This window comes from Schistocerca nitens, chromosome 10 (assembly GCF_023898315.1).
Source record: "Schistocerca nitens isolate TAMUIC-IGC-003100 chromosome 10, iqSchNite1.1, whole genome shotgun sequence".
NCBI lineage: Eukaryota > Metazoa > Arthropoda > Insecta > Orthoptera > Acrididae > Schistocerca > Schistocerca nitens.
The window spans coordinates 62,413,443-62,701,800 of NC_064623.1; the positions used below are offsets into that span (position 1 = coordinate 62,413,443).

General features: G+C 40.8%; 1 protein-coding gene across 1 annotated transcript; it reads right to left on the reverse strand.

Moving 5' to 3' along the window:
* Positions 1 to 60,808: 60,808 nt before the first annotated feature.
* Positions 60,809 to 197,562, reverse strand: LOC126210098 (nuclear RNA export factor 1-like). Its single transcript, XM_049939234.1, has 14 exons — positions 197,339 to 197,562; positions 179,998 to 180,160; positions 179,749 to 179,893; positions 160,281 to 160,367; positions 151,034 to 151,138; positions 146,429 to 146,567; positions 140,992 to 141,182; positions 127,202 to 127,311; positions 123,342 to 123,378; positions 118,226 to 118,467; positions 99,584 to 99,755; positions 88,203 to 88,373; positions 85,117 to 85,316; positions 60,809 to 64,001 (listed from the first exon to the last, which is right to left on the reverse strand). The coding sequence occupies exons 1-14, from the start codon at positions 197,412 to 197,414 to the stop codon at positions 63,902 to 63,904; spliced, it is 1,938 nt and encodes a 645-aa protein (XP_049795191.1). The 5' UTR covers positions 197,415 to 197,562; the 3' UTR covers positions 60,809 to 63,901.
* Positions 197,563 to 288,358: the final 90,796 nt, after the last annotated feature.

The window sequence follows — 288,358 nt, forward strand, 5'->3', positions numbered from 1 at the left end:
CATCTCCACCCAGGTCAAAAGCCACCGTCTTACCAATCGCAATCCTGACGACATCATCCACGCCTCGTCCTTCCTTCAGAAGGTAATTACTGACGCCGTGGAGGCCCATATTCCTACTAAAACCATCCACCCCCACCGCCCCACTCTCCCTCTGCAGGCTGTCCTCCTCCTCCGTGAATCCCGCCGCCTCTATCGCTCCTTCCTGCGCACTCGTGACTGGGATACACTTCAACGCCACCGGCAAATACAGCGACACGTACGGAACCTTATTACAGCAAAAAAACGCCGAGACTGGCGCCAGACCTGCACATGACTCAACGCCACCCTCCCTATCAACTCCTCCAAGTACTGGTCCGCCTTCCATCGCCTTACTGGTTCCCTTTCCACTCCCCACTACCCCCTTCTCCATAACGATCGCCCCCTTCCCGACAACCTCAGTAAGGCCAACCACTTCACTTCCCACCTTTCCGAGGTCTTCTCTATCCCCGATGATCCCCACTTTGATTATTCTCTTTTCCCCACTGTCATGGAACGTGCCGATACCTCAGTCGCTCCACTTGCTCCTAGTCTCCAGTACTTGGGGCAGTTGCCCCCCTCCGACATAAACACTTCAATCACAGCACAAGACATTAAACTTATCCTCCGGTCCAAACGCAACACAGCCCCTGGTCACGACTGTGTCACCTACCGTCACCTTCGAGAAAGCCCCTATTCCTTCCTGACTGTCCTTGCCCATCTCTATAATGTCATCCTCTCTACTGGCTTCTACCCTGACCTGTGGAAGACCTCCCGCGTCCTCTTATTCCTCAAACCCAACAAACCCCCTTCTGCCGCCTCTTCCTATCATCCCATCTGCCTCACCTCCATCTTCAGTAAGGTCTTTGAATCCATCATCTCCCACCGTATCCATCAGCACCTTGCTCAACACCACCTCCTCCCCCTTACCCAGTGTGTCTTCCGACCCTCCTTCTCTGCTGAAGACCAACTCCTCAACCTTGTTCACCTTCTGTCCCTCCAGCTCCCGTCACTCCACCATTTTTGTTTCCCTTGACCTCCAAAATGCCTATGACCGTCTATGGCATCCCGGTCTCCTATTTAAACTCCAAACCTACGCCCTGCCTATCAATTTTGTCCGTCTGGTCGCTTCCTTCCTCTCGCACCGTCCTTCCTATGTCACCCTCCACAACACCAACTCCCGTATCTTTTATCCCACGGCTGGCGTCCCCCAGGGTTCTGTCCTCTCCCCTCTCCTTTATCTCTTGTATACAGCTGATATGCCCAAGCCACCCCCACCAGTCCACCTTCTCCAGTATGCTGATGACACCGCCTTCCTGGCTCTCTATCCTGCCCTTTAACGGTCTCAACGTACCTTCCAAACCCACCTGTACAAGTTCACCACTTGGTGTAACCAGTGGTTCCTCTGTCTCAACCCCTCCAAAACCCAGGCAATCATCATAGGCCGCACCACTCGCTCCTTTCACCTCCATGATTTCTACCTCACCCTTTATGGTCATCCCATCCAGCTCACCCCCACCCTGAAATACCTTGGCCTCACCCTCGACGACACCTCACTTGGACCCCTCGTCTCCAGACCATCCAGCAGAAAGACCATTCCCGCCTCCGCCTTCTGAAACTCCTGACTGGTCGGACATGGGGATTGCATCTTTCTACCATCCTCCACACCTACAAATCCCTCATCCGTCCTATCCTCTGTTATGCCAGCGTTGCCTGGATCTCTCCCCCACCCGCTTTTACAAGGCCCTCCAAATCCTTGAACGCCATGCGCTCCGCCTTGCCTTCCATATCCGCCTTCCTTCCCCCACACAGCTCCTGTATGAACTGATCCCCTTCCCCCACCTCCTCCTGTTCCTCCAACATTTCCGCATTCTTTACATTGTCCGCAGGCTTGATCCCCCCTACCCTCTGGTTTCCTCCTTCCTCTCCACCCCCCGCCCGTTACCGCGCCTCTATCGCTGTATCCCTCCCTCTCTCCACCTCCACACCCTCCATCTCCTTCATCAGGGCAATTTCCAACGCCTCCCCCTCCCGGATGACGAACTTCGCCGTGACATCTACCCTTCCTTCCAACTATAACCTGTCCTTGTTCCCCCCCCCCCTCCCCAGGGCCCCTTTTTCCTCTTCCCTCCTTCTCCCAGAGCGGATTTTCCTCCTTTCCCCGCTCCCCTGCACCCCATACTTGCCTCTTTCCTTCCCACATCCCTCCCTACCTGGCGCTCTTCAGCGCGCCCCCCGCTCATCTCCCCCATCTCTTCCCCTCCCTCCCTTCTTCAGGTCTCCCTCATCTCCTTGCGCCTGGCAGATCCTCTGTTTTGATCATCGTCAGTGTGCCACATCAGTGTTGTGTTTAGTGCTGTTTCTCCTGTGCGACAAGAGGTGTGATTTTAATTGTGTACTGCCTTGAGGTTCGCCGTCAGTGTTTGTTATGTGCTACGCCATCTGTCGATACCTTTTATGCTCCAGTCATACTGTGCCTTGTGTTCTTTTAATTGTTGCAGTGTGTGGCTTTTTGTGTGTGCTACTTTTAAACCGTTTTTTCTCTCCATTTTACAGTCACCCCGTTTTTTGTCTATTGCCTTCCATGATGTTTTTTTGTATATTTATGTTCACCATATTCTCTCCTTTGTTATTTTTAAATATCTTCTATTGTTTGTTCTATGTCTTTCGGCTGAAGAGCAGCGCATATGCTGCTGCCAGCCCGCCCCGATGGGGAATTGAAATACAATAAAGAAAAAAAAAATCGTCATCTATCTACAATAACAGAGACTGCATGCGCTCTAACTTTTGAGATAGTTATTGTTTTTCTTATTTATAACTGAAATCAAGCATTAATTTTAACAATAAAAAGTCTTGTCATGTTGCCTTTACACATGTAGAGATACAGATAACGTAGCTATTGCAAAATTCCTTATATTAGTACGATAGTTACCGTTTTTACATGCGGCCAGGTAAAAAGTGTTGACGCATCATCAGTGAATACCTGTTTTTCTTGCACCAACAGCCTTTTAGTTGTACAGCTACTCAGGAGAAGACAAAATATCTGTTTGGCAACAGCTTTTTGACGATTTCTCGACCATACTAGTCAAAAGTTTCGTTACGTTTTTATAAGAAGTGGATTGGTGTATTTTGTCACTGCAGTTATTTTTGTGAAAAAAGGGAGGGAAACATAACTTGGCCCATATTTTCAATACGCGAGTGTTTATCGTGCTGCAACATTCACGTATTGTGAAGATCCACTGATATTTTTGTAATTTGTAGTACTTAGTTTAATGAATATCTGTCTTGACGAAATTCGTTGCTTGCTACAATTATGTGTTTATTTTATCGTTAAATGATCATTTATCTTATAAAAAATGTCAGTTTATATGCTGCGAAAAAATCACGTAAAGCTGGTAGAAAAAGGATTCCTAACAATGCAATGTAAAATTCCTTTGAAAGTTTCAGTTTAGTTTCTTAGATTTATTCAAAGCCATCAACTTCTGCAACTTTTTATTCGACATCCCACCAAATTAATAATAAAGAGTTATTCCTCTGACAAACTTAAAGCATGATGTTGTATGCAGTATCAGCAGGTATCACAAAAAACAACTTTGTACACAATAGAGAATGAACATTAAGATTAAGGTGTTCGACTATGGTTTGTACCGTAATTTTCGCACTTTAGCCGTTTTTAATTCTCATTATATTTGGGCCTAGTGGAAGTGGTTAACTGTAGCTTCACACATATTTACTGCCTGTAACATTTAGTGGCTTTGTTCTGAAACTGTTACGGTTAGTGCAGCAAACTGACTGGGATATGGCATGTTCCGTGGTAGTGTAACATAATGAAGTAGGGTTGAGGCACCACTTAAGGATGGTTCAAGACAGATTATACGATTGCTATACAAAAATAGTTTACAAATTATTTCAGTAATCCTATTGTTTCAAATTCTGTGGGGAGCATGTGTTCTAGATTATATAAAAAAAAGCAAACGAAATTATTGAAAATGAAATGGCACATTTCTCCAATTTTTGCCACGTTAAACCTCACTACTGCCAGACATTTCCTCACTTTTGGCTGCTACGTACTATAAAGAAACTGAGGCTTTATATAATTTCAGAATCTAAATGCAAGAAAGCGATTTGTTCTTTGTACAAACATCAGGGTGGTCACTGAATCTTAATTTTCAAATTCAAGGTTGTCATGTATTATATTTACTGTGATTCTTGAGTTTCTCCCGGCGTATTTGATAATCAAAATATCCACGGGTGTACTGCCGGTCTACAGTGTCCAACGGGCACAATATTTCGGCGATCATACATGTCGCCATCATCAGGTGAACTGACGGACTGAGCTCCTGTGAGCGTGCCGGCACGGAGATCCGTACACTATGGCTGCTCAGGGGGAACAGGGTTCGGTCGCGGCGGCGGCCGATTTAAATACTTTCCGCCCGCGGCGCGCTCCCTCCGGCGTCCGCGCCCCGCGCCCCGGTCGCGCGGTGGAAAAGATTGCGACGGCGTCTGAGATGACGTCAGTGTGATGGCTCTGCCCGCCGTGGTCGTCACAACTACACATTTGCTCGATTTACTCTTGATTAACCCAATCGCTGGTTCCCAAGCCTTGCTAAGATTATAGCCACAGTCACGGTTTATGAGGTCGTCATTGGTGCGAATTTCGATGGCCTCTCTAACAACGCTGTCCCAGTATCTTGACGTCTGTACCAGAATCCTCGTGCGTTCGTACTCCATAACGTGATTTTCAGACAAACAATGTTCAGCGACCGCCCACTTGCTCGGATACATCAGTCGAGTGTGCCTCTGGTGTTCACGGCATCGATCCTCGACGGTACGCATCGTCTGACCAATATACGACTTGCCACATTGACACGGAATCTAGTACACGCCGGCCTTCCTCAAACCGAGATCATATTTGGCGCTTCCCACCAGTGCACGAGTTTCATTCGGAGGACAAAACACAGTTCCGACCCGGTGTTTCTTCAAAATGCGGGCGATTTTCCCCGAGAGTGCGCCTGTATATGGGATAAACGCAGTGCCTACCTCCTCCTTCGTGATTTCATCCATCTCCACAAGTTGTACTGTAGTGGGTGGGCGGAGAGCACGTTGAATCTGCCACTCTGAGTACCCATTTTTTCGAAATACAGTTCTCAGATGTTCCAATTCCTGGGGTAGACTCTCTGCGTCAGAGATAGTGCGCGCCCTATGTACTAGAGTTTTAAGCACCCCTTTCCTCTGAGAAGGGTGATGGCAGCTGTCTGCGTGCAAATACAGATCAGTGTGCGTTGTCTTCCGATACACCCCATGGCCTAGGGTGCCGTCACGCCTTCTCTTGACCAAGACGTCAAGGAAAGGTAGTTTACCCTCCGTTTCAGTCTCCATAGTGAATTTAATGTTGGGGTGTATGGAGTTTAGATGTGTAAGGAAGTCAAGGAGTTTAGCCATACCATGTGGCCAGACGACGAACGTGTCGTCCACGTAACGGAAAAAGCAAGTACGTTTCCATTCGGATGACGACAGGGCTTCCTCCTCGAAGTTCTCCATGTACAAATTCGCTACCACCGGTCAGAGTGGGCTACCCATGGCGACTCCCTCCGTTTGTTTATGACGATCAAGGATCCGTATCCGTTTCAAGGATGTCTCGATCGCCTCCACTCTTGGAGCATCGAAACCGGCTTTCGTTTTTCTCCCAGTAAGACCGTTTGTGTTAATTTTTGGCGACGTAAGGAGTTTCTTCCACCCTCCTTACATCTAGGACCTGTCAACCTTCCGTTTTCAGACGTCGCTAAATTCTTGGGTCTTATGTTTGACAGAAAACTGTGCTGGTCCTCCCACGTTTCCTATCTTTCGGCTCGCTGTCTGCGATCCCTCAACACCCTCCGTGTCCTGAATGGTACCTCCTGGGGAGCGGACAGAGTGGTCCTTCTCCGCCTCTATCGCGCCTTAGTGCGCTCGAAATTGGACTATGGAAGCATAGTTTACTCCTCTGCTCGGCCGTCTATTCATCGGCGTCTCGACTCTATCCACCACCGTGGATTACGTTTAGTGTCTGGAGCTTTTTACACCAGCCCTGTGGAAAGCCTTTATGCTGAGACTGCTGAACCTCCGCTGTCCAATCGGCGAGCAGTCCTTCTGAGTCGTTATGCTAGCCATCTGTCTTCCATGCCTGCTAATCCGGCCCATGACATTTTTTTCGACGCCTCCTTTGATGTAGGGTATGCAGGCCGCCCCTCCTCCCTCCTGCCACCGGGAGTCCGTTTCCGTCAACTGCTCCATTCTCTTTCCTTCCGCTTTCCTAAGATCTTCTTGACAACTTGGGGTACAGCACCGCCTTGGCTCCGTCCCCGTATCTGCCTGCTCCGTGACCTTTGTCGATTTCCCAAGGATGGTACCCCTTCACTTGTTTATCGTCGGGCATTTGCTGCTCTATGTGCACAAATGACGGACGCCACATTTATTTACACCGACGGCTCGAAAACATCGTTAGGTGTAGGGAGTGCCTATATTGTTGGCGACACCCCAAATCACTTTCGGCTTCCCGACCAGTGTTCGGTTTATACTGCGGAGCTTTACGCTGTTCTCCAGGCTGTCCACTACATCCGCCGCCATCAGCGGATACAGTACGTAATCTGCTCAGATTCTCTCAGCTCTCTCCTCAGTCTCCAAGCTCTTTACCCTGTGCACCCTCTGGTCCACCGGATTCAGGACTGTCTGCGCTTGCTCCACCTGGGGGGCGTCTCGGTGGCGTTCCTCTGGCTCCCGGGACACGTTGGTATCTGTGGAAATGAGGCGGCCGATATTGCAGCCAAGGCTGCAGTCTCTCTTCTTCGGCCAGCTATTCAATCGATTCCCTTCGCCGATCTACGGAGCGTTTTATGTCGTCGTGTTGTTCATTTATGGCACGCGCATTGGTCGACACTTCCCCATAATAAATTGCGGGACGTGAAAGCTCTTACTTGTGCTTGGACCCCTTCCCCCCGCACGCGTCGTCGGGAGGAGATAATTTTAACTAGACTCCGGATAGGACACTGTCTTTTTAGCCATCGACATCTTTCAAGCGGCGATCCTCCCCCACTCTGTCCCCACTGCTCTCAGCTGTGGACGGTAAGACACCTTTTAATTGAGTGCCCCTATTTTAATCCGTTACGCTCCCGTCTACAGCTATCGCCTGATATATCGTCGATTTTAGCAGATGACACGCGCTCAGCCGATCGCGTTCTCGAGTTTATTAGTGTCAGTGACATGACGTCAGTCATTTGAAGCTTTTTTTGGGGACAACCAACCCCTTTCTGTAGTGGATTTTTAAGCCTTCCTACTGCTTTTAGTTTCTCCAATTTTATGACTTTCGTTCCCATTGCTGCTGGTTTCCATTTTCGGTTTTTTTCTGTTTCCTAAGTCACGGACCGGGCGCTAATGACCATAGCAGTTTTGCGCCCTAAAACCAAAACAAAAAAAAATGCATTTCTTCTTTTAGCCTCAAGATGTCCGTCAAGACCTTAACTTTCTTTTGGTACCTTTGCAGAAAAATCCAAAGTACACAAAGCATTGTGCAGTGATCAGATTCTTATTATCCTTCATGTCAACCTCCATGAGGGATTTTTTGATTATGCAAAATGTCAGAACTGACAACTTGCTGCATTAATGAGATGATAAAGGCAAGCAACTCATTACACAAAAAGTAAGCCATAGGTACATCAGTTAGGAAATCACATAAAAAATCATTGAAAGCATGTGCTCCCCCCTGCGGGTTCAGGGGTTAGAATAGGCCTGTGGTATTCCTGCCTGTTATAAGAGGCGACTAAAAGGAGTCTCAAAAGTTTCGGTCTTATGTGATGGTCCACTCTTGGGTTTGACCTCCATCTTTCTAAATTCTTCCGAAGAGTGAGCCAATTGGGGAAGGGCGCCTTACAGGGTGCACTGTATCCGTCGTGCGTTGAGACCTTTAGCCGGCTTTCTCGTCGTTGCGATGCTGTCCCGCTCATTTTCCATCTCTTGGGTGAGGATACGTACCTGGGTGCGATTACCATGCTGCACTGTGCAGCGTTGCTTTTTGCTGCGACGATGACCTTGGACATTTTTGCATCTAATGTGTTCCTGAGACAGTTAGATTCTGTCTTATCCCGAGTGTACTCAAAATCTAAGGATATAATAATTACACGTGATTTCAATGTCGATTTCCTAAATGAAAGCAATGCTAAAGCAGATTTAGAACATCTAGTTGTTCTTATAATCAGATGACAGTAGTAAATTTTCCAACTAGAGTTACCGAGAACTGTCAAAGTCTGATTGACGATATATTTATAGATAAGTCGAGTCAACAATATCAGTGTACATCCAATTCTTGGCCTTTCTCATCATGGAGGTCAGTTGCTTACTTTCACAGACATCAATCTGTGCAAGAGGTCTGAGAATTCTTGGAAATCTTTAGGATAATAAATGATGAAACCATCAAAAATTTCAACAACAGTCTGCAAGAGATAGATTGGAGTCCAGTTTTCAATTAAGCAGATGTGAACAAAAAGTATAATACATTTCTAAATGAATTTATGTCAATTTTTGAAGCCACTTTTCCTAAAAAAATAATTAGAAACAGTCATGTAAGCACTATCAATAAGTCATGGATCACTGCAGGGATAAAAACATCCTGCAGAACAAAGAGGATGCTTTCCCTCAAAACTTGTAATGATCCAAAAAACGTCAGCACTACAAACTTTACTGCAGCATCCTAAAGAAAGTAGTAAATAAATCAAAAATATTTGCATTAAGTCTGAAATTGATAAGTCTGACAACAAAATAAAAACAATTTGGAATGTAATAAAGTGGGAAAATGGGAAACAGGACACCCATAGAACTTAAACAAGGTTCCAGTATTGTAAAGAAACCTGAAATGGCTGCAGAAATCTTCAACAGGCACTTTTTGTCAGCAGCAGCGAAGACAGGCTGTAAAGGTTCTGTGGATGAGTCATTGGCTCTTCTACAGAAAGCTATCAGTAAAAGTCCCTCACAGGTATCCTTATCTCGTGTTACAGTAAAAGAGATTGAAAGAATAATTACCTCATTAAAAAATAAAAAGTCTGTAGGTGTGGACAATAGTTCCTGTAAAATATTGAAATGTTGCTATAAACATGTAAGGCCAGTCGTATGCAACATATTCAATGCAATGCTGCAAGAAGGAATTGTCCCTGACAGGTTAAAACTAGCTGTAGTAATACCACTCTTTAAAAAAGGTGAGAAAGACAATGTTACAAATTATCGCCCAATCTACCTTTTAACTATCTTTTCAAAAATTCTTGAAAAACTGATGCACAGGTTGATTGTCAATCATCTCAGCTTCCACAATATCCTAAACAAAAGTCAGTTTGGTTTCCGTGCAGGTACAGAACAAGCAATATTCTCTTTCACCAATCAAGTTCTGGAAGCCATGAACAAAAAGATGTCTCCAGTAGGTAATTTTTGTGACCTTCTCAAAGTGTTTGATTGTGTAAGCCATCTAATTCTTTTGAAAAAAGCAGAATATTATGGTTTGGGTGGTACCGTTGGTTCGTGACTCCAGCCATACCTAAAGGACAGAAAGCAGACTGTAATGCTGAATGGCACATCCGGAGAACCTGCCTCATCTGAGTGGGACGCAGTAAGTTGTGGTGTGCCACAAGGCTCTGTTTTGGGTCCACTGCTGTTTCTCATCTTCATTAATGATCCCCCACTTTGTTCTGATACAAAGAGTAAATTTACTCTTTTTGTAGATGACACTACAATTCTAATTGATGATTTTACAGACAACAATCTTGAACAAACTACAAACGAAGTTTTCAATGATATAGTAAATTGGTTTTCTTCAAATGGTCTCTCACTCAATACTGATAAAACCCTTTATATGAGATTCCATACTCCACAAAGAAATCTGGAAGAAATTAACGTTAAGCGTACAGATCTAGCAATTCAAAAAGTTGAGGTTACAAAATTCCTGAATGCTTATATAGACAGCCAATGTAATTGGTCAACACACGTTCTTCATCTTTACAAAACACTTAGCTCAGCAATATTTGCACTACGGGTTATTGCTTCAGTGGCTGACGTAGATACCATTAAGGCTTCTTACTTTGGCTATTTTCATTCATTAATGTCATATGCTATTATATTCTGGGGGAAGCAATCTCTCGCAAAGAAAATTTTCACTGTACAAAAAAAAAGCCATCAGAATAATGAGTGGTGTCCATCACAGACACTCTTGTAGATGCTTGTTTCAAAAGATGGGGATCCTTACCACCGCCTCACAGTATATCTTTTCTTTGTTGACCTTTGTCTGTAATAACCCCTCTATCTACAAAGATAACAGCCAATTTCATGACTATAACACAAGGACCAAAAACAGTCTGCATATTGAATTGAAAATTCTCACTATGGTTCAAAAAGGAGCTTACTACTCCAGTATTAAGATGTTTAATGCGCTCCCACCACACATCAAATGCCTTAACAATAGATTGCCAGCATTCAAACAAACTCTCAAGGAGTACCTCATAGAGAAATTGTTTTATACAATTGATGAATATGTGAAAGAAAATTTATATAATCATTAAACTTGCAAGTGTTGTATAAATAGTGTAATTAATTTTGTTTTGAATAGGCATATGGAAATTGTTTATTGGTATTTCTGTATTTCCCTTGGAATAGTGAACTTATCTTGATTCCTGTACATATTAGTCATCCTTAACAGGTGAAACAAAAAATTTCTGTTAATTGAATGTGCTGTTGTTTAGTTGGTATCTTATTTACATTGTATCTTTTTGTTGCATTTATGTAAGATATATTTCAGGTGTGTACAATCAGACACATTTTATATATATTACTTATCTGTAATAAGTGAAAAACAATTTTCTGTTTATTGATTGTGCTGTTGTGTATTGATTTTATTTACATTGTATCTTTATTGCATGTATTTATACAAGTTTTGCTTGAACTATGTACAATTTGACACGTTCCATATACTTGCAATTCACTCGCTTCCAGGATCTACGGAACATGAAATAAATAAATAAAAAATAAATAAGTATTACCTAATGACCTAGATGACAGAACATTTAACCCAAGAATTTCTTGTATTGTTCATGTTGGTGTAAATATATTGATTGTTTTGTACAGTAAAGTTTGTTTCAAAATTGTTTCTAGGTGAATTTGACATATGACTTATTTAATATGGTGGGGTAAATTATGGGGTTATTTTAAGGAAGAATTACAAACTTTTATTAGTTTCTGAATGTAGCCCTGACGCTCTGTGACGTGTTCATCTGTAATTGACAGCTGTGTTTTAGCAAATATGTACCCTTATGTTCGAACATACATAGATGTGAAAGAGGTTTCATAATATGTAACTGATTTAAAATAATAATTACTTTATTCAACATTGAATGATTCAGTGCACATGTATCAAAACAGAAGGGGTTACAATTCTTGATGCACAACACCATTCTTCTCAATACATCATTAATTAACATATGATCAGGTTACAAATAAATGATTTGCTACTAGTTAGTTAGTTATTTTTCCCGTCTTATTCTGCATGTAACTTTCATATCATGTATTTACTGAAAATTCCAACATCAGCATGCAACGCAACAGCTGCTGACACTGTAAGTGCATCTTTACGTTGCTGAAATATATGCCGTAAATTTACATTTTTTAGATAACAGGTTTGTATGTTTTGCTTAACTGAATAGTTTGTGTGTTGCACATAAATCGTAACCAGCACATTTACTGTTCTAAGTGTTTTTTTAAAGAGTAAAAACAATGTAAATTGTGGTTTATTCATTTCATTACATACATTTGAAATAGATATGGTCTGCATACAGGAGATATATCACAAATTTATGTTACATTTTCAATGACTATTTGTGTATTTATTTGATCAATATGTTTACTCCCCTTTAGATTATCTTGTATGCACAGACTCATGAATATAAGTCATTGTTAGTTTCTATTTATTGCGTATTAACTGTTACAAGTCTTTTGTGTGGTTTGGAAGTTCGTGGAAACAGTATTCTTGGTGCTGTTGTTTTACCCCAGTTGAGGTGTTCAGTAGCCAAGTTGATAGTGCTTTGTGCTGCTGCTATCTTGTCCCCTTTGAGGATAACAATTGTTCATCTGCAAATATAATGCTTCTGTGAGCTTGTACATTCTGGTTCAAGTCAGTGATACACAGGAAGAATAGCAGAGATAGCTACTTACTACCCTTACTAAAGAAAGGTAACAGAAAGCACTGAGAACTACAGGTCAGTTTAATTACAGTCTTCATTTCTGAAAACAGTTAAATCAATCATGACAGAGAAACTAAAAAGTTACATGAGTAAATGTGACCTTTTTAACAAAACACAGTTTGGTTTCCAAAGTAGGAGGAGTACCACATCTGCCATTACAGAGATCACAGAATTGGTACATGAAGATATTGATAGAGGCTTTTGACACTGTTGACCACGAAATACTACTATGGAAGGTAGAAGTGCTAGGTATAAGAGGAAAAGTGAATAAATGGCTCCAGTCTTAATTGGAAAACATGGTGCAAAAAGTGGAGGTAGTTCATATGTCGGCTGATGATAATTTGTTAGTAAAATATTTGTCAGACAAGAAACATGTAAACAGTCTCGGAGTAATAAGAATGTTTTGTCCATTTGGTGCTCTGCAGCTTGTAAGAATTGTAAATATACCATAAAATCGATTAATTACTTGATAGAGGCTGCTTGTTGGTAGTATTTTATTTTACTGAACTAGTTTTGGGTGTCACCTATCATCAGATGTATCTGTATTACACAAAACACATATATTACTTATAATACATTACTTACAGTGTATAAAGTAGTGCTTTTTGCAAACGAGATTTTTCAGTTCATTGTAATGTGATTTATCTTATATGAATAGTACAAAATATTGTCATTGGGATACACTAGAGAACATTACATGGAAGGCCAGTCACAAACAATGAACTGAAAAACCTCATATGCAGAAAACACTATTATATACAGTGCAAGTAACATATTACAAAAAAACATGTGTCTTTTGTGTAATACAATTGCCTCTGATAATGGGCAATGCCCAAAACTAGTTCAGTAAAATGAAATACTACCACCAAGCAACTTCTGTCTAATGATTAATTACTACTATGACATATTTACAAAAAAATGTAAATCTAGATGTTTCTCAGGGCAGTGTACTGGTGTTGTTCCCCAAATGTGAATATTGCTCGGGACTGGGTGACAGGGTTCAAGTAGAAGGGAAGTAGTTGGTTGGCCAAACTGAGAGGGAGTCTTCACCTGGATATGTTGTTGAAATTCCCTTATAACAAAATGTAAGACTTGGAATAAGTGCCAAAATGACAAACACTATGAGTGTCTTAAAATTTCTGACTTTATTCAGAAGACAGTATCAACACCCGATATCTTGTTGCAAAGGAATTGTACCCACAGAAAAACCAAATCTTTATGCACTGTTCCATCTACTTGCAATGGAACTGTCACTATTAATTGAGCCCATGACTCGAAACGCAGAAGTTCCTCGCTAAATCAATGGGATACCATCATTCGCTGATGACATTGCTATCCTGAGTGAAAGTGAAGAAGAATTAAATGATCTGCTGAACGGAATGAACAGTCTAATGCGTACACAGTATGGTTTGAGAGTAAATCGGAGAAAGACGAAGGTAATGAGAAGTAGTAGAAATGAGAACAGCGAGAAACTTAACATCAGAATTGATGGTCACGAAGTCAATGAAGTTAAGGAACTCTGCTACCTAGGCAGTAAAATAACCAATGACGGATGGAGCAAGGAGGACATCAAAAGCAGACTCGCTATGGCAAAAAAGGCATTTCTGGCCAAGAGAAGTCTACTAATATCAAATACCGGCCTTAATTTGAGGAAGAAATTTCTGAGGATGTATGTCTGGAGTACAGCATTGTATGGTAGTGAAACATGGACTATGGGAAAACCGGAACAGAAGAGAATCGAAGCATTTGAGATGTGGTGCTATAGACGAATGTTGAAAATTAGGTGGACTGATAAGGTAAGGAATGAGGAGGTTCTACGCAGAATCAGAGAGGAAAGGAATATGTGGAAAACACTGAAAAGGAGAAGTGACAGGATGATAGGACATCTGCTAAGACATGAGGGAATGACTTCCATGGTACTAGAGGGAGCTGTAGAGGGCAAAAACTGTAGAGGAAGACAGAGATTGGAATACGTCAAGCAAATAATTGAGGACGTAGGTTGCAAGTGCTACTCTGAGATGAAGAGGTTAGCGCAGGAGAGGAATTCGTGGCGGGCCGCATCAAACCAGTCAGTAGACTGATGACCAAAAAAAAAAAAAAAAAAAAAAAAAAAAACCATCAGCTGCGCTGCAGCTACTGCAGACTGCAGATAACTCTGCTTAGCTCTGCCTGGCTACTCTCTTTGGCTGCCCCCTGCCCTGCTGATACAATTAGCTACTTTATTCTCTGACTGCAATAGACCTCTTTGAGCACACTGTTGTAGAGTTTTATTCAGTTTACACCTTCGCTCCCACCAGTCTCTGACATGAAGTGTTGGTGAAGGCCCCTGACCACCTCACTGGTTCTAATTGTGCACTATTCAATGGAGACTGAGTGGAGGGAGGGAGATGTTAGTCATTGAATCTGTTCTTAGACCTGTTACAGACTTTTCATTATGTGTTGGTGCCCCTTCCAATGCAAAGACTCTCTTCCTTTATGCCTCTCTAACCATCGCTCTGTGTCTGCAATTATATCACTCTTGTTTCTACAGCTTATGGTGCTATGACCACACGCGACCGTCATCACACTGGAACCTCTTCATTATTTTCCCCAATGCATTTAGGAGCATGTGACATTTTATGTAATCTCTCTTCTATATCTGGCTATTTTTGCATGTAGGCAACCAGTATCCCTTGTCTCGCAAATTCCCCTTTGTTGCTATTTCAAACTCACAAGACTCGACCGTTTGCCATGGGTACTACACTGGGTCTAGTTCCGTTCTTAATGCGATGACTGACATGAAGCCACTGGCAGCACAGCAGAGCATCCACCTGTGGCCAGTGGCGGCCATGCAGCAGCCAATGTGTTAATCAGTCACTTTCTAGGCAATGTAAGATATGGAGAAAGGGCCCTCTTTGCTGATGATAGCAGTATCATAATCACTGATGAAACACCAGAGCTGCTATTAGTGAAATAAAATTAAACCATCAAGGATGTTTACAATTGGACAATATGTAATAAATTAATGCTGAGCATTAAGAGGGGAAACAAGTTTGTCGCATTAAGCATAGATGGTTTTTAGGGATGAACATTGATTATCAACTAATGTGGAATGAACATACATGGATATTGGCAAAAAAATCAGTATTAGCATCACTTTATAACAGCTAGTGTTTTGTGGTGACATACTACATGTACATGTTCTCACTTCTTTGCTATGGCATTCTTTACTGAGGATGGAAAGCACAAAGCATGGACACAATTTTTAAATGCTAGAACAGGGCTATAAGAATAACTGGAAGTAGTAGTCAGGCCCACTGTGAAGAGCTCTTTAGAAAACTGGGCATCCTTACTGCACCAAGTGAGTACATCTACCAATCTATGGTGCATATCAGGAAAAACATTACTAAAAGCTTCACTAATGGTTCCATATGTAATCGTGGAACAATCCAATTTGGAGTTATGTTTACCTAGGAAAAACAAACAAAAACTCAAAACAGCATTTTACATCAGAGGACAAAACTGTATAATAAACTGGCAAAGGAAGTAAAAAATATTACTAAAATACATCTTTTAGGGTCTTACTGAAGGAAACAGTGCAGCTATTAAGACACTGACATAGTCTGGGGGGATGTAGTTGCTTTGTCTCACCATCCTGATTTGGGTTTTCCTAGATCGCTAAGTGAAAATCAGTTCCTTAATCAAGGCCACAATCAACCACCTGTCCTATCCTCATAGACTGTTCTATCTTCATAAAGCGCATTACATATGCTATGTGTTGCTGAAATGATCCTTGGATGAATTAGATTCGATTAGATTTACTTTCATTCCAATTGATCTGTTACGAGGTGGTCCTCCAGGATGTAAAACATGTCAGGAAAACAACAATACATGACAGATATTTACAACTAAAACAAATAAGCTAATGTACCATTCCACATGTCCCAAGTGGAATGATCGTCATTTTTTAATGAACACTATATGAAAGAGTCATTTTACAAATACTAATGCACTGAATTTAAAATAAAAAAGTTTTTTTATTTATTTATAAGCTAATAAACGTGTAATACAACTACTATAATACTTATTTAATGTGTGTTCCTGAATAATGCACACCTTTTGGTACAAGACTAAGTGACTTTAAATCCTTGTGAAGATTATTCTTATTTCTAGTATTGATTCCATGAATTGGGCTGTTGGTTTGAAAAGTGATATATTTTTAATGACAAATTTCATTAAGGAAGATAAATATGTAAAATAAAGATCACAGGACTGAGTCCTGAGGCACACCATGCTTGGCTGCTGTACTTCTAGAAAGCATTTGTGTAGGTACATGGTGAAAGACCCTCCCCCCCCCCCCTTCCTCGGGATATGGTAAAGTTAAAATTTATTAAAAAATTTATTAAAAAATTAAAAAATTTAACAGTGATAATAATATAATCAAAGACCGACTATAAGAACCGGCAAAGACATTGGTTATGAATGCACAGTAAAGTGTATACATCTTACTGACCTATAAGCGATTGCATAGGAATGGTTCAGTCCATTTGTTTTCCTGTCTTTGGATACCATACGGCTCAATTTTTGTCAGCAATATTTTATGATGCACTGTGTCAAAAGTATTTGACAGATCTAGAAATGTGCCTGTAGTTGGTTGTTTTGTGTCCAAAAGATCTAGTATCATATTAATGTAGCCTTATACAGCCGTCTGTGTAGAATAGTTGTGCCTAAACCCACGTTGAAATTTACTCAGTATACCATAATTGTTCATGTCTTTTTTTCACATTTTTGTAAACAATAATTACTCTTGAGATTTTTCAGTGACTGGGAGAGTACCTGCCTGGAAAAAAAAAACACAGGCAGAAGTGAGTTCGTTGTTCAATACCCATTTCTTGATGATAGTTGCTGGAGTACCACCAATGCTGACTGCATGTGAGTTTTTTAAACCTCTGTCAGTTTTTACATCATTATCTTTTGTGCTGTACTAACGAATATTGACTATTCGTTTGTGAATTTTCTGGGATGAAGTGTATATGGAAAACAAGATAAATGCTAAATTCAAACAACGGAATGTCCCAGTCGCAATATCAACAATTATGAAACAGACAGATTGCTACTCACTGTAAAGATGATTCACTGAGTTGCAGACAGGCACAATGAAAAGACTGTTATGTGCCAAGCTTTCAGCCAAAGCCCTCTTGAGAAGAGAAAGGAAAACACACACACAAGTATGAACTGAGACCCTCCAAAATGTAAACCTTCAGCTAGACCAAGTTGGCAAACAAGTTACAAATCTAGAAGAAGTAGCCAGCGCCTTTAGTGCACATCAGTGAACAATTACTCTGTGATATAAAATCTTCCAACACAAATTCTATCAGACCACCAGCAAACCTAAATAGAAATCCTGACTCCCTGTTTCTTCCCCCAACTAACCCTGAATAAACTTTATTAGTGTTTAGTAAGTTCAGAGCAAAATTTTCAATAGGTATTAACGAGATTCCGGATTATGTCATTAAAAATGCAGGTGGTCTGATTGCAGTACCATTAGCTTGCCTTTTCAACATTCATTCACAACTAGAATCTTGCCTTCATGCTTAAAGACAGTGAAATTTGAGCCACTGTTCAAAAAGTGTAAGAAAGAAGATATGGAGAACTTTGCTATCTGTATTTTCAAAAATACTAGAAAATTTTTTTCATAAGAGGTGATTAGATTAGATTTTCTAGAAAAGTGCAACATATTATCCACAGCCCAATATGGTTTCGGGAAAAGCTGATCAACAGAAACAGTGATATTTGAGTTTCTGAGTGAAGTGCTCCAAAAACATGATAGTGGAAAAAAGTAACTGGCCTATACCTTGATCTGTCTAAGGTGTTTGACAACATAGACCACATCCTATTGCTGCAGAAGCTTGATACTATCAGAGATAAACCCAACAGTTGGCTTGGATTGTATTGCACTGGCTGCAAGCAAGTAATAGAATTACAATTTCGAGAAGATAATAAATCAACCACACACTATTCTGATTACAAAGGAGAAAAATATGGTATACTGCAGGGCTCAGTACTAAGCCCTATCCTGTTTTTGATATACGTAAGTGTCCTAGCGATAACCGAGTCAGTGGAAACACGCCAGAAATGTAATAGACAACACTATCTGAGACATAAACTAGTGTTGCGAGCTGGTTAGGCCAGAACAAACTAATAATAAATTAAAGTAAAACAGTACCGTTAAATTTTCATAATGTCAAGAGAAACATTGAAAAGGATATAAAAATGCAAATATCAGATACAGATATTGCAAGATTCAGATATTGCAAGTGTAGTGAATACAAAATTTTTGGTGATCTGGTCCCTAGATAACCTTAGATGGGATAATCCCATCGATAGCATATGTAAGAGACTAAGTAGTACATGCTATTTAATGAGAGTGCTTGAAAACTGTTGTCATAAGGACTGCCTAATGACTATTTATTAGGCTAAATACACACTGTTCTGAAGTATGGGATCACTTTCTGGGGTAACTTGCCATTCTACATAAAACTCTTCAAGATGCAAAAAAGGATAGTGAGAATCAAGACTGGAACAAAAAAGTACAAATCCTGCAGCGCAATATTTAAAAGGGTCACAATTCTTCATTGTCCATATAGTTAAATCTTTAAAAGTGTAAAATTTGTTAAGAAATATGCAGTAACAAATTCTAGTGTCCTCAAAATTGAAAATCTGTATCAACATAACACAAGACAGAAAACTGACTTTCACATACTTCAAATGAAAGTCAGTTTTTGCCAAAAAGAAACATTACATTACGGTAAAATTATGTGCAATAAGTTGCCAAAAGAAATTAAAGTAATAAATGATCAAAAAAAAATTTACAGCTACCATAGAAAGAATGTCTATTAATGCATTGCTTCTGTAGCCTGGAAGAGTTCCTCCAAAACCTTTGGGAGGCTAAGAAAGTTAATGTTGTATGTATAAGCCACTTTCTTTATCATTTACAAAAATGTTGTGTAAATATGGCTATCTGCTTGTAGCATGTAAAACAATAATCATTAATACTAGTTTATTCATATTTTCAATTGCAATTTTCTGACTAAAGTGCTCTGTTTATAAGTCAGAGCTGAATAAATATGTTCATTATTGTAAACATGAAGGTATATTTTTACTGACCTGTCCAATATCTGATGTACGGTACTGTACATGTAAGATTGACTGGCGCAAATAACAATTCAATATTCTCATATAAGCAGGCGTACCTCACATGCACTTGACCACTACCTCCAGCTGCTCCAACCAGGCTGCAACTACCACATTGAATGAAAGCAGCAGTTGAGAGTGGTGCAGGGAAAGGGAGGGATAGCAGAGTACTGGTTGGGGGAGAGAAGAGTGCTGTCTGGTGGCGTGTGCAGGGACTAGAAGGTACAACCCGGGCCATCTGGATCCTCCCCTCCACCACCAGCTTTTCTGAACTGCGAAGATGGGAATCGTCCTTACAATACACTCTCTGCTCACAAAATTATCCCAACTTCGACCTGCCATAAATGACTGCCTCACACCCTCCATCCAACAATTTCTGCACCCTCTGTCCTATAAACTTCTCCCAATTCACATCCCCTCACCCTCATTGTGTTCACTGCCTGCCAACGTACCCACCATTCTTTTCCCTCCCTGCTCCTTCCCTTTTCCATTCTCTGTTCCCTGACCCTCCCCCTTGTACCTCACCCTTCCCCACAGCCTCCTCGTGCTGCCCCTGATAGCCTTGCCCTGTTGCCTTCTAGTCCGTGCATGCGTCACCAGACAGTTCTTTTTGCTTCCCTGATGACATGTGCAATGAGACAATGAGTTTCTTCTTGCATATGAATAGACTTCATTTCCTTCCAACGTCTACATATTACAAATTGTCACTCACATACCATACAAAATATTCTGGTCACCTAATACACTCCTGGAAATGGAAAAAAGAACACATTGACACCGGTGTGTCAGACCCACCATACTTGCTCCGGACACTGCGAGAGGGCTGTACAAGCAATGATCACACGCACGGCACAGCGGACACACCAGGAACCGCGGTGTTGGCCGTCGAATGGCGCTAGCTGCGCAGCATTTGTGAACCGCCGCCGTCAGTGTCAGCCAGTTTGCCGTGGCATACGGAGCTCCATCGCAGTCTTTAACACTGGTAGCATGCCGCGACAGCGTGGACGTGAAACGTATGTGCAGTTGACGGACTTTGAGTGAGGGCGTATAGTGGGCATGCGGGAGGCCGGGTGGACGTACCGCCGAATTGCTCAACACGTGGGGCGTGAGGTCTCCACAGTACATCGATGTTGTCGCCAGTGGTCGGCGGAAGGTGCACGTGCCCGTCGACCTGGGACTGGACCGCAGCGACGCACGGATGCATGCCAAGACCGTAGGATCCTACGCAGTGCCGTAGGGGACCGCACCGCCACTTCCCAGCAAATTACGGACACTGTTGCTCCTGGGGTATCGGCGAGGACCATTCGCAACCGTCTCCATGAAGCTGGGCTACGGTCCCGCACACCGTTAGGCCGTCTTCCGCTCACGCCCCAACATCGTGCAGCCCGCCTCCAGTGGTGTCGCGACAGGCGTGAATGGAGGGACGAATGGAGACGTGTCGTCTTCAGCGATGAGAGTCGCTTCTGCCTTGGTGCCAATGATGGTCGTATGCGTGTTTGGCGCCGTGCAGGTGAGCGCCACAATCAGGACTGCATACGACCGAGGCACACAGGGCCAACACCCGGCATCATGGTGTGGGGAGCGATCTCCTACACTGGCCGTATACCACTGGTGATCGTCGAGGGGACACTGAATAATGCACGGTACATCCAAACCGTCATTGAACCCATCGTTCTACCATTCCTAGACCGGCAAGGGAACTTGCTGTTCCAACAGGACAATGCACGTCCGCATGTATCCCGTGCCACCCAACGTGCTCTAGAAGGTGTAAGTCAACTACCCTGGCCAGCAAGATCTCCGGATCTGTCCCCCATTGAGCATGTTTGGGACTGGATGAAGCATCGTCTCACGCGGTCTGCACGTCCAGCACGAACGCTGGTCCACCTGAGGTGCCAGGTGGAAATGGCATGGCAAGCCGTTCCACAGGACTACATCCAGCATCTCTACGATCGTCTCCATGGGAGAATAGCAGCCTGCATTGCTGCGAAAGGTGGATATACACTGTACTAGTGCCGACATTGTGCATGCTCTGTTGCCTGTGTCTATGTGCCTGTGGTTCTGTCAGTGTGATCATGTGATGTATCTGACCCCAGGAATGTGTCAATAAAGTTTCCCCTTCCTGGGACAATGAATTCACGGTGTTCTTATTTCAATTTCCAGGAGTGTATATCATCCTTTGATGCTGATTGGGGTACACTAATTGGTACCCGATAACTTGGCTCCAGTGATATGTGGTGTACCTCATATCCTCTTACATAGTTGCAGTGCTGGAAAGAGAACTCACATTGTCTGCCAAAACTAGCAAGGAACTCAGAAAGGTCTTCACAATAACTGTTATATTTAACAGAACGGTTTTACAAGAAAATCATTTCCTTGATATTCTACACATATATTGACAAACTGTCCACATACTCAAATCTCTGCTCAGAATCACAGATAGTTTGAGTTCTTTTTCATAACTAACACAACAAAAACTCAATTGTTTCTTTTGCTATTTTGACTGATGCCCTTACAACGTCCTTCACTCTGAGACTAGCAAAGCACAGGAGAGTCACCAATCCAAAATGCACGCAGACACCTCCAGCAGGTAGGAATGCCCATCCACTGCTTTACCTCCTCAACACCATGCATTTGCTTCTCTTTACCTCCATTCGTTTGCCTGTCAGACCAAAGTGCTTGCAGTGGAAGGTTCCCCAACTTAATAAGTAGATAAATGGCATAACTGGGTCACACAAACGTCATGTGTTGCACCAAGAGTATAGGGGTGGAACATGACATTACCAAAATAGGCATGTTACACCTCATTGCCCACAACAAAATGGAGGATGTCATGGGATCACACGTAAGAGCTGACTTAAAATGTTAGTTCTTTCCTTATATGTATACATTAGTTTATTTTCTCTCATATTCTACAAGGCAGGTCTGTCTTATTATTATTATATCAATTCATACATCAAGTTTTAAGCATTTTCTCTTGCATTACTAAGGTAGCTATATTTCGCTTTTTTACATAATTCCTCTTGACTACATTGGAGCTTGCTGTCCTGGTTTACCATGTATCTACTTTTATCATTGTAAGATTATTTACAAGGGAGATGCTTCCTTCCTGCTTTCTATTTCTTGAAAAGGTAGCTTATTCAGATCACCACTTTTATGATAAGCCACATTTATCATGTAAGGAGCTACACATGAGTGTTTCTTTTAAATTAACATGGACTCTCTATCTAAAATCTTAGGTAATGTTTCAGTTAACCCTGTTTGAAAACACTCATTGCAACATTTCAATTTTCATATAATTTGATTTGCTTGATCTAGTTTAGAGATGGGGGCAGGGGCGAGGAGGGGGGGGGGGGTTCTGGCTTCAAGGACATGACCAAGTGTCACTATCTCTATTCCTTATCCTCATGAAATCATGTTCTTTACCTGATTTTGTTATCAGATACAGCTTCAAAGTTGAGTCGGCTCCAGAGGATTGTGTCCCTTTCCTATTAGTTTAACATTTCAGGCCCTCATCTCTGAGGGCTCATCCAACTCAGAAGAATTAGACTTATCACTTTCCATACTTGTGTGTTCTTCCTGTTCCCTAATATTATTTTGGTTCAAGTCCTCTTTCTTGTAGGTTCACTTGCCCAAAGTAATGGACTCTCCCTTTTATGAGACAACCTCTCCTTCTTTCTCTTGCTTTTCCCTAAACGGTTTTGTACTACCTCTTAAACCTTTTCTCCCAATTCTTGCTACACGCAGTTCCTCACATCTTTGTTGTCCAAAAACTTTCTACCCTCCCATCTCGAGTTTATTCATCAACTACTTATTCTTTTACCTCTCTCTGGATTAAACTGGCTTTTGCCTTAGTGTCCTTTGCTTTATTCACTTCAACCAAAATACAGGTTAATGAGGTTGCCCACTCATCTTACCCAAAAAAGGAGTGTTAAACACTCTTTAGGAACCAATGAAAGTACTCCCATAGGAATGAACTGTTTAATCTTCCCTGTAGTTACTGTGATTACTTACTGCCTTATATAACCTCATTGTTTCACAGCTGCTCAAGGTGAGGACAATGCCAAGATGTGCTTTCCTCTACCTGGAATACTTATGTCCATTTATACGAGGATTATTCAATAATTAAAGAGACAAATTGGTCTGGGGGAAAAAACTGTTTGTAGGGCAAGTTTGGTACTTTTATGGCTTTAAGTTGTCATCAATGGAATGAGCCCTGATCAGCTGATGTATCAACATTGTTTTGTTTATAACCTCAAAAATACATTTCAAGATGGTGAGTCTACTAGAAATGTCCACGTTAGTTGAACAACATTCTGTTATTCGTTTTTTACTTGCTGATGGTGAGAAACCAGTAAATCTATACTGCAGAATGACTAAAGTTTATGGTAAGGTTGTATGAATCTTGCAAATTTTTACAAGTGGGTAGAGCAGTTCAAAAATGGTCGCGACTCAGTGACTGACGAACACTGTTCTAGCTGACCAGTTGCAGTTTCAACTCCATCACTTGAAAGGCGAATTGATGACATTATTTGTGCTGACCGCCATGTGACTGTGGAAATGATAGTTGATAAGTTTCAAGTTAGTACTGGTACTGTTCATAACATTATCTGTAACAAACTGAAGTACTGCAAAACATGTGCAAGATGGGTCCCAAAGGAGTTGACGCAGCTACACAAGGAAACAAGGTTGAGAGTGTTCACAGAGCAAAAGGAACATTACGAAAGAGAAGGTGAGCACTTCCTCAACAAAATTTTAACTTGAGATAAAACGTGGGTTCACTATTATGAGGCAGAATCAAAAAGACAAAGCATGGAGTGGAAGCACCCCCAACTCATCTGTCAAGAAAAAATTCAAAACACAGGCATCAGCAGGAAAAGTCATATTGACAGTGTTTTGGGATGCTGAAGGTCCAGGTTTTTGTCATCATCTTGAAGAGCAGTATACAATGAACAGACAATACTACTCGGACTTGCTTTTAAGCGAGGTGAAAACAGCCGTGAGAGAGAGACATTGTGGCTCTCAGAGGAGAGGTGTGATTCTCCAGAAAGACAACGCAAGTCATATTGCTCAACTAACCCATGAAACCATTGACAAAATGGGCTGGGAAGTACTACCTCATCCCCATTACAGTCTTGATTTATCACCTAGTGATTTCCATTTGTTTGGTGCACTGAAGGAGGCATTACATGGGAAGAGGTTCCAGGACAATGGGGACACGAAAAAGTTTGTGGGAAATTGATTCAAACATCAAGATAAAGAGTTCTTTGCAGCTGGAATAAAAAATCTTGTAGCCTGTTGGACCAAGTGCATAAATATTCAAGGGGATTATGTTGAAAAGTAGAAAAGTATTGTTTTGTAAAAATAAACTCTTTTTTTCTCCAGACCAATTTGTCTCTCTAATTATTGAATGACCCTCGTATGTGTCTGGAGTACTGAATTATCCTGAGTGCACTCTCTCTACTGAGAATCAAAACTCGTGGTATAGCCCATCATCTGACCAAACAATTGTATGGTTATACTCATTAACTATTTCAGGAGATTAGCTCACGATGTGTTTGCAACACATACAGGCTTTAAGCCCCGCCATTCCTCCTCTAATTTGTGACATATAACAATGTCCCACGTAACGCAACCTTATCCTAATGTCAGTAATGCAAAAAAAGAGCCTTCTTCTCTCGACTCACAAGGCTGACTAGGAATAATGCCTTTAGATGGGGTATTGTGTGAACCCAAAAGGGTTCATTATAACAAGGAAAAAATTGCCTGGTTTCCTTCTTTAGGTTAGAACTCTGATGAGAGTCGTGAATCAGCACTAGATCTCCAATTTGAAATGATGGTGCAATTACTGTCTTGTTATATTTGCATAGTCTCCTCTCTGCATTTTTATGTAAATTGTTGTTTACTTCCCTATTATGCTTATTTGGCTCCACCTCTGATATCAGTGGATATTAACATTTTAAGTAGTGGTGCACCTATAAATGTTGAGGAGAGCCCTGTTGGCATATGTGATAATTCATTTGGAATAGTTTGGGACTGCAGAATCATCTAAGCTCACAAGGGTGCCTTTTAGAACAGTATGCTTTACGTAAATATGCACACAGATTTGACTGCAGGTGATATTCGGAGATCATCACATGACTAACCCCTTCGCATGCCAGGAACTCTTTAGAACTATGACTCATAAATTGTGGTCCATTGTTTGTTAACAATCTTCATCATTTACCTATGTCCTTAAAATAATCCTTTAGATACTTACTTACTGCAGCTGTTGTGACTTGCTTAATTGGAAAAAGTCTAACATACTTTGACCAGCATTCTATCAATGTGGTTATATGTGTAACACCTCCTCTACTAGTGGGTAATTGTTCAAAAACAATCTGCTGCTGTGAGATCATTCAATCTTTTAGAAATTATTGGATGCAGTTTTTTATGCTATATGAGTATTATTCTCTTTAACTTTTTGGCATACCTTGCAAGCACGTAAGGTTTTTGCTACTTTCCCACTTAGGCTCTTGAAATGATAAAAGTTATTCATTTGTTGTATACATTTGCATATGCCAAAATGCCATTATTCCTCTAGATCTTCCTGAATTGTTTTTGTAATGCAAATTCTACAATGTCTTGTCTTCTAAATAAGTCCCTTCATTAACAGTCCATAATAATCTTTCTTTATTTGGTAATGATGCTTTCTGGCATGTCTTCTTTTATTTTTCTCATCAGCGTTCTTATCTCATTGTTTGTGTAACTTAGTACCAAGAAGTTTTTTATGAGAATAACACCAGGCCCTTCAGTTCTCTTGAGTTTCTTCATACCTGTGATGGTCCTGACAATGCGTCAAGTTCTTGATTTTGTGATCCTTTGATATAATGAGTGTCTATTGGAAATTCTTACAAGAAAAGTACCCAGCGTATTACACATCTCTATAGTAACCTGCTTTCCATGAGGAGCACCAGCCCTCAGTGGACTGTGTATATAATAATCTTTGAACCCCAAATTAGTGTTAGTCTCCAGATAATCTCCAACAATCCTGTTTTTGGCAGCCGAATAGTTTGTTTCAGTGTATATTATGTTATGTGACCAAAGATGCTGCTGTGTTTGATTATATCGTTTATTACTGCAGGCCATTTTGGCGTGTTTGCTATCTTCAGGTTATATCAGGTGGTCTTGATATCAACTTGACATCAATGTATCAGTTGCTGTCACACTATTGTATAAGTTTCTTCCTTCAATGTTGCTGGAGTTATAGTAGATGTTAAACTTTTATTATAACAGATATTTGTGTAATCATTGAATTATGAAAGTTTATTTCATAATGACATTCCTTGACAGCTGACTCTACTGTCAATAAAGTGTTGCAAAATGTCATTTATTAATAAACTTCCATAATTTGACAACTACACAAATAACAGCTCCAACAACAGTTTAACATATACTATAGTTCTAACAACATCAAAGGAGAAAACTTACACAGTAGTGTCACCACAACTGAGACAATGATGCCATATTGATACCAAGACCACCTGATATTGCCTGAAGATGGCACTCATGCTGAAATAGATGTATAGAAATATACAATGTAATCAAACATATCAGTGTGTGTTGTCTCATGACATAATACATAATGTCCTTATATGATGAAAAGGATAGTCGCTACTCGCCATATAGCGGAGACACTGAGTTGCAAATAGGCACAACAAAAAGGCTGTCACAAATTGAGCTTTCAGCCGAAAAGGGCTTCATCGGAAACAGACAGCATATACACACACACATGCAAACACAACTCACACGCACATAAACACAACTCACACGCACATGACCACAGTCTCTGCCTGCTGAGGCCAAACTGTGATCAGCAGTGCATCATGGGAGAGGCAACCAGGTGTTGGGGTAAGGAGGAGGCAGGTGCGGAGATGGGAAGGGATAGCAGTGTAGGGGTGGAGATGGTAAAGTGCTGCTTGTAAGGTGGAGAAAGAGTAGGACAGCTAGGTGCAGTCGGGAGGTTAGATGGGGGAGGGGGAGAGCAGCAGAAAAGGAGAGGAGTAAAAAGACTGTGGATGAGTTGGTGAAATAGGGGGCTGTGTAGTGCTGGAATGGGAACAAGGAAGGTTCTAGATGGGTAAGAACGATGACTAATGAAGGGTGAGCACAGGAGGATTGCGGGAACATAGGATATATTGCAGGGAAAGTTCCCGCCTGTGCAGTTGAGAAAAGCTGGTTTTGGTGGGAAGGACCCAGATGGTTCAGGCTGTGAAGCAGTCATTGAAAGAAGGAATGCTGTGCTGTGCTGGGGGTGGAAGGGGGGGGGGGTGCTCCAGCTGTTTCTTGGCCAAACTTTGTCAGTGACTATTCACAGTTACTATTCGATTAGGGATTGTGTAGGGATGGACGAGAATGATGTGTAGGTTTGGTGGGCAGTGGAATTCCATTGTAGGAGAGGTGGGAAGGATGGTGAATAGGACATGCCTCATTTCAGAGCACAACAAGAGGTAGTCAAAACCCTGGCAGAGAATGTGATTCTGTTGCTCCAGTCCTGGGTGGTACTGAGTCATGAGGGAATTGCTCCTCTATGGCTGGACAGTGGGACATTGGGAGGTGGTGGGTGACTGGATAGATAAGCCATGAGAGATCTGTTTTTGTACGAGGTTGGGAGGGTAGTTACAGTCTGTGAGGGCCTCAATGAGAGCCTCAGTACATATTGAGTGGCACTGCTCATCACTGCAGATGTGACAGCCACAGTTGGCTAGGCTGTGTGGAAGGGACTGCTTGGTGTGGAATGGGTGGCAGCTGTCAAGGTGGAGGTATTGCTGGTGGTCAGTAGACTTGATATGGACAGAGGTACTGATGTATCCATGAGCACAAAAATTTATTTCAGGTTTCTTTAAACTACAACTTACAAAAGCTATAGTTTTATGACCTCCTAGTTCAGGATCCCTCTCTCCCCAGCACGAATCTGCCCGGCGGATTTGTGTCGAGGTCCAGTGAACCGGCCAGCCTGTGGATGGTTTTTAGACAGTTTTCCATCTGCCTCAGCGAATGCATGGCTGGTTCCCCTTATTCTGCCTCAGTTACACTATGTCGGCGATTGCTGCGAGCTATGTACGGTGTGTGCCCCGTCTGACTTAAATATAGGAAATTGTTTCAACAAATGCATACTCCTTTCAAAGTGAAGCTCTTCTAAACATCATTTCATCTTTTCCAGTTCCTCCAATATTTTTTAAACTCTGTTGTTAGGTCAACAGCATCTGTCACAGAATGAGGCATAGAGTTAACAGATTCTACATTTTCATGTACACCCTGCAACCTTTCCTTCAAACTAGCTAAAGTGTTTGGCGTACTCAGTAAATCACAAAATTCTTTAATCTGTTCAAGTGCTTCTACTCTTTCCCACATATCTGAGATTTGTTCACCTATGACTGTAGTCTTATCATAACTTTCTTTAAATTGATCATTAATTTCATGTTTTACAAGATAACATTGATTAACTACCTCAACTTGTAACTCCTTGGGTAGTTGTAATAACATTACTTCTAAAATGGAAATTCTCACATTTATTTTCTCTTTCTCTTCATACTTTTTGAGATTGTTATTTGTTACTTGTATTTCACATTTTAGCTCCTCCCTTCAAACATTAATACTATTATTGAATTCCTGACCTATATCATCAGTCAGCTTTTGGCTAGATTGTTCACCACAAATGTGAATTCACTCAGGTAAGTCATCACTCATTCTCCTATAAGTAACAGGCATGCAATATATTGTACAATAAAAATTATTTCCATAATCTCTTTTGTCCTCCCTTCAACAATAGATACTTAAATCGACACTAGTTGTATGTCGCTCTCACAATTGATGCAAAAAAAAAGTCATAAAAAAAGTTTTTGCAGTTGAATGCAGCTCACCCACCTCACTGGACTGCTTGAGCTCGATGTGCTGCAAATTCAACATAAAGTCTTGTGGTGTTGTGGCACTGCCATAACCGTATGGAGGTTGGCCCAGCAGCTGCTGACGGGATGTGAGAAGCCATCTCCACAGTTTTCAACTCCCAAAGCCTATCTTCTTAACCGCTTATCTACATCAGCATGCATCTACATGGATACTCTGCAAATCACACTTAAGTGCATGATAGAGGGTTCATCAAACCACCTTCTCTGTTATTCCAATCTCACACAGCTTGCAGGAAAAATGAACACCTACATCTTTCCATGCAAGCTCTCATTTCCCTTATTTCATTATTATGATTGTTTCTCTCTATGCAGGTCAGCATCAACAAAATATTTTTGCATTTGTAGAAGAAAGTTGGTGATTGAAATTTCGTGAGAAGATTCCACTGCAATGAAAGACACCTTTGTTCTAATTATGACCACTGCAAATCCTGTGTCATGTCAGTGACATTCCCTCCCCTATTTCTCAATAATACAAAGTGTGCTGCTCTTCTTTGAACCTTCTCAATGTACTCCATTAATCGTATCTGATAAGGATTCCATGCCATGCAGCAGTAGTCCAAAAGAAGATGGAAAAGCATAGTGTAGGCAGTCTCTTTAGTAGACATGTTGCAACTTCTAAATCTTCTGTCAATAAAATCACAAACTTTGGTTTGCCTTCCCAACAACATTTTCTAAGTGTTCTTCCCAGTTTCAGTTGTTCTGAAGTTTAATGGATTCCTTTGAGCACACGGGAGGATGGCCTCTCACTTTTCATTAGGTAGGGTCAAGTGCCAATTTTCACACCATAAAGATATCTTTCCTAAATCATTTCGCAATTTGTTTCGACCTTCTGATGACTTTACCACATGATAAACTACAGCTTCATCTGCAAAAAGTCTAAGATGGCTGCTCAGATTGTCTCCTAAATCATTTATGTAGATAAGGAACAGCTGAGGTCCTATAATCCTACCTTGTCAAACACCAGAAATCACTTCTGTTTTACTTGATGACTTTCCATCAATTACTACAAACTGTGACCTCTCTGACAGGAAATCATGAATCCAGTTACATAACTGAGGTGATATTTCATAAGCACACAATCTGACTACAAGCTGCTTGTGAGGTACAGCATCAAAAACCCTCTAGAAATCTAGAAATAAGGAATCAGTTTGCCCTTGTCAACAGCTCTCAACACTTCATGTGAGTAAATGGCTAGTTGTGTTTCACAAAAACAAAGTTGTGTCAATCAAATGTTTTCTTCAAGGTAATTCGTAATGTTCAAACACAATATACAGGGTGACACAGAATAACAGGAATGTTTGAAATGACTAGTGGCAGCAATGTTCAGGTGGAAGCGCTGTGGCTTCATGACAGTTAGCGAGTAAACAGTCCGCCATGTCCGTAATCATCGATCAGTGGAATGAACATCAGCATGTGTTAGCCATAAAAATTTTTTATAAAAATAATGGTAGTTTGGTAGCAGCACAGTGGGAGCTTTGACATTTTTATAATGTAGGACATCATGATGCCATTCCATCAAAACATGTGATAAAATGTTGGATTAATAACTTTGAAGAGACTGGAGCTGCCCTCAAGAAAAAACCAACAGGACAACCAAGCAGTGTGCGTCCTCCAGCAAACATTGATGTTGTATGCGAGTCTGTCTTATGGAGTCCATGGCATTCAATTCGTAAGCAAGCAGCAGTGGTTGGAATGTCCTGGGAGAGTGTTCACAGAATTCTTCATCTTGATTTAAAATTTCATCTTTACAAACTACAGATGATGCGACAATTGAAGGACAATGATTACCAGTTACCATCAGGATTCTGTCAACAAATGATAACAAAAATAAACAATGACAATGAATTTCTAAACAAGTTGTGGATGCCAGTTGATGCACATTTTCATGTCACAGGTTATGTGAATAAACAGAACTACCATTACTGGGCAAACACAAATCCTAAGGACATTTATGAGCGCCCTTTACACACTAATAAAGTGACAGTATGGTGGGGTGTTTCATCACATGGGATTATTGGATCATATTTTTTTCACAATTGAACAGGGAAACACAATAACTGTCAATGCTGATTGTTATGTGGAGATGTTACAAAATTTCATCACACCTGCATTGAACAACTTTCCAAACAATCAAGAAGCCTGGTTTCACCAGGATGGAGAAACATCACACACTGTTCGGCAATCAATGGCATATGTGCGAGAATTGTTTGGCAACTGTGTGATCTCATGATTTGTTAACATTCCCTGGCTCCCTATATTGCCAGATTTATCCATTTGTGATTTTTTCTTGTGGGGCTACCTCAAGAGCAAACTCAACTAAGAACCCTGGATGGCTTAAAACAGAGAATTCAGGATGTAATTCAAGTATCCCAGCTGAGATCAGTGAGGAATCTCAATAGCAGATTTCACAAATATATTCATACAAGAGGATGCTATCTACAGGATGTAATTTTTAAAAAATGATAAATGCCTTCAATGTTTCCTAAATGGCAAAGTCGTAAGGTTACAATTACTATTGAATGCAATTTCTTTCTTTCATCACTTCTAGTTTTATTGGATTGTGAAAATGTACCCGTTTTTCTGTGTCACCCTGTATGATCCAAAATCCTGCTGCATATCAACATTAAGAGTTTGAGCTGTAATTTAGTGGATTACTCCTACTTCCTGTCTTAAACACTGGTGTGACCTGTGCAATTTTCGATTCTTTGGGTACGGATCTTTCGTCGAGCGAACGGTTGTATATGATTGTTAAGTATGGAGCTATCGAATCAGCATACTCTGAAAGGAACCTGATTGGTATACCATCTACACTGGAAGACTTGCTTTTATTAAGTGATTTAAGTTGCTTTGCTACTCCGAGGATATCTACTTCTAAGTTACTCATGTTGGCAGCTGTTCTTTATTGAATTCTGAAATATTTACTTCGTTGTCTTTGGTGTTTAGTAACTCTGCTTTGGCAGCACAATCATCAATAGTGTTTCCATTGCTGTCACGCAGAGCAGGCACTGACTGTGCTTGCAGCTAGCATATTTTACATACAACCAGAAAAACTTACCAAACAATGGAAAATCTAGGACAGAATGTTAACAATATTATGAAAAGGATAGTTGCTACTCACCATATAGTGGAGATGCTGAGTCGCAGATAGGCACAACAAAAAGACCGTCACAAAATAAGCTTACACACACACACACACACACACACACACACACACAGCAGTCTGTGTCAGCTGAAGCCATACTCCACATAAAAACTTATAATTCTCTTGAATCAGACTTCTTGTGTAGTCATTTTTAAAATAGAACACAACTTGAGGTTGTTTTCAAGTAAACATTTTGTTTATAATTTCAGTTGACTCTGCTGGTTGATATTTCCTGCATAGTTTTGTTATTTAATCGAGTTTCTTCTGATCTATAATGTGTAATAGTGATATATCTTCCAATGTTAATTTTACTCATTGTCCTTGACAACAACCTGTTTTTTCAATTTATTTTCCAAAAAATCTCTAATAAACATTTTCTTTATTTTGTTCTCTTTCATTAGAACCTTTATTTTGCATCCTGTCATGGTCGCCAGATGCAGCGGGTTGCACACAGATAGGGTTATTTCTTTACAAAGCCCTACATTGCACATTACAATCTGTCAAATCATCAGTCATGTATCTTACAAAATACTCCATTCTCTTAATATACTTTGTTGCTCACCAGGGGCTTCTAATCAGTATCCAGTAACTGTACTCCAGCAAAATGTGATGGATCAGTTGCGGTGCTGGAAAGAGAACTCACGTCATCTGCCAAAACTACCAAGGTACTCAAAAAGTTTCTTGTAATAACTGCTATATTAACAGAATGCCTTTACAAGTAAAAGAGTTTCTTAATTTTCTATATATAGATATATAGCCTCTGACCAGCATCAGAGACAGTTTAATTTGAATTATTTCTCATAATTGACACAGAAAAACATTCAATTGTTTCTTTTCTTCTTTAGATTGCTGTCTTTACAATGTCCTTCACTCTTAGACTAGCCAAGCACCACTGAGCCACCAATCCAAAACATAGGCAGCCATCCCCAGAGGTAGGGACATCCATCTGCCACTTTGCCTTCTCAATGCCCTGCATTTGCTTCTCATTACCTCCATTGGTGCACCTGTCAGATGGAAGTGCAAGCAGTGGAAGGTTCCCCAACTTAATAACTACATAAATGACATAACTGGGTCACATGAACGTTTTGTGTGGCACCAAGAGTAAATGAACAAGTGACAAAAATGAAATCAGATTACAATTTCCATTAACCAGCGACCACAATAATTGTGCTTGCATAACAATTCTACATGATCACTGATCCCAGAGGGTGTACACTCCTCAGTGACAAGCACATCATCCATTTGCTTGAGGGTGGGAGAACAGCGGACATGTGTCCGGAACAAAAAGGACATTTTTCTTGGAGTGCCATGTATTTCACCAGATGTGACAAAAATGTAAATGAATGGAGAGTGCCAAAAAACTTTTGTACCTGTCTGTGTGGAGCTAGCATTAAGCTCAGCCAACATGGTGTACGGACTGAAGTTATAGACTCTCGAAAATGCGTCTGTACTGTACGTTGGCTCAGTTCGCACTGCCATTGTTTTTTTTGCTGACCAGCACTAATAAGCACCACACGCTGCCAGAATTTTGCTTGTCAGGAGGTATGCACACTGCCAAGTATCAGACACAACTAACTTGGGCCAGCTGTGAGCAGCTACAGTCCAATCACACATTTTTGTGGCACGGCTGCCACAATATTATATATTATACTTATTTGCTTTATTGTTATGTAACCTTACTGTTTTTTTTTTTTTTTTTTTTTTTTTTTTTGGAAACACCTCTTCAAAGAGTAGTCCAATGTGTCAAGATATTGGCATAAGGCAGTCTTGGATGTAGATGTTGTTCTGGTGGGCTTGTGGTGACACACACAGTTACATGGTGTGTGTGTGTGTGTGTGTGTGTGTGTGTGTGAGTGTGTGTGTGTGTGTGTGTGTGTGTGTGTGTTTACAAACGCCCCACTGGCAAACACTTCATCCCAGACACTAGAGGCACTGTGTTTATACATAAATATTTAAGTTTTGTTATACTTTGATTATGCTTTATATACTTTGTATCTTCCATGCACATAAGGGGGTTGTTTGTAGTTATGAGCTAACTCTGATGTTTTTGTTCCCTGCATTTCATGTGGTGTTGAATTCCAAGCTAGGGTGACTGAAAAAACTGTTGTATTTTTCACCTTCCCTTGTGGCTGAGATTAGTAAAGCTGCTGTTAATTGTCAGGGGGAGTTTTTGTTTAGTCTGGTTCTGCTGCATCAAGTACATGCAGGTTCTAATAGTTGAACAACAGTCCGCAGAGCTTGTACGGACAGGCTCATTTACCAGCCCATGCAGATTATAAGATTTTACAGGATTGAACAGTGTCTCCCTATCTTTATTTTGAGTGAGAAAATCAATTATTTTGCCTAACACTTGGGTGCATAACAAAGGTCTTCTGGGCTCGGCAACATTTCATTTTCTCAGTAGATTGTCTTAAAATTAATTTAGTTTAGTTTATGTTCTATGGAAATTTTGGAACAACAATTGTCTTTCTGTGGGAAAAACATTATTTTGTGCAAGTTAAATTAATTAATTTTCAGTATCAGTTTTGTGGTACTGTATGTTTAATGCATGACAGGGTATAACAAGGCAAGTGAATGGATTTTTCCTCCTGTTTTGTGCCCCCCTCCCCCACCCACACATACAGACACAATTTTATATTTTTTGTGAAAATCTTCTAGATTATCACTTACGTGGCATGTGACAGCATCCAAGAATCTTGAACAGAAACTCACAACTTAGCAAACTTGATGTTACTATCGATTACATTCATTTGATTAATTAGAAGCCCCTGGTAAAATTAGATTACCTACAAATTGTTATAATTACAAAATACCAGTAATATAAAACTTTGTTATCATTGTTCACATGTGAACATATACCCAATCACTAACTTTTGCATAGAGTAGAGGGGAAAGGAAGATGAATAACTGTAGCATTTATACAGCTAATATTGGAAACATGATAGTAACTTTTGCCTGGATTTAGTTTCACAGTAATTAGCATTCTAATGTAAAACATTGTTACTGAAGTAGAATACCATATTTTAGCAAACTAGACAGCATAATTCAATAGCAATTATTGTTTTATTTAAAAGTCCTCAGTCAAACAAATCTTATTCCACTATTCACTGATTCAGAAATGGAAATCTTTAACAGTAATTTGTAAAAAGATAGCAAACAACAACAGCTTAATGTATTGCTAATTATTGTAATCTTATAAAAGGAAGGCTGCTGGGAGGCATTTTAGTCAGTTTGTGAAATATTAGGAAACAAATAAGATCTGTGTCTAAAAACATACCGCAGACATGTTATAACATTTAAATTTCATATCTGGAAGATCTTTCTGTAATTCAGTGAATGTTTTTTTATTGATTTGCTGTCGACTTGCAACTAATCTCAGGAACTCTGTGCATCTTCAGTAATGCTTGCTGTGACAGTAGTAGCAGATTGTGAACTGTGTTATCTCCAAATGATATCTACTGTGCACATTGTTTTCATTCTGATATGACTATGTACTTGAAAAGACAGTGATTTAAGAACATTAACCAGTCATTAAATGTCTGCCACACATTAACTTCTGTCACTTCAGTGTTAGATTGCTGCACTCGAACAATCAATTTATAGAACATCAGTCGAGTGTAATATGTGGCTAGCTGTTTATGTGTGCATAAATTATAATAGATGAAACTTGATCTGACCATAAACCATAGGTGGTTCAGTATCAAAGTGCTGTTGAAATATTTGAACTGTAAATTTGGTGTGCAACATATCACTTGAAATAGCCTACTTGAGACAATAACTTTTCAGCCAGATTTGACAGAGGCACAACTACCGGTGGCATATTAGCACAGGTAAATATGACTATCTGAATGGTGCTTTATATTTGTGAGATTACTGATGACAATTAACAGTTTGGCACAGTTACTATCATTGTTGAGAATTCAGAAGTCCTGTGGATGTTACAGCTGAGTAGTCCTTTGAGAGGTACATGTGTTACTTTAGGTCAGAGTAGTTTCTTATGAGCATAAGTTCAGTTTCACAAACAAAATAACTATGCAAGTTATTTTTATCCTTTACTTACAGCATGGATGAAATCAGCACAAGCAATCAAAATAGCCCATCAACAACTCAAACTCCTCAGTTTTTATTTATTTATTTATTTGAGACAGGGAGATTTGGTGTGGCGTCCACTCAGCCATTGTTAGATGAGAGGAGGAGATGTTTCAATAAAGAACCAGAGGTACAGTCAGGATTCGTCTACTGGCAATAACAGTTGGAGGGATTGGCAGCATCCCGATCACACGTCCCACAGTCACAGACCGCTCCTTGCACTGCTTTGTAGGCAGCAGTCAGTCAGAGGGGCAGGCCTAAGGCCCAATACATCTGTGGTGTTTATTTTTTGCAATTCAAAAATGACTTGCAAATGACTCTCATTTTGTTCAGGAAGGCACCAGCAATTCAGACACTGACGGTCTCCAAGATAATGCGACTATGTGTCCCAGTGTCGTACACGAAGAAGCAAATGAGACAAACTCCAGAGGTGCCGATTTCTGCATCGGCCACGATGGAATACAGTGGAGAAAGATATACTGCTATCATTGTGCTAAGAGGTATTATAACAGTCTCTCGTAATGACACTTGGGATTATTTCATGTCACAAACAAGGTTATGGGGGATCATGCATTGCACCAGTATACAAGGTAGGGACATTGATAGTTTCAAGCAAAAAATTGACACAATCTTGTCATTGAGGAAATGAATGCATTTTGCAGACTCCTGTTTATTGCTAGAGTTAGTAGTAATGAGGATGTGCCTGTCAGAGAGCTGTTTCACAATAGAGTAACTGACACTACTTACTGTGCGACATTTTAAGTTAAGAGATTTGAAGATATACAAAGGTTCTTTAAATTCAGTGATAAACAGGTCAGAGAAGACAAAAGAAAGAGCAACAACATTGGACAATTTTTCTATATTTGGAAATTTTTCATTGAAAACTGCTGACATAGGATGCATTGATATGAGACTTTAATAGTGAATGAACAATTTGTCCCCTTCAAAGGCCATTGCAAGTTTATTCAGTATACAAACAGTGGAAATACCGAATCAAAATATTTTGGTTTTGCTATTCATTGACATCGTATGCCAGATATTTCCATTTCTATTTCTATTATCACATAAAATGCCTTATACAATCAAAGATAGTGACATAGGTGACTTGTCAGTTTTGCACTATATATAATAATACTAAAATAGACAATAAACCAATAATACATATGGTGTAACATCTTCAAAGAGGTATTTTAATTACAATTATAATGAATTGTTGCAATTCAAGAAATATTCTACACTATAGGAACATTTATCTATCAGATATTTTTCCAGGTCTCTTTTGGTAACTTTTACATTTTGGTATGCTTCAGGTTTTGCCTGGAAGTGTCCCTGGTTAGGCAAGACAAGCATGTCGCTTCTAGTACAGTAAAGGCACTAACAAAGGCATTTAGAACAACCTCAACAAATATTCAGTGGACAATTTTTCATCACAATCATTCTGTTATTCAAAAAACTGTTGCAGCATAAAATTATAGCAGTGGGAACTCTGAGACAAAACAATAAGGAAATTCCTCCTGAAAGGAAGTTTCTAAGGCCAGAGATGTTTTATCATCATTTGGTTTCAGAGACAATTTGCAATTTTAAATTGTGCATACATACACACACACATACATACATACATTAATACTTGTTCTATAGATCATGAATATGACATTTCATGATGATGTGGAATGTGTCTACTTAACATAAATTTTCTAAAAACAAAGATGATGTGACTTACCAAATGAAAGTGCTGGCAGGTCAACAGACACACAAACAAACACAAACATACACACAAAATTCAAGCTTTCGCAACAAACTGTTGCCTCATCAGGAAAGAGGGAAGGAGAGGGAAAGACGAAAGGATGTGGGTTTTAAGGGAGAGGGTAAGGAGTCATTCCAATCCCGGGAGCGGAAAGACTTACCTTAGGGGGAAAAAAGGACGGGTATACACTCGCACACACACACATATCCATCCACACATATACAGACACAAGCAGACATATTTAAAGACAAAGAGTCTTTAAATATGTCTGCTTGTGTCTGTATATGTGTGGATGGATATGTGTGTGCGTGCAAGTCTTTAAATATGTCTGCTTGTGTCTGTATATGTGTGGATGGATATGTGTGTGTGTGCGAGTGTATACCCGTCCTTTTTTCCCCCTAACGTAAGTCTTTCCGCTCCCGGGATTGGAATGACTCCTTACCCTCTCCCTTAAAACCCACATCCTTTCGTCTTTCCCTCTCCTTCCCTCTTTCCTGATGAGGCAACAGTTTGTTGCGAAAGCTTGAATTCTGTGTGTATGTTTGTGTTTGTTTGTGTGTCTGTCGACCTGCCAGCACTTTCATTTGGTAAGTCACATCATCTTTGTTTTTAGATATATTTTTCCTACATGGAATGTGTCCCTCTATTATAACATAAGTTTTCTTTACACAAAATATCACATCTAAAGCTTCATGTATTGAGAACAAGGAGTTGTCATTCAGAAATTCTTTTAATTTGTTTTCAAATGTTGGTTGGCTATCATGTCAGACTTTTAATGCTATTTGGCAAATGACCAAAGATTTTTGTGGCAGCATAATTCACCCCTTTCTCTGCCAAAGTCAGATTTAACCCAGAGTAGTGAAGATCACCTTTCTTCTAGTGTTGTAGCTATGCACTGTTCTGTTATTTGTGAATTGAGCCAGGTTATCCTATATAGTTCATCAGGAGAAACTCAGACTTAATGTCATACACCAGAATTTTGGTAGTCTTAAAAACAAGTACAATCATCTGAATATTATTCCATGTCTTGCTAAGCCTGATATTTTAGTCATAACTGAACACTGGTACACTAAGACCTAATTAACATTGGTCAACCACTCTCCATGAAATTTTGTTCTGCCTTTAGAAGGAAAAAATAAGTCTGGGGGGTGGCGTAGTAATCTTCACTGCTAAAGCAAGTAATTTCAATGTTATTGAAACATTCTGGGTAGGAGGTGTCACAGAATTTGCTGCAATAAATCTAAAATGGGGTAGAGAAAATATAGCAATTATCGGTGTGTATAAGCCACCTGGGGTATCTATGGATACGTTTTCCAAAAATCTATCTGACTTGCTGATGTATATAAACAGTACATTTTCTGGGTTAAAAGGCCATGTAAATACTATAATAACAGGGGATATAAATATAGACTTATTAACCAATGGTGTCAATACCAAAAAGCTACACCTCCTCCTCAACGGATTAAATCTGACACCACTTATCCATGAGCCAACTAGAGAGATTGTAAACAGCGAAACATGTCTGGATAATATAACAACAAACATGACCCATCTTTCATACAGTACACCTGTTTTAAAACTAGCCATCTCTGATTGCCATGCAGTACAGCTTCAGTTGGAGGCAAATGAGATGCTCTTTGTCACTAAAAAAACTATATGTAAGCAAAAGAATTATGTATAATGATAACATCAATAGACTGTACTGCATGTTAGCACACAAACCATCATTTGGGAATGATAGCTTTTCCTATGATAGCTTTGCTGCTGACTTCTACTATTGTTTTGATGCCACATGACCATTTGTAGCCACAAAAGTTAAACGAACTAAAAATATAAACAAAAGTACCTGGATAAATAATGATGTCATTGAAGTAAGGGAAAAATTAAAATTATTCTGTAGTGCAATGTTGAATAATAGACAAAATCTCAAGCTAAAGGAGGCCTTCAGAACTTACCAAGAATACTATAAAGATATATTAATACAGGCCAGGAGCAGCTACATTGCAAGCACGCTTCAGGCTTCACACAGTGTTATTGCTGGTATCTGGGGAGTGATAAACAGTTTTAGAAGAGGCAAAGACAAATGCTGTGTGGACTTTAATATTGATCACAATGGGGTGGTAGTAAAAGGTCAACTTGAAATTGCTAATATATTCAATGAATATCTTTCTCCAGTAGGGGAAGCTATCAATGACAAACATAATAACCTGCAGTATAATTTTAAAGACAATCCATCTGAGCATAGCAACAATCTAGCCCCCACAAATTGCAAAGAAGTAGTTAACATCAAGAGCTCTAAAATCTTCCAGTTCTACAGGTCATGATGGCCTCAGTATTAATGTATTAAAAGTGTGCAGACAAAGTGTCTCTGTACCTCTGTCTGTAGCAGAAAATAATAAAATAGAATCATGCAACTACCCAGACAGACTAAAAATAGCTAAGATAACACCAATCTTTAAAAAAAAAAAAATAAACTCAAAATTCAAAACTGCAGACAAATCTCAATACTTCCAGTCTTTTCCAAAACAGTTGAAAAGTAATATACAGCAGAATTATAAACTTTCTCCAGATGCACAATCTAATGTTTGAAAACCAAAATTGATTCTTAAAATGTAAATCAACCAGCACAGCAGCTGCTCAATTAATTGAAGAGATAATAAGTGACATCAATAAAAGCAACATGTTGCAGGTATATACCTTGAGCTTGGGAAAACTTTCGACTGCGTGAACACCGCAATACTATTAGAAAAGCTATGGAACATCGGCAACAGAGGCACTAGTCATAACCTAATAAAATCTTACATGAGTAACCGAAACAGTTTGTACTGCTTAAAACTGAAAGTGGTGTCCACAAATCCAAAATCACTAATATAAAATATGGAGTATCCCATGGCTCAGTATTGGGTCCTCTTCAATTTTTGATTTATGTAAATGACATCAGATATTGCACTCAGATTTCCAAAATAATTCTGTATGTGGATTGTACATCCATTTTATGTAGAAAGGAATCATTTAATGAACTAGAGACCCACTGTAGCAATGTCACAAATGAAATTGTACAGTACTTTAATGAAAGCCACTTAAATGTAAGCAGTAGTAAAACATGTCTCATGGAGTTTAACAACAGTAGTTTTAATGATGAAATTAAACTATACATAGGCAATGCATTAGTTAAAAAAAGAGTTAAGTGTAAAATTCCTTGGTTTAACAATTCAAAGCACTCTAAAGTGGAACACATATGTTGATATTCTAAAATGTAATTTGTCTAAGAATATATTTGCAATTAATATGATTAGCAAGTGCTGCAAAGACACTCTTATCCTAAAGACTGCATACCATGCTGTGAATAGAAATATGGGGAGCAGCAACCAAAGCAAATCTAAATAACCTATTGCTACTTCAGAAAAGGGCTATGAGAATCATCTGTGGAGCAAAATATAAGGAATCATGCTGTGGCTTATTTCCAAAAACTAGTGTATTAACCATAGTAAACATGCACATTTTAAAAGCCACATTACTTGTTAAAAGACTGCAGCCCAACATTTGTTCCAATTTGTATCAGTACAATACCATAAATATAGAAAAATTTTACATCAGCAGCCACAGAGTGGCTACCCATTCTTCTTCTACTGTATTTCTTTCCCCCATTCCTGTCAATTGTTCCCTTATGCTCTCCCTGAAACTCTCTACAACCTCTCGTTCTTTCAGTTTATCCAGGTCCCATCTCCTTAAATTCCCACCGTTTTTGCAGTTTCTTCAGTTTTAATCTACAGTTCATAACCAATAGATTGTGGTCAGAGTCCACATCTCCCCCTGGAAATGTCTTAAAATTTAAAACCTGGTTCCTAAATCTCTGTCTTACCATTACATAATCTATCTGAAACCTTCTAGTATCTCCAAGGTTCTTCCATGTATACAACCTTCTTTCATGATTCTTGAACCAAGTGTTAGCTATGATTAAGTTATGCTCTGTGCAAAATTCTACCAGGCGGCTTCCTTTTTCATTTCTTAGCCCAAATCCATATTCACCTACTACGTTTCCTTCTCTTCCTTTTCCTACTGTTGAATGCCAGTCACCCATGACTATTAAATTTTCATCTCCCTTCACTAACTGAATAATTTATTTTACCTCATTATACATTTCATCAATTTCTTCATCATCTGCAGAGCTAGTTGGCATATAAACTTGTACTACTGTAGTAGGCATGGGCTTCGTGTCCGTCTTGGCCACAATAATGCATTCACTATGCTGTTTGTAGTAGCTTACCCGCACTCCTATTTTTTTATTCATTATTAAACATACTCCTGCATTACCCCTATTTGATTTTGTATTTATAACCCTGAATTCACCTGACCAACAGTCTTATTCCTCCTGCCACCGAACTTCACTAATTCCCACTATATCTAACGTTAACCTATCCATTTCCCTTTTTAAATTTTCTAACCTACCTGCCCAATTAAGGGATCTGACATACCACGCTCCAATTCGTAGAATGCCAATTTTCTTTCTCCTGATAACAACGTCCTCTTGAGTAGTCCCTGCCCGAAGTTCTGAATGGGGGACTATTTTACTTCCGGAATATTTTACCCAAGAGGATGCCATCATCATTTAATCATACAGTAAAGCTGCATGCCATCGGGAAAAATTACGGCTGTAGTTTCCCCTTGCTTTCAGCCATTCGCAGTACCACAACAGCAAGGCCGTGTTGGTTAGCGTTACAAGGCGAGATCAGTCAATCATCCAGACTGTTGCCACTGCAACTACTGAAAAGGCTGCTGCCCCTCTTCAGGAACCACACGTTTGTCTGGCCTCTCAACAGATACCCCTCCGTTGTGGTTGCATCCTTCCGTTGTGGTTGCATCTACAGTACGGTTATCTGTATTGTTGAGGCACGCAAGCCTCCCCACCAACGTCAAGGTCCATGGTTCATGGGGGAGTTATTAGCCATACAGTGGTCATTTTCAAAACTCAGCACCTATTTACTTGGACATAAGGTAATAGTGTACTCTGATCATAAATCCTATAAACAGGAATGCAAACTCTATCATGATAGGCTTACAAGATGGGCATTGTATTTGCAACAATTCAACTTTGAAATTAAGTGTATTAAAGGCACTGACAACATAGTTGCAGACACTCTATCAAGGCTACCAGTAGGAGTAGAAACAGAAATTTTTGATCAGAATGAAGAAAAACAGTTTAAAATGAGGTATATTAAAGGAGTCACAGATGAAAAAGTTGTTAGATCATTGTGTGATAAAATCAGGAGGAGCCAGAACCGTGATGCAAATTGGAAATTAGTAAAGAGCTGTTTAGGGAAAAAGAACTATGAAAAATTAGAGAAGTACTATAAGGTGTTCAAGGGTACTCTATTTAGGAGAGCCGACGAAGACTCGGACAATTGGAAACTATGCTGGCCTGAGGAGGAAGCTATGAATGCTATGGTCATTGTGGCATACAGAAGTGTATGCAGAAATTACAAGAAAACATATACTTCTACAATATGGCCAAGAAAGTTAGAAAAGAATTGTCAACTTATGATAAGTGCCAACGAGTCAAAGTAAGTAACAGAAAATGTCAAGGTGAAACGCAAAACATTATTCCTGCACAACCTCTAGACTTAGTCGCTGTTGATTTCTATGGGCCTCTTCCAAGGAGTATGAGTGGCCACTGCTACATTTTTGTCATGGTGGATGTATTTTCTAAACTAATCAAGTTGTATCCTGTCAGAAAAGCCACAGGTAAAGAGATAGCTACAAAAGTTGAAAAACTCTGGGAAACCAAACGAAATCTTGTCGGATAACGGTTCTCAGTTTTTGTCAAAAGTTTGGAAAGCCTTTGTTGATAAATCGGTTATCAAACATGTTCAAATATCTGTATATAATCTATCGTCAAACCCAGCTGAGAGGTATATGCGCGAGATTGGTCGTTTATGTCGTACATATTGTAGTCACAAACATCCTACACGGTACGACCATGTCGAGACTTTGAAGATGTTATGAACAGCTTGCAGCACACTTCCACAGGATTTTCACCTTATGAAATGATGTTTTGTCTAAAACCAGACAAAATTATCACTGAACTCGTAGAATTTCCACCATGCACAATGATGACTATGCATGAACGTGAAGCCATAATCAAAGAAACCATGATAAAACAGGAGGAAATTAGAAAAAGACGACATGATGGCAAGATCAAAGCAACCAAGTTTAAAGTAGGAGATTATGTTTTAGTAAAATCACATGAGAAATAAAAAAATTCTAACTTCTGAAATAAAGAAATTCTTTGATATATACATGGGTCCATTCAAGATTGTAGAGCACCCACAACCTAATGCATACCGGTTGGTGTATCCTAAATCCAGGAAAGTTCTTGGGATAAGGAATATTGTTTTGTTGAAATTGTATAAACAAAAGGGGTAAGACTATTCTGAGAAAGTTAAAAGGTGACTCAACAAAATTTTTTCACTGGAAATTATGAACTTTTATATATAAAAATTGTCTGATTTTGACACAGTTTTGTGCCCTTGAAAATGTTTATTATTTGTTTAATATGTATTCACTGTATGAAGTGTTTGCAATGAATTTTCTGTGTAATGCACTTGCCATGTTAGTTCTTGATATTTCTGTATGTTTATGCAATTTGATTGATATTTGATAATTTGTGAAATTTTAGCTTCTGTAACTTTCTCACACTACACTTGTTGAGACATCATTTAAAATGCAAGCCACTAATCAGCGCTAAATCTGTCTTGCAACAATTACGTTTTTTTAATTTTTTTAATCTTAAAGGTAGAGTCTTAATTACTACACACTTAAGTGCTTGAAATGTCCAACTCTCCTGGGGGACAATCATTTTTAGTAAACCACATGAATTACTGTATATTTCTTTCTCAACCACTGAAAAAGCATAGGCAGTAATATTTTTTAATTTTGATAGATACATACCATTCCAAAACTTTCATCCATGATTCTACCTTTGCACTTTTACTGTGAATATGAACTCTTGTAACAAACTGCCTGTAACTTTACTTTTGAAAACATTTAATTTTTTTATACTTGGAGTAATGTCTTTGCGATAAGACATTTACACCCAATTTGTTAATGCATTTGTATTACATGTTTATTGAATTTATTATTATTTAAAGGATCTTTTTTTGGACCAGCTCATACCTATGTAGTATTACTCAGACAGATTCTGTAAACTTCTCCCACTAGAGAAACATTACCAGAAGGATAATTATGTATCCTAACCATGTACTTACATATAAACATTATGTAACCAAAAGGTGATCTCTGTATGTGATTTTTAGATAACATGGCATTATAGTCAATCAAGTGATACAGACAGCTAAGCTTTGGAAACAGACATGCTGCAGGACAAGCAGAAATCAGACCTATTAATGGATGTCACCTATGTGCAGGTTGACAATGTTGGACATTACTGTGAGTAGTGTGAAAAGTGGGCAACAAAAGAAAATAAAACAAACCAGTAGTTAAAAGTTGCAATCTTTCAATGGCTTAATGTGAAGTGCTACAGCATTATGGACTCTTCTAAGCGAAAATTCTCAATCTTATTTTGTATTTCATTTACCTTGATATCAACAATTGTATGTTTCCTTTACTTTGTATAACAAATTCAGTGTTAGCATAATTCAAAGGAAACAGTACTATTAAAAATTTTAATGTATTTAAAATCATATTCTTGGCAGATCCATTATTCTGGTGTCAGAATTTTGTTCACATTTTCATACTTACAAAATCCTTGGGGGGGGGCTATTGTAATGGAACTGACAAATAGACGTTTTGTTGTATTACACAACTAAAGTCGTGTTAAAAAAAGCTTTTGCTTAATATAACACTAAGTTAGGTGTTGCGATCAATAATCGATATTGGAATTGTATGTTCTTTGTAGCTTATGACCGTGATCTTTGGTCTACAACGGATTTTCGGCCACTTGAGTGTTGGCCGCGGTTGAGTGTAGTTGTTTATTCAGTTTTGGCAATACATATGTGTTTTTGTTACTGTGGAATACTGCATCATGATTTTGATAGTCCAGTGATAATTAAAAAACATGCACCTTTTCTTGAACCCAGAGCAGCAAAGGCATCATCGCCTAGACAACGAGAAGCCACATGGACAACGCAGACTACGCAGCATCAACAAAGGAGACATCATGGCCAGCTCTACTAAAGTACTATACAGCCATTAGCCACACCGTAATGGTGTCCTTATGGAGATAATTTTTCCGGCACAGTAGAGAGGGTTCATAACAATGCATGAGACAAGTCGATGAAGGATCTCCCCTTGCACCCACTATCTGCTGCCGCGAAAAACCCTGAAAAACATAGTATCATGTGGTGCAAAGTGATACTTGCAGCATTCCTTTGGCGCCAGATGCTGAGGAGGGTGGAGCAGTGTCGGATGGCGGAGGCTGTGAGGCATTTCCACCAGCGATGATCCATTTCATGGGTGCGAATGATAGGAGGTGAGAAACAGTTGCAATGCTTGATCCCTAGTGTGTGAGGTGCAAAGTTTGGCCATCTGCTGCTGGAATGATCTGGAAAAACATTCCACTTCTCCGTTGGACTGTGGATGGAACAGTGCACTAGTTAGATGCTGTATGTCACAGAATGTTTCAAATTCATTTGATGTGAACTGAGGACCATTGTCTGACACTATGACTTCAGGCAAACCTTCGAGGAAAAAAAATAGAGGAAAATGCCTGAATGGTTCTACATGACATTCTTGAGTTCATTGGCACAGCAAAAGGAAAGTTGCTATTAGAGCCTACCACAATCAAGCAACGAGTGTCCCAAAAAGGTCACGTGAAGTCTATGTGCACACATTGCCATGGTGATTGCAACTTAGGCCAAGTAGAGAATTTTTGTGGCAGAACAGATTGATTTTCCACACATGTGTGACAACATCTGTTCTTTTTGGGTATCCATACCCTGCCAAGTACAATGTCGACATGCTAATTGTTTTGTATGAACAATCCTCCAGTGTCCTTGGTAAAGTAACCGCAACACATCTTTTTGCAAAGCTTTGGGGATCAACATACATGACTGTCCACTGTCATTTTGAACAAGAACCACACCTTGCTGTATAGTGAGACTATGCCAACATTCAAAGTATCAGCGTGCTTCAGAGTTTTTTATGCTATGCAATGAGTGAGGCCAAGATGTGCGAATATAGTTTAGCAAAATGTTCAAATCTGCATCAGCTTCTGTGGCCTGTTCAATTTACCTATAGGTCAGAGGAAAGGATTGAAGCAATTCAGAATCCTGAGCATCAACGTGACAACAAGATGCAGCAGAAGCATCAAAATCTGTATCAGGGCCAATTAGAAGATGGTGAAAGTGCATCTGCATTACCATGTTGAGATGTCAGATGATACACAGTCTTGTATTGGCACTGGGACAACAACAAAGCCCATCTTTGCAATTTTTGTGCAGTTTGTACAGAAACTGGCTTCATCAGATGAAACAAGGACTGCAATGGCTTTTGATCCATTACTAAGCAGAATTTCTGCCATACAAATAGTAGTGAAATTTGGTCACACCATACACAATAGCCAATGCCTCTTTCTCTATTTGTGAATAGTTACACTGCTTTGGACAACACTTTTGATGCAAAAGCAATAGGTCTGTCTTTATCACCAAACCTGTGCAAAGCACTGCACTGATTCCGTGAGAGGAAGCATCAATCTGGAACACAACCGTTTTGTCAGGATCAAAGTGAGCGAAGCATCTATCACTGAGAAATGCATCTTTAAGTTTTTGAAAAGTTTCATAGCTCTCATATGTCCAAACAAAGGGGACGCTCTTGCGATACAATGTAGATGGGATTTGTGCAGCATTTGATATGAACAGAATATAATAGTTCATTTGTCCTAAGACTGACTGCAATTCCATCACATTGCGAGGAGCTGCAGGTCCCACATGGCTAACAAATGTGACTGTAGAGGATGTACACCTTGACTGTTTAAGACATGACCAAGATACTGCAACCAAGATACTGAAAGTAACTAGCATTGATGTTTCTATCCAAGTGCCTAATCATGAAGCTGCTATTGAACCAGTCAGAAGCCAACGGCCTTGCGGCAGTGGTAACACCGGTCCCGTCAGATCACCGAAGTTAAGTGCTGTTGGGCTGGGCTAGAACTTTGATGGGTGACCATCCGATCTGCCGAGCGCTGTTGGCAAGTGGGGTGCTCTCAGCCCTTGTGAGGCAAACTGAGGAGCTATTTGATTGAGAAGTAGTATCTCCAGTCTCACAAACTGACATATGGCTGGGAGAGCGGTGTGCTGACCACATGCCCCTCCATATCCACATCCACTGATGCCTGTGGGTTGAGGATGACACGGAAGCAGGTCAGTACCGTTGGGCCTTCCAAGGCCTGTTCGGTAGTAGTCACCAGTCAGAAGCAGTGCTTATGTCCTCTTCACATAGGGGCCACTGCTGTCGCGTTGTCCTGGAGAGGGGTCGATCACCGTGTGAATGGATGATGTCTTCTCACAGCCATCTATCATTCCTGACTGGCATGCCGGCACTTGACTTTGGATGCCTTCAGTGTGGCTCAAAATGGTGTATTCTGTGAAGTTTCATCACAGGTTAAAAGTCTATTAATAAATACATCAATACGCTGGTGACTTCACTGCTTTACATGATATTCTTATTGCTTGCTACTGCTGGACAAACACTTGAAGGTATGTCAACACTATGCCTCTTTTGTTGTGTGCAGTCGCAGATGCAGTGCAAATGAAAGGGCATGCACAAAAATTTGTGGAAAGAATGGATGTACATATGGGCATTCTCAAGTGCACATGTTGCTTCATTGCACAAGCAGTCTGTTATGAATTCCCTTATTTTCTTGGGAGCTCGTGTTGTGTTTATTGTGGTGAAAAGGCAACAGAAGAAGAAAACACAAAAGCGACTGTAGGTAAAGCAGTATATAAACAACAGAGGTCGAGAAATATAAAGTGATGACACTGTTTTGCCACAAATTTCAGGAGGTGACAATGAGATTTTAGATTTTCTGCACGGGAAACTATAGTGATAAGGCTGGTAATAAAGTTTTGTTAGCTAGTAACTGGCAACTTATATACTCATTTGAATTATTTATTCTTTTTTTTTTTTTTTTTTTTCAAAACAAAGCATTTCAATTCTATAAAATTTGTAACTTATAATGTGGAATAATTGTAATTTATTATTTGATTGTTTTATACCTCTTTTCACTGTGGGAAATGCCTAACCTTGTAATTATTAGCATATTTTGTTCCTATATAATATTACAATTTGTATCTATTACCATCTATAAGTACTGTTCTCATGTATAATTATGACTTGTTCAGTATCTATGCAATTCTCTTGCACACTGGATCAAAGGAACATGAATAAACAAATAAAAACGTGATTTACTTTCAATGGGTCATTTGTATTTAATCATGAAATATGATGTGTAGATTAATATTCTCGGACTCGACAAATTTCGGAATTTCTACATCTACATGACTACTGTGCAATTCACATTTAAGTGCTTGGCAGAGGGTTCATCGAACCACAATCATACAATCTCTCTACCATTCCACTCCCGAACAGCGCGCGGGAAAAACGAACACCTAAACCTTCCTGTTCGAGCTCTGATTTCTCTTATTTTATTTTGATGATCATTCCTACCTATGTAGGTTGGGCTCAACAAAATATTTTCGCATTCGGAAGAGAAAGTTGGTGACTGAAATTTTGTAAATAGATCTTGCAGCGACGAAAAACGTCTTTACTTTAATGACTTCCATCCCAACTCTCGTATCATATCTGCCACACTCTCTCCCCTATTACGTGATAATACAAAACGAGCTGCCCTTTTTTGCACCCTTTCGATGTCCTCCGTCAACCCCACCTGGTAAGGATCCCACACCGCGCAGCAATATTCTAACAGAGGATGAACGAGTGTAGTGTAAGCTGTCTCTTTAGTGAACTTGTTGCATCTTCTAAGTGTCCTGCCAATGAAATGCAACCTTTGGCTCGCCTTCCCACAATATTATCTATGTGGTCATTCCAACTGAAGTTATTCGTAATTTTAACACCCAGGTACTTGTTGAATTGACTGCCTTGAGAACTGTACTATTTATCGAGTAATCAAATTCCAACGGATTTCTTTTGCAACTCATGTGGATCACCTCATACTTTTCGTTATTTAGCGTCAACTGCCACCTGCCACACCATACAGCAATCTTTTCTAAATCGCTTTGCAACTGATACTGGTCTTCGGATGCCCTTACAAGACGGTAAATTACAGCATCATCTGCGAACAACCTAAGAGAACTGCTCAGATTGTCACCCACATCATTTATATAGATCAGGAACAGTAGAGGTCCCAGGACGCTTCCCTGGGGAACACCTGATATCACTTCAGTTTTACTCGATGATTTGCCGTCTTTTACTACGAACTGCGATCTTCCTGACTGGAAATCACGAATCCAATCGCACAACTGAGACGATACCCCATGGGGGCCCGCAGCTTGATTAGAAGTCGCTTGTGAGGAACGGTGTCAAAAGCTTTCCAGAAATCTAGAAATACGGAATTAACTTGAGATCCCCTGCCGATAGCGGCCATTACTTTGTGCGAATAAAGAGCTAGCTGCGTTGCACAAGAACGATGTTTTCTTGTATACTTACATATGACCAGAATTTCTTCGGATTTTCTTCAAAATTTCGAGACAATGTTTCGTTGTGGAACCTATTAAAGGCATCTTGCATTGAAGTCCGTGCCAAATTTCCCGCGTCTGTAAATTTTAGCCAATCTTCGGGATTTCGTGTTCTTCTGAACTTCGCATGCTTTTTCCGTTGCCTCTGCAACAGCGTTCGACCTGTTTTGTGTACCAAGGGGGATCAGTTCCATCTCTTACCCATATATGAGGTATGAATCTCTCAATTGCTGTTGCTACTGTATCTTTGAATTTGAGCCACATCTCGTCTACATTTGCATAGTTAGTTCGGAAGGAATGGAGATTGTCTCTTAGGAAGGCTTCTAGTGACTCTTTATCCGCTTTTTTAAATAAAATTATTTTGCGTTTGTTTCTGGTGGATTTGGAAGAAATGGTATTGAGCCTAGCTACAGCGACCTTGTGATCACTAATCCCTGTATCAGTCATGATGCTCTCTATTAGCTCTGGATTGTTTGTGGCTAAGAGGTCAAGTGTGTTTACGCAACCATTTACAATTCGCGTGGGTTCGTGGACTAACGGCTCGAAATAATTTTCGGAGAAAGCATTTAGGACAATCTCGGAATATGTTTTCTGCCTACCACCGGTTTTGAACAAGTATTTTTGCCAACATATCGAGGGAAGGTTGAAGTCCCCACCAACTATAACCGTATGAGTGGGGTATTTATTTGTTACGAGACTCAAATTTTCTCTGAACTGTTCAGCAACTATATCATCGGAGTCTGGGGGTCGGTAGAAGGAGCCAATTATTAACTTAGTTCGGCTGTTAAGTATAACCTTCACCCATACCAATTCGCACTGAGTATCTACTTCGACCTCACTACAAGATAAACCACTACTGACAGACACAAACACTCCACCAGCAATTCTGCCTAATCTATCTTTCCTGAACACCACCTGAGACTTCATAAAAATTTCTGCAGAACTTATTTCAGGCTTTAGCCAGCTTTCTGTACCTATAACGATTTCAGCTTCTGTGCTTTCTATTAGCACTTCTAGCTCAGGGACTTTCCCAGCACAACTACAACAATTTACAACTACAATTCCGACTGTTCCTTGATCCAAGCACGTCCTGTATTTGCCATGCACCCTTTGAGATAGCAGCCCACCCCGTACTTTCCCGAGGCCTTCTAACCTAAAAAAACCGCCCAGTTCACGCCACACAGCCTCCGCTACCCGTGTAGCCGCCAGCTGAGTGTAGTGAACTCCTGACCTATTCAGCGGAACCCGAAACCCCACCACCCTATGGTGCAAGTCAATTTCATGTTTGCCAGAACCCACTAGAATGGAGGTTGTGTTTTTAAGTTCTGTGTTTTTTGCATCATCAATGTGTTTTTTTTTTCTATTTTTAGTAGTTTGTACAGGAGCTACACATACTTCATCAGTTCTTTTGTTCAGATGTCAGGATCCTCAGTTGTTGTGTCCTTAAGTTGCCATAACATGAGTATTTGTCCACAGTTTTCATACAGACTTTTCATAAATTTTTGGCTTTTTCTTCTCAGTTTTCATATTTCAAAACTTATGGTATCTTATTTGTTACACAATTGTGATCAGAACTTTTTACATAATACATGATGCTCAGATTTTGTTCAAATAATCTTCAGAACTGGCATCCCATACAACTTTTTTGTTTGTCTGTAATCATCTATAAACTTTGGAGTGCTTCTGCCAGAGTCGACAGACATTATTGCACATAAACCACTTCACTTCAGAGCATAACCTCAACACGAAACTATCCACACTGAATGACTGCTACAGCAGGATGGGCTTTATATAGCCGCATTGCCATAATGTCTCGAAGTGTCAAGGCAACACGAGGCGGAGGGTTCCAGGCGCTTCTGCTCCAGTACTTTTGATGTTGCTACGGCCGCAGCACTGACCTGCCGGCACCAGACTTTACCCGAAGGTTCGCGCACCGGGACAAATTCTAAGTGTGCCCGCAGCACTGTAACACTATCATGATTCACACCACTCGTTTTCAGTTAACCTGCTTAGTACTGTAATAATTATTTGTTTTAACTCATTACGGAATGTATTTTAAAAGGTAACTATCACCAAATAAGGGAAATAAAAAATTTCAACATAATTTTGTGGTTTTACAAAGCATAATGTAACTAATAATATTCTGAAATTATTGGGGGCTCTGACCCCCACCCAACAAATTTTTGAGGGGGCTCGCTTGGGCTTCAGGGAGTCGGCACCTGTGTCTGTAGGTGATAATCCAGCTTTGGCTTTCATAGGTTAAGACAGGAGCTATCATCACTTTATAGAATTCCACGTTGGTCTTTTGTACTTTATGGCCTGATGTTCTACTAATGGTGCCACAGACATTATGGAATTTGAGTATTTCCTACTCAATGTCAGAGTCGAAGTCAAAACTTATATCACAACCCAAGTAAGAGTTTTGGGAAATCTGTTCTAAAAGAGAATCATGCAAAATAATTTTTGGTTTGACTGGATATTTTCCTCAGAATGTCATCATTTTTGTTTTAGTGCCAGAAACTTTTAATTTGTATTCCTTGCACATTTCAATCAGCTGATATACGGAGGTAATCTTCATGCCTTTGGACAAAAACGATATTCCGAAAACAGACGTGTATTTATGTACTCATCAATCACTATCTTAAGTCCTTTGTTTAATTTATATTTCTCTTTACGAAGAATGAAGCTGATCTAAATGTCAAAAGAACACTCCACACCCTTGTCTCATGCCTTGGTTAATGACTATTTCTTCTAACAGATTCTTACCTGTTTACTACAAGGTAGTTCCTGTTGTATTTTGGGAGATCACAACAGTAATTCATAGACTAGGAAGCAGGAGACAGACCAGGGCAGCTGAGCATACTACAGAATATCAATAGACAGTGCCATGATTGTGAACAAATTTACTTATCTTTCGAGAAAAAGCCATAAAGAAGACAGAAAACATTTTCAACTTCTGAATAAAGTCTTTTGTCAACTCAACAGTAAATTCCAGAATGAGATTTTCACCCTGCAGCGGAGTGTGCGCTGATATGAAACTTCCTGGCAGATTAAAACTGTGTGCCCAACCGAGACTCGAACTCGGGACCTTTGCCTTTCGCAGGCAAGTGCTCTACCAACTGAGCTACCGAAGCACAACTCACACCCGGTACCCACAGCTTCACTTCTGCCAGTATCTCATCTCCCACCTTCCAAACTTTACAGAAGCTCTCCTGTGAACTAGCACTCCTGAAAGAAAGGATATTGCGGAGAGACGGCTGTGGCTAAGCCATCTCTCCGCAATATCCTTTCTTTTAGGAGTGCTAGTTCTGCAAGGTTCGCAGGAGAGCTTCTGTAAAGTTTGGAAGGTGGGAGATGAGATACTGGCAGAAGTGAAGCTGTGGGTACCGGGCGTGAGTCGTGCTTCGGTAGCTCAGTTGGTAGAGCACTTGCCTGCCAAAGGCAAAGGTCCCGAGTTCGAGTCTCGGTCGGGCACACAGTTTTAATCTGCCAGGAAGTTTCAACAGTAAATTAATTTCTAACTGTGCTTGCAGACCTAACTAACTATGATGTTGGCTGCTGCTGTCCCATGGAGCTGAGCGGTCAAACTGGGGAGACTGTCTGCGCTGAAGAACTGGCTCCCGAGTGCTGTCGTCGGTGTCCTTTATGACATTGCTGGAGAAGGCAGTAGTGCCATGTTGACACCACCCCTTGGGTCCGCAGATACTGGTGTTTGAACTGATGGACTTTTGATAGCCAGCACTCAAATGGTGTCTTACAATGATACCACTGTTCCTTTTCAATGAGTACATATTTTCAACCCTAAATCCAGCCAGAGAATATATGCAACAGCCTGCATGAATATTAGAAACTGGTGTACACACACACACACACACACACACACACACACACACACACACAAAGTGGTGGCAGAACACCCATATAAAAGACTGTTGTGATTGGCGAGCTTTCGGGTCTAGTGACTTCTTCAGACAGAAGGGTTGAAGAGGAAGGAAGAGGAAGGAAGAAGGGTGAAAGAAAAGGACTGGAGAGGTCAAGGAATAGGGGTGGACTTTGGGAAAGTCGCTCAGAACCAAGGTCAGGGGAGACTTGCCGTACAGGTTGAGAAGGAAAGAATTCAAATCTCCAATTAAATAATTTCATCAATAATTGATTGTGTGTCAGTGGATATTCTGTTTCTTCTTATTTTGTGTACACCAACTATGGACCATAATATTCAACTGTTGTGTCTGGAGTGGGTTTTGATGTTCACCAGCAGCTGTGCATCCTCTGGCTGTGTTGTTCCTTCCTCCCCATTGTCCAGAGGTGTTTTGTCCTAGAACCTCAATTCCTCAAGTATTCTCTTGAGAGATTTCTGGCATCTTTCAATATCACTTTCATCAACCACTGTGACTGGGTCTTCCTCTTTTGCCAATATGTCAGAAACTGACTAATCAATCTACTGGAATACAGCTTGTAGATGTGTCCATACAAGGCTAGATGTCTCTCCAGAGACCTTTGCAGAAAAGAGAAACACTTGCATGAATATCAAGAGCTCAGATGGAAACCCAGTTCTAAGCAAAGAAGGGAAAGCAGAAAGGTGGAAGGAGTATATAGAGGGTCTATACAAGGGTGATGTTCTTGAGGACAATATTATGGAAATGGAAGAGGAGGTAGACGAAGATGAAATGGGAGATAGGATACTGCGTGAAGAGTTTGACAGAGCACTGAAAGACCTAAGTCGAAGCAAGGCCCCAGGAGTAGACATCATTCCATCAGAACTACTGACAGACTTGGGAGAGCCAGGCCTAACAAAACTCTACCATCTGGTGAGCAAGATGTATGAGACAGGCGAAATACCCTCAGACTTCAAGAAGAATATAGTAATTCCAATCCCAAAGAAAGCGGGTGTTGACAGATGTGAAAATTACCGAACTATCAGTTTAATAACTCACAGCAGCAAAAATACTAACGCAAATTCTTTACAGACGAATGGAAAAACTGGTAGAAGCCGACCTCGGGGAAGATCAGTTTGGATTCCGTAGAAATGTTGGAATACGTGAGGCAATACTGACCCTACGACTTATCTTAGAAGCTAGATTAAGGAAAGGATAACCTACGTTTCTAGCATTTGTAGACTTAGAGAAAGCTTTTGACAATGTTGCCTGGAATACTCTCTTTCAAATTCTGAAGGTGGCAGGGGTAAAACACAGGGAGCGAAAGGCTATTTACAATTTGTACAGAAACCAGATGGCAATTATAAGAGTCAATGGACATGAAGGGAAGCAGTGGTTGGGAAGGGAGTGAGACAGGGTTGCAGCCTCTCCCCGATGCTATTCAATCTTTATATTGAGCAAGCAGTAAAGGAAACAAAAGAAACGTTCGGAGTAGGTATTAAAATCCATGGAGAAGAAATAAAAACTTTGAGGTTCGCCGATGACATTGTAATTCTGTCAGAGACAGCAAAGGACTTGGAAGAGCAGTTGAACAGAATGGACAGTGTCTTGAAAGGAGGGTATAAGATGAACATCAACAAAAGCAAAACGAGGATAATGGAATGTAGTCGAATTAAATCGGGTGATGCTGAGGGAATTAGATTAGGAAATGACGACACTTAAAAGTAGTAAAGGAGTTTTGCTATTTGGGAAGCAAAATAACTGATGATGGTCGAAGTAGAGAGGATATAAAATGTAGACTGGCAATGGCAAGGAACGCGTTTCTGAATAAGAGAAATTTGTTAACATCGAGTATTGATTTAAGTGTCAGGAAGTTGTTTCTGAAAGTATTTGTATGGAGTGTAGCCATGTATGGAAGTGAGACATGGACGATAAACAGTTTAGACAAGAAGAGAATAGAAGCTTTCAAAATGTGGTGCTACAGAAGAATGCTGAAGATCAGATGGGTAGATCACATAACTAATGAGGAGGTATTGAATAGAATTGGGGAGAAGAGGAGCTTGTGGCACAACTTGACTAGAAGAAGGGATCGGTTGGTAGGACATGTTCTGAGGCATCAAGGGATCACCAATTTGGTACTGGAGGGCAGTGTGGAGGGTAAAAATTGTAGAGGGAGACCAAGAGATGAATGCAGTAAGCAGATTCAGAAGGATGTAGGCTGCAGTAGGTACTGGGAGATGAAGAAGCTTGCACAGGATAGAGAAGCATGGAGAGCTGCATCAAATCAGTCTCAGGAATGAAGACCACAACAACAACAACAACAACAACAACAACAACAACAACATGGAAGTTTATATGTCCGACCCCAAAATGTGACACTCAGCACGGTGGCTGATGGGAGCGACTGTAAATGCATTAACACATTTTCCATTTACAGTTGCTCCCGTCAGCCAATGGCACTAAGTGTCAACTTTGTTTGCAACAAGGTAATAAATGATATATAAAATCAATGCATGCTGCTGCAAAAATCTTTCAACCATACAGAATTCGTTTAAGGTCCCATGTTTCTTGGAGTATCACTTGCTACCACACTTTGTTCAAACCACATTACAACCCTTTCACAGCAGAAATCATTTCACACAGTTTCTCAAGCTTCTCAGGAGATTTATGTTACCAGATTGAGCATGCAGAAAAACACGAGATCTGACTTTCTTTGAAATGCTATTTTTACTATGTTTGAAGTTGTTACAAGACAAGTTTGGAAAGAGATTCGTTTACACAATGATAAAATTATTAACAGACATAACAACAGGCTGCTTTTTCCCCAGCATCTGATGTGTTGATGTTTTGTCTTCAATATCAAGATTACAATGTTTCAAAGACTTCAGCATCATTACTGAAAAGTTGTTAGTCTAAATGTGGGAAAATTTAGGTTACTGCGGATGAGTAGCAGAAACAAACCTGTAGTGTTCCGATACAGCGTTAGTGGTGTACTGCTTGACACAGTCATGTTGTTTAAATATCTGGGCGTAACGGCGCAAAGCGATATGAAATGGAACGAGTTTGTGATCACTGTAGTAGGGAAGGCAAACGGTAGACATCAGTTTATTGGGAGAATTTTAGGAAAGTGTGATTCATCTGTAAAGGAGACCGCATATAGGACACTTGTGCAACCTATTTTTGACTACCGCTCGAGTGTTTGGGATCCGTATCAGATCGGATTCAAGGATGACATCAAAACAACTCAACGGAGGGGCTGCTAGATTTGTTACCGGTAGTTTCCAACAACACATAACTGTTACAGAGAAGCTTTGGGAACTCAAATGAGAAGCCCTGGAGGTAAGGCAACACTGTTTTCAAGAAACACCATAAAGAAAATTTAGAGAACTGGCATTTGAAGCTGACTGCTGCATCATTCTACTGTCTGCCACCAACACACATTGCATGTAAGGACCATGAAGATATGAGAAATTAGGACTCACGTGGAGGCATATAGATAGTCGTTTTTCCCTCACTCTATTTGCTGGTGGAACAGGAAAGTAAATGACTAGTACTGGTACAGTGTACCCTCTGCCACACACTGCATGGTGGCTTGCAGAATATCTATGTAGATGTAGAAGTAGATGTTTAAACTCACACATCAAAATTTTGTAAATATTAATGTTCATCTCTGTTTAGATGTAAAAACTGTATTGGCACCGTCTTCAGACAGTATTCATTCACACATTTTGTTCCATAATTTCCATCGTACAGACCCTTTATGTATGTGGAATGAGTAGTCATAAAAATGTGAACAGTTATGTTCGAGTTTGACTGCCTCCATCTCTCTATGACCCTCCACTGCAATTCATCAGGCAAAGGGTGCTTTGGCTTCATTCTGTTTACTCCAAAGTAGTGTTGTTTATGAAAGCCAAGTATTTAATACTTTTCCCAAAACACTGTTATTCAAGTAGCTTAGAGTCATGAGATTCAATTATTTTAGTTTTTGATTACCCTGGAAGTATGGCTGCAGTGTAAACATTTACACTAGGTAAATGTATACTAATTTCATGATTAAAATAGCAATATCACTAATAAAATACTGAAATAAAGCATTCATTTCTAAACATCAACAGGGATGACAATACAGTAATGACTAGAAGATGAAGAATTGAAAACATGTAGTGATTCGAGTGAAGGAACAGCTCAGTTCAGAAAGGAATCTAATATAAAAAGGTAACACTGTAACAGTTTAGAATCAAATTTTACAGTAGTAATACTGAACTGCTGACAGCTGATATGTCAATGATCAGAGGTAACACTTCAAATTAAAAACACAATCACTTAAAGACAAGGATGCGAACTTATCATGTATATTTTCATTTCCGGCTTACATAATTCTCTCTGGATAATGCAGCTACAGTAAGGCAATCTAACAGTAATAGTATTGGGCATGGCAAGTTGCTGCACACCTTGGCAAAGGCACATCAACGAACTTTGTATACTAACACACACTTTCCAGTGAATTACTTCTTAACGGTATTCATTTCTAATAATAAACATCCGTTTTGTGTGAACTAGGCTTTACAAAATCGTAAAAATTTGCACATAGACTCTGCCTAAGAGTTCAGAGTGTGATTTTGCATTATGATTTTCAGTGTAGTTTTCTTTGATTTGGCAGACACTGAGAATTACTATAAACTAAAAGAGAAATTAAACACAAAACTGAAGATTCACGTTAAGCTGTGAGACAAGTACAACTACCAGATATGTGCGTTCTTATAGCTCAGAAACTTCTGTTCTATGACAAATATCAGTCGGGGTACATCTTTCGCTAACAATAAGAGCAAATATTTCATATCGGTAAATGAAGAAGCAGTAGCTTCTTTCTTTTTAAATAGCAGATCTCGTTTATTTTTGCGTGTTATACTTGCATTGGATGTTAAGGGTTGAGGCTGATTCGGAGGGAGGAGACCAAAATGCGAGGCCATCGGTCTCATCAGATTAGGGAAGGAAGTCGGCCATGCCCTTTCAGAGGAACCATCCTAGCATTTGCCTGAAGCAATTTAGGGAAATCACAGAAAACCTAAATCAGGATGGCCGGATGCGGGAGTGAATTGTCGTCCTCCCGAAAGTGAGTCCAGTGTGCTAACCGCTGGGCCACCTCGCTCAGTGGATGTTAAGAAAATTGCATATTGCAAGCAATGTAAAGAGAAAAAAATGGAATATGAAAGAAAAGAAAAAGATGAGTAAAATACATTTTTGAATGGAATAGACGAGCCAATACATACAAGGACACTAGATACAGACTATGATTGCTTGCTGTTCCAACTGACTTGGTCTCCACGTACATCACTTTCTTTGATATTCTCAGTTTTCTTCCATAGCCAACTGATGTCCAGTTTTTAATGCTTTTTCCTGTAGTTTCTTTTAAATTACACGTAACTGCATATAATTTTAGTACTCACTTAATGTACACCACTGCCTCCTTTCCATATGATGATCATTATTTTCTCAACCTTTTTGCACTTTTCAGTGTTCAGGGTGTGATTTCTTTCATGTTTTAATCTTCAACATCAACCCACAAATAATCTGAAACTCACCGTCAGTGCATCTTGATTCAAAACTAGTGCTTAATACTCCAATATTACTTCCAACTTCTTCCCTGCACCTAGTATCCATCTTTGTATGCGACACTGCAGCTCATTACAAGACTCACACCAATGTTCACCTGATGTTCCCCTGGGAACCACTTAAAACCAATATCAGGGGACAGAGGCAATGATTTGACACTGATCCTCCGGAATTTGACTACAGTGACTTGACCACTGCATCATTTAATTCACTAGATTGTACAGAGAGATAAACAATTCAATGAAATGCTTGTACACAATAAGGCAAACAAAATTTTATAAAATAAATTTTTATTTTCACAATGACATAGATGATTAGTATTTATTCATTTATATATCAATTATATATGTCTCTGCATATTCGGAAATAATAAACCACACAATGAAAGTGCCCACCTCAACAACATTTTTACAATTAAAATATCATCGTCACACCACCCAGAAAGTCAGGAAGTTTTAACATTTCTGTATGCCACTTTACTATACAAGCAATGCTGCATTCATTTCCTATCAAATTATTTTATTAACAGATTTCACTAATTGTGGCAGCTGCAGACCACATGAATAACAATTATTGTATTTCTACTCCGGAAAAATGACACTAAAATTTGGAAATAAGTTTTTCATTATGGAAGGAAAAGAAAAAAAAAACTAACTAAAACAACAAATGTTATTCAACTGATCCACAACTGACAAATCATATTAACACTAAGCATTCAGGTACAAGCACTCATATGTAGCCCAGTGAAATCCAATGTTTGAAACAATGTTTTAGTCACATACAAAATTCTAATAAATCTTGGAACATTTAAATAAAGTCAAAATACTGGAATTTTTCTTTGTATGTGCATACAGAAGTTTATTTCAGAAACATGAATCATGCCTCAAACATTTCTTTCACTGTGCTACATATGACTGGACAGTGCCAGGAACTATAATCACAAGAACACTATATTCTCTTCCTATTTCCCCATTTGTGTTGTGCATTACGCAATTCACATACCACAAACACACTCTACAATATTAGGCTAGATTCAGCGAGTATGGTGACAGTTGCAGTTTGCTATAAACATAACACATTCTACATCATCACAAAAATATAATTACAAAATAGAGTGGCAGTGAAACAGAATGGAGGGAGAAAGCTAAGAATAGCCGACTTTCAACAAACTCAGGTAACCCACTCTGGGTATTGTTACATATTTATTTTGAGAATGTAACTTGAAGCTCAAAAAGCAAATTAATTATTGTTCCAGACATTAAACACAGAAGGTTAACCCTACAGTGTATACAGGAACAAGAGCATTACTTTTTGGACTTCCAGCTACATTTGATTTGTTGAGATAAGAACATTTAATATGAAAAAATGCAAAAGTGGAACAGAAATCTGTATGGCTAATCAATAACCTCATAGTGATAGAACAGGATAAATTTTTTTAAAAATTAAGTTCTCTGCTGGACACCAGTCAGTCTATAAACAGAAACCAAATTCAGCATTTTTTGCTTCTACTCTTTTTTAATGTATAATGTACTGTTCATTTCCTCTTCCAGTTTCTCCTTTTCTGCTCCTCCTCCTCCTCCACTATCACTGTAGCCACCACCACCTCTCCTACCTTTCCTTTCATTGTCACTTGAATTTCGTGTCCTTTACGACGCTGCCAGTCACCAATAACAACAACTTGTAGTGTTATAAGACACTACACCACTCATCAATAACATAATGGCTGCGTGAATATTCTGCTGAGGAAGGTTTCTCTTCCTACAATCACAGCCACCGATGATGAAACTCTTACACGTGGAGCAAGCAGAAGGTAGAATCCGTCGACATAGGAGAGATTTTAATGGGATGTGGTCCACATTCCACACCCCTGTCACTATAAGATACTGAAGTCCAACAGTAGAGAGATACAGTTTCTGGAGGTCAAAGTGGGAGTAATTTACACAACACTACTCCATTTACACACATACCGCACAAGTTGAAATATCTCGAAAAATCCTGCTCTGTACACACGATACAGCGAATTTTTTTCATTCGCAGTATGATTGAAGATAGGGGGAAGGGACGACACAAAAGCAAGAAATTATTACCATGCAGATTTCTGTTCCCAAGCTATTAAAGATAAAACACACAAAGCTACACTTTAAACACATGATGGGTTTTCACCAATATTACATAATTACCCACAGTCAGGAGGGACTGAAGCCATTCCTTAAAACTATGTCTTCAGTAATTTGAATCCAAGATTGCCTGCATTAACCACTTTAGAAATAGATGAACAAAGAGGTTTTGAAGATATAGGTTAGTACGCTCTACAATAGAACAGTTCAAACACTGTAAGATTACATATTAATAGTGTTAAGGAATGATCTAAATCCCCCTAATCTGTTGTTATTTTTGAGATTTTGATATAATTTGGAAAGGTGGCGACACAAAGATTTTTTTGGGAGTGGGGTAGAAAGACTGGTAACAGAAAGAGAAAGACTGGTGACAGAAAGAGATTTTTTTGAAAGTGGGATGGATGGAGAGAGAGAGAGAGAGAGAGAGAGAGAGAGAGAGAGAGAGAGAGAGGGGGGGGGGAGGGGGGGGGGGAGATTTAAAATAAAATTTAGATAAACAGTTTTCCAACAAACTTTCATATTCCAGGAAACCAAAATGGAGAAACTTATTATAAGTAATTCACCTTATTAAAATGAACTCATAAGAATCATCCATCAAAAATTGTAATTACCATTTAACAATGTGGTATTATGAACATGGTTAATTTTTACTAACACTGATGCACTTTGTAACAGTGTTTGCACATAAAAGCAAGTATCAGATATGGAAATGATGCAGCTTTTTTTTTTTAAATGAATTTACTTACAACTACAGCATTTCAAGACATACATAACTTAACAACTATGGTATGTATATGTACAACACATACTTAGTATGTAAAAATATATTCAAATATGTAAAAAAAAATCATATTTCTGTTCTGAAACATTATGTGGCCCAACTGAAAATTTTTTTGTTGTCATTGCTATTCCAGAATGTTTTCCTTAATATCTTACAAGAATGAGAAATTTATAAAGATGTTGTGATTTACAGTATCATGCAACAGCACAGTGATTGGCATCTGAAGCAAATCACATTACAAAAATAGTGAAACGGACATTGTTACATCTTTCTCACACTTATAAAAAATTTACAATACGGCCTTAGTAAAGGCTTCACCAAAATTCACTCTAGGATCAACACCAGAGCTTCATAATGAAGAAAATTCACTGCTGTCACTACCACAACAGGCAACATGCGAGTGGAATGTTGGCATTCTCAAACTGTTATTAAGACCGAATATCAAAATGGCTATTTCACAAATGCCTCTGCAGGAACTAAGCCTTTACTACTGAGCTCTGTGAAGGCATTCAGTGCTGTTTGTGGGTCCCAATTTGTGTCATCCAGGCATCTGCAAAATATGGCATACAAATAAGTTTCAAAACAACAAAACAATAATCTCAGCATGCACTGTTTACCTGACAGTAGACAGCAAAATGTGCTAATTTATCAGTAATCTGAAACTGACGCTACTCTTTTACCAAACAATACAAAGAAAGAGGGAGCTAAATTACAAGCTGCAGCAATTGAAAAGAATTTGCCTTTGTTTATTTTTTGGGGAGGGGGAGATTTATTTGGGATTATAGTTAATTTTAACTTCAGAATCCATTCTCTTGGGTTTACATTTCTAACAATTACAGTTCACTCTTCAGGTTTTTTGAGTCGACAGTGAATTAGCCTTTTATGAAATTTAAGGAAAACAATCTCCAGGGGAATGTATTTAATTCAATTGTTAACAAAATATTTAGTGATAACAGATGTCACATGTGCAGTGTTTGAATGGCACAAATGGTTTATTACGATCAGGGTGGAGTTGAACATTAGAAACATTTTGGTTGACCTAAGACAGCAATCAGTGATGGAATACATTCTGAAATTTGTTGGAGATTGCAATACCTGTCTATCTGGATGACTCCATACATGATGGACATTACACCTGACAACACAATACATTTTGCACAAAAGGCTAAACATAATGAAACTATGTACAAACAAAAACTGAGCCAACAAACTTCACTTCAGAGCAAAGAATATAACAGGAAAAACATCTAATTTTTCCATCATTTCAAAATGTCATGGCAGAGCTGCTGCAAAAGTGTCTCAAAAGAATGCAGGAAACTTACATGAAATACTGCAGTTGGGATGGAGATTACATTGAGGTTTTTCACTTTTATTTATTGCCACAACAACAACCGACAAGCTTTTAACAATCTGGAAAAAAATCACCATTTACCTGACAAAAGTAACAATAAAAACTAAAAACAACAAAAAAGAACAATTAAGTTGATTCCAAAGGCAATGCTGATTCAAAATCAGTGCTGTAATCATGATAATGTAAGTGAATTGTTAATGAGGATTGCTGTATACTGAAGTCCCAATAGGGCTTTGGAAACTGAAAGGAAAAATAATCACACTTGTGGAAGAACAAATCTTGAATTCAAAACAATGAAACCACCCACAATGCCTTACCTCTGAAGCAATTTATAATGAACAAGCATAACTGAGTTTGAGTACCAGTTTGTATTAACAAACCATTTTTAATAAATTCCTGCAACTAATAAATGTTTCACTCAGTCCTGGCGAAACTGCCATATGAACAGTTTTCTTTAAATTAATTGTTAATGAACTCCACTTTTCTGTTGGTATGAAGTTCTAAATATAGAAAGCTGGGTCCAAGTGAATACTATGCTAAACATTTTTTGCATGGCAAGAATGAAAAAGCAAAAGATGCCACCCAAATCTGGATGCACCATAGGATGTAATGCATACAATCTGATGTCAAAGACATTGTCTTGAAATTTAATAATGCAAACACAACATGTTTTCTTTATTGTTTCAGTCATACAATGACTGTAAAAATCTGTAATGAGAAACAATGGTTTCGTTTTTGATATCTAAAGTTTTGCTCCTGCCAATCACGATTTTTATTTAATATGTCTCATTCAGGATGCACTTTGCGAAATTATTGCGATTTCAAGTGTGTCTTCCATTATACGACAAAAAGTTCAACCTAATTCACAAATGGGGATTATTTCTTGAAATGAAATACGGACAAGTTAAATTAAACAAAAACTATGACTGGCATATATAGGGTAAAAATGAAATAATAAACATTTTCTGTTGTTCACAAACATATTGGATGGGGTAGCTGATATTTGTGTGTCAGTAAATATACTACGCAACAGGAAAAGACTTATTTGCAATGTTAATAACGGTCGTAATTTTAAACTCCCCACCATGGAAAGCACATACAATTTTATCGAAAAACCTTCCTGAATAATGAAACAATGTTGCTCTGCGTTGAATATGAAAAATAATTCAGGGATTTCCATCTTCTTAAAATTGAGTGAAAACAGAAGACAAAGAAATCATGCTTGCGATCAGGAATGAAGATGACTCACATTTAACATCTGACTACGTAACAAAAAAAAGTATCTTAAAAATGGAGAAAGTTATGCAGTGGAATAGTGGAAGAACAATATTTTGCTACAGCTGATGCAAGGATATTGATCCAGAAACATGCTCAGTTTAAATGACATTAGGGTCTTTAATCCCCTCCATGAACCATGGACCTTGCCGCTGGTGGAGAGGCTAGCATGCCTCAATGATACAGATAGCTGTACCGTAGGTGCAACCACAACAGAAGGTTATCTGTTGAGAGGCCAGACAAACATGTGGCTCCTGAAGAGGGGCAGCAGCCTTTTCAGCAATTGCAGGGCCAACAGTCTGGATGATAGGACTGATCTGGCCTTGTACATCAATCAAAAAGGCCTTGCTATGCTGGTACTTGCAAGGAGGGTATTAGATGAACATCAACAAAAGCAAAACGAGGATAGTGGGATGTAGTCCAATTGAATCAGGTGATGCCGAGAGATTAGATTAGGAAATTAGAAATGAATTTTGCTATTTGGAGAGCAAAATAAATTACGACAGTCGAAGTAGAGAGGACATAAAATGTAGACTGGCTATGGCAAGAGAAATTTGTTAACATCAAGTATAGATTTAAGTGTCAGGACGTCTTTTCTGAAAGTATTTGCATGGAGTGTAGCCATGTATGGAAGTGAAACATGGACGATAAATAGCTTAGACAAGAAGAGAATAGAAGTTTTTGAAATGTGGTGCTACAGAAGAATGCTGAAGATTAGATGGGTAGATCACATAACTAATGAGGAAGTATTGAATAGGATTGGGGAGAAGAGAAGTTTGTGGCACAACTTGACTAGAAGAAGGGAACAGTTGGTGGGACATGTTCCGAGGCATCAAGGGATCACCAATTTAGTACTGGAGGGAAGTGTGGAGGGTAAAAATCTTAGAGGGAGACCAAGAGATGAATACATGAAGCAGATTCAGAAGGATGTAGGTTGCAGTAGTTATTCGGAGATGAAGAAACTTGCACAGGATAGAGTAGTGTGGAGGGCAGCATGAAACTAGTATCTGCACTTCAGACAAGAAGAAGAAGAAGAAGAAGAAGAAGAAGAAGAAGAAGAAGGAAATTCATTCCACGAGTGAAACTCAGTTATGAAAATGGATATTGTACAGTATCAGTTGCAGTAGATGTTTTTCCCCCAATATCCATTACAGTTTTGTTGGAACTTCCAAGAAGAAGAATAGAAAGTCATTACAGACATTTTACGTAGTGAGACACTTCACTTCACGATTGTTTCTCAAGGCAGCTTGCCTTTCGTACCTTAGAGGGATATACATTAAGTGTGTAATTCTCTTGTGAAGGAACAAGACAGAAGAAATTATGATGTAGGTTGTAGCTATTAAGATGACGATAATGAAATGAGGATTCACCTGGAAGGACTTTTCTGTTGCTGTCCAAGGACTTTACACTGCAAGGAGCTAGTTTTGCTCAGTTCAGTTAATTCTTGCAGCATCAACCATCTGGCAACACCCAGCACTACATTATACTGGAAGACATGAGGACACTAATTTTTTTATAATTTTACATAAAACAAAGAAATTATTTTAGAAATTTTCTTTAAGTTCCCTTATGTGCACCCAGTATTATTTGTCAAATAAAAAAGAAATCCAAATAAAATAATGTCTGCCTGAATTTCGAAAAACCTTTAGCAAACCCCATCTCACAGTCCTCAACACTTCAAGAAGCAAGAGAGGAAATTAAATCACTTAAAAATAACAGAGCACCAAGAGAGACTGACATAACTACAGAAACGTTAAAAACAGGAGGAGATGACACCACAGGAAGAACACTCTTAACAGAAATAAGGAAAACTGAAATGAGTCCAATTAACTGGAAGAAAGTTATTATACATCCGCTGCATAAAATGGTTATAGAGGAGACCCCAACAACTCCAGAGGCCTATTTATTCTGTCAGCTATTTGCAAGGGTCTACCAAACGCTCTCTTAAATAGAGTTGAACAGCAAACAGTTGATCAGTGAATATCAAGCAGGATATGGAAAAGTAGGGCGTCTTAACGCAATATTAAGGATATGTCTAATACCAACACATGTCACCCATGTTGACTTTAAAAAGGCATATAACTCTTGACAGGCAAACCATTTTGGACACTTTCGAAGAGCTCAGAGTAAGCAGGCAGACTCTCAAAACATCTCAAGTGAAGTTTCTTGGGAAAATATCTCACCCTTTAGAAGTAAGTACAGGAGTTCAAGAAGGGGGTGGCTTCTCCCCTCTTTTGTTTAACATACTATTAGACAAAGCCAACGGAGTATGGGAGTATAAACATTGGGAAGTGGGAACAGATATTCAATGTGAAGTGCCTACCTTTTGCTGACGATCTAGCTATCTTCACTAAGATCAGCGAGGAAACCAAGTACACCACAGAGAAGTTACACGAGATAGCATCAATCATGTCTCCTAAATATAATATGATAAGACTCATTTGATGGAAAATTTATATCAAAAGATTCCCAATAAAAACAAAATATGGGACAGATTCATGTGTGTGATGTTTAAATATCTTTGATAAATCATAGAACCATCTCTACTAATATAGTAAAGCCAGATTAGGAAGAGCCACTAGCCCCCAGAAAGTTAACAGAGTAACTTTGAATCATTACAATAAACAAGAGATATCCTGTAACACACAATTTCAGCATTACAAGACTTATCTTGTCTTAAGCACTGTATGCCTCAGAAACTACATCTCTAGCAGACCATTCAAAAATTTATGAAACTCCGAAGGAAGAGAGAGAAATTCTAAGGAAAATTTATGGTCCCACTATATATAAAGAGTATATGCAGTAAAAGAAAAACTTAGAATTTATATGCAGCAATGGGCAAGTGCACTTATGCAATGCGTGGAAGTCTAAATTCTAGCTCACATCTGCAAAATATGGGGAAAAATGAACACTACGCAGTATTATAATTTCAAAAAAGATAAAAATCACGTGGTCAGAAGAAGTTAAGCAAGACTTGGAAGAAATGAATGCCATCAGAGAACACACAGCCTTTGGAACCCTAACAGCAAATCAATTATTCAGAGAGGTCTCTCTCTCTCTCTCTCTCTCTCTCTCTCTCTCGACAACAATACTGGATAACAATAGAGAGAAATGTAAAAAGCAACACAGTGAATTCGTGAAGACATTTTAGGAGAAGAAATAGAAGCTGTCAGACCGAGTTAACATGTTGAAGTGTGCACTTTAATCAGGCATACTGAAGACAGACTAATGTCTTCTGTATTTTAATACATTCTTTAAAGCATGAATACCAACTAATTATTTTTCATATAAAAGAGTGCAAATCTCTTGAGTTCTTTCTAAGCAACATTCTGATTCACAGCAGATAACAGCTTGTGATTTAATTAATAGTTAATAAGTTTTGAAATTAAATTCTGGTCAGGTGAACTCCTATTTAAGGAAAAACCTCATGGAAAAAGAAAACAAAATAAATCAAGTTTCCAGAAATTAGTTAAAAAGAGGGGTTTACTGTATTATGTGTTGCCAAAAAAAATCATCCAAAACACTATTTTCAACAACAGATGACTTGTTAGCAACATTGTAGAGATACATAAGGCAAGTACAGTGAAGATAAAATAAAACTTAAGTCTGTAATGAACCATGTCTCTCATGATAGTCTCTCTAGGTACTTGGCACCTACTGTACAAAGATTAATTAATATCATGAACGTATTAAGACACAGGGGGTGTTCTAGAATGATTTTTACAAATTTGATCTCATGAATTGGGGGGGGGGGGGGGAGGCAAGGGGAGAAGAGAGGCAAGGAGAGAGGAGATGGGGGTGAGAGGAGGGAGGGAGGGACGTGAGGCAGGAAGCGGGGTTGGTGGAGGGTAGCTAGTGGCTTCAAGAAAGACAAATGGTTGGTTGGCTTGGAATATGGGGAGGGAGGGGTGGCAGGTGCACGATGAAGGTGGTGTGAATGGAAGGGGTAATAGGATAGAGGTAGGGGAAACTGTAGGGTGGAAGGTGTCAGGGTAGTAGGTTAATGTAAATTGAGGCTGAGAGTGTTACAGGAGCAAAGCATGCATTGCAAGATAACTCTCGTCTGTGTAGTTCAAAAAAGCTGGTGATGGAGGGAAAGATCCCATTTCATGAAGCAGCCACTTAAATTGAGCACATTTTGCTCAGCTGCATGTTGTACCACTGGGTGGTCAACTTCCTTCTTGGCCACAGTGGCAGTGGCCATTCATTCTTATGGACATCAAGTTGGTTGTCATAACAGGGTGTATAAACGAACAAGTAAAAAAAATTCCAGATTTGCCGGTTAAAAATACACTTTCTTGTGGGTGAAAACACGCTTCTTCCGTGTCAAGTGACAGTATATTTTCTCTTGGAACTGCAAAACTTATCATTCCTTTGAATGGTTATGATTTTATACACGGGCGTAGAATTTTCCAGCACTTTACAAAAAGAAACTCAGGGGAAAAAAAGACACGTTTTGGAAATATCTTTGATGTGCAGCAACATGTACACTGCATATTTTCGTATTACGAAAGTATACATTGGAATTCCACTAAATACCACATGTTACTTTCCGAATCATTGAAATCGAGATTGCGATGCGGTTTTGTAAGCCAGTCATAGCTCATGTCACGTGATCTCACCAGCTGATGAGAGCGGATATTCAGAGCATAGAACATGGGTGGTGCAGTCAGCCAACAGCAACATCACTGTTAAGTAGCACGAACACACAGACAGGGAAAGGTAACAGTTTAAATTAATTTACATAGTGCTGCTACAAGAAAAGCAAAGCTTTCACATATAATATTGGTCTCTAAAGATAATAAGCTGCAAGGGAATCTAAGCTTTCGCATATAATTTTGAGCTTTTTCATGCATGTTACACTTTAAGATACATCACACAAATGTGACAGTAAAATTTTTAATAATGACATAACTGTCTGATCTTCAGGGTTCAAATTCTTCTAAATGACTCGTCATAAAAAAAAAAGATTTTTAAATGAGAGTCAAACGCTCTGTGATTTAAGAAATTCATGGTACATTCTCGAACATAGTTCACCTTACGTAAAAGGATATTTACTTTGAAAGTAATGATTCTCAAACCACCATTTGCAATATTTTCCTGCAACCTGTTGGAAATCGGTTCGTTTCAGCAATTGCCAGAGTGCAGATAACAGGCGACACCACGCTTCTACATCTACATCTACATTTATACTCCGCAAACCATGCAACGGTGTGTGGTGGAGGGCGCAACGGTGTGTGGCGGAGGGGACTTCACATGCCACTGTCATTACCCCACTATCCTGTTCCAGTCGCATATGGTTTGCGGGAAGAACGACTGCCGGAAAGCCTCCATGCGTGCTCGAATCTCTCTAATTTTACATTCGTGATCTCCTCGGGAGGTATAAGTAGGGGGAAGCAATATATTCGATACCTCATCCAGAAACGCACCCTCTCAAAACCTGGACAGCAAGTTACACCGTGATGCAGAGTGCCTCTCTTGCAGAGTCTGCCACTTGAGTTTGCTAAAAATATCTGCAACGCTGTCATGCTTACCAAATAACCCTGTGACGAAACGCTTGTGCAGCTACCATGACGTAGGAAGCCCGTATGTATGTACGTGTAAAACATGAAACGATCAATGTATCATAAAAGAAACAAGACATCAGAGGGTTCTCCAAGAGCATCGGAATTTCGTGAACCATACTAAAATGTGCACATTTAAAGTGCATACTTAAAACGCACATTCGTACGTCCAGAGTCCCCATGAAGTAGATCTTGACCTGATATTAAGCTTTTCAATGTTTTCGGGATGTAAATTTTCTTGGAGCACCAGTACAGTATTCTATCATGTTTGGTTCTTTATTATGGCATAATGCCATATGTGCTAGAAGATGAAAACGTGTTGAAATGCAGCGAATAGTTGAAACTGGCCAGTACTGTAAAATTTCTTTAACAAACAGACAAAAATAACTTCATTGTTCTGCAAGGCGATTGATTGACTTTCAGAAAGGTGGAAATAAAATAAAATCTGAAACTAATAACATAGTTTAGCCTTCCATAATTATGTGAATGTATTTTAATTCACTTGGTAGTTCCTGGTCACAGATATCTGTTTTGTTTTCATTTGACGTGAGCGTAAAGGAAGGGGAAACAGCAAAATCACTAAATGTAAACATGGGGCACGTGGAGACTACCCACTGTAACTCGGACTGCTCTGCCCATTAGCCCCAGGTCTACGATATTTACTAACCGGGTCAATAATAAAAAAAAAAATCGAATTTTCAAAAATATGTTCATCTTGTAGCCCACATATTTCTGAAAAATCTGAAACATGAAACATAAAACATATGTGTAGTGAGGAAATGTAAGACATGCTATTTGGTCTTAAGTGTGCCAAAGTGCAGTGCCACAGCACCTCATAGAGCATTCTTCTATCGCACTTCACTGTATTTTGCTGTGTGGAATTGAAACGTGTATATTTTGCAATGGATGCCATAAACTATATTCAGGACAGTGGAAACTGAAATGTCCTGTGGTGCTTCTCCAGCTCCTAGTCAGCCGCTTTGACAGCCTGCCCCTCTTTGAAAAAAAATCTTGCAATTAATAGGGGATGGGATTGTTTGTAACTGGGAGAACATAACTCTTCAGAAAATTTGCTCTCTTTATTGCCTATTAGCTAATAACTTGCTGTTTTGTGTGACATAAAATTAAATATAGGATACATAAAACTAATAAAGACAAGAGACAAGAAAAAGGACACATTTCTTCAATCCTTAGCTCCTAGTATTTTTTTCTCTCTAATTTCTGCGAAAGGATCTATTACCTCATCAAAGTTCGTCAAACGTTTTGCTAGATGAAAAATCGAAATGTCGTTATCCAATACTGAAAAAGCTGTTACTACAAATAATACCAGAGACTGGTGTGGTTTCTCGACCTGATTATGTCTATTTTGTCACTGTCTGCTAGATAAAACAAAATAGGCCTTTCTAATATTGCAGCAATTTTGTAACACACACCACGTAAATGAGACTGTTTTGGCACATATGGTCATTTTTATTACACAACAGAATACAATTCACGAAGTACCAATACCAAATGGCTATTAAGCCTACTACAAGCAAAAAGCTTTATGTTAGGAAATAGTTTCACATTTCATTCATATGCACCAGTTTCTCAAGCATGAGATCGAAAAGTAGTATTACGAAATTTTGATATAAATTTGGAATTGTCATATTCTTCCGTAACTTGTGTGATGTCCGCGTTTCTTCCCTTCCTCGTTCTAACAAACTATCTTGTCATCACCAATTCTGTAGCTATTCCTGCCATTGTCAAAATTTGTTCACCAATTAACTCCACTAACCCTTCCAAAAATCACAGGTTTTTAACTTCACTAACCCTGCCAGAGCCACAGGTTTTGTTATCCCGTGATTATACTCCTGTTAGGCGTTATTACATGTTCATACAACACGTTTTCCGCGTTACTTCCAGAATACAACTTAAGCGGCTGCTAGCCAGGGACTGTACAACTGGTTCTTACTAGTGTAGCGATCTGGCCAAAAATTTTCTGTCAAAATTTCATTTTCTTGGATACATTGAGAAGATAATACATAATATTTCTCACCTATTATTCTACTTAGTCGTTTATTTCCATTCTGATAGTATGGATCTATTGATTTAGCTAGTAATTATAACAAAGATGATAATTCGCAAACCCAATCAACCACATTATCAGACAGCGATCGGCATTCATCTGTTTGGCTATACTCCGCTCAGCTCTTATAGCCCTGTCCCGTTTTGTCTGTAGGAAAGTTCATTTCTAGATGCGACAAGGATTCCTCTGGCAGAGACATCACATACACTACGCACGCATTCAGAAATCAACTTATAATGTGTTCAAAAACTAACAGGGATGAGTTTCAAAATCATATGAATAATCGATAGACCAACGTGCCTTGGATGCTAGGCGCTTTGTGAAACAAAGTTTTGGAAAGACTTAATGAAAAACAAAGAGAGAAGTTTTGGAAAGACCTTTGATTTGCAGCAACATACGCTGCATATTTTCGTATTACGAAAGCATAAATTCGAATTGCACCAAACACAGTGTGTTAGTTTATGGAGCGTTGAAACCAAGGTTGCGATGTCCTCTTGTAAGCCAATCATACAGTATCTCATGCCACGTGATCTCGTCAGCCGATGACAACAGATATTCAGAGCGTAAGACACGTGTTATAGTCAGCCAATAGAAAGAGCACTGGTTACGTAGCGCGAACACACAAAGGGGAAAAATTAACGGTTTATATTAATGTACATAGGATAGCTACAAGCAAAGCTAATCTTCAACATCTAATATTGAGCTGTTTTTGCATGTGTTATACTTTAAGATACATCACACAAATGTGCCAATAAATTTAAAATTATGACATAAATGCCTGGGCTCGAAATTCTTGCAAGTGGCTGGTCATCAAACTGCTAAACTTTAAACGCTCTGTGATTTAGAAATCCAACCCACTTTCTCACACGTAACAATTCATCTTGTGTAACAAGAAATTTACTTTGAAAGTAACACTTTTCGAACCACTGTTCGTAATACTATCTGGAGACTGTTAGAAATAGGTTCGATTTACCAGTTACCAGAGAGCGCCAGAAAACAGGCATTATTGTGTGTGAGCAGCTGCAGTGGTGTAGGAAGCTGACATGTAAATATGTATAAAGCACTAAGAGAGCTTACATTACACCATAAAAGAAACAGGGCATCAGAGGATACTCCCAAGAGCATCAGAATTTCGTAAACCATGCTGAAGTGCATAATTTGGCTTCAAGTGCACATTGCTTTTTTCCAGATTCACAATGAAGTAGGTCCCATCTGATATTAAGTTTTTCAGTGTGGTTTTTTGGATGTAAAATTTGTTGGAGTACCAGTACTCTACAATCTCATTTTTGTTTCTTTATTATGGCATAATGCCACACATGGCAGAAGATGATAACGTGCACTTGAAATTCAGCGAACAGTTGGAACTAACCAATACTGTGAAATGAAACACTTCATTTCAAATAAAATGACTGCCTCAGGTGAAAGATTAATAAAACCAAATTTCTTTAGCAAACTTGCAAAAATAACTTCATTGTTCTGCAAGGCGATTAATGCTTGACTGCTAGTAACTTCGAAATAAAATAAAATCAGAAAACAAACTAAAAATATAATTTTGTCCTCCATAATTATGTGAATGTATTTTAATTCACTTTATAGAAATCCGTTTTGTTTTCATTTGACATGGGAGCTGTAAACGAAGAGAAGCAGAGAAATCACTTAATGTAAACATGGGTCATGTGGAGACTAATCCCCTCCACACTACAACTCAGACAACTCTGCACATGAGCGAATCTAGCAGCTAGGGAACACAAGAAAAGATTTTTTCGTTAGCATCTGGCTGCTTGCTGCTAATACCTATACAGCTAACAGCCACACTTCTAAGTAGTTGAGAAGGTACTGCTCATACACAGGTCAACTGCGCATGCGCATCAGCCCGCTGGCGACTGGTCAAACAAACCTAATGCGAACAGTTGCGATGTCATGCTCATAACAAACAGTTTATTGTTACGAAGAATTACATAGTCTTCGGCCTACGGCCTTTGACATAGTTTTGCTATTTGCAGACAAATGTGTGCGTGCTGTGGTGTTATGTTGTTGTAAATTGCACATTTCCTTTGCCACTAAAGTTTTATTTTTTTCTCTTGTTTATATTTTATTGCTGCAGTATCATTCTCCAGTAGCAGGTTATAGTAACATTCTTCGCTAGAGAATCAATTCTTACCAGTCAAAATTACAAAAATTTAACTGAAAGCTAAAACAATGAAAAATTCCCGGGTTTTTCCCGGATTGTTTACACTCTGTGTAACTTCACGCTCCTGGGAGGCAATTTGTTGTTACGAAGCATTGCATAGTCTTCCTAAAGCCTTTGACACATTTTGCTGTTGGCAGACACTTGCACGAGCACTGTGTGTCGTCTTATATGGAGCATTTCCTTTGCAATTTAAGATAGTTTCATTTTTTTTTCCTCGTTTATGTCTTATTGTTGAAGTATTATTCTGCAGTAGTGGGACACAGTAATATCCTTTGTTAGTTTCGGTTCTTACTGTGGATGGTGTGTCTTACCAGTCAGAATCACAAAAATTTAAGAGAAAACTAAAACAATGAAAAATTCCCAGAATTCTAAAAAATTCCCAGGTTATTCCCGGTTTTCTTCCGGATGAAAAAATTCCCCAGTTTTTCCCAGATCTCCCGGTTGTCCCGGGTCCTATACACCCTGCATAATGACGTAAAAAGCTGCGCAGTGAATGCAGCAGAGTTGGTATATGACATGGCTACTTTCACAGGTGGCCTGTAACAGGAATCGAGTAGGAAGTGCTGGGTGGGGGGAGACTGAGCAGGTATTGCACTCAGGTCTTTCACAGGGATATGATTCCTGTGGCAAGGAGTTGCAAGAGGGAGTGGCACAGGGATGTACTAAGATGTTTTTAGGAGGGGTGGAAGGGATCTCAGGTAAGACGTTCATATTTCAGAGCAATATGACAGATAATCAAAGCCGTAGCAAAGGATACTGTTCAGTTGTTTCAGTGTGAGATAAGGGGGGCACTCCTTTGTACCTGATTCTTGGGGGCGGTGGGAGTGAGTGTTTGAGAGTATGGCAAGGGAAATCTGTTTTCTGACTAGGTTTGGGGGAAGTGCCTGTCTTGAAGGCCTTCGTGAGACCTCGAACATACTGGGCAAGGGAGATCTCATCATTGCAGGTACACCATCCAGGCTGCATGGGAGGGATTCCTGGGCATTGATGGGATGGCAGCTGTTGAAAAGCAAGTGCAAGTGGAAATGCTGTTGGTGGTTAGCGGGTTTAATATGGGCAGATGTGTAGCTGGAACCGTCAGAGGGGTGGAGTTCAACATCCAAGGCGACACACTGGTTTGAGGAGGGTCATGTGATGCACATGGGAGAGAAGATGTTGATGTTGCAGAGGACTGTGGATAGTGTGTCTTGGCCCTGAATACAGGTCATGAAGATATCACCAATGATTCTGAATCAGACTAGAGGTGAGAAAAAATGAGCATATTTCACACACACACACACACACACACACACACACACACACACAAGAAACTGAACTGACAAACTGTATCCACCTGGAAAATGACAGTGCTTCCCCAACTGCCAGTTAAATGAAATAACTATGCAGTTTGCACGGGAATTTGTGATAACTGACTGCCATCAAAATGTTGAAGATAGTATATCTGACTTCCCCCATGAACCATGGACCTTGCCGTTGGTGGGGAGGCTTGCGTGCCTCAGCGATACGGATGGCCGTACCGTAGGTGCAACCACAACGGAGGGGTATCTGTTGAGAGGCCAGACAAACATGTGGTTCCTGAAGAGGGGCAGCAGCCTTTTCAGTAGTTGCAGGGGCAACAGTCTGGATGATTGACTGATCTGGCCTTGTAACATTAACCAAAACGGCCTTGCTGTGCTGGTACTGCGAATGGCTGAAAGCAAGGGGAAACTACAGCCGTAATTTTTCCCGAGGACATGCAGCTTTACTGATGAGTAAATGATGATGGCGTCCTCTTGGGTAAAATATTCCGGAGGTAAAATAGTCCCCCATTCGGATCTCCGGGCGGGGACTACTCAAGAGGACGTCGTTATCGGGAGAAAGAAACCTGGCATTCTACGGATCGGAGCATGGAATGTCAGATCCCTTAATCGGGCAGGTAGGTTAGAAAATTTAAAAAGGGAAATGGATAGGTTAAAGTTAGATATAGTGGGAATTAGTGAAGTTCGGTGGCAGGAGGAACAAGACTTTTGGTCAGGTGATTACAGGGTTATAAATACAAAATCAAATAGGGGTAATGCAGGAGTAGGTTTAATAATGAATAAAAAAATAGGAGTGCGAGTTAGCTACTACAAACAGCATAGTGAACGAAGTATTGTGGCCAAGATAGACACAAAGCCCATGCCTACTACAGTAGTACAAGTTTATATGCCAACTAGCTCTGCAGATGATGAAGAAATTGATGAAATGTATGACGAGATAAAAGAAATTATTCAGGTAGTGAAGGGAGACGAAAATTTAATAGTCATGGGTGACTGGAATTCGTCAGTAGGAAAAGGGAGGGAAGGAAACATAGTAGGTGAATATGGATTCGGGGGAAGAAATGAAAGAGGAAGTCGCCTTGTAGAATCATAAAAGAAGGTTGTATACCTGGAAGAATCCTGGAGATACTAAAAGGTATCAGATAGATTATATAATGGTAAGACAGAGATTTAGGAACCAGGTTTTAAATTGTAAGACATTTCCAGGGGCAGATGTGGATTCTGACCACAATCTATTGGTTATGAACTGCAGATTGAAACTGAAGAAACTGCAAAAAGGTGGGAATTTAAGGCGATGGGACCTGGATAAACTGAAAGAACCAGAGGTTGTAGAGAGTTTCAGGGAGAGCATAAGGGAACAATTGACAAGAATGGGGGAAAGAAATACTGTAGAAGAAGAATGGTTAGCTCTGAGGGATGAAGTAGTGAAGGCAGCAGAGTATCAAGTAGGTAAAAAGACGAGGGCTAATAGAAATCCTTGGGTAACAGAAGAAATATTGAATTTAATTGATGAAAGGAGAAAATATAAAAATGCAGTAAATGAAGCAGGCAAAAAGGAATACAAACGTCTCAAAAATGAGATCGACAGGAAGTGCAAAATGGCTAAGCAGGGATGGCTAGAGGACAAACGTAAGGATGTAGAGGCTTGTCTCACTAGGGGTAAGATAGATACTGCCTACAGGAAAATTAAAGAGACCTTTGGAGAGAAGAGAACCACTTGTATGAATATCAAGAGCTCAGATGGCAACCCAGTTCTAAGCAAAGAAGGGAAGGCAGAACGGTGGAAGGAGTATATAGAGGGTTTATACAAGGGCGATGTACTGGAGGACAATATTATGGAAATGGAAGAGGATGTAGATGAAGATGAAATGGGAGATAAGATACTGCGTGAAGAGTTTGACAGAGCACTGAAAGACCTGAGTCGAAACAAGGCCCCGGGAGTAGACAACATTCCATTAGAACTACTGATGGCCTTGGGAGAGCCAGTCATGACAAAACTCTACCATCTGGTGAGCAAGATGTATGAGACAGACGAAATACCCTCAGACTTCAAGAAGAATATAATAATTCCAATCCCAAAGAAAGCAGGTGTTGACAGATGTGAAAATTACCGAACTATCAGTGTAATAAGTCACAGCTGCAAAATACTAACGCGAATTCTTTACAGACGAATGGAAAAACTGGTAGAAGCGGACCTCGGGGGAGATCAGTTTGGATTCCGTAGAAATGTTGGAACACGTGAGGCAATACTAACCTTACGACTTATCTTAGAAGAAAGATTAAGAAAAGGCAAACCTACATTTCTAGCATTTGTAGACTTAGAGAAAGCTTTTGACAACGTTAATTGGAATACTCTCTTTCAAATTCTGAAGGTGGCAGGGGTAAAATACAGGGAGCGAAGGGCTATTTACAATTTGTACAGAAACCAGATGGCAGTTATAAGAGTCGAGGGGCATGAAAGGGAAGCAGTGGTTGGGAAAGGAGTGAGACAGGGTTGTAGCCTCTCCCCGATGTTATTCAATCTGTATATTGAGCAAGCAGTAAAGGAAACAAAAGAAAAATTCGGAGTAGGTATTAAAATTCAAGGAGAAGTAAAAACTTTGAGGTTCGCCGATGACATTGTAATTCTGTCAGAGACAGCAAAGGACTTGGAAGAGCAGTTGAACGGAATGGACAGTGTCTTGAAAGGAGGATATAAGATGAACATCAACAAAAGCAAAACGAGGATAATGGAATGTAGTCAAATTAAATCGGGTGATGCTGAGGGGATTAGATTAGGAAATGAGACACTTCAAAGTAGTAAAGGAGTTTTGCTATTTGGGGAGCAAAATAACTGATGATGGTCGAAGTAGAGAAGATATAAAATGTAGACTGGCAATGGCAAGGAAATTGTTTCTGAAGAAGAGAAATTTGTTAACATCGAGTATAGATTTAAGTGTCAGGAAGTCGTTTCTGAAAGTATTTGTATGGAGTGTAGCCATGTACGGAAGTGAAACATGGACAATAACCAGTTTGGACAAGAAGAGAATAGAAGCTTTCGAAATGTGGTGCTACAGAAGAATGCTGAAGATAAGGTGGGTAGATCACGTAACTAATGAGGAGGTATTGAATAGGATTGGGGAGAAGAGGAGTTTGTGGCACAACTTGACCAGAAGAAGGGATCGGTTGGTAGGACATGTTTTGAGGCATCAAGGGATCACAAATTTAGCTTTGGAGGGCAGCGTGGAGGGTAAAAATCGTAGAGGGAGACCACGAGATCAATACACTAAGCAGATTCAGAAGGATGTAGGTTGCAGTAGGTACTGGGAGATGAAGAAGCTTGCACAGGATAGAGTAGCATGGGGAGCTGCATCAAACCAGTCTCAGGACTGAAGACCACAACAACAACAACAACAGTATATCTGAATTTCATTATCAAGTGAAGATAAAAAATTGAGAGATTATTTTGCAACCATGGATTTATATTATTTGCAGGCACTCCTAATTGATGTAGTTAGATTTTTGCGAGAGAGATTAAATTTTTACCACACGCAAAACTTTCTCAGGGTGTATACGTGGACAAGGAAAAAAAATTCCCGGATTTACCGGTTAAAAATACACTTTCTCCCGGGTGGAAACACAGTTTTTCCCTGTTAATTAACAGTTTATTTTCTCTCGGAACTGTATTACTTATCAATCATTTGAATGGTTATGGTTTTATACATGGGTGTAGAATTTCCCGGCACTTTAGAAAACGAAACTCAGGGGAAAAAAACACCTTTTGGAAAGATGTTTGATGTGCAGTAACATTTTTGTATTACGAAAGTATAAACTCAAATTCCACCAAACACCGCACGTGATCTCGCCAGCTGATGACAGCGGATATTCAGAGCTTCGGACACATGGTGTAGTCAGCCAATAGCAACATCACTGTTAAGTAGCGCGAACACATGAACAGGAAAAGTTAATGGTTTAAATTAATATATGTATAATGTTGCTACAAGAAAAACAAAACTTTCACATATAATATTGACCTCTAAGGCCAATACGCTGCAAGAGAAGCTAAGCTTTCACATATAATGTTGGTCTTTTATGCACGTATTACATTTTAAGATATATCACACAAATGTACCAGTAAATTTTTTAATAACGGCATAAAAGTGTGATCTTCTGGGCGATAAATTCTTCTAAATAGCTTGTCATCAAAGATCTGATTTTTAAATGAGTCCCAGACTGCTAGTGAAGTAGGCATCGACCTGATATTAAGCTTTTCAATGTGGTTTCGGGATGTAAATTTCCTTGGGTACCAGTACTTTGTTATCTCATGTCTGGTTCCTTGTTATGGCATAACATACACTTGAAATGCACCGAACAGTTGAAACTAGGCAATAGTTGGAAATTAAACCCTTTGTATCAAATATATTAACTGCCTAAGTGAAAAAGAAAATTTCTTCAGCAAACCGATAAAAATAACTTCATTATTCTGTATGGCAATTAATGCTTGACTGTCAGAAAGGTGGAAATAAAATAAAATCTGAAACTAATGATGTATTTTAGCCTTCCGTAATTATGTGACTGTATTTTAATTCACATGATAGCTCCCGGCCAAAGAAATTATTTTGTTTTCATTTGATGTGACTGCAGTAGACAAAGAGGAAACAGCAAAATCACTAAATGTAAACACGAGTCACATGGAGACTACCCTCTTCCCCATTGTAACTCAGACTGCTCTGCGCATCAGACCCGTATCTACGATATTTCCGAACCCGGGCAATAGTAGATGGTGGCGTCCCTAGAGCGTTTGAGATAGGACGTCAAAAATTTTTAAAAAATCGAGTTTTCAAAAAATGTGTTCATTTTGTAGCACACATCTTTCTGAAGAGTCTGATACACAAAACATACGTGTCCAAGGAATTGTAAGACATGTTATTTTCGTTGTGTGGAATTGAAATGTGTATATTTTGTAATGGATGCCATCAAACTATATTCAGGACAGTGTAAACTGAAATGTCCTATGGTGCCTCTCCTGCTTCCAGTCAGCCAGTTTGACATCCTGCCCCTCTTCTTCTTTTTCTTCTTCTTCTTCTTCTTTTTTTTAAAAAAAGAAAACCTTAAGAAAATTTGCACTCTTTTTTACCTATTAGCTAAAAACTTGCTGCTTTATGTGACATAAAATTAAGTGTAGGATACATAAAACCAGTAAAGAGAAGAGACAAGCAAGACAGTACACATTTCTTGAATCCTTAGTTCCTAGAATTTTTTTCTCTCTAATCTTGCTACAGCTTTACATGGCATGCTTTCCTTTCTGCAAAAGGATCTGTTACCTCATCAAAGTTCGTCAAACGTTTTGCTACATGAAAAATCGAAATGTCGTCTAACACTGAAAAAGCTATAATTACAAACAGGCCCAAGACTGGTGTGGTTTCTCGACCTGATTACCTGTATTTTGTCACTGTCTGCGAGATAAAAACTAAATAAGCCTTTATAATACTGCAGCAATTGTAACACATGCCAAATAAATGAGACTGTTTTGGCAGAAATGGTCAATTTTATAAAACGGCGGAATATAATTCACAAAGTTCCAATATCAAATGCCTATTAGGCCTACTACAAGCAAAAAGCTTTGCGTTAGGAAATAGTTTTACATTTAATTCATATGCTCCAGTTTCTCAAGCATGAGAACGAAAAGTAGTAGTGCGAAATTTTGATATAAATTTGGAATCGGCATATTCTTCCATAATTTAAGTGATGTCACCGTTTGTTCTCCTTCCTTGTTCTAACAAACAAAGTTGTCATCACTAATTCTGTATCTTTTCCTGCCAATGTCAAAGCTTATTCGCCCATTAACTTCACTAACTCTGCCAGAATCACCAGTTTAGTTATCCCGCGATTATTCTCCAGTTGGGCATTGTTACGTGTTCGTACAACGCGTTTTCTGCGCTACTTCCAGAATAGACCTTAAAGCAGCTGCTAGCTGGAGACTACAACTGGCCCTTGCTAGTATAGCGATCTGGCCAAAAATTTTCTGTCAAAATTTCATTTTCTTGGATACACCGAGAAGATAATATGTAATCTTTCTTACCTGTTATTTCTGACAGTCGTTTATTCGCACTCTGGTAGTCTGAATCTATGGATTTCGCTGGTTATCTTAACAACGCTCATCATTCGCAAACACAATCAACCACATAATCAGACAGTGGTTGACTTTCTTTCGTTCGGCTATACTCTACTCAGCTCGTATAGCCTCTTTGTCTGCAGGATGTGACAAGGATTCCACTGACAAGAGACATCACGTACACTATGCACGCATTCACAAACCAACTTACGATTCATTCAGAAATCAACCTAGAATGTGTTCAACAATGTTCAAAAACCGACAGAGACACGTTTCAAAGTCAAACGAATAATCGATAGACTAACGTGCGCTGGATGCTAGGCGCTTTGTGAAACAAGGTTTTTTCCTCAAGAATATGAATTTGCCACTTGGGACCTGTGGAATGGTACATTAGCTTATTTGTTTGAGTTGTAAATATATGTCATGTAGTGTTGTTTTTCTGATATGTTCTACATCCTGGAGGACCTCCTCACTATGGATCAATTGGAATGAAAGTAAATCTTATCTAATCTAATCTCATACAGAGAGTCATCAATAAAAGTAAAAGTAACTTCATGTGTGCCCTAGGCAAGTGCGTTGAGACCTGGTTGTTGATATTGTGACCTGGCAGACAATGTGAGTAGAAGCCTTTAGACACTTTGTAGACGATGCAGTTATCTATAATGTAGTACTATATGAGAAAATCTGCGCAAGTATCCCTTCAAATGCTGATAAAGTTTCAAAGTTATGTAAAGACTGGCAACTTGTTTAAATATACAGAAATTTAAAACTGCATACAAAACAGAAAATAATAATAATAGAAGAGGTACTCAATGACTACAATACCAATGGGTTAACTGGAACCAGTTGAGTTTCTCAAATATCTGGATGTAACAGTTTGCACAGATATGAAATGAATACCTGCCCAAATAGACATGCCCCTGGGAAAGTGCAGTTAGGTCTTTTTTTGCAGACTGCTTACAAATCACTTGTGTATACTGTCTTAGAGAACCACTCGTGTGTGGAACCCAAATCAAACAAGAGTAAGAGGGGACACTCAACTTCTACAAAGGTCACAGGGTTTCTTTCATTTATAGGTGTGTGTGTGTGTGTGTGTGTGTGTGTGTGTGTGTGTGTGTGTGTGTGTGTGTGGCCACTTTGAAAAGCCTGCATTAGCAACACTTGAAGATAGATGTTAATTATCCTGCAAAAGCCTACTTAAAAAGTTTTGAGGAGGAGTATTAAGTGAAGAATCTACGGATATTCTTCATACCCCTAAGCATTGCTCCCACACGGAGTGTGGAGAAAAAGATTAGCAAAGTATGGTGTTCCTTCCTACATACCTTATGACTGGAACAAAAACATATCGTAGTATGTGGTATCATGTTAAATACTCTCTGCCACGCACTTCACAGGGTTTTATGTAACTGTAGAACCTTTACTTTTAAACACAGAAAAAAATATTGATAGCATATTTGGAATTAAGAGGCACAAGATACCATGTGCACAAGTTTCAAAGTGAGGGGTCAGATAATCCAACATATAGTTTTGGTCTCCGAGAACTTTAGCAGGTTAATGTTTTCACGACAAAGGGATGCAAACTACAGTTGCATACTTGTCCCAATTCCAAGTTACGGACTTCTGAGACCTTCATATAGAAGTTGATCCCAATGTATGACAAGTGACTCAGTTCCAGCAGCGAGTTTTCTGAGTAGTAGAGTGGCTGCTGTATCTGATCCAATGAATATTTTTAGGCAATTCTGGTAATTTTGTTAACAGTCTTAAGAAACCTTACTGTCTCAACACTTCTCGTACCAAAAATTAAGGTCCCACATTTATACTCACTTTTTTGACCAGAGAAGATTCATGCCCGTTTGCTGAGCCAGAGCTTCAACAATCTGCTGTTTGACGGCTTCATCTGCCATCGCTATAGGTGATACTGCAGTAGCGATGGCAGCAGAGGGTGGCGTGGCAGCAATAAGCTGAGATGGGCCAGCTGGAGATGTAATTGGGGTCTCAACAGGTTTCGGAGGCTGGAATGCAACCTACAAAAAACAACTAATATTGCAGTTCTGTAGAAACTAGAGATGAGTAAGTGTTCAACAGGTCACATTCACAATAAACAATATGAGATAGAAAGTGCACATTGTATAAAAGTTGCACAGATATGAAGGTCATTTATAGGTTTGTAAACAACTGCTTATTTCTATCCAATAATTCCCCTTCAGTAGGGAACAAGGATTTCAGGAAGAAAAGTTTTAATCTGTATTAAAATGCTCTTTGCCAGATTTAATTTACATGGATGGAGTGTTCAACAGTTTAGTAGCTGTATTTCAACTCTTTCTGTGACAAAGTTAAATTCATTACAGGATCAAACAATGGATAATGGAGCACAGAATAAAGACAATAATATGAAAAGGATTGACTGCTACATACCATATGAAGTGCGACAATAAAGTAATGAGACTGATTTTCTTTGCAAGATGTGGCAACCCTGCAGGCTTGCGTAGGCACAGTATCTTTGACCTTGGTCTACAAACCGATTCTAGTCCAAGCGGCACATCGGTGCAAGTGCTCAATCGGGGCTGTACTGTAATAAGTTAACAGGTATGTGTGTGTCTCTCGTCACGGAAATGGAACCGCATAATATTGCGCAACGATATGCCATTTCTTTTTGCGTTAAAATGGGTGAAAGCGCGATGACAACTTATGGTAAGCTTCAGAAGGCTTTTGGAGAGGAGGTTATGTCAAGAGTTCAAACGGATCACCCAGACCAAAAAAAGCTCGCATGTCGAAGCCAAAAGTGAAATGCATGCTTGTGTGCTTCTTTGATTCTAAGGGAATTGTTCACAAAGAGTGGGTGCCTCCTGGACAAACAGTTAACCAATATTACTACAAAGAAATTTTAGAAAGACTTCATAAAAGAGTTCTTCGTGTCTGTGCCAACATTGCTGATAACTGGATTCTGCATCACGATAATGCGCCATCCCGTACTGCTCTGTCAGTACAGCAATTTTTAACCTCAAAACAAATTTCAGTACTACCACCGCCACCTTATTAACCAGATATCACTCCGTGCAACCTTTTTCCATTTACAAGAATCAAAACAGCGATCAAGGGACACCATTTTCAAACACCGCAAGATGTCCAAAAAGCTGTGACGAGGATCTTGGAGGATATTACAGAAGATGAGTTCCAGAAATGTTACCATCAATGGCAGAAGTGCTGGAAAAAGTGTGTGCAATCAGAAGGGAACTACTTTGAAGGAGACAACACTAAACTTGACTAAAATGGTAAGCAACATTTTTTTTCACATCAGTCTCATTACTTTATTGTCGCACCTCGTATATTGGAGACGTTGAGTCACACATAGGCACAACAAAGACAGTCAGACAAGCAAGCTTTCGGTCAAAAGGCCTCCTCCTGAATTAGACAAAACACACACACACATGACCACTGTCTCTGGCTGCCAAGACCGGACTGAGAATAACAATGCATGATGTGATAAGCAATCTGGGTGGTGGAGGGGCTAATGAGGTAGCTACGACAGGCAGGAGGACAGATAGCAGGGTAGGGGTGAAGGGCAGTAAAATGCTGCTTTTGGGAGAATACAAGGTGGATAGAGGGTAGGGCAGCTAGGTGCAGTAGGGAGGTTACACAGAAGGCAGGGGGAAGTGTGGGTGGTTGGGTTTATGGACTTTAGGAAGCATGTAGAAGGTAGGAATGCGGGGAGTGGTAGGGGTGAGGAGGGAGATGGACTCCAGGGAGAGGTTCTGGGATGAGCTTAAGGATCTGAGGAGACACTGGTGATCCTGTTGGTTTTCTGGAATGGCATCACTGTTGTAGTGTTTGTAGGTGGGATGAATCTGACAACTGGTGGATCCTTCTGCCACGTAAGCCCTGAAGTTGCTTCTTTCTCTAAGCTGGTTGTGATCTGAACAGCTTAGAGAAAGAAGAGGTGACAATTTCTGCAGGACATGTCCATCATTTTGCAGGACAATGCTTGGATGTGTACAATGCAAGTTGTGATCGATTTGTTCAATCGACTGGCCTGGGAAGTCCTGTACCAACCACCGCAATGCCCAGACTTAATTCTTTGTGACATCCACTTGAATTCTGAACTGAAGGAAGCACTTAGTGACATTAACTCTGAAACTTGTACTCAAAATAGACACTGTTGGCGAAAGAAGGGCAGTAAAACTTGGAACATGTATATCTTTTAATAGGCAGTTGCCACTATTAAAATTGCAACCCTCACAGAAAGTGACTGTCTAATGATGCGTGCAACAAGAACTACAGGAATTGAACATTTAATATGATGGTTGGTGATTTTTAATGTGAGTGTGTCTTGTGTCATTCACATTGGAGTAACAACAAAACAGCTGTTACATAAGTAGGGCCTATTCCCAATGGTGTCACAATGTACGGCGTAGCTGCACTGCACTTTACGACCAGTCTCTGAGCGGTATTTTGTTTACAGTAAGACTGACCTTGCAATTGACAAAGAATAACAAGAGAGGCAACATGGCTGTAAACGTTTCATTGCTGCTTGAGTATAGTTTGACAATTTTCTTATCTTTACTATAGTTTAATTAAAATACTGTTTCCAAGAGTCTAGGGTAGTGTTAGGGCCCACCCACCAGCTAATTGTAGTTCTTTTTTGAAAGCCACATGCTCCTTATCTGTTTTACATGTACATACAGAATCTTGTCAATGTGGCCGGTTGTACACTGAAACATTGCTTCCAACACAGCGCTAACAAAATTATTTTATTTCAGTCATTGCCTCCTCATTTGGTGAGTAGCAAGCTATCCTCATATGGAAACTATATTCAACCTGGACTTTCTATCACTACATTTTGTTCGTTTTTATATTTTGGAGACTTTTAGTTTCTTGTGTGAAGACTATAAAAGATGCAGAGCAGAACTTACCTTGAGCTGGTCTGCTGTGGGATTTGTGATAAGAAGCTCATCATTGGTGATGCACATGCCAACTCCATGAGGTACTATGACCATTACGCGGCTAAATGAGCGAATAGGGAATGGTTTCGAACCACCTGACTCTCTGAACATACCACTGACGGCCACGACCATTAGCTGTGGCTAAAAACGAATGACAAGATGTTAACATTCAATAACAAATATGTCAATAATTGATCTGCAAATGAAAAGACACACAGAAGTAAAATGTAAAAAAAAGCAGCTGCAACATAGCAAAACACTTCTGAGGAAGGTACCACTGAAAGTACTGTAAGAGCGACATCTAAATTAGTTTCCACAATGGTACAACACAAGTGCCTACCCACGAGCATAGGCAGGAGTGTATGTTCCGAGACATCCAGTGAACAATTATAAGTTTAAACACAGAGTACATTACAAGGGCGCAGGGGTAGGTACAGAGGGGATAGGTGCAGGGGCCGGGGGGGGGGGGGGGGCATGTGTGGGGGGGGGGGGGTAGGTGCAGGGGGCGGTGGGGCAGGCGGAAGGGGCGTAGGTAGGTGCTGGGACCGGGAAGTGCGGGGGGAGGGAGGTGGGAGGAGGGAGGTGTGGGGAACGGGGTGGCGGTGGGGGAGGGGAGAGAGAGACCGGGGTGGCGGTGGGGGGGGGGAGAGAGAGAGACCGGGGTGGCGGTGGGGGGGGGGAGAGAGAGACCGGGGTGGCGGTGGGGGGGGGGGAGAGAGAGACCGGGGGGTGGCGGTGGGGGGGGAGAGAGAGAGACCGGGGTGGCGGTGGGGGGGGGGGAGAGAGAGAGACCGGGGTGGCGGTGGGGGGGGGAGAGAGAGAGACCGGGGTGGCGGTGGGGGGGGGGGGAGAGAGAGAGACCGGGGTGGCGGTGGGGGGGGGAGAGAGAGAGACCGGGGTGGCGGTGGGGGGGGGAGAGAGAGAGAGACCGGGGTGGCGGTGGGGGGGGAGAGAGAGAGAGACCGGGGTGGCGGTGGGGGGGGGGAGAGAGAGACCGGGGTGGCGGTGGGGGGAGAGAGAGAGACCGGGGGTGGCGGTGGGGGGAGAGAGAGAGACCGGGTGTGGCGGTGGGGGGAGAGAGAGAGACCGGGGTGGCGGTGGGGGGGAGAGAGAGAGACCGGGGTGGCGGTGGGGGGGGGGAGAGAGAGACCGGGGGTGGCGGTGGGGGGGAGAGGGTAATTGGGGTGGGGGGAGAGGGTAATCGTAGCGGGGTGGGAGAGAGATCAGGGTGGGGGGAGAGGGTAATCGTAGCGGGGGAGAGAGATCGGAGTGGGGGAGAGAGATCGGGGTGGGGGGAGAGAGATCGGGGTGGGGGGGGATAGATTGGGGTGGGGCAGAGATCGGGGTAGGGGGGAAGAGATCGGGGTAGGGGGGAAGAGATCGGGGTAGGGGGGAAGAGATCGGGGTAGGGGGAAGAGATCGGGGTAGGGGGGAAGAGATCGGGGTAGGGGGGAAGAGATCGGGGTAGGGGGGAAGAGATCGGGGTAGGGGGGAAGAGATCGGGGTAGGGGGGAAGAGATCGGGGTAGGGGGGAAGAGATCGGGGTAGGGGGGAAGAGATCGGGGTAGGGGGGAAGAGATCGGGGTAGGGGGGAAGAGATCGGGGTAGGGGGGAAGAGATCGGGGTAGGGGGGAAGAGATCGGGGTAGGGGGGAAGAGATCGGGGTATGGGGGGAGAGACCGGGGTAGGGGGGAGAGACCGGGGTAGGGGGGAGAGACCGGGGTGGGGGAGAGACCGGGGGTGGGGGGAGAGACCGGGGTGGGGGGAGAGACCGGGGTGGGGGGAGAGACCGGGGTGGGGGGAGAGACCGGGGTGGGGGGAGAGACCGGGGTGGGGGGAGAGACCGGGGTGGGGGAGAGACCGGGGTGGGGGGAGAGACCGGGGTGGGGGGGAGACCGGGGTGGGGGGGAGACCAGGGGTGGGGGGGAGACCAGGGGTGGGGGGGAGACAGGGGTGGGGGGGAGACCAGGGGTGGGGGGACAGATATCTGGGGGTGGGGGGAGAGATATCTGGGGGTGGGGGTGAGATATCTGGGGGTGGGGGTGAGATATCTGGGGGTGGGGGTGAGATATCTGGGGGTGGGGGGTGAGATATCGGGGGGTGGGGGGAGATATCGGGGGGTGGGGGGGGAGAGATCGGGGTGGTGGTGGGTATGATGGGGGGTGGGGGGAGAGATCGGGGGGGGGGGGGGGGGGTGAGAGAGCGGGTGGTGTGGGGGGGTGAGAGATCGGGGGGTGTGGGGGGAGAGATCGGGGGGTGTGGGGGGAGAGATCGGGGGTGGGGGGAGAGATCGGGGGTGGGGGGTGAGAGAGCGGGTGGTGTGGGGGGGTGAGAGATCGGGGGGTGTGGGGGGAGAGATCGAGGGGTGTGGGGGGAGAGATCGGGGGGTGTGGGGGGGAGAGATCGGGGGGGTGGGGGGGGAGAGATCGGGGGGGTGGGGGGAGAGATCGGGGGGGGTGGGGGGAGAGATGGGGGGGGGGGTGGGGGAGAGATCGGGGTGGGGGGAGAGGTCGGGGTGGGGGGAGAGATCGGGGTGGGGGGGAGAGATCGGGGTGGGGGAGAGATCGGGTGGGGGGAGAGATCGGGGTGGGGGGAAGAGATCGGGGTGGGGGGAGAGATCGGGTGGGGGGAGAGATCGGGGTGGGGGAGAGATCGGGGTGGGGGAGAGATCGGGGTGGGGGGAGAGATCGGGGTGGGGGGAGAGATCGGGTGGGGGAGAGATCGGGGTGGGGGGAGAGATCGGGGTGGGGGGAGAGATCGGGGTGGGGGGAGAGATCGGGGTGGGGGGAGAGATCGGGGTGGGGGGAGAGAACGGGGTGGGGGGAGAGAACGGGGTGGGGGGAGAGAACGGGGTGGGGGGAGAGAACGGGGTGGGGGGAGAGAACGGGGTGGGGGGAGAGAGATCCCTCAGGACACCCAACAACTCTGTCAATCAATGCCAAGCCAAATACCTACTTGCATATAGACCACAGATGGACCAATTTGTTAAGCATTTTCTCTTGAATAAACGATTTAATTTTTCTTAAATTGGAATCATTTGTTTGTTCATACACATAGATTACATTTACCAATTTCTGTAGCCGTCGGCTAATTCCTTTAAGGTACATTTTATGCAAGAAACCGACTTCAAAAAGGGGGAACAACATCTTGTGTCCCATCAGGCTCACTCTTGTTCTTAACCTACATAAACGATCTTCTGATGTCCTTAAGGGACAGTTCAAAAACTATGTTTTCTGGTGACATGCATACTCGTTGAGGGCTCAAACTCAACCCTAGCAGACACAGCTTACAGCTGATGACACATACAATTGGTTCACTGTTAACAGTTTAAATGTGAAATCTCTGAGACTCATAGAATGCAATTTAAAAAAAAACAAGACTGACCTTTTAGCATCAGGCATAGTCATTAAAATATGCTGAATGAAGCACAAGGCGTAAAATTTCTTGTGGTCCATCTGGTTGACAAATTAAAATGGAAGTAACACAGGGGTAAAGTGAGCAAGTTCAGCATGTTATGTCCTTAGAAGTTTCTCTCACTGAGCTGACCTAAAGAACAGACAGTTGGCATATTTCACGTATTTTCCCTCCCTTTTGTTCTACGGTACTATTTTCTGGGGCCCTGCGCCGAAGGTAAATATAGTGCTTATCCAGCAGAAGTGAGCAATAAGAATATCACATAAAACAGTCAACCACACATCTAGTGGAAGTCCTTTTAAGGATATTTGAATTCTTACAATAACTTCCCAATACATTTGTTCCTTAACTGACACACAAATAATTTTCATATCGACTCCTCTTGTCCAGGCTTCAGAATGCAGTTATACACTCTTGTGATAAACATTCCGCAACCTCCCATCTTACATAAAGCAAATAATTGAATCCCAACCAATTCGAAACTAAAATAAAAACATATCCCATCAGGCACTCTTTCTACAAATTATTTGAATATCTAGATTAACAGATTGAAAAGTTTTCTTGACTTCATGGCACACTCCACACACAAGGTCGTGCACATTACAACTAAATAAGGTGGATCAGTTTTGGAAAAAAATATTTATTTCCTGCATTATACACCATTCTCGTTGACAATATATTGCCATTTCTCTGGAAGCTTATAAACTCCATTATTCGAAAATGTAGGGGTTTTCAGATTGATGACCTTTTTGAGGTTTAGTCTGCAGTCCTCCAAGGGGTGAGGCATTTGCCATTCAGGAAATTCTGCAGGGAACGGAAAGATTGAAGTTGGAAGAGGTAATGTCTGGTTAATATGGCAGATGGGTAACACATCCCACTCAAAAGAATGCAGCTTTTGACAGGCCACCAGGAGTAATGTGGTCTGGTGTTGTCGCGGTGAAAGACATCATCATGTCCCGATCCCATAGTGATGGCTACCCTTTCTTGCACTACGATTTACTCTTTCAGGTATTGTACATGATCCACTTCTCATCTCCGGTTATCAGCCATTCCAGAAAAGGAGCATTCTGATTGCTTCTTAATAAGGAGTCACAGATACACACACACTGAATCAAATTTGCTTTCCTCAGTTCATGAGGAACCCATGTACTGCAAAGTTCCTGGCTACAGCAGCATGTGCAGCACAGAGCTCCAGTGCCAACACCCACATTGTCATTAATGGATTGTTGACTATCATGTCATTAAGTCATTCCACATCCATAACCATTGGCCGTCCAGATAAATGTTTGTTTGTAAGGGAGAAATTCCCAGTTCAAAATTGACTAAACCACTTTTGACATGCTCGAGCTGTTACTACGACATCTCCGTCTACAGCATAAATCTTCTGCCGGCACTGTGAGGTGGCTCTCCCCTTACAATAGTAAAACAGCACAAGATGTTGGAAATGTTCCTTCTTGCTTCCACAGGTTGTAAACACACATTCACACTATTTCATCCAACAACATGAAAGAGAATTATATGGAGCAGAGATAATATATGAGTGAAAATAATATTTTATTACATGCACACATGCATGTATGCGCACACACAAATGTATATTAGGAGCTTTGAACAGATATGTGATTCAAAGATGACAACTGTATGCTACAAGTTTACAGTTTGCACCATGCTGCTCTGCTGAATGAATTTCTTACCAGCGAGAGTTTTGAATCTGGGTACTACCGCAAGTCTTTGAAGACAAACTGCATCCTCCTGTCAGCCAACACACATCTACAAAGTTGTATTGTACTGATAGACATTACAGCTGATCTCTCAGAGTATTTCATGTTGTTACCAAGCATTTGTACCAGCTAGGGGCTAACTATTCACAAAACTTCCCAACTTCATGCTCTCATTTCTTTATTATCCTTACTTAAAGAACACGGAAAAGATTCCTACTGACAATAAGAATTATTTGATTCATAATCCCAGAATACAAATGATCAAATAATTTCTGTGAGTGGGGATGTCAGCAATTATTTCTTGCTACCCCTTTATACGAGGGTTGACTGAAAAGCAATGCCTCCACCTTCATAACTCTTCAACAGTTGCCAGCATTGGTATGTGGCAGGTACCTGCTTGTTCTGTTGTCTCTTGTCTACAGCTCCAGTTGGTGGGAAGCCTTAGCATTGGGCGGTTGTGTTGCTACAGCGTAAAGTATGGAACCCTGCAAAGACGGTCGGTCAGTGCGATTTAAGCAACGTGCAGTCATTGAATTCTTGACAGCAGAATGTGTCACCCCAATGGAGATTCATCACAGAATGAACGCACTTTATGGTGATTGTGTTGATGCGAGTACTGTGCATCGTTGGGCGAGTAAGTTTAAAGGTGTTGAGGCGGAAACATCTAACATGCGTGACAAAGAGTTGGATATCCTGTGACAGCAACAACAGAGTTTCACAAGTAAAATGTTGACAGATTGATTCAGGATGATTACTGTATCATTCAGAGAGAAATGCAAGCACAATCGGCATTTCACAAGAACGTGCTTTGCTTGGCTATCTGAAGATCTGTGCATCATGTGTACCCCAGATGCTGACTCCTGAAATGAAAGCGCACATACTTGAAATTTACCAGGAACTCATCTCACGTTACAAGACTGAAGGTGGCACATTTCTCTATTCAATTGTGACAGGAGACAAAATATAGTTGTGGAAACAGAGTGTCGACTTCTTCCACGACGGCTTCAGAAACGTTGTTCATCGTTGGCAGAAATGCATCCAATCGGCTGGTGACAAAGTGGAAAGTGAATATTGGTAATTGAAGATCACATTATAAGGAATATTTCTGCATTTGATTTATTAAAATATTCCCATCCAAACCCAATTAACAAAGGTTGAGGCGTTAATTTTCATTCAACCCTCGTACACATGCCATTGGATTTGTCACCCTCATTCAGAATCTCAGACAAGGAACAGGAGTTCAAGATGTTGTTGTTGTTGTTGTTGTGGTCTTCAGTCCTGAGACTGGTTTGATGCAGCTCTCCATGCTACTCTATCCTGTGCAAGCTTCTTCATCTCCCAGTACCTACTGCAACCTACATCCTTCTGAATCTGCTTAGTGTATGCATCTCTTGGTCTCCCCCTACGATTTTTACCCTCCACGCTGCCCTCCAATACTAAATTGGTGATCCCTTGATGCCTCAGAACATGTCCTACCAACCGATCCCTTCTTCTGGTCAAGTTGTGCCACAAACTCCTCCTCTCCCCAATCCTGTTCAGTACCTCCTCATTAGTTATGTGATCTACCCATCTAATCTTCAGCATCCTTCTGTAGCACCACATTTCGAAAGCTTCTATTCTCTTCTTGTCCAAACTAGTTATCGTCCATGTTTCACTTCCATACATGGCTACACTCCATACAAATACTTTCAGAAACGACTTCCTGACACTTAAATCTATACTCGATGTTAACAAATTTCTCTTCTTCATAAACGCTTTCCTTGCCATTGCCAGTCTACATTTTATATCCTCTCTACTTCGACCATCATCAGTTATTTTGCTCCCCAAATAGCAAAACTCCTTTACTACTTTAAGTGTCGCATTTCCTAATCTGATACCCTCAACATCACCCGACTTAATTCGACTACATTCCATTATCCTTGTTTTGCTTTTGTTGATGTTCATCTTATATCCTCCCTTCAAGACACCATCCATTCCATTCAACTGCTCTTCCAAGTCCTTTGCTGTCTCTGACAGAATTACAATGTCATCGGCGAACCTCAAAGTTTTTATTTCTTCTCCATGGATTTTAATACCTACTCCGAATTTTTCTTTTGTTTCCTTTACTGCTTGCTCAATATACAGATTGAATAACATCGGGGAGAGGCTACAACCCTGTCTTACTCCCTTCCCAACCACTGCTTCCCTTTCATATCCCTCGACTCTTATAACTGCCATCTGGTTTCTGTACAAATTGTAAATAGCCTTTCGCTCCCTGTATTTTACCCCTGCCACCTTTAGAATTTGAAAGAGAGTATTCCAGTCAACATTGTCAAAAGCTTTCTCTAAGTCTACAAATGCTAGAAAAGTAGGTTTGCCTTTCCTTAATCTTTCTTCTAAGATAAGTCGTAAGGTCAGTATTGCCTCACGTGTTCCAGTATTTCTACGGAATCCAAACTGATCTTCCCCGAGGTCGGCTTCTACTAGTTTTTCCATTCGTCTGTAAAGAATTCGTGTTAGTATTTTGCAGCTGTGGCTTATTAAACTGATTGTTCGGTAATTCTCACATCTGTCAACACCTGCTTTCTTTGGGATTGGAATTATTATATTCTTCTTGAAGTCTGAGGGTATTTCGCCTGTTTCATACATCTTGCTCACCAGATGGTAGAGTTTTGTCAGGACTGGCTCTCCCAATGCCGTCAGTAGTTCCAATGGAATGTTGTCTACTCCGGGGGCCTTGTTTCGACTCAGGTCTTTCAGTGCTCTGTCAAACTCTTCACGCAGTATCGTATCTCCCATTTCATCTTCATCTACATCCTCTTCCATTTCCATAATATTGTCCTCAAGTACATCGCCCTTGTATAGACCCTCTATATACTCCTTCCACCTTTCTGCTTTCCCTTCTTTGCTTAGAACTGGGTTTCCATCTGAGCTCTTGATGTTCATACAAGTGGTTCTCTTATCTCCAAAGGTCTCTTTAATTTTCCTGTAGGCAGTATCTATCTTACCCCTAGTGAGATAAGCCTCTACATCCTTACATTTGTCCTCTAGCCATCCCTGCTTAGCCATTTTGCACTTCCTGTCGATCTCAAGATGTATCATGGTCGTATGTGTAACAGATTACTTAAACAACTTATTTTTTTTTTTTTTTTACAAATAGCTGCAAGTAAGAAATATATTGAGGAGAGAGTCCAAAAATTCCATCATATTTCTCCAAAATGGTGGAACAATACTTTCTTATCAGCTTGTCACAGTGCCAATTCCATTTCAACTTTTACCTATATGTAGTTCAAGAAACTTCACACACAGTGTTGCATTTAATATGCGACAATTTCATTTGTAATTACATTACATTGTTTGTGAATAGTTGTTCTGTTCACTGCACGTGAGTGAATTATTGCTTAACTAGGATTTTCTCGTGAGTCATGTCTGGCATAGATTGAGATATGATTGTTGTTGTTGTTGTTGTTGTTGTTGTTGTTATCTTCAGTCCTGAGGCTGGTTTGATGCAGCTCTCCATGCTACTCTATGCTGTGCAAACTTCTTCATCTCCCAGTATCTACTGCAACATACATCCCTCTGAATCTGCTTAGTGTATTCATCTCTTGGTCTCCCTCTAGAATTTTTACCCTCCGCGCTGCCCTCCAATACTAAATTGGTGATCCCTTGATGCCTCAGAACATGTCCTACCAACCGATCCCTACTTCTAGTCAAGTTGTGCCCCAAGCTCCTCTTCTCCCCAATTCTATTCAATACCTCCCCATTAGTTATTCGATCTACCAATCCAATCTTCAGCATTCTTCTGTAGCACCACATTTCAAAAGCTTCTATTCTCTTCTTGTCCAAACTATTTATCGTCCATGTTTCACTTCCATACATGGCTACACTCCGTACAAGTATTTACGGAAACGACTTCCTGACATTTAAATCTATATTTGATGTTAACAAATTTCTCTTCTTCAGAAACACTTTTCTTGCCATTCCCAGTCTACATTTTATATCCTCTCTACTTCGACCATCACCAGTTATTTTGCTCCCCACATAGCAAAACTCCTTTCCTACTTTAAGTGTCTCATTTCCTAATCTAATTCCCTCAGCATCACCCGATTTAATTCGACTACTTTCCATTATCCTCATTTTGCTTTTGTTGATGTTCATCTTATATCCTCCTTTCAAGATACTGTCCATTCCATTCAACTGCTCTTCCAGGTCCTTTGCTGTCTCTGACAGAATTACAAAGTCATTGGCGAACCGCAAAGTTTTTATTTCTTCTCCATGGATTTTAATACCTACTCCTAATTTTTCTTTTGTTTCCTTTACTGCTTGCTCAATACACAGATTGAATAACATTGGCTACAACCCTGTCTCACTCCCTTTCCACCCACTGCTTCCCTGTCATACCCTTGACTCTTATAATTGCCATCTGGTTTCTGTACAAATTGTAAATAGCCTTTCGCTCCCTGTATTTTACCCCTGTCACCTTCAGAATTTGAAACAGAGTATTCCAGTCAACACTGTCAAAAGCTTTCTTTAAGTCTACAAACGCTAGGAACATAGGTTTGCCTTTCCTTAATCTATCTTCTAAGATAAGTCGTAGGTCAGTATTGCCTCACGTGTTCCAATATTTCAGCGGAATCCGAACTGATCTTCCCCGAGATCGGCTTCTACCAGTTTATTCACTTGTCTGTAAAGAACTCTTAGTATTTTGCAGCTGTGACTTATTAAACTGATAGTTCGGTAATTTTCACGTCTGTCAACACCTGCTTTCTTTGGGATTGGAAAATTATATTCTTCTTGAAATCTGAGGGTATTTCGCCTGTCTCAGACATCTTGCTCACCAGATGGTAGAGTTTTGCCATGGCTGGCTCTCCCAAGGTTGTCAGTAGTTCTAATGGAATGTTGTCTACCCCTATGATTAAGTTATGCTCTGCGCAAAATTCTACCAGGCAGCTTCCTCTTTCATTTCTTACAACCAAACCATATTCACCTACTACGTTTCCTTCTCTTCCTTTTCCTATCGAATTCCAGTCATCCATGACTATTAAATTTTTGTCTCCCTTCACCATCTGAATAATTTCTTTTATCTCATCATACATTTCATCAATCTCTTCGTCATCTGCAGAGCTAGTTGGCATATAAACTTGTACTACTGTAGTAGGTGTGGGCTTCGTGTCTATCTTGGCGACAATAATGCGTTCACTATGCTGTCTGTAGTAGCTTACCCGCATTATTCATTATTAAACCTACTCCTGCATTACCCCTATTTGATTTTGTATTTATAACCCTGAATTCACCTGACCAACAGTCTTATTCCTCCTGCCACCGAAATTCACTAATTCCCACTATATCTAACTTTAACCTATCCATTTCCCTTTTTAAATTTTCTAACCTACCTGCCCGATTAAGGGATCTGACATTCCACACTCCGATCCGTAGAACGTTAGTTTTCTTTCTCCCGATAACGACGTCCTCGAGTCGTCCGCACCCGGAGATCCGAATGGGGGACGATTTTACCTCCAGAATATTTTACCCAAGAGGATGGCATCATTTAACAATACAGTAAAGCTGCATGCCCTTGGGAAAAATTATGGCTGTAGTTTCCCCTTGCTTTCAGCTGTTCACAATACCAGCACAACAAGGCAGTTTTGGTTAGTGTTACAAGGCCAAATCAGTCAATCATCCAGACTGTTGCCCCTGCAACTACTGAAAAGGCTGCTGCCCCTCTTCAGGAACCACACATTAGGATAGTATGCATTACAATTTTTGTGTAACCCTTAAAATGAGATTTTTCTTGTAGATATTTATGAAGATCAAAACTGGAAAACAGTTAACTGAAATGTTCCTTTTGTCTCCAATCCTGAACTTAACCCCATGTAGGGGAATACCACAATGCAATAAAATTTACTTTCCACTAGAAGGTTCTTGCAGAACTGAGGTCTTGAAAAGGGCACAGGAAAACATCAAGCAGATAATTTTTCATAGTCAGGCCTGCCAAAATATCATACTTCAATTTGTATTTGAAGTATTTGTTACCAAACACCTGTGACAAAGCAGTTAAGAAGCTATTTTCACACAGGTTATGACTACAAAACAATTTTCTTCACCACTTGCAACTCCACTGAAGGTTCATACAAAGTACTCAACTAGTGTCAATTACCTGCCGATTAAATCTGCTTCTATATGATTTGATCTAGAGAAATTTGATGATACAGAAACAAGAACGTGAAAGAAACTTACTGAGAAAATTAGAAGGTCAAATGTGAAGGACTGCGGGTCATGTTCTGTTCGAGGAAGATCCGCCAGAGCAGTGACCACCACATGACGTCCGCGTCGCAGCAATTTTCGCCGGCGGTCTGTTTCTGTTACACGCATCAGGTTGCGATTGTTTCCAAGGTACACGTTCAACCGGCTGAAATAAATCACGGTAATAGTTAAATTGCCACATGACAGACATGTTTCATCCTTTAATTGTGTGTGTGTGTGTGGGGGGGGGGGGGGGGGGGGCGGCGGCACACGTCAAGTCTCTTTCTTGGCAGGAGATAACCCACAGCTATAGCTATAGGTACATAAAATGCTGTGCTCTGACCTCTCTTCTCTGAATTGTATGTATCTACTACAAAAAAGAATAAAATAGTGCTGACAATACTATGAGGGTAAGTCAATTATTATCTGCACTTTAATTATATTTTTGTTTACTTTGGTAGTACTGTTGTTCTACATCGATGACGCATGCTTCGTTTATTTGTTGTTATATCTTTGCAATTTTCAAGCTGCTAGGTTAGTTTCGTCATCACTGCTGTGCTGTTAAGCACGGCTGCTCTGCTGCCTATTTGCACCAAAGAAGAGCAACGTTCAGCGATCCATTTTTTGTGGTTGGAAGCCATATCAGGACTGAAATTCATCGAAGACTTTCAGTACAGTACGGGAACGGTGTTTTGCCACAACGGAGTGTCTATGAATGGATTGAAAAATTCCGAAATGGTCATAAGTGTTATGCACAATGAAGGAACCAGACGACTGTTTATTGCCAAAAATGAAGAAGCCAGTGAGTGTTCACGTGAAATGATTCTCTTAGACAATTAACTACTGACGAAGTGGCACATCGTCTGCAAATTAGTCACAGTTCTGCCTATGAAATTATCCACAACAGACTTCGATTTCGTAAAGTTTGTGCAAGATGGGTCCCAAAACAACTCTCACAGTTGCATGAACAAACGTGCTTGGACATCTGCACAAAACATTTGTATCGCTATGGTAATGAAAGGGACAACTTCTTAGACAGGATCATTACTGGTGACGTAACATGGATCCATCATTACGAGCCAGAGAGTAAATGGCATAGTATGGAATGGAAACATCCAAATTCGCCGTACAAGAATAAGTCCAAGACCCAACTGTCCGCAGGAAAACTAATCCTTACGGTTTTTTGGGACGCACAAAATCCAGTACTGGAGCATTATGGGGAAAGGGGCACAACAATGAACAGTGTACGTTACAGTGAGATGCTTAGTGCCAGGCTAAAGCCTGCAATTCAAAGTGAACGCCGAGGATTGCTGTCAAAAGGTGTTGTGTTGTTGCACGACAATGCCCGTTCGCGTACTGCTGCCCACACTGCTGTAGTCCAGAAACTCAAATCTGAAGTACTGGATCATCCTCCATATAGTCCCGATCTTGCCCCTTCTGACTATCACTTGTTTGGTCCACTCAAACAGGCATTAAGGGGGCCGTCTATTTGCCTCTGACAAAGCAGTGAAAGAAGCGATGCATTCCTGGCTCGCAGCTCAACTGAGAACCTTCTTTGATGAGGGCATCAGGAAGCTTGTACAATAATGAACCAAGTGCGTTGAAACACAAGGAGACAATGTTGAAAACTGTTGTTCTTTTAAGTTTCCTATTCGATTACAATAAAATTTTATACCTACTTTGTGGATAATAATTGACTTATCCTCGTAATTCCAACAAAAAGAAACATGGTGTCCACTGACGGAGTCCCTGATTTTCAAATTAAATATCTCTAAAACTAAGACTGATAGAAGAGTGCAACAAACGGTTTGTTTACTGTAGAGGCTGTAAGAATTTTACACAGAAGTTTCTAAATAGTTCGAAAAGCTGCTAACACATGGTACTATAATTGCAATACACATGCCTATAAATAGTGCACCACACTGAAACATGAAAGGAGGTTAGCACACCAAAGGAAGAGCTAGAAATCATATATGTCATTGAGCAACGTATTTTTCTGGTACTGGAATATCACAGGTTAGAACACAGTCCTATGGCAACAAGGCACAGTTCTCGAACATGATTTAATGTCCCGGAAGGACCCAATGCAAAAGTTATTTGCCAAATTCCAACTGACAGGCAGCTTGGCTGGTGTTATGGTGGGGAATGCTGACCCCAAGGAAATTGTAATAACAAGGGCTGTTCAAAAAGTATCCAACATTATTTGTTACTGTTTAAGCCAAGAATAGAATAAGGGTGTGCGCACTCTCTACCTTTGTAGGTACATGTAGTGGATAAACCTGATTTTTTCCCCATGACTGGATCCAACCAGTTGCTGACTAGCTGCTGACAAGTGAACACATGTAAGTGGTAGTCATTGGATTTTGTGTTGTGGGCAAAATGACAGAAAAAGTGGAACAACATTACTGCATTAAATTTGTTTTAAGCTTGGCTGTTCTCAAGTTGAAATAATCCACAAGATTTGACAAGTGTTTGGGGAAGCAGCAGTGGATACCACACAGAGAAAGAGAGTGGTACAACTGCTTAGAAGAAGGTTTCTCATCAGTGAAGAATGAAGCACATTCAGGTAGGCCCCCAAGATCCACAAATGAGGTGATTATCGATCACATAAGTACACTGGTGGTGCAGGGTAGACAAATCAAAGCCAGAGAACTTGCAGGTAATGTTAAAATTGGTACTGGATTCATTCATTCCATTTTAATGGAACATCTGGACCTCAGAAAATTTGTGCCAAAGTTCCTAACAACTGAGTTACTCCAATGCTGTGGTACATCAAGATTACAGCTCAGAAGGTACTCTTGTCAATAAGGATTACTACCATGAGGTTTTGCATTGCCTTTGTGAAGCAATGACACACAAATGGCTCAACTCTTGGCAGTGGGAAGTTGGCACCTCCACCACAATAAGGCATCCACTCATCATTCTCAATCAGTTCAGTTTTTTGACCGAACGCAACGAAGCTGTGGTTTGTCAGCCTCTCTATTCTGCTGACAGACACTGAGTGACTTCGGGCTGTTCCCTAAACTGAAGAGAGAGACGAAGTGACCAGATTTCAGAATTCAACAGAGCAGTTGCACACCACTCCATATCAGAAGGGGTTTTCCAGTGAAGCTTCCAGAAGTGGCAGCAGCACTGGGAGAGATGTGTAGAAGCCGAAAGAGACTACCTTGAAGGTGACTAGTGTCAAACAATTTTATCTGAATAAAGAATGATTTTACACATAAAAGTCACATACTTTATTAACAGCCAATGTACTCCTGAAAATGTTGCCACAGTTTCTGGAATTATTTGGCAAAAGCCAAGGAAATCTGTCCAAAGAATTGCAGCAGAGACTGGCTTTAAGTGTTCCAGTATGCGCAAAAGACTGGGACTCAACTTACACGTTTCCATTCAAAATCCAAAGCCACCAGGTCTTACGTGTAAGACAAAGGGCTGACTTTGCAAACCAGATTCTCAAATTGATTAATAACGAAGGATTTGAAGTTGTCTGCATCTGGTTCATAGATGAAGCACACTTCCACTTTAATGGAATTGTGAATAAACAAAATTTGCGATTTTGAAGTTCCGTAAATTGCTATTTGTGTGACAAGTGACCTCTATATTTTCCCAAAGTTACTGTTTGGGCTGCAGTAAACGATCATTAGTGAATGTTCATCAAAATTTTGGACCAACTGGACTCTACACAGCTAGCATTAGAGGATCAAGCAGGAAAAGAGAGCTTCATGCAAAATGGAGCCAGGCAACATTGCACCAAATAAGTGTTTTGCTTTCTTGATGAATACTTCAGGAATAGCATCACTGTGTTGGATTTTTGCAAATTTATTGGCACAGGGATCCATTGGCATCCATATTTGCCGTATCTGACTCCTTGTAACTACTTTGTGTGTGCTACATTGAAAGACACTGTCTACTGGAACCACACCATCACGCTGGACGAGTTCAAATCAGATCTGTGTGGCACCTGAATTCATTTCTGTTGAGGCAATATAAAATGTGACAGCAGATTTCATTATTCCTTTGTACCACCTCCACACTGTGAGTAGAGGACATTTCGAAAAGATTGTCATGTGATTGCAAAGACTGCTTGCTGAGGACATGCGTTATGTACGCTGATACTGTACCAGCTGCACAGCATACAGTGCCACCTGTTAGCAGTTTTTCAAACTATCCTGATACTTCTGTATAAAATTCTTACAACTTTCACAATAACCACAGCTTTGTTATGCTCGTCTATCGATCGTAGTTTCTGAGATATTTATTTTGAAATCAGCGATCCCTTCACTGGACACACGGTACAAGAATCTCAAGATTAAATTAAATTTCCTGTGCCCTGTATTGTGATGTAACTTCGTTCAAATCAATACTGTCTAGTTTAAAGCAACAGTCTTTTGACTGCTGCCACCAGTAACACATCAACGAAAGCCCAAGGCTGTTAGTTCCCATTGCATTGCCACTTCCACTGTGCAAACCATTGTCCCTGCCAGTTTTCAGTTGGCCTTCGCAGTAGGGAACATGTTTAATGTTCAGTTTCACATGCCTTACCAGTGTGATAAAAGTGGTTGAAAGAGAGGGCATGGGAGACACTGTACAGATCTCTGTCATAGCCAAATTTCAGATTTTTGTTTGACAAAGAAACCTTACTGACTTATCCTCTTCAGTTTTCTTAATATTCATATGATTTGAAGATTATTGCCAAGACATTAATTCCCAAAAGCAGTATCACACTTCTTAAATCCAAAATACTGCTGTTGAAGATTAGAAGAATTTCCAGCACTGCCAAGTACAAAACATTTAAGATCAATTAACAGAAACCAATAGCTAAGCGTGTAAGTCCACTAATCGTAAAGCAAATGGTTCAAATCTAACTAGTAGCATTTATTTTACTTTTATTTAAATTCCATATTTATTAACAAATACTGAATAATACTTTAATAAAAATAACATCTCATTACTTTGAATTACTAGTTGTAGAAAAATAAAGTTTGATACAGTCATGTAATATGCCATTGTTAAATGAAAAATCGTTATATCCATCAATAAGGCTGATCAATCTTCATAAACAGAAGAGTCTTCTTTTCTATTTGATGCCTTGGATATTGGCACCAAACTGTAATATAATGCGAACACTGGCATTTGCATGTAATCAGTAACCAGAAATAATAAATCATTTTTATTATAAAATATGATTCAACATTTGTTATTTAATATACATATACTAGGAAGTTTCAAACCAGCAACTTCAATATAGTAAAACCCCAAATTAACAAACCCACTTTTCATGAATATTTGTCAGTCCCAGAGAAACTCCTGTAATAACAATGTTATTTATCCTCTTTTAATGACACAACTTTAAGAAAAAGTTCCCTTTTAAGGAATAAATGTTAAACATTCTGCAAATTAAAATCCATTTTTTATACTATCCCTAATACGTCCTAGTGAGTTTCTGATTTCTTTCAGTTTCAGACAGGCTGTACTTTATGTTGTGTGACAGTAGTATATCGTACGAGATTGTTTCGGTCAACACATATCTTGATTGAATTCCATTGCACTGATACTGGAAAAAGCATTGAATGAATGCAAAATCAATTGTCACTCTGCTTGCCTAGTGACTCCAATCACATTATCTGACGTCACTGTCTCCGAGTCACGTAGGGCAAGCCGTTAAGTGTTGTCTTTATTATTCAGGGCATATACACGAACAAGAAAAATAAATTCTCAGAATTCTCCATGATTTTACAGTTAAAAATACAGATTTTCTGGGTAAAAATACACTATAACCCTGCTGAAAGTACGCTTTTCCCCGAGTGAAGTGGCAACAACTTTCCCCTCACAGTTGTAAAACGTATCAATACTTTGAACACTGAAGGTTTTATACAGCAGCATACAACTTCGTGGCACTTTACGAAATGAAACTCAGCAAAAAAAAGAGTTTTGGAAAGATCTCCGATGGGTCCAACATTTACACTGCATATTTTCGCACAACGGAGGTGTAAACAGGAGCTCCACAAATACAGCACAGTTGCTTTTGAATGGCCAAAGACAAGATTGCAATGCGCTTTTGACAGCCAATCACTACTCAAGTCATGTGATCTCGCCAGGCAATGACAGCGATATTCAGAGCACAGGACACGTGATGTAGTCAGCCAATACCAACATCATTGTTAAGCAGTGTGAACACTCAAATAGGGAAGGTAATGGTTTAAATTAATATAAATACGGTATAGCAACAAGAGACGCTAAGCTTTCCCATATAATATCGGTCATCAAAATTATTTCTTGTTATTTTTTTTTCCTGTGGATGTGGTTAGAAAGGCTCCTACAAACATAGCTTAAATCACAGCAGCTGAACATTTCTGACAAGCACGATTATAAATTTCATTGCCGAGCACCGAACATTTTGTGGGTTACATGGCTGAATACATGTTCTGTTGTGCACTTTGACTCTTCCATAGAAAAGCCAATTGCATGTGTAATTTCTCAAGAACTCACTTCACACTTTATGCCTTTGTTATTGGCGTAATTTGTAATCTAGGAAAGAACTAAAATAAATGTGAAAAACTAACCTCGAAATGTGGTCCTTTTTAGCGTGTATTACCCTTTAAGATACATCAAACACAAATGGCCCAGTAAAATATTAAATAATGGCTGGTCTTTTAAGCCTGAAAATTTTGTAAGTGGCTGGTCCTCAATATTAAATTTTGAATGAGGTCTAACACACTGTGATTTAAGAAATTCATCACATGTTGTAACATAATTCATCGTGTGTAAAAGAAAATTTACTTTGTCAGTAACAATACCAAACCACCATTTGCAATATTTTCCTGTGACCTGTTAAAAATATAAACAGTTGTGACATTACGCTCATCGAAATGAGGCCCAAGAGAAAGGTGCAAGGAAAGCAGTTTGGTGTTACAAAGTATTGCATAGTCTTTGACACATATTGCTGTTGGCAGATGCTTGAGTATGTAATTTTATTTTGTTTTGTTGTTGTAAATGGTTTTTTTTGTTACTAAAGTTTTATTTTGGTGTTATTCTGTCGTTTATGTTTTACTGCTGTGGTATTATTATGCAGTTATGGGCTCAAATAAAATTCTTTGTTAGTTTTTCTTACCAGTCAAAAATTACAAAAAATTAACTGAAAACTAGAATATTGAAAAACGCCTGAAAGTCTATGAGATTCTCAGGTTCTCCCTGGATTTCCCAGGGCATATACACCTTGTTATTGTCGACTATCAGTTTCAATTTTGTGGAGTTTGTAACGGTACTTTGACTACCGCGCCTCTGCCAGAGCAAAGATGTGATTTACGATTGCGCATGCAGAAGAGCACTGCGCCAGCGACAGATTTTCATAAGTAATTTTGATCTTTTTTTATTTTTGCATAGGTGCTTGTTTTAACAACTAGTTCATTAATCTCTAGTTATCTTGTCTTCATGCGTTTAAGACGTGTATTTTTTGGCGCTGATGTTAAAGAATGATTTTAAGTGGAAATTATAACTATATTATGAAACAAACACACGGCGTCTTCAAGTTATTTCAGCAGTGATTCGCAATGGTTATCACCAAATTTATAAATTAATCCAGACAGTGAGAACTTCAAGAAATTTTCATCAGACGGAGAACAAGAGGACCAGTGAACAATAAAAAAGGATATCCTACAAGAAAATTAAGAAGTATTCCAGATGCAGCCACGAAGACTATATTATAATAGATACTACGTTTCTGACAGAATTATAAGGTAAATTTCAACTTATCTCTGATGCTATTTCCTTACAGTCACTTTTTGTAGTGTTGCCGATCCGTTCTGCCATTCACGGTCAAATTACAGCACTATCTCAATAAGTAATACGAAGTCCACCTTATCTGTAACTTATTCCATCAAAATTCAAACCCCAATCAGATTTTCTATTTTGTATTTTCACGGCAGAACCCCGAGGGAAAGAAACACTACAAGTTATGGAGCATAAATGAAGCAGATGTTGACTATCATCCAACACATCAAAGACAATTTCAACATAAAACTTACAGACATGGTGCAGAAATACAATTTAGCACCGTCTTAATGTCAAAGTTAGCAGTTCCTCTGGATGCAAAAGCAAAAACATTTGCATGTCAACATTCAATGGTGTATAAAAGATTCAAACAAGTGTGAAGCGACAGGATTCCTACAAGTGAAAACATACCACTAGAGAACGCTCGAGAAATTACCCTAAAGATCGGTGTTGAAAATATTGAATGGCTCTTGTCTTTGAGTGTATGTGGATAGAGTGAGGCTGTAGAATAGACAATGTAAACCACTGGAAGAACATTACGTTACCACAATTAATATTGTGTTATAAGACTAGAAACAAAGCAAATAAAACTGGCATCTTTTATAATTTACTTCCTGTGAAAATATGTTCTGTTATGGGACAAAAATGCCAAAAAGGTAAAAAAAGTAAAGTAAAAATGACTGCGCTATCGTGTGTAAAAACTGGCAGAAGTGAGAAGTTGCCCCCACCGACAATAGGGAAATTTAAAATTATCAGGTGTTTTAAAAACATAAAAACACTACCTTGTACTTAAAGAGTACAATAGCAATGCCTAAATGACATCGGAAAGCTTTAAAGACTTTTCTGGAGTTTGGACAGCAGGAAGGAAAACAGTTCTTATTACCGAGCAATCCCAAGGAAACATCATGTAAATTTTGTGTTTCTTCTACCAAACTGCACAGTCATCTGCGGCCTCTGGTGGCTTAATACACTTTCAAATAAATACATTTCTTGAGAAGAAGGGAGTGAAGAGTCAACGTTCTACAGGCTATGCACATTTTGTTGCTCCCTAGAACTGTGTAAAACAACAAAACGTGCTGAATTGTTTTGCAAAGACTGGCTGTGATACATCAGTTGCTGTCAAACATGGCATTGCCCCCAAAAGAAGAATGGAGCAGAATCACAGGTGTTCCAGAAAATGTGACATTCTAGGACTGTTTCTTGTGATGATGATGATTTGATTTCCACACCTGAGATGACGAAGTGATGTGTGAAATGCTTGTGAAAGGAACACTTAATTAGGAAGTGCTGGCGACTATATGACGATAAGAGAAGAAAAATTGAGGAGGAGGAGGAGGCCACTGCACAGTTTCGCAGTTGCTGTGCAAGGACTTGATACCGTCAAGAACTACTTTTCCTCTTTTAATGGAGGCACCAACTTCTGTCATTACAGTATGCTGGAAGGCGAAAAACAAACTCTTCTTGAGATATATAATAGAGGGAAACATTCCACGTGTGTGTGTGTGTGTGTGTGTGTGTGTGTGTGTGTGTGTGTGTGCGCGCGCGAGCGAGTGTATACCTCTCCTCTTTTTCCCCCTAAGGTAAGTCTTTCCGCTCCCAGGATTGGAATGACTCCTTACCCTCTCCCTTAAAACCCACATCCTTTCGTCTTTCCCTCTCCTTCCCTCTTTCCTGATGAAGCAACCGTTGGTTGCGAAAGCTAGAATTTTGTGTGTATGAATGTGTTTGTTTGTGTGTCTATCGACCTGACAGCACTTTCGTATGGTAAGTCTCATCATCTTTGTTTTTAGATATATTTTTCCTGTGTGGAATGTTTCCCTATATATATATATATATATATATATATATATATATATATATATATATATATATATATATATATATAAAGAAAGAAACATTCCACGTGGGAAAAAATATATCTAAAAACAAAGATGATGTGACTTACCAATGAGAGGAAAAGACAAAAGGATGTGGGTTTTAAGGGAGAGGGTAAGGAGTCATTCCAATCACGGGAACGGAAAGACTTACCTTAGGGAGAAAAAAGGACAGGTATACACTCGCGCACACACACACACCCATATCCAACCACACATACACAGACACAAGCAGACATTTGTAAAGGCAAAGAGATTCGGCAGAGATGTCAGCCGAGGCAGAAGTACAGAGGCAAATATGTTCATTACAGGTGAGGTATGAGCGGCGGCAACTTTAAATTAGCGGAGGTTGAGGCCTGGCGGATAACGAGAAGAGAGGATATACTAGTTCATAAACAGTTCCTTTCACCTATTAAACAACCATTTCAGCTAGTTCTAATAACTTTCGCTTTATTTCCATTTCCGTTTTTCACACATCATTGATCATTTTTAGCCGCTTCCCACAGGTTTTAACGTCGTCATTTCTTCGTCAGACAATTGTTAGCCTCATTCTCATAATCTGCCACCACAAAACCACTCCTTTTAATACATTTACACGTAGTTTTTTCGAAATTTTCCCAAATTTCTCCACCCTTTAACGTGTTTTGGCGGCAACACAACCACCTAACCTTTATGCACATCGTTGTCTACCAACACAAGTTCACCACAGGATCAACATAGCCCAGCTTTAACCAACACTTTTTCGCCTTTTTTCACACCAGATCTCCAGATGCTTTCTAGTTCACCTTTATCTCTCCCCATATATATATATATATTTCAGCCTCATGTTACACTTTCCACCTTCTAATACCATGTCACCCTCACAACACCCCCACAACGACCCCATTAAGTTTTATTTACATTCCCTCCGCAAACATGCCTTCGCCCTAGCCAGATTACGCTCCCATATTTTATTTTCTCAGGCTTGTCTGACATTTGGCATTACCCCCAAAGGCCTCACACTTAAAGTTCCCATCTCTGGCTGCAACCCTTCTTTCCATCAGTCCCTATACCAGTTCCTTCACCTACACATAAACTCAGCCAATGAACACACCCATCAACTCCTATCCTTTATAAAAGTCCTCAATCTTTCCTCTCTCGCATCCACACCGGCTGTTCAAAGCATCCTCCTACAGGCCAACTGCAAATTGGAACAGCATGCCACCCTCCACCTCAAAAAACTATCCATCTCCTGGTTTCCCACCTCAGGAAAGGCAACTCACTCACCCTTCACAACCTTTCCAGCAAACCTCAACCTCCTCTCATTGCACACAAACCCAGTCTCTCCCATCTACTCAATCTCCCACTTCCAGCTCCACTCCCTCCAAAACCTCAAAATTCCAATCAACACACAATCTGGTACCACAACACCCTAATTCAGTAGTTAACCTTTCCTCCAAACCTCTCTCCCAATCCGAAACCTCTGTCCTATCCAAAGGCCTCACCTTCAGCCCCACTCCCAGACTCAACCAAACAGCCCTTGTCAAAGATTTACTGTCCTACACTCGTACTCTCTGCTGGAAATATCACTTTGCCACAAAGAAAAATGATCCTAATCCTACTGCTAATGATACAACTCCCCAAGACACCATCCAAATTGAACCCTGCCTCGAACAGTTCCGTCCTCCGGCGCAGCGGGACCCACCTCCTCTTCCTCAAAATCACCCTCTCCAAACCTTCCAGGAATTTCTGACTTCCAGCCTTGCATCTCAATCCTCCTTAAAAAACCTTAATCCTACTCCCAACATCACCACTGCTGAAGCCCAGGCTATCCGTGATCTGAAGGCTGACCGATCCATCGTCATTCTTCCGGCGGACAAGGGTTCCACGACCGTGGTACTTGATCGTCGGGAGTATGTGGCTGAGGGACTGCGTCAGCTTTCAGACAACACCACATACAAAGTTTGCCAAGGTAACCCCATTCCCGATGTCCAGGCGGAGCTCCAAGGAATCCTCAGAACCTTAGGCCCCTGCAAAACCTTTCACCTAACTCCATCAACCTCCTGACCCCACCGACACCCCGCACCCCTACCTTCTTCCTAAAATCCACAAACCCAATCATCCCGTCCGCCCCATTGTAGCTGGTTACCAAGCCCCCACAGAACGTATCTCTGCCTACGTAGATCAACACCTTCAACCCATTACATGCAGTCTCCCATCCTTCATCAAAGACACCAACCACTTTCTCGAACGCCTGGAATCCTTACCCAATCTGTTACCCCCGGAAACCATCCTTGTAACCATTGATGCCACTTCCTTATACACAAATATTCCGCATGTCCAGGGCCTCGCTGCGATGGAGCATTTCCTTTCACGCCGATCACCTGCCACCCTACCTAAAACCTCTTTCCTCATCACCTTAGCCAGCTTCATCCTGACCCACAACTTCTTCACTTTTGAAGGCCAGACATACCAACAATTAAAGGGAACAGCCATGGGTACCAGGATGGCCCCCTCATACGCCAACCTATTCATGGGTCGCTTAGAGGAAGCCTTCTTGGTTACCCAGGCCTGCCAACCCAAAGTTTGGTACAGATTTATTGATGACATCTTTATGATCTGGACTCACAGTGAAGAAGAATTCCAGAATTTCCTCTCCAACCTCAACTCCTTTGGTTCCATCAGATTCACCTGGTCCTACTCCAAATCCCATGCCACTTTCCTTGATGTTGACCTCCACCTGTCCAATGGCCAGCTTCACACGTCCGTCCACATCAAACCCACCAACAAGCAACAGTACCTCCATTACGACAGCTGCCACCCATTCCACATCAAACGGTCCCTTCCCTACAGCCTAGGTCTTCGTGGCAAACGAATCTGCTCCAGTCCGGAATCCCTGAAGCATTACACCAACAACCTGACAACAGCTTTCGCATCTCGCAACTACCCTCCCGACCTGGTACAGAAGCAAATAACCAGAGCCACTTCCTCATCCCCTCAAACCCAGAATCCCCCACAGAAGAACCACAAAAGTGCCCCACTTGTGACAGGATACTTTCCGGGACTGGACCAGACTCTGAATGTGGCTCTCCAGCAGGGATACGACTTCCTCAAATCCTGCCCTGAAATGAGATCCATCCTTCAGGAAATCCTCCCCACTCCACCAAGAGTGTCTTTCCGCCGTCCACCTAACCTTCGTAACCTCTTAGTTCATCCCTATGAAATCCCCAAACCACCTTCCCTACCCTCTGGCTCCTATCCTTGTAACCGCCCCCGGTGTAAAACCTGTCCCATGCACCCTCCCACCACCACCTACTCCAGTCCTGTAACCCGGAAGGTGTACACGATCAAAGGCAGAGCCACATGTGAAAGCACCCACGTGATTTACCAACTGACCTGCCTACACTGTGAAGCTTTCTATGTGGGAATGACCAGCAACAAACTGTCCATTCGCATGAATGGACACAGGCAGACAGTGTTTGTTGGTAATGAGGATCACCCTGTGGCTAAACATGCCTTGGTGCATGGCCAGCACATCTTGGCACAGTGTTACACCGTACGGGTTATCTGGATACTTCCCACCAACACCAACCTATCCGAACTCCGGAGATGGGAACTTGCTCTTCAATATATCCTCTCTTCCCGTTACCCACCAGGCCTCAATCTCCGCTAATTTCAAGTTGCCACCACTCATACCTCACCTGTCATTCAACATCATCTTTGCCTCTTCACTTCCGCCTCGACTGACACCTCTGCCCAAACTCCTTGTCTTTAAATATGTCTGCTTGTGTCTGTATATGTGTGGATGGATATGTGCGTGTGTGCGAGTGTATACCTGTCCTTTTTTCCCCCTAAGGTAAGTCTTTCCACTCCCGGGACTGGAATGACTCCTTACCCTCTCCCTTAAAACCCACATCCTTTCGTCTTTCCCTTTCCTTCCCTCTTTCCTGATGAAGCAACCGTTTGTTGCGAAAGCTTGAATTTTGTGTGTATGTTTGTGTGTCTGTCGACCTGCCAGCACTTTCATTTGGTAAGTCACATCATCTTTGTTTTTAGATATATTTTTCCTACGTGGAATGTTTCCCTCTATTATAACTAACTATGATGTGACTTACCGAACGAAAGCGCTGGCAGGTCGATAGACACACAAACAAACACAAACACACACACAAAATTCAAGCTTTCGCAACAAACTGTTGCCTCATCAGGAAAGAGGGAAGGAGAGGGAAAGACGAGAGGATGTGGGTTTTAAGGGAGAGGGTAAGGAGTCATTCCAATCCCGGGAGCGGAAAGACTTACCTTAGGGGGAAAAAAGGACGGGCATATATTTTTCCCACGGGGAATGTATATAATAGAGGGAAACATTCCACGTGGGAAAAATATTTCTAAAAACAAAGATGATGTGACTTACCGAACGAAAGCGCTGGCAGGTCGATAGATACACAAACAGACACAAACACACACACAAAATTCAAGCTTTCGCAACAAACTGTTGCCTCATCAGGAAAGAGGGAAGGAGAGGGAAAGACGAAAGGATGTGGGTTTTAAGGGAGAGGGTAAGGAGTCATTCCAATCCCGGGAGCGGAAAGACTTACCTTAGGGGGAAAAAAGGACGGGTATACACTCGCACACACACACACATATCCATCTACACATATACAGACACAAGCAGACATATTTAAAGACAAAGAGTCTTTAAATATGTCTGCTTGTGTCTGTATATGTGTGGATGGATGTGTGTGTGTGCGCGCGAGTGTATACCCGTCCTTTTTTCCCCCTAAGGTAAGTCTTTCCGCTCCCGGGATTGGAATGACTCCTTACCCTCTCCCCTAAAACCCACATCCTTTCGTCTTTCCCTCTTTCCTGATGAGGCAACAGTTTGTTGCGAAAGCTTGAATTTTGTGTGTGTGTTTGTGTATCTATCGACCTGCCAGCACTTTCGTTCGGTAAGTCAGATCATCTTTGTTTTTAAGAGATAGTGCAAAAATCCCATTATAAAAAAATAAAGAGGAAAAAAAGAAAATAAAGAACCAATTTGAGAAAAAAAAATATTTTGGTCCCCAGAGATTTGTTAAAATGAGGTTTTGTTGTATTAAGGGGAGGTGGAACGCACTATCCCGACAATGTTAAATTTATTGACTTGGCTTCCCTGCATTTCAGGAACTACTGTAGCCATTGACATGAAACTTTTACAGGACATTAAACTGTATGTTCTAAGTCTACTGAACTACAATAATTGCATTTCAGCCAATGCTTTCGGAAATACAATTTTTTAATTACATGGTTAAAATTTTGTGTACTTTTTTGTACGTCATCCTAAATAATTTTAATTATACATAACATTATGTTCTTATTTTAGTTCAGTAGACTCAGGATGTGTTTGTTATTACTCCCTGAAAATCATTCCACTTGAAGTGGTTTCTGAGATTTAGGGAAAAATGCAACATACAGTGTAAATTTCAGGAATGGCTTCTAAAGTTTCAAAAGACTGTAACTCAATATGTGCTTAATTTCTTATTTTTAGTCACTCTGATGCACCAAGCACCATATTGTATATCATCCTCTTGATTTTTTCCAAGTTTTTTCTTCTTTTCTTCTTTCTGGACTCCTTACTGGCCAATTGTGCTGCACACACTGTTTTATCAATTCGAACCTTGTCCATCCGTTCAAGTTCTCTGATGTAGTATGCTCCAGGATTAATTCCCATATGCTGTAGCACTTCCATCCTACCAATATTGCTATCATTAAAAGCAATAACTGCATCACTGACACCCCACTTTAGTGTCTTCATTCCAAGAAAACCATTTTTTTGGTAAGCGAGTCCATATAAGATTACTGAATGAATCTTTGGGATTCTGAGCCTGACCATGCAGTCACTTCTTCAGTAATTCAGGATTTGCCAGGTCTCTGTAAATAGTCGAATTAAGTCGGGTGATGCTGAGGGAATTATATTAGGAAATGCGTAGTAAAGGAGTTTTGTTATTTGGGGAGCAAAATAACTGATGATGGTCGAAGTAGAGAGGATACAAAATGTAGACTGGCAATGACAAGGAAAGCGTTTCTGAAAAAGAGAAATTTGTTAACATCGAGTATGGATTTAAGTGTCAGGAAGTCTTTTCTGAAAGTATTTGTATGGAGTGTAGCCATGTATGGAAGTGAAACATGGACGATAAATAGTTTTGACAAGAAGAGAATAGAAGCTTTCGAAATGTGGTGCTACAGAAGAATGCTGAAGATTAGATGGGTAGATCGCATAACTAATGAAGAGGTATTGAATAGAATTGGGGAGGAGTTAGTGGCACAACTTGACACGAAGAAGGGACTGGTTGGTAGGACATGTTCTGAGGCATCAGGGGATCGCAAATTTAGCATTGGAGGGCTGTGTGGAGGGTAAAAATCTCAGGATAGAGCAGCCTGGAGAGCTGCATCAGACCAGTCTCAGGACTGGAGACTACAACAACAACTGTAAATAGGTTTTATGATATCCATGACTGCTGCTGAAATGGAATGTTTCAGGCTGTATGAACTGTTTGAGTACTGGGCATTGTGGTAATTGCACCGTGAATCAGGTCCAGGAGGGCAAAGGTGGTGTACTGGTTTTTCAGCAGTTGACAGTCTGTGAAAGAAGGTAGCCTATACGGCCTGCTTCATTTTCAACAAATCCTCAGTATTATTTCTAATTGCTATCCCATAATACTGCTGTAGTTCATCAATCAGTTTGTCAATCAGCCTGCCTCTTATGGTTTTACCATCAGAAAGTTTCTTGTCTCTCAAACTTTGTTTCAAATTCCTCAACCTGGTGCCCATCCTCTTCTGGACATGACCAACACATTCCAGTTTTATGATAATCTTCTCAACATAAGGCTGAGTGGCTGCTACACTGTCATATGCTTTTGAGTCTCCATCACCTAAGAACTTACATAATATACTCCCTTTCATTCACAGATTGACTAAAATTTTTAATAGCTGCAGAGGCCTCCATACCACCACTTGTTCCTTCATAATTTCTGTCACAGATATGCCCTTCTTCATTCCCTGATTTACACTTATAACAATCTGGAAATCAATTACCTTTCCAGTATCCACACTGGTCACCGTAGCAACAGAATTCTTAGAACTGTATCCGCACTTCTGCCAAGTGCCATCAAAAGCTACTATTATGTCAGTCATACCATCATTTTATTTCAACAGCTTCGTTTGCAGCACCCTTCATGGACTCACATGCAACAGATTCCACAGCAGCTCCAATAAATCCTGCACATGTGTCAATTTTACAAGGTGGGCATGGCATATTCATCATGGCATACATTGTTTCTGCTGCAGCGTGTCCTTTGCCAATTGCTCTCAATCCATAAAACCACCTAACATTTACTTCAAAATAATTATCTTTACACTCATCCGAATTCCAAAATGAATGAGTATATTTTCAACTGGCACAATTAATGATAAGTTTCCTGGCTAGTCCATTTTATATCTCACCATCTTCATGTAAACTAAGTGGCCATCCACATATTTTACAACACACATTCAGGTAACACCCTTGTTATGATGTGTAAATCTATCAGAATATAACCTAATGTACCATTGAGATCACTTTCGTTTTGAGAAAATAGTGTACCACAATGTTATATTTTAATCTTCAAAGCACCAATGCCTTTATTTGAAAATATATTACCATGAAACCCATGTTTCTTAAAAACACTTCATTTTGGCATCATACTTTACTTTTTGAGAGATTTACCAATCTATCTGACCCTTTTCTTCAGAACAACGTTAGGACTTCGACATACGAGTGTTTATGCTATGAAACGATACAATACTGTTTTTGACAGTGCTACCGATACAAACACGTAATTTAACCTTTATAATATAGCAATCCACGGCCTTCTATATAAAAAATTAAGTTTTATTAGATCTTTAAGTAACGCCCGAAAAAATTTTAACATTTTCAAATGGTGTACACTATATTTAAAAAAATAAAATAAAATATTTCCCATGTGACTCTATAATTTTATTTGGAAAATTGCAAATTTTATAATGAGATAAAAATTCGAAAATGTGAAAAAAGTTTTTAAGTTCTGACTCCCCTTAAACAATGGAAACTCCAGGTAGGAATATCAACAATGCACAAAAAGATAGATTGCTACTTGCCATAAAGACGTCATGTTAAGTTGCAAACAGGCACAATTAATGGAAACTTACAGAAAGCTTTGGCCAAAGCCTTCATCAGCGAAAGAGGAACACATACCACTCATACACACAAGCAAGAACACCTTGAGCACACATGACTGCCAACTCTGGCAGGTGCATGCACGAAGTCCATTTGCTTGTGTGTATGACTGGTATGTGTTTCTCTTTTGCTGATGAAGGCTGTGACCAAAAGCTTTGTGTAACATTCTTTTAACAGTGCCTGTCTGAGGTTTTACTGTATTATCAGACAATCACATTACACATTCAGCTGCCCCCGACTACGTTAATAAATTACAAATTTTTTGTACTTGACAGCACACTGAAGTCTTCTAATCATAAAAGCAGTTTTTTTATTTTTTTATTTATTTATTTAGAGAATTGCATTTTACTGCTTTAGGAAACTGCTGTCTAGGCACTGACCTCCAAATACTGGAATATGAAGAAAATCAGAGGCCCATTCCCTTATGAGATATACACTTGGAAAGTGATTTTCTTTCACTGTGGAGAGCAGTGTGCTGTGGTGGCTTCCTGCAGACAGTACTCTTCATGATGCAGTTGCAGCTTTTGACCTATGGTGGCTCACAGCCAACAAAAACGCTTACACCACACTTTGTAAGTGTATCAAGCCTCAGAAAGTTTTCAGATTGTGTTACAATTTCATATTACAGGTGAGATTGTACAATTGTATAAACAATAACTGTGTAAACTAGGAAGTAATAATAGGTACGATTGAATTCAGCAGAGATTCAAATAAACTGCATTAGGCATGGAATAAAAGTTGTCATTTTATTATAAGACACTGATTTTTTTCTTTTTACCATACCTATGGCTGGTACTCTGTCCCGGTGGATACACAGCTGACAATGAGAAGAGTGCCTCCTCATGGTAAGCATCGGCCAATGGCAGGCGAGATTCTGAGTCGTATACACCGTAATACTGCTCTAAGAATGCCTGCACGAGTGTACGACCTTGTTCAGAGCATGCAAAATGTGCTTTTGCAAGGGGAATCTTGGCCTCTTCGTCCTGAACGTCAAAGAGAATTGGTGGTGGTAGCTCCGTCCCGTCCTGTATAAAAAAAGAGTACGTATAGACATTTTCCAACTAATCCACAACTTGAGTGGGGCTAATGTTGAATGTTACCCATACTTATAACTGTCAACTAATTACAGCACACAAAACATTTCTAAAAATCTCTAGCACAAAAAATTGGAATAATATGGCAAAAAAGCACGTCACTCAGTACTTAAGGTTCACAATGAAAATGAGCAAGGAAATTACAAAGTCCCTTTTAACAGAAAAAAGTCAAAGATGAGGTTTTCTTAGATCACAATTTCTTTGTGTGAGCCTGATATCTTTTACTTTGTAGTACCTCTCTTTAAACTATTTTTGACAATTTTGAAAACTGTCCAACCTCTCACTATTAATACAACACTAAATTCTGACCACTCTATTTTGGCCAGTGACTATTTTTTCTCCTGCACAAGTGATAACGTCACACGACGGCATATGACAAGTATGTTTTTTGAACTTTCATTTTCCATTTACAGAATCTCTTGTACTATTACTAAAATGTTTCTGCAGTTTAATATAAGTAGTCTACAAAAATGAAACATCTGCTGTACGTAGTATTTATTATCCCTTTGCACAACACGAAATTAAAATTTTGAGCCTTTCTAAAATAACGAACAGGTAATATACACATCCACTGAGAACACGGTCCGAACGCTACATTACAGAATCACAGTGTGTAGTTTCCGAGAATTAATTTTTACATGAGGAATGTTGCGACAATGCATATTCTATACTCCGGGATGCAGAAGGAAGTTTCCAAGAGTACCAGTATGTTGCAACAGAATGATAAAATAAGTGATGGGTGACTTAAAGGGCCGGCCGCGGTGGTCTCGCGGTTCTAGGCGCGCAGTCAGGAACCGTGTGACTGCTACGGTTGCAGGTTCGAATCCTGCCTCGGGCATGGATGTGTGTGACGTCCTTAGGTTAGTTAGGTTTAAGTAGTTCTAAGTTCTAGGGGACTGATGACCACAGCAGTTGAGTCCCATAGTGCTCAGAGCCATTTGAACCATTTTTTTGACTTCAAGGTTGGTGTAATCCTTTTAATCTGAGGCCACTATTAGGAGGACTTGCTTTTCAATGCCACTACTAATTAATTCAAGCCATCTCATTTCATTCAGTTTTACATGGCTGAATGCACTCTGTTCCATACCATGCCACCTCACTCACACCTAACCTTGGACCTCGACTTCAGCAACCGCAGCTGCTAACTGATCTTGCATGTGATCACATAAGAATTATACAAAGGATTAAACCTGTCCTCACATAGAATCTGAATTCCCAAACAACTTTCATGCGAATAACAAATTCCATGTTACTGGACTAGATATACACAAGCATTTATTCTTTTCCTTGAAAAGAGGAAAGGGGAATGTTGAACTGTAAGCAATGTTTCTTCAAATTCTACAATGGTGCAGTATCTGCATATACCTTGTTTTTGAAAACTAAACTCATTAAAGCTATAAACAATGTAATACTGATCATTTTGTGCTTCAAAGCCTACTTATGTTAATGTTAGTAATAACCACCACAGCTGTATTTAGGCATGTTTATTATGTCACAACTAGTTTTGCTCAAAAATCGTCAAGTAACCTGCAGGGGGGGGGGGGGGGGGGGAAGAGAGAGAGAGAGAGAGAGAGAGAGAGAGAGAGAGAGAGAGAGAGCTAAAAGCTACAGAAATACACACAATTAATTACTAATTACACGCAACTCACACTGGAAATTCGCCAACAATCTTCACAACTAATTCTTACAGAATTGTGCCGATTTCATGTCTCAAGAAGTCTTATTGCCTTACATAAAGTTGAAGGCACATTCTGGAACGTGACAAGCAAACAAACATTCCACGAAGCCTCTGACAAGAGAACAGTCTGCAATGAGTGCTGGGAGCATTAATATGATGTGCACACTACACAATACACTACAGGGCAGTTTAATTGGTTGGTTTGGGGAAGGAGACCAGACAGCGTGGTCATCGGTCTCATCGGATTAGGGAAGGATGGGGAAGGAAGTCGGCCGTGCCCTTTCAGAGGAACCATCCCGGCATTTGCCTCGAGTGATTTAGGGAAATCACGGAAAACCTAAATCAGGATGGCCGGACGCGGGATTGAACCGTCGTCCTCCCGAATGCGAGTCCAGTGTCTAACCACACAGGGCAGTTTAACAAAAGCAGTAAACACATAAACATTCCGCTCAGCATCCTCGATAACTGTATGTAACTCAAATGTCATCAGTGTAATTAAAGTCATTATCTTCACATGAGACAATTACGACATCCCATAATCAATATAGTATAATCGGTGTTGAGCAGGATGTTTACATCTTTCAATGACTGGCCCATTATGTTCCCTGCACCTAAGTGTGCGCTGCACCCATGCCGGCCAGTTGGCGGGATGTATGTATGCCGGCCATGTTTCAAAATGTGTCTAACACTTCGTAAGGCAATTAGACTTATCTAGGAATGAAAACAGCAATATTATGTGAAAACTAATTATGAAGATTGTTTGTGAATTATATATGCACATAATTTACTGCATGTATGATTCTATAGCTTTCAGACAAATTTTTATTTGGAGGAATGGTGAAACTGTTACAATATTTTCAAGTGGTGTAGTGCAACAACAAGTGGCCAAAATACAGTATGTAGTACACACTTTCACACGCATAGTAAAATTTATCAAATTACCAGCTCCAGAAGTCAAATATCCACTTTCAGGTTTGCATCAAAACAAAATTTATGATTTCTAGCATTAAGCTTCAAGTTCCACAAGAAATGTACTTATTTAACTGAACTGGTAGAACGCTTACAATTAGCAGTGAATCAGTCACTCCGTCACAGAGGTTTTACAAAATGTAAACCAGTTTCCACATTTATACGAATAGTAGTCACAACATAAAAATGTAGGGTTAAAATAGCACACAAGATAACGCGAGGTGATCTTAACCCAGATAACCCTGATGTCCTTCTGGAAGGACGGCGTAACTCACTGTTGAAATTATTTATTTTTGCGAATAACCCATTGTTGAAATGGACTGTGGCACATTGTTATATGAAGTAGGCAGAGTCAGTTGCACACTGCGACAGTCAATTTGACGCTGTCGTTCATAGTGAGTGAGAAACTGTGTCTTGAAAATAGGGCCAATTTTACCATGGACGAACTGACCGACCTTGTCATCGATGGGTATGTATATTTTCTTTCATATTGCGTCAATAATTCTGAAACTTGTCATATAATATCTTAAAGAATTAACCTATATTATTTATGGGTTCATATTATGGTTGAAAGTTTTCGTCAGTTGTAATTCAATAATGTTTTCAACCGTCCTTCCAGAAGGACGTCAGGGTAATATGTTGTCATTTTGTATTCACAGAAAACGATGTACACTTATGGAACTTTTGGACATGTTAGAACCAAAAGATGAGGAAATACCTAATACTGGTGTGAATGTAACATTACACCACCTCTAAATTCAACTGGTGATGTAACAGATGAAGATTCGGGTGCTGAAGAAAATCGAAGTGTAGATAAATTACCAGCAAGTCAGCTCAATGCTACTGCGCTACATGACCTAAAAGTGAGGGGCGTGGAAGCAACAGGAACAATAAGAGGAAACAGAGTTAATAATTGTACTCTATCATCTGTAGATAAAATGATAAAAGAAAATAGAGCATCATATGAAATTTGTTCTGACTCAGCATCCGAAATTTCCATTGTACATTGGAATGACAACAATGTTGTTACTGTAGCCACCAACTTTGACAGAGTGCAACCACTATGCTCTGTAGCAAGATTTTCCAGGGAACTAAAGAAAAGGATTAGCGAGCTTCAACCTAACTTATTACACTCCTACAATACTCATAAGGGAGGCATAGATCGTGCTGATCAAAATGTATCCCTATATAGATGCTCTATAAGAGGGAAAAAATATTTCCAGATCATTGCACATTTTACAGACATTGCAGAGCAAAATGCCTGGGATCTTTACAAGCACAACGAAGAACCCATAGATCATCTGACATTTAGTTGTCGAATTGTCACTGCAATTCTTGAAAGTAACAAAAGAGTCACTACCAGCAGAGGACGTCCTAGTAAGAGGGCAAAACTAGATTCTAGATCTGATGGAAGAGAACATTATGTTGCTGAATTACCAATGGACGAGATAACAAAAAAGAAGAAGCAGCTGAAATGTCGAAGTTGCAAAAAAAAAAAATTGCTACTATGTGCGTAAAATGTGACGAACCACTTCATGTTTGTTGCTTTTGTCTTATCATACTAGTGCATAAAATATGTGTATAGGTTATTTTCTTTGTTTTTTTTGTATTTATTAGCTGTTTTAGCCCATAATTCAAATTTATTTATGTTTATTTGAAAGTATAAAAACCAGAACAAGTTAATAGTGCAATGTCATATACTTTAAAAACACGTTCCCTTATTGTCCTGACGTCCTTCTGGAAGGACACCCATTTTTGGAAATACTAAATAAAAATAAATACTCAAAATTGTTTTTACTTTCTTCCTTACAACCTTGTGAATGAATGTAGATAAGATATAAATCAATTTTGAAAAACATATAATTCAGGACTATGTGGGTTAATAAAGCAATCAGCAATAAAGTGCTGGTGCTTCGCATCTTGCATCAGCTTCAGCATGCAAAGTTGTTTTCTTACTGTGCACATGTTTAAGGGGAGTTGGACCCATTGCAATGCTATGGGTATTATAATTTTAAATATAGGCTTATAGTATAAACTCCTTGCAATCCTCAGACACTTTCAATACATATTAAAGTATGAAATTAATATTAAAATTGTTTGAGGCAGAAAGAGAGAGAGACACTCTTCCACTACATTTTTTCCATATAGGACTACTCACCAGTTTTAACACTTTTGGAAACCTCTTCCTGACTTCACTGTTGAGGGGAAAAAAAATTGTAGATCTTTCATCTGAACAAGGGATCATCAAATGTGAGGACTGAAACAATGCTAAATAATGCATTAATTTTAATCCACACATACATACAAACATAATGCACTGCCATTCAACTTTATATTATGAAGGTCCTTTACAATAAACTGTTGCCAAAAAATAGGATTCAATGATTTACACACTAACAGCAACTGAATCACTTGCTTCTGTATTGTAATGCTATAATGTTATAAAAGATGCAAAGTTCTTTTCCCCTTCCAAGGTATGGAACAGTCTAAAGGAAATACACACGAAATCTCACTGGGAGTTAAAATGCTGTAATTTTCATTGATTCATGCACACTGAAAGGAGAAACATTATAAAAACAATGTATTTCCATATTCTGGACAAGTAGTCACCGGTCAAATGTCAATTTTACTCCACAAAGCAGACAGTTACAAGAAGCTGGTGCATAAGCAACATCAGTTCCAAGACATTATCATAAGTGTTCACTTTCATCAACTAACCATTATTTTGCAGTTTCAAATGCAGTATTTCTGTATGGACATGTAAATACTTGATCAGATTTAACAAATGGAGCTGAGGGGACATCCTCACATCTTATTGAAGCACCTTGCTGGCCAGGATACACTTGCAGAAAGGAAGCAAAATGTGATTATTTTTAGAATTTATGCACATTTCAATACAGTATCTGATACAGAAAGTTAGTTCTGTTGAAAAATTTTTGTAACAATGCTGGGACGTTATTATACCACACTGTAGAGGTAGAGATATAAACCACATACATGTATCTGTGAGCTGTGTGAAAGTGGTGGCCTGTGTATAATGATGAACAGAACTGATATTGCCACACTGTATGTTGTCACAATGCCCCAATTCATTTTTACATTTTTAATGCCTTTTTTTCCAATGTCAGCCAGTCAACATTGGAACAAAAATGCACAAAGCTTGAGTAAGGTTTGCTCTTTGTACGAAAGTGTAATTGTTTCATTATTTCTGTGTAATGTAAGTGACAGTGCTGAGGACAGCAATGTGCATGACACGACAAGCAGTGTGATCCACTGCGTTTGTGACAGGTTGTGAGCTCCAGAGAATACCACATATGGCTATCAACGAATCATAAAGCTAGCCAATTGAAGTGGTGGTGGTGGTTAGTGTTTAACGTCCCGTCGACAATGAGGTCAAGGGAGACTGAGCGCAAGCTCGGGTTAGGGAAGGATTGGGAAGGAAATCGGCCGTGCCCTTTCAAAGGAACCATCCCGTGAAACGATTTAGGGAAATCACGGAAAACCTAAATCAGGATGGCCGGAGACGGGATTGAACCGTCGTCCTCCCGAATGCGAGTCCAGTGTGCTAATAGCCAATTAAAGAGCACAGCCTATTCTTATACAGCACTGTCTGACAGTATTGTGGAAGGAGGAAAACACTGTTCTGGTGCTCAATTGATAAAACGGATGTTGTCTCTTATCTGCTGCTAGAATGGATGCATGTTCAGGAAAGAGCCTAATTTTGCAAGTACTGCAATCAAGTATAGCGATATTTTTTATGGAAATAAGTTCATGTACTACTAGTCTTGAATTTTGAAAAAAGAGTGCAACTTGCAATAACCTTTTTGCCAGCTGGTTCAATATTCTCACCAGACAATATTTGGCACATAACAAATCTACATTGTGTTATCTACAATGACTGTCAAGAAAACTAGAATGCAAACTAAGTAATAACCAGTACCAAGATACTTTGAGTTTATACCTATTAACTCTGAAGGTTATATGGTGGCAGTAGCAGTGTTTTGCTGCATACTTACATCCATTGATCATAGTAAAACCACTAAGCTTAGATGTCATGCATGTTGGGTTGTCTTTGTGTAAATAGCAGCTGGGACTCAACAGTGTGACATTCTTAAAAGTAATTGCTGCCTGAATGCATGTTACATGACACCGCATCACAAAATTAACTGGATTTTTAACACTGTGGATAGCATATTTCTATAATTGTGACATACAACACAGGTCTTCTTTACTACAAACCCCCCCCCCCCTTTTAACACAAAATTTTAACTTTTTCAACGACCTTCATAATAAAAAGTGTGAAAGTACTAATAATGAAATAGAAATAAATAGGCTGAACATAACAAAGCGTTTGCCTCTGCTGAACAGCTACTGTTCACTTTTAGTTCATATATATATTACCACAACATGTAAATGTTAAAATATCTATTTGTACACATTAAAACATGCAGCTGTCAACAGAGACAGTTAACAACAAACTGGCTGCAGCACACAAGTATATACGAGATCATTTCAAGTAAAAGTAATCCTTTGTTTGATGCGAAGCAAGCAGACTTCTTGGTCTTACCAGCACCAACCCGATGATGAGTGTGATGATCGTGCATGCATCTGGGAACCAATTACTGTTAAAACAGAAAACCACTTTCCAAAGAAAATGCTAGACCAAGACAAATATTAAATAAACATAAACAACATCATCAAAAAGAAATGTTTGCCCTCGTATTCTCATACACAAAATATTGTTCCACGTTATCAAATCAGTGGTAATGAGCATCAATCCCATGGCAGAAAAATAAATATTGTAATCATATCATTACTAGTAAGATTAAAAATCTACTCATTTTGCCACATAAAATGTCTGATAGTATTAAGTGGACAGATAAAAAAATCTACTCATGAAGCAGCAGCAGAAGAACACACACATAAAAACGAAGTTTTACTTATGCAAGCTTTCGAAGCCAGTGGCTCCTTCTACTAGAAGGATTGAAGAGGAAGGAAGAGGGGTGAAGGCAAAGGAGTGGAGATGTTAAGGAGAAAGGGTAAGAGTTCAGGAAAGTCATCCAGCACCCCTGGTCAGGGGAGACTTACTGAACATGAGGAGAAGGAAAGAGTGATTGTTGGGAACTGTTGGTTTAGTCCCCAGCAGTTGGTCTTTTCTTCTCATCCCATCTGGTAAGTCTCCCTTGACCCAGGGTTCTGGGTGACTTTTCCAAACTCTAACCCTTTCCCTAAACACCACCAATCCTTTTCATTACCCCTCTTCCTTCCCTTTCAACCCTTCTCTGCCAGGAGGAGGAGCCACTAACTCTGAAAGCTGGCACAAGTAAAATCTCTTTTCTTGTATGTGTTCTGCTGCCACTTTGTGACTAGATTTTTTTTATCTATCCAATTACATTATATTGTAAAAAATCAATTCCTTTTTTTTCTGATAATACTAACATTTATTCATTTTGCAATCAATCTTCTGTCCTGCAACCCTGTAACAGTTCACATGATACATCCTGTGTGTTATACTGGCAACCCACTAATCATATCATTTTCATGCACCTGTTGAAATACTAACTTCGGTGATTATTAATATTTTATTAAAGGAAAAGTGCACACAATGCCCAATTAGCTTAACCGCAGAGAACGTGACATTTATCCACTATAAACTCCACAATCCCCATCAACATTACATCACCTTTTGGCTACAACACATCAACAATTTTTCCATCAGTACCTCATATGATAGTAGCATCATGTACCCAACCAACACAATTCACTGCATTAAAATTATCTTTCTTTGTTACACACGCCTAAACATGGACATCCTCAATTCCTTTCTTTTCTTGTGCTTAGAGGTTCACAAGAAAGCTTCCACAGAAACTGAACTACATATTAATACCCATGCAGTGCAGTAATCAAGAACATCAGGATTACATCGATACATTAACGGCCATCCCTCTACATGTGTTACGCATCAGCCCCTCGTGCAGGTGTATTTCGTATGCACCTACCGCGTCACCAGTGTCATACCTTACATAGGAACTTCTATCCTCATAGCGTCGACACACAGGATTGCCCTCAAGGACTAGTTCCACTAGGCGCAATCCCTTAAGTGCATCCAGCTCAATGATATTACGGATCTGGAAAAATAGAAATATAATAAAAATGTGAAATTCAAGTGACTGTTTCAAAGAAACTACAAAAGTTGCATACAAATTTGTATCGTACCTCAAATCCAACTAAAATACTTTAAAATAATTCCATTACTCAATCCATCATTCAAATCGTGCTTAAATAGTGAAATTCTTATCTTCTACAGCCACTGCAAGTTCAAGTACACAGGGTAATGTGAAGGTATAGAATTTGGGTCAATTAAATTCAGAAATTTTCTTGTAAACATTACAGGTACAAAATTTTTTGTACCCTCATTGAAACTGTGTGCCAGACCGAGGCTCGAACTAGAGACCTTTGCCCTTCACAGGCAAGTGCTCTACCAACTGAGCTATACTTTCACCAGTACCTCATCTCGTACCTTATAAACTTCACAGGAGTTCTCCTGCGAAACCTGCAAAATTAGCACTCTTGGATGAAATGATATTGCGCAGACATGGCTTAGCCACAGCCTGGGAGATGTTTCCAGACTGAAATTTTTATTCTGCAGCAGTCGGGCTCACAGTTTTAATCTGTCAGGAAATTTCATATCAGCACACACACTACTGCAGAGTGAAAATTTCATTCTGTTTACTATGCAAATGATTTCACAACTAACTCATTATCTGTAAGTGACACAGTCAAGAAGGGAAACAGAGTAACCTGCAAAGTAATATAGTTAACCAATACGAGTAAGTTATAGCTACAGTGACAAATGAAGGGGAATTTTCAAGTTAAATACTGCTAAAGACGTAGGTGAAGTTGTAAACCATTTTAATACTCTACAGAAGGTTTTTTTATGGCATAGAAGACTTGGGCACCTAAACAGGGAAGGCATGCCATTATTAAAGGTTATGGTGACAGGAAAGGAAGATTGTGGAAAATGTAAAGAAAATGGTGAAATATATGTACAAGGGAAAGAGACTAGGCTACCCTTTAAGCCTAGCAAAAGCAGAAGAACAGGTGTGCAGTTATCAATGTGTGGATGCTTTTGAACCGATGGAATGTGAAGCTATAAGAGGAAGTCATTATTTTATTACCTTTATGGGCAACCATTCAAGATGAAACCATGTTTATTTTTTAAGTTATAAAGATCAAATTAGTGATATTTTTGAGAACTGTTGTAATATGGTAGAAGGAGAAGATTAGAATAATCAAAACTGATAATGTGACAGCGTATATCAATCAAAAATTCAAGAAACATTTGAACGAAGTAGGAATTAGACACCAAACAGCCATCAGATACAGTCCTGTCCAGAATGGAGATGCAGAGAGAGCAATAGGACTATTGTTGAAAAAGCAAGAAGTAAGTTAACTGATGCTGGGTTATTTAAATGCTTTTGGGCAAAGGCAGTGTCAACAGCTGTGTATTTGATCAAGCCTACTAAAGTGGTAAAAAATGGAACCCCCTACGGAGTGCGGACAGGGAAGAAGTCAAATCTAAGCAACCTGAAAGTTTTTGGATGTGAGACTATGGTACATATCTTGAAACAACTGAGGAAAAAATGTGACCCGAAGTCTAAGAAAGATATTTTTGTAGGCTACTGTGGGGCTTACCAATTCATGAACCTTACAAGTAAGAAGATACTGACTGGTAAAGATGTATTTCTAGAGAATAATGAAAATGGAATAAAAGAGGAGCATCAAGACAAAACAACCACTTCATTACCATTGTCAAGTTCAAGAAACACTAATTCTGGAAACAAAACAGACAACGAAGAAGGGGAAAAAAGAGGATGGCAACAAACAACACATAGATATATTCTATGAAGATGGAGTTCTAGAGGATGGAGCAGAGGAAGAAAGCATTTCAAGACATTCTTTTGGTGCACCTAAACCTAAGGAATATCCTGATTATGAAAGCAACAATGGTTGGAGAGTATACGATTGGTCTGAATTTCCGACTATGGAAAGCAGCCATTGAGTCACTTTATCAAAAATGAAACTTTTGAATGGCTCGAAATATCAGAAAGAAGAAAATCGTTACAATCACGATGGATGTTTAACATAAAAAAATCCTGTGGGTGTAGCAGAAAAATCTAAAGCACAACTTCTAGTCAATGGATGTTCACGAGAACATTTTTGCTAAAGGTAAAATATGGATCACTTTGGTACTTTTTAGTCCTGGCAATAAAAAATAAATAAATAAATTTACTAGTTCACCAAATGGATGGGAAGACAGCTTCCTTAAATGGGAAATTAGATGATGAACTCTACATGATCCCTCCAGCAGAAGCTGGAAAAAAATAATCTAGAAAAACAGAAGATTTGGCAATTGAAGTTAAGCATTTATGGATTAAAACAAATTGGCCCTTGCTGTAACACAGATGTCTGCGCAAAACCTTGCTAAAGATGGGTATGAAGCAATCTAAGACATACTGTGGTCTCTATTATAGAAAGAGGTCACAATGGCTATATGTGCAGACGATTTCTACATTCTAACTAAAGATTAAGAACATATGAACAATTTTAAGGGACAATTAAAAACCAAATTTAACATGCATGATTTGGGAGGGATAAAACAACACTTGGATATGAGGCGCGCGCGTGATTAAACCCTCCTCCCCCCCACACACACACCTGCATTCTCATGAAATAGACATCACACTGCGAGCAGCAGCACCAGCGTATGATACAAGTGGCGACTGGATGAGGGCGGAGGAGGCTGGGACGAGGAGGGGGAAGGATAGTAGGGTAGGGGATGGTGGACAGTGAAGTACTCCAGGTTAGACGGAGGGCAGGTGAGAGGTAAGCAGGGGCGGGAATGGGTGGTGGGAGGATCAGAAAAGGAGACAAGTAAAAAGACTGAGTGCAATGGGGGAATGTGGGCCGTGTAGTGCTGGAAAGGGAACAGGGAAGGGGCTGGGAGGGTGAGGGCAATGACTAACGAAGTTTGAGGCCAGGAGGGTTACGGGAATGTAGGATATTTTGCAGGGAAAGTTCCCAGCTGCACAATTCGGAAAAGCTGGTGCTGGTGGGAAGGATCCATATGGCACAAGCTATGAAGCAGTTACTGAAATGAAGGATGTCATGTTTGGCAGTGTGCTAAGCAACAAGGTGGTCCAATTGTTTTTTGGCCACAGTTTGTCAGTGGCCAGTCATGCTGACAGACAGCTTGTTCGTTGTCATGCCCACATAGAATGCAGCACAGTGGTTGCAGCTTAGCTTGTAGATCACATGACTGGTTTCACAGGTATCCCTCCCATTGATAGGATAGGTGATGTTTGTGACCGGACTGGAGTAGGTGGTGGTGGGATGATGTATGGGACAGGGGTATGAGCCATCAGGTAAGGGTTTGGGAGCAGGGGTTGTGTAGGGATGGACAAGTATATTGTGTAGGTTCGGTGGACAGCGGAATACCACTGTGGGAGGGGTGGGAAGGATAGTTGGCAGGACATTTCTCATTTCATGGCATGATGAGAGGTAGTGAAACCATGGCGGAGAATGTAATTCAGTTGCACCAGTTCTGGGTGGTACTGAGTTACAAGGGGAATGCTCCTCTGTGACCGGATGGTGGGACTTTCGGAGGTGGTTGGAGACTGGAAAGATAAGGCATTGGAGATTTCTTTTTAAACAAGGTTGGGAGGATAATTACAGTCCGTGAAAGCTTCAGTGAGACCCTCAGTATGTTTTGAAAGGGACTGCTCATCACTGCAGATGTGCCGACCATGGGTAACTAGGCTGTATGGAAGGGACTTCGTGGCATGGAATGGGTGGCAGCTGTCAAAGTGGAGGTTTGATACGGGTGGAGGTGTTGATGTAACCATCTTTGAGGTGGAGGTCAACATCTAGGAAGGTGGTTTGTTGAGTTGAGTAGGACCAGATCAAGCAAATGGGGGAGAAGTAGTTGTGGTTCTGGAGAAATGTGGATAGGGTGTCCTCATCCTCGATTCAGATTGCAAAGATGTCATTAATGTATCTGGACCAAGTGAGGGGTTTAGGATTTTGGGTGTTTAGGTAGCATTCTTCCACGAATAGGTTGGCATAGGATGGTGCCACGCAGGAGTCCTTCGCTGTCCCTTGGATTTGTTTGTAGGTAATGCCTTCAAAGGAGAAGTAATTGTGCAGTAATGGTAAGGCCATGGCAGTGGGGATGTTACTGTAAAGGGAGGTGGCATAAATAGTGACAAGCAGGGCACCATGTTTTAAAGGGACAGGGACTGTGGAGAGTCGATGGAGGGAATGGTTGGTATCTTTTATACAGGAGGGTAGGTTCCAGGTAATAGGTTGAAACTGCTGGTCTACGAGAGCAGAGATTCTCTCAGTGGGGGCACAGAAGCTGGTCACAATGGTGCATTCTGGGTGGTTGGCTTTATGGGCTTTAGGAAGCATGTAGAAGGTAGGAGTGCAGGTAGTGATAGGGTTAGCAGAGAGATGGACTCTGGGGAGAGGTTCTGGGAAGGGCCTAAGGATTTAAGGAGTGACTGGAGATCCTGCTGGATTTCTGGAATGGGGTCACTGCATCAAGGTTTGTACGTGGAAGTATCTGACGGCTGGCGGAGTCCTTCTGCCATGTAATCCCTGAGGTTCAAAACAACAGTGGTGGAGCCTTTGTTGGCAGGTAGGGTTATAAGGTCAGGATCAGTTTTTAGATGGTGGACTGCAGTTCTTTCTGCAGATGTAAGGTTGGTTTGAGATGGTGGACTGCAGATGTAAGGTTGGTTTGCATGTTGAGGGGTTTAGGGACTGATGGTGAGGCATGGTCCAAGGATAAGAAATTCTGGAAGTTAACAGGGGGTGATTTGGGAGTAGTGGTGGTGGATCACTGTTGGATGGAGCAGTGAACTGAGTTAGGCAGGGTTCAACACTGGTATTTAGTTGAATCTGATCTGCAGGGTTGGTGGTGAAAAGGTGTTTCCACTGTAGGGACCAGGAGAAGGAGAGAAGATCTTTAACAAGTCCTGGATGACTTAATTTGGGAGGGGAACTAAATTTGAAGCCTTTGGAAAGGGCTGATGTTTCTCTGAGGCTAGGGCTTCTGGAGGAAAGGTTGATGACTGTGTTACTGGTCCGTTTAGGTTATGGATTCTGTATGGTGGTGGGAGTGAGTTTTGGATGGTGGAATAAGTGGAGTAGGTTTGCGAGACAGGGTTTGTAAGCTATGAGGGGGCACACGGGAGGTTTGGAGGTTGTTGTTGAGGTGGTGGGCAGTGGTACTCCAAAGCAGGAGTAGGAAATGAGCAAGGTGGAGAGCTTTTTGAGGCAGCATTGTACATGTTGCTCTAGTTCCTGGAGGGCAAGATTCTTAATGTGTGTTATGGGTTATAGGAATTTGGGATTGTGTAGCAGGAGAATTTTGCGGATGGAGAGAAGGTACCACGAGGAGTTTTGGGTTTGGTTGATATGGTTTTGCCGGACTATGTTGGTGAGGGCTAAGGACTGGCGGAATCTCAACAGGTGGAGGTCATTGTGCAATTGTGCAGCAGCTAAAGATGGGAAATTTTCTCGTAAGGCCATTTGCGCGGGGCGGGGGGGGGGGGGGGGGGGGTCGACAGACCATAAATTAAGATATTGTAAAAAGGGAAATAAAAAAACTAACGGGCTATAGTGATGCAAATGGTGAAGAGAGTTGGACAGCAGGTCTTCCACTACTGGATGTTGCTTCAGATTAATGGTAGGACTTACGTCCTGGTCTCATAAAAGGTAGCTTTGAGCTCTCTAGAAGCTGAGTATGTGGCTGTCACATGCAATTCAAGAACCGTTGTGGGTCAGAACTCTAAAAAAGTGATATAGAGCCTAATATCTGTATGGAACCCACTAAGATATTCTTTGACAACAAGGAAGCTATACACTTCGATAAAAATAATGTTACTAGTGCCAGAATCAAACACATAGACATAAAGCACCATTTTGTTTAGATTAGATTCAGGTTTTGCCTAGTAAGGCGATGCGGGGCTTCCGCGTCGTTCCCCTACGCTCTGTAAAGAAGTATGGGACTCATCATCATCCAGGTTTTGTTCCACAAACCCAAAAAATGAGATGATTCTTGTGGGTGTGGAACATGTCAGAAAGTATAAGATAAAAACATTAACCATTTGAATATGATACTTACTACCATGATCATTTTTTTTGTCGGGAGATTATCGAAACAGGTTAATAAAACGTGGTAACTGGAACAGCTATTATTTACAGAATTAACACGCTGTCAGAATGAAACATTGTTATGCACTATTAATATATTTATCATACACAAAATACCTAATCTTGACCGTCGTGACCAAGTGCTGTCAAAACTGAAATATAACACACATTTTTACTAAAGCTAGTTTAACAGTCTCTGTTAAGATATTCATCTATGGAGTGGGAGGAGTTGCCTATCAAAAAGTCTTTCAAACTCTGTTTAAACTGTGCTTTATCTGAAATCAAGTTTTTAATGGTTGCTGGAAATTTATTGAAAATGTGTGTTCCTGAATACTGGACCCCTTTTTGGACCAAGGTAAGTGATTTTAGGTCTTTATGTAGATTGTTCTTATTCCTAGTATTGATACTATGTATTGAGCTACTGGTTGGAAATAGAGATGCATTTCTTGCAACAAATTTCATTAAGAAATAAATATACTGAGAAGCAGTGGTTACAATACAGAGTTCCTTGAACAGGTTTCTACATGATGTTCTTGAATTTACACCACAAACAATTTTTATCACACGCTTTTGCACACTAAAAACTTTCGCTCAGTTCGATGAGTTACCCCAGAATATGATCCTATATGACATAATACAATGGAAGTACGCAAAGTACGCAAGTTTTTTATTTATTTTTTTTTTTAATTTTATTTGTCTCTCCTACATCTGACATCATTCTCATGGCAAATACAGACTTGTTTAGGTGTTTAAGCAATTCTGTGGTATGCCCTTCCCAACTGAATTTATTATCGAGTTGTAATCCCAGAAATTTAACACTGTCAACCTCTTCGATCTGCATTTCTTCATATGTTATACACACACTGGAAGGAAATCTCTTACTGGTTCTGAACTGCATATAATGGGTCTTTTCAAAGTTTAATGACGGTGAATTAGCTTTAAACCACTTATTAATGTCTGTGAAAATTTGATTATCAGCTATTTCTAAGTCTGTACTTGACTTGCTACTTACTGCAACGTTTGTATCATCTGCAAAATGTTTGTATATTTGCAAACAAAACAATCTTAACATCTGGCAATGTAACAGATGAGAGGTCATTAATGTACACAAGAAAAAGCAATGGACCCAAGATGGAACCTTGAGGAACACCACATGTAATTAATCCCCAGTCAGATGAAGACAGACTGCTTTCTGCGCAGGTATTTTGCAACGACACCCTTTGTTTCCTGTTAGATAAGACTCGAACCATTTCACAGAATTGCTGGTGACACCATAATATCCTAATTCACTGAAGAGAATGCTGTGGTTCACAGTCAAAGGGTTTTGATAGGTCACAGAAAATGCCAGTAGCCTCTAATTTATCTAATGAACTAAGTACATTCTCACTGTAAGTGTAAATAGCTTTCTCTATATCAAAACACTTAAGAAATCCAAACTGTTGCTTGGACAATATATTATTTGCAGTAAGATGTTTAAGGAGACATTTGAACACAACCTTCTCAAATATTTTTGAGAAATACCGCAAACGTGAAATTGGTTGATAGTTTGATGGTACCTGTATCACCGTTCTTGTAAAGAGGCTTAACTTCAGCATATTCTGCTGATAAGAGATTGATTTCACAAATAATGTAAGATAGAATTCAACTACATAAGCACTCTTTGATTAACTTTGTTGATATGTTATCATACCCACTGGAATACTTAGATTTTAAGGATTTTATGATGGACGCTACTTCTTTGGGAGACGTGAGTGTCATTTCCATTTTACTGAAGGTATTTTTAAAGAGTGGTCTCAGATACTCCATTGCACTGTTCACTGAACGTGATAACCCCAAGCTGTCAATAACAGAAATAAAGTACTTGTTTAAGAGGTTTGCAACACTACATACAGTTGTTACCAATGTCTCACTTCTTTTTGAGCTATCTGTTCCTCTACCTTTATGGCCCCACCTGTTTCTGTCTTCACTATATCCCATACAGGTTTTTTTTTTTTTTTCCCTGATGTAATTATCTTTTTCTCATAATCAATCTGCTTCGATTTCTGGATTACTTAGTTCAATATTTTGCTATATTCATTGTAATACATTACAAATCTAACATCAGAGCTGTTCCTAGATAGTAGACAGACCCCTTTTTGTCCAACAGGATATCTTTGTTCCTTGTGTAATCCACAGTTTATTTTTTGACTTCTGTGTGATTTGAGTTACCTTTAGGGGAAAATTTTTTTCGAAAGTGGAGGTAACTTTATTAATGACTGCTTCGTATTTGTAAGGAATCACATAGAGCAAGGGATAGTGAATTCAACTATTTATGGACAGAAGAGATGTTTGCTGATCTACTAACCAAATCCTTGAACATGAAGAAATTTTGGAAGCCAGTGAGACAATATGGTTTGGCTTATGGAAGTGACATCTGAAGTACCTCTTCCATGGGGATGTTGGGAACATAAGAACAATATATTTTTATGTGAAAGTGTGTGCCGCATTGTGTACTGCACGGACTGTAATAGGCATTTATGACTGTGCTTTGTATACTCTGTGGCATTACCTTAATGACATATTGTAATGCACTGTTCTACATAATTTTGGATACCTTATTCTTGTATTTTTCATATTCAGAATTAATTATTTCATTCTGCCAGTTCCAACAAAAATGGACTTTCATTTCAGAAATGAGACCACTTGCTACCTGTGAAATGGAAACACATTATGGACATATTTATTTTGACACCAAAACACAAAATCACCGCATATGATGTCAATATCAGAATAAAATTAGGGATGACATAAGATGAAACCTGCTTTTATTATGGATTACAATAGAAACAAGGCTGGTGTGGAGTACAGAGACCAGCTAACGAGCTCATAGTCTTTCAAGAGGAAGCAAATAAAATGGCAAAAAGAAAGCTTTTGTTCACATTTTCATGAACATGATGGTAAAATCTTACGTAAAAATCAGGTTACTATCAAACATATCTTCAAATTGCTTAGTGACCTGGCAGCGACATTGATAAACAAAGGACGCCTGGTTGAAATCTATTTCCACTCAAAATAGTTTATATGTAAACAAACTCCAAAATTGTTTAAAATTTTTCATTCAACGGCAAAAGTAACTATGTAATTTTCAATCAAAATCCAAATTTTCAGACAACTTCTAATTCTGCCTCCTGTTAGGAGAAAAAGGTGGGGTATGGGGTGGGGGGAAGGAAAAAAATTCTATTGTTGTGAAAACATTTTCATTTCGATATACAAAATGGTCTTCCCCCATGAACCATGGACCTTGCCGTTGGTGGGGAGGCTTGCATGCCTCGGCGATACAGATGGCCGTACCGTAGGTGCAACCACAACGGAGGGGTATCTGTTGAGAGGCCAGACAAACATGTGGTTCCTGAAGAGGGGCAGCAGCCTTTTCAGTAGTTGCATGGGCAACAGTCTGGATGATTGACTGATCTGGCCTTGTAACATTAACCAAAACGGCCTTGCTGTGCTGGTACTGCGAACGGCTGAAAGCAAGTGGAAACTACAGCCGTAATTTTTCCCGAGGACATGCAGCTTTACTGTATGATTAAATGATGGCGTCCTCTTGGGTAAAATATTCCGGAGGTAAAATAGTCCCCCATTCGGATCTCCGGGCGGGGACTACTCATGAGGACGTCGTTATCAGGAGAAAGAAAACTGGCATTCTTTGGATCGGAGCGTGGAATGTCAGATCCCTTAATCGGGCAGGTAGGTTAGAAAATTTAAGAAGGGAAATGGATAGGTTAAAGTTAGATATAGTGGGAATTAGTGAATTTCGGTGGCAGGAGGAACAAGACTTTTGGTCAGGTGATTACAGGGTTATAAATACAAAATCAAATAGGGGTAATGCAGGAGTAGGTTTAATAATTAATAAAAAAATAGGAGTGCGGGTTAGCTACTACAAACAGCATAGTGAACGCATTATTGTGGCCAAGATAGACACAAAGCCCATGCCAACTACAGTAGTACAAGTTTATATGCCAACTAGCTCTGCAGATGATGAAGAAATAGATGAAATGTATGACGAGATAAAAGAAATTATTCAGGTAGTGAAGGGAGACGAAAATTTAATAGTCATGGGTGACTGGAATTCGTCAGTAGGAAAAGGGAGAGAAGGAAACATAGTAGGTGAATATGGATTGGGGGGAAGGAATGAAAGATGAAGCCGCCTTGTAGAATTTTGCACAGAGCACAACTTAATCATAGCTAACACTTTGTTCAAGAATCATAAAAGAAGATTGTATACCTGGAAGAATCCTGGAGATACTAAAAGGTATCAGATAGATTATATAATGGTAAGACAGAGATTTAGGAACCAGGTTTTAAATTGTAAGACATTTCCAGGGGCAGATGTGGATTCTGACCACAATCTATTGGTTATGAACTGCAGATTGAAACTGAAGAAACTGCAAAAAGGTGAGAATTTAAGGAGATGGGACCTGGATAAACTGAAAGAACCAGAAGTTGTACAGAGTTTCAGGGAGAGCATAAGGGAACAATTGACAGGAATGGGGGAAACAAATACAGTAGAAGAATGGATAGCTCTGAGGGATGAAGTAGTGAAGGCAGCAGAGGATCAAGTAGGTAAAAAGACGAGGGCTAATAGAAATCCTTGGGTAACAGAAGAAATATTGAATTTAATTGATGAAAGGAGAAAATATAAAAATGCAGTAAATGAAGCAGGCAAAAAGGAATACAAACGTCTCAAAAATGAGATCGACAGGAAGTGCAAAATGGCTAAGCAGGGATGGCTAGAGGACAAATGTAAGGATGTAGAGGCTTGTCTCACTAGGGGTAAGATAGATACTGTCTACAGGAAAATTGAAAAGAGACCTTCGGAGAGAAGAGAACCACTTGTATGAATATCAAGAGTTCAGATGGCAACCCAGTTCTAAGCAAAGAAGGGAAGACAGAAAGGTGGAAGGAGTATATAGAGGGTTTATACAAGGGCAATGTACTTGAGGACAATATTATGGAAATGGAAGAGGATGTAGATGAAGACGAAATGGGAGATAAGATACTGAGTGAAGAGTTTGACAGAGCACTGAGAGACCTGAGTCGAAACAAGGCCCCGGGAGTAGACAACATTCCATTAGAACTACTGATGGCCTTGGGAGAGCCAGTCATGACAAAACTCTACCATCTGGTGCGCAAGATGTATGAGACAGGCGAAATACCCACAGACTTCAAGAAGAATATAATAATTCCAATCCCAAAGAAAGCAGGTGTTGACAGATGTGAAAATTACCGAACTATCAGTTTAATAAGTCACAGCTGCAAAATACTAACGCGAATTCTTTACAGACGAATGGAAAAACTGGTAGAAGCGGACCTCGGGGAAGATCAGTTTGGATTCCGTAGAAATGTTGGAACACGTGAGGCAATACTAACCTTACGACTTATATTAGAAGAAAGATTAAGAAAAGGCAAACCTACGTTTCTAGCATTTGTAGACTTAGAGAAAGCTTTTGACAAGGTTAACTGGAATACTCTCTTTCAAATTCTGAAGGTGGCAGGGGTAAAATACAAGGAGCGAAACGCTATTTACAATTTGTACAGAAACCAGATGGCAGTTATAAGAGTCGAGGGGCATGAAAGGGAAGCAGTGGTTGGGAAAGGAGTGAGACAGGCTTGTAGCCTCTCCCCGATGTTATTCAATCTGTATATTGAGCAAGCAGTAAAGGAAACAAAAGAAAAATTCGGAGTAGGTATTAAAATTCATGGAGAAGATGTAAAAACTTTGAGGTTCGCCGATGACATTGTAATTCTGTCAGAGACAGCAAAGGACTTGGAAGAGCAGTTGAACGGAATGGACAGTGTCTTGAAAGGAGGATATAAGATGAACATCAACAAAAGCAAAACGAGGATAATGGAATGTAATCAAATTAAATCGGGTGATGCTGAGGGAATTAGATTAGGAAATGAGACACTTAAAGTAGTAAAGGAGTTTTGCTATTTAGGGAGTAAAATAACTGATGATGGTCGAAGTAGAGAGGATATAAAATGTAGACTGGCAATGACAAGGAAAGCGTTTCTGAAGAAGAGAAATTTGTTAACATCGAGTATTGATTTAAGTGTCAGGAAGTTGTTTCTGAAAGTATTTGTATGGAGTGTAGCCATGTATGGAAGTGAAACATGGACGATAACCAGTTTGGACAAGAAGAGAATAGAAGCTTTCGAAATGTGGTGCTACAGAAGAATGCTGAAGATAAGGTGGGTAGATCACGTAACTAATGAGGAGGTATTGAATAGGATTGGGGAGAAGAGAAGTTTGTGGCACAACTTGACTAGAAGAAGGGATCGTTTGGTAGGACATGTTTTGAGGCATCAAGGGATCACAAATTTAGCATTGGAGGGCAGCGTGGAGGGTAAAAATCGTAGAGGGAGACCAAGAGATGAATACACTAAGCAGATTCAGAAGGATGTAGGTTGCTATGGTACTGGGAGATGAAGCAGCTTGCACAGGATAGAGTAGCATGGAGAGCTGCATCAAACCAGTCTCAGGACTCAAGACCACATCAACAACAACAACAACAACAACAACAACATACAAAATGGTTGCTTGTGTAAATCTGTGTTTCATTTTAGTATTTCATAGAAAAAAGACCCCTCCTTCAAATCCAATGAAATGATGTAAGTTCTGCATAGTAGAATTCACAACATAAAATGCAGGAAAACTATGAAAAAGCCAGCTGAACTACACCCTAACTGCCCAGTCCTTGAACTGTCAAATCAGATGTTGCTGAGGGAATCAGGCTACAAAGTCAGATACTAAAAGCAGCAGACCAGTTTAGCTATTTGGGCAATAAAAATAAATGATAATGGCTGAAGTAGAGGGAATACAAAATGCAAACTAGCAACAGCAAGGAGAGTATTTCTGAGTAAGAAGAAATAATTAACATCTACTAACATCAATTTAAATGTTATGAAGTCTTTCCTGAAGGCACTTGTCTGGAGTGTGGCCTTGTAAAGTGAAATGTGGATTATAAACAATTCAGACAAGCAGAAAACTGAATCTTTTGAAATGTGAACCTACAGAAGAATACTGAAGATCAGATGGGTACATCAAATAACCAATGAGAAGGTTGTGAACTGAATTCTGAATAAAAGAAATTTATGCCACAACTTGCCTAAAATAAGGAGTGGCTAATAGGATACATCTGGGGCCATCAAGAAATTGTCAATGTGGTAATGTGTGGGAGAAAAAAATTGAAATGGATGTAGGTTGCAGTTGTTATGGAGAAGTTTGTAAAGGACAGACCAGCGTGGAGAGCTGCATCAAACTATTCTTTGGACATGAGGAAACAACTCAAATTGGAAAAGGCAGGGAAGGAAATTGGCTTTGTTCTTTTCGAAAGAATTGTCTATCTTTTGTTTTGAGAAATTTAGGGAACCCACAGAAAACATAAATGGCAATGGTCACACAAGGAACTGAAGCCATTCTCCTGAATAATAATCCTGTGACTTAAGCACAGTGCCATCTTACTCTATGGACACAGGTAGAAAGGTTGGCATCATCATGTGTTTTGGTTAACACATGTAAAATAAAACAAAGGATGTAATTCACACACCTTGTTGTTCCCAATGTGTAGCACAGTCAAAGACGGCAAGCGGTGTGCCACGACTCCCAAAAGGTCGATTCCACCCAGCCTGTTCTCAGACAAGTTCAGGGCTGCCAGTTCAGGAATGTTCTCGGCAACTAGATCCAGCATAGCGGATAATACAGCAGGCCGTTGGATAGGGAGTGCGTGCTCCATCATATCTGCAAAAAAATAAGAGAGAAAAACTCAATATGACATATAAAAAAGAGTTTCACAACTCTTCAATCTACAATAAATGGGAATTTGCACCAATATGTATATAAGTAATTCACCAATGATTAACAAGAAACATTATTACGCGAAATGGAAACCACATGAAGAGATGTAGTGTTATTTTGAAACAATATTAAAGTTATTATATCTCACTCATTTTCATTTTTGTCAGAGACGGGGCACGGTTTTATTGTGTCTTATCCCCTTTGTGGGTAGTTGTGAGGAATACACTGCTTATATAATTGAGTTACAAAGCATTAGAATGGAATATTATTTCTTGACACATCAAAAAATTTATCCTTTTTCCCAATTTAGCTGAACTTAGAAGTGATGAGGCAATTCAAAAACTAGGAAGATTTAACTTCCCTTTACACAAACAAAAACTGAATCAGTAAAAATTTGGAATTTTTGCATCTGTAAATATTTTGTTGAAACAAAGTCACCACCTTGATCTCAATACTTATCAGCATCTACATACTCCGCAAGCCATCATACTGCACATGGTGGAGTGTTCCTTGTATTACTATTACTCATGTCCTTTCCAGTTTCGCTTGCAAACACAGCAAAGGAAAAATGACTGTACATAAGCCTCCACATGAGCCATAATTTCCCTTACCTTCGTGGTCCTTACATGAAATGTACATTGGTTACAATCTCAGAAAAATTAAAATAAAAAAAATAAAAAATGGACAATTTATTCAAGAGAAAGAGCTTCACAAATCGAGCAAGTCAATAACACTTTCGTCCACCTCTGGCCCTTATGCAAGCAGTTACTTGGGTTGGCACTAAATGACAGAGTTGTCCTCCTGATGGAAATCATACCAAATTCTGTCCCATTACCATGTTAAACTGACAAGCCCTGATCTGATTGGAGAGTTGTGGCACTAATGATCCAACCCACCTCAATTGGGGAGATAGACAGTGACATTGCTGCTGGCCAAGGTAGGGTTTGGCAAGCACAAAGACAGGCAGTAATAACTCTCACTGAGTGCGGACAGGCATTATCTTACTGAAATATAAGCCCAGGATGGCTTGCCATGAAGGGCAACAAACCAGAGCACAGAATACCGTCAACTTACTGCCGTGCTGTAAGGGTACCGTGGATAACAACCAAAGAGGTCCTGCTATGAAACGAAATGACCCCAGACCATCGCTACTGGTTGTCGGCCTGTATGGCTAGAGATGATTGGGTTGGTATACCAATGCTGTCTGGGGCATTTCTCGACACATCTTGGCTAGAATCTCACTGACTGGAGCAGAATTGTCTTCACTAACAAGTTCCACTTTGAACTGTGCCCCGACGGTCAGTGAAGATGTGTCTGGTGACGCCCCCGACAGTGGCAGGATACTGATCTGACTGTTGCCTGCCGTACAGCGTGACAACCAGGAGTAATGGTCTGGGGTGCCATTTCTTTTCATAACAGGACCCCTTTGGTTGACATCTGTAGCACCCTTTAAGCAAACCCTAAGTTGACAATATTCTGCACCCCGTCTTGTTGTCCTTCACGGCAAGCCATCCAGGGCTTCCATTTCAGCAAGATTACACCTGCCCACCTGCACAAGGCGGGAGTTTCTACTGCACGTGTTCGTGCTTGCCAAAACCTACCGTGACCAGCAAAGTCACCGGATCTCTGTCCAACTGACAAAGTTTGGATATTACGGGTACGGCTCTCCAATCAGCTTTAACAATCTAACGTGCCAGTCGGACAGAATTTGTCACGATACCTCTCAGGAAAACATCCAACAACTCTTGATAGAGTTTCTATGCTAAGCAGAATAACTGCTTGCAAAAGTGTCAGGGTAGATCAATGCATTACTGATTTGATCAATTTGTGAAGCTCTTTCTCTTGAATAAATAGTACCACTTTTCAATTTTTGTTTGTACATGTATATCACATCTATCCATTTCCATTCCATTCGGGTAAATCCTTTGTGGTGCATCATTTTTCTTGTCTTAAAGTGTACTTGCATGTTGATCAAACCTGCTGGTAACAAATTCAGCACACAATTGCTGATCACAGACTAATGCGCAATTACAGTTTCATGTGAAAGATAGTGCCTTTGTGACACGCACTTAGTTGGCCATTTCTTTTGCACATCATTTGATACATTATCAGTGCCTCAGTGGTGAAGTTCCAGATTACAGATCTCAACATTTCAGGTGTGATCCCTTGACTCCTAGGGTTTTTACCTGTCACTTACCACTTCTTTTACCCCTGGCATTGTTTGATGATGTGAAAAATGCTTTGTTGCTCTGTGGGTCAGAGTGACTTTACACAGTAGCCCCCCCCCCCCCACCCCCCACCCACCCACCCAACTGTCTGGCTGGGTAAGTTGATTCAAAAGTCAGAGGGGGGGCAAACAGGACCAAGTCTAGTAAAGCGTTGTGGTATTCAATTGATGCAAGTTTTCCCCTATGCCACGCATAATATCTTTTCCCATCTCGTGTATAACTTATTATTATAATATTTTGAACAATTTACAAAACAGTGCAACTGGTGACAAACAAAGCAATTACTAAGGGCCGGAAAATGTAACATCTATTGTAGATGAAATTAAAATCTATTTTGGGCAAAATGACTGTAGGTAAAAATTAGAGAGTTGCTACGCTAAGTGCCCGAAGTAAAAATTGATCATATAAAAAAAGTGGTTGGAGGTAAAATAATAAATAGTTATTATTTTCTATAATAAGATGTTTGCATGTGGGATGTTTGCTTTGAAAAATATCCAAAAGTTTCTTTTTTTTCCCAAAATGGTCATTGCTTGTTTTCTTCTTTTGGTCCTTTTCAAGCTTTTAACAAATGTTTCTCTCTGGTGAACAGAGTGATTCTCTGATTTAAGGTGTTTTTCAACATGTTCTTTGTGTGTGTGTGTGTGTGTGTTCTAACTTGGAAAGGATTACTCTCAAAGTTAGCAAGTTTTCTTTCTTTTCTGTGTGGGCCTGTCAAGGAGTCAATACTCCTGCTTTTCGGCGAGTGATCCCTTTTACTACGAAAGTAACTATGTTTTACAAGAAAACTATCAACATGGTCAAAATATGTTTATCAGTTTTGTTTCCAGTCACTTTAGTGCAGACACTATGACATGGCAGTTGGCCATGAACACAAACAAACAAGGGGCCACAGAAGCAGAGTGGAGGAATAAGCCTCACCCTCTTCTTGCAGAGCTGGCAGCCTACGTTGGTGTTTTGTGAAGGCAGAACTGACACATGAAGAAATATATCAGTAATCCCTTTTGGTATTGGGAGAGCTGTGCTCGAACCCTTTGGAGGCCTCCAATTCATCTCATCACTTACTTCAAAATAAGAAAACGCAACAAACTACAGTCAATCCTAAGGAATGCACAGTACACACAGCATTTGTTAATGGCTACCATGCCATTGCTTATTGAGGTTGGCAGCATCATGAACGAGGTAGTCCAAATCTTATCTACTACTACTGGTGTCTTAAGAAAGACACTGTACTTAAATATATCATGTTAAAGTGTCTGCATAACAGCAACTTTAGCTAGCAGACAAACAATGTGCTGGGTCAAACACTTGAGTTCTATATTGTCATATGTGGCATGTACCTTATAAGAGACTACTCCACTGCCTGCAGTTGAGGTGACATACAAGGCTGATTTATGAGTGACTTATATGTGATCAGATTTTTACATTTGCATTGCAAATGCGTTCTTATGCACATTCTCTTTTCCAGTTTAGTTTTGCTAGATGATGTGCAATATCTATAATCAAAAAATGGTTACTTTTTTTATATTTATATGCAGGAAATATAGCTATTCCAAACTATCTCTCATATGACAGTTGTTTTTGATATTATTCATTTCTAAGTAGCATTTATTACATAAATTCACATTAACTGCAAATACGAGTTTTTCAGATCCCTAGGGATTACAAATGGCTATGAAGATTCAATACATAGTGACAGGCTGATAGAATTACAGAAAATGTAAAAGAAAATTCATTGTCAAAAAAGTATCACGTAAGTCTCTTACACCTGTACTATTTTAGTAATTTTCAATGTTATTTTGTTTTTATCCTCGATTGTCATTTCCATACTTGTGGAAACTCATGGTGCAATGAGATAAATTGTAATAAAATACTTTTGCTAAACATGTGCAATGAAACATCAATGTCAAATACAACCACACACTGTCAAATGTTTGACGAAACTAGTGAAGTTTGCCACAGTGATAATTTACAGAGGCCTCAAATTATGAAAGCTAGGTAGCGTACTTCTTACTTTCATATGTGCCTACTGTTAGTAACAGACATCTCTCTTCCAGGTCCAACAAGTCTGTTTCGTAATTTATAAAATATTACATTGTAACACACCGAATGTCTTCTTTAGGCGAACTGTCATTTTCACTTATAATACGGAATTTACAACATACGTACCAGTACACGTGTGTCAGCTTTCAATCACTGTGCTCATGTAACACCTGAAATTCTGAACATTCTTTTATATTCTCTGTAATTCTTGACAACATAACGCTAGGCTTGCAATAGTTATAGCTGTTTGTTATCATTTTACTCATTTTTAATTTCCATTTATAACGAGTAGCTGGCTGCAAGTGGTCTGTGGCAAATAAGTATTGCATTTTGACACAAGACCAATAGTGGAGTCTAAGAGAAGATAAAGTAAGCTCAATACTGCACCAAACTTTGTCACTTTTAACTGTATCCACATACTATGGACAAATACAAGTATAATCACTTTTCACACATGTTACTACCATCCGCCCTGCCCCAATAGCTAAAGGCAACTTCCTCTTCCCCTTCCATTCATACCAAATTTTTTATGGATTATTCATTGTTCTGTACATCTTCCCTCTCCTATGGCTCAATTTACAGACTTTTTTACGTCCAAAATATACCTGACAATGATTATACTGATACGGCAAAATAATGGCTAGTCGCTAACAATCATTTTAATCCTCCCGGTTACATGACTACACGTGACCCCAAAATTCAAGCAGTTACTGTAGTGTCTCTATATACCATGACCTGAAAGTGTGTCTTTAGCACCTCAGTTCTGGTTTCATTTCTCTCTACATTTTTAGAAACGAATGTCTGAAATAGAAAATGAGTTGTTGCATACTTCACACAACTGTATTAGTTACAACTGAGCGCAGCTTCCGTTTATCCATTAATGTAGCAAATCTCACCTTACACTCGTTTCAAAGTTATTACCTGGATCATCACGGAGTTTCGATAGGTCCAGAGCTTTGGTAATTGGGTTGAACCGCTTTGCCATGACTTGCTTTAGAAGGTCCTTAACGCCGTCTGTTAGCTGAATGTTGGGCACAGCTGGTCTTACAATCACATTTAGCTGAAACAGTGCAACAAAAATTATGGACAAGTTTCACCGACATCAAATAAATATACCAGCAAACAACTTAACAATAAAATGCAATGATGGATGAAAGAAAAAGGTAAAAATCTAACTTGCTTATACCTGCAGATGTTGTCTTTTTCTACTTGTAATTCCCCGCCATTCTTTTCCAAATCCCAAATAAATTTATTTTATTGTTATCTTGACTAAAGATAAGATACATGAAAAAGCCCATTAATCTGGCATCTGACAATCCAGCACATTCAAATAACCTGGTATCACCCCATACATACTAAATATTTTGGATGTGTTCCACAGAAGTGTGGAGGGTGAAAAATGTAGAGGGAGACCAAGAGATGAATATACTAAGCAGATTCAGAAGGATGTAGGTTGCAGTAGTTATGGATGTAGGTTGCAGTAGTTATTCGGAGATGAAGAGGCTTGCACAGGATCAAGTAGCATGGAGAGTTGCATGAAACCAGTATCTAGACTGAAGACAACAACCACCACCACCACCACCACCACCACCACCACCACCACCCGCAGCAGCAGCAGCAACTTTTCACAGTACTGTTCCCGTCCTGCAACAGCACCTTCCTTGTTTCCAATACAGTTGCCATGGTCATCATCTACCACCCATGTACAAGGATTAAATTCACCAGTGATGCTGTTGAAATTTTTGAGAGATCACGCACGTTATTTACCATGATTATGATGATGATCTACTCATCACAGATACCCAACAATGGAAAATCCAAGGCCAATTTTAGCATTGAAGTATCCATGAATTATTGCTTGTTGTTTGTTAAAGATCTTACTAAGGACTTGTTCCAGTTGTTCATGGAACTCCTCTATCTCCTTATCCGATACTGCAGCAGTAGGGGCTCAGGTCTGAACGATGTTGAAATTAAACTCAATTTGATAGAGATGATCCTGTCACTAATTGTTTATAACTGAGAACACAAATGTTCACACTTCTAGGAACAACTATTGCAACATCATTTCCACTTTGGCCACTACTCCCAGAAAAACATGCAGTGTTCTCTCCTTGGGTAATGAAAGGGCCACTCCACACCAGCGAGTCTCACAAAGCCCAGAAGTATCCAGGTCATTCACACTACTTCTCTTTATACTATAGAAAGTTTTCCCATCTTAAGTACAACATGCACATTCCAACTGCACAGCAACCTTTGCTACAATGTGCAGGGTAGTTTATTGGTCTAATGACTTCTTTGAAATACACTCCCCCCACCCCAGATCCTACTAGGGGATGTCAGACGCCGGATAATTTAGAACTGAGCAATGCACGAGATTCTCATGGGAAAATTTCAGAGGTGGTTTCCCACTGCCTTCCACCAACCTTCAAAACCTGTCTGCTCACCAACTCACTTTCCTGCTGGGGTCATTTACCCAGCCTTCCACTGAAAGGCTCAACTTAACAAACTTAACAGGGGCACTGCATGTGCGTAGAAAGTTGGAGAATTGAGGTGACAGAGGTTTAGAGAACTCATTTGACGAGTTCTTGGAATCGCTTACCACTCCCATTTAGTTGGACAACAAGTAGAACTGATGCCTCCACAGCTGAACAGTTAGTGTCGCTGCCTCAGGTCTTTAATGACCCATGTTCAATTCCCATACTACATCCTCAGATTTTTTTCTGCGATAGTGAGATCCGGAACAGGTCCACTCAGGCTTGTGAAACAAAGTGCAGAGCTGCTCAAACAGAGAAGCAGCAGCATCACAAGGATTCGTCTACTGACAGTAACAGCTGGAAGGATTGAGGAGGCTGCAATCACGTGATCCACTACCATACTCCTAATACTGCCTCGTATGCAGCAGCCAGCCAAGTTGGAACATGCCTGAGGCCGAACATGTGAGAGTCTTCATGTTTTTATGTTAATGTAAAAAAAAATTTTTTTACATCCTCAACTTGAAATTACAAACAATTATAATTTTATTTCTTATTTATTTCATAGATAATGAGAACAGATTACACAAACATTATCACAGAAGAACCATGTGAGGTTTGCTAAATTGAAATTCCATACAAAGGAAAATAAGACCTGTTAGAAGCTCATCAATATCTCACCCTTGGAAATGTATACGACGAGGAGGCTCTCACATTTGGTGTTTCAAACACTGAACAAAAATCTCCACCGATTTTTACACGAGTGGGGGATCTGAAAAGTGCAATGTATGCTGGACTGATCGCATAGATACAGGTCTCATAATAGCGTGTGCACACAGCCTTGGATGCTAGCTCTTCCAGTCTCAACATTGCACATATAGTGACTCTTTCTGTTACTGGTTTTACTTTTCTTCCCTGCAGCTTCACGCACTGCTTCTCAAACGTTCTCAGCTCATTTTGCCATTGTTATTTTTGTAGAACAACATCTTGTAGCACTGCTGATAAAGGGATCATCTTGGTTGTAACATATTTCTGATCTCATGACATCCCACTTTCTTTTTCCACATTGTCAAAATAGCACTTATCATGTGATGGTTAATGAGACTTGCATGTCAGAGATTTAAACAAATGTTCATACAGGAAAAGTAATTCATTCTTCAGTCACACTGTTATTTCAAAGATTTCTAGTCTAGCAAATAGAGAAATGAAATTGGATCTAACATATCTTCAAAAATTCTTGAAAGATGAACATAAGCCTGTGGCCACAAGTTCCCTTGGAATTTGTATAACCTTTTCACATTCATCGCTATTTCAAATGTAATTACCAGGAACCTTAAACTGTAGCATCTATTTTTGGTAAAATTTTTGTTGAAATTCATGTGTAATTTTTTTTGTTGGTAAATGTTTAGAAGTAAAAATTTAAAATGTAGCTTAAGGCAAAGCCTTAGCACTTTGAAATTGACTATGCTTAGTTATTTATTTATTTACTGAAAAAAATAAAGGAAAGAAATGTAGTCAACTGGGGACCTTTTTGAGTGGATTGTTTGCTTTTGTAAAAGTTTGAACAGTTGTTTTCCAAAATGGTCTAGTTTGTTTTTGTTTCTTTTCCTTTTTTGGCTCTATTAAAGCCTTAAATAAATGATTTTCCCACCTCTGAACAGAGTGTTTCTCTGATCTAAAGTATTTCTCGAAATTATTTTTCCTTTTCCCATCCAGCTAAAAAATTACAAAATCTGCACAAGACTGATTTTTACCATTCATGGCCATTCACAGCAGTGCTATTCATATCTGGAAACACTACATATGCAACAGACAAGGTACATAAGAGGCGAAAAAAACTGAAAATAGTTATTTGTACGTCATGGGAAGGTATGTGTTTTTTCTTTTTTTTTTTGGGTGGGTGGGTGGGGGGGGGGGGGGGGGGAAGAGTCAAAACACGTTGACTGGTTTCATCAGCTGGTCGCTACAGTGTAGAGAGTGGACACTATAAAGTGTTAGTCGACCACCAACGAGAAATGAACTAGAACTCTGACCACAAGCACTGCGGGTCATCCATCACTCTGACCGGGGCTCTCAATATGAATGCCTCTCCGACAGTGACAACTGCACGGCACTGGTACCCTTGCTTTAAGTCCCTGGGCCCAAATTCAACAGGCATATTCTCCTCAGCACATGTGAAGAGGTCGCAGTATTGCATCAACATCGCGTACCCTACACTGTAGGGGGGGCTACGACGTGAGGGCACTTTACGAACACCATACAACTAGCTACCACGTTAGGTTTTTGGGAGTCTAATTCACCCACTCACACAAGAGGAGCTTATGACGGAACAGCACAGTTTGAATGAGTAACTTCAATCAATGTCCAAGAGAAAAGCTGTGTTGTCAATGTGGAAGCTGTCCTAAATACCATGTCACAGAAAAGGAGCAGAATAGGATTGCTGCTCAGGAAAGGAAGGAGTACTGCAATGGCTCAGGATCTCACACTCGCCATGCACATACCCCCAAAGGAATTGTGACACCCTGGGGAGAAGTTATTCAAGAAAAAGGAAGTATTACTGCATGGCCTCGGTGTCCCACATTAACTAATCACATACTCATGAAAGAACTGAGAGTCCCTGAAGGCTGCAGGTAAGAATTGACCAGCCATTCTGTCTTTGTAATTCAATTATCTCAAATGAATTTCCCTACTGAACTATTTTATTCGATAATGTCACATTCTGCTCAATTCTTGTCTACTGCATGTTAAATATGAGTGCATCTGCAGTTTCCATATGATTCCAATCACAAAGATATCACAGACTGTACTCCAGAGTAGATACCTAAAAATGATGTGCTCGTAGCTACACACGAAGATGAACTGGAGGAGATAAGAATAAAATACAGATTTCGTTCTAATGCATGGGAATGTTTACTTACGCATTCACATGTTCATCCCTTTCATAGTTTCTTATCAAGCAGTGGATAAACTAAAGTGATAAAGCAAATAATAATAATAATAATAATAATAATAATAATACTGCATTACAGATGGACATCTTTCAAAACGGTCTTACCTTGAACCCATCAGTCAGCGTAATCCGCCTGTCTGCATTGAGTAACTCATTTGCAGCATCATAATCATCAACATAAAAATACGATTCATTTCCACTGATCTTGTACTGGAATACAAACAGGAAAAAATGATGAAAACCTCAAAGAAGATTTGTTACTATCTCAGAACATACTTGGAAATTAACATAAAAACTACATGTTCAAACCCTCCAAAACACAGCATGTTTGTACTTGTTAAGCGACTATCTTTGAGCACAGAACTCGCATCCACTTCATGTTGCCTATCCAACGGCTTCCACGGACAACAAAAATTTGATTTTCGGTGTTTCATATCAATAGTGATCAAATTTAGCAAATTAAAATAGTGAAATCATCTCCTCAATAACAGGTATAATGTTATGTGAAAGGTTCAACACACTAAGACATATACATCAGCTATAGACTGCATATATTGTCTTTAGAATGTGTAATTATTGCATGTATATACCGAGACTATATCCATCTGGTATTTGAGAATGAGAGCACTTAGCCCAGTCAACAAACACCGAAATGGACAATTAAGGGAAAAACCATATAGTCATAAACTTTGCACAATGCTACTAGGGAGCACGCTGACAATTAAGGGAAAAACCATATAGTCATAAACTTTGCACAATGCAACTAGGGAGCACGCTGAACAACATACTAAAAATCCTGACTTGTGGGGTGTGCCTGTTGGGGTACGGGTGGATTTATAGGTCACTTTTTACATATTTCTTAAACAACTCGAAAACTGCAGCTTCTACCAATAGTTTCCATGTTCCAGGGATGGAAAAATCATAGATTTTTAAAAATAGTGTTCAAACAGCATAAAATATATGTTCTCTTTAAAAGAAGTGGGTTAAAAACAAATATTAAATGAGTGTACTGCATCTAAGTGCAGGAGGCTGTTGTTGTTGTTGTTGTTGTTGTTGTTGGTTGTTGTCTTCAGTCCTGAGACTGGTTTGATGCAGCTCTCCATGCTACTCTATCCTGTGCAAGCTGCTTCATCTCCCAGTACCTACTGCAACCTACATCCTTCTGAATCTGCTTGGTGAATTCTGTAACAAGGGATAAATTGCATTCTGGGGGAGGGTATGGGAGGTAAAGAGCAAGGGGAGGTAAGTCACTGGATTGTGCACTTCCCTCCTTTATAGAACTATAAACTGAAGTTCAAGAGTACAATTTTCCCCCCTCTAACTATTCTACTATGTCACAAGAAGCAACTACATAGTGTTTCACGATGTTATACGGGCCCTCCGCAGTGTGCCTTACAAATCACTGACGACGTGGTGTGCAGATGTGCCCAGAGAAAGTTTATTTTCCACACTGTGTGTTAATGCTACACGGCTATCAAATATGCGTTACTAGTGATAGTAACACAAGTAATGCGTATGGACAAAATATACATAAATCCCTGCACCCCGTCCTACACAGGTATAATGGACATTGATTCTTAGTCAGCCTGTACGGAAGCTGCAGTTTTCTTTAAGGAAAGTTAACTATCCCCATCATGAGCATTTCCCGATATTCAGTCTACAAACAGACTATCTTTCCAGCATTTACTGTATAGTTCTCTTGCATAAATAGACAAAATAACTTCACTGAGCACAAGTTTATAAAGTGGAGTTACCATTTTATTGAATGACTACTTATTTGCAATTGTTAAGTGAGCTTTCATATAAAATAAGTTCCTTTGTGTTTAATTTGTATGTGCAATGTTCTCAGCAACCTATGTAGTGTTGTTCGGAAAGGGAACGGATTGAAAAATGTGGCACTTTGCTGCTGCCTATCACTGACAGTGTATTGTACAGCCATATAGTAGTTACTTGCTGGAGAATTAATGAATGACCAGAAAGTTTCTACACTTTTCTCACCATTAGCTGTGTTACTGGTAGGCCACATAAATTCTTCCATTGGAGAACTGCTCACACTTGTAAAGTTGGATGCACTGAGAGGAACCACTCACTATCCCTCCACAGTACACCTTCCAAGGTGTGTGTGAATATGTCCGAGGGAATGGGACTGATGATGTTAAGGTCTAGAACAGCAATCTACTGTAATGCATTGCTTGACTTTTATTGAAATATCAGTAGTTACACCACACCTAGGTGACCTACTCTGTTACAGAGGCTGACAATTTAAGCCTCTGGGCCTCTTCAGATGCTGGGAGAGATGAGACTGGGATGAAGCCTGAGGTGATGCAACTGATAACCCTCATGCTGTGAAAATTATTCCACATCGACATTGACGAACATATAGTAACAGCATGTCACACTTCAAAAAGGCTCTTCAGTGTGGCAGACAGACGACAGCCCAAACTGTTGATCATTTTTACAAAATAGCTCACTTAACAACTGAAAATAATTGCACTATATAAACACGAGCTCAGAGCATTAATTTTGTCTACTCACAGAACTGAACATGAGATGCTGTGAGGGTATAGCCTGTCTAAACTGTAAAGCAAGCAGTGCTCATGGGGGTGGTGGAAGTGGGGAGGGGGGGGGGAGTTGCCTTTCCTGGAAGAACACTACAGCTGTGTACAGGATGCCTAAAAATTACCCTAGCATTGCATAACAGTACATAGAGATATACATAGATTCTATCAACATGCATTAGTGCTGCTCTGTGTAAAATAAACATTCCTTGGGCATGTCTGTGCACTACATCACGAGTGATGCACAAGGCCTGCTGTGGAGGACCTGCATAACTTTGTGCAACAACCTATAGTTGCTTCTTGTGATGTAGTGGGGTAAATAGACGATGGAATCACCTGTTTGAAGTTCAGTTAGCAGACCTATGAAGGAGGGAAGTGCACAAACACAATCCAGTGAGCTACCTCCACTCGCACTTCTACCCCACCCATCTCCCCCTTCCACTCTGTTACAGACCCAGAACACAATTTATCCCTTCATATAGCTCTATTGCACCTAGATGTGGTACATACATTTAATACTTCTTTTTAACCCACTTCTTTAAAAGATAAACATTAATTTTATACCATTAGAACAATATTTTTAATAGTCTGAGATTTTCCATCCCCTGAATGTGGAAAAAATGAATAGAACCTTTTTTGCCGAAAATTTCATGTTAACTTAATTTTGACCTGAAAACATTTTCACTAGAAGGAACGGTTTCAAGTTATTTGAGAAAAACATACTGCGACCTTTGAAACCATCCCCTCCCCAACCCTAAAGCCCCACCAGCCATGATTTTTAAGATGATGCTCAGGACACTCCTCTTAGCACTGTGCAAAAATTTGTAAGTACACAATTTTTTCCACTGATTTTTCCATTGGTGACTGGACTAACTCAGTGACTTCCAACAAACTTTAAACATAATTTATAACCTTTTCTGAACTTTCATGCTTAATATCAAACATTTAACACACTGAAGGTATTTTATACATCGGTCTTTGGCATTTATGGTGAAATATTAAAATTCAATGTTAAGTTGCAATTTTATATTCACATTGCAATTTTCATGTAACTGACATTAATAGTATAAATTGTTCCTCTAAAAACAGTTTCTTTAATGAGATACTGTAAGTTAACACTTCAAGAAATCTATGTGCACTTAAAAATAATATCTGATGGAAAGTCACCGAGTACAACAGAACTGATTCCTGGTATCCCCCAAGGTAATGTTATAGATACCCTGCTGTTCCTCACCCATATAAATGATTTATGAGAGAATCTGAGTTGCCATCTTAAGTTGTTTGCAGATAGTAAAGTCATCCAAAGATCAAAACAAATTGCAAAAAGATTTAGATAAGATATCTGTATGGCGCAAAAATAGGCAATTGACCCTAAATAATGGAAAGTGTGACACCACCCACACGAGTGCTAAAAGGTATTTGTTAAACTTCAGTTACACAATAAATCTATCAATCTAAAGGCCATAAATTCAACTAAATACCTATGAATTACAAACACGAAAAACTTAAATTGGAAAGAACGCATAAAAATTTTGTGGGGAAGGTGAACCGAAGACTGCATTCTATTAGCAGAACACTTAGAAGATGCAACAGATTTACTAAAAAACTGGCTGCACTACGATTGTATATCCCCTATTGGAGTACTGCTGTGCAGTGTGAAATCCTTACCAGATAGGATTAATGGAGTACATCAAGAAAGTTCAAAGAAGGGCAGCACATTTTGTAGTATCGAGAAACTCAGGAGATAGTGTCACGGACATGATACAGGGTTTAGGGCAGACACCATTAAAACAAAGGTGTTTCTCGTTGCAGCAGGATCTTCCCACAAAATTTCAATCATCAATCTTCTCCTGCAAATGCTAAAATATTTTGTTGATGCAAACCTATACAGCGGGAAATGATCAGCATAATAAAATAACAGAAATCAGAGCACACATGGAAAGAAACAGGTGTTCATTTTATCCACACACTGTTTGAGAGTGGAATAACAGAATTATTGTGAACGTAGTTTGGTAAATCCTCTACCAGGCACTTACGTGTGATTTGCAGAGTAGCTGTGTACATGTAGCAGTTAAATTTTTTTTGCAGGTGTGCTGAAGATTGTGGATTCGAATACCATCTGGTGCCAACTACTGTATTTTTTGTTTCAATCTTTATCGAAGTGACTGTATTTTCACTTTTATTCAATTACTTAGTTTACGTATAAGTTTTTCATTTGGAATCTTTACCCACGTTATTTTAATTATTTAATGTACCTGTTTCAATTTAATTTCTTCCTTTTCATTGTTTTACATTTTTATCTACGTAAATTCAATCATTATTTCTATTACTCATTTTCTTACATTTCATTTTTTTTATAAAGCCTTCTTTCATTTAAATCTTCATCAGTGTAATTTTGTCCGTAGTGCAAAAAGAATTTATGTTTTATATGTTTGTATGATGATTACCACTAAAAAATGTACATATTTTAACACAAAATTAAGCTTCTGATGGCACTGTGCAGCCACAATAATGCATTATTTCATCCGTTGTTTTTTAACCAATAGATCGGTATTTTTAAACATTATAATAAATAAAAACACTGGGACAAAGATCCCAATGGGGGGGGGGGGGGGTAGAAAATCTTAAAGCTAATAGGAAAAAAAGGAGGAATAGCTAGAAGAAAAAATGGAAGCAAATAAAAATGTTAATATGATGATTAAAATCAAGGTAAACAATTACAAATGAAAAAAGTTATACTTAATCCCACTGACACTCTGAAAACCAGCCACTTACAAGAGTGTCATCAGGCCTAGAAAACTGGCCATTTATGCCATTAATTAAAGTGTTGCTGGCACATACATAATTGATAATCTTCTAGAGTAGTACATACTAAAAAAATGACCAAGTGTCAAGATTTATTTCAGTTCTTTGAGAGACTTCATATTTTAAAACAATGCCAGGAAGTTTAATAACCCTTCTAAAAAAATTGCAAGGGGAGTTATTGAGCAATTCCTTCCTCCTGAGCTTCCAAAATTTCTTGCTCACTGAACAAATTGCACAACAAACACGTTTCTGTAGCAGAATTATAGCATACTGCGAAAACCTAATAAGTAAATGTGCAACATTACATCAACTTGATCAAATATCGGTTCAGCCATTCACAACAGCAGCTGTTATGTTCACTAATGTTTGTTTTGAAACAATTCCATAAATTAACAACAGAAGGCAACACCTGTCAAGGGACAGGTGGCAAGACACCAGTACACTGATCTAGTATGAAATGAGTCGAGCTTTGAAGTGACAGGTGGATCACTGTCGAGAAAATCACAGCCCAGTCTTTTGAACACAGCATTGTGGCCGAAGCTGTGCTCGGGCTTGGTCTCCAAATTGTTAATTAACAAAGAGTAATAACTGCAGTCATTTGATAAAGATGTAAAAAAAGTAGATTGCATCCGAAGGGGTCTGAACCCACAATCTCCAGCATACCAGCCAAATAACTGTACTGCTATGCTATAGTCCTGTTTTGAAGTCTGTGATCTTTTTTTCAAAGATCTCGTTTATCACAAGAAATTCTGAAATTCCTTTTTGCTGATTGCTTAAATGTGGCTCATCAGACTGAATGGCTGCAGGATGATATATTTGGGACCCTTATCTACACTGTATAAATGGTTTGAAAATGCTGATCCCACTCCTAGGGACCTACATTGTTATAAGAAGCTAAAACAGATCATACTATTTGTGTGACCTGAGGCCGAGAAATACTACACAGAAATATTTCTGCAAAAACTTAAATATAGACGACATTTAAGTAGGGAGGAGAAAATAAGAGAATAAAAGAAAAGATAGGACAAAGAAACAGGAAAGACAAAAGATACAGCAAAATATGAGCACAAGGAGAACATGAACAAGAAAAAGATAAAAAAAATGAGATATTATGCAGCAGTTTCCACTATTAGAGTTTCAGCTACGAGAAAATGTAAGATTTACTTAAGAAATACAATGACCAGCCACCTTTTTACATATGCCACTATGTGTTGCTGGCTTTTGTCCACCTTCAATTTGTGTGAAATATATTTAAACCTTCAATTAACACATCATTTATAACACTGACTGTTTCTTGCATGTCGCAGCTTCCCTGTGCAAAACAACAATTTTGTTTATCTACTACACTTCAAGAGTACATTTACAAGGAATAATATGTTATTGTTGCATGCCAACCTGATACAAGGCAGCAAAGAGAGCGAAGCTACCTCGTTTACATTACCACTGTGTTGACAATAGGTGGGAGTGAAGAGTGACATTACACCACCAAGAGAGGATCAGAGGAAAACACAACATTGACGCTTCTGGCAAGCCAGACACTGAACCTTCGCAGAAATGTAGTAGGGCAGAGGAGCTGGACAGGCTCACATCACCTTTGTAACATGATGATAGAAACGCTACTGCTAACACAACCACACGTACCAAGAGCTTTTATGAACCAGTTCTATTATACAACAAACTTGTCAAGGAAGCACAGCAGTGTGATAACGGCTGATACCTCTGGAATGGTAAGACCTATTCTGTCATGACAGGCGGCAGCAGGTAAACATTTTAGCTCTTAAGGCAGTCAGATGGACCACGGCGCACATTATGTTCGCACTCATTTCCCTGATTACAGTAAAGTGATGGGAGAGACGGCAACCTCTCCGTAATCACCAGTCGCAGAGTTCAACAGCACAGCCTGCTGCTGTTGCAGATGGGTGGACCCAGGGTTTTTCCCTATCGTTCTGGGTCAGAACACCAGCATTCTTGATACTTTGGCAAACTGACCAGGCCCTACCTAAATGACAGGCCAAGATCGTCGCACTACACAGCGACAGTCATCACATCATGGAGCGACAGCTGTAGAAGAATGACAGTGAGCGGGAGAGGACAGAGAACATCCAAAATCGGCATATATATGTTCAATACATGCACCACATTCAGTCACTGCCGCAGCATGGTCAGTGCTGGAGTCAATGCAGTCAGCAAACCACCCACTGCAGCTGCCAGCTAGGACCAGTGAGTGCGGCATCAGATACCTTGAGCTGCACAAACAGCAAGTCAAGACACTGATTGTAACTTACAGAAATGAATAACTAATTCTGAATCTTCTTTCACAGTAGCTACTGGCGACAACAGGTCGCCACCACCCTTCCAAGAAAAACTGGCAAAGAGCAACTTGGGCTAGTGCCTCCTGACACAAACCATCTCTACTTCTGCACAATTTGGCAAGTATAGTAAATAAATGAAATTCTTATATCTTACTGGGCAGCTGTGGCACCCAAATCACTGTCAATGTTTGAAACAATGTGCTAATTTAGGACGTATATGCTGATAAGAGAAAAAATTCCCAGATTTTTTTCTGGTTAAAAATACACTTTTCCCCAGTTAAAAACACACTTTTCCTGGATGAAAATACAATGTACCACAGGTGAAAGCACAAATTTTTTTCTGTTAAGTAAAAGTATTATTTCCCTCAGAACTATAAAAATTGTTTATCCTATGAACAATAAAGGTTTTACACACACATGTAGAACTTCCTGGCACTTTCAGGAGGGAAAAAAAAAAAAAACATTTTGGAAAGCTCCCGATGTGTGGCAACATATACATTGCATATTTTCGTATTATCAGAGCATAAATACAAATTACACCAAATGCAGCGTGGTAGCTTCCAAAATTATGAAATCAAGATTGCACTGTGCAATGTGCTTTTGTCAGCCAATCATAGCTAATGTCACAGGATCTCACCAGCTAATGACAGCAGATATTTAGAGCGTAAGACAGATGATTTAATCAGCCAATATCAAAATGAGTGTTAACAGTTCGAACACACAAGTAGTAAAAGTTAATGGTTTAATTTAACATCTAGATACCGTATAGCTACAAGAAAAGCTAAGCTTTCACATATACTACTGGTCATCAAATATTTTTTTCTCTCCCCCCCCCCCCCCCCTCCAAATGGTGAGGTTAGGCAGGCTCCTTAGAGTACAGCTTAAATCATAGCAGCTGAATATTTCTGACAAGCACGATTATAAATTTCACTGCTGTGCACCGAACATTTTGTGGATTCCCTGGCTGATTATGTTTCATCGAGCTCTTTGACTTTTCCCCAGGAAAACAAATTCTCTGTAAAATCGCTCACGAACCCCCCTCACACTATTTTTGAAAGGTGATTATACTTTTTGCCATCATTATTGCATAATTTGTAATCTATAAAATAACTAAAATAAACAAGAAAAACTTATTTTTCTGCTTGTGTCTGTGTATGTGCGGATGGATATGTGTGCGTGTGCGCGAGTGTATACCTGTCCTTTTTCCCCCCTAAGGTAAGTCTTTCCGCTCCCAGGATTGGAATGACTCCTTACCCTCTCCCTTAAAACCCACATCCTTTCGTCTTTCCCTCTCCTTCCCTCTTTCCTGATGAAGCAACAGTTTGTTGCGAAAGCTTGAATTTCGTGTGTATGTTTGTGTGTCTATCGACCTGCCAGCACTTTCATTCGGTAAATCACATCATCTGTGTTTTTAGATATATTTTTCCCACGTGGAATGTTTCCCTCTATTACATAAATAATTTTATAGCTATACTACACAGAGCATGTATATTAGACAATCTATAACTCCATTAACTTACTCCGGTTTTTAAGGTATGTGACATTTATTCATTACAGTTATCTTGTGGTACCACCTTCAACCCAACTGTTGTATTCCTTAAATGGAAGAGAAATTTTCAGAGCACTTCCCACCCCTTTCATATTGCCAAGCACAATTTTAAAATACATCACACTTACCGACAGGGGACTGAGCGCCAGAGGAGCAACATAATTTGCTAGTGTCTTCAGGATGTACTCCTTGGAGTATTTACCTCCATGTGGAAGCTGAAATTATAATATTTTTCTTGTTACTAATCAACTGTAGAACAGGTAGCTAAATTTCAAAACAAACAAGGAAACCTTACAATCTCACACAACAGGGGAGGATATTGCTTAAGCCTTAACAACAAATTCAAAACTAATGCCTCTTAAATATTCAAAACTTAACTATGTAAAAACTTCCAAGAACCTTATATAATGTGATTAGAACATCTTATCAAGCATTCAAATCCAAGTTAAACGGTTTCCCTGCTCCACATGCCTCCTACTCTGTACAGGATTTCCCCCAAAAGGTTGAGAACTTTTCTTTATAATGTGTTGTTTACTCATATACATTCACATTTTATCCTTTATTAATTCTTTTGTTCATAAACTTTATAATTAGCACCGACTCGTTCCGCAACCGATTGGCAGTGGCTCACATGGTCCCACAGAACCTGAGGTAGGTAGATAAATACACAGATACAATGTGGACAACAGTATCATTGAGAAAACGCTTACATCACAAGTATGAAAGAATTTAGAGAACAAAAGGTAAAAATAAAGGAAACATACAGCCATTAAGTATTTTCACAGGAGCCACACGGCATTGACAAAGCGTTTCAGAATTAATGTTTAATTTGTGCAACAATCCCTTTTGCTGCAGAAAGCAAGATACAAATGCCAATTAAAGTGAAGGTTACAGATATTCTGAGTACCATACACCTGACAAAGTATAACAAAAGGCAGCAAGGTATAATTAACACACTAGAAAAATATGGGTAGATACAAGCAGTGGAATGAGTAACAATAATCACCCACAAGTTACCCCTACACAACAACCTGTTAACATGCTGTCTAAATGAGTTTGTTATAGCCACCTAAAATTCTAAAAGCTTTATGTGGTTCAGGTTTCATAGATGATACAACGATGATGATTTGGAGCCACAATCAAGAAGCACTACTTCCATTTACTCACAATCTTACCATCTTCACTTGTATCCATTTTACCTGTTCACATCTCCTTTATTAAATCCAATTCCAAAGAACATAGGTGCTGACACGTGTGAATATTACCAAACTATCTGTTTGGTAAGTCATGCTTTCAAATTAGTGACAATTATTTACAGAAGGATGAAAAAGCTGGTAGATGCAAATTTTGAGGAAGATCGGTTTGGATTCCAGAGAAATGTGGAAACTCTTGTGGTAATACTAATTTACAACTAAGAGGTCAGCTTGGTCAAAGGCAAACCCACATTTATAGCATTTCTAGGTTTAGAGAAATGCTTTTGTCAACGTTAACTTGACTGCATTCTGGAATTTTAAAGGTAATTGGAGAAAATACAGGGACTGAAATGTTATGTACAACTTCTATAGAAAACAACAGCAGTTACAAAGAATTAAAGAACAGGAAAGGAACGGATAGCATCTCAAAAAGACATTATAACAAGAACATCAATAAGAGTAGAACAAGAGTAACGGAATTTAGTCAAATTACATCAGGCGATGCCGAGAGAATCAAATTACGAAATGAGACACTAGAAGTTGTAAATGGCATTTGTTACTTGGGCAACAAAACAAGCGATTATGGCTGAAGTGGAGATACGCAAACTGACAATAGTGGGGAAAAAAAGCATTCCCGAAGGAAGAATTTGTTTTACATCCATTATGAATTTTAGTGTTAGTACATCCTTTTTGAAGGTTTTTTCTGGAGTGTAGCCTTGTACACAAGTGAAACATACACAACAAGCAGTTCAAACAAGAAGAGAATAACAGCTCCGAAATGTGGTACTACAGAAGAATGCTCAAGATCATACAGGTAGTTTGAATAACTAATGACGAGGTTCTGAGTAACATCACGGAAAAGCAAAATTTATGGCACAACTTAACTCATTAAAGGATTACGATATTGCAGTGCCTGTGTTATTCTGACAACGGTGTACTGCGGCGACCACAGCCATTACGAAACACATTACACGAATTCGCAATTGCGAATAATGACTACCGTCAGCTGTAGAATGGAATGATGACAATGAAAATTTGTGCCGGATCAGGATGAAAGGATTGGTTGATAAGACACATTCTGTGGTACAAAGGAACAGTCAGTTTGGTAATGGAGGGAAGCGTGGGGGTTAAAATCTGTACTGGGAGACAAATGGATGCATATAGTAAGCAGGTGGAAATGGATGTAAGTTGCAATAGTTATCTGGAGACGAAGAAAGTCGGACAGGATAAAGTGGTCCGGACAGCTGCATCAAAACCCATATTGGAACTGAAGAGGACGACAACGATGCTTACCCCTATTTGATCATCTTTATGACAACTCCATAAAAACCCTGATCAACTTCTCATTCGCTCAGTCCTATTTAAATGTCTACAAACCAACATACCATCTGATTGTGAGCAAAATAAGAGAGAGGAAGCAGTAAGTTATGAATGCAGAGTCATTCACAGAAGTAGAAGTAACTTCAGGTGTGCCCTAAGGAAGTGTATTGAGACCCTTGCTGTTCATGTTTTATATTAATGACCTGGCAAACAATAGTAGCCTCAGAAGTTTTGCAGATGATGCATTAAGCAACAATGAAGTACTGCATTTCACATCTTCACAAACTAATACACCCAGGTATTAAATGAGTTGCTGGTTCCCGTTTGTGACTCACTGATATTGTAGCCATACAGTCTGAATATTTAAAGCATGCTGCCAACCTTCGGGCCACCTTGAACTCTTACCAAGTCCTGACTGGATATTTGTGGAGTTCTTTTACAGATCATATTTCACGGTTCTTAACTGCATCATCTGCAAAACGTCTGAGACTACTATTAACATTGTCTGGGACACTGTTCGGAAATTATCCCAATAAATTTCCTTCAGGCACAGCTGAAATTACTTCTGTATCTATGGCACATCATCGAAGATAACATGTTCTGTCGTCCTACCAATAAATCCTTAATCCAGTCACAAATTTTATACTCAATACAACTGCACATTTGTTAGTAAAAATTGGTGTTGTACTGAGTCAAATGCTTTTCAAAAGCAAGAAACAATGTGTATGTGGTTGCCTTCAACCACCAATTTTGGGGCGCCACATGAAAAAGTGTGAGGCAGGTTTTTCACAAATGATTATTTCAGAAGCAGTGCTGGTTGGCATAGAGGAGGTCATTCTATCCAATATACCAAACTGCATTTGAGCTCTGAATATGATCTAATATTGCCAATGAAACTAGATAGTATCTACAATATATTATGGTTAGAAAAAGCCACAAATTCTGGACAGGCTCTGATAAGGATTCATGGGCTCTGGAGCTTTGTTCAATTTTAGATAAGTCAGCTGTTTCTCAACACCACCGACACTAACTTGTTTACCATTTCTTCGAAGTAGAGCGAGAATAAAACTGGAGCAGTAGTCTAATCTTCCTTTGTACACAAACATACAAACCTCAAATTCACCATTTTTGGTTTTGCTTCGGTTTCTGTCTTACATGGATTATCTGGACACTGACTTCGATGCCACTGATGACCTTTAGACGTGACCAGAATTTCTTAGGGTTTTGTGATAGACCTTACAATAAGATGCTGCTACTGAAGTCCGTGAAAGCTTTGTGCATTGCCATCTTGCAAGTCAATGCATTTCATTCAGCTCCTCTCAACACATAGACGTATGCTTTGATGTACACCTATTATTCACTGTTAGAAAGTGGAAATCAAAGTCAAAAATAGTGAGAAGGGGCACAAGCATATTATCTATCTAATGAGGTGTAATTTTTGTTATACAGACTAGGGCAATAAACAACAATATTTGTCAAAGCTTTAATTTCACTAATGTATAGGTTTGCTTGAAAACATGTTATGTAGAGGACAGCTGCAGAACAATATTTCCATTGATTCTCTGTATGCCCCCACTTTATTTATTTGGGTAATCTACAATACACAATGCGAGTCCCAGAATAGCTAACACTACATTTGTATTATACGACCAATATTGTTGTTTGACCAAAAAGTAGTTTGTATTTGTTTGTGCAGTCATTCATGTCCACATATCCCATCAACATGTATTACTGTTGCGAATGTCCAACAAGTGAAGATAAACATTAAATAAAGACATGGAAATGTGAACAGGGAAATCTGACATCCCAGAAACACAGGTCTAATACATCCACCCAGAATTGGTAGGACCAATCCCAGTCACATGTAACTGCTTGTCATGCATATCTCTGATCAACAGATACACCAGGTGGCCAGAAGTATTCTAACCGGAAACGAACTGTTGAGAATGTGGTGGGCACATTTACCTGCAGTTGGGTTTCACATTTTAGCTGTCCCCAGCAAGTGACCTCCGACCAATATCAGCAATGAGAGGCAGAAATATTTCTTAAAATGGCACAGACTGTGTTACTTCACACAGTCACAAATGGTGTGCTTACATGATTCCTCAAAGGCTGCTATAATGTGCCATATGAGAGATTCATAATTTTACACACTCTCAGAAGTGCTGTTGGGAATGCACAGTGCATTAATAGAAGACCTCCAGACCTCTTCCGTGGAGATGCTGTATGGTGAACCTCTGTGTATGCCAGGCAAGTTTTTACAAACTGCACAACCTAAGCCAAGCGCCCCCCCCCCCCCCCCTTCCACTCTGAGCTCTACTCAAGATTTCTTTGCGGAAGATTTCCTTGGCCCAATATTCAGGTCACTGTAGTCACTCTACCAAGGCCCATACACAGTTATGGGACATAATAATAGGATGCTTCCTTTCCACACTGAAGAGGAAGATACAGTAGTGTCCACTGATCAGAGGAAGCCATCCCACTCAAGTGAAAAGACACCACGGAAACCCAGACCACCACCTGACACAGAACACCTGCCACGCCGCAGCCATCGACACCGCTACATCACAGAGTAGTGCCACATGCCTGGAAACCAACCAGCTGCAGCTAACCCAGGTCCAGCAGCTACATCACAGAATCGGCTGACCCATCAGCATCCATCCACAACAGAAATTCATTACAGATGGAAAGTGTGGTTGGTTGGATTGGAGAAAGGGACCAAACTACGCAGTCATCAGTCCCTCCGACCTTGGAATAACTAAAACTGATAAAACCTCCACTATAAGAGGGAACTACAATGGCCACAAAATTACAAATTATTGACAGAGAAGGAAGGAAGAAGGCAGAAGAAGAGAGGAGTGAAATAAAGTGACTAATGACAGGGGCATGAAAGAAGAGGCACAGGTAGACAAGATAGATACTCAAGATAAAACAGACCACAAAGAAAGGAGTGAGAAGGCAGAGAGTGAACCACCAAGCCCAGTCAGAGCCAGTCCAATTGGGGTGAAGGGGGAAGCAAGATGGCCTGCCGTCCCCTCCACCCACCGAGAAGGCTGAACATAAAGCGACAAAAACCCCCATCACGAAGAAATTGTAAAACTAGATCAGCCGCTGTGCCATTGTCAGCTAACGCCAGGGGTAGCGAATCAGAAAAGCTAAAAGACCGTCACAGGGCAGCTAAGTCGGGACAGCCCAGTGAGAGGTGAACCACAGTCAACAATGATCCATGACGACAGAGAGGGGGGAGTCCTCACGACAGAAGAGATAACTGTGAGTCAGCCAAGTATGGCCGATGTGGAGCCGGCAAAGGATGACAAAGGCTTTACGAGAGGCCCATAAGAAGCACCACCACATAGTGGTAGAATCCTTTATTGCCCTGAGCTTGTTTAGCGAAGAAAGAGTGTGCCATTCTGCATTCTAACATTGTAAAACTTGACAACGTGATGCCGAGTGAAAGTCTATTTCCCAGCAAGTTCATTGCAAGGGATCCCAATATGGCCTGGTGTTGAAATGAAAATGACTGAGCAACCACGTTGATCAAGGAGAGACAAGGACTCCTGGATAGCTATGACCAACAGGTGGCAAGGGAACCACTGGCCGATAGCTTGCAAAATGCTCAAGGAGTCACTACAGATAGTGAAGGACAGTCCTGAGCAGAAGCGGACATGATCCAGAGCGCGCAAGATGACTACCAATTCTGCAGTAAAAACACTACACCCATCTGGCAAGGAACAAAGTTCCGTGTGTCTCGCATAGGTGTAAGCATAACTAGTGTGACCAGCAACCATGGAGCAATCAGTATAAATCACTTCTGAACCCTGGAATGAACTGAGGAGACAGTAGAATTGGTAGCGAAGGGCCTCTGGAGGGACAGAGTCCTTTGAATTGATGGAGAGATCAAGAGAGAGCTGTGATCAAGAGACACACAACAGAGGGGTACATGCGTAAGCGGAGAAAAGAGGCAGTAAAGGGAAGTGCTGCAGCTCAGAAAAGAACGACTGAATGCGGACAGACATGGTAAGCCCACATCGTGGCCGCTGCCGCAGGAAGTTGATCTCCATGTCAGGATAAAGGAGACCATAATTAGGGTGCTTTGGGGTGCAGTAAATGCAGAGCACGTAAGATATCAGCTGTTGTTGGCACAAAACTTGCAGCGGTGGAATCCCCGAGACTGGACCAACGCTTTGTACAATCGCAGAACAGAGCGGTCTGCACCCCAGGTGGTATTGCACAGACATCTAAGAACACTGAGATGTAACCAGCATGTCCTCTTCAGTTGGCAAAGATGAGGGAGCCATGTCATCTGGGCATCGAAGACCAGACCCAAGAAGCGATGGGTGTCCACCACCTCGAGGGATTGGCCATCGAAGAACAGGTCCAGATAGGGATAGGCTGTACGGCGACGGCAGAAATGCATGACACATGATTCAGCCACCAAAAACTGAAAGCCATGGAAGAGAGCCCAAGATTGCACACGGTAGATTGCCCCCTGTAATGGCATTCTGCAGCGCCCACGACGGAGGAAGCGACGTAGATACAAAAATCGTCAGCATAAAAAGAGGGAGACAGTGTCGGCCCGGCAGTCACCACCAGTCTATTAATGGCGATGAGAAAGAGAGGTATGCTCAGCACGGAACCCCATTTTCTTGCTGATGGGGGAAGTGCTGTAGGAGGATCCAGAAAGAGCGACAAGAAAGAAAGTTACAGACAAAAATGGGCAGAGTGCCACAAAGGCCCCATTTGTGAAGGGTGGTGAGGATGTAGTGGCGCCAGGTGGTGTCGTAGGCTTTATGCAGGTCAAAGAAGACTGCAATGAGGTGTTTCCGATGGGCAAAAGCCGACCAGATAGCAGACTCCATGTGTACAAAATTATCCACCGTAGAGCGGCCACAGCGAAAACCACCTTCAGTCAATGACAAAAAGTCACAGGATTCAAGGATCTAAAACAGCTGCCGACTCACCAGGTGTTCAAGGAGCTAGCAGAGACTGTTGTGTTGGGACAAAGAGCGAGGGGAAGAAGGGATGGCTGAAACAGCTGCAGAAAGAATGGCGGCAGTCAAAGTCTGTGTAGACTCATCAATACTACTGTGTGGGAGTACAGGAAGGGTTGGTAACAGAGGAGGAGGCAACCCAATCAGCTTTAGAGAAGGCCCACCTGGGAGGGTGATAGAGTGAGATATACTGAAGGAAGGTCAAAACAATCGGGTAATGATTGCTGTCAAATAAGTCATTGTGGACACCTCACTGAATGGAGGGAAGAAGGCTGGGACTGCACCCAACTGAATGGAGGGAAGAAGGCCAGGGCTGCTGTGTGCCACACTAAAGTGTGTGGGAGCACCGGTGTTTAGGAGACAGAGGACAAGCCCTGCCAGAACAGCTTCAATTGTCCTGCCCAGGGTAGTAGATGTGTGACTACCCCAAAGAGGGTTGTGGGCATTTTAAGTCCCCTATAAGCAGGAAGGGAGAAGGGAGTTGTTAAAGAAGGGCTGTCAGGGCAAGGGATGTAGGTGGCCTGTCAGGTGGGAGGTAGAGATTACAGATTGTGATTGGAGTGGCCAGATGGACCCTGACAGCAACTGCTTCCAGAGTGGTATGGAGGGGAACCCATTTACTAACAATGTCCTTGCAGACCAAGGTGCAAACACCACCAGAAGCCCACAAGGGGCCAATTCGTTTTCATTGAACCCACGAAGGGTGGGCGAGTAAGAATTGACAAAATGGGTCTCCTAGAGAGCAATGCATGCTGCAGAGAATGTTGTTGTTGTTGTTGTTGTTATTGTGGTCTTCAGTCCTGAGACTGGTTTGATGCAGCTCTCCATGCTACTCTATCTTGTGCAAGCTTCGTCATCTCCCAGTACCTACTGCAACCTACATCCTTCTGAATCTGCTTAGTGTATTCATCTCTTGGTCTCCCTCTACGATTTTTACCTTCCACGCTGCCCTCCAATACTAAATGGGTGATCCCTTGATGCCTCAGAACATGTCCTACCAACCAAGCTCTTCTTCCAGTCAAGTTGTGCCACAAACTCCTCTTTTCCCCAATTCTATTCAATACCTCCTCATTAGTTATGTGATCTACCCATCTAATCTTCAGCATTCTTCTGCAGTACCACATTTCGAAAGCTTCTATTCTCTTCTTGTCCAAACTAGTTATCGTCCATGTTTCACTTCCATACATGGCTACACTCCATACAAAGACTTTCATAAACGAATTCCTGATGCTTAAATCTATACTCGACGTTAACAAATTTCTCTTATTCAGAAACGCTTTCCTTGCCACTGCCAGTCTTACATTTTATATCCTCTCTACTTAGACCATTATCAGTTATTTTGCTCCCCAAATAGCAAAACTCCTTTACTACATCAAGTGTCTTATTTCCTAATCTAATTCCCTCAGCATCACCCGATTTAATTCGACTACATTCCATTATCCTCGTTTTGCTTTTGTTGATGTTCATCTTATACCCTCCTTTCAAGAAAATGTCCATTCCGTTTAACTGCTCTTCCAAGTCCTTTGCTGTCTCTGACAGAATTACAATGTCATTGGCAAACCTCAAAGTTTTTATTTCTTCTCCATGGGTTTTAACACCTACTCCGAATTTTTCTTTTGTTTCCTTCACTGCTTGCTCAATATAGAGATTGAATAACATCGGGGAGAGGCTACAACCCTGTATCACTCCCTTCCCAACCACTGCTTCCCTTTGATGTCCCTCGACCCTTGTAACTGCCATCTGGTTTCTGTACAAATTGTAAATAGCTTTTCGCTCCCTGTATTTTACCCCCCGCCACCTTCAGAATTTGAAAGAGAGTATTCCAGTCAACATTGTCAAAAGCTTTCTCTAAGTCTACAAATGCTAGAAACGCAAGTTTGACTTTCATTAATCTAGCTTCTAAGATAAGTCGTAGGGTCAGTATTGCCTCACATGTCCCAATATTTCTATGGAATCCAAACTGATCTTCCCCGAGGTCGGCTTCTACTAGTTTTTCCATTCGTCTGTGAAGAATTCGCGTTAGTATTTTGCAGCCATGACTTATTAAACTGATATTTCGGTAATTTTCACATCTTTGGGATTGGAATTATTATATTCTTCTTGAAGTCTGAGGGTATTTCACCTGTCTCATATATCTTGCTCACCAGATGGTAGAGTTTTGTCAGGACTGGCTCTCCCAAGGCCGTCAGTAGTTCCAATGGAATGTCTACTCCCGGGGCCTTGTTTCGACTCAGGTCTTTCAGTGCTCTATCAAACTCTTCGCTCAGTATCATATCTCCCATTTCATCTTCATCTACATCCTCTTCCATTTCCATAATATTGTCCTCGAGTACATCGCCCTTGTATAGTCCCTCTATATACTCCTTCCACCTTTCTGCTTTCCCTTCTTTGCTTAGAACTGGGTTGCCATCTGAGCTCTTGATGTTCATACAAGTGGTTCTCTTTTCTCCAATGGTCTCTTTAATTTTCCTGTAGGCAGTATCTATCTTACCCCTAGTGAGATAAGCCTCTACATCCTTACATTTGTCCTCTAGCCATCCCTGCTTAGCCATTTTGCACTTCCTGTTGATCTCATTTTTGAGATGTTTGTATTCCTTTTTGCCTGCTTCATTTATTGCATTTTTATATTTTCTCCTTTCATCAATTAAATTCAATATTTCTTCTGTTACCCAAGGATTTCTATTAGCCCTCGTCTTTTTACCTACTTGATCCTCTGCTGCCTTCACTACTCCATCCCTCAAAGCTACCCATTCTTCTTCTACTGCATTTCTTTCCCCCATTCCTGTCAATTGTTCCCTTATCCTCTCCCTGAAACTCTGTACAACCTCTGGTTCTTTCAGTTTATCCAGGTCCCATCTCCTTAAATTCCCACCTTTTTGTAGTTTCTTCAGTTTTAATCTACAGTTCATAACCAATAGATTGTGGTCAGAGTCCACATCTGCCCCTGGAAATGTCTTAAAATTTAAAATCTGGTTCCTAAATGTCTGTCTTACCATTATATGATCTATCTGAAACCTGTCAGTATCTCCAGGCTTCTTCCATGTATACAACCTTCTTTTATGATTCTTGAACCAAGTGTTAGCTATGATTAAGTTGTGCTCTGTGCAAAATTCTACCAGGCGGCTTCCTCTTTCATTTCTTACCCCCAATCCATATTCACCTACTACGTTTCCTTCTCTCCCTTTTTCTACTGACGAATTCCAGGCACCCATGACTATTAAATTTTCGTCTCCCTTCACTATCTGAATAATTTCTTTGATTTCATCATACATTTCTTCAATTTCTTTGTCATCTGCAGAGCTAGTTGGCATATAAACTTGTACTACCGTGGTAGGCGTGAGCTTCGTATCTATTTTGGCCACAATAATGCATTCACTGCGCTGTTTGTAGTAGCTTACCTGCATTCCTATTTTTCTATTCATTATTAAACCTACTCCTGCATTACCCCTATTTGATTTTGTGTTTATAACCCTGTAGTCACCCGACCAGAAGTCTTGTTCCTCCTGCCACCGAACTTCACTAATTCCCACTATATCGAACTTTAACCTATCCATTTCCATTTTTAAATTTTCTAACCTACCTGCCAGATTAAGGGATCTGACATTCCACGCTCCAATCCGTAGAACGCCAGGTTTCTCTCCTGATAACGACGTCCTCTTGAGTAACCCCCGCCCGGAGATCCGAATGGGGGACTATTTTACCTCCAGAATATTTTACCCAAGAGGACGCCCATTTAAACATACAGTGAAGCTGCATGCCCTCGGGAAAAATTACGGCTGCAGTTTCTCCTTGCTTTCAGCCGTTCGCAGTACCAGCACAGCAAGGCCGTTTTTGTTAGCGTTACAAGGCCTGATCAGTCAATCATCCAGACTGTTGCCCCTGCAACTACTGAAAAGGCTGCTGCCCCTCTTCATGAACCACACGTTTGTCTGGCCTCTCAACAGATACCCTCCGTTGTGGTTGCACCTACAGTACGGCTATCTGTATCATTGAGGCACGCAAGCCTCTCCACCAACGGCAAGGTCCATGGTTCATGAGGATGTACTGGAGGGCAGCGTGGAGGGTAAAAATCGTAGAGGGAGACCAAGAGATGAATACACTAAGCAGATTCAGAATGATGTAGACTGCAGTAGGTACTGGGAGATGAAGAAGCTTGCACAGGGTAGAGTAGCAAAAAAGTCTCAGGACTGAAGACAACAACAACAACAACAACAACAACAACAACAAGATGGACGGCCGGGCAGAAGAGTATACAAAGCTCTCATAACCCAGCTTTGATTGGACAATGGACCAATATATACGAAGCAGGACCATTCAATCTGCTCCCCATGACGTACCGCTGAGAACATGGAGGACATTTAGAGAACGGGTACAATGAGCAGCCAAGTAAGACATGTGGAGCTCAGCGAAGTTTCCTGTCAAATGTAAGACCTAAAAATTTTGTTGTCTCCACGGATGGGAGAGCAATGGGACCGAGATGTAAGGATGGTGGAAGAAACTGTTTGTAACGCCAGAAGTTCATACAGACCGCTTTCTCACGAGAAAAATGGAAACCGTTAGCAACACTGCAGGAATATAGACAATCTAGATAAAGCTGAGGACAGCAGAGTGCCATGCTCAAAATGGACCCCTGGGGCACCCCATTCTCCTGGCGAAAGGCATCTGACAAAACAGAACCCACATGTAGCTTGAACATTCGATCCATTAAAAATGCATTAATAAAAAGAGGAAGGCGACCGCGAAGGCCCCTAGTGTGCATGGTGCAGAGAATGCCCACCCTCCAACAGGTGTTGTAAGCCTTCTCCAAATCGAAGAACACAGCCACCATCTGGCGCTTACACAAAAAGTTGTTCATAATGAAGGTCGACAAGGTAACTAGGTGGTCAACAGCAGAGGGTGCCTATGAAAGCCACATTGGACATTGGTAAGGAGGCGTCAAGATTCAAGGAGTCAAACCAATCGTGAATTTACCATGCGCTCCATCACCTTGCAGACACTGCTGGTAAGGGAGATGGGGCGATAACTGGAAGAAGGTGTTTGTCCTTTCCTGGTTTCTTCACGCCAGCATGTGGGGACATGACCTTCAGTCCAGTCCAGATGCAATTATAGGCGCGAAGAAGAAAGCCTTTACCAGCAGGAGAAAGGTTCTTCAGCAACTGAAAATGGATACCATCAGGCCCCGGAGCAGAGGATCGGTTCTGTGTGAGTGCACTTTCGAGTTCTCGCACGGTGAAGGTGGCATTGTAACTTTCATGATTCAAAGACTGGAAAGAAGGTGGCCGTGCCTCCTCTGCTTGTTTTCGGGGGAGGAAGGCAGGGTGGTAATGGGCAGACCTTGAAACCTCCGCGAAAAAGCGGCTGAAGGCATCCGAGACATCCTCAAGATCCACAAGGACTTCATTCGCTACAGTCAAGCCAGAAATCGGGGAGTGGACCTTGGTGCCAGATAGCCGGGGCAGGCCACCCCAGACAACCGAAGGAGGAGTAAAACTGTTGAATGAGCTGGTGAAATCCACCCAGCAAGCCTTTTTGCTTTCTTTGATAACACGACAACATTGTGCACAGAGTCGTTTGTAACTGATACAGTTCGCCATCGTAGGGTGGCGTTGAAAGGTGTGTAAAGCACGTCGCCGAGCACGAATAGCGTCGCTGCATGCTGTAGTCCACCAGGGGACTGAGACTCTATGTGGAGAAGAGGAAGTATGAGGGATGGAATATTCAGCAGCAGTGAGAATAACGTCCGTGAGGTATGCGACATGACTCGCAGCTGGAGAAGTTTTGATCATGGAAGGTCGCCAGGGAGGTCAAAAGCCCCCAGTCGGCTATCAAGATGTTCCAGCTAGTGGAACATGGAGAAGGGGTGTGATGCAGGAGATGGATTACGCAGGGGAAATGGTCGCTCGAGTATGTGTCAGACAGAGCACACCACTCGAACCGACGTGCAAGTTGGATAGTGGATATTGAGAGGTCCAAGTGAAAATAGGTATGCATTGCGTCCGAAAGGAAGGTAGGTAGGTGCACCAGTATTTAAGCAGACTAGATTGAGGGGGTTGAAAAGGTCTGCTAAGAGGGAGCCTCTCTGGCAGGAGACTGGAGAGCCCCAAAGGGGATGGTGGGCATTAAAGTCTCCAATCAACAAAAATGGTGTAGGAAGCTGAGCAATCAGTTTTATCACTTCTGCCCTAGTAAAGGCAGATGATGATGGAGTGTAAACGGTACAAATGGAAAATGTGAAAGTGGGAAAAGTAATTCGGACGGCAACTGCCTGCAGATCTGTGTGCAATGTGATTGGATCGTAGTAGACATCATCCCGAACCAGCAACATGACCCCTCCATGAGCCGGAAGACCTGCCACAGGGGGGTAGGTCAAAATGCACGGAGGTATAGTGTGCCAGGTCAATACGATCGCATGGGCCTAACTTTGTTTCTTGGAGACCTATGACAAGCGGGCAGTGCATTCGAAGGAGCAATTTTAGTTCTTCTCGGGTGGACCGAATGCCGCAAACATTCCATTGAAGAAGTGCCATTATGAAAAGAAAAAGAAAAAGAAGAAACAAGAAAGGGTCACCTCGATGGCCACTGAGGACCTGGCTTTGAGGGAGCACTGCTGCTGCAAGCAATAGGTGGTGGGTCATGGTCCATCAACTCGATAGTTGCGTCTGCCACCTTCCTGAGCTGGTCAGGAGGTGCAGCTTCCTCCGCCGGTGAAAGGCCAGATGATCGGCTACCAGCAGTGAGGCCTGGCGAAACTGAAGATGGCCAGGGATGGCAACCGCTGGGTGGCGCAGGAGAAGAAATGTGCCTTGGCGAAGATGAGCTTTCTTTGAAGAATTACGTTTTGTCGAAACAACTGTTGATGGCTGTGAAGTTTGTGTACGCAAGAAATCTTCGCATGTCGGTTCTTTTTTAAAGATCCGAGCATCTGATTGAGAGGTCCTCGTCTTAGCAGTAGCAGATGATGGTGTTTGAGCTTAGGGTTGGTGGGAGGAACAGGAGATGTTGATTGGGTGATCTTAGCACTGGCCGATCTGACAACCAAATCGCTAAATGTTAGATCGCATGTCTGTGTAGCTACCTCCCTGGTAGGCCGAGGAGAGGCGAGAACGGTACTGTATTTGCCTGCCGGAAGCACAGCGGGCTTTCTGCTATTGAATAACATATGAGCAGCCGAGGTCGACACCTTCTCTTTCACTTGAAGTCCCTGTATACTTTTCTCATCTTTGTAGACGGAGCAGACGTGAGAGGAGGCAGCATGGTCGCCCATACAGTTCATGCAACAAGTGGACGGAGGTGGACAGGCAACCTCATGGGCGTCCCTGCCACATGTAATGCATTTTGCCGCACTTGAACAAGACTGCCGTGTATGGTTAAACCGCTGACATTGGTAACACCTTGTAGGCTGGGTACATACGGTCAAACAGAAATGATCTCATAACCCGCTTCAATTCGTGAAGGCAATTGCACATTGTCGAATGTCAGGAATATGGTTTGGGTCAGTACGTGGTCCTTGTCGACCCTTTTCACGACCCGATGGACGGCCATCACTCCCTGATCAGAGAGGAAAGACAGAATCTCCTCATCAGTTAGTCTGTCGAGTGACCTTGTATACACCACGCCACGCGACGAATTCAAGGTGCGGTGGGTCTCCACCCGTACAGGAAATATGTGTAAGAGAGTGGCTCGAAGTAATTTTTGGGCCTGGAAGGCGCTCTCTCTCTCTCCAACAGCAAGGTACCGTTGCACAACCGAGTACAAGATTTCACTGGTCCTGCAATCGCATCTACATGCTTCTGAATGAGAAAAGGGTTGACTGTTGAGAAATCGTGACCGTCAGATCTTGTGACAACAAGAAACTTCGGTGCTGGAGGTAGAATTTTCAGAACAGGAGTTTCATCTAGCTTTCTTTTTGGGGGCAGAAGACAGGGAGGAGGAGGAGGAGGAGGAGGAGGAGGAGGAGGAAGAAGAAGAAGAAGAAGAAGAAGAAGAGAAATCCATTGCGGATGAATCCCCCATGATTGCCAGCGTCTCCGATGGCGCGCTCCTTCCTTCTGGAGGCCCTCTCAGAGGGCACTCCCGCCTTAGGTGATTGGTCACACCTCCCGAGAAACGGACGGAGGGACCAACCGGCACGTGCGGAAGGTAACAGCTCAGGCAATCACCCCTCCCTGGGCCTGGCCTTTACCAGGGGGGGTATGTGCTTGCCTTACCTTGTCTACCCAGGGCGGGGAATTACGCATTACCCCATGACAGGCTACGCGTGCAAACGCGTGGGTCGGCCTTCAGACATGCACAGGGAGGAAAGGAGAGAAAAGAGAGAGAGAGGGATAGAAGAAAGAATCTCAAATGCCAAAGCGGAGAATAAGACACGGAAAAGAAGACAAGGAGAATAGGGCAAGGAGAATGAGGCAGAGATAGAAGTAAGGGCATGAAAGCAAGGAGAAGAGTGAACGTAGGGAAAGACCAATAGAGGAAGAAAGCGTGAGGTCGGAGAAAAACAAAGGAAACAGGATCCTGGAGTTTTCAAACATCCGTCTCCGGACGAAGGCTTGATACATTACTCCCAAGAAGAGGGAGTGTGAAGGGGTGGTAAAGGGGGAGGGGGAAGGATGGGGGATGAGGAGGGATGGGGAAGTGGGGTAAGGCAGCCCAGAAAGGAAGGAGAACTGCACTAGCTCAGGGCCCCGTGCTCGCCATGCACGTATCCACAAAAGCGTTGTGGACCCCCTGGGGGGTCTGAACCTAAGGTTTGATAAGCATGCATCACTGTGGTGTGGTGGGCAGGAAAATAAAAATTTGAGTCTGATGGAACGCGTGTCTAGATGGCTGAAGCAGTTACAGCAACTGTTTTAGAAAAGCGGAGCATCCACGTTTGCCAGACTGGCACAAATTTTCAACTCTTGCTGTTGCACAAATGCAATGCCCTGTGTGGTGGGAAGCCATTATTTCCTTCTTATCTCTTTCCCACTAAGTTTGCTTTTCATTCCTATCACACCAATTATTCACGTATTGCCTCGTAGTCAACCAAGTTTCAAGCCTTGACTCTACATACCAAGATAATTTGTAGGAGAGCTACTAAGTTACGCTTTTAATTTTTTTCTGTATTGGAACGGATTCCCAATAACTTGCACTCTGTTACATTGGAGCTTGTTGAATATCTCAGCACTGGAAAATGTAACTTTACTCTGAACCACAGACAAGGAGATGAAGTTGACACAAAATTATTTTTGTGTCTTGTATTTTGACCACAAGAACTGCAGTCTGACAAACTAAAATGAACACCATTAAGGAGTAAACGGATTGGGGAGTGGGTACGAGTTCTGCGATCTTCAGAAGGTCTCCTGCAAACTGAACTCTTCTACATTACACAGGACTCTTACTGCTGTCTCCTGCTAAGTAAACAATTGATTCAGATCAGAGCCACTGTCCCAGAAGGTAATTCCACGAGACAATTGAGCAGAATTATGCAAGACAAGCCAATACACTTGTCTTGGGTCAACACAATGAGGGCTCCTTCTAAGGGCAAATCACAACAAATTCATCTTCTCGAATAGTTTATCAATGTACTGACTGTTATTTTAACTAGCTAGCCAACTGGATGCCAAGGAATTTTAAACACTATTTTTCAATAATTGTATGACCATTAATAGCTATTTCTGGTGCCGGCAAATATGTTGTTATTTATTTCAAATAATAATGTAATATGAGCATTGCCGATATTAACAGCACCATATACAGGTTAATGTATATGCTTACTCCATTTTTTCATACTTGCAGGATCTGAAAAACTTCCTATCACTGTCACACATGAACTATGAAACAACGTGAGTTATCAGTGACAGAATCCCCCGTAGCATTTTCTTCTTCAAATTACAATATTGCGTGTTCAGTTCTCACTGAAAGGAAAAGCATAAGGGTGTATACGTGGACAAGGAAAAAAAAAATACCGGATTTCCCGGTTAAAAATACCCTTTCCCCCAGGTGAAAATACCGTTTTTCATGTTAAGTGACCGTATACTTTTTCTCAGAAATGTAAAACTTATCAACCATTGAATCATTATGGTTTTATGCACCAGTGTAGAATTTCCCGGCACTTTACTAAACGAAACTTAGGGGAAAGAAACATTTTCGAAAGATCTGTGATGAGCAGCAACATGTAGGCTGCATATTTTCGTATGACAAAAGTATAAATTCGAATTCCACGAAACATCGCATGTTACTTTCCGAAGCATTGAAATCTAGATTAGGATGTGCAGCCAGTCATAGCTCATGTCACGTGATCTCACCACCCAATGATTGATATTCAGAGCATACGACATGATGTAGTCAGCCAATAGCAACATCATTGTTCAGTAGCATGACCACACAAATAGGAAAAGTTAATGGTTTAAATTATTATACACGATGTAGAAGAAAAGCAAAGCTTTCACATATAATATTGGTCTCCAAGATTAATAAGCTGCAAGAAAATGCAAGTTTTCACATATAATGTTCATCTTTTTTTGCACCTGTTACACTTTAAGACATATCACACAAATGTGCCAGCAAAATTTTTAATAACGACATAAATGTCTGATTATCTGGGCTTGAAATTCCTCACAACGAGTTGATTTTTAAACGAGAGTCAAACGCTCTGCGATTTAAGAAATTCATCGTACATTCTCGCACATAGTTCATCTTGCGTAAAAGGAAATTTACTTCGAAAGTAACGCTTTCCAAACCACCATTCGCAATATTTTCCCACAACTGTTAGAAATATGTTTGTTTCAGCAGTTGCCACAGAGCGGCAGATAATAGGTGCCACCACGCTTGCACAGCTACGACGACGTGGGAAACCAGTATGTTCATGTGTGTAAAACATTAAAATATCATATCATAAAAGAAACAAGACATCAGAGGATACTCCAAGAGCATTGGAATTCCGTGACACATACTAAATTGCATAATTTGGCTTAAAGTGCACATTCGTATGTCCAGATTCGGATGTAAACTTTCTTGGAGTACCAGTACTGTATTATCTCATGTTTGGTTCTTTATTATGGCATAATGCCATATGTGCTAGAAGATGAAAACATGCACTTGAAATGCTGCAAACAGTTGAAACTAGCCAATGGTGTGGAATTAAACAGTTTGTTTCAAATAAATGGACTGGCTCAGCGGAAAAGATTAATAAAAGCCAAACCTTTTTAGCAAACCGACAAAAATAAGTTCACTGCTCTGCAAGGCAATTAATGCTTGACTGTGAGAAAGGTGAATAAAATACAAACTGGAACTAATAACCTACTTTAGCCTTCCGTAATTATGTGAATGTATTTTAATTCACTTGATAGCTCCTGGCCACAGAAATCTGTTTTGTTTTCATGTGACATGAGAGCAATAAGCAAAGAGGAAACAGCAAAACCATTAAACGGAAGTACGGGGCAAGTGGAGCTACCCACCTCCCCGCTACAACGCAGACTGCCCTGTGTATCAGTCCCGGATCTACGATAATCGAACATGCATGCTTGAAATCTTTGAGACAAGAATACTATGCAGTCAGCTACAGATGATTCTGTTAGTGTAAGCTCGAAGTGATTCACAGATTATACACAACAGAGCCCAGAAACTTTCAGTCATTTTTCTTGGATGTCTTTGAGAAGTGTCTCAAACAGCTTCATAAAATTGATATCTGAGCACTGAGCTTCAAAATCTGTGTAACTATGAAGATGAATTCATGACTATTTCTTTGAACCATCTGTAAGCCAGTTTGTTGTCATCTAAATCATATCTCTCGTGACTGGATTTGGCGCTGTCGCGTTCCAAGTCGTGAAATCTGAAGTTATAGTGAAACATTAAGTAATAAGCAGCAACTTTCACTTTATGTCTGACTTTTTTTTATTGGAAACTAACAACAGTCTATAATAACTAGCAGTATTTCAGGAGCTATATGTAACACTCACTCAAGGAAGCAACTTTTATTCTGAGCTTTACATTTTAACTAACATGACGCGTGACACTTCTGACAACTCTGTTTCAACTTAACAACAACACGTGTCAAATTCATCTGGTTTTTCCAACAAAAACCATACTGTATGAACTGTATTGCTTAAACTCACCACAACTTTGTACCAAGTACAACTGTTGGGAACTAACTTCCGCCTATGGCCAGAGGCATTTGATGAAGGTGAATTGCGACCTGATCTTCTGCCCCTTCCACTGCCACTGCTGTGTGAGCGTCCCCCCCTTCCGCTGTATGGATTGCTGAAGTACACAAAAACAAAAATAATATTAGACTCAACAATTTTATTTTGAAAATAAAACTTAATATATTTAAAGAGGTATACAGGTTTTCGATAATTACTTACAAGCGATCATAAGATCTTGATCCGCTGGTGCTTGCACCTGACATATCAACATCGTCATCCATAACGGATCGCAGCAACTCCCAGCTCTTGTTTCGCCTTTTTGAGCGGTTGGGGGGCTTGAAAGATACCCTTCTTGGAGGATCGATAACACGGTCATCATGTTCTGTTGACAATTAAAAAGGAAGAAAAATAAGACAAACAAAACTGTTTCTTTTGATTATATTTTACACATTCAGACACACTTCACTTAGACAACTGACAGTGGGGTCATTCCATGCCAAGTGGTGTAGAGGTTTCTGCAAGAACATCGACTTGATGGAATTTTATATGAACAATCACACATGTTCTGAACAAACATGGATAAAGTTTCACAATCATTAATTCAATACTTCTGGAGATACAGTCATGTGTTTGTCCCCATAGTGCAGCTATCAACAGTGGACCCATGAGTTTTCAGAGATTTTGAGACATATCTCCGCTAATATTTTCTTGACAGAAACAAACCAGGATCATCACTGTGCAACATTTTGCACTCTCTTAAGCGAAATAATAAGAAATGATTTCCTGAGAGTTGCATATTGATAATTTGAAGCAGACGGCCGAAAAAAATGTGAAGTTTAATTTTTTATATCTATTGAAGTAACTGCTGGATAAACATGAAACTTTGCACACAATAACTTACCAATACAAGATCTTCACATATAAAATTTCATTTAACTTCTGCAAACTCTTTTAAACCATTTTCATTAGAAAGCCCATGTTCTAAACTACCTAAAAAAACCATTTGGTTTTGTAGTGCAACCATATAAGGCCCTAAAAAATGACAAGGTGGAGATGTATTGAAAATGGGCCCATATTACATTGGTACTCAAATCTGACTTGTTTTATGTTCTACGATTGTTTAGTACTCCCTGTGGAAGGCAATACCAAAAGTTTTGATGACCAGAAAGTGAGAGTAACTCTAAAAACTTAAAAAAGAAGTGTCTTGTCACAACTCATCGTGACACATTCAGTCAGGTTTCTCCGATAGCTATAGAATCAAACTGTTTATAAACTCCACAATCTAACTGCACATTACCAAGGCAGTGGCAATCACAGCAGTAAAATTGCTGCGTAACAGCGAGAGCACACATTGTATAAATAGCCCGCACATTTCACACCAAGTAACTTTCGGTAAATTTTGGTGAAGTTCACAGCAGTCTTCCTGACATTTTCTGGAATGGATTCATGTTGTAGATAATGATTAGCATGAGTTTTTATTGTGTAATGCTACTGGTGTGCTACTTTAATTCTGGTTTAAGGTGTAGCATATAGTTTACACTTAATGTGGAACATTAGTGTACACAGAAAAAATTGTACAGGGTGTACATAAAGTCCAGGAACACTTTCAATTATTTATTGCACAAGAACCGAACATTGTACAGATATCAAACACATGTCATTTTGAAGAGAAACCCAGAAAGTTTTTTTCATGTATACCACCACAACGTAGTTTGGTAATTTGCCGATAGTCAGTGCTAGTCGCAAACACAGTGAGTTCAGGTGCGGAGCGAGCTTTCCGTGTGTTGGAGTTCGACAAAAACAAGTGTCTGACAGCTGTTCAACAGATGTTTAGAACCAAGTACAGTAAGAAGCCACCAACAAGGAAGGCCATTTACCACTGGCACAACAAATTTGTTACGATGGGTTGCTTGTGCCTGGCAAAGAGAAGTGGGCGTCCCAGGATGAGTGAAGTGAATGTGGAGCTCGTATGAGAGACATTCATTAGGAGTCCAAAGAAATCTGTGCGCCTGCATCCCGTGAACTCTAAATGGCTCCAATGACTCTGTGAAAAGTCCTGCGACAGAAGCTGTCTACGAAACCATTCACATTGGAGCTAGTGCAGAAGCTAAATGATGACAACAAAGACAAGTGTTTTGACTTTTGTTCACAGTTCCTCATTCAAGAGGCATAACTGTCGAATCTGGGATACAAAGCACCCACATGAATGCATTGAATTTGAGGATGATTCCCCAAAGGTAAATGTTTTTTGTGCCTTGTCACGTCAAAAACTGTATGGAGCATTTTTCTTCGGCGAGAGCACAGTCACTGGATATTCCTACTTGGACATGTTGCAGCAATACCTTACTGACGTCTGACGTCTATAAAAACAAAGGACTATTTACTTGCAGTTTTTTTTTTTTTTTTTTTGCTCAAACTCATTTCCTAGTCATCAGGACTTTTGATGTTATGTTCCACAGAGAGTACTAAACAACTACAGATCATAATACAAGGTGTCAGAATTTGAATACCATTGGAATATGGGCCCCATTTTCAATATACCTCCACCTTGTCACTCCTTCTACGGTCTTATACACTCACATCACAAAACCAAATACAGGTTTGTAGGTGGTTTAGTACATTCTAATGAAAACAGTTTAAAAAGAGTTTGTAGAAGACTTTTTTTTAAAAAAACAAGTAGGTCAGGAACAGGTATTTTTGGCCTTTTTTTAAAAAAACTGGCAACTCTGCCCTTAACTGGTGAACTACTGCATATCACTAGGAGAATGAAACTATATATTCTAGGACTGTGTGTGTGTGTGTGTGTGTGTGTGTGTGTGTGTTTTGGGATTTTATGGGCGCTCAACAGCAAGGTTATCATCACCCTAACACTTATAAAAACAAACGAATGTGGAGAAGAACTAAAATTGTCATATACACATGTACTCGACCACACAATCACTATTTCACACGTACTAAAACCAGTGAGGGGGGAAGATAGCTAATCAAGATATTAAAACAGTGGAAAAACAAAACACAGAAGAGCTAAAAGAAATGCACAGGAAAATGTGATTGGCTGACCACTTACAAAAATCGTGGGTGAGCCAGCCACCCTGTTGACACATTAAAATCGTCTCCCCAAAAATTTGTTAGAAATGTTGGACAATTCACAAAACTTTAAAACCGAACTACATTTGTTTGATCATTACATAAAATAGACTGCAGAGCTCCCAACAAATCTGCTGTAGTCCGCTGCTCGACAAATAAAATGCTGTCCAATAAACTGTGGCACACTGTGATCTGCATGCCACAAGCACAACACACTGAAGGGTCCATTAGCCGGAGTAAAAATCCACGCATCATAGGGCTGATAAGTAAGAAGGACCTCATCTTGTCAATGTGACTGGAAGGAAGTACTCCACAGCCTAGTTGTGGGCTTGAAGACACAGAGGTTGTCTGTCACTTCTGGCCACTCGTCTTCCCATCGACACAGGACTTTATACCTCAACAGCAAGGTGAGAACATGCAGGGGGATAGCACACCGAAAGACCTGATAATCGCGACACGTCTCCTTGGCTACTCGACCTGCCCTTTCTTTCCCTGCATTTCCCACGTGCCCTGCTACCCAGGAGGACCTCCTTCCCCAGTCACTGAAGTTGGAGGAGGGTGTCCTGGATTACTTTATCTGCTGGGCACAAATGTTGGATAGAGTAAAGGACGCTCAAAGAATCTGAACACACAATAAATCTACTCCAGTGCCCGCAACATCGCATACAATTCTGCGTCAAAGTTGGTAAATTCGGGAGGCAGTCTGACCTTGAGGACATGATCTGGGAAAATGACAGAGCAACCAACGGAGGCACCCTGCTTAGACCCAACCGTAAAAACAGCTACAGGGTTGTGATGCTCAGTTAAAATGGCAGAAAATACTGCATTAAAAACTGAAGCAGGATGGCTCTCTCTCCTGTACCACACCAAATATAAAATAACTCTGGGCCTCTTCAGTACCCATACCTGCAGATGGTTAAAACCCTGGATTTGAGGTTGGACTGGCGCCACACCTAGTAACTCCAGCACACGCTGCAGGCGGATCCCATCGTGGCTCATGGCCAGTTGGCAAGAAGGTGCTCCAGATGTGGACGAACAACAGTACGGTGTGCGGGTGAAGAGGGAACGGCAAGGAACTTGCACACTTGGCCCACCATAAGCAGCTGGCACCGAGCCTCGGTATGGGACTGGTCTGACAAGCAACCATGGCCAGCCGAATCCCCTGATTGTGGACAGCGTCAATGATCCGCAAATAAGAGGGCCTTGCTGACCCACACACCATGGACCCACAGTCTAGCCACGAACGCACAAAAGCCCGATAAAACTGGAGGAGACACGCCCTGTCTGCTCCCCAAGACCTGTGGATAATTGAGGACGTTCAGTGCCTTCAGGGTTCTGGCTTTCAAGTCTCACAGGTATGGCAACCATGACAATCTGGAGTCAAAAATGAGGCCCAGAAACCACAGTGCGTAGGATGGTGTCCCCATCTTCAAGGCAGGTCAACTAAAAAGACGACGAGCACACACGCACGCGCGTCCGCCCACACACACACACACACACACACACACACACACACACACACACACACACACACACTGATCAGCAGAAAACTGAAACCCGTCTTTGCAACCCACTCCTCTGACCGCCACACTAAGTTGCATTGGAACTGACTGCTCGCCATTGCAACACTGGAGGAGGAACAGAAAACTGCAAAATTGTCCACACGTAAGGAGCACTGTACACGACTCCTTACTGTAGATGTGATACTATTGATGGCTATGGCAAAGAGGGTAACACTTAAAACACTGCCCTGAGGAACGTCATTCTCCTGCTCAAATCGATCAGACAGCGTGTCACCAACTCTGATCCTAAAAAACTGCTGAGACAGGAAAGACTGAATGAAAATGGGGAGGTGGCCACAAAAGCCCCATTGATGCAGTTGTGCGAGGATACAGTGTCTCCGTAGTATCGTATGCCTTACTTATATCGAAGAAAATGCCAATACAGTGATGCTTACAGAGGAAAGCCTGCTGAATAGCTGCCTCTAGGAGTGTCAGGTTGTCGACAGTGGACCGAAATCTTCGGAATCCACACAGAGTGGCTAAGGAGTTGCCTGGTCTCTAACAACCAGACCAGACAACGGTTAATCATTCGCTCCATTGTCTTTTCTACACAGCACATTAAGGTGATGCTCCGATAACTACTGGGACATGTGAGGTCCTTTCCTGGTTTGAGGAGAAGGATCAGAATTGCCTCCCTCCATGAGTTGGAGAAGTTGCCTGTCTGCCATATTAGACTAAAATATTTGAGGAGGATTTCCTTGAACGCTGCTGGCAAATGTCCAAGCACGCAGTACCAGATGTTGTCATAACCGGGTGCAGTGTCATAAGTCGCTGTCAGTGCCGATTCGAGCTCCCACATTGAGAAAGGGGAATTGTATGCCTCAGAATGGTATGTTAGCTTACCAATTTCTATAACCTCAAAATTGGCAATTATTCTGATTGCGAAAGTTGCTGAACCTAGTCGCTTTAGAAGATCCAAAATATGAATTTTCCAATTAAGATTCTCATCTATATGTACACCCAAAAACTTAGTACGCTCTACCTTGTCTACTGACTTCTGTTGATGTGTTATATTTATTGAAGGAACTGTACTTTTTTCAGCAGAAAATGGATGTACTGTGTTTTTTCAAAGTTTCGAGCAAGCCCATTTGCAGAAAACCAATTAATGACTTTTCCAAAGACCTTATTTGTATCATTTTCAAATGGAGTTTCTTTTACAGGATTATTAATAATAATGCTTGTATCATCAGCAAACAGTTTTAGTTCAGCTTCTTGTTTCAGATAAGAAGGGAGGTTTTACACACACATCAAGAGCAGACGGGGACCCATGATTGAACCCTGTGGAACACCCAGTTAGACGAAGTGTCAGACTTATTTAAATCACTGGACCCATATTAAGAAACTTTTTGTTTCCTTTTCTATAGGTGTGACATAAACCACTCTTATGCTATTCCATTTATACCATAGAATTGTAATTTCTGTAACGTAATGTCCTAGTTCACACAATCAAATAATCTGGACAAGTCACAGAAAATTGGTGACATTTTACTATTTAAAACCTCTATTATGTAGACGGTGAAATTGTATATTGCTGTCTCAGTGGAACAGCAGTTTCGAAACCCAAACTCTGATTTACTAAGTATACCATTACTGTTAAGATGACTAATCACTCTTGAGTACACTATATTCTTGAAGATTTTTGAAAATGCTGTAACCAAGTACACTGGACGATAATTATTCACATCTGTGGTGTCCCCTTTTTGTACAGAGGCCTGACAATGGCATATTTTAACCTGTCTGGGAAAATACCTTGAGTTAGTGATGCATTACAGATGTGACTCAGAACATCAGCTGTAATTGCTTCACATTGTTTTAATATCTTATTAGAGACTCCATCTACTCCAACAGAATATTTATTTTTCAAAGTTAATAATTTTACTTATTTCACCAGAAGTTGTTAGGTGAAACTTGATCTGACTAAAATTTTTCAAAACTGACTCTTCCATGTACTGCCTGGCTTTTTCTTTTGAACCATTCTCACCAATTTTTCTCCTAGACTTAAGAAATCTCATAAAAGATGGAGATCAGTCGCAGTGCCGTACATGTATTGCGCGCCTAATAGAAAACAGTATAAAGGACTCGCTATTACAGGAAAAAGAAATTAGTACACTGAAAGAAGAAATAGCTGCAATACGTCCTGAACCTGAACAGCTCGTGAAGAAATACGAAACTGCGATGGAAAATCTATCTGCTGAGCGGTCAGCAGTCAGCAATCTCTAAGTTCTTTTGGCGTCGCAGGAGAAGCAAATAAGTGTATTAAAAGGTGATTTAGCTGCGACACGTTTTGAATATGAAGGCCTCAAGATGAAAAATTAAGAAATGATAAAAAAAAATTGTTCAAAGCAGAAAGTGATCTACCTGTGTGTTCGTGTGATTCACATGTGCAAAATAATCCCGTTACAGGTAACTGCAAAAGTGTGAACATGGATCACATCTCCAGTGCCCCACTCAAGAAATCAAATAAAAAACACATCATCAGCAGCTCATCTCTTTCGCCAGGTAAAACTAACATGTGGCCAAAAACAGTGCAGGTAAATCCCGCAAAATTATCAATCGATAATTTTCAAAATAAAGTGGAAGTAAATACGAACATTCTTGGTAAACAAAATTTGTGTCACAAAAATTTCGAAGCTATTGTATTGGGCAACAGCCAAGCCTGCAATGTATCTAAATTCTTAAGTGAAGATGTAGACTTCGAATGCTTAGGTTATGTTTATCCCAAGTTCAGTACAAACTTTGTCCTGAAAAATATAAACCAAAACTCTGCCACAACAAGCACATCTGATACCGTGTTAATTGTAGCAGGAACAAACGATGTTGCTTGCAACAACAGTCAACACCTGATAATTACCCTAAAAAGGAAGTAACCTTGCATTATATCTAAAAAAAGTGTTTCCGGTTGACATGCCATTCAGAGATGATCTTCCAAATTGGTCATGTGTGAATGTAGAAGTAGCAAGTACTAACTCACAGATACATAAATTATGCTCAAAATACGCAAATGTTACCTTAATAAAAGCAAGTGAATTTAGTAGAGATCTATACACATGAAATGGATTTCACCTCAACAACTTAGGTAGGAATGAAATCGCTAAATTCATAACAGAAACTGTAAAGAAAACAAAAGTACAAAGTAGGCCCACAATACCACTCGGTTACAGAGAACTGAGTATCACCCCCAAATGCTACTGTTACATCCGATAGGTCTCACGAAAATTTGGTACCCAAGTGCAAAAATGGTTTGGATCATACCAACATCAGAGCTCAATTCAGCACACCTAATATAGATAAAACTAGTGATTGCTTATCACAGCTGCCTATTCCTGCAATAGTCAACTCTCAAAGGAAATCTTTTTTAGACTAAAGAACAAAAAGAGTAACAGAGTAAATGTTGTACCCAGTAATCTGCCCGAGTCCCACTCACTTAAAACACCAGTGTACTCACACAAAAAGCCAAAATGTTATGTTTTCTTCCAGAATATGCAAAGCATAAGGAACAAAAGTTTAGAACTACAAATATTTTTAGAAAGTTTTAGAGACACTATAGATGTGCTTTGTATAGCCGAGCATTGGCTTTAAGATAATGAAGTTGCCTATTTTTCCCTTCCAGGCTTTCAAATGATTAACAATTTTTGCAGAACTAATAAAAAGGGAGGTGGCTGTCTAATACTTGCCCGAGAATGTAGAATGTAATCCATTACTTAAAACCAAGTATATGAACTGTGAAAAGCATTTTTAACATGTCACAGTAGAAGTTGAATCTATTAAGCTTTTAGGTATATGTATCTACAGACCACCTGATGGTAACATACAAATATTCACCTCCAAACTAGATTTGCTACTACAACAGTACAGTTTAAAATTTCTCAGTATTATCTTATGTGGAGACTCTAATATAGATTTCCTAGTACAACCCACTGCTTCCCGGAAAATAGTGAATATATTGCAACGTTGTAACATGATAAACAAAAAACCTACTAGAACAACTAATACCAGTTCCTCTGCAATAGATGCTGGTTTGGTTAACACTGACATGTCATCTGTCTGCAAACTAGATAACATCTCCAACAGTATATCAGATCACAACTGCTTGATACTGAATATGACCATGCAAGATGCAAATAAACAGACAGAACCTCCCCAACAGACTTACAAAAGATCAACTGGCAATAAAAATAATATAGCACATTTCTCACTTCTGCTCCATAAAGCTGACTCGAAATGTGTCTACTGTGCCAGCAATGTTGACAGAAAGGCTAATGAATTTATGAGTATCTTGCAACACTGCTATGAAGTGGCGTTCCCAATCAAACTCACAGCTAAAAAAATACACATCTCAACTGTCCAATAATAAATGGTTAACACCAGGACTAGAAACCTCTTGCAGAAATAAGAGACTGCTATATGCCTACAGTAAAACTATAGACAGTGAGATATTCCGTAACTATTTCAAGCAGTATAAAAGAATTCTAAACGAGGTAACTCATGAAGCAAAGAAAATGTATAATAGGCAATTCATTATCAACTCAAGTAATAAATCAAAAGCCGTGTGGAGATTGATAAATGAAACAGTTGGCAAAAAAGAAGACACATTCAATAACCTGCATAAAAGATCAGGATGGTGTTAACAGTGACCCTAAGCAATTACGCGAAATATTTAGTGACCATTTCACAAATATTGGTGACCAGTTTTCTTCTTTAATCAAGACTCCTGCACTCACTCCCGCTCAGATTCAGCAGTATTCCCACAATCAATTTTCCTTGACCCAGTCACACCAGATGAAACTGCAATATTATAAGGCAGAGACAAACAAACATTCCTGTGGTCTTGATGGTATATCTGATTGCCTTTTAAAATGAGTCTGCCATCATGTGTGTGAACCACTGTCATATATAATAAACTGCTCCTTATCATCAGGTCAATTTTCTAGAATTTTTAAAGCAGCAAAAGTTATTCCTCTGTTTAAAAAAGTGGAAAGGAGTGATGTAAACAACTACAGACCCATCTCAGTCTAATTAAGCTCATCAAAAGTCCTCAAAGAAATCAGTATATGACCATGTTATAAATTTCTTGGAAAGTAACTGCATACTAAGACCTCACCAGTTTGGGTTTAGGAAAGGGAGATCAATAAATGGAGCATTATACTCATTTTTAAATGAAATCTATAGGGCACTCAATGATAGAAAATACACAACAGGTGTGTTTCTTGATCTCATTAAAGCTTTTGATCTTGTCAACCATGAATTACTTTTGGAGAAACTACTACGTTATGGGATTAGCGGAAATTGCAATGACTGGTTTAGGTCATATCTCTCAGACAGAGTACAGAAAGTAGTGATTACATAAAAAATTGGTGAAAATGCTCAATCAGAGGAGCAAGTTATAAGACAAGGTATTCCCCAAGGCTCTACACCTGGTCCCCTTTTATTTCTAATATTCATCAATGATCTGCCCAAAGCATTCAGGAAGGTCTACCGGTAATGTTTGCTGACGACACCAATATACTGTTTTCAAATCACTGTCCTCATCAACTCAACTCCACAATTGCTGGTACAAATTGTAGTCTGGTGAACAACAACAAACTTCTCCTAAATGAAGAGAAAAGAGTGTGTTTATTTTCCACTCGACACAAAATGTATCGCCTGTGATAGATGATATCAGGATTGAGAATGTGCCCATACAGCGAGAAAGAACCACAAAATTCTTTGGAGTGTGGATAGGTGACACACTACAGTGGGTCATACATAAAGATAAATTATTAAGTAAAATGAACAGTTTGTGCTATTCTTTTAGTATTTTAAGTAAAATCTGTGATATCGAAACACTAAAATGTGCCTACTTTGCAATAGTACACTCAATAATTACATACTGCATTCCTTTTTGGGGCCTCTTCCATAAGAATGTATTTATTATGCAGAAGCGAATAATAAAGGCAATGAAACAAGTACCCCTGTCTTCCACCACTAAATATCTCTTTAAGGAGCTCAGTATTTTGCCAGTGCCCTGTATCTATATTCATGAAACATTGTGTTTTATTCATGAAAATCTCCATATATTTACAAAAAATAGAAATGTTCACTATCATGATACTTGTCATTCCAATGACTTATTTATAGCTTGATCAACGGCTACATAAAGGGCACAGTCGTGGAAGGCACAGGGGAGTACTTCTGTACAAGAAGCTACCTGAAAATGTCAGGTCTTGCCAGAAAGGATTCAGATCCAAAATAAAGTCAATCATACAGAAGCACTGCTTCTATTCTGTGAAGAATTTATGAATAGTAATCTAAAACAATTTTTGTAATGTATTTTACTGCATGTGTTAAAATATTACTTTCAACTGACTTATTTGACTCTATTCACAGATATAACTGTTCCTTGTTATGGCTAATCTGCACTTATGATAACACAATGTAAATAGTGTTACTCTGTAATCATTATCTGATGACTTTATATAACATACCAAAAAAGTTATGATTTGCTATGTACAGCATGTATATCTTAAGAATGTCTATACTTATGCATGTAACTGAATACCTACAAAATAAGTATATTTATGTATCAAAGCATGTTAAATGTAACTTATCCTACATCTATGTGTAATAACACAACAAGATTTCTGGATGAATAAATAAATGAAATGGTTGTTAAATACATTAGTTACTTGTGTACTGTTGATTAGGATGGTCTCATTCTCTTTAATAGTAATACTACCTACCCCTGTGGTTACTTTTCCTGTCTCCCTTCTAACAACATTCCATACCGATTCGATTTTATTGCCAGAGTTGTTAATTTATTCTCTCTACAAAGCATTCCAACTAAATGGAGGAAAAGTTGCTTATCAGTCTGTGTGTGTGTGTGTGTGTGTGTGTGTGTGTGTGTGTGTGTGCGCGCGCGCGCGCTCTCTCTCTCTCAACAACAATAATAATATACAGACATGTAAGTCTACAAGGCTTTGTACTACTGATGTCAATCTGTTGCAGAAATAAAGGCTATGCTTTATGATCACATATTGTGCTTTTCAGACACTGAAAACCATTCTGAAAAAAATAAATATAAATTCCCCAAATTCCTTGAGAAACTTGTCCTGTGCTGCGTGTCTCTCAGAAAGCCAGAAGACGGTAGTTAACAGTGTCCAGGTTAATGGCATGATCCTAAACTTTCACACTGTAATAAAATCATCCTGTGTAAATAAATTTTCGGTGTGTTCCAAGGGAGTGTTGCACGGCTGCAATGTATCACCCAGTGGATAACACTAGAAACACTATTGCACTGTTTATGGATGCTGCTGTTTTAGACAAAGAAGTGTGTATTCCAAAAAAACATTTTCAACTTTCAGGAGTGCACACACTAAAGGACAAAGTGAAATGAGCTTTTAAAACTAGTCATGGGGAAATCATAGAGCCTACAGTAGAGCGTCGATTATCCAAAGTAATTGGGGGACATGGGTGTTCGGAAAACTGGTTTGTTCGGATAATTGAACTGTACATGTTTATTTGCCAAAAATAAGTAAATTTATTCATAAAAACAGGCATCTCTTTTAGTATTACAAAGTAACATACAAAGGCAACTTCAGTAGGAATATATAGTATGTGGCACAGTTTATTAAACAAAAATATATACATATTACATACGCATTTTGCATTTGCATGAACAATACAAACCTTATACAAAATTAACATTTAATTTGGAGGTGCGCAATCCTTCAAACTGCGCGGAGCGGCACGCCTCAACTCTAAGCTGGCGCAGCTGTTGCTGTGAACAGCTTTGATACTGCCACTACTTCTACTACCAGTGCCAAGCCGACAGAAGTGTGCTGATTGTTGAAACACAGCGACTAGCGACTTGGTTGGTCAGCAGCGCCTTGTGAAGGCCCCATTAGAAGCAATGTTCCGCCAGCGGTGGCCCAGTGCGGCGACTACTGTGGGAAACTTGGTTTGGGAGTGAGGGGGATGATGGATGATAGGGTGGGTGCGAGCGAGTACACAGTTTGGTTAAGCGGTCGTTCGGTTGACCGACGTTCGGATAATCGACGCTCTACTGTACCTGAATAATTCTAACAATGAAGATGGTTTACAAAACACTTTTCAATGCCATCAGTCTGAGAATCTTCCCAAAGAAGATTAATAAAGAAGGTTGAGAAGACTCAAAAAAGAGGTGTGTTTAATCCTGAATTTGTAAGCACCTGAGCACAACAGAGGGGCTCATTCCTCCGCAACAGTAGGCACAACAAAAAGAGGTGTAGTGCATTATTTGCTGTCAATTTTCCAAGAACATATGTTCCAAGAAGTAAGAAGTCACACTGTATTACTCCCCCCCCCCCCCCCCCCACCTCTCAAAATCACCATGGTGTGACAAACAAAAATTGTTGTTAAAATTAGGCCTAGCATTAAATGTCCTTCCCACTCTACACAAAGTGTCTTAAGGTGGAAGATGATGATGATGATGATGATGATGATGATGGGTTTGGGGGGTGGCACTTCACAGCGCAGTTATCAGCGCCCGTACAAATTCCCAACCTTCGCTCGGCCCAATCTCGCCACTTTCATGAATGAGAATGAAATAATGAGGACTACACAAACACCCAGTCATCTCGAGTTAAGGAGGCACAGCCAATAGTCAGGAATGATCACGCTCAGCAAATAAATCTGATAAACATGAGCTCTAAAATGCATACTTCAAGACCACTTGTTCAAATTCACTACTATTAAACACGTCTCTTTTACTGAACAAGTGCTCATAGCTTTCAAGGTAGGCTATGTATCTTACGGGTCGGCAGAAGCGTCCGATCCCATGCGTCGGCTTTGACCCGTGACGTAAGGGTGTTGTCGTGTGTGACGTCATGACGGTGCAGAGTTTGATTTGTGAGTGTGGCGTGTTTGTAGATGTCGTCGTGTTGTGCTCTCTGGTGGTAGGTTCAGGGTTTTCGTTTGTGTTGTGTATTGGGCTCAGTTTGCTTTTGCTCATTATCCACAATTGTTCGAGTGTCGGCTGTGTTGGTAGTGGAATTCGTTTCAGTGAGTTAACGATTTTGTGTGAAGGTTAATTTAGTTTTGTTCGCTGTACTAATTTTAGTAAAATTAATTGGTTGTTGTTTTTGTTGAGGAATGGCTATGACGGATAAAATTAACAGTGCAAAGGTCAAGGGAAGTGTTCGATCCCAATGTGTGGCTGTGTATGTTGGTTTTGGTATCGAGAGATGTTTTTGAGCTATATAGGCCAAGGGAAGTGTTTGATCCTAATTTATGGGATCGGGAGCTGCTGTTGAGCTATATAGGTCAAGGGAAGTGTCCGATTCCAGATGATATTGTGTTTAGTGGTATTTGGGGAGTTTTGTGATGTCGGTTTTGTTGTCGTTTTGTGTGGTTTTGTATGGGGGTGGGTGTCTAAATTTGTTTATATTTAGTTTGCCCCCACCCAAAACCACCCCATTTTCCGCACTTGTCCCATTAGTGTCATTAGGCTTTTTGTGGAAAGTGTATTTGTTTGTATGCGCCATACTGGAATCGGGGGCGGGGGGGGGGGGGGGGGGGGAGGCTTCCGTATCTTACAACCCATGTTTGCTATTCAATTTTTCTTGTTTTGGTCCCTATTATTTTCTTCCACAATATGGAAAGCAAAGAGCTTGCATTAGATTTGTTTCACAGTACTGAAGATGGGTTCATAGCTATTAAGATAAGTACCAAGCGAGGTGGCACAGTGGTTAGCACATTGGACTCGCATTCGGGAGGACAACAGTTCAAATCCACATTCTGTCTTCCTGGAATAAGTTTTCCGTGATTTTCCCAAACTGATTCAGGGAAATGATGGGATGGTCCATCCGAAAAGGCATGGTCGATGTCTTTCCCATCTTTCCCTAATCTGATGGGAACAATGACCTCGCTGTTTGGTCCCCTCCCCCAAATCAACCAACCTATCTTAAGATATGCTATTCAGAGCCCATGTTTACTAGACTTATTTCGTTCAAATCATCATTCCCATGTGAAAGGAGCAAGAAACGTATGGAATATTTTTAGCACAGTACTTATATACCCACTTCCACATACCATGCCTCATGGGAGTTTGAAGTAGTCCACAATCCTTAGTTTTCATCTTTAATTCTTCCAAAAACAATTTGATAACTTCTGCTCTACCTCGGCTTTGCATATTTTGAAAGCCTACAGTAAATTCTAGATACTAGGGATTTATTTAGCTTTTACTTATAATTTGTCCAATTTCATAACACCAGTGAGGACTCATATTTCTTTAATCGCATTAGGAGCTGCCAAGAATAATTTCCTTGTTGGAAGGCATTTCCCATCTTGAATCTTTGCAATTCTCCGTTTCGAGCTGACACTGGTCTTGGTCTCCACAAATAATTGTTGATTTGTTGCTACAATGTGTGTAAGTGCTTTCTGACATCTCAAACATAGTCAGTTACATAGCACGTGACCATATGCTCTAATCAAGGACTCTGTTAAAGGTAGAGTTTGCAGACATAGCTCAGCCGATTTGTGTACTGGTTTTACTGTACCTTAATTAAAACAAATTTTTGAAACAAGTATGTCTGGACCACATGGCTGACAACAAGTGTCCAAGGAATAGAAAAGCAACTGAAATCACTCAACAGAGGAAAGTCCACTGGACCTGACGGGATACCAATTCGATTCTACACAGAGTACGCGAAAGAACTTGCCCCCCTTCTAACAGCCGTGTACCGCAAGTCTCTAGAGGAACGGAGGGTTCCAAATGATTGGAAAAGAGCACAGGTAGTCCCAGTCTTCAAGAAGGGTCGTCGAGCAGATGCGCAAAACTATAGACCTATATCTCTGACGTCGATCTGTTGTAGAATTTTAGAACATGTTTTTTGCTCGAGTATCATGTTGTTTTTGGAAACCCAGAATCTACTATGTAGGAATCAACATGGATTCCGGAAACAGCGATCGTGTGAGACCCAACTCGCTTTATTTGTTCATGAGACCCAGAAAATATTAGATACAGGCTCCCAGGTAGATGCTATTTTTCTTGACTTCTGGAAGGCGTTCGATACAGTTCCGCACTGTCGCCTGATAAACAAAGTAAGAGCCTACGGAATATCAGACCAGCTGTGTGGCTGGATTGAAGAGTTTTTAGCAAACAGAACACAGCATGTTGTTATCAATGGAGAGACATCTACAGACGTTAAAATAACCTCTGGCGTGCCACAGGGGAGTGTTATGGGACCATTGCTTTTCACAATATATATAAATGACCTAGTAGATAGTGTCGGAAGTTCCATGCGGCTTTTCGCGGATGATGCTGTAGTATACAGAGAAGTTGCAGCATTAGAAAATTGTAGCGAAATGCAGGAAGATCTGCAGCGGATAGGCACTTGGTGCAGGGAGTGGCAACTGTCACTTAACATAGACAAATGTAATGTATTGCGAATACATAGAAAGAAGGATCCTTTATTGTATGATTATATGATAGCGGAACAAACACTGGTAGCAGTTACTTCTGTAAAATATCTGTGAGTATGCGTGTGGAACGATTTGAAGTGGAATGATCATATAAAATTAATTGTTGGTAAGGCGGGTGCCAGGTTGAGATTCATTGGGAGAGTGCTTAGAAAATGTAGTCCATCAACAAAGGAGGTGGCTTACAAAACACTCGTTCGACCTATACTTGAGTATTGCTCATCAGTGTGGGATCCGTACCAGATCGGGTTGACGGAGGAGATAGAGAAGATCCAAAGAAGAGCGGCGCGTTTCGTCACAGGGTTATTTGGTAACCGTGATAGCGTTACGGAGACGTTTAGCAAACTCAAGTGGCAGACTCTGGAAGAGAGGCGCTCTGCATCGCGGTGTAGCTTGCTCGCCAGGTTTCGAGAGGGTGCGTTTCTGGATGAGGTATCCCCCTACTTATACCTCCCGAGGAGATCACGAATGTAAAATTAGAGAGATTAGAGCGCGCACGGAGGCTTTCAGACAGTCGTTCTTCCCGCGAACCATACGCGACTGGAACAGGAAAGGGAGGTAATGACAGTGGCACGTAAAGTGCCCTCCGCCACACACCGTTGGGTGGCTTGCGGAGTATGAATGTAGATGTAGAACATAGAAAACCTACATAGTAATAACATAGCTACATTATGATGACAAAGGTAGCTGCGTCGTTACTGGAAAATTTCACTGACTAATCAGTTAACACAAACATTAAAAAATTACATACCACTATTGAAGTGGATTTCTGATAATTCTGAGCACAGACCTTTTTTTATTTTTATATTGTTTACCAGTGTGTGTGTGCGTGTGTGTGTGCGCGCGCGCGCGAAATATTAACAAGTAACCAATCTATGGCACAGGGTAAATTTTTGATGTCGATATAACTGACCTATAGGAACTTGAATCGTTAGGGATTTGAGCCTCGAACCTTCCGCATTATTTGGAAGACCAGTGTTCTAATCTATGCCGATTCATTTTGTTTGTCGACACTGAAAACTATCAGTGTTTCCTTCAACTAGTTACGTCACTTCATCCTCGAGATCGCATACAGAAAGAGAAATAATGGTCAAGTGGTTAGAATACTGTGCGCTATCTCCCAGGATACACAATTAAAGCTTAATCGAAACTACATGATCGGCGAAGGCCGTCCAAATACAAACAACCTATGTTAATAAGTTATCTTGAGGGACCAAAACAAAATAATATAAGTTACGGAACCACACTAGCCTCTGTCCTGCTGATCATTTACGAACGTGAATTTGGCAAGCATACTTTGTTTTGTTTTTACGGAAAAATGTGCACTGTGAAAGAGGCCATTTTGATTGTGAATGATCTGCGTACTGGAAAACTGAATAAGACACATGTACAAGTACATCTACATTTACGAAGAAACATAAAATGTGCTTCACTGTTACGTATACAGTAGTGTTTCACGTGTGAAAATAACTCACCGAAATAATATTTGCCTGGATCACGAATTCCTCCATCGCTGCCCCAGCTCCTGTTCGGCTTGTTCTTTTTAGGCATAATCACGTAGCTAATAAATGCAACTTAGTTTTTAAACTATATAACTCTATGCTCCAAGAAAACTAACACCTTTCACACGAATTACAACTATTACATCAAAATAAAACACAATAGTCCGCAACCTTTTCTCAACCGCAACATGGGTATGCACCACTGTTGCCAACTTTACATAATTAATAACTTAAATATACGTGATTTCCGTTTGTTTGTAATCGTTATAAATCGAATCTATAGGACACCTACGTTTCCGTCAAGTTCGTAGACGGTTTAAGGAATTGCCTATCAACAAAGTTTTAGATGTATTATGTATTGAGAAACAATTATTAGTGCATATTTTTATCGCTACACTTTATGTACCTGGGGTTCCAGGGAAATTAGTTCGGTTGGAGTTATTTGTTTCCGTCAACAACGCTGTTAGGCAAATACCTGCTACAATTTCCGGTGAACTTTACAGGAGAAGGATCTTTTCCTCGTGAAATACATTCATTAGAATTCACTTATGGAGTGCATGAAGAAAGATTGCTTGAACATCTCTGTGTACCCTGTAAATAGTCTTTAAAGGAGTTAGTGACGGATATCGTGAAAAAAAATCAGAAGACATTATTATTTGCAAACACACAATTGGGGTTATTAGCCAAGAAGCGTTGCATATTGATATAGCGGCCTGTCTCCGACCGATATATATCGAACGCGCAACCGTCGAGGCGCCAAATATGGATCTTATTTACATTTGCGCCGGGTTGCGAGACGCAAGAATTGTCTTCTGCGTTAACAACTGAACGCCGTATAACTAAAATGTAACCACAGTCACGACACTTCACCTCTCCCCGATTTTGTTGCCTACTGCAGCGCGCCGGTAAGTAAAACTGTTGAGTTACGCGCGATCGTGAAAGCGGAAGCGAATAATATTTGTTTATTTTGGGTAGTACAATGGCTTTTACAAACGGGAGCGGAGCGTAATACATTGCAGCAGCGGCAAGAATAAGATACCTCATCTGTGGTGGAATGTGGAACAGATAGCCAACATGGGAAGTAATACCTTCATTATTTAAAGTACCAAATAAACCACCACAACTGTAGCTTAAGGGAAAACCACACAGACGTCATAATAAAGCGCCAAAATCAATAAAACTGTTTCCCAACATAGAAGAAACCAATTCCACAACTGTTGCTAAATCTGAGCCACAAAGGGCAAGAATCTTCAACATATTTGCTTTTGAAGTAAAAGTAATTCCATTTACAAAAAAATTCCCGTATTAGGAAGAAGAGTTAAGGCCAATTCACACAGTCTGTCATGTCACATCACGTTACGTCATGTCCCATCTAAATATTCTGAGATGCATTCCAAATGGTGGCATGGACAGTGTCAGTCCCATCCTGCCATGCCATGTGACGGCACTGTCTAGGTTTAGGCCAATTCACAATGTCCATCACAGCATTGTCACGTCACGGCACCTTCATGTCAAGCTTTATTCACACTGTCCGTCTCGTCATGGAACATCAAATCAATTCAAGCGACGTGATCTTTACGTGTGAAGTGCACACATGCTATACGGTAGCTTATACATGTAGATGCTGGAGTGTACATTCATACGAGAATGACATTTATTTGCCTCAAGTGGTTTGCAGTCTGCAAGGACAGTTGTATATTAGAGAAAGAATACAGAATTTCAGAACAACACAAATCAGAGTGGCGTCCAAAAACGGTCATTACGAAATACAGAAGAGGAATTTCATACACTATACCAGGAGCTTAAGGAAGGGGAATCTGAATTTCATATTTTAGACAGTCGAAGCTCCAGTTTTTCACTTGTTACATAAAACTGCACCGAGAATTACTAAAAAGCACAGAGTGTTATGAGCTGCTGTCACATCTTGCGAAAAATAAGTTTGTTTAAGGTTAAGTTTAGCTGCCAGTACAGTGCAAATTTTTATACAGTCATCATATTGTACTCAATACCTTTCCCTTCGAGATCTATAGGTTTTCTTTGCATCCCTTATTTGGCTTTTAATAGTTCAAGTACCTTAGTTGTACTGAGGTTAGCTAGTGAAACCATATAATTATTGACCACTGATGCTTGCAAAACCTTCACACACAATCCAGAGAGCTACTTAACGATAAATAAGTCGGCCACAAACACATTATTTAAGCAAAAAACTTGCCCTCAAACACATATTTAAACAAACGACTTGCAGTGTCTGAAGGTTTCGGTCTACTTCTTTATAAAGCACTATAAATGCCTGACAACATTAAAATAAATTCCACCAACTAATCAATCTGATTCTGTCCAAGCTGCTTTTTTCGCTTCAAGTTGCAATAATATTACAATCCATTTCATTGCAAAATACGTGGGTCGTTCAATAGGTAATGCCACACTTCTTTTTTTCAGAACATACTTATTGTTAAGAGTAAGAATTTGGTGACAATATACATCAACATGTATTGTCCATGTCCCATATTTCTATGTAGTATTCATCACATTCTATCGCCATACGCCAATGTTGTGGAAGATCATGTATTCCCTGCTGATAAAAGTTCTTGTCCTGTGGGCATAGCCATGTTTTCACTGCATGACTGATACTCTCATCATCTTCAAAGTGTGTTCCCCATAGATAGATAGAAGTCCAAGTGTGCCAGGTCTGGAAGGTAGGGTGGATGAGCCAATGATGTCCAGCTGAACTTGGCAATGTGTTCACGGGTTCTCAGACTTGTCTGTGAGCGTGCATTATCTTGTTGGAACAAGATTTCTGTTGGATTCTTGTCTGATCGAACATGTCGGAAACAGTTCTTGAGTTTATTCAGAGTCTTCACGTATGCCTCTGAGTTGATGGTTGACCCTCTTCACATCAAATCTACGAGAATGACGCCATCACAATCACAGAAGATGGTCACCATGACTTTTCCAGCAGAGGAGGTTGTCTTGAATTTCTTCTTTTGTGGTGAATGAGGATGATGCCACTCCATTGACTGCTTTATTGTTTCTAGCAGAGAGTGGTCCACCCAGCTTTTGTCCCCCGTAATGGTCCGTGACAGAAAGGCCTTTACGTCGGTCTCAAAATGCTCCAACAATTCAGATGAAATGGCCTTTTTCTGAAAATTGTGGTCCGCTGTGAGCATTCGTGGAACCCATCGTGAGCATCTCTTTGAATATCCGAGAGTCCTGATCATTGCAGAAGCACTTCCCATGCTGTCCGACGACTGTAGAGACAATTGGTGAGTTGCGATGCGCCTGTCGGCACTGATATGGGCATCCGCACGATTCAGCATGTCTGGAGCAGTGGCTGTGACAGGTCATCCCGAGCGTGGTTCATCATGAAGCTCTGTTTCTGCGTTACCTGAGGCTGCAATTTTCCTTAACCATCGCCCAACTGTACCCATATCAACTGTAGCATAGCACACAAATGTTTATGGATCTTCACCACGGTTTCTTTTTCTGCCCACAGGAATTCAATAACAGCATGCTGCTTGTAATGTGAGTCGTATGTAGACGCCATTTTGACACTGTACTATGGCTCTGCTATTTGCCAGAACGGTTGGAAACTTTACCGGTGCACAGAACAAACATCAAATATGAATATGTATATTAATGTTTTTTTTTAAATGTGCGGCATTACTTATTGAATGACCTTCATATTAAATACAGTACCGATATGTACAAATTCCACTTTATAGTAGTAGTAGTAGTAGTAGTAGTAGTAGTAACTTTATTCATCCCTAGATCTCTTTTTCCAAGGATATAGAACATGTCAAAGTATTTACAAATTTAGATCAATTTAAAATAAGCTGATTCGTATGCACATGTATTTCAAGACTTCTAGTTAGAGACAATCATTAGATTTACCCCTGGTATACAATACTTTTTTTTTCAAATAGCTCACTAAATATTGTAATGGCTCATTGTTCACTCATATCTCACTATCAGTGATTGCACACACTACACACACATTGTTTCATAGCACTTCATTCACTACACACACACACACACACACACACACACACACACACACACACACACACACACACACACACACACACACACACACTGGTGATCTCTGGGCCATTTTTGGTACCGCAATTTCCCATTCGCTATCCTGAAAAACGGAGTCAGCATCCCTTCATAATGAGTGAGATGTTGAGCTCAGAAAGAGGAAGAGGTTTTACTATTGTGCTATGCATAGGTTGGGGGAAGTATTTCTAGAAAGGAAAAAAGAAGGAAGAAAACATAAAGTGAAGGTGTTATGTGGAATGTTGGATATTTTATAATCATCACCATTATTATTATTTATTTGTATAACATTTTTTATCAAACCCCTACTCTGTTTTAGCTAAGTAATCCTTCAATGTATTGCACAACAGGTACTTTTAGCTGCCTTTTTAAATAAGTGTATTTTTGCAATTTCTTTAACCGCTTTTGGTAATTTATTGTACAGTTTTATTCCTTGGGAGAAAATGCTGTTTTGAATTTTATGTTTATTTTTTCTTGCTAAATGTAAGAATTGAGTGTATGTATGAATAATATGTAACTATAAGACACTGCATGTTAGATACTGATGATAGGATTTGCAGGGCATAACATGCTGATGACATTCTGTTCATTCCTAGAAATTTTGCATTTCTTACACAGTCTGTAGAGGTGCCATCTACATTTAATTTAACAGTGTCATTTTTCCGCTTCAAACTGAAATTCATGGGATTAGTTTTCTTTATGTTCAATGTCACCTTATTACTTATTGACCAATCATAAACTTCTTCGAGAGTTTCATTTGCTTTCTTGGCAAGGAGTTCGCTTGTTTTCTCAGTGACTATAATATTGCTGTCATCAGCGAAGAGAATTTTTTCACCATGAATAACACTACTGGGAAAGTCATTGATTTATATCAGGAACATTACTGGTCCTAATATACTACTTTGTGGAAACCGTATATTAATGTATTTTGGTTCTGATAAGTGTTTTACTAAATGCTTAGATCTACTTGAAGTATGTGTTATCTCTACTCTTTGTACCCTGTCTGTTAGGTATTATCGAAACCAGTCATTAGCTACCTCTCTTATTCCTAATGCTTCTAATTTACTTAATAGAATCTTGTGGTCGACTGTGTCAAACGCCTTAGAAAGATCCAAAAATATGCCTGTGACACACTCATCTTTATCAAGAGCATCAAGTACAACTTTTTTGAATTCTAGTATGGCTGACTCCGTATTTTTGCCACTTCGGAAAGCAAACACTGATTCGCTTAAAAGAATGTATTTATTCAGGTAGTTCATTAATGTGTCTTTCATAATTGCTTCTATTATTTTTGAGAATGCTGACAGCAGGGAAATGGACCAGTAATTTTCTATGTCTTGTGCATTACCTTTCTTAAGCAAAGGAACAACTCTTGCCTGTTTTAACTGCTCTGGAAATGTCCCTGATGTTAATGATTCATTTATTACATTTGTTAAGAGGCCTTGTATAATCCCTATGGTTCAAATGGCTCTGAGCACTATGGGACTCAACATCTTAGGTCATAAGTCCCCTAGAACTTAGAACTACTTAAACCTAACTAACCTAAGGACATCACACACACCCATGCCCGATGCAGGATTCGAACCTGCGACCGTAGCAGTCCCGCGGTTCCGGACTGCAGCGCCAGAACCGCTAGACCACCGCGGCCGGCTAATCCCTATGCATTGTTTCAGTACACACATTGGTACTTCATCTAAGTCTATTGACTTTTTATTTTTTACTTTTTGAATTGTTTTACTGACTTCATTCTCTGTGGTTGGAAGTAACATCTTTGTATTTAGTGCAACATTATTTACAGGTGTTATATTCGTTTGGGGGAACTTTTGCTGTAACTTCTCTGTAATACCGGAAAAATACTCGTTTACATAGTTTTCTAAGTGCTGTGGATCATTTATTACTTTATTCCCCTCCCTTACAGTATGTTATTCTGCATTTGTTTGCCTCTCGCCGTTTCCTTTTTTATAACACCCCATTCTGCTTTGCTTTTATTCTCTGCATTATATATTATTTTGTTATTAAATTACTTTTTTGCAGCAATCAGCACCTTCCTATAGGTCGTTTTGTATCTATGATAGAAATTTAAGAATTCTGGATCACTACGAATCTTTTTCATTGAACTGAGGTGTTAAAGTGTTTCGGAGGACTTCTTATTAACTGCTGTTACCCATATGTTTTTGTGAGATGTTGATACAGACATGCATACTTTTGGAAATGCCTTTTCAAAGTTCAATTAAAACAATGTGGAGAATTTAGACAATTTCATATTCACATTGGTTTCCTTATACACTTCATCCCAGCTTTGTTTTTCTAGTTCTTTCGAAAAATCTTTTATTTTGATTTCTGATAGATGTTGTTTGTAGGCTTTTAGTTTAGGGAATGATTCAATGCCTGACTTTACTGTTGTTATTTGACAGAGGTGGTCTGATAGTCCAAGATCTTTTACAGCTACATCACATTTTTCCCTGTCCATATTCGTGACCACATGGTCAATTACTGAAGAAGTCATTGTGGTAAACCTTGTTGCACTATTGACCAATAGGGACATGCCAAAACTTTGCAGGATGTTTATGAAGGTAATGCTGGATTCATTTATGATAATAGTGTTGATGTTAATGTCCCCACACAGAATTATGTTGACCTTTGTACTTCAGACTTTATCTAGAACTTCTGTTAACTTATTGAAAAAAGTTTCCACACTGCCACTGGGAGATCTATACACAAACAAAATGATGAATTTCTTTGTGATATCAAGCCCTGTTAATTAAATAGCCGATATTTCAAAGCATTTGTCTTCATTTATGCTACTGAGGACATGTCTTGATCTGAACTGTGTTCCTTTTCTGGTATAAATGCATGATCCTCTACCCCTTGAAGTAGTTCTGCAGTAAGAGTTTGCTTTTTCATACAGTAATAATACTACAGGTTGGATTTCTGTGTCTCTACACCACTGCTGAGCAATACAATCTGCTGAGCAGTTCAAAGATTGGAGCTCAACTTCTAATAGTTTTATTTTATTTTTATTTTTTATACACTGCATGTTTTGATGGAGGATTGTTAAGTCTGTGAAATGCCCCACGTTTCTCTTTCAAATGGCCTGTTTTTCTTTGTCACATCTGGTATGTGATATTTGAGGTGTTAAAATCTAAAATTACCAAATAAGCAGCAACCAGTCATAAAATCATGTTTTATTTATTCACTTTTGGAAATCGATTTCAACTGATTAACAGCCATCATCAGTGCTACAAATACAAGAATAAAAATAAAAATAATTAATAACAGTGACCAAATGAATACATGTACATAAAGCAATGTAAAACCAATTAAATGTATATAGATGAATTAAACCATTTAAAATTCACATAGAAATTTACCTTTGGACGAATATGTGCCCTGAGTAATAATACTGTCTTAAGCAGCTGTCAAACATAAAGTGATACATCGAGAATTGACTATGACAACGAGAAACCATAAGGGGTGCTACAAAGCAAACCCCCTTATGCAGTGTGTCCTTATGGTTTCTCGTTGTCACAGTCAATTCTCGATGTATCACTTTATGTTTGACCTCTGATTAAGGCAGTATTACTACTCAGGGCACATATTCGTTGAAAGGTAAATTTGTATGTGTATTTTAAATGGTTTAATGTGTCTATATACATTTAATTGGTTCTACATTTGTACATTTATTCATTTGGTCACTGTTATTAATTATTTTTATTTTTGTTCTTGTATTTGTAGCACCGATGATGGCTGTTAATCAGTTGAAATCGATTTGCAAAAGTGAATAAATAAACCATGATTTTGCGACTGGTTGCTGCTTATTTGGTAATTTTATGGTTTACAGTCGCTGCACAACTTGGGAACCACATGGATCCCACCATTAATGTGTTACAATCTATCTTGTGAGTGATTGTTTCAGTATTTTTTTAAGTGCTGGAGATACTCTTTAGGCAGGGGAACCTGTTGTATGGATTTATCCTAAAAAAGACCTACTTTTCCTACCTATGACAACAGGTATTTGACTATGTGTGGCCCGAGATCCACCCCCTATACTTTCATGAATCAGTTGGACCAATCTTCCCTTCTAAGTCCTATTTAGGTGTAAGCCATGTCTAGTGAAACCGCATCTGTTGATAGTCCTGACGGCCACCAGAGAAACATGAGCAAAGTTGGCTGTCCTCAGAATCATCGCTAACCCCACGTTGATTCGCTTCACAGCTCCATCAAGGTGTGGTCGATCATCACGCCAGAACAGCTCAACAAAGTGTACGTTGGTGCCATGAGCCAGGGAAGCTATCTTGTCCAGGTCACCACCTATGTCATATGCCCCATCCCTCTCCAAAATGTTTCCCGCCCCACACTCTATCACTAGATGGTCCTCATTTGTAAAGTCCTTACATAAAGACACTAGGTCCTCTATCACATGACTTAGCCCTGTATTTGGCTTGAAGATACTGGTGGCCAGGTAGCCTGCCCCTTAACTTTCCTGTAACTGAGGGCCTACCACCTCGCCCATGGCTACTACTTAGCAGCAGCACTTTCTTATTCCTAACATTTTGTACATTCCTAGGCTTCTTGGCCTCGGTTGAAGTGTGCTGCATATTTCCTGCCCCTTGTTCTACCTGAGGCTCTTCTCCACTTAACTCTGGCAGTGGTAGATACCTGTTTTTGGTGTTGATGATAAAACTGTCAGATCGCGTTCTCTTTCTTCCTATCCTCCTACCAGCTCCCAGTTCCCAGCCACCCTCCTCCCTCCTATCTCCCTTGATCCTTATGAGTTCCTCCCTTGCTTCCTCCAACTATGCCCGAAGGGTACAGATTTTCTTTTCCTGTTCCCCAATCAAAATCTTCCTACTGCATACTCTGCAGTTTCAGGAGAGAGCCTCTTCTGTTCCCCCAACATTCTCCCCACTGTATCCCCCCCCCCCCCCCCAGTGAAAATATTTCCTAGAAAATTGGCAACAAATCCCTCTACTCGCTACCCTATGACAGCTCCCACATCTCTCTCTCATGGTCAGTTTCGAAAGAATAATTAAGTTTAAGAATATTTTAAATTTGTCAAGGACGCAAGATTAGCTGTGTGTAAACAAAAAACGACGAAAGTCTTATGTGCGATGGTTGTTTCTTTATACTGATTTAGAGATACAATGACAGAAGGATGAATTTGTAATTACTTTGATTTTAGAGAATTTACGTTATCAGGCGTGTTTGATCAGGTTTTTAAACGTTTACAACTCGGAAAATTTATGCCTACATCGCGTCTATCTAACTAGTCAACAATACGTGATGTGTTAGTTAAATATGATTCAGATACGTTTAATTACACTTTTATTGCGACAATAGGCACTGATGAAACTGGGAGCAGTCTTCTTTAAACGAATTTTGCACTATCAAGAAAAGTTAAATATAATTTTTGTGTTTATGTCACGCAAAATTTGGGGTTGTGTCGCGATTATCGGGACTTCAGCTAAAGGACAAGTTTTTTCAAGATTAAGCGCTGCTCGGACGCTAATATTCAGCTGTGTGACAAGACCGGACACTACAGCAAGTATACTAAACAAAGGAAATTTAAATATGACACTATTTCCTCTTAAACAAGTTCTTTTAGCGGACGAAGAAAATTGCCTGTAACTCACTCGGCGGACATGTTGCTGCCTGCAGTGTAGAGTGTGAGTGGTGTAGTACCCTCATGTTGTAATATTCAGACTGCTACCTCAGTGCTTCAATTATTCGTTCGTTGTTTACTGTAAATTTTAACACAAGAAGTAACGAAATGAAACAATTTATAACAAATAACGAACAACAGAAAACTGAGATAAGTCGCGAAAATCATGCTGTAACGAAATATGTAGATCTGCACATGTTCATGTATCAGGAGGAAATGAGCTTGTGGATCAAGTGATCAACAAGGAACGGATGATGTCAACCATCAAAACTTTGTTTCCAAGGAACCTTGAAGGTGCTGTGATGGGATGCAACAGAGAATGTGGGTGCTGTCGTTTGAAATGCACTGCAGAATGTTTTGATGGTAGAGGACTGGACAGGACATGACGTGACTTGACAACTAGTGTGAATTGACCTTTTCTCAGGAAGAAAGTTTTGATGGCTGACGTCATCCATTTGCTGTTGACCACAAACACAAAGTTCACTTACACTCAATACATGTCCACGTGCACATCTCCATATTTCGTTTCATCGTAGTTTTCGTGGTTGACATCAGTTGACTGTTGCTCATTATTTGTTAGAAATTGTTTTGTTTCGTTATTTATTTCGTTAGAAGTAATAATTTTATAATAAATGACAAAACATTATTTGAAGCAATGAGCCAGCAGACTGAACTGTATGACATGTGCATACTAAATTACTTGCCCTCTGCTAAAAGGACATGTACATCTACATAGATACTCTGTAAGCCACCATACAATGCGTGGCAGATGGTACCCTGTTCCACTACCAGTCATTTCCTTTCCTGTTCCAGTCGCAAATAGAGCGAGGGAGAAACGACTCTCTCTGTGCCTCTGTATGAACCCTAATTTCTCGTTTCTTACCTTTGTGTTCCTTACGCTCAGTGCATGTTGGCGGCAGTAGAATCGGTCGGCAGTCAGCTTCAAATGCTGGTTCGCTAAATTTTATCAATAGTTTTTCCCTCCAGAAAGTCCCATTCAAGTTGCCGAAGCATCTCTGTAACACTCACATGTCGTTTGAACACACTAGTAACAAATCTAGCAGCCCACCTCTGAATTGCTTTGATGTCTTCCTTCAATCCGACCTGGTATGGATCCCAAACGCTCGAGCAGTATTCAAGAATAGACTGCACAAGCGTGCTAGGTGCGGTCTCCTTTATAGGTGAACCACTCTTTCCTAAAATTCTCCCACTTAACCAAAGTCGACCATTCGCCTGCCCTACCACAGTTCTCACACGCTCGTTCCACCTCATATGACTTTGCAATGTTATGCCCAGATATTTAAATGAGTTGATTGTGTCAAGTAGGACTCTAGTAATACCGTATCCGAACGTTACAGGTTTGTTCTGCTTACTCATCCTCATGAACCTACATTTTCCCACATTTAGGTCTAGCTGCCGTTCATCACACTGACTGGAAATTTCGTCTAAGTCGTCTTGTAACTTCAATCAGTCACTCAACTTCGACACCTCACTGTGCACCATGGCATCATCAGCAAACAACAGCAGATTGCTGGCCACCGTGTTTGCCAAATCATTTATGTATATAGATAATAACCCGTGGTCTAGGGGTAGCGTCTTTGAATCATAATCAAAACGTCTTCGGACCCGGGTTCGATCCCCGCCACTGCCTAAATTTTGATAAATAATCAGCATTGGCGGCCGAAGACTTCCGGCATAAGAAGTCAGCCTCATTCTGCCAACGGCCTTGTCAAAGAGGGCGGAGGAGCGGATAGAGGTTCAGGGCACACTCTTGTCCTAGGGGTGGGAAATTGCCCCTAAAGGCGGAAGAATCAGCAATGATCAACGACATGAGGATGCAGAAGGCAATGGAAACCACTGCATTAAAGACACGTAACGTGTATCCACAGGACATGTGGCCTGTAATTGAAGAAGTGTCATGATGATCTCTCCATTGGCAAAAGATTCTGGAATAGTCCCCCATTCGGATCTCCGGGAGGGGACTGCCAAGGGGGAGGTTACCATGAGCAAAAGATTGAATAATCAACGAAAAGATAACGTTCTACGAGTCGGGGCATGGAATGTCCGAAGCTTGAACGTGGTAGGGAAACTAGAAAATCTGAAAAGGAAAATGCAAAGGCTCAATCTAGATATAGTAGGGGTCAGTGAAGTGAAGTGGAAGGAAGACAAGGATTTCTGGTCAGATGAGTATCAGGTAATATCAACAGCAGCAGAAAATGGTATAACAGGTGTAGGATTCGTTATGAATAGGGCAGAGGGTGTGTTACTGTGAACAGTTCAGTGACCGGGTTGTTCTAATCAGAATCGACAGCAGACCAACACTGACAACGATAGTTCAGGTATACATGCCGATGTCGCAAGCTGAAGATGAACAGATAGAGAAAGTGTATGAGGATATTGAAAGGGTAATGCAGTATGTAAAGGGGGACGAAAATCTAATAGTCATGGGCGACTGGAATGCAGTTGTAGGGGAAGGAGTAGAAGAAAAGTTTACAGGAGAATATGGGCTTGGGACAAGGAATGAAAGAGGAGAAAGACTAATTGAGTTCTGTAACAAGTTTCAGCTAGTAATAGCGAATACCCTGTTCAGCAATCACAAGAGGAGGAGGTATACTTGGAAAAGGCTGGGAGATACGGGAAGATTTCAATTAGATTACATCATGGTCAGACAGAGATTCCGAAATCAGATACTGGACTGTCAGGCGTACCCAGGAGCAGATATAGACTCAGATCACAATATAGTAGTGATGAATAGTAGGCTGAAGTTCAAGACATTAGTCAGGAAGAATCAATACGCAAAGAAGTGGGATACGGAAGCACTAAGGAATGACGAGATACGTTTGAAGTTCTCTAACGCTATAGATACAGCAATAAGGAATAGCGCAGTAGGCAGTACAATTGAAGAGGAATGGACATCTCTAAAAAGGGCTACCACAGAAGTTGGGAAGGAAAACATAGGTACAAAGAAGGTAGCTGTGAAGAAACCGTGGGTAACAGAAGAAATACTTCAGTTGATTGATGAAAGGAGGAAGTACAAATATGTTCCGGGAAAATCAGGGATACAGAAATACAAGTCGCTGAGGAATGAAATAAATAGGAAGTGCAGGGAAGCTAAGACGAAATGGCTGCAGGAAAAATGTGAAGACATCGAAAAAGATATGATTGTCGGAAGGACAGACTCAGCATACAGGAAAGTCAAAACAACCTTTGGTGACATTAAAAGCAACGGTGGTAACATTAAGAGTGCAACGGGAATTCCACTGTTAAATGCAGAGGAGAGAGCAGATAGGTGGAAATAATACATTGAAAGCCTCTATGAGGGTGAAGATTTGTCTGATGTGATAGAAGAAGAAACAGGAGTCGATTTAGAAGAGATAGGGGATCCAGTAATAGAATCGGAATTTAAAAGAGCTTTGGAGGACTTACGGTCAAATAAGGCAGAAGGGATACATAACATTCCATCAGAATTTCTAAAATCATTGGGGGAAGTGGCAACAAAACGACTATTCACGTTGGTGTCTAGAATATGTGAGTCTGGCGACATACCATCTGACTTTCGGAAAAGCATCATCCACACAATTCCGAAGATGGCAAGAACTGACAAGTGCGAGAATTATCGCACAATCAGCTTAACAGCTCATGCATCGAAGCTGCTTACAAGAATAATATACAGAAGAATGGAAAAGAAAATTGAGAATGCACTAGGTGACGATCAGTTTGGCTTTAGGAAAAGTAAAGGGACGAGAGAGGCAATTCTGACGTTACGGCTAATAATGGAAGCTAGGCTAAAGAAAAATCAAGACACTTTCATAGGATTCGTCGACCTGGAAAAAGCGTTCGACAATATAAAATGGTGCAAGCTCTTCGAGATTCTGAAAAAAGTAGGGGGTAAGTTATAGGGAGAGACGGGTCATATACAATATGTACAACAACCAAGAGGGAATAATAAGAGTGGACGATCAAGAACGAAGTGCTCGTATTAAGAAGGGTGTAAGACAAGGCTGTAGCCTTTCGCCCCTACTATTCAATCTGTACATCGAGGAAGCAATGATGGAAATAAAAGAAAGGTTCAGGAGTGGAATTAAAATACAAGGTGAAAGGATATCAATGATACGATTCGCTGATGACATTGCTATCCTGAGTGAAAGTGAAGAAGAATTAAATGATCTGCTGAACGGAATGAACAGTCTAATGCGTACACAGTATGGTTTGAGAGTAAATCGGAGAAAGACGAAGGTAATGAGAAGTAGTAGAAATGAGAACAGCGAGAAACTTAACATCAGGATTGATGGTCACGAAGTCAATGAAGTTAAGGAATTCTGCTACCTAGGCAGTAAAATAACCAATGACGGACGGAGCAAGGAGGACATCAAAAGCAGACTCGCTATGGCAAAAAAGGCATTTCTGGCCAAGAGAAGTCTACTAATATCAAATACCAGCCTTAATTTGAGGAAGAAATTTCTGAGGATGTACGTCTGGAGTAGAGCATTGTATGGTAGTGAAACATGGACTGTGGGAAAACCGGAACAGAAGAGAATCGAAGCATTTGAGATGTGGTGCTATAGACGAATGTTGAAAATTAGGTGGACTGATAAGGTAAGGAATGAGGAGGTTCTATGCAGAATCGGAGAGGAAAGGAATATGCGGAAAACACTGATAAGGAGAAGGGACAGGATGATAGGACATCTGCTAAGACATGAGGGAATGACTTCCATGGTACTAGAGGGAGCTGTAGAGGGCAAAAACTGTAGAGGAAGACAGAGATTGGAATACGTCAAGCAAATAATTGAGGACGTAGGTTGCGAGTGCTACTCTGAGATGAAGAGGTTAGCACAGGAAAGGAATTCATGGCGGGCCACATCAAACCAGTCAGTAGACTGATGACCAAAAAAAAAAAGATAATAACAGCAGTCCTATTACACTTCCCTGGGGCACTCCTGATGATAATACCCTTGTCTCTGATGAACTCTCGCCATTGAGGACAACGTACTGGGTTCTATTATTTAAGATGTCTTCGAGCCACTCACATATCTGTGAACTTATTCCATATGGTTGTACCTTCGTTAAAAGCCTGCAGCAGGGCACTGTGTCAAATACTTTCCAGAAATCTAGAAATATGGAATTTGCCGGTTGTCATACATCCATAGTTTTCAGTACATAATGTGAAAAAAGGGCAAGCTGAGTTTCGCATGAGCGATACTTTCTAAAACCATGCTGATTCATGGACGTAAGCTTCTCAGTCTCAAGAAAGGTTATTATATTGGAACTGAGAATATGTTCGAGGATTCTGCAGCAAACAGAAGTTAGGCATATTGGTCTTTGATTTTGTGGTTCCATTCTTTTACCTTAATTATTTACTGAAGGCACGTGCGCTTTTTTACAGTCGCTTGGGACTTTATGGTGGGTGAAAGATTCTTGATAAATGCAAGCTAGGTAGGAGGCCAATGCCATAGGGTACTCTTTGTAATATCGAACCTAATTCCATCTGGACCCAGTGATTTATTTGCTTTCAAATTTTTCAGTTGTTTCTCTATGCCCGGTATGCTTATCACTGTCGTCCATGCGGGAGTCCATCTGTTGGTCAAATGACTGTATGTTTGCACAATTCTCCTGAGTGAATAATTTCTTGAATGTAAAATTTAAAACTGCGGCTTTCGTTTTGCCATCTTCAACTGCCACACCATGCTGGTGAACAGGGGACTGAATGGAAGCCTTAGAGCCGCTTAGCAATTTTACATAAGACCAGAAATTTCTCAAGTTCTCTGTCAGATATTTTGCTAAGGTATGACGATGGTAGTTGTTGTATACTTTTCGCATAGATATTTTCACAGACGCACGAATTTAGACTAACTTTCACTTATCGTCATTTTTGCATTCCCTTTTGAATCGAAAGTGCAACAGCCTCTACTTCTTCAGCATCCGCCGAATTTCTTTATTAAACCATGTTGGGTTTTTTCCATCCTTTATCCACCTACTAGGCACATAATTCTCCAGACCACGATTTGCCGTCTGCTTAAACTTTGTCCATAATTTCTCTACAGCCATCTTACTGGAACTTCTGATGTCAATTCACTGTCTAAGTGAGATGCAAATAATGGCCTATCTGCTCTATCTAACCTTCTTGTCTGATTTATTAACTTTCGTAATCACAGTAGCTATAATGACATCATGATCGCTAATTCTCATTTCTATACTGAAATTGTCGATAAGGTCCGACCTGTTTGTTGCTACAAGGTCTAAGGCATTTCCATTGGGTATGGCCTGCCGAGCTAGCTGAACAAGACAATTTTCAGAAAAGGTTTGCAAAAGTATTCAAAACGAGTGTCTGTCTTTACCCCCTCTTGTGCCCTCTACAAGCACTCTGCTACGTGAGTCCTACAAATACCCACACATTAACACAGGCTTAGAAATGTACAGCCAAGAACATCACAGAGTCCTGAACACTATCTACCTCAGGAGCTCCGAAACGCACCAAACATTGGAGCTCCCAGTAACAAGCAAACCCCTCCCTATGTGTACCTGCTCAGACCTTGCTGAAGGAGCTGCCACTAATGTTAATTAAAATCGATAGCTGACACATATGAATTTATCGATAGTATTTTTTACAATCTATGGATATATCGAATAAATATCGATTGTTTTGTGCTAGTATTTGAAATGAAATATAACTTTCTAAGAATTTTTTTACTAAAGACAACAATACAACATATGCTAGTTTTGTTTTATAAATAATAAGGTATTTAAATTCTTGCCCTTTAGTCTCTTGTTTAAAATACAACATTACGAGATATGGAATTTCTTTTATAAAATGTAAGGTACTTAAATTCTTCTCCTTCATTCTGCTGCGTTTTCCATTAATTATTTCTCCTGTCTTAGAGAAAACGCTCTCTGCAGGAACTCAAGTCGCTGGACAGAACAAAAATTTAGTGTCCATTACATGAAACGTACTATTAGATTTTACTTAATATTCCAATACACAGGCTTGCCTGTCTATTACAGCTTTTTTCCAAAATACTGACGTGGGTCACTTATTGAGTCACTGACTGGTATAGTGACATCGACGTGACAGTGTTGCTGACTGTGCAAAAAAAGTAGATCATCCGATTTTGAACTGGTAGACATATCAAAAAATGGTTCAAATGGCTCTGAGCACTATGGGACTCAACTGCTGTGGTCATCAGTCCCCTAGAACTTAGAACTACTTAAACCTAACTAACCTAAGGACATCACACACATCCATGCCCGAGGCAGGATTCGAACCTGCGACCGTAGTAGCCGCACGGTTCCGGACTGCGCGCCTACAACCGCGAGACCACCGCGGCCGGCGGTAGACATATCAGTAGACGTATTAGCACTGTTCATGGATGTTTCTGTTTCAGGTATTATTCTCAGTGTTGATGCGATGACAGCAGCATACCCATTCTGAAGTAATTGTGCAGTGTTGTTTACCTATTGAATTGTCCTGAAAACAAGTTTTTTAAACCTAGGTTCTAATAATGATGCTGGCATATTAACAGTCCATGTGTTAAATGATTTTAATCTTTCATTGACTAATTTCATCAAAGGATCCAGAACACTTTGTGCTTCATTAGTTGTCAGTGTGCTTTGCAGTCTGACAAATTTGCAGAAACACCTTGTATAAGAGATATAATTAAGGAAGCAGTGATGTATCATTCCCCTGATATTGTTGCTGTTGCTACTGCAAAAGGTTCAAGAAGACCTATTATCTCATGTATAGCTGAGTAATTTTCTGTTGTGAGGGAAGGTGATGCTTCTGAACTTTCACTGATAGGAATCGCAAGCTCACTTCTTACTTCCAAATTCGTCTGAAAATTTAGTATGAGCTGTTCCATCGAGTCGGCACCTGTTGTATTAGTTTCAGTTCTTTTTTGTTTGCTCTTTTTTTTAGCATTGTGGAGTTTCTTATTGGCTAGTGTGAAGTTGTGAAAGAAAGTCACAAGAGCCTTAGTTTTCAATAAAATTTCGGCAGTTGATTCTATTTTGAAACAGTCTTTCTCTATTACGTTGATGCAGTGGGAAAAACAGTGTGAATGTAGAATCCTTAAGATTTCGGCAGTTTTATCGTAACTGCAACATCGTCTGTAACCACTACTACCGTCTTATCATGAATATTGTTTACAAGTAACATTTGACTGCTGACCTAAAAGAAAATATGTTAAAATTAATTGCCAATATGCCCGAAATTTTGCCTAATATTCTCAAAAATTTATTTTTCTACATCTTGTTAATGTGCAAAATTACTTTGCCATTGCTAAGTTGAACTTCAGCATCTGAGATGCATGTGGAAAGTAGCAGGAAGGAGAAGGAGAATAAGATCACCACGAGGAATAGGTATGCGGGAGGGGAAATGTGTACTGGTCTACCATGTAATGCTACTACCTTAGGTTTGTCTGCTTGCTGATGAACAGCAGCAGATAGGAGTAAAAGGTTTAGTGCGAACGCACTGAAGAGAGCAGTGGTGTTTCTCAGCTGAGTTCACACTGAATACAAAATAATAGGGCCATCACTCTGCTGTAGTGCTACAGCCGCTACATAGCTGAGGTCTGCAGCGGTCGTGACCTTAATGCAGTTGACATAAAGTGTGCAACTTGTAGAATTTTTCTGTTTCGCTGTTTGCGGAAGGAAGTGCATGGAGTGGTATAAAGAGCACAACAGTGATGAAGGGCAAGGAAAGGTGTGGGGAGAGACAACAGTGCTGACACCTTCACCCATCATACTAATATATTGCTATAATATAACCGGGCTACTCAAAGTTCGCACGTGACAGATCCTGGTAAGTGTTTCGTCGGCCTCGCCAGAGTTGAGATACAACAGCTTAAAATAGAAAGAAAAGGGTGTAGCTCCCTCGTAAGATGCATTGAGAAGTATCTATTTGTAATTTCTCTATAAAAAGTCAAGTTGCTGATCTATTTTTCACCTGCAGCATGCTGCAAGTTCGTAAACAGCTTAAATTACGTAATAGCTGAATGTTTTCCATTACCATTAAAAAATTCCAATTTGGTAAGTATGGAGTATATTTACAACCTGCTATGGTTAGTATTTTTTCATAAAAGATGTACATTAATATTGACGCCATTTTATAACCGCCAATAGTTATAATTCTGCTCTGACTTGCTAATACAATGGAAGCACTTCCGTATAAATCACACACCTAAGCATGTTGTTTACCTACTCTGAACACAGTAATAGTATCGCCACGACAAGCTGATTTGCGATGCTGCATTAATTTTGGTTCAAGTCGTGTTGTGTTTCGCATTCGTTTTTCACTTGTTACTTTGTTGCCGTACGAAGTAGAAATGCACCTCTCAAAAGTAAACCTTGGTCGGTCCGCTATAAATGGCGCGCGGCAGTAACAACGTTTGAGAAAGCGCATTACAGAGAGACCCACGTTCAAATGTGTTACTTATTCATAGTAATGAATAAGGAAATAAACTTAGCACATTGAAACGCAGTTATCCAATGATTTATTAAGGTTGGCAGTGTCTGTAAACAGAGCATAAATGACACAACATCTTCAGATTTCTATCAACAAGACGGTGAGAGTGGGGGTGAAGCTGCCAAGAAAAGCTTGGCAATCTGTGCTGATTATTACCTTGTATCTACTTCTACCGACCACAAAAATGAACCGAAACTCAGCATGGAATTGACGAGTTTAAGAAGAAAACATTTTTAAAAATATTACTTACATGTGCCATAGATGATGTGCCATTGTGATGAACTACAATTTTGGTCACTTTTAATGTGGGTGAAACTAATTTTCATCCGTTATAAAGTGGCAAGTCAATGCCAGTATCCATTCATTTGTGATGTTTGTCACACGTCGATTGTAACAATCAAAAAATTACATTTTGTAAGGGCTTTTTCTAATTTATTTTTTTATTCTCATATTATTTTGTATCAGCGAACATTTAAGTGTGGTTTTATCTGGCAAGTTATATGCTGTCTAAGGTATGAACAATTTTTTTCAAACCTTGATGGCCAGAAGTTCTGTGCGACAGATTATCGACAGCGGTCATTTGTGCATGAAGAGAATCAAGTGCACCACTTGGAACACTTTATGGTGACTGTGCTCTTTGTCACACTGCTACCAATGATAGTGATTCAACAGTTGTGGCACTATACTTGCGTGATGACGAATAATCTTGTGATTTTGTGGCGTTTAAATAACGAAATGAGTGACGAAGAAACTATTGTTGGCGCGTTGAAGTCACCTCCTACGATACCCCGAAGAGCTATAAGCTTTAGGGGCAACCATTTTCCCTTGCGGCACTGGAAAAGTTATTAATCACTCAGAATACGCTAAACTAAAAAATAAAAAAAGAACGGTGAGCTAATTCATCCATTTCACAAGTTTCAAACAAGAGGTTTAATGGGCCAGAGCCTAAGAAATATGTACAGGATTAGGAGTTTTTACAAAAACATTCCTGGACATTCACCATCAACTTTTGGCGAGACGAGTTTAGTTTTGTCTTACATCCATTACAGCATTCACATTTTGCCCAAATGATTTATTAATATGCACTGCAGTACTGCAAAAGCAGATAGAATATAAATACAGCTATGCATTTTAATGTTTATGTCTTGTCACCACACAAATAAAAAGTTTGACACTCGACAGATTGTGTTCTTACTGTATTCTGTTTTGCAGGAACTGGTGCGTCCTTGAAGGAACAATTCTCCGCTAATATAAAACAACACAGCTAACCAACATGTGAACGATATTTGTGCTCCTACAAAAGCAGAAGAGACAAAGGGTGGCTAGGATTGCATCGATGTTTTGTGGTTTCGAATCACCTTATACATTAACATGTACAATTGAAAACATTTGTAAGTGCAATGTGGACTCAGAAATGGAAGAGCACGTTAGCAGGTGTGTTTAATTAATAACGATAATAATCATATTTATTTTATTGTATCTTATGCAGTACAATCACAAACGCTTATCAAATCTTTAAAATGTCTTTTTCCCCATATTAACTGCATTGTATTACAACAGCATTATTTGTGTATTCCTTGCTGCAAGTAAGTATGCTCACACATTTGAAGATGATCATCTGTATAATGCGCATTATGAATCCATGTTAGCCGGCCGCGGTGGTCTCGCGGTTCTAGGCGCACAGTCCGGAACCGTGCGACTGCTACGGTCGCAGGTTCGAATCCTGCCTCGGGCATGGATGTGTGTGATGTCCTTAGGTTAGTTAGGTTTAAGTAGTTCTAAGTTCTAGGGGACTGATAACCACAGCAGTTGAGTACCATAGTGCTCAGAGCCATTTGAATCCATGTTATTTACATGTTTAATTTTTACCATAAGCATCTGACACTTATGAGATGCGCATAACTGTGGGCTGTCATCATTGGAAGACAAACAAGAAAATTCCTTCTCACGCTTCTCCTCCCCCACAGTGACTAACCTATTAACAGCATATGTCTACAAAACAACATGGCATATTTCATAACTTTTCTGAAAGATTTTGATAGGAAAATTACATTAGTGTTGTGTGCGTGTAGTATTTTGTGACAAAACTATTCATTATGCTTAAAGAAAAGTGCTGCCACCTCTAACAACAGTAGCTTTAAATTCGATAAACGATATGCAACTTAGTGCTACTGTATTTACACTGCTTGACAGACACCATTGTTACACTTTGCCAGGTGGCGATTTCTTTAGAAAAATAAAGATAATTAGCCAGGAAAAGCAGTGTTTAAATAAAACCTCATGTTACATTGATAATCAGTAACTGAAATTGTACAACACACAATCAACCCACAGTACTTGCATGCCACATTCGCGCCCAATGTGGGGGGTCACAATACACAACATTTATTATAATATTGTAATTCTTTACAAATGTAGTGTACCATAATTATTATTAATAATTAATATTAATATTTATGTTTTTTTCTTTTCGTATAATATTGACAACACGACACGGGAGAAATTACCGTACGTATGTGTATGTCATCTGAAATGTTGTGAGAAACATCAATTATGCTGTGCTGTCCATCGACGGCTGACACAAGGTAGAAACAGATGTTAATGTTCCAACACACATGCTATTAGCATTGGTTGTTTCTGTGCTTTTAAAATTTAGTAACAGTTCAGTTACAGTGACAGCAGCCCTAAGTGGTAGTGCAACAGTATTCCGGCTGCGAGTGTGATATTTTCAAGTATATTTGTCTTTTAGATATTCTGTGCACACATTTCACCCATTTTTGCTATTGTTATTTGTCTATATGTGTTAGCTTTAACGTATTTTGTGGAAAATTGCTACTGTCAGTTTGTATAAGTGAATTCGAATGAGCAGGCTGAGGCAGAAATGGGACCCTCAAATATATCCACCTTTGCACACTCCAGTGCAAGTCCTTGATAATGGAAGTATTGAATGTGAATATAGATGATAATTTATTACCTTATATTCTAAGCGAAAATGAAACTGGGGAGTTGTCAATACAAACTGACATTCCTGCAGTTAGAAGTGTATGATAATATTTCTACTGGGCAAGGGGGCAGAAATTAGCAATTCTCAAGCTATGCCACTACCGGATATGCTAGTATTATTTGTAAAGTTCAATATCATGCAACAGTTCAATATCATGGAACAGGAAAAAGAAATGCGTAGACAAGAAAAGGCTAAAGAAAAACAGAAACTCGAGTGAAGGGAGAAGGAGCATGAACCGTAACACAAGCTCAGGGACCAGGAGCTTGACAGGAAATTCATGGAACAAATAATATTTTCATAGAACAGGATAAGTAAACTGTCCAGTGAATTAATTTATCAAGTGTTAGTCGATCGCGATAAAGCAACTACGACTCTTTTCAACAAAGAAATCAGTCCAATAATAACTTTTATTGAACCAATGGCAAACATTCCAACTCAAGTGAATGGTCTTCTAATCGAAGTAGATAAGTTAGAATCCCAGTTCAAAGCTTTGGCTACTACTGTGGAGTCAATACAGAATGACATCTCCACAGAAGTACAGAAACAAGTCAGAACGGAAGTAGCCAAGATATTGAACATGGAAAACCACAATTTTGAATCAATGTCAGCACTCAGAAACGAGGACGCTGGTACAGACAGGAAAAGGAATAATGAAAATTTGCCGACGACCTCTATTGCAGAGCATGAAAGACCAAGTTTCGGTAATCAGCCTATATTACCCCAGCATTTTGTTTCACCAAGAAACCCGAATTATGAAGCAGAGTGTACTTGTAATAAAGTCAGTACACCACCTGCTAATAACTCCATGCACTTAAGTACCTTAATGTATGAAGACAGCTTAATTAAATACCGTCAATTCCAAGTATTCAACGAGGAGAATAAGAAGAATATTCATCACATAGTTTTTGTTAGAAACTTTAGAAGTGTTCTTCCAAAGTCTTGGACAGAGGAACATAAAATACAGTTTGTGGTTTCACACATATCCAGTGACGTATCACTCTGAGCGTTGAATGCAGCAGAAACATGCAAAACATTTAATGAATCTGAGAAGGCGTTTCTAGACCAGTTCTGGTCAGCGTCGACTCAAGAACGACTACGAAAATTGTGTATAACGCAGAAATATATAACCCGAAGATAGGCTCTTTGAGAAAATACTTTGAAAAATACATTTATATGACTTAGTACAGGGATGAACTAGTACCCACACGGGACTTGTTACGAGTACTGAAGGCTGGATTGCCAATAGATATTAGGTAGAAACTAACGTCATAGATACTGATCTTAAGGAATTTTTATCTGTGACAGTTTCGTTGGATTTGTCCAAGAAGACGCCAGAAAGAATTATGACACAACAAATAGTGCTAACTGTTCTAACGGAAAAGGTTCCTGGAACGGAAGTAATGGAAATGGGGGCAAAAGCAGTTCCAGGAAAACAAAAACAAAACCCTTGGCAATGGAAAGTATAGTAATGGTAAAAATCTTTACAATCAAAAATCTGATTACTTCAATAATACTAATAATAGCCAGGAAACTAGTGACTGCCAGCATCCGAATGGCAAGCAAAGGCAATATAGTAATGAAAATGCCAACAACAACAGTAATAATTCTTATCGTAAAAGACGAAATGAAAATAAATTCGACAGTTCATACAAGGATAAACCAAAAAACATGCGTGGTGACAACGAATATTGGCGACAACCAGGCCAAATCATTGCCAGCCGCAACAAAATTTTATGAATCCTGGTCAGCCAATAAATTACGTACAGGCTATACCTATGTCGAATATCCAGTATCCACAATGCTGGGACCCGAGTAGACTGTAGAATCAAAATGTGAACATAGTGGAGGTAAACCTCGGAGCTGCAACAAACTATACCAAAGTGAACAAACTAATCTCTGTCCCTGAAGGTCTTCGCCAGGAGACCGAGACTAAGAATGAAGGCAATAGGTCTATGAAAGAGAATGTTAATATGATTCGCTATCAGAATGGTAAGAAAATCGAAGATGAACTCTATCAAGAATCTGCCGGCGCTGATAGGGAAGAAAAAGTATTCAGGCAAGTGTCAATGGAACCATCATCATTGGTGTAGCAACCATTATCCTCCTCGACACAGGTGCGTGTGTATCGGTGATGAACGCATAATTTTTTAAGAAGGTAACGCAAATAAAATGACTGCCAATTTTCCCTGTTACGAATTTCAGAGTTATAGGAGCGCTGGGAAAGAAGGCACAAATTATTAAGTACCAGATACAGGTTGAAGTTTCCTTTGAAAATGATAGCGTTATATGCACGTTCTTATTAATGGAAAACTTATCAATACTGGTATTACTGGGCCTAGAGTTTTTACGGGAGAGAGGTTATAATAGATCTCGCCTGGGGAACATGTGTAGTTAAGTACCGGCAGCGACCAATAATGTTGAAGCTAAATCGGGAGTTCGGTGCGAGACTTCCACTGACAAGAGAATTAGATGTATCTGTTGGCAAACAAAAGTTGGTGTTAGAATATGATCACCCAAAAAGTGTCATTAACCGAAATAATGATGCACTCAATATCATGAGTGTCATCGGTGCAACAATAGAGGAGAAGATGAAAGAGGCAACTTGCATTGACGCTTCACAAGCTGGACAATAAAAATTGTTTTCAAGATACCTTGAAGTATTTATTGATCTACCAGATATGGTAAGAGATTATGTTTATGATATGATCGTCTATCCTCATAAGACCTATTGCAGAGCTTCATACTCGGTCCCCTGGACAAAACAAAAAGGAAGTATTGTACAAAGGACCATTTAAAATAATATCAATGTTATGTACTAGAAGATGTCAGTACAGGGAACCTAAAAAATTATTGTCAGAGATACTAAGAAATATTTGCAGTAGGAATCCATTTTTATGCCAATGTAAAGATATGTCCAGTGCAAATGCACAATTTCACAAAGGTAGATATGTAAATAGTTATAGTGAAAATGTAAGTAATTTCATGAATTTATATGTACTAGTCTGTAAGCTTACATGCCAGCAGTTATAGTATTCATGAAGTATAAATCTCAAAAGGGGAGAATTTTTTTATAAAAATCTGAATTATTCTGAAAAGGTCATTTATTCGATACAAATTACTGCAAATTCTGTCTCAGTAAGTGTAAATTTATTGTCTTTTCTGTATAGGTTATAGAAATTCCCAATTTAAAGAAGTATATGGGTAGATATATTTATTCTTGTATGAGGATATATGAGTCCCGAATATTTCCATGAACCTCACCTATATATAGACACACGGAACGAATGTTAACTGTGTGTGAAATTCTTTTCTGTATCCGCATTCACTATTCATGGAATGATATCTTGTGTACCGTTTTGGGTACATTTTTCTTTGTGGAATTATATTTGCCGTTTGCTCTTATGAGCTTTTTTGCTGTTAGGTGAACCAAACACAATCTGTCCCATAATTTGGTAATCACTGCAACAAAAACATGAATGAGTGTAAATGAACAGAAATAAAATGTATTTCATCAGATATGGAAATGTACTGGTATCTACACAGTTCAATGATCCTATGGTCAGAGCAATGTAGAAAATTCTAGCAGTCATCTCGTCTCATTTTGTTGACAGTTTATGATCTTTGTTATTCCAATAAGGAACAATGTGCACATTGACAAAAATTCATCATTTTGTAAAGTGCCATTTGTATAGAAGATTGTCTTGTTTGGTTTATGAAACACGAGCAGCAATCAGGAAAGTGAAGCGTGCCTCACAAGAACTATGAAAGTCTAGTGAACTCGTGGAAAATTTTTCTTTCAAGAAAAGTGATGAACAGTGAGTATAGCAGCAACGACATGGACGCTGAAGAACTGTTAATAGTATTAAAATCGATGTAAAACTGTAGGTCTCAAAGGTGTTAACGAGTCATCGTCACGTGCCAAATGACAGACTGTACAGCCAGCCGCACGGCAACAATATAATGCAACACTGGCTACTCAGCGCCTCGCGGAAGTGTTTATTTTCTGCGGTAAGCAAAGCACACGATGGACACTAAAATGAAAAACGGTACAGTGTCGTACATGTGCATAGTTAATTAAAGTTGACTATGAATCACTACATTCAAATGAACAGTGTCAAGATGCAGGAAATCGTCCAAAAACAAACTGTATGAATCTGTGTGAATGAAAGTGAATGAGAAACTTCTTTCACAGTATAAATATAATAATTATCTTGTTACTGATACCGTTTTTTCGAAATTTCATGTACCCATCTTATACGAGAGGGAAGTGGAAAAAAGCAGGACCTGCTGCAGTAATACTTCCAGACAGCAACAGATCCAGACCAAGGTGCGGCCGACGCTCCATCCACGCGGTAGGGGGCGTTCCAGCAGCGGTCTTTACCTGCCTGCGATCCAGCTGTTCGACGCAGGGGGGCTACGCGACGTCGTCGGGGAATCGCCATGTGAAATTTGTTTGAGTTACATGAACTTTTAATTTTCATGTTAAACGTCCGTAAAAGAATCTTGACCTCTGATGCGACAAAACAAATATAAATTAACATGTTCAAAATATTATCTGTTATATTACTGTCAAGAGTAAGTAAATATTTTCTTGAGTCTCCACCGCATTTTCCAAGATTGTACAGTTACTGAAACCATTTACACAATCAGTCAACACTGTCATGCATTACTCAATGTTATATCTGAACAATATGTTAATCATGTGAAGTGAACAATAAGTAATGTGGATATGATGGTCTGGTAAAAAAAATACAATACAAAAAAATTAAAAATATTAAGTGTCTTAATATTTTGTGTAAGGTAATATCTTGTATAGACACCTTTTATTAACCTGTCACGTTCCACATCATTACGAAGTGTCATATTCATGATCTATGGAACAAGTACTAATCTAATCTACTCTAATCTAATCTAACTGGCCAATGTAATATCCGCGAGTATTTTATTCAGAACAATATTCATGACAGCATTGTGTGTGGAATTTTGAGCGAACATTTTCGTGATATTAATAAAAAGGAACTGCATCAATACTACAATTATCATCAGTGACAATTTAATTTTCTGTGAAAATCATCTTAGACAATACTCATGAAAAAAGATAATGGAAATCATCTTTGTTATCTGTAAATATTCTAGAATAATCTTTCTTGTTCGAATTGTTTTAGTGGTTGGACTTGGTTAATGTCTTAACAGAAGTCTGTAAAAAACTGTATGATGTAGTTAATATTTGAAAAATATAGTTTCTGTTTGACTGAAATGAATTTTTTCGTTTAATATTTTTATTACATTGTAATTCTCGTCTTATATAAATGTTAAGTTTTCTAGTCAGCTACAAAGGAGCGCAGCCATTAGCGCTGTTTATCTACAGTGCGGCTTTGTTGGTAAATGCTAAATAATGAGCGATTAACATTGAGATATATTTTCAAATATTTTGCATATAGTAAAGGTACAATAAAGATTATTATTAGTTAGTAGTAAAACAGGGCGTGAAGCAGAATCGTTAAGTGATTGTCTTATGTTAGCCGCCATCTTAGTGAAATATTGCAGCGGAAGTGTTAAATTGGTTTTCTATACGAACATAAGTGTTGTTGGTCATTATTGCGATAATTGTGTATTGGTGGCCCAGAACCCACTTTGAGGAAGTAAATTCGATTGTGAATAATCTTGAAATATAGTGCAAATAGCATAGTACGTGATATAAATTCTTATCTGATGATGTATGAAGCCTGTTTATTTTGTAACAACTTTTCTGAAAAATTTTGACAGGAAAAATACATTAGTGTTTTGTGCATGTAGTATTTTGTGACAAAACTATTCATTATGGTTAAAGAAAAGTGCTGCCACCTCGAACAACAGTAGCTTTAAATTCGATAAACGATATGCAACTTCGTGCCATTTACACTGCTTGATAGACAACATTGCTACACGTTGGCAGGTGGAGATTTCTTTAAGGGGTGTACGTAAGTCCTATACCTACAATGTTAAATTTGCAATATTGATGACCCATTATCTCAGAACCTGTGACAGATTTCTGACTACTGAACCAGAATCAAAATGTACAGGGAAATAATTAGCTAGTTATGATTTTTTTTTGTTGTTCAATATTTTCTTTTAAAAGTCCGCTTTTTCTTCCGTAAGTAAAAAACCGTTAGAGGTAGAGATGTGTTGGGAGGTTCAGTAGCTGCAGTATACTAAGTGGTAACATAGTGCACAATTAGAATAATGTATCTCTAATAGTTCCTGAGGTAATGCGTCAAATAATTTTAAAAATGTCATTTTTGGCAAGTCAAGTTCAAACATTTTATTTTATATTAAGTTACACATGGAGGCATGCCAGCTTCTAGAAACAGCCAGGCCCATAATCAGCATTATCTGGATCCTGTTCTTGACTATCCTGCAAACCTAGAAGCTTCCTTCTTTTCCTGCCTCTTGCTTCTTTAGTCATTTCCTCTGCTGCACACTGGGCTTTCATGATCCTTAGTCGATCCATTGCTGAAAGGCTTGCAGTGTGTTGGCACCTGGAGTGATACCAAGTTCCTCTAGTACCCCAATTCTTCCCTTTATACCATCATTAAACGTTATCACAGCATCACAAACACCCAAGCATAGAGGTTTCCTTCCTACAAGGACTTTTTTTGTATGCAGGTCCAAATTACATTATTGAAAGACTCATTTAGGTTTTGTGTTCGACCATGGAGACATTTGGAGAGAAGGTCAGGATGAGCTAATTCTCTATATATTGGTTTAATAGCTTCCATCACTGCAGATGGTATGCTATTTTTGTGCCTAAATTGTTCCTCGCTACCCGCTGCCTGAGCTTTGTGGTACTTGCACCATGAATCAGCACCAGGTAGACAAAGACCATGTACAGGTGTACCATCAGTGGAAGATTTGTGGAAGAATGTAGTTCACACTGCTCGTTTCATCCCTTGTAGGTCATGTGTATTGTTTCTTACTGCCATTCCGTAATAATGCTAGAGTTCATCAATGTTTTTGTCTGTAAGTCTTCCTTTACCATTTAGAGTCTTTCCCTCTGATAACTTCTATTTTCCTTTTGTCTGCTTCAATTTTCGGAGACGTGTTCCCATCCGTTTTTGAACGTGGCCCACACATTCAATCTTAACAATCTGCTTATTACCATAAAGTTGGCTTTCCACTAATGATTTGTAAGCTTTTGAATCACCATCCCCCAAGTACTCACTGTAACACACACCTCTCTCGTGTTGTGAACGCCTGAACATAGTAACAACTGCAGTAGCCTCCAAACACCCACTAGTTCCCTCATAATTCTTAGCACAATTTGTTTTATGGCTTTCACTTGTTTCATCAACTGATTTACACTGATGACAGTATTTAGTTAGCACTTCAATGTCTAAAACTTTACCTGTGTCAACACTAGTGACAGTTGCAACTGCATTTTTTGATGTGTGATCTCTCTTCTGCCATGTGCCACCAACTGCCACAGAGAAGTCTGTCGTGTTATTTAATTCTACTGCTTCTTTAGCAGCAGCTTTCATAGAAGCAACAGCAACAGATTTGACACATTCACCAATTACTTCTGTGTTTTTACTTGATCTGGTTGGTGGGTTTGGCAAGGTCAGCGTTGCACATAATACTTCAGCTGCAGTCAATTCTTTCCGAATGCCCCTATTCCATACAGGAATCTAACATTGCTCTCAAGTCATTCTTGCACTTTTCAGAAGTCCAAAATGATGTCGAGAGCCTGCAAACTTCGCACTTAATATCAAGTTTGTTAGCCAGTCCAGTCCTTGCAGATGAGTCCTCAGAGATGCTAATTTGCCCACCACAAACCTTACATGACACAGCATCTTGCAAAACTTGTCCTAACACACTCAAATCTAAAAGAACATAACCTAAACTATTTTGATCTTTGCCAATAAATAAATCCTCATGGTCTCCAAGTTTCCACTTCGAAGCACTAGTAGGCGTATCCTTATCACGGGCCTGTGAAAAATCTATTTCAGGATCAACACTAGAGTCAGATTTTGTGATATGCTGATTTCCATGGAAACATCGCTTCATAAAACAACCCTTTCATTTCGTCATGTTGAAAAGAGGTATAAGAGTGTATAATAACACATCAAACCACTATGTTTTTAGTTCAAAAGTTATGAAACACGACAACCACAAAGTAAATAAACAAAATGCATGTGCTATACCGCCATTTCTGTATACACAGTGCATCCAACCTCTTAACACGAACATCAACATGATTTCAAGGAATAAATAGCTGAAAACCACAGCCTTCTAGATTGAATAGTTCAAGAGATAGAGATACTTAGGCAAGTCGGGTCTAGTTCAGCAGGGGATACAACCCGTCGGCTTTGACCAATGACATCATACATTAGTCATAGATAGTAAGGTCTTCACTTTGAGGCATAGATAATAAAACAGTTCTGTGTTCTGGATAAGCGCTATCATTGTACATTAAAATAATTATTCATAATGATATTGAGGTAATTTGGAGTATTAGTTTGTTATTGTAGAACAATTTTTAGTGTCTTATTTTCGTTTATAGAAATGGATTTGCCTGTTTGTGGGTACGTAATTTTCGTTACTGTCTGTCTACACGAGCTTCGGTTATTCCTCGATACTTCCGTGTGGTAAGCTCACTTTTCCATTTGCTTCTTTCACTGTATTTCACGATTTTGACATATTTCACAGTTTTATTCCACCAATATGTGTGTTTTCGTGTTGTGAAGTACGTAATAGAAATTCCTCAGCTGTTGATCTTCTTTCGTTTCCCAGCACTAGTATCAGTTCGACATTTTCGAATGTGTACTTACTATATTACAGGCGAAACCCCCGACACAATTAAAATTTGTATCCCGTCCTTCACTTCGCCTTTACAATGACGACACAACTATAATTTGTATCCCGCCCTTCACTTCGCCTTTACACTGACACTATATATGTCAATTGGCGAGCAAGATACAAATGTTGTGTATAGCTATATAGCTCAAGTAACGAATGGGATACTATTAGCGTCCAAGGCAACAAGGAAACTGTACCCCATAGTGAAGTACGGGATGCAAATTGTACATGTGTCGTCTTCTTGTCTCCCTGTAGTTCAATTGAGGTAGAGGTTGCAAATGTAACGTACGTGTATTTCCACCTTTTCGTTACCAGTGTACATATATCGAGGTCAATGGAAGTCTGGTATACATATATTACATACGTAGGTCCTTCTGTCATCAGTAATACTGATATATACGTAAGAAAAGACTGTTAGTAATAGCGGAGACGAAATAAACAGCACATCTACAATTTGTATACCGTGTTCCACTTAGGGTTTACTGAAGCGGAGGATATATCGTTCAGGTGAAAAACAGGACAGTAATGCTAGTGAAAACGAAGAAATCGCCTTACGACAAACTCGTATTCCGGACTGTAATTAAGCAACACATTTCGAATGAGCTTTTAATTTGTATCGGGTGTTTCATTTGCGGTTTAGTGAAGCAGGGGATACATAGTTCAAGTGAACAACAGGACAACAATGCTAGTTGAAACTAAGAAATTGACTACGCTGAACTTGTATCCCGTACTGCACTTAAGCAATACAGTTCGAAAGACTTTCGAGATACAACTGACATACATGCAACTTGATGAACTCTTTGTTAGTAACATATTTCATTCATTTCTTTCCATTGTATTTTGCGGAGAAATACTAAGATACAAACACGCGATATCGTTAACGTGAAAATACTACTGGCCCTTATATATGTGAAGTACAGTTTTTCTCTCTGGCATTCCTTTGTTTCTGAACATTCTTCTCAGCTCTTTCATCTTTCTAATACATGCTCTCTGGCGAATTCTGACGTCATTGGTCAAAGCCGACGGGTTGTATCCCCTGCTAAGGAAATACGGAAGCGTCCGATCTAACCCGTCGGCTTTGATCCATGACGTCACAAATATAGCGGAAACGACAATTCCAATATGGCGGACATAGAAACGTTGCATACGTATCACAAAGACGAAAACACATAGAAAAACAACACACACAAAGGTTTCACAAGAACAATCTGCTAACATTGATAGCAAACAAAGATAATAATAAACAAGTGGTACTCAAGGCCAGGCAGGGGGGGGGGGCTGCGCCCCCCCCCGACCCCCCCCCCCCCCCCGCCAAAAAAAAACTCCCAACCTAACCTCGTATTCAGGGCTACGCTACAGATCAATGTGTAGGTCAATCAAAAGATAAAAAATAGAAACAAATAAAAAAAAAGAAAAAAACAATATTGATTCATTAGACATAACGAGTAGCGACAAAACATATAGACCATAAAGATTGAACAATCTAATGGCAAACTGATAAAAGCCTCATAGACGACGTTAAAACAAAAAGTACAGTAAAAAGGTAAACTATATATTACAGGCCCTAAAACTCCTACTAAGGTAACGTCAACGAGGCAACATCTACAAACACGCCACACTCACAAACCAAACTCCGCGCCGTAATGACGTCACACACCACAACACCCTTACGTCACGGGTCAAAGCCGACGCGTGAGATCGGATGTTTCTGTTGACCCCCTGCTAAACTAGATCCGGCAAGTCAGTGCAGAACGACCGGATAATTTTACACTATCACTATTAACCACAGTCTAACATAACAGTCGCGACACTCACTGCTATAAAAGCTGTTGCCGTTTGACAGATGGAGCGAAACTAGCGCTCCAAGCGGCAGGTAAGGTGAACGTCAGACGTGTCGTAAGCATAATGTTTGTTTGCATCCATTTCCTACGTAATTTCCGAATTATTTGAATTATTTTCTTGCCTCCAAGGGTTTGTGTAGTATCAGAAGGCATATATGTTTCTAAAAATGATTCTAAAATAAGCGCAAGTATGGACAAAAACCATGAATAAGAGTGGCAAGCTACAACACATTCGTGAAGAAACACTTGTGACATTGGACAGAATTGCAGCTTACCACGTTGATATCAAAAGAATATAAACACACAGATTCACATGTAAGAATCACAGATATGTACCTCTACATGCAAAAACGATCGACAGCTCGTTTATCGTTCTGTTGGCCTACTGCATTTGTCATTGTCGCCTGTTGCCACAAGTACAACCTTCATCTTTATACTATTCTAAGTGGGACAAGCAACTGCCAAACAGTGGGAGAAATATGCTGGAAACATCATAATGTGCTGATTACATTACATTTCACGAAAAACCAAATATTTCAATAATTTTCAAACAATCTGTCAGTGAACAAGGTGCTAACAAAATAATGTCATCACACGAAAGAAGAAAGGAAAATTAAGTGACTAACAAGAGAAGTGAATGAAATACATACCAAAGAAATCAGCAGTCCAAATGAACCAACTTGTTCAGTTCCTTATTTGCTTTCTTGTTGTTAGAAAGTAAGTCTTGATTCCAATATTTGAGCCGCTAAATGAGTCTCACTTTAACGAATATCTTGATCAACAGCAGCTTAGTTTCTTCACAACATCCAGGAGGAAAACCTGGGATAGCCACCAACAAGTCCACATATAATTCACCACAGTTTTTCCTGTGAGAATGTTCATCAAAAACTGAAACCATCTGATTTTCACAATCCCTTAAAAATAACCAAACATTTTCACTGCAAATAACCAAGCTTCCAAAATTGTCTTCATAACTTTTGAAATGGCAATAAAATTTGTCATTTGCATCTGAGTCCTGGCTGTTTTCTACAAGTAGATTCCTGCACTTGACAAAATTATGTGAACAAAAAAGTTTCTTCAAGATGTAACCAAACACATATCTGATACTGCTATGTTCTCCAAGGTCTGCTGGAACTTCCACATTTGGTAGCTTTGTTGTAGAACTTCTATCACTACTGCATAACAATGGTGAGACCTTTAATGTGAATGGACAAAACCCATAAATAAGAGTGGCAAGCTACAACACATTCTTGAAGAAACACTTGTGACATTGGACAGAATTGCAGCTTACCACGTTGATATCAAAAGAATATAAACACACAGATTCACATGTAAGAAGCACAGATATATGTGGCTGCACACCCGAAACTTAATGGAACAGAGACCTTTAATGTTTGAGCAGATTCCATGTCCAGTATTGCCTGACCCAAGTCAATTCCTTCACAATTACTGCTTGCCACATTAGAAGAGTTTATCAGTTTGCTTAGTGTACAGTTCTTAAATGCAGCACAAAACTGCCTTGGAGATGGGTTGCTGCAAATCCGCCTCTCTGCCTTATAGTAGAAAAAAAGTTTTCCAATGTCTCTTGGTTAATTTTATGTGAGAATAAGTACAATTTTGTTCCAGTCAGTACCTCGGCAGCAAGCATTTTTAAAGCAAATATATTGCTTAGAAGCCCCTTTACACATTTTATCCTCAGAGAGTAATCTTTTCCATCACAGAATACAAATTTCCAAGAGTGTATCCATGGCTTCATCACATGTAGAACATCCAGATGCTCTGAATCACTCCTAATACAGTTCCTTAGATGCACAGGCCCTTTCACACTGTATGTATTAAAGCTATCAAAAATGTCATTAACGTTCCGACAGAAGTCTGAAGTACCAGTTGCAGATAATGGCATACTACCACAAAATACAAGTGTGTCAATACCAGCTGCCACTGTGTGGCTTAACACACGAACTGAAGTACCCACTTACATTTTTGAAAAAGCTGGCAGTTCGACAGCTTTTTTAGTCAGCTTGGGAGCTAACTTGTATTTCCTGTGCAAGTCATTTGAATACAGCTGAGAAATGTCCTTCCAAGAAGAAGTACCAACCAAACCATCATTTGATGTATGAATTATGTCATACCAGAACAGCTTGTTTCTGATACTCTTTAAACAAATGTGGGGTGTCATAGAAGAAATAGATCTTCTGCTCCTCATATACCAAACTTGGATTGTCTTGTGTAATTTCCAGTCTCTTTCTCCAGTCCACAAAATTTGAACCCTGATCGGTCACACAAGTCTTCACAACCCAGCCAATTTCCTTAAGTCTTTTGACTACTTCATAAAATATAGCAGTCAAATGCATAGCTCCCACTGTTCCTTTACAAAAACAGTACAGCAATGGTTGTTTGAAACATGCAAAAATGCCATTAATAATTATCACCAACACACTGTTGGCAATTTTAGCTGTGCGTGTAAACCCTAAGTCCTCAAAACCAACAACACTGTCAGAAGTGCTGTCATATGTTAAATTTCCCATTAGAGACATTTCATCCAGTGACATATTCACAAGTTTATCATTATCAGAGAAATGCTGCTCCTTTTGCTTTAAAACATGGAATATATTGTCATTTATCCCACATTTTATTTGTATGCCTTCCACATACCTTTGTAATGTATGCACTGATGGAAGCATAAAACATTCTGACAAAAACCTGCACACCTGAGTGCTGTAATATAATAAATTTAGAGCAAACAGCTTATTTTCGTCTTTCCATCTTGCAGCACGTTTCTCTTTCAATGGCATGCTAATCTGGCTTAACAACAAGTCAAGGGCATCTTTTTTAAATATCGGGATCCTATAGTCTTCAACATTTGTTTGTCCTTGTTCACTTGATCCTTCTGATACAGTTTCTGTTGCTGTCTGTAAGCACATTCCTTGTCCCGTAATAGTTTCGCTCGAAGTCATTCTGACACTTCACACGATTTTGTAAGACACTAACAGCTGCACTTAATCTAACCACTTCATCGTCAAAGCAGGTCTGTGTTGTTGATTCACACGAATCTGACACTGATACATGGAGAGTTGAACTGGCTGCTTCTGTGTCATAGGACTGTTTTACTGCTTTAGATTGACTGTCGAATCTTTGTGGCAGTTTCCTCTTCATTGTCAGTTGAGGTGGCTTATTTGAAATGTCAAACAGTGTGGGTACTACATTCCACACGAGTTTGTTATTGTCTGCGTTCATGAACTGGTTTTGTTCGAAATGTAGCGAACAAAACCTAATATTATTATACCGGTAAACTGGGTCTTTCTTCATAATGTCTTCTCGTCTGCTATTAACTAGTCATTTTCTGCTCCTAAAACGAAACATTCATCATTTATACACATATAGTTTGCAAGTATATCCTGACGATACAGTTTAGTAACATGATGGTATATACATCTCAGGATTCTTAGGAAACCTAAAAAAAGACAGCTGTGGTGACTTCTTCCTGTTGTTGATGCAATTTATTGCGCTACAAACGCTCCCGCCTGTAAAAACCATTGTATAAATCAAAATAAACAATCACTATTTGCTTTCACGATCGCGCCGAACTCACAGGGTAACCTACCGGCCGCTTGGGGCACTGCTGGCGCTGTAGGCAACAAAATCGAGGCGAAGTGTCGCGACTGTTATGTTAGACTGTGCTATTAACTTTGAAATGTTAAAAACTACACATCCAATTGGAATTTTTCGACAAATAATGCATCAAATTATTCAGGAGAAACCAAATATTAATTAGAGATAATAATCCGAAAATGTCACTTTTTGACCAATTCCGCCATACGTACTCCCCTTAACAAAATAAAGGTCATTAGATGTAGCTGGAAAAAGCAGTGTTTAAATAAAACTGCATGTTACGTTGATAATGAGTAACTACTTTTATTGTAATCTTGCTGAAACTGTGGAACAAGCAATCAAAGCACAATACTTGCACGCCACAGTGTGTATACCCTTTCTCATTATCTTTAGCATGCATGTAATTGCAGTTCATAGATCACGACGAAATTGGATTGTGACAACTGGAAATAGAAGTTAATTTTTCCAAACCGATAATGTGAATGTACTAATTTGTGGCAACTTTGACATAATTATTGCACAAAGGCCGCATGCTTGCAATTCTCATTTCTAGAAGAACCCAGTAGGTTTGTAATTCCTTCGCTTATTCTGTAGAAGAATTACAACGTTTGTCCAGATTTTGTTAACCCACTCCCTCCCATGGCGCTACAATGTTGCAAGTGATTTTACCCCATCTCCAGCTTTGTGGTTTCTAGTGAAACCACTTGTCTTCTCCTGGCGAGTTTGCCATTCCCATGCCTCTAATAACTGTACACAGATCTGTTAGTATATCTTTAATATCATTCATTACCAGCCACCTTATTCCTGACCCATCGTTACACTTCAGACATTTTAAGAATACCCTCATTGCTTCGTTCTGTCATTGAGCCAACTATCACATCGTTTTCAGTACGAAAACTGGTTTGATGCAGCTCCATGCTGGCCTGTCCTGTGCAAGCCTCTTCATCTCCAAATAACTACTGCAACTGATATCTTGCTGAAACAGCTTACTCTTGGTCCACATCTGATTTTATCGCCAACCCACCCTTCCCTCCAGTTACCTCTTAAATTGGTGATCACTTGATGCCTCAGAATGTGTCCTATCGATGAACCTCTTTCTAGTCAGGCTGTGCCACAAGCTACTTGTATCCCCAATCCTGTTCAGTGCCTTATTTAGTAGGTGATCCACCCATTTAATTTTCAGTATTCTTCTGTAGCACAACATTTGAAATGCTGTGAAACTTCCTGGCAGATTAAAACTGTGTGCCAGACCGAGACTCGAACTCGGGACCTTTGCCTTTTCCGGGCAAGTGCTCTACCAACTGAGCTACCCAAGCACACCCCGTCCTCACAGCTTTACTTCTGCCAGTACCTCGTCTCCTACCTTCCAAACTTCACAGAAGCTATCCTGCGAGTTCGAGTCTCAGTCCGGCACACAGTTTTAATCTGCCAGGAAGTTTCATATCAGCGCACTCCGCTGCAGAGTGAAAATCTCATGCTGCATTTGAAATGCTATTTTCTTTATGTCTAAACTATTTACCATCCATGTTTAACTTCCATTCATGGCTACACTCCAGAGAAATACGTTCAGAAAGGACTCCCTAATACTTAAATCTATATTCCATGTTAATTTTCTTACTGTATCTTCAGAAACGCTTTTCTGCTTGCCATTGCCAGTCTACGTTTTATATCATCTCTACTTCGTCCATCAGTTATTTTACTGCCTGAACAGTAAAAATTATACTTTAACTGTCTCATGTCTCAATTCCCTTAGTATCACCTGATCTGACTACATTCCATTATCCTTGTCTTGCTTTTATCTGCATCATATACCCATCTTTCATGACACAATACATTCCGTTCAGCTGCTCTTTCGAGTCCTTTGCTGCCTGAGATTTCACAATGACATTGACAGAGTAAAGACGTTTTTATTTTTTCTCCCTGGGCTTTAATTCCCACTCCCAATTTTTCGTTTGTTCCATTTGCTGCCTTCTCTATGTACAGATTGAATGACATTGGGGATAGGCTACAACTCAGCCTCAGCCTTTTCTCGACCTCTCCTCTTTCACACCCTTCGACTCTTAACTGCCATCTGTGTTCTGTACAATTTGCAAACAGCCCCTCGCTCCTGTTTTTTACCCCTGCCACCTTCACAATTTCTAGGAGTATTGCAGTCAACATTGTCGAAAGCTTTCTCTAAGTCTAAAAGTGCTATAAACGTAGGTTTGCCTGTCATGCAGAATAATCAAAGTAATTCAAACATTTCTGTAATTTTGATTGTATGAAATGTCTACTTCGGTGGTATCTTCTGCCCTTCTAAAAAACAATGTAATTTAACGTGCCGTAATTGCAAACAGTGTAATGCTCGATGAAACGAAAATAATGGTAGTGAGTTTGCATGTACATGAGAAAAACTCATTAGTACAGTGTTTTGCAGTCAACTGTATTCCGAAACATTACAGGAAAAATACGAATTGTACACTCCACATCTGTAAGACGTGTTACAACAAATAATCACACTGTATTTCCGCTATATAACCACTACCAAGCTGATAATTGAAGTGATTGTGCTTAGAGGTGGTCCTGCAGCAAGCAACTCTTTCAGACCATCGGACCAGCAAGGATGGGCACCAGCTCATCAGGGTCTGGCGGGGGGTACCTCAGCTGGCACCAGGTGAGCAGGTTCATCGCCACCGCCACATAGATGATCATTCCAGCACCTGCGGAACACACACCAGGACTCCAGCTGGACTGGTTCTAGGCAACACCGACTGTACAGGCAGCGACAGATAGTGTGTTAATGCAAAACTTCTAGTTAAATGAAATAAAGTAAACTCAGCTTTGTGAATAATTGAGATACTATGGATACTACATTGCATACAAGTCTATTCTTAGTGATTTCATGTGGAGTAACTTATTCGAGGTAATCTGAGTCTACATCATCGCAATTTGAATGTTTTATGAAATAACTGGATTTCTTAATCTGCGTGTTGTTTAACGCTGTTAATAATCTCAAAGTTTCTGACTGATTTACTTCACATTTCTGTACATTCTACGAGGATCACTCCAAAATAAATGCACACTATTTTTGTAAAAATACAGTTTTCGTTCTGCATGTGTGAAAGTTTTACAGTGTGTAGATACATCCTTCCAACTTGTTTTCAAACTTAGTTCAACCTGTTCCCGTGAGTGGCGCCGTCACAGCATGTCTTCAAGATGGCTGCTACACTTTACGTTCGTCAGAAGCAACGTGTTGTCATAGAATTCCTGTGCTGTGAAAACGAGACAGTGCGAAACATCCACAAGAGGTTGAAAAAGGTGTATGGAGATGCTGTTGTCGATCGCAGTACCGTCTGTCGGTGGGCAAGCAGGTTACATGATGGAAACGGGCATGGCTATATTGAGGATTGTCCTCGCAGTGGCAGGCCTCGTACTGCACACACTCCAGACAATGTGCACAGAGTTAACGAATTGGTGACTGTTGACAGACGCATCAAAGTGAACGAATTGTCATGCTACGTTGGGATAGGGGAAGGAAGTGTTTGTAGAATACTGAAAGTGTTGGACCGAGCGAGGTGGTGCAGTGGTTAGACACTGGACTCGCATTCGGGAGGACGACGGTTCAATCCCGCGTCCAGCCATCCTGATTTAGGTTTTCCGTGTTTCCCTAAATCACTCCAGGCAAATGCCGGGATGGTTCCTCTGAAAGGGCATGGCCGACTTCCTTCCGCATCCTTCCCTAATCCGATGAGACTGATGACCACACTGTCTGGTCTCCTTCCCCAAACCAACCAACCAACCAACTGAAAGTGTTGGTGTTCAAAATGGTTTGTGCCAGGTGGGTTCCCAGCATGTTGACAGTGGCTCACAAAGCAGCAAACTTTTGGAACAGTACGAGAATGGTGGAGATGAATTTCTTGTAAGAATTGTGACAGGTGATGAAACATGGCTCCATCATATTTCACCAGAGACGAAGAGGCTATCAATGGAGCGGCATGATGCAAATTCACCCAAGAAAAAAAATTCAAAATCACACCTTCTGATGGAAAAGTTATGGCGAAGGATTCTTGCTTGTGGACATCATGCCAAGTGGAACCACCATAAATTCTGATGCATGTCAAACGACACTGCAGAAACTTCAACCTCATCTTAGTCATGTTGGACCACATCGGCAAAAGCAGGATGTTTTGCTGTTGCACGACAATGCATGGCCACATGCCAGTCAAGAAACCATGGAAGCGATCACAAAACTCGGATGGACAACACTGAAACACCCGCCTTACAGTCCTGACCTGGCTCCATGTGACTATCATCTCTTTGGGAAACTGAAAGACTCTTCGTGGAATAAGGTTTGAAGATGAATACTCCCTTGTGCACACTGCCAAACAGTGGCTCCAACAGGTTGGTCCAGAATTTTTGCCATGTGGGTATACAGGCGCTGGTTCCAAGATGGCGTAAGGCAGTTGAGAGGGATGGAAATTATGTGAAGAAATGAAAATATTGTACCTAAAGGATGTATCTACACACAGTAAAACTTTCACACATGTAGAATAAAAGATGGATGTAAAAAAAAATAATATGCATTTCTTTTGGAGTGACCCTCGTAATAAAAATTCAGACAGACTTAAGCTATATTTTTTCTAAACAACACTATAGGTTTACTGTTAAAATCTACTGCAAGGGAAAAATACTGTGCTATTTCTCCTTACATATAATTTTGAACAAAATATTTTCACACAAACATGTGCCTTACATTTATTCCTCACAGTCGGATTTAACAGTAAACAGGGAAGTTGTTTTTGCAGCTTATAGACTTACGATTAGAGTAATACTACGGAACCTGAATCCTCTGGAAGTTTGCTATACTACCCATTCACTGATTAAAACAAATTCTATCATTTGAGCTACTCTCCTTACAAATCCAACAACTGGAGATGTGGCACACACCCTGTAGACCAACGATGCCAATCTATTCACCCAGTTATTTCAAGTGACTTCAATTCCCAACCACAGTTTCCTTTGCAAAACCAAGAAACAAGGCCCCATAGAGGAGTGGGGGGAGATGAGAAGGGAGGGGGAGAGAGAGAGAGAGAGAGAGAGAGAGAGAGAGAGAGAGAACTTTTCAGTGATGAATCGTGCTATACCCTGTGGAATCTAATGAAAGGATTGGGTTTGGTAAATGCATGGCCGACTCGTGCAAGTCAGCATTTAGACACAAGCATCCTTTTTCCCAATTTTCCATTTTTGTTACACTTGCAAATGGTGCAGGGCAGAAACAATTATAGTTAAGCCTCTGTGTGAACCAGTTTCTCTGAATGTTAACTTCATGGTCTTTTTGCACGTTATGTGGGCGGAAGCAATGTATTTGTTGATTTTGAGGAACAACAGCTCTGAGCTTTTAACAACAAATCACAGCATGATGTACAATGCCTCTTGTATCGTCTATCATTGGGAGTTGAGTAACATTTCAAAACTCCATTTGGAAATTTTCAATCTCTTAGACATTGAGTGTCTAACAGGTTGCACATATCCTGTTTGACTTTTCTATACATATATCCTCTAAAGGGTGGAATTTTCTGTTGTCATTGCAAATTGAACACAATTTATTTTCAGTATTTGTCACACTAGGGACTATAAACATGGCATATACAATTAATTGCACTTATTACAATAATATTTTTCATAGAAATATGAAGTTTGTAAGATCCATATTACTTCAGTAGATCACAAATTTAGAGACATACTCAATAGAGTGCAAACACATATGACTAATACATATCAAATATTTTAAAATATGAATGTGTGTGTGCATGCACAACTGTGGTCGCTGCCCTATATAAAGATGTCTCGTCTGCTATATTGCAAATTGTTAGTTACAACCAATCAGTCCAAACCTAAGAGAAGTACAGTAGTAATAAAGCACACTTACCGACATCCGTAAATGCTACGAGTGCATCTAGGGGCGTGTACATTGGTGAGTAGAGAGCAGAGTACGCCACTACTGAGTAAACGATCTTGCAGGGGTAAGTGACGAGAAACGGAATTCCCAACAAGCGATTGGACTGGAATGAACAGAACAGTCTTTAACAATGTTGAACTTGCAGCACTGTTTAAGCTTACATTAGTTCAACTCTAAATAAATTTAGGATACTTTGAGTTCTCCAAAATTTCTGTCATATGTTTCTGGAGAAAATAACAGGACCAACCGCAATCTACAGGAGGTATCAGTCTAGCACATCTGACCTCCAATTGAGGTATGTGCTGCAGTACAGGAAACTGTCACATTTGCATTGATTGACAGTATCATGGGTAAGTGCTGAAATAAAAATTGATGCATCCAGCGTGAGCTCCAGTCAGTATTAGCATCATTTGTGTATTATCGATTCTTTCCCTGCAGTGATTGTTTTATGAATGTGGAAAATGCGAAGATTCAGCATTGTTCGTAGCTTGTCTTAAACTCTCGGTCCCTCTATAATGAGAAGGTCAGTTGAAAGCTGGAGGAAGGCAATGGCATACACTCTTCAGTATGACCATACAAATTAAACCACCACCATGGTTTTCAGATAGATTTATGACCTTGCGTGTTCGAATCACCACTCATTGTTGCTGCATGTTAACTGAAGCACAGCAATCACGCGATATCTTTGTGTAAGTGTTGTGTGAGAAAGACGTTAGGTTCTTTTCCTGCAGCATTTCCTTTGGTTTCATTTTGACATTACCTATTGTAATCAGGCCCTTTCGTTTCTTAGATTCTTTATCGTTAAGAGCTTCACATTAGGGTACTGTCTCCTTCAGCAGCTGATAGAGCTGCAGGATCGCATCGAGAGGTTGTTCCCACAACTGGAGGGCGGGATGCGGGGTGGGGAGGGGGTTCCAGCAATGCAGAGTATGCTGTACATCACGACATACTGCTTGGTGCCAGTAGCAGGTTGGTGGTGGGAGCGGTTCATCACATGAGAGAATACATTACACGACAACAAATATTGTAAGATGGGGACAACCCTGAACGGGTAAAGAGCAAAAAGGATCATATGGACATACTGCTTGATATGCGTTTCACGGGAGGTTCACCCACTCAGATCTGGAGTTTTCAGATGTAACAGTGACCCCAGTATCAGTACCAGGCACAATACCTGCTAGCATGCGATAAGCAAGGCGACCGTGTGGAACATCCTTCATGTGAATTGCCACTGACCATATCACGAGGCGTGCAAGCCTCATTACGTCAGGACTCAGCTCCACAGAGACAGTTTTATCTTCAGACAGGCCACCACAGTGCTGGGATTTTTGTCAGCCATCCTATACAGATAAGGCTACTTTCATGAGGGGCAGTATTGTCAACATTCACAACACCCACCTGTGAGCTATGGAAAATGCTCATAGTACAATGGCAGCGTGGTGTCAGCATCAGTGTAGATGGCGATTATTCGCGACTGCCTCATGGGACCAGTCTACTACTGACTGGAGAGGCCTATATACAGCTCTTGTGAATGATGCTGCCATCGCTGCTGGAACACACTCCTTTGCCGGTATGAAGGGCTATGTGGCTATTACATGATGGTGATGCAGCTCAATGCCCTCTTGGGTGGCCAGCTAAAACACTAGTACACAGAATATTCCCAACCATTTTGTGTGTTCCCATGTCTAAAAACTATTTCATCAAAAGTCTCTCATCTCCACCTTCAAGACAGTGGGTCTCCCTTGGAATACATTTCTGTCCATACGCCATCTGATCAAAGTTACCCAGGTACCACAGTTCAATGTATGTCATGATAGGCAGGCCTGCCAGTAGAAAAAGAGGTGATGAGTATTGAGAGAGAGAGAGAGAGAGAGAGAGAGAGAGAGAGAGAGAGAGAACCATTAGTAACAGAATGAGTTCATCACGAAGTTCCGTGACTTCAAACTATAAACACTCACTGGATGATATAACCTGAGTAACAGATCCATTGGGGACGTTGTCCAAGCTGACTGTTTTTCATCTGATTTTGAAGTTGTTGGTTGGTTCGTTTGTAGGATTGAAGTGACCAGACTACTAGGGCCATTGCTCCCTTTTTCCACGAACCTTAAATACCCACAAAGAACAAGAACAGACAATGGAGATGACAAGAGACTACACAGGACAAGAAAGACGCAGACAGAGACCAGAAAAAAAGGAATTAAAATCACGCCGAGCGTGACAGTGGTTAGCCGACCATAGAAACAAAAAAAGGAAAAGCCAACCACCAAGAAACCCCCAGTCTAAAATCGGAGGCCAAAGGCCAGACTCAACACAAAAAAAGGACAAACAGATCAAGCGATAAAAACACCCTGCACGAATAAAACCCAAAACTAAATCTGCCATCGCAACGTCATCCGATGAAAGTGCAGGAAGCGTATCAGGCAGCGCAAACGTCTGCCTGAGCGGATTTGAAAGTGGGCAGTCCAACAATATGTTGACCACTGTCAAAGCTTACCCGCAGCGACATGAAGGTGGGTCCTCGCACCGGAGTAAATAGCTGTGTGTCAACCAGGTGTGGCCAATGTGCAGTCGACAAAAGACAACAGAGTCCTTGCGAGAGACCCACGAGGAGTGTCAGGCATTGGAGGTCTCCTTGATGGCCCGAAGTTTTTTGGGTGAAGGAAGGGTGCGCCATTCTTCACCCCAGATGTGAAGTACCTTCTGCCTCAAAGCTGACCTGAGATCACTCTCTGAAAGGCCAATCTCCAAGGCTGGTGCACCAACAGCCTGTTTGGCCAGCGTGTCAACACGTTCATTGCCGGCCGGAGTGGCCGTGAGGTTCTAGGCGCTACAGTCTGGAGCCGAGCGACCGCTACGGTTGCAGGTTCGAATCCTGCCTCGGGCATGGATGTGTGTGATGTCCTTAGGTTAGTTAGGTTTAATTAGTTATAAGTTCTAGGCGACTGATGACGTCAGAAGTTAAATTGCATAGTGCTCAGAGCCATTTCAACACTTTCATTTCCCGGGATGCCGACATGACCCGGGGTCCACACAAAGACCACAGAGCGGCCGAAACAGGCAAAAGTATAGAGGTTTTGAAGTGGACACGTGAAGAAAATGATAGCTAAATCAAGGCTAGGCAGACCTCATGTACTGACAGACATGGACCATCTAGCATTGCAGAGGATGGCTGTAAAATATTGCACAAAATCAATAGAAGGAATCACTAGAGATTCAAAGTGCTACCAGCAGTCCAGCAGGTACAATGATTGGGCATTGGGCAAAGAATGGGGTTCACTGGTCGAGCAGCTCGTCACAAGTTATTCATTTCTGTAGTCAGTGCTAGATGACACTTGTGGTGGTGTAAAGAGTGACACCACTGGACAATGGACGAGTGATATGGAGTGATCAATCATGTTCTGCTCTGTAGCCATCTGATGGAAGGGTTTGAGTTGTTGACAAAGTTTTACAGAAGTTCGAAATATGGCGCGTACTTCAATACGAGATGCTTTTATTAATTTCCACAACGAAATTCTGTCTGGAAATCTGGCAGAAAACCCAAAGAGATTCTGGTGATACATAAAGCACACCAGTGGCAAGACGCAATCAATACCTTCACTGCGCGGTTATAACGGTGAAGTCAATGATGACAGTGTCACTAAAGCAGAGTTATTAAACACAGTTTTCCGAAACTCCTTCACCAAAGAAGACGAAGTAAATATTCCTGAATTCCAATCAAGAACAGCTGCCAAGATGAGAAACATAGAAGTAGATATCCTCAGAGTAACGAAGCAGCTTAAATTGCTTAATAAAGGCAAGGCCTCTGGTCCAGATTGTATACCAGTCACGTCTCTTTCAGAGCATGCTAATACAATAGCTCCATATTTAGCAGTTGTACACAACTGCTCGCTCACAGAAAGATCCGTACCTAAAGACTGAAAAATTACTTAAGTCACTCCAATACCCAAAAAGGGAAGTAGGACTAATCCGCTGAATTACAGCCCTATATCATTAACGTCGATTTGCAGTAGGGTTTTGGAACATATACTGTATTCGAACATTATGAAGTACCTGGAAGAAAACGATTTATTGACACACAGTCAGAGCGGTTTGGAGTGAGTACCAGGTCACCAGCATTGTGAAGCCTAATGCAGGATTGGCGCAGGTGACTGTTAACATAGGGGGGGGGGGGGGGTTATGTAGGGATTTTACTTAAGAGGATCAGGTAGTGATTGTGGGTGGGGCTGGTAATAGTATTGATAGGGATGGGGAGTATGACATAGATGGTGACCTGGAAAAGATAGCCACTCAAACTGGCAACACGAATGTGCATTTCGTGGAACTGTTTCAGCGTCACGATCGGCCTAGTCTTAATACAGCCGACAGGCGTAATAACATGAGACTTGGGGGTGCGCTGATGACAGAAAGCATGGGTCACATTTCAGTGGTGTCGGTGGAGTCTATCAGCAGGACGGGTTTCACTAGACATGGCCTGCACCTCAACAGGTATGGGAAAGGGAGGTTGGCAAAGCTTATAGGTGACAGCATAGATAGGGTTGGTGGGATCACTCATGGGAAAATTGCTGCAGTAGTGGGTGTTAGAGCTGCACCTTTTCTAGACTGAAGTCAGCTGATAGGTATTCCTGCTTAAGGGAAGTCTCTCTAACAAAGGAACCACTTTTGACAAAGCTTAGGTATCCGAGTAATGAGGGAATTAGTATATTTCAGCAAAATATACAAGGTATTAGAGATAAAGTTAGTGAACTGCTTATAGATGTTGACTCTGAACACTTCTTAAATAAGGAGATAATTCAGAGGCTTCCTTTACCAGGATACAGGTTGGCTGGCAGCTTTTCGAGGAGCTCTTTGCGATGTGGGGGATAGCCATGTATGTGAAAAACGGCATCCCATTTGAGTGAAGCCACTTTATAAAAAGGGAGACATTGATAATGTTGACAATTTTAGACCTGTTTCTATGCCATCGGTGTTTGCTAAACTTATCGAGAAGGTTGTATATACAAGGTTATTGGAGCATTTAAATTCATATAATTTGCTGTCAAATGTTCAGTTTGGTTTTAGAAATGGTTTAACAACTTAAAATGCTATATTCTCTTTTCTCTGTGAGGTTTTGGACGGATTAAATAAAAGGTCGCGGACGCAAGGCGTTTTCTTTGATTTAACGAAGGCTTTTGACTGTGTTGACCACAAAATATTACTGCAGAAGTTGGACCATTATGGAGTAAGGGGAGTAGCTTACAATTGGTTCGCCTCTTACTTTAAGAACAGAAAGCAGAAGGTAATTCTCCGCAATATTGAGAGTGGTAGTGATGTTCAGTCCCAATGGGGCACTGTTAAGTGGGGCGTTCCCCAAGGGTCGGTGCTGGGGCCACTGCTGTTTCTTATTTATATAAATGATACACTCCTGGAAATTGAAATAAGAACACCGTGAATTCATTGTCCCAGGAAGGGGAAACTTTATTCACACATTCCTGGGGTCAGATACATCACATGATCACACTGACAGAACCACAGGCACATAGACACGCAACAGAGCATGCACAATGTCGGCACTAGTACAGTGTATATCCACCTTTCGCAACAATGCAGGCTGCTATTCTCCCATGGAGACGATCGTAGAGATGCTGGATGTAGTCCTGTGGAACGGCTTGCCATGACATTTCCACCTGGCGCCTCAGTTGGACCAGGGTTCGTGCTGGACGTGCAGACCGCGTGAGACGACGCTTCATCCAGTCCCAAACATGCTCAATGGGGGACAGATCCGGAGATCTTGCTGGCCAGGGTAGTTGACTTACACCTTCTAGAGCACGTTGGGTGGCACGGGATACATGCGGACGTGCATTGTCCTGTTGGAACAGCAAGTTCCCTTGCCGGTCTAGGAATGGTAGAACGATGGGTTCGATGACGGTTTGGATGTACCGTGCACTATTCAGTGTCCCCTCGACGATCACCAGTGGTGTACGGCCAGTGTAGGAGATCGCTCCCCACACCATGATGCCGGGTGTTGGCCCTGTGTGCCTCGGTCGTATGCAGTCCTGATTGTGGCGCTCACCTGCACGACGCCAAACACGCATACGACCATCATTGGCACCAAGGCAGAAGTGACTCTCATCGCTGAAGACGACACGTCTCCATTCGTCCCTCCATTCACGCCTGTCGCGACACCACTGGAGGCGGGCTGCACGATGTTGGGGCGTGAGCGGAAGACGGCCTAACGGTGTGCGGGACCGTAGCCCAGCTTCATGGAGACGGTTGCGAATGGTCCTCGCCGATACCCCAGGAGCAACAGTGTCCCTAATTTGCTGGGAAGTGGCGGTGCGGTCCCCTACGGCACTGCGTAGGATCCTACGGTCTTGGCGTGCATCGGTGCGTCGCTGCGGTCCGGTCCCAGGTCGACGGGCACGTGCACCTTCCGCCGACCACTGGCGACAACATCGATGTACTGTGGAGACCTCACGCCCCACGTGTTGAGCAATTCGGCGGTACGTCCACCCGGCCTCCCGCATGCCCACTATACGCCCTCGCTCAAAGTCCGTCAACTGCACATACGGTTCACGTCCACGCTGTCGCGGCATGCTACCAGTGTTAAAGACTGCGATGGAGCTCCGTATGCCACGGCAAACTGGCTGACACTGACGGCGGCGGTGCACAAATGCTGCGCAGCTAGCGCCATTCGACGGCCAACACCGCGGTTCCTGGTGTGTCCGCTGTGCCGTGCGTGTGATCATTGCTTGTACAGCCCTCTCGCAGTGTCCGGAGCAAGTATGGTGGGTCTGACACACCGGTGTCAATGTGTTCTTTTTTCCATTTCCAGGAGTGTATGTCTTCTAGTATTACAGGTGATTCAAAAATATTTCTGTTTGCTGATGACACCAGCTTGATAGTGAAGGATCTTGTGTGTAATATTGAAACAGTATCAAACAATGTAGTTCATGAAATAAGTTCGTGGCTTGTGGAAAATAATTTGATGCTAAATCACAGTAAGACTCAGTTTTTACAGTTTCTAAATCACAATTCAACAAGAACCGATATTTTGATCAGACAGAATGGGCATATTATAAGCGAGACGGAACAGTTCAAGTTCCTAGGCGTTCGGATAGATAGTAAGCTGTTGTGGAAAGCCCACGTCCAGCATCTTGTTCAGAAACTAAATGCTGCTTTATTTACCATTAGAATAGTATCTGAAGTAAGTGACACTTCAACATGAAAAGTAGTCTACTTCACATATTTTCATACGCATAAGTCATATGGTATAATTTTTTGGGGTAATTCTTCTGATTCAAGAAGGGTATTTTTGGCTCAAAAACAGGCTGTTTGAGCTATATGTGGTGTAAGTTCGAGAACCTCTTGTCGACCCCTATTCAATAGTCTGGGAATTCTAACATTGCCCTCACAGTATATATTTTCTTTAATGTCGTTTGTTGTTAGCAATATTAGCCTATTCCCAAGAGTTAGCAGCTTTCACTCAGTTAATACTAGGCAGAAATCCAATCTGCATGTGGAATGCACTTCCTTGACTCTTGTGCAGAAAGGAATTCAGTATTCTGTTGCATCCATTTTCAATAAGCTACCACAAGAACTCAAAAATCTTAGCAGTAGCCCAAACTCTTAACTCTAAACTGAAGTGTTTCCTCATGGCTCACTCCTTCTATTCTGTCGAGGAGCTCCTGGAAGAGCTAAAAAATTAAGCAGATTCCAGTGTTACATTGTTGATTTTCTTTATTTAAACTTACGACTTGTCACCTGAACCTGTTTTTTTATATTTCATTTTATCTGTTTCTAATATCGTGTTATAATTTCATGTATTGACTCGTTCCATGACCATGGAGACTTCTCCTTAATTTGGTCCCACATAACAGTAAATAAATAAATAAATAAATAAATATCGTTCTTATGAGACACAACTAGCTCTTTATACTCATGAAGTAATAAGTGCTATCGACAGGGGATGTCAAATTGATTCCATATTTTTATTTTTTCAGAAGGCTTTTGACACCGTTCCTCACAAGCGTCTTCTAACCAAACTGCGTGCCTACAGAGTATCGCCTCACTTGTGCGACAGGATTCGTCATTTCCTGTCAGAAAGGTCACAGTTCGTAGTAATGGAAAGTCATCGAGTAAAACAGAAACAATATCCGGCGTTCCCCAAGGAAGTGTTGTAGGCCCTCTATTGTTCCTGATCTGTATTAACGACGTAGGAGACAATCTGAGTAGCCGTCTTAGATTGTTTGCAGATGATGCTGTTATTTACCGTCTTGTAAAGTCATCAGATGATCAAAACGACTTGCAAAATGATTTAGGTAAGATATTTGTATGGTGCGAAAAGCAGCAATTGTCCCTGAATAAGGAGGCGTGTGAAGTTATTCACAGGAGTACTAATGGAGACAGCTAAATTTTGATTACGCGATAAGTCACACAAATCTGAAGGCTGTAAATTCAGCTAAATACTTAGGGATTACAATTACAAATAACCTAAATCGGAATGATCACATAGATAATATTGTGGGTACAGCAAACCAAAGACTGCGATTCATTGGCAGAACTCTTAGAAGGTGCAACAGGTCTACTAAAGAGACTGCTTACACCACGCTTGTCCGCCCTATTCTGGAGTATTGCTGTGCGGTCTGAGATCCGCATCAGGTGGGACCGACGGATGACATCGAAAAAGTACAAAGAAGGGCAGCTCGTTTTGTATTATCGCGAAATAGGGGAGATAGTGTCACAGACATGATACGTGAATTGGAGTGGCAATCATTAAAACAAAGGCGTTTTTCGTTGCGACGGGATCTTCTCATGAAATTTCAATCACCAGTTTTCTCCTCCGATTGCGAAGACATTCTGTTGGCACCCACTTACATAGGGAGAAATGATCACGATAAAATAAGAGAAGTCAGGGCTCACACAGAATAATTTAAGTGCTCGTTTTTCCTGCGTGCCGTTCGAGAGTGGAACGGTAGAGAGACAGCTTGAAGGTGGTTCATTGAACCCTCTGCCAGGCATTTTATTGTGAATAGCAGAGTAATCACGTAGAAGTAGAGTTTGCTAAATGCTTGGAGAACATTACTTGTCATAATACGTTGTGCCAAGAGTGAAGAATGTAGGAGATGGTGTTACAGTATGGAGATGTTTTTTGTGGTTATGGTGTGGTACCATTTTGCACTTAAGGAAACGCTAAATTGGGAACGTATGAACACATTTTGTATCATTGTTTAGTGCATACAACAGAGGAACAGTTCAGAAACGATGACTGACTGAACCAGCATCACAATGCATCTTGTCATAAAGCAACGTATGTCAGGCAATGGTTTGTAGACAACATTCCTAAATGGACTTGCCCGCCCAGAGTCCCAACCTGAACCCTGTGGAATTACTCGGATGAGTTATAGCGTCGACTTTAATTCAGACCAGAGTGTCCAACATCATTACCTTAACTGGCTTCAGCTCTTGAGGAAGAATGGGTTGCCATCGCTCCAATGGACATATCTCTTATTAATGTCCACTACTAGACGTTCTTCATACTTTTTATCTGTTAAAGTCGCAATTACTGTGTGGGGGTGGTCACAGGCCCGATGTGTGAAGAGTGTTGTTTGTTTTGTTTTAGGATGCAAAAGGAACTGGAGTCATAGGCGCCCATGTCAAAACTCTGAAACCTGAAGACAAAGAGGAGTTTAAGTCTATGGGTCAATCCCAAGGACATGGAGAAAGGTATAAAATACGCCATAGGGAAACTGAGGTCCAGAACTAAAAATTAAATGGCCTTCACCATAGTGCTATCACGGATAGAAAGTGAAACGCGGTCGACAGCCTGCACACTATTCGCTAAGATGGCCGGTAACTCCGATGACAAACCCAAACGAGAACGTAAGGCGTTAAAGTAGGGTATTCCATCAGTAAACGGCGGACTGTCAAAGGTTGAGCGCAGTGTGTACAAAGTGGTGGGGGAGGCAGCACTTAAATGGCGATGCCTAGAAAGGCTGTGCCCATTACGCAACCTAGTTAGAATGACCAGTCACGGCGGAAGAGCCGAGAGGTCGTCCAAGCTGCTGAGAGAGGCTTAATAACCCAGAGCTTATTCCCTTTAAGGGAGAACCCGTGGCGATGCCAAAGTGACACCACCTCCTGACAGGCGGCAACACAGATCAGAGGGAATGTAGGACCTAGTGGGCTGAGGTACGAGGACTGCAGCATTGGCAGCAGTGTCAACCACCTCGTTACCTATCCAACCAACGCAACCAGGAGCCCACAAACATCACAGTGGCTTCATCATGAGCGAGCAAGTGACAGTTTTCCAGTACAGGTTGCACTGAGGGACAGGCGACGTACAGAGCACAGACTCTTTGTTGGGCACAGAGTCAGAGTAAATGACCCAACTGAAAAGCCTATGTCGCCAATGTACTCTGTAGTCTGATACAGGGTGAAGAGCTCGGCTGTAAATGCTGAGCGGTGCGCTGGAAGCCGATATCGAAAACGTGGGCGCCAATGACTAAGGCACACCTACCACCACAGGACAATCCAAGAGCCATCAGTGTACACAAATGTACTATCGCTAAGTTTCATGCGAAGGGCGTGAAACTGAAGGTGTTACACTGGAGGCTGGAGTAGTGTCCTTAGGAACTGAATGAATGCCAAGGTGAACACCGGCTGCCAGAAGAAGGGTTCACACCCACTGGGAAAGTTGCCGGTAGCATGAAGTTCAGCTGCTGGGGCAAGTGCCGAAAGCAAACTCCAGGAGGTATCAGTGGAGCGACGTGCCCTGTATTGCCGATCAAAGGAGTCATTGAAGGAGGCATAGGATGGGTAGCCACGCATTGCAGACAAATGGAATGCATACCTGGTAAGGAGAAACTCATTGGTTCTGCATACAGACCCAACTGGGCTAGAGTAAAGGGTGCCACGGGCCATATGGATGCCACGATGGTGGTCAGTATTGAGACTAAGAGGGACAGATGTGCAGATGCATAAACAAAGCACCTATAGTATAGTTTCGAACCGACAAGGGACCAGTACAAACGGAGGAGGGTGGTTTGATCTGCACCTCAGGAAGTGTCGTTGAGGACGTATAGGACACTTAGGGACCATTTACAATAAGATGCCAGGTAAAACACGAGGGTGGACCAAGAGTGTTTCCTGTCGAGCATGAGCCCAAGGAATTTCGTAGTTTTAACGAATGGAGGAGCAACAGACCCAAGATGTAAAGACAGTGGGAGAAACCAATTGCGCCACCAGAAATTCATACAAACGGTTTTGTCAGTGGAAAAGTAAAGGCATTGTCGATTTTCCCTGAGTAAATACAATCGAGACATCGCTGAAGACGTCGCTCAATGAAACAGGTCCGTGGAGACCTGCAGTAGATGGCAAAATCGTTAACAAAAATGGAGTTGGAGATGCCCAGTGGGAAACAGGGCATTATAGGGTTAATGGCGACAGCAAAGGGGACTAAGGACAGAAACCTGAGGCACACCGCTGTTTTGATAAAGGTATCTGAGAAGTCAGATCACACACGGAGCTTTAAAACTCCGTCTTTCAAAAATTCCTCAAGGAAATGGGGCAGGCGACAATGTGTAGAGGGGATACCAGTCCTCGAGCACGTGTCGTAGGATTTCTCGAAATCGAGAAACACAGCCACAGTCTGAGATTTACGCAGAAAACCATTCATGATGTGTGGACAAAGTGAGGAGATAGTCAACTGCAGAACGGTGTACTCTAAATCCACACTGTGCAGTGGTTAGTAAACTGCGAGATTGAGCCACCATACCAAAACGGCATGAATCTTAGGTTTTATCACCTTGCAAACAGATGGTGAGAGAGATGTTTGTCCTTACCAGGCTTAGGTATTGGTATGACTGGCTTCATGCCAATGGTTGGTAAACATGCCCTATGCCCAGATGCGGATGAGCATATTAAGCAAGGAGTGCTTGCCCACAAGAGAAAGGTGCTGCAACATCTGAATGTTAACAGCGGCTGGCCCTAGGGTGGAGGATTGGGATGAAGTGAGAGCATGATCTAGCTCCCTCATAAAAGAAGCAGCATTGTAGCACTCACGATTCTGAGAAGAGAAGGGTTTTGCCCGAGCCGCCTCCGCTCGTTTCCGATGAAGGAAGGCAGGGTGATAATGGGAAAGGCTCGAAATTTCTGCAAAATGGCGGCCCAAGGTGTTGGAGATAGCAATAAGGTCGATGATTACACCGTCTGTCAGGCCGGAAATTGGGGAATGGCTCTTGGTCCTCAGAGCTGAATGAGGGCGCATATCTATGTGGCCATGTCCTTCATGGCGCGAGATGTAGCAATAACAGTACTGTAAGTGCTAGACAGTAGAATGCAGGGTTTGCGACTTCCCAGTAATATGCAAACGATTGGGTAAGGAACTTTTTCTTTTCCCCAGATCTCCTGGACAGCCCACTCATCCAGATACACTGGACAATCTCCAGAGACTGCGTCATGGTCGCCATTGCACTTGATGCAGTGGGGAGGAGTAGGCAGACAGTCGCCCTCATGTACACCCCTACCACAAGTTACACATTTGGACAGGTATTGACAAGACATTCGAGGGTGGTTGAAACAATGACACGGGTAGCAGTGTATTGGGTTCGGAATGTATGGTTGGACCGTGATAACTTCATAGGCAGCTTTCATCTTGGACAGAAGCACCAATCTATCAAAGGTGACAGAGTGTAGGCGCTAAGGAGACATCTGCATTTTTCATCACCCATTGTACAGCAATGAGACTGATCAGAGATATGTCTGGATTTCAGACTTTCGAGCAGTCTAGTGTAAATAACACCACAGGGAAATTCAGAGTTCTACAGGCCTCAACACGAACAGGATAGCTGTGTAGAAGTGAAGTGGCAAGCAGCTGTTGTGCTGAAGAATGAGAAGTAGTCTCCAAAAGCCAAGTGGCTCTGAGCACTATGGGACTTAACTTCTGAGGTCATCAGTCCCCTAGAACTTAGAACTACTTAAACCTAACTAACCTAAGGACATCGCACACATCCATTCCCAAGGCAGGATTCGAACCTGCGACCGTAGCGGTCGCGCGGTTCCAGACTGTAGCGCCTAGAACCGCTCGGTCACACCGGCAGTCTCCAAAAGCCAAGTGCCATTCTGCAAACGAGAGTAGTATTTCACAGGGCTGGGAACTGCATCAACACCTTTCTGATTAATAAACAGATTTACTGTTGCAAAGGACTGAATCTTCAGCACATGAAACCACAAGGAACTATGGTGCAGCTGGAAGGGTCCTTGAATTGTTAGCCTCATTCCACTTAAGTATTCTAGACGTTGACTGTGAATAGCATTGGCCCATTAAAAGGAAAGTCCCCACGATTGCTAGTGTCTCCAATGGAGCACTTCCAACTGGGGCCCCCTTCACAAAGGGGACACCTGCCTTAGGTGATTGTTCACACCTCAGGTCACACCTCCTGAACACCTGACAGGGACCAATCCGCCATTTTGAAGGTAGCAGCTCTGGCAATCACTTCACTGGGCATGGCCTGTATCAGGGGGTACGTGCAAACCATACCTGTCGACTTGGCGCTGGGAATTACGTGTAACCCAGTCACCTGTTACGTGTCAGACACGTGGGCATGCCTTCAAGAGAGCACAGGGAGAAAGAAGGAAAAGAGGAGCCTCAAACGCCGAAGTGGAGGAAGGATAGGAGAAGGCTATCAAAGGAAGGAAAAGGTAATGAAAAGCAATGGTGATACTTTTTTTGTCAGCTTTGCACAATGTGGAGCGTTCCCAAAAACACTGACATGTTCCCAAGGGAGGGGAAAAATAATAGCAAGAGGATGGACATGCACATGGAAGGGAGAATATGTTGCAAAGGCTGGGGCCCCATGGTAGCCCAGTACTAACCTGCCCAAGAGTGGCGAGCCGTCTGGGGGGGGGGGGGGGGGTATGAGGAGTGTGACTCGTCAAAGAATGTCATACAGGGTGATTTTGCTATATGGTCACTAACTGCAGGAAACTGTCCCCAAGGGGCTTAAAAAGGTAAATGTGAAGTTACTGTTTAATGTTCCAAGGCGACTCTTTAGACAGCACTGTGAAAGGTGATGACGCTAAGTATCTGGAGCTCAGAGAAGAGTGACAATTCTTGGGTTGAAACTTCCTGGCAGATTAAAACTGTGTGCCGGACCGAGACTCGAACTCGGGACCTTTGCCTTTCGCGGGCAAGTGCTCTACCAGTTGAGCTACCCAAGGACGACTCACGCCCCGTCCTCACAGCTTCACTTCTGCCAGTACCTCGTCTCCTCCTAGCTTCTGTAAAGTTTGGAAGGTAGGAGACGAGGTACTGGCAGAAGTGAAGCTGTGAGGACGGGGCGTGAGTCGTGCTTGGGTAGTTCAACTGGTAGAGCACTTGCCCGCAAAAGGCAAAGGTCCCGAGTTCGAGTCTCGGTCCGGCACACAGTTTTAATCTGCCAGGAAGTTTCATATCAGCGCACACTCCGCTGCAGAGTGAAAATCTCATTCTGGAACTCTTGGGTTGATATCCGAGTCCAACTAGTTTTCCATTTTATATCCAGTTACGCTCTTTTGAAAGTAATTTTGGATCAAGTTTCATGGATCTGATAACCAGTCCTTTTCAAACGGGGAGTCTCGATTCACAAAGCATTATGCATAATATGTACAATTAATGGGTTGTCTCATTTAACATCAGTTTCAAAAAACCTAGTGCAAAATTCATTAGGGATTCACTCCGATGCTGTGTTCCACCACAATCCTTACATTACGATGCTTACCCTTACGGCAGCGAAGATAAGCAGTACATTCGATGCAGAAAGCAACACTGCAAATGTCAATAACTGGAGGGCGATGACACGACCTGAAACAGAGGACATTCTGTAGGCCAACATTCACACACACACACACACACACACACACACACACACATTCACATTGTGCACCAGACTCATCTGATAATTGCAATATTATTGCACAATTTACAGCATGTATCAATGTATAAAGGTGTAATTCACGAGAGATTCACATTTATCAGGTTTTTCTGTGATGTATCCACTCTTTAACCAAGCATGCCTAAATACGTTTACAAATCAAAGGGATGAAAACTGATTATGAATCTAAGATTGAATTTTCAGGAAATTATTCCTTAGCTGCCAATTTACATTGTAGCTGTATAGTAGGATTACATCAGAAGTGTTTTAGAAAATTTGAGTTACTTCTTGCAGTACGGACAAGGCATTATTCTTGGTCTTCAGTCTCATCACTTCCATCACTAGGCCTAGCGAAGATCGTCTTAGTGTTTCAGACGGAATGTTGAATTTTTTAGCACTACTAGCAAACACAGATACTCCCCTTTTTGCTACATCTGACCTCAAGGCCATCCTTACTCATATGTGGGTGTCCTTTTCTTAATATATAAATGTGGCATGATCTGGAAAGGAAAACTAAGAGCATTTTCACTAACCTTCAGTTATACCTAAATTACCCCACATTCATAAATTGTAATTTACTAATCAACTATTAGTGATATCTTACAAATTTTATTAAAATTATATTTAAAACATGTGTAATGTATACATATTTGAGTTTTGCTACTGTATCACAGGACATTTCTCTACATCGCCTCTTCAACTACATTTATCTTCAGCATATTGTTTATAAAAACAAGCATTATTTCAAAATGGCAGTACCACTGTGGCCAACACATTAATACCATATTATAGCCGCCTTTGCAATGTAGAGTGTGTTAAATATTAATATGGTATGTTGTAAGATTAAGACTAGGAAGAAATAGTAATTTACACCCAGACTCCTCCATTACACTCAAATTACCGAAGTAACCCTACCTAGAACACACCACAAATGTTTATATTTAACAGCTTGGAAAACCTCTAACTCAGAAATGCAATTTTTTTTCAATTTTTTTAATCATTGTGTTGTATTACTATAGGAAAGTGTTGTCCAAGCAATGGGCTTCAAGAAAATTTGACAGCTGGTCTTTGTAAGAACATAAATCAATGCTAAATTACAAACAAGTTTCAATACTTCCAAGTTACCATAATTGGGATTTGGAGAATTATAAATTGCCAGTGAAACGTTGAAATATATACACAAACTAAATAGAAATTACACATTGCCAACAATATACAACAGCAGTGTTGTCTGGCAACATGAATTTCATCCAGATGTTCTGCAACGTCGTCGTTGTTGCTGCCACCAATGTTTCCAGCAATACATTTCCAGGCCAGAAGAGTTTTCACAGGCCACACTGTGCCTATGTAGTGGACGAAAGCTAGCAAGTGCAAGGGTGGTGAGTCTCATATGCAATCCACAAAGGAAAAATAAATGTAACAAGGAATCTGACTATGGATGCGTTTTTTAACCAAGCTGTTTCCAAAACCCGTGAACTGAGAGTGGATACATATTTCTCGCAGAACGCTGGAAAGATTTTTAGTATTTCGTTTAAAAAACAATCGTCCGAGAATTCGTAAGAGCAATAGCAATAATTAACACTGTACGAGTCGTGTTTTTTAAGTAAGTACCGTTTTGAAATTAAAATGAGACGTGCTAAGATATCTCAATTTTATTTTTACATGAAAGCCTGTACGTTTCTCTACTTTTCTACATAATTTCCGTCAATATTGAGGCACTTGTCATAACGCTGTATCAGTTTTTGAATACCCTCCTTATAGAAGTGTGCCACCTGACTTGTTAACTACTGCATCACCACTGTTTTGACTTCGTCATCGTCGTGAAGACACTGACCGCCCAGGTGTTTCTTCAAGTGTAGGAACAGATGGTAGTGACTAGGTGCAAGATCGGGGCTGTGCGGAGGATGATCTAGAGTTTCCCATCGAAAACATGTGATGAGATCTTTGGTCTGATTCGCCACGTGCGCACGGGCATTGTCTTGCAGCAAAACGATGCCCTTGCTCAACTTCCATGGGCTGTTGCTTTGATTCTGGGTTGGCGTAGGCCACCCATGTTTCATCGCCCGTAACAATTTGGCTTAAGAAATCATCACCATCGTTGTGGTACCGCTCAATGAAAGTCAATGCACTGTCTAAGCGTTTGGTTTTGTGCACATCCGTCAACATCCGGTACACAACGTGCGCACAATTTTCGGTAATTCAAGTGCTCGGTCACAGAACACTACGAGAAACATCAGGTAAGTCATCCCGCAAGGAGGAAATCGTCCACTTCCTGCACCAAACTTTCATTAACGACCGAAGGACGCCCACTCCGTTGTTCATCATGCACATTTGTGCGGCCACTTTAAATGCTCTCACCCACTTTCTTACCATTCCATCACTCAATGTTTTCTCCGTAAACTGCACAGATCTCACGATGAATATCGATCGCTTTTAGGCCTTTAGCACTAAGAAATCTTATAACAGCCTATACTTCACAGTCGGCGGGACTCACAACTACCGGAGGCATCTTAAACACTCTGTACACAACGTAAGCAAGGAAGAATCAGACTAATGGCGTCAGTGCGTAGATTAAGGTACAGGCTTTCATGTAAAAATAAAATTGAGATATCTTAGCACGTCTTTTTTAATTTCAAAACGCTACTTACTTAAAAAACACGCCTCGTATATAAGTTCCAAACTGATTGGCGACTGTCGCTCAGATTTTTCGCCATTGGTAGTTCATAGTTGACGGACATGCCCTTATAAAGTGTGTTGTCGATTTGGGTCCGGTACCAGGCGTTTAAAATGCTTTGGTGGAAGCGCTTTAGCTGGTTTGAAATATAATATAGACAGGTAATGGGCAAGAATATGGATACAGTGAGAAATGCATGCCTGACCGTAAATTAAGTCTGCAGTCTGTGCTGTTATATGTGACCACGAAAGGCGGCCGCCCAGTGCCCTCAATAAGTTGCAACTTTCAGTCGTAGTCAGATTGTGTTGTAATGTGTAATGTTGTAATGTGTAATGTTGTTGCGTTAATTTATTCTGAAAGCGGTGCTGATATTCAGGACCATAAAAGTGAGTTAAAAGCTGTGAGCTTTGTGAGGAAGTTAACCTTGCATTACTGCGCAACTGTTTCACCGGGTATCCAGTCTAGCTTACCAAATTCCCAACCAGACTAACATTAACTATAATCTTTTAGTACTCATCTTACGATAACCGGTGATTTTATATATATATATATATATATATATATATATATATATATATATATATATAAAAAGACAATTTAAATAAAAAGAAATAAATCAGTTTATATTTGGACATTTATTTTAACATTGAGCATTGTGCGGTTAAAATTTCAGCATATTAAACTTGATTCATAACTAAACAGGTGCCTTATTTAGGATTGTGAAAATAATCTTACGGAACACATCAAATATGCAGCCAATATTGGGAGACTGCATACAACACTGCATTCATAAAATAACACACAAAGAACATTGAAACATATGCAAGAGGAAATTAACCACAACCAACCGATTCAATTTTCACCCAAAGAAGTTACGTTCGTAGCGCAATCCTGTCCGTCATGAAATTAGCACACACTGGTATACTAAATTCATACAAACTCTCTGTGAAATCTTCCCGAAAAGAATAGCTGAGGGCTGCTTTGATGATTACACCACATGCTTCACGTAGTCAACTTGTTTTACACAAAGAGTGTAACTCCACAATAATTTTGATAATTAAAATAAATTACATCGAAACGCAATTTACAAAAGAAAAACCTCGAACTGGTTACTATCGTCTTACTATTAACCTGATGGGTCAAACAATTGTATAAGCACGTGGTACTGGTCTCACAAACTACACCCCATGTGGGTTGAACATAAAGAAAAGTTGCTATATTGAAAAATATTGCCAAGACGAGACGTTATAATCTCACGCACATTCGCATTTAAGATTGGTGATCTTAGTTAGAGTTACTGATCAACAAGTGGTTCCACTTTACTCACAAAGTAGTGACAAAGCAACTACCGGAAGATATTCTGAACTTCACACTCGAATTACACTGCGTTGCAATTTAAAATAACATTAGATATTTTAGAGCTAAACATGAAATAAAGGTGATTAAATTTTCAGTTAGGCTGAACTTAAGAAATCCATTGCCCTACGGACTTAGCAGACACGCGCTTAGCAGGAGATCTTACCACTTCAGACGTTCGCCGCGGACAGACTGACCTGGGTCCCTACTGAGCGTGCTTAACAGATACAAACAGAAGTGACCAGAGAGGCAGCTTCCTATACCAACATGACAAGGGACGGACAGGACCATACTAAGAATAGCAACCCCTCTGCTTTTAGAAAGCGTAGCTACCTGTTCCGACGTTGGTCCTATTGTTCTCTAGCAGACAGGCTTGTCTGCTACCATCAAGCATGCAACTAGAAATACGTTTGCTCATTCATCCTCTCACACAGAAGGGAAGGGGGATAACAGTATCTTACCATATACAGTATATAAAGGAAAGCGGATGTAGATTCCGGATGACAATGTGTGACATGAATTACGAGGGCAGTTCAATAAGTAATGCAACACATTTTTTTTCTCGGCCAATTTTGGTTGAAAAAACCGGAAATTTCTTGTGGAATATTTTCAAACATTCCCGCTTCGTCTCGTATAGTTTCAGTGACTTCCGACAGGTGGCAGCGCTGTACGGAGCTGTTAAAATGGCGTCTGTAACGGATGTGCGTTGCAAACAACGGGCAGTGATCGAGTTTCTTTTGGCGGAAAACCAGGGCATCTCAGATATTCATAGGCGCTTGCAGAATGTCTACGGTGATCTGGTAGTGGACAAAAGCACGGTGAGTCGTTGGGCAAAGCGTGTGTCATCATCGCCGCAAGGTCAAGCAAGACTGTCTGATCTCCCGCGTGCGGGCCGGCCGTGCACAGCTGTGACTCCTGCAATGGCGGAGCGTGCGAACACACTCGTTCGAGATGATCGACAGATCACCATCAAACAACTCAGTGCTCAACTTGACATCTCTGTTGGTAGTGCTGTCACAATTGTTCACCAGTTGGGATATTCAAAGGTTTGTTCCCGCTGGGTCCCTCGTTGTCTAACCGAACACCATAAAGAGCAAAGGAGAACCATCTGTGCGGAATTGCTTGCTCGTCATGTGGCTGAGGGTGACAATTTCTTGTCAAAGATTGTTACAGGCGATGAAACATGGGTTCATCACTTCGAACCTGAAACAAAACGGCAATCAATGGAGTGGCGCCACACCCACTCCCCTACCAAGAAAAAGTTTAAAGCCATATCCTCAGCCGGTAAAGTCATGGTTACAGTCTTCTGGGACGCTGAAGGGATTATTCTGTTCGATGTCCTTCCCCATGGTCAAACGATCAACTCTGAAGTGTATTGTGCTACTCTTCAGAAATTGAAGAAACGACTTCAGCGTGTTCGTAGGCCCAAAAATCAGAACGAACTTCTCCTTCTTCATGACAACGCAAGACCTCACACAAGTCTTCGCACCCAAGAGGAGCTCACAAAACTTCAGTGGATTGTTCTTCCTCATGCACCCTACAGCCCCGATCTCGCACCGTCGCATTTCCATATGTTTGGCCCAATGAAGGACGCAATCCGTGGGAGGCACTACGCGGATGATGAAGAAGTTATTGATGCGGTACGACGTTGGCTCCGACATCGACCAGTGGAATGGTACCGTGCAGGCATACAGGCCCTCATTTCAAGGTGGCGTAAGGCCGTAGCATTGAATGGAGATTACGTTGAAAAATAGTGTTGTGTAGCTAAAAGATTGGGGAATAACCTGGTGTATTTCAGTGCTGAATAAAACAACCCCTGTTTCAGAAAAAAAATGTGTTGCATTACTTATTGAACTGCCCTCGTACATATAAACTGTGTTTTAAAGTGCAGTAGTGTGACAGATCGTTCTTGTTTATATGTAAAAGTAACACGTATCACTGCTCAGTCTCCTCCCAGGTAGTCAGAAAGACTACAGTAAATTTAGAAGAGGAATTTATGCCGTAAATGACAACAGATTTAAGAAATTAACATGAAAGGAATCCAACAGAGACATTTCAGTGTTCTGTGTATTTGTAAGGACATTATGTTGGAGCTAAGTGAACGCGAACGAGGGCAAATTGTTGGTGCTTCCGTAAGTAAGCTAGCCGAAGTGTTTGATATGTCAAGAGGGGACTTAACAAAGATTTATACCATATACGTAGAGGAAAAAAAATAATCACCCGCTAAAACAATGCGGACGAAAGTGTTTTCAGAGATCACTGAAGAGAATTCTGGCGATAAAGAGAAGAACGGTGACTTCAAAAATCACTGCAGATCTGTCTCTCACTCGTGAACCCTGAGAGCGCCAAAACAAGGAGGGAAGTGCAGGGCTAGCTGGAATTCCATAATCACTACTCCCAGATGCAAATGCGCGTAACGGGCAAACGTGGCGCTGAAGCCATAAAACCGTTACTGTGGAGCAAAATAAAGTAATTCGATCCAATGACTGTTCTTGCACACTGTTTCAGCGACTGGCAGATTTTATTTATCAAGAGTGGAACATGGCGTGGGCTCTGTGATGATCTGAGCATCCACATCATGATGTTCCATGGTCCCTACAGGTGCTCTGCAAGGGCACATTACTGTGCGGGATTATATGACCGTTCTGACTAGATCCATCCCATTGTACACTGTGATGGTCCAAGAAGACAGCTTGCATCATCAAGGATTGGTTTTGTGAGCACAAGGATGAATTGTTGCATATTTCGTGCTACCACTGTCACCAGATCACAATATTATTGAACCTTTGTGGTCTACTTTGGAGAGATGAGTGAGTGATAGCTACCCACCTCAATCATCATTTCCTGAAATTGCCACAGGAAGAATGGTGTGAGATTCCCTTTAAAACCATACAAGGCCTGTATTTACCCATTCTGAGGTGACTGGAAGCCGTTTTGAATACCAAAGGTTTTCATACACTTTATTAGACATGCCAGTGTTTGTGTTTCCATATTTTTATCCGCCACCAGTATTTATTTTAATCTTCTTGTGTGGTTCACCAGTATAGTGACAGAAGCATGAGCTTCATAAATGTAATAATCTACGACTATTGTGGGACATGAAAATTAATTTATATTAGAGCACAATGAAGGAAAGTTGGGAAGTGTTCTCCAAATACGAAAAAACTATGTAGATTGTTTAGAAGCCTTGGAAAACTTTTGTACTTCGGTACACATACAATAACATGTATACCTAACACTTTCGAAATCACCGCCCTTTGAAATGCGATTTCCCAGTGCTCATACCTCGGGTTCTATTGGTGATTATGTACTGTTAAGTGTTTTGGATAGTCGTTGAGCTACAGGCCAAACAGAAGGATGTCTTAAAGGGTACAGTACCGCCCGACATTGAAAATAGGTACAACATGCTTCGTTATTCTTGTCAGAACAACATATTTTTTGTAATAACAACTCCATTTCACTTAATACACCGAAGCCGGATACCAGTGTAGGAAAGAATGACAATTTATTTATTTAACTGATCACATGTGCACTCCCACAAAATAAATCCCTACATCCAATTTGGTGATATCTGTGAAATGAATGAATGTATGGTCGTCTGCTAACCGCAGATAGTGAATATGCAATATATGATCATCTTTGAGACGGTCCTTTGGTCACCTTTGGTGGAACCAAAGAGATAAAATTTACCTGAGCTTTGAGCGCCTGAAATGTGGCTGACCAATACAGTATGAAGGTGCTCCCCCACCTCGCCAGAGGTGCGAGATGACCTGAAGAACGGCCATGTTTCCACACTCTGGCGCTGGATCTTGTGTTGGTAAGACCTGTCTTAGGTGTGCTCCGTAAAGACAAAAGAGTGGAGAGAATGGTATGGATGTGAAATACTTAAGAGTAGCTTGGAATAATAATTTCTCTATTTCAGGAACTTTTGGGGGGGAGAATTAAATGACAGGCAGGTAATATTAAGGGGATCGTAGTAATCTTCGGAAGTGACCAACGGTCACAATGAAACCACGTGTACCAATAAGTTGAAATACTTGCGAGTGCTAGTAATAAGTTGAAATACTTCCCAGTGCTAAAGTTAAGCTGAATTACTGGCGTGTGTACTATAAGTTGAAAATATTTAAGAAATGGCGTGTGCAGGACTTGAAATTAGGGGCGAGCACTTCCACGTGGTGAGTACCATGTGAGTCTCAATCTGTGTATGAGACAAAGGATAAAGAGAAGTACTCGTCCAAGGTATCGGTTGAGGACTCGCGTGTGTGACGAATATGATCTTAATATTACTTTGCGTGTTACGTTTCCGTGTGACGCTGGATTCTAACTCTAATACTCTGAGAGAGAAGCAAGGTCAGCCGTCTATCCAGCAACGCCACTTGGCTTGCATTGCACAGGAAGACGTGCATATATCCTCCAGAGTTCGTAGTAGGAAAGAAAAGTTACGAAGGGGGGGGGGGGGGAGTGTCGTGTGAAACTGGGATGAATACTAATTGAAGTGGGAAAGCTGAAAGTGAAGTGATTCTAACGTTGTGACTATTCTTTGTGTTGTATTCTATGTTGCCAGTGTGATGTATTTCATGTAATTTAAGTATGTGTGGTTTGCATGTGAGAGTAGCAAGATAGGTTCAGAGGCAGTGGGTTATGCATGTTCCTTTTTGTACCGCTCGGTCTGGAGGAAATTTTCGTGATGATGGGTGTGAGAGTCGAAGTGTGAGATACAGCAAAAGATCCACCATCCTATACAGAAAGTGCACTGTAGCGTTAGATAATTACGAAACCGTAAGATAGAGAATCACCAATGTAAAGCCATGCCCAATGGGCGGAGTTTCTCTTGTGTAATTATTGTTGTATAAAATGTAATGGTGTGTTTAGGTTATCTTTGAACCGTAATAGAATTTATCGGAATAAAAAAAGATAGTGAAAAGAAAAAGATTGGTGGCCATTTTCTTCGAATAGTGTGTAATCATGATATCCAGAATGTATAATGTGTGCGCCATTCACATTCAGTGCGATGGCCACGTGTTGATCAAAGCCGTTGAATAAGAAAGAAAATGTGGTATTGCCAGAGCGTAGTGAACAATTAGAGTGGTGTAAATTACTAATAGATGTGTTTTATCCGTTTCCGTTGCGTAATATTCAAACAGGAGAATAATTTGTAGCTTAATTCTACATCTATATCTACATTTATACTCCGCAAGCCACCCAACGATGTGTGGCGGAGGGCACTTTACGTGCCACTGTCATTACCTCCCTTTTCTGTTCCAGTCGCGTATGGTTCGTGGGAAGAACGACTGTCTGAAAGCCTCCGTGCGGGCTCTAATCTCTCTAATTTTACATTCGTGATCTCCTCGGGAGGTATAAGTAGGGGGAAGCAATATATTCGATACCTCATCCAGAAACGCACACTCTCGAAACCTGGACAGCAAGATACACCGCGATGCAGAGCGCCTCTCTTGCAGAGTCTGCCACTTGAGTTTGCTTAACATCTCCGTAAAGCTAGCACGGTTACCAAATAACCCTGTGACGAAACGCGCCGCTCTTCTTTGAATCTTCTCTATCTCATCCGTCAACCCGATCTGGTACGGATCCCACACTGATGAGTAATACTCAAGTATAGGTCGAACGAGTGTTTTGTAAGCCACCTCCTTTGTTGATGGACTACATTTTCTAAGCACTCTCCCAATGAATCTCAACCTGGTACCCGCCTTACCAACAATTAATTTTATATGATCATTCCACTTCAAATCGTTCCGCACGCATACTCCCAGATATTTTACAGAAGTAACTGCTACCAGTGTATGTTCTGCTATCATATAATCATACAATAAAGGATCCTTCTTTCTATGTATTCGCAATACACTACATTTGTCTATGTTAAGGGTCAGTTGCCACTCCCTGCACCAAGTGCCTATCCGCTGCAGATCTTCCTGCATTTCGCTACAATTTTCTAATGCTGCAACTTCTCTGTATACTACAGCATCATCCGCGAAAAGCCGCATGGAACTTCCGACACTATCTACTAGGTCATTTATATATATTGTGAAAAGCAATGGTCCCATAACACTCCCCTGTGGCACGCCAGAGGTTACTTTAACGTCTGTAGACGTCTCTCCATTGATAACAACATGCTGTGTTCTGTTTGCTAAAATCTCTTCAATCCAGCCACACAGCTGGTCTGATATTCCGTAGGCTCTTACTTCGTTTATCAGGCGACAGTGCGGAACTCACACGATCGCTGTTTCCGGAATCCATGTGGGTACTAGAGCTCACAATCAGTCATTGATGTTTTGCAAGAAATAAGAATAAATCCGCTCGCTTCGCAGACCACTCATCTTGCAGGCCTGACTGCTTGATGCCACAGTATGAACAAGGCATGTGGGTGCCTCTCAGTCTTCTTGTCACTATGTTTCAGTACAGGGTCGGAGTGCGACTATTACACACTTCCTAATGCTTAGCCAAATGGAGCAAGTAAATTGGTCCTTTTTGCATTTGATGTTGTCTACGATGGGGTACATGCGATGTATGGAGGCACCATTAATTAATGGACGGTTCCTCGGGAAACCCTAAAAAATGTTTTTCACTATATTTTCGCCCTCACAAGTGGACCAAAGCAGAGCCGAGGATTCCGGGACGACTGTGCACAGCACATGGCTGAAATTTATACGATATGTTCTTAAGATCTCTATCTTTAACAACTTTGAAAATTTGGTTCGTATCTCTGCCAGTTTCTGAGAAAGTGGTTCAAAGTTACCCTACTTGTGCACATAAGATACGCATGTAAAATACGGTGAGAGGAAAAAACTTAGTTTACAAAGTGACATAGCATGGATGAAAAAAGCTGTAAAGTATTTCCATTATCAGACATATTCTGGGAACCATATTTGTACTGATGCACATGCAGAATTTTTGTGCACATACAACTGATGTGTAAAATAATTATGTAGTTTTGCCTTATTTCAATCTCACATATAAACTATCCAAATTAAGTTCTTTTTCATACGAGTTACATGCCTTGCTGTGACAGGGGAAAGAAGGGAACCAGCGGAAAAATTGCCCTATTTGAGCACAAAAAAAAGGCGAATGCGCTCCTATTTTAAAAGAATGACTGACAAGTGGGAACCAGCTTTCTACCTTCCTCAGCACCTTCCAACCCTTTCCCAAAAATTTTCGTATGTGAACACAATTGCGCTGTTTGATGCTGAGACACATTGGCGATAGCAAAGACAGGAAAGATATACCGGAAGCGAGGGGCAGAGAGAGAGAGATAGAGAGAGAGAGGAGAGGGAGGAGACCAGTAGTAGGCCAGAATAAAGGCGACAAGGAGATAAAAGTAGAGAATGACACTGAGTTGAGCTGAATAAGTTAGGCTGCCTGGATGGATGATTAAAGGGATCAAAGTACTAGGTCATCAGTCCCTGTTTCCTCAAAGAGAGAGGTCTATATGACTGTAGATCAGAGAGAACTTGCTGTATAAAAACCCAGGGGAAGAAACCCCAAGGTCTACACCTGATAAAGAGTAAAGGAGAAGAAAGGGAGACAGGAAGAAAGGCAGGCAAGGTGCCTTATCTATGGAGCAGTCAAAAGCCCACGAAAGTAGAGTGTAATGAGGGGACATACATACCCAGCCCCCACCACTACTCAGAGGTCCTTTACTCAGAAATTGCCTAGGAAACACCAGCATTATGGATAGGGCAAGATAAGCACATAGAGCCAAAAGATTAACAGACCATGTGAGTGAGGGGAAGTAGTATTAAAGAGCAGGTAGGGTGAGGACTGGGCTCGACCATCAACGCTAGACAGCCACCGCCTAGTCCAGCAGAGGACAACAACATTTTCTGTCAACCTCTCAATGAGCTGATAAGGTTAAGTACACCCCCCCCCCCCTCTTAAAATACCGGAAGTAGCACATCAGGGAGATTGAGTCCAACTCAGGGCAGCTACATTGGTACAGTCCAGCAAAATGTCGACCACTGTCGACTGGTAACCATGACAGCAGTGGGATGGGCCCTCACAACAAAAGATTATCATGAGTCACCCAGGTATGGCTGATGCAAAGCCAGCAAAGAACGGTCGAGTCCTTGTGAGAGGCCTGCGTGGAGGATCTCCACAGATTATCACCTGTAGTTTGACAGGTGAAAGAGTGAGCCATAACATATTCCAGATTCCTAAAAATTGATTACTTAACACTGATTGGGTGTGTTTTCGGAACATCGATCTGAAGAATCAATTTACTGGTAGCCAGTTTGGCCAGGCTATCAGCAACGTCATTCCCTGGGATCCCCATGTGGCCTGTGGTCCGAACAAGTGTCCACCTGGTTTGAGGGTATATAGGGTATCCAGGATAGTTTTAACCAAGCAACAGCGAGGTTAACACTGGCCAAGAGTTTGCAAACTGCTCAAGGATTCGCTGCAGATGAGAAGGAACCCACCTGTGCAGGAACAGATATGCTGAAGAGCATAAGATCGTTACCAACTCTGCAGTGGAACACTATAGCTGTCCAGCAAGGAACACAGTTCAATATGTCCTGTGTGACTAAGCAAAGTACAAGTGACCAGCAAACATCAAGTCACCAGTACAGACTACTACTGAAGCCCACGAAGTGCCAAGGATGGAGAAAAATTGATTGTGGAACGCCTCAATGGCTCGAGTTTTTTTGACCCTGTCACAGGTCGAGAGAAGTCTGTGGTTGAGGAATGCATGATGGATATGTACGTGAGAGTCTGGAGGAAAGGTGGAAGAGGGAAGAACTGGAGATCAAATAGCTGGGACTGGATGTGGATCGTAATCAATCACTGACCTGGTCCGCCATTGTGGGAGATGGATTTCAGTGTTTCAGAAGAAAAGTTGGTAGTTCATATGCTTAATGGAGCTGCGAATGTGGGTAGCATAATTGACAAACTGTTATTGGCACCTGATCCACACTGAAGAAACCCCAACCTACACAATTAAACTGTTCACAGGGCTAGTCTGAAAGGCTCCTGTCCTGACTCAAACCTGGCCGTGGTGTATTTGGTCCAGTAACTGCAGTGGTGAGGACGATGACCAACCATATGCCAGACTCCCATAATCAAGACAGGGTTTTATTAGAGCTTTGTAAAGCTGTATAAGGGTAGTGGGATCTGCACCCTAGCTGGTTTCACTCAGGCAGTGAAGTGTATTAAGGTGCATCCGGCACTTTCTCTTAAGCTGACGATTAATTCACAGCAAACGACCATCTAAGAACAGTCCTAAAAAGCAATACGTCTACACCACATTGAGTAGTTGGTCATCGAGATAAAGTTCTTGCTGTTGGTGAATGATACAACGTCGACAGCAGTGCCTGGCGTGAGTCTTGGCGACTGAAAAAACGACTTGGTGGTTCATACCTGCACATATTGCATAGCACCTTGCTGTCTATGTTCAGCAATATCCACACTAGATAAGCAATAGTAGAGGCAAAAGACGTCAGTGTACGAGGAAGCTGATACTGAGGACCACACAGCTGCTGCTAGGCCATTGATGGCTTCTAGAAAGAGAGGGACACTCAGTTCAAAGCCCTGCAGGACCCCATTCTCTGATATGGAGGGTGGCACCAAATCTAACCTGGAAAGTAGTGTGACAGGTAGTTCTGGATAAAAAATTGGGAGCCAATCACAGAGATCCGACTCGTGTAAGGTAGCGAGGATGTGGTGTTTCCAAGTGGTGCCGTAAGCCTCTTGCAGGTTGAAGGTTTTACGTTGAGCAAAAAGCTTTTTGGATGGCAGATGTCAGGTAAACTGGAAAAGCCATGGCGAGAACCACCCTGGAATGGAGCCAGACCTCAAAACTCAAGGAGCCAACACTGCCACTAGCTGTGTGTGTTTCAAGCTATGTACAGAGGACATTGTGAGACTAATTGAGCAATAACTACGCATTCTAGAGGGTGCTTGCCTAGTTTCAGTACCAGGATAATGATTACTCGCCACTGCAGTGGGACCTCGCCCTTGCTCCAGAAGCAGTTAACGATGGTAAGGATATGACTGACAACTCACCAGTAGGTGCTTGACCATTTGATTGTGGATTCGGTCCTTTGGCTGTATCAGGGCAGTGAGCTAGGAACGACAAAGTCCCAATCGCTGGGTGCAGCATTATGTGGCTACAAGTAGTGTTTAGTGAAAGTATAGCTTTCACATCACCCATTGTTTCAGAACACAAAAGGTGGGCTGATAATTCTCATATGCAAAGTCTCAAGAGTAACACAGAGCAAAATGTTTGGCGATGGCGTCTGGTCAGTGTAGATAGTGTCACTCAATGTAATACCAGGCACATCTGCAGTTGTCTGGAATCTGTGGAGACATCTCATCTTAGCCCAAACCTTTGACAGAGAGGAACATGGTCCAGTGCTTTAAACTTAACATTCCCAGAATTTTGGCTTCCATTATTTTAGCTGGCAGACCCACACATATAGGTGTTTAAAGGCAGTGATATGTCCCATCGATGGATCCTGCTTGTGATGTTTGAGAGCCCACCTATGATATCTGATAACTCCCATTTCTGATAATCACCAAGATACTGTCTTCCACTGAGGTGGGACCCAAGAAACGGGATCGCTAAATAAGCTGCCAAAAGAATGGCTGTAGTTTTCTTGACTGCCTCATCCATATCTGCATTGCAATGGAGAGGCAATGGCGACAGCAGAGGCGAAACCACTCCAGTCAACACTGCTGAGAGCCTATCTGGGCTGGCATCCAGGGACTGATGCTGAGGAAGGGATAGGAAAGTGGTCACTAGCACTCAAGTCATCATGACCTATTCAGTGGATATATGGGAGAAGAGAAGGACTGCAGACTGGAAGATCAGGGACAGAAAGGTCTGTACACCACAGTGAAGTGTGTGGGGATACCAGTATTTAAAAGGCTAAAGTCAATTGCGCCATTAAGCTTTTGAGTTCTTTACCACAGTCAGTGATCTTCGTTCCACCCCACAGAAGATTATGGGCAATGAAGTCACCCAAGATTAGCAAAGGTGGAGGAGCTGAGATACCAACGCAAACAATATGTTCTAAGACACGACCATTAGGAGGGAGAAACATTGTAGATAGTAATAGCCTGAAATGCCATTACTCAAACAGCCACAGCTTCCAAGGGTATATTAAGAGGCACAGAAGTTCCCTATATAAAGTGTCCTGAACATAGGCGCCAACTCTGCCCAACAACCTGTTTTCAGTCCGAAGACTGGCTTGATCCAGCTCTGCATGCTACTCTATCCTGTGCAAGCCTCCATCTAACTAGTGCAACCTAAATCCTCATGCTTACTGTATTCAGCTCCACGATTTTTACCCTTCACACTTACCTCCAATTCTAAATTGGTGATCCTTTATGTCTCAGAATTTGTACTACTGACCAATTCCTTCTAGTCACGTGTGCCACAAATTTTTCCTCCCCAATTGAGTACCTCATTAGATATGTGATCTACCTATCTAATCTTCAGCATTTTCTGTAGCACTACATTTCAAAAGCTATTCTCTTCTTGTGTAAACTGTTTATCATCCATATTTCACTTCCATACATGGCAACACCATACACATACTTTCAGAAACGACTTCCTAACAAATCTCTACTTGTTAAATTTCCCTTCAGAAACAGGTCAATGGTTACAAGATTTTTAATTTATTTGGTTAAATGTGGTTAAGAAAGTATTTAAATAAATGGGTTTGCAATGTCAATATCATTTAACTGAGACCTATATTTTCATTTTGGGCGAAACAAAAACAGGGCAAAAATAAGGAAAACCAAAACTGTCAAAACGCCAAATTTTCCATACCAGATTATCTGCAGAGGGCACTTGTCTAGCAATGTGACGAGCTAGCAGCACATTGTATTGTATCCAGAGTGCAGGCAGCTCGCCTTTGTCCTCACTGTATACCCATGCAATGGCGCTGCACATTATGAGATATGGACATTCCACATGTCACCTGCAGATAACTTTCGTGAATCTTCCATATGCGTTGGTGTCAGTTCTATTCCTGGTTTGTTCAGCAGTTGTATAATTTTGTGTCAGTCTGAAGGGTTAGAACATGACAACTTGTGAGCACAAGTCCTACAGAACCATGGCTTATCTGAACATCTGCCAAAGAGGCCACAATAACTTTCAATGAAACTGGACATCTGCCACATTTATTTTTATGCGTGTTTCTAAATATTGTGACTTTGGTTACACTATCAAAAATCATACTTTGTGACTAAAATGAGTATCTTTCATTTAAACTTATTTTTTATTGTAAATGAAATGTCCATTGTATCCAGTGAGCAAAACTGAAGTCATTTCTCTGTAAATTTGTGAAGTGTAACATTACTGTTAACTTCATGTACATTTGAAATAGTTTACATCAGCTACTTGGAATATGAAATAATTCAAACAAATATTTATTAATTTATTTAGATCGATGCTGGTATTCAAACCACCTAAGAGTTGTAAATTACGCATTTTATTTCATTACATGATTACGGTCAAAGAAATGTGTAAAAATCAGCAATTACTACAGTGCCAGAAAATAATTATGGTGTCACATACTGAACGCCTTGGGAGTGCGGATTATAAGCTCCAATTACATGAAATTTATTGACATCATTCCATTCTAGAGTGGAGATGTATTTTGTCTGAACGAGCATAAATCAGAAATCTGCGTAAAAGTGCCAATGTGAAAGAGTAATCACACGTGTGAAGTACATCAAAACTCGTGGCTGAAACGTTTCTTTTAAACCAAAAAATTGGTAAAGTTAGGAGCCCTGAAAATTTCTTCCAGTATGGAACTGCCAACTGTGGCAGCTTGATGAGCTGCTGCTGATTTCAGTACGACGTAAGTTGTGACACTAGCCTCTCGCCCACAGGAATAAACCAGGCTGTTCTAAGCATCATTCAATTGATAATCAAAATTTTTATTACATCTATTCACAGTAGAATCTTATGCCAATTTCACACAGTGATAAGAATTAACCATTTTACATGACCCGGAGGATGTTACAAACTCTACATCCACATTGTATTATGTCCCCTTGCTTGAAGTTAACTCCTTGTAAAAACACAGGGGCATGTGTCACTAGGAGGAAAGTGGAAGGAAAATGGCAGCAGTGAATGAAGGGGTTGGCGGCACATGTTAGAATCAGAGCCTGTCAATAACTGTGGCACGTTCAGTCGGAAACACGATTTGCATGCATTTAGAAGCAGTACACAGATAGTTATTCCATAAAATTGGCCTTCAGGGTGTTTTAATAAAATAAAATCTGGACCAAAAGACATTTCATTATGACACACGACTCCATTGACATCTTAACAGTGACGTCACACGTCTCCTATTCGAAAGGTGTGTGTGCGCATTTGCTCTTGACCTACAAGTGACATTATGTAAGGTTTGTTTCATTGTTCATTTGTGAAACTAAATTAAACAATTTCAGACGTTAAGAGAAGTCTGGTGTACCAATAGAGCTCGTCGATTTGGGAATTTACCAACATACTATCATGGGGCAAAAACTAAAAATATATGTCTCAGTATTCGATACTGCACTGAAGAATACTCACTGGGAATGTTGAATATCGGTATCCAGGGTTGAGGCCCCATAAATCTAAGAGGCGACCAGAGGATGCCACTCTGATCCACCGTCTTTACTAGCAGCTCGATGGCCACGAGGACTGAGGTCAGCTGGAAGCACACAGGTCCATTCTCATACTAGAGTAGGAAATTACACGAAAAAGACACACAAAACTAGAAAATAAGGGAAATGTAAAAATCAACACCTATTTCTTTCAGGCATTTTTTATAATGTGTATGTTTCACAGATTTTTGGCTGACATCAGGTAATTCAGCTCACTTTCTAAAAAAAATCATCAATATTTGGAATATATTTGAACCTGCTTTGGGTTATTAAAAAAATTCCAAAGAAATGGATGCAATTTTGGTCCAAAACGCTTCCTCAAATTGAGATACCATTTAATCCAAGGTTATGCTCTTGAAGGAGACGAATTTTTTACCAGATATGCATGACACGATGACTGAGGTGCTAGACCTGTTTAATTCTACCTATTATTTGTATTGCAAGGATAAAAAATATCACATCTTGCATTTAAATTTCTATAATTTTACTCCTAATAAAATTTTTTTCTATAATTTAGTTGCTTCTGCAATAAAGCTTAGATCTACAACATACGTATGGACTATTGCAAATTAGAGAAAAAAATTAGAGCAATGCTTTATAAACTTTAGGAAATACTTGTACCTGAATTCTGAAATACAAAATTTAAGGAAAATTGCAAGTGAAGATATGAGCCCAATTAAACTGTGCCTCTGAACATTCCTGATTGATTGGTGGGTTTAAAGGAAGGGGGGAAGGGACCAAACTGTAAGGTCAATGGTCCCTTGTTCCCAGTAAAATAATCACCCAATGGCAAGAAGAAAGGAGACATACAGCACAATAACAGGAGAAAGGAAGAACCAGAAGAATGACAGAAGGAGAACCAACACTTCTATGGACAAGACAGGAAAAGGAAACCACAGAGAGAAGCAAGAAACAGGTAGAAGTGAAAAACAAGAGAGCACATGATGATGGCTGGCTGACTACGAGAATAAAAAGGAAAAGCCAGCCACACTGCGACACATTGAAACATCCAACCTAAAGGCATTAGAGTGGAGAACACAAAGGGACAGAGGACATGCACTAAAACTCATATAGAATGATAAACCCACCGTCACACACAAAATGTAAAACTAAATTAGCCGATGAGGCGTTGTCAGCTAAAATTACTGGCAACGAGTCCGGTAACTGATAAGTCCATTGCAGGGCAGACAAAGACAGACAGCTCAAGAAGATATGGGCCACTGTCAGTTGGGCGCCGCACCAACACTGAGGTGTGTCTTCATGGCGCAGGTGGTAGCCATGTGTCAGCCAAGTGTGGCCAGTGCGGAGCCAACAGAGAACCATAGAGTCCCAGCAAGAGGCCCGTGTGGAGGACTTCCACACATTCGTAGTCTCCTTAATGGCATGCAGTTTGTTGTGTGTACTGAGGATATGCCATTCCATCTCCCAAAGCTGCAAAACCTTGCGGCACAGTACTGAATGCAGGTCAGTTGCAGAGAAAACTATCTCCATAAGCGGTTTCCACGTAGCCTGTTTGGCCAGCCTGTAGGCACGTTCGTTGCCTGGGATGCCAACGTGACCTGGGGTCCAGACAAACACCACTGAACGACTGGACCGTTGCAGGGCATAGATGGACTCCTGGATGGTGGCTACCAAAGGATGACGAGGGTAGCACTTGTCGATAGCTTGTAGACTGCTCAAGCAATCAGCACACAGAATAAATGACTACCCAGCACATGAATGCATATGCTCAAGAGCACGAGATATAGCCACCAGCTCAGCAGGGAAAACACTGCAGCCATCGGGCATGGAATGCTGTTCAATATGTTCAAATGGTTCAAATGGCTCTGAGCACTATGGGACTTAACTGCTGAGGTCATCAGTCACCTAGAACTTAGAACTACTTAAATCTAACTAACCTAAGGACATCACACGCATCCATGGCCGAGGCAGGATTCGAATCTGCGACCATAGCGGTTCAATATGTCCGCTATGGACATACGTGAAGCCGGCGTGATCATCAGACATCGAGCTGTCAGTGTAAACCACTTCATGTCATCAGTACAGGTCAAGAATCGAGAGGAAGTGGCAACGCAGAGCTGGGGGTTAACTGAGTCCTTAGGGCCAAATGAAAGGTCCATACGATGCTGTGGCCTAGGTGTACACCGTGGTGGTGTTCATTAATGGACCTCTAGTATAAGTGGAAAAGGTAAGGACTCTAGTTCGCAAAGAAGGGATTGGACACGAACTGCAGTTGGAAGCACTGACCTGGCCCGCAGATGCACAAGATTAACCACCATGGGTGGGAAAAGGAGAAGGTAATTTGTGTGCATGGGAGAACTACAAACATGTGCAGTGTAACTTACCAGTACATGTAACTTGCAATGGAGGGACCCCAGCTTCCACAAATATGCTGGTCACCGGAACCGTCCTAAAAGCTCCTGTCACTGTGGTGCACTGGGTCAAGTAACACAACACAGAGCGATGCTAAACCATAAACCAGACTCCCATAATCAAGTGGGATTAAACTTGGGCTCTGTAGAGCTGCAGCAGCGTAGGGCGATCTGCACCCCAGTTGGCATTGCTCAGGCAGCACAGAGCATTGAGGTGCTACCAGCACTTCTGCTGAAGCTGACGAGGTTGAGGAAGCCACGTCAATTGGTCGTCAAAAGCCAGTCCCAAAAATCAATATGTCTCCACTGGAATGAGTGGATTGTCATTAAGGTACAGTCATGGTCCTGGACGAATGGTACAAAGCCAACAGAAGTGCATAAAACATGACATTGTGGCCAAAAAGTGGAAACCGTGGGACTAGAGAGCCAATGACTGCGTCTTGTGGATGGCTCCCTGTAGGCGACGCTGAGCAACACCAGTACTTGTGGAGCAGTACTAAATGCATGAGCCATCTGCATACAGATAAAATGAGACGGACAGCCCTACAGCAGCTGCCAGACCATTAATGGTGACTAAAAATAGAAATACACTCAATACAGAGCCCTGCGGTACCCCATACTCTTCGATATGGGATGGGGACTATGGGAGGCACCAACTTGGACACAGAAAGTACTACGCGACAGGAAATTTTGGATAAAAATCGGGAGTCGGCCTCGGGGACACAAATTGCATTATGTGGCAAGGATATGATGTCGCCAGATCGTGTCATACGAGTTTCGTAAACCAAAGACAGCAACCAGGTGTTGGCGTCTGGTAAAAGCTGTTCAGATGGCAGACTCGAGGGATACAAAACTACCAGTGGTAGAGCGATCCTGGCGGAAACCGCCCTAACAGAGCCAGTAGGCCACGTGACTCTACGACCCAACCCAACTGCCAATGCACCATACATTCCAGCAGCTTTCAAAGAACGTTGGTGAGACTGATGGGCCAATAGCTATCCACATCGAGCAGGATGCAAAGACGCCATCACACCAGATCCAGTTGTAGACAACGAGGAGATGTCGGCTGCAGTCATATGATATGTTTAATCATCTGGCTGTGGATCTGATCATGCCTAGGAGCTGTGTCGGGGCAATGTGCAATAGCACTGACGAACTCCCACTCTGTAATGGGGCTTTATAGGATTCACTGTGGCGTGTAGTGAATGAGAGGACTTTCACTTTCAGCTGCCGTTTGAGAGTGCAAAAGGCTGGGGAGGGACGGGGGGGGGGGGGGCGGGGGGCGGGGTGAACGCGGGCAAGGAGCCATTTGAAGACTGAGGTGCTCCATGCGAGAATACCGCTTATGCAGCTGTAGAGCTCGCTAATGCTCTTTAATTGCTTCAGCGCTTCTGGCGACTACCGAGAGACTTCCTTTTACCGTGGTCATCCTAAAGAGCGAGGGATCGCATTTCTGGTCCAAGAAACCATTGATGTAGTCACCTGCTCAACCATGACGTCGATGCAACCGTGTGGAGGAGATTCAAGGATGACATCAGAGGTGGAAGTTTCCCTGTCCGCCTTGTTAAAATCCCATCTGGACAGGCGTGAATGGGCCTGACGCCGGGGCAGTGACAGGAACATGGGGAAGTGGTCATTACCACACATGTTGTCATGTGCTCTCTGGTGGATAGATGTGAGAAGTCCTGGGCTGCAAATTGATGAATCAATGGCCGAGTAACTACCATGAGCCACACTGAAATGTATGGCAGCCCCAGTATTTAAGAGGCAGAGGTCGTACTGAGTGAAGTTTCCATATCTCTGCCTCAGCCAGTAAGCACGGTGTCACCCCACAAGGTGTTATGGGCATTAAAATATCCCAAAAGTAGGAAAGGCTTAGGGAGTTGATCTATCAGTGCAGCTAATACATTCAGGGGTACTGCACCATCTGGTGGAAGATAGACATTGAAAACAGTTATTTCATGCATCGTCATTCTGACAGCCACAGCTTCAAAAGGGATTTGAAAGGGCATAGTGTCACTACAGACCGAGTTTAGGACAAACGCAAACTGCACCTGACACTCGATTTTAGTCTCTAAGGTTCCTTTAATATCCCTTATAAGCATGGAGTGCAGAGTTTTGCATTGCTGGGAACAGGTTTCCTGGAGGGCAATGTAGATAGCAGGTGCAAAGATTAAGTTGCCGTAGCTCAGCTAGGCGGTGGAAAAAACCACCGAAATTCCACTGGAGGATGACATCATGAGACTGGGAAGGCATACAACATTCAATGAGGCAGTTTATCTGATGCCACGGACTTTTTTCCTGAGCAGTCTACATCCATTGTGTCTGATGGTCTGGTTGAGATCCAGGTCCTCACCAGATGCCAGAATCTCCACCACACTCTCGGACACAGAGCTTGTAGGTAGCGGTGGTGTGGGTGCCACCGCAATTTCCTTGGTCTTAGGGGTCTTCTTTTTGGAGTTCTCACACTGCTCCTTGGGTTACCCTGGCTGAGAGGACTTCACTGGTTCAATCTCCAGGACTGAGGATGAGCATGAAGCCCTATGAGCAGCTGCTTTTGAGCTCTTCAGCCACTGGTGGGTGTCTTTTTTCCCACAAGCAGAAACCTGGGGAGGGTGTGATTCAAGGTACTTCTTCCTACTGAGGGAAGCTGGAGAAGACTTACGCTTCTCCAGCTTGGAAGTGGGGACAGACATCCCAAATGGTTGGGGGAGGGGGGTGTTGCTCCTGAGGTAGGTGGTGCAAGAGCAACAGGGAGGTAAATCCCCCCCCCCCCAACCATGAAGGGGGCAGGACTAGTCTTCCAGCTCAGAAGTGATTCACACATTCAATATGCAGGTGTTCAAATTTTCTCTTAGCCTCAGTGTAGGTCAGATGGTCCAGGTTCTTTTACTCCCTGAGTTTCCTTTATTTCTGGAGAATCCTGCCGTCTGGCTACTGCTATCAGCAGTTGACACAGATGGGAGGTGGGGCATATGGAGTTTTGGGATGTGATGGGCATCCACAATCTCGACATGTGACACTGGAAGTACAGTGGGAAGACATATGGACGAACTTAAAGCACTGCAATGGGGGAGGGATATAGGATTTTACATCACAGCGGTAGACCATCACCTTTACTTCTCGGGCAATGTATCACCCTAGAGGGCCAAATTGAAGGCACCAGTAGCAACCTGATTATCCGTCTGACCCCGGTGGACACGCCAGATAAAATGTACACCTCGCCACTCTAAATTGGCAGGTAGCTCATCGTCAGACTGCAAAAGAACGTTCTTGTGAAACATGATACCCTGGACCATATTTAAGCTCTTATGGGGCGTGATGGTTACAGAAACATCCCCCACCTTGTCACAAGCGAGTAACGCCCGTGACTGGGCAGAGGATGCTGTTTTGATCAATACTGATCCAGATCTCATTTTGGACAATCCCTCCACCTCCCCAAACTTGTCCTCTAAATGCTCAACAAAAAACTGAGGCTTCAGCATTATGAGAGATTCCCTATCAGCTCTCGAACATACAAGGTACTTGCGCAAATAAGATCTGCTGCCATCCTTAGCCTGACGTTCCTCCCATGGTGTGGGCAGGGAGGGGAACAATTTAGAGTCGTGCTTCTGTGCATTGAATTGAGCTCATGAATGCTTAAAGACTGCTAGTATTTCACCACCAGCAATAGATGATGGACTACGCTTCATCATGTGTCATCTGCCCTGATGTCACCCACTCCAACCATGGGTTCACCCCCCAGGCGCCACCCAGCCACAGCAAAGGCCACCTGGCAGGATGGCCAATGCCGGGAGTCCCGATGCCCCATGGGGATGGGCATATACCCCTTGGCATATGTGGGGAGTTAACGGCGCAGGCGTCAGCAGAGTGATTCCTGTTTGGTGAGAGGGCTGCAACCAACAGGGTATATGGTGGCCCTACCACAACAGACTGCTTACCTTGCTGGATATCAGGTGCGAAGAAGTCCATGGCCATCGTCAATGCAGAAAGCGACACTGCATAGTGGATGGTGGAAAATGCACCCAGAAAGGTGTCCTCGCCCAAGAGATGGAGAATGGGCGGGACTGCAATGTGACAACGAGGAAGTGGGCTAAATATCTCTATGAATGATGGACATGATGCGACTAGTAAGGCACCCTTCCCCAATTGGCTCGCTATTCGGGAAAATTTGGATAAATGGAGGTCAAACCCTACAGGGAACCATCACATAAAGGCCAAAACGTGCATGGCTCCTTTTAGTCGCCTCTTACGACAGGCAGGAATACCTCGGGGCTATTCTAACCCCTGGACCTGAAGAGAGAATTATTCCTCAATCGCTGTCTTCATCCTGCAGCATTTCTTCATCTTCAACCTTCCTCTTGGCATTCGTTTTAGCACTTCTTGCTTCCTTAGCAGCTTTAAAAGCCAATCTTTCACCTTCATGCACCCATTGTCTGTCACATGCGAGCAATTGATTTTACATATTAGAGCCACATTTTATGCCTAAATTTCACAGGAATTCCGACCTTCCTATCACTCCACCATTTAAACATATCACTGCATCTAGTACACTAACTTTTAATGTGTTTAGTCATACGAAAACATTCTTGGATAATTTGTCCCATATGCTATGGTTTAAACTTTGAATTGTATTCTGGGTGCCCCATGAAGACATTTACTAAGCAAAACAGGGTCACTCAGGTCTAAAAACTGGTTTTATTTCATTCGTAACAGGCTCAGGAAGAGAATGCTTATGATGGTATAATTGACCACTTTCTTTTGCTTTTTGGTAACCACACCAAATATCTGTTCCTTTAGGGTGAAGTCCATTAACAGGGTGGTCATCGGTGGGCAACTCAAGTAGGTGGCCCATACAGCTGATCTCATTGCTGTAACATTCAGAGGTGCAGTTCGTCTAATGGCCAGTGCATAATAAATCTGAAGGTCTATTTCAGTTTCTGTCAATCTGCCTCAGTCAGATTTTCCATCAGATAGCAACTTTCATTTCTCTTTGTAGCTTCCTTAATCTAACACCCATCCTCTTTTGGTCCATGTCCACAACACTCCATTTTTGTTACCAAGGTATCACCATGAACATTGACCTCAATTTTATTGGAAGCTTTAAAGTCCCCTTCGCCTAGGCACTTCGTGTATCTAACGTTATAAACGGGCACCATCCTCAAATACTTTTAGAGCTCTATCACACTCCAGACCACTGTAAACATCGTAATTCTTAGAACACTTATGTTCAATATAACCTTCAGTGTTACCATGGCACGTGTGGCAGTACTTAGATAACCACTCAACAACAACTTTTCCATTCTCGAGAGAAGAAGCACTTACAACACCATTCAAGGAACGATGTCTTCGACGTTGCCATGTCCCATCAAGTGCAACAGCAATTTCCCTGGTTCCATTAATATTTACAGTTTCTTCTACTGCACGTTTCATAGATGCTTTAGACAACTGTCAAGGCACCTGATAGTATTTTTATGTACTTGCTGAACCTAATGGTAGGAGGAGGAAGGCCCACAAAACGTTTGAGCAGCCTTTTTTCCTTTTCCTATTGCACACATTGCAAACACTAACTTCAATACCGAGCGTGGTGGCGTAGTGGCTAGCACACTGGACTCGCCTTCGGGAGAACGACGGTTCAATCCCGCGTCCGGCCATCCTGATTTAGGTTTTCCGTGATTTCCCTAAATCGCTCCAGGCAAATGCCGGGATGGTTCCTCTGAAAGTGCACGGCCTTCTCGAGACCGATGACCTCACTGTTTGGTCTCTTCCCCCAAACAACCCAACTAACTTCACACCATATGAATTATGCACAATGTTCTAAGTCATTTTTGAGGTAGATTTATTGCAGGATCGACACGTAACTAATTCTAATGCTAAACCGTTCTGACTACTTGGTTGTTCAGTTATTTCCAGACAACATACACCATCATATTGTTTACATTTCGCCACTTCCTTTATCAAAGAAGATGCCCACAACAACAACAAATCCACTACAACCAGAGTCACCGTTAACACAAAAATTTGAATCACCAGGAGGCGTGGTATGTGGGAGTTTCTTCCCTGAAGAACGGATACATAGGTTACGGTCAACAGTGTGGCTTGCTTTTTTTGTGAACTGGTTACCACGGAATTTCCTTTTATTGAATTTTTTGATGCAGGGCATAGTTCGTACTTAATGCACACTAAAGGATATGTACTTCGACAAATACATGTAGCACTTTGGCAACAAACATTCAGTAACATGTGAAAAAACTGCTTCAGTGAAACAAAAGTAACTACCAGATAGAATCATTTACAGACGCTAGAAACCTGCACTGTTAGCAACATATACAATTTATCATACGTATAATCGCTGGAAACAAAGTTCACAGTTCATTTCGAAATAATACTGGTATCTGTAACAAAGGGGGTGTAACTTTAAAATTTGGTTTATATAATTCATTTTTCATTTTAAACCCTATAAAGTTTATATCAATGTAATCATTGAAGACTATAGAATTGAGCAATAGGTGCTGCTACACTGAGAAGAAAGCCAAGAACGTTATTTACGAGTATCTCCTGGGCTCCATCATCTTTGGCCACTGCCTTAGTCATTATTCACGGATCAAGAAGTTTTGCATCACCCTAGTTCCCAGAACTCCTGGAGATAGACGTTGACTGGATATTGTATTACAGACACAGTCCCTTGACTGTTCAGAGATGTCACAAATTGAAGGCACCAGTGGCAACCTGATTATCCCTCTGACCCTGCTGGACATGCCGGACAAAATATACACCTCGATGTTCAAAATTTGCTCGCAGCTTATCTACATCTATATCTACATCCATACTCCGCAAGCCACCTGACGGTGTGTGGCGGAGGGTACCCTGAGTACCTCTATCGGTTCTCCCTTCTATTCCAGTCTCGTATTGTTCGTGGAAAGAAGGATTGTCGGTATGCTTCTGTGTGGGCTCTAATCTCTCTGATTTTATCCTCATGGTCTCTTCGTGAGATATACGTAGGAGGGAGCAATATACTGCTTCACTCTTCGGTGAAGGTATGTTCTCGAAACTTTAACAAAAGCCCGTACTGAACTGCTGAGCGTCTCTCCTGCAGGGTCTTCCACTGGAGTTTATCTATCATCTCCGTAACGCTTTCGCGATTACTAAATGATCCTGTAACGAAGCGCGCTGCTCTCCGTTGGATCTTCTCTATCTCTTCTATCAACCCTATCTGGTACGGATCCCACATTGCTGAGCAGTATTCAAGCAGTGGGCGAACAAGCGTACTGTAACCTACTTATTGTCACATTGCAAAACTAGGTCCCAGAGAAATATGATACCTTGGACCATATTTAAGCTCTTATGGGGCGTGATGGTTACAGAAACATCCCCCACCTTGTCACAAACAAGTAACATCCATGACTGGACAGAGAATGCTGTTTTGATCAATACTGACGCAGATGTCATTTTGGAAAATCCCTCCACCTCCCCAAACTTGTCCTCTAAATGCTCAACAAAAAACTGTGGCTTCATTGTCATGAAACATTCACCATCAACTCTTGAACATAGGTGCCGGGGCGAATAAGATCCGCTGCCATCCTTAGTATGACGTTCCTCCCATGGTGTGGGCAGGGAGGGGAACGATTTGGGGTCATACTTCTGTGCGTTTAATTGAGCTCGTGAACGCTTAGACTGCTGATGTTTCACACCCATCAAGAAAGGGGCAGATCTATTCTGGTGGCCTGAAGGGCCTACTGTTAATGGCACAGAGTGTGGAATCACTGTCACTTTGAACGGTGATGGTGATGTAGCTGCTGCGTAAGTCTACGTCAACTGAATGGGATGTAATCTATCGAATTTACATTTAGCCTCTGTGTAAGTCAACCAGTCCATGATTTTCCGTTCCTTTTGGTGTTGGGCAGTCTGGCGAACAGGGGGGAGTGCTGCTCTCCACAGTTGATAGAAGTGGTTGGTGGCACACAGGGAGCATCTAGATGCAGTGGACGTCTGCCGTCTCGTCATGTGGTGTTCTAAGTGTAGTGGAAAGACATGGGCCCAAATTTCCAGCACTTGAAGCACTGCAGGGGGGGGGGGAGTGGGATGTATGGTTTAATGTCACAGTGGTAAACCATCGCCTTGACCTTTCCAGGCAGTGAATCACTCGCAAAGGCCAAGATGAAGGTACCGGTGGCAACCCTGTTGTCTTTGGGTCCCTGTAATTGTGCCATTCTAAATTGGTGCGGAGCTCGTCGTCCGACTGCAAGAGGAGGTCACAATGGAAAATAATCGCGTGAACCATATTGAGGCTTTCATGGGGAGGGATAAAGAGGAGTATCACCCAGCTTGTCACAGGCGAGTAATGCTCGAGATTAGGCTGGGGATACTGTCTGAATCAAGACTGCGCCGTTTCGCATCTTTGACAGCACTGTCGCTTATCCAAACTTATCCTCAAGGCGTTCAACGAAAAAGTGAGGCTTGAAGAAAAGAGTTCTCATCAGTTCTGCTACAGACTAGAAACCAAGGCGAATATGGCTTTCGGCTCAGTAGCTCTACATTCCTCCCATGGTAAAGTGAAGGAGGGAAACGATTTAGGGATCATACCTGTCGGCATTGTATTGGTCGGTTGGTGTTTGAGGGACCAAACAGCAAGTGGGCAATCCCAAGGCTATGCTAGAGGCAGCAGATATCCCACCTGTGATGCCGTACAGAATGTAGAAGTGCTTATTGTAAAAGGAGACTAACCAAATCTAAAAAGTGATAAAAACGGGGTAAAAGGGAGAGAAAGGATGATCTTGGCCTGGGAGTGGAGTCAGGAGTCTCCAAACACAGCTTACAGTGGGAGACACCCAAACACTCACCACCCTGCCCCTACTCCAGAAGAAGATTAAAAACCTTAAAACTGAGAATAAAAACCACTTTCCCGAAGGAAACCTAGAACCAGAGAGACCATCCGGGAATCGTCAGCCAACATCAAAGATAAAGTGTGGGGGAGTCTGTACTTAGCACGCAGAGCCAAAAGAAGGGGGCATTCAACCAAAATGTGGGCTACTGACTGGAAGGCTCCACAATCACAAAGTGGGGGTGGCTCATCACGCAAAAGAAAACCATGGGTCAGCCTGTTATGGCCAATGCGGAGACGACACAGCGTGGTCGAGTCCTTTCGGGAGTGGCGAAAGGAAGAACGCCACGGGCCTGGTGTCACCTTAATCGCACGAAGTTTATTAGACAGGGGAGTAGCCTCCCAAGAGTTGGCCCATGACTGTGCGAAGTGGGCTTTGATGTGAAGCCGTAAATCCACAGCAGGAGGGGCTGCAGAAAACGGGGGGTAAGTGACTGCTCCCCCAGCCATACGATCAGCTACCTCATTATATGGGATACCCAAATGGCCAGGGACCCAAAGGAAGTTGCATGGGGGCTTAATTAATATATAATGAAAATAATTTTAATTTTTTGTTTTTAGTAGCTGTTTGTCCGATTACGAAGTCTCGTAACGGTTGGCCCTGACTAGTATTATTACGCTATCTGACTGCATAGAACAATAACAAAGAATGAAATGGAAATTTTCATTAACACAATTAATTAATTAAGTCCCCAGCAACTATAAAACCTACGAAACCAAAGCACAAGTGTAACTGTTCTGCGTGTGGAAGTATAACTCAACGTACGCATCTGGCACGGTTCTTCTTCAACAACACAAGAAATTTTAAATATCATTTATACTGAATTAATTAAAGAAAATAAAAATACCATAATTACTCAAGAGAACCAGAATTACACTCTAATCCAAGAACACAAGCCAGATGCTTTGGTGACTGAACCTGTAATGACGCATTATTTAAAACATGGAAATAATGAAAAATAAATCAAGTTTCGTTACCTTCATATATTGACCAAAATCACTCTAATCATTACAATATATCTCCACACCGACTCGCTATTACCACATCTCAACAAGAACTTTTCAGTATCACATCTCAGCAAGCACTCCCTACTAGCACATCTGAACACGAACTGACTACTACGAGTCCTCGACAAGCACTGCCCACTACGACATCTCAATAATCACTGCCAGTGGAGGCGGCGGAACAATGCTCTCTAGCGATCTCTGGCGCTGTGGCTCAGTGTAGCCACCTTTCAAAGTCAACAGAACAAGAAGCATGGTGAAGATCAGCGAGACTGTCATGCATGGCAGAGACCAAGTGATGGCGGGAGAAACACTGAATATCCTGAAGGACACTCATTCAGTCCGTACATAGCAAAACGTGGAGGAGTTGGGACTGTTTAATAAAGGTAAGGGGTCTGGGAAATGCCATCAATTACGCAGTAAACACCCCACATGTAGTTGGCAGGAGACGATTTTTCATGCCAACAGAGGACGTGAAGGCATATCCCACATGATCAGCTGATTTAGATCCATCAGTGTAAAAAACAGCAGCATCCTGAAACTCCCATAAAACTCGGTTGAAAAAACAATGGAATTCCATTGGGAGAATAGAATCTTTCAGACCTCAGCGGAGATCCATCCGAATACGGGGCCGAGGAACTAACGAAGGGGGGTGTTGGGGAGGGAACGTGGCAGACAGGACAGAAGGAAGCAGAAAATCATGGCGAAGAGACAAGGCGGAGCACAACTGGTAAACCCACCTGAGGGTTGGAATCAGGTAGGCGACGTCCTTGGCCTCAGGACAGGATAGGTTGGGAAGGATGAGTGGGAGAGGAACAGACAGCGATTGCATAAGAAACCAGAAGCTGGGACTGCTGAACAGAAAGTGGGGGTCCCAGCTTCAACCAGCAGACTATCAGTAGGGTAGGCACCAGTGGCCAAACGGATACAACAATGGTGGAGTGGATCCAGGAGGTGCAGTGTAGGAGGAACCGAACCATAAACTTGACATAGTCCAAGCAAGACAGCACTAAAGCCCGATAAAGCCAGAGAAGAATGGAACGATCCGCACCCCAAAAGGTGTGGGCAAGAAAGCAAAGGAGATTAAGTTTACAGAAACATTCTATCTTCAGAAGTCATGTGAGGTAACCAAGTGAGCTTGTTGTTGAAAAGATGACCCAGGAAACGAAACTGTGGTACCACAGGTAATCGTTGTGCATCGAGGTAGAGCTCTGGATCAGGGTTGACCATAGTATGGCGACAGAAGTGGCCCACCCGCGAGTTTAAAGGAGACAATTGACACCTGTGTGAATGGGTCCAAGCAGAGGCACGCTGTATAGCTCCCTGGAGCTGCCGCTCTGCAGAGGCCATTGAAGAGGAACTAACCCAAATGCAGAAATCTTCCACATACAGAGCAGGGCTGACCAAAGGACAGATGGAGGCCACAAGTCCATCTATAGCTATGAGGAAAAGAAGTACACTCAATACGGAACCCTGTGGAATGCCATTCTCCTGGGTCCGTGGAGAACTAAAAACAGTACCAACCTGAATCCTAAACGACTGATGGAACACGTATTGGCGGATAAAAATCGGGAGTGGGCCCTGAAGACGCTGCTTGTGAATGTAAGAGTGATATGATCCGCCAAGCCATGTTATAGGCTCTGGGAAGGTCGAAAAATACTGCAACCAAATGGCGGCACCGTGAAAAAGCCTGCCGAACTGCGGATTCCAATCGAAGTAAATGATCGATCAGAGACCGTCCCTCTCGGAAGTCACACTGGTAAAGGGACAATATATCCCGGGATTCCAGGACCGAATTTAGCCCACGGGCTACCATCTGTTCAAGTAACTTGCAAACAACGTTTCTCAGACTAATTGACTTATTGCTTTCGCCAAACAAGGGGTTCTTACCAGGGTTAAGGACAGGAACTACGATGCTATCCCTCCACTGAGAAGCGAAGTCACCCTGGAGCCAAATACAGTTCAACAGCCGAAGAAGAGTTTGCCGTTGTGGAGCACTGAGATATTGAAGCAATTGGTTATGAATGGAATCTGGGCCAGGGGCTGTATCATGAGAAGAAGAAAGTGCGGAAAGAAGTTCCCATTCAGTGAAAGGTTGGTTGTAAGATTCTGACTGACAAGGGGTAAAACATAAGGCAGAAGCTTCAGCCTGCTGTTTGTGGTCAAGGAAAGCAGTCGGATAGGAGGCTGATGCAAAATGGGTCGCAACATGGTCCGCAAGAATCAACGGGTCCGTACAAAGGCTATCTGCGAGATGAAGGCCTGGGAGGGTAGACTGCCAATGGCAACCTTGGAGACAGCGAAGTGTAGCCCATACCCGTGATAAACAGTAGAACCGAGGAAAGAAACAAAGCATTCCAAACACACCCGCTTTCTCCGTTTGAATAAGTAATGGGCTTTAGCGTGAAGGCATTTAAAGGTATTAAGATTGGCAGTGGATGCATGCCTATTAAGGCCAATAGGATTGTTGGAAAGACCAACGAGGTAACCTGTCCATTGGGGAGCGGGATGGAAGCGAGAAAATCAACGGGAAGTAGTCACTATCGCAAAGGTCGTCGTGTGGTGACCAGTATAATGAAGGGAGGAGGGAGGGAGAAGAAAGAGAAAGATCATGAGCGCCACTGAAATGGGTGGGGGAGCCACCATTAAGAAGGCACAAGTGGTGGTCTGCAATAAACTGGTCTATGAGGAGACCTGGAGTAGACGGAAATGCACTGCCCCACAAGGAATGATGAGCATTAAAATCCCAAGGAGGAGGAAGTTGCTGAGGGGCAGTTAAGGCAGCAGGTGTACGCGTCCTGTCTGGAGGAATTGCAAACTGTGACCCTGGAGTCCAGATTCCTATGTAATTTGAAGAGGAATCCACGAGCTACCAATGTCCATACAGACCAACAAACGAACGCCACCGGAGGCCCTCAGGGCGAAGAATAAAATAGGCTAAAGCTAGTCATGCCACCAGGTCACCATCTGTGACTGACAAGGAGGCTGTGACATCCATGGACAGCAGTTCGGAGTCAGGTTGCGAAGGTGGAGACGTGAGCCCTGGCAACACCACAGGCTCCTTGTTCCGGGATTACGTTTTCTTCTTCTCTTCTGTTTGAGATCGAGGAAGGCTGTGCTGCAAAAAGGAGCCAGCTGCAGCAAGATCTGGAGCAGAAAGAGAGTGGGTGACCTGGAGGCCCACAGACCATGGTTCTCGTGGTCGTCGTGTGGCAGCAGACCTTTGGCCTAGAAGGTGCTGGTAAGAGGGATCCAGTAAAGGAGCCCTTGACCAGCAGATGTCCAAGAAGTGGGACACTTCTCCGGCTGTGGAGGGGGAGCGGCGCCCAGAGGTTCAAATGGCTCTGAGCACTATGGGACTCAACTGCTGAGGTCATTAGTCCCCTAGAACTTAGAACTAGTTAAACCTAACTAACCTAAGGACATCACACACATCCATGCCCAAGGCAGGATTCGAACCTGCGACCGTAGCGGTCTCGTGGGGTGCCCAGAGGGGATGGTGTGGGAACTGCAGGGGAGGGGGAGAGGAAAAGGGTTCAGGACTGAGCTAAGGAATGGGGAGGAAGGGGGTGAAGATGTAACTAAAGCATAGCTAGACGTCATGGACACAGGATGAAGACGTGAATACTTCTTATGAGCCTCAGTGTAAGTTAGACGATCAAAGGACTTGTACTCCTGTCTCTTGTTTTTCTTCTTATAAGCTGGGCAATCCGGTGAATGTGGAGAACGACTGCCATGACAATTAACACACACAGGAGGGGGAACACAGGAACTCCCCTCATGGAGTGGACGTCCACAGTC

Coding starts and splice junctions, on each gene's coding strand:
- LOC126210098 (XM_049939234.1), bottom strand. CDS start 197,414: ATGCCTAAAAAGAACAAGCCGAACAGGAGCTGGGGCAGCGATGGAGGA. Junction 146,568..151,033: donor CGCTGACTGATGGGTTCAAG/GTAAGACCGTTT, acceptor GCACTGTTTCAG/CTAAATGTGATTGTAAGACC. Junction 118,468..123,341: donor TTCCAAAAGTGTTAAAACTG/GTGAGTAGTCCT, acceptor TTTTTTATACAG/GACGGGACGGAGCTACCACC.